Source organism: Agelaius phoeniceus, chromosome 1, assembly GCF_051311805.1.
Source record: "Agelaius phoeniceus isolate bAgePho1 chromosome 1, bAgePho1.hap1, whole genome shotgun sequence".
Taxonomy (NCBI): Eukaryota; Metazoa; Chordata; class Aves; order Passeriformes; family Icteridae; genus Agelaius; species Agelaius phoeniceus.
The window spans coordinates 24,303,148-24,591,505 of record NC_135265.1 but is presented as its reverse complement, the minus strand read 5'-3'; the positions used below and the strand labels follow the sequence as shown (position 1 = coordinate 24,591,505).

Below are 288,358 nucleotides of genomic sequence, written 5' to 3'. Positions count from 1 at the left end.
CATGCCAAAACTAAGCTCCCAGATGTTGCAAAAGATGGGGAAAAAGTCAAGGAGGAAGACAAAACTTGCAGGGGAAGCTAGAAAAGATGTGACCCGGATGCCTAAAAAAATTGGGAAAAAAAAAGAAAAAAATCTTTCCCAAAGTCAAAGCCATCAAAAGGCATGCCATGTCATCACGTGCAGGGACATGCACCAAGGATTCCTCTCATGGTCCCCATTGAAATCGCAAGATTCCGTTTTGGAATGAAATTTCCTTTCGGGAAGGGAAACGGAATCTTGCGACCCCCAAAAGAAAGGCTAACAAACACTCTGGAAAGGAGATAGGATCAAATGAAATGCAATTGCAAAAAAGCCCCAAACCCAGAAAATTGGCAGTTGGAGTGTCTTCAAGAAATGGCCTGGGAGGAAATGAGTTGCATTGCAAAAGACCAAAACATGCCAAAATTAAGCTCCCAGATGTTGCAAAAGCAGGGGAAAATGTCAAGGAAGAAAGGAAACTTGCAGGGGAAGATATGTGGCACATGGTATGGTCACTGGAAAAAAAATCCAAAAAAAAAAAAACTTCTTACCCATATGCTATCAAGTGCAGGCACATGCAGCACAGCTTGCCAAAATTGGTCCGCACTGAAGGCCAAAACAAATAAGAAGGACTTAGAAAGACGCTGGAATGGAGATCCCATCAAAGGAATTGCAACTGCAGGAGAAAAAAAAGAAAATTGGGAAATTTGGGCAATTTAGTGACAATAGGAAAACTGACCGGGATTCAGACAGAGCAGTGCAAAGGACCAAAACATGCCAAAACTAAGCTCCCAGATGTTGCAAAAGATGGGGAAAAAGTCAAGGAGGAAGACAAAACTTGCAGGGGAAGCTAGAAAAGATGTGACCCGGATGCCTAAAAAAATTGGGAAAAAAAAAGAAAAAAATCTTTCCCAAAGTCAAAGCCATCAAAAGGCATGGCATGTCATCACGTGCAGGGACATGCACCAAGGATTCCTCTCATGGTCCCCATTGAAATCGCAAGATTCCGTTTCCCTTCCCGAAAGGAAATGAAATTTCCTTTCGGGAAGGGAAACGGAATCTTGCGACCCCCAAAAGAAAGGCTAACAAACACTCTGGAAAGGAGATAGGATCAAATGAAATGCAATTGCAAAAAAGCCCCAAAACCCAGAAAATTGGCAGTTGGAGTGTCTTCAAGAAATGGCCTGGGAGGAAATGAGTTGCATTGCAAAAGACCAAAACATGCCAAAATTAAGCTCCCAGATGTTGCAAAAGCAGGGGAAAATGTCAAGGAAGAAAGGAAACTTGCAGGGGAAGATATGTGGCACATGGTATGGTCACTGGAAAAAAAAATCCAAAAAAAAAAAAACTTCTTACCCATATGCTATCAAGTGCAGGCACATGCAGCACAGCTTGCCAAAATTGGTCCGCACTGAAGGCCAAAACAAATAAGAAGGACTTAGAAAGACGCTGGAATGGAGATCCCATCAAAGGAATTGCAACTGCAGGAGAAAAAAAAGAAAATTGGGAAATTTGGGCAATTTAGTGACAATAGGAAAACTGACCGGGATTCAGTCAGAGCAGTGCAAAGGACCAAAACATGCCAAAACTAAGCTCCCAGATGTTGCAAAAGATGGGGAAAAAGTCAAGGAGGAAGACAAAACTTGCAGGGGAAGCTAGAAAAGACATGACCCGGATGCCTAAAAAAATTGGGAAAAAAAAAGAAAAAAATCTTTCCCAAAGTCAAAGCCATCAAAAGGCATGGCATGTCATCACGTGCAGGGACATGCACCAAGGATTCCTCTCATGGTCCCCATTGAAATCGCAAGATTCCGTTTCCCTTCCCGAAAGGAAATGAAATTTCCTTTCGGGAAGGGAAACGGAATCTTGCGACCCCCAAAAGAAAGGCTAACAAACACTCTGGAAAGGAGATAGGATCAAATGAAATGCAATTGCAAAAAAGCCCCAAACCCAGAAAATTGGCAGTTGGAGTGTCTTCAAGAAATGGCCTGGGAGGAAATGAGTTGCATTGCAAAAGACCAAAACATGCCAAAATTAAGCTCCCAGATGTTGCAAAAGCAGGGGAAAATGTCAAGGAAGAAAGGAAACTTGCAGGGGAAGATATGTGGCACATGGTATGGTCACTGGAAAAAAAAATCCAAAAAAAAAAAAACTTCTTACCCATATGCTATCAAGTGCAGGCACATGCAGCACAGCTTGCCAAAATTGGTCCGCCCTGAAGGCCAAAACAAATAAGAAGGACTTAGAAAGACGCTGGAATGGAGATCCCATCAAAGGAATTGCAACTGCAGGAGAAAAAAAAGAAAATTGGGAAATTTGGGCAATTTAGTGACAATAGGAAAACGGACCGGGATTCAGACAGAGCAGTGCAAAGGACCAAAACATGCCAAAACTAAGCTCCCAGATGTTGCAAAAGATGGGGAAAAAGTCAAGGAGGAAGACAAAACTTGCAGGGGAAGCTAGAAAAGACATGACCCGGATGCCTAAAAAAATTGGGAAAAAAAAAGAAAAAAATCTTTCCCAAAGTCAAAGCCATCAAAAGGCATGGCATGTCATCACGTGCAGGGACATGCACCAAGGATTCCTCTCATGGTCCCCATTGAAATCGCAAGATTCCGTTTCCCTTCCCGAAAGGAAATGAAATTTCCTTTCGGGAAGGGAAACGGAATCTTGCGACCCCCAAAAGAAAGGCTAACAAACACTCTGGAAAGGAGATAGGATCAAATGAAATGCAATTGCAAAAAAGCCCCAAAACCCAGAAAATTGGCAGTTGGAGTGTCTTCAAGAAATGGCCTGGGAGGAAATGAGTTGCATTGCAAAAGACCAAAACATGCCAAAATTAAGCTCCCAGATGTTGCAAAAGCAGGGGAAAATGTCAAGGAAGAAAGGAAACTTGCAGGGGAAGATATGTGGCACATGGTATGGTCACTGGAAAAAAAAATCCAAAAAAAAAAAAACTTCTTACCCATATGCTATCAAGTGCAGGCACATGCAGCACAGCTTGCCAAAATTGGTCCGCACTGAAGGCCAAAACAAATAAGAAGGACTTAGAAAGACGCTGGAATGGAGATCCCATCAAAGGAATTGCAACTGCAGGAGAAAAAAAAGAAAATTGGGAAATTTGGGCAATTTAGTGACAATAGGAAAACGGACCGGGATTCAGTCAGAGCACTGCAAAGGACCAAAACATGCCAAAACTAAGCTCCCAGATGTTGCAAAAGATGGGGAAAAAGTCAAGGAGGAAGACAAAACTTGCAGGGGAAGCTAGAAAAGACATGACCCGGATGCCTAAAAAAATTGGGAAAAAAAAAGAAAAAAATCTTTCCCAAAGTCAAAGCCATCAAAAGGCATGCCATGTCATCACGTGCAGGGACATGCACCAAGGATTCCTCTCATGGTCCCCATTGAAATCGCAAGATTCCGTTTCCCTTCCCGAAAGGAAATGAAATTTCCTTTCGGGAAGGGAAACGGAATCTTGCGACCCCCAAAAGAAAGGCTAACAAACACTCTGGAAAGGAGATAGGATCAAATGAAATGCAATTGCAAAAAAGCCCCAAAACCCAGAAAATTGGCAGTTGGAGTGTCTTCAAGAAATGGCCTGGGAGGAAATGAGTTGCATTGCAAAAGACCAAAACATGCCAAAATTAAGCTCCCAGATGTTGCAAAAGCAGGGGAAAATGTCAAGGAAGAAAGGAAACTTGCAGGGGAAGATATGTGGCACATGGTATGGTCACTGGAAAAAAAAATCCAAAAAAAAAAAAACTTCTTACCCATATGCTATCAAGTGCAGGCACATGCAGCACAGCTTGCCAAAATTGGTCCGCACTGAAGGCCAAAACAAATAAGAAGGACTTAGAAAGACGCTGGAATGGAGATCCCATCAAAGGAATTGCAACTGCAGGAGAAAAAAAAGAAAATTGGGAAATTTGGGCAATTTAGTGACAATAGGAAAACTGACCGGGATTCAGTCAGAGCAGTGCAAAGGACCAAAACATGCCAAAACTAAGCTCCCAGATGTTGCAAAAGATGGGGAAAAAGTCAAGGAGGAAGACAAAACTTGCAGGGGAAGCTAGAAAAGATGTGACCTGGATGCCTAAAAAAATTGGGAAAAAAAAAGAAAAAAATCTTTCCCAAAGTCAAAGCCATCAAAAGGCATGCCATGTCATCACGTGCAGGGACATGCACCAAGGATTCCTCTCATGGTCCCCATTGAAATCGCAAGATTCCGTTTCCCTTCCCGAAAGGAAATTTCATTTCCTTTCGGGAAGGGAAACGGAATCTTGCGACCCCCAAAAGAAAGGCTAACAAACACTCTGGAAAGGAGATAGGATCAAATGAAATGCAATTGCAAAAAAGCCCCAAACCCAGAAAATTGGCAGTTGGAGTGTCTTCAAGAAATGGCCTGGGAGGAAATGAGTTGCATTGCAAAAGACCAAAACATGCCAAAATTAAGCTCCCAGATGTTGCAAAAGCAGGGGAAAATGTCAAGGAAGAAAGGAAACTTGCAGGGGAAGATATGTGGCACATGGTATGGTCACTGGAGAAAAAAAAAAAAAAAAAAAATGTCTTACCCATATGCTATCAAGTGCAGGCACATGCAGCACAGCTTGCCAAAATTGGTCCGCACTGAAGGCCAAACCAAATAGGAAGGACTTAGAAAGACGCTGGAATGGAGATCCCATCAAAGGAATTGCAACTGCAGGAGAAAAAAAAGAAAATTGGGAAATTTGGGCAATTTAGTGACAATAGGAAAACTGACCGGGATTCAGACAGAGCAGTGCAAAGGACCAAAACATGCCAAAACTAAGCTCCCAGATGTTGCAAAAGATGGGGAAAAAGTCAAGGAGGAAGACAAAACTTGCAGGGGAAGCTAGAAAAGACATGACCCGGATGCCTAAAAAAATTGGGAAAAAAAAAGAAAAAAATCTTTCCCAAAGTCAAAGCCATCAAAAGGCATGCCATGTCATCACGTGCAGGGACATGCACCAAGGATTCCTCTCATGGTCCCCATTGAAATCGCAAGATTCCGTTTCCCTTCCCGAAAGGAAATGAAATTTCCTTTCGGGAAGGGAAACGGAATCTTGCGACCCCCAAAAGAAAGGCTAACAAACACTCTGGAAAGGAGATAGGATCAAATGAAATGCAATTGCAAAAAAGCCCCAAAACCCAGAAAATTGGCAGTTGGAGTGTCTTCAAGAAATGGCCTGGGAGGAAATGAGTTGCATTGCAAAAGACCAAAACATGCCAAAATTAAGCTCCCAGATGTTGCAAAAGCAGGGGAAAATGTCAAGGAAGAAAGGAAACTTGCAGGGGAAGATATGTGGCACATGGTATGGTCACTGGGGAAAAAAAAAAAAAAAAAAATTTCTTACCCATATGCTATCAAGTGCAGGCCCATGCAGCACAGCTTGCCAAAATTGGTCCGCCCTGAAGGCCAAAACAAATAAGAAGGACTTAGAAAGACGCTGGAATGGAGATCCCATCAAAGGAATTGCAACTGCAGGAGAAAAAAATGAAAATTGGGAAATTTGGGCAATTTAGTGACAATAGGAAAACTGACCGGGATTCAGACAGAGCAGTGCAAAGGACCAAAACATGCCAAAACTAAGCTCCCAGATGTTGCAAAAGATGGGGAAAAAGTCAAGGAGGAAGACAAAACTTGCAGGGGAAGCTAGAAAAGACATGACCCGGATGCCTAAAAAAATTGGGAAAAAAAAAGAAAAAAATCTTTCCCAAAGTCAAAGCCATCAAAAGGCATGCCATGTCATCACGTGCAGGGACATGCACCAAGGATTCCTCTCATGGTCCCCATTGAAATCGCAAGATTCCGTTTCCCTTCCCGAAAGGAAATGAAATTTCCTTTCGGGAAGGGAAACGGAATCTTGCGACCCCCAAAAGAAAGGCTAACAAACACTCTGGAAAGGAGATAGGATCAAATGAAATGCAATTGCAAAAAAGCCCCAAAACCCAGAAAATTGGCAGTTGGAGTGTCTTCAAGAAATGGCCTGGGAGGAAATGAGTTGCATTGCAAAAGACCAAAACATGCCAAAATTAAGCTCCCAGATGTTGCAAAAGCAGGGGAAAATGTCAAGGAAGAAAGGAAACTTGCAGGGGAAGATATGTGGCACATGGTATGGTCACTGGAAAAAAAAAAAAAAAAAAAAAAATTTCTTACCCATATGCTATCAAGTGCAGGCACATGCAGCACAGCTTGCCAAAATTGGTCCGCACTGAAGGCCAAAACAAATAAGGACTTAGAAAGACGCTGGAATGGAGATCCCATCAAAGGAATTGCAACTGCAGGAGAAAAAAAAGAAAATTGGGAAATTTGGGCAATTTAGTGACAATAGGAAAACTGACCGGGATTCAGACAGAGCAGTGCAAAGGACCAAAACATGCCAAAACTAAGCTCCCAGATGTTGCAAAAGATGGGGAAAAAGTCAAGGAGGAAGACAAAACTTGCAGGGGAAGCTAGAAAAGATGTGACCCGGATGCCTAAAAAAATTGGGAAAAAAAAAGAAAAAAATCTTTCCCAAAGTCAAAGCCATCAAAAGGCATGCCATGTCATCACGTGCAGGGACATGCACCAAGGATTCCTCTCATGGTCCCCATTGAAATCGCAAGATTCCGTTTCCCTTCCCGAAAGGAAATGAAATTTCCTTTCGGGAAGGGAAACGGAATCTTGCGACCCCCAAAAGAAAGGCTAACAAACACTCTGGAAAGGAGATAGGATCAAATGAAATGCAATTGCAAAAAAGCCCCAAACCCAGAAAATTGGCAGTTGGAGTGTCTTCAAGAAATGGCCTGGGAGGAAATGAGTTGCATTGCAAAAGACCAAAACATGCCAAAATTAAGCTCCCAGATGTTGCAAAAGCAGGGGAAAATGTCAAGGAAGAAAGGAAACTTGCAGGGGAAGATATGTGGCACATGGTATGGTCACTGGAGAAAAAAAAAAAAAAAAAAAATGTCTTACCCATATGCTATCAAGTGCAGGCACATGCAGCACAGCTTGCCAAAATTGGTCCGCACTGAAGGCCAAAACAAATAAGAAGGACTTAGAAAGACGCTGGAATGGAGATCCCATCAAAGGAATTGCAACTGCAGGAGAAAAAAAAGAAAATTGGGAAATTTGGGCAATTTAGTGACAATAGGAAAACGGACCGGGATTCAGTCAGAGCAGTGCAAAGGACCAAAACATGCCAAAACTAAGCTCCCAGATGTTGCAAAAGATGGGGAAAAAGTCAAGGAGGAAGACAAAACTTGCAGGGGAAGCTAGAAAAGATGTGACCCGGATGCCTAAAAAAATTGGGAAAAAAAAAGAAAAAAATCTTTCCCAAAGTCAAAGCCATCAAAAGGCATGCCATGTCATCACGTGCAGGGACATGCACCAAGGATTCCTCTCATGGTCCCCATTGAAATCGCAAGATTCCGATTCCCTTCCCGAAAGGAAATTTCATTTCCTTTCGGGAAGGGAAACGGAATCTTGCGACCCCCAAAAGAAAGGCTAACAAACACTCTGGAAAGGAGATAGGATCAAATGAAATGCAATTGCAAAAAAGCCCCAAACCCAGAAAATTGGCAGTTGGAGTGTCCTCAAGAAATGGCCTGGGAGGAAATGAGTTGCATTGCAAAAGACCAAAACATGCCAAAATTAAGCTCCCAGATGTTGCAAAAGCAGGGGAAAATGTCAAGGAAGAAAGGAAACTTGCAGGGGAAGATATGTGGCACATGGTATGGTCACTGGAAAAAAAAAATCCAAAAAAAAAAAAACTTCTTACCCATATGCTATCAAGTGCAGGCACATGCAGCACAGCTTGCCAAAATTGGTCCGCACTGAAGGCCAAAACAAATAAGAAGGACTTAGAAAGACGCTGGAATGGAGATCCCATCAAAGGAATTGCAACTGCAGGAGAAAAAAAAGAAAATTGGGAAATTTGGGCAATTTAGTGACAATAGGAAAACGGACCGGGATTCAGACAGAGCAGTGCAAAGGACCAAAACATGCCAAAACTAAGCTCCCAGATGTTGCAAAAGATGGGGAAAAAGTCAAGGAGGAAGACAAAACTTGCAGGGGAAGCTAGAAAAGACATGACCCGGATGCCTAAAAAAATTGGGAAAAAAAAAGAAAAAAATCTTTCCCAAAGTCAAAGCCATCAAAAGGCATGCCATGTCATCACGTGCAGGGACATGCACCAAGGATTCCTCTCATGGTCCCCATTGAAATCGCAAGATTCCGTTTCCCTTCCCGAAAGGAAATGAAATTTCCTTTCGGGAAGGGAAACGGAATCTTGCGACCCCCAAAAGAAAGGCTAACAAACACTCTGGAAAGGAGATAGGATCAAATGAAATGCAATTGCAAAAAAGCCCCAAAACCCAGAAAATTGGCAGTTGGAGTGTCTTCAAGAAATGGCCTGGGAGGAAATGAGTTGCATTGCAAAAGACCAAAACATGCCAAAATTAAGCTCCCAGATGTTGCAAAAGCAGGGGAAAATGTCAAGGAAGAAAGGAAACTTGCAGGGGAAGATATGTGGCACATGGTATGGTCACTGGAAAAAAAAAAAAAAAAAAAAAAAAAATTTCTTACCCATATGCTATCAAGTGCAGGCACATGCAGCACAGCTTGCCAAAATTGGTCCGCCCTGAAGGCCAAACCAAATAAGAAGGACTTAGAAAGACGCTGGAATGGAGATCCCATCAAAGGAATTGCAACTGGAGGAGAAAAAAAAGAAAATTGGGAAATTTGGGCAATTTAGTGACAATAGGAAAACTGACCGGGATTCAGTCAGAGCAGTGCAAAGGACCAAAACATGCCAAAACTAAGCTCCCAGATGTTGCAAAAGATGGGGAAAAAGTCAAGGAGGAAGACAAAACTTGCAGGGGAAGCTAGAAAAGACATGACCCGGATGCCTAAAAAAATTGGGAAAAAAAAAGAAAAAAATCTTTCCCAAAGTCAAAGCCATCAAAAGGCATGCCATGTCATCACGTGCAGGGACATGCACCAAGGATTCCTCTCATGGTCCCCATTGAAATCGCAAGATTCCGTTTCCCTTCCCGAAAGGAAATGAAATTTCCTTTCGGGAAGGGAAACGGAATCTTGCGACCCCCAAAAGAAAGGCTAACAAACACTCTGGAAAGGAGATAGGATCAAATGAAATGCAATTGCAAAAAAGCCCCAAAACCCAGAAAATTGGCAGTTGGAGTGTCTTCAAGAAATGGCCTGGGAGGAAATGAGTTGCATTGCAAAAGACCAAAACATGCCAAAATTAAGCTCCCAGATGTTGCAAAAGCAGGGGAAAATGTCAAGGAAGAAAGGAAACTTGCAGGGGAAGATATGTGGCACATGGTATGGTCACTGGAAAAAAAAATCCAAAAAAAAAAAAACTTCTTACCCATATGCTATCAAGTGCAGGCACATGCAGCACAGCTTGCCAAAATTGGTCCGCACTGAAGGCCAAAACAAATAAGAAGGACTTAGAAAGACGCTGGAATGGAGATCCCATCAAAGGAATTGCAACTGCAGGAGAAAAAAAAGAAAATTGGGAAATTTGGGCAATTTAGTGACAATAGGAAAACGGACCGGGATTCAGTCAGAGCACTGCAAAGGACCAAAACATGCCAAAACTAAGCTCCCAGATGTTGCAAAAGATGGGGAAAAAGTCAAGGAGGAAGACAAAACTTGCAGGGGAAGCTAGAAAAGACATGACCCGGATGCCTAAAAAAATTGGGAAAAAAAAAGAAAAAAATCTTTCCCAAAGTCAAAGCCATCAAAAGGCATGCCATGTCATCACGTGCAGGGACATGCACCAAGGATTCCTCTCATGGTCCCCATTGAAATCGCAAGATTCCGTTTCCCTTCCCGAAAGGAAATGAAATTTCCTTTCGGGAAGGGAAACGGAATCTTGCGACCCCCAAAAGAAAGGCTAACAAACACTCTGGAAAGGAGATAGGATCAAATGAAATGCAATTGCAAAAAAGCCCCAAAACCCAGAAAATTGGCAGTTGGAGTGTCTTCAAGAAATGGCCTGGGAGGAAATGAGTTGCATTGCAAAAGACCAAAACATGCCAAAATTAAGCTCCCAGATGTTGCAAAAGCAGGGGAAAATGTCAAGGAAGAAAGGAAACTTGCAGGGGAAGATATGTGGCACATGGTATGGTCACTGGAAAAAAAAATCCAAAAAAAAAAAAACTTCTTACCCATATGCTATCAAGTGCAGGCACATGCAGCACAGCTTGCCAAAATTGGTCCGCACTGAAGGCCAAAACAAATAAGAAGGACTTAGAAAGACGCTGGAATGGAGATCCCATCAAAGGAATTGCAACTGCAGGAGAAAAAAAAGAAAATTGGGAAATTTGGGCAATTTAGTGACAATAGGAAAACTGACCGGGATTCAGTCAGAGCAGTGCAAAGGACCAAAACATGCCAAAACTAAGCTCCCAGATGTTGCAAAAGATGGGGAAAAAGTCAAGGAGGAAGACAAAACTTGCAGGGGAAGCTAGAAAAGATGTGACCTGGATGCCTAAAAAAATTGGGAAAAAAAAAGAAAAAAATCTTTCCCAAAGTCAAAGCCATCAAAAGGCATGCCATGTCATCACGTGCAGGGACATGCACCAAGGATTCCTCTCATGGTCCCCATTGAAATCGCAAGATTCCGTTTCCCTTCCCGAAAGGAAATGAAATTTCCTTTCGGGAAGGGAAACGGAATCTTGCGACCCCCAAAAGAAAGGCTAACAAACACTCTGGAAAGGAGATAGGATCAAATGAAATGCAATTGCAAAAAAGCCCCAAACCCAGAAAATTGGCAGTTGGAGTGTCTTCAAGAAATGGCCTGGGAGGAAATGAGTTGCATTGCAAAAGACCAAAACATGCCAAAATTAAGCTCCCAGATGTTGCAAAAGCAGGGGAAAATGTCAAGGAAGAAAGGAAACTTGCAGGGGAAGATATGTGGCACATGGTATGGTCACTGGAGAAAAAAAAAAAAAAAAAAAATGTCTTACCCATATGCTATCAAGTGCAGGCACATGCAGCACAGCTTGCCAAAATTGGTCCGCACTGAAGGCCAAACCAAATAGGAAGGACTTAGAAAGACGCTGGAATGGAGATCCCATCAAAGGAATTGCAACTGCAGGAGAAAAAAAAGAAAATTGGGAAATTTGGGCAATTTAGTGACAATAGGAAAACTGACCGGGATTCAGACAGAGCAGTGCAAAGGACCAAAACATGCCAAAACTAAGCTCCCAGATGTTGCAAAAGATGGGGAAAAAGTCAAGGAGGAAGACAAAACTTGCAGGGGAAGCTAGAAAAGACATGACCCGGATGCCTAAAAAAATTGGGAAAAAAAAAGAAAAAAATCTTTCCCAAAGTCAAAGCCATCAAAAGGCATGCCATGTCATCACGTGCAGGGACATGCACCAAGGATTCCTCTCATGGTCCCCATTGAAATCGCAAGATTCCGTTTCCCTTCCCGAAAGGAAATGAAATTTCCTTTCGGGAAGGGAAACGGAATCTTGCGACCCCCAAAAGAAAGGCTAACAAACACTCTGGAAAGGAGATAGGATCAAATGAAATGCAATTGCAAAAAAGCCCCAAAACCCAGAAAATTGGCAGTTGGAGTGTCTTCAAGAAATGGCCTGGGAGGAAATGAGTTGCATTGCAAAAGACCAAAACATGCCAAAATTAAGCTCCCAGATGTTGCAAAAGCAGGGGAAAATGTCAAGGAAGAAAGGAAACTTGCAGGGGAAGATATGTGGCACATGGTATGGTCACTGGGGAAAAAAAAAAAAAAAAAAATTTCTTACCCATATGCTATCAAGTGCAGGCCCATGCAGCACAGCTTGCCAAAATTGGTCCGCCCTGAAGGCCAAAACAAATAAGAAGGACTTAGAAAGACGCTGGAATGGAGATCCCATCAAAGGAATTGCAACTGCAGGAGAAAAAAAAGAAAATTGGGAAATTTGGGCAATTTAGTGACAATAGGAAAACTGACCGGGATTCAGACAGAGCAGTGCAAAGGACCAAAACATGCCAAAACTAAGCTCCCAGATGTTGCAAAAGATGGGGAAAAAGTCAAGGAGGAAGACAAAACTTGCAGGGGAAGCTAGAAAAGATGTGACCTGGATGCCTAAAAAAATTGGGAAAAAAAAAGAAAAAAATCTTTCCCAAAGTCAAAGCCATCAAAAGGCATGCCATGTCATCACGTGCAGGGACATGCACCAAGGATTCCTCTCATGGTCCCCATTGAAATCGCAAGATTCCGTTTCCCTTCCCGAAAGGAAATGAAATTTCCTTTCGGGAAGGGAAACGGAATCTTGCGACCCCCAAAAGAAAGGCTAACAAACACTCTGGAAAGGAGATAGGATCAAATGAAATGCAATTGCAAAAAAGCCCCAAACCCAGAAAATTGGCAGTTGGAGTGTCTTCAAGAAATGGCCTGGGAGGAAATGAGTTGCATTGCAAAAGACCAAAACATGCCAAAATTAAGCTCCCAGATGTTGCAAAAGCAGGGGAAAATGTCAAGGAAGAAAGGAAACTTGCAGGGGAAGATATGTGGCACATGGTATGGTCACTGGAGAAAAAAAAAAAAATAAAAAATGTCTTACCCATATGCTATCAAGTGCAGGCACATGCAGCACAGCTTGCCAAAATTGGTCCGCACTGAAGGCCAAAACAAATAAGAAGGACTTAGAAAGACGCTGGAATGGAGATCCCATCAAAGGAATTGCAACTGCAGGAGAAAAAAAAGAAAATTGGGAAATTTGGGCAATTTAGTGACAATAGGAAAACTGACCGGGATTCAGACAGAGCAGTGCAAAGGACCAAAACATGCCAAAACTAAGCTCCCAGATGTTGCAAAAGATGGGGAAAAAGTCAAGGAGGAAGACAAAACTTGTAGGGGAAGCTAGAAAAGACATGACCCGGATGCCTAAAAAAATTGGGAAAAAAAAAGAAAAAAATCTTTCCCAAAGTCAAAGCCATCAAAAGGCATGCCATGTCATCACGTGCAGGGACATGCACCAAGGATACCTCTCATGGTCCCCATTGAAATCGCAAGATTCCGTTTCCCTTCCCGAAAGGAAATTTCATTTCCTTTCGGGAAGGGAAACGGAATCTTGCGACCCCCAAAAGAAAGGCTAACAAACACTCTGGAAAGGAGATAGGATCAAATGAAATGCAATTGCAAAAAAGCCCCAAAACCCAGAAAATTGGCAGTTGGAGTGTCTTCAAGAAATGGCCTGGGAGGAAATGAGTTGCATTGCAAAAGACCAAAACATGCCAAAATTAAGCTCCCAGATGTTGCAAAAGCAGGGGAAAATGTCAAGGAAGAAAGGAAACTTGCAGGGGAAGATATGTGGCACATGGTATGGTCACTGGAGAAAAAAAAAAAAAAAAAAAAAATTTCTTACCCATATGCTATCAAGTGCAGGCACATGCAGCACAGCTTGCCAAAATTGGTCCGCACTGAAGGCCAAACCAAATAGGAAGGACTTAGAAAGACGCTGGAATGGAGATCCCATCAAAGGAATTGCAACTGCAGGAGAAAAAAAAGAAAATTGGGAAATTTGGGCAATTTAGTGACAATAGGAAAACGGACCGGGATTCAGTCAGAGCAGTGCAAAGGACCAAAACATGCCAAAACTAAGCTCCCAGATGTTGCAAAAGATGGGGAAAAAGTCAAGGAGGAAGACAAAACTTGCAGGGGAAGCTAGAAAAGACATGACCCGGATGCCTAAAAAAATTGGGAAAAAAAAAGAAAAAAATCTTTCCCAAAGTCAAAGCCATCAAAAGGCATGCCATGTCATCACGTGCAGGGACATGCACCAAGGATTCCTCTCATGGTCCCCATTGAAATCGCAAGATTCCGTTTCCCTTCCCGAAAGGAAATGAAATTTCCTTTCGGGAAGGGAAACGGAATCTTGCGACCCCCAAAAGAAAGGCTAACAAACACTCTGGAAAGGAGATAGGATCAAATGAAATGCAATTGCAAAAAAGCCCCAAACCCAGAAAATTGGCAGTTGGAGTGTCTTCAAGAAATGGCCTGGGAGGAAATGAGTTGCATTGCAAAAGACCAAAACATGCCAAAATTAAGCTCCCAGATGTTGCAAAAGCAGGGGAAAATGTCAAGGAAGAAAGGAAACTTGCAGGGGAAGATATGTGGCACATGGTATGGTCACTGGAGAAAAAAAAAAAAAAAAAAAAAATTTCTTACCCATATGCTATCAAGTGCAGGCACATGCAGCACAGCTTGCCAAAATTGGTCCGCCCTGAAGGCCAAAACAAATAAGAAGGACTTAGAAAGACGCTGGAATGGAGATCCCATCAAAGGAATTGCAACTGGAGGAGAAAAAAAAGAAAATTGGGAAATTTGGGCAATTTAGTGACAATAGGAAAACTGACCGGGATTCAGTCAGAGCAGTGCAAAGGACCAAAACATGCCAAAACTAAGCTCCCAGATGTTGCAAAAGATGGGGAAAAAGTCAAGGAGGAAGACAAAACTTGCAGGGGAAGCTAGAAAAGACATGACCCGGATGCCTAAAAAAATTGGGAAAAAAAAAGAAAAAAATCTTTCCCAAAGTCAAAGCCATCAAAAGGCATGGCATGTCATCACGTGCAGGGACATGCACCAAGGATTCCTCTCATGGTCCCCATTGAAATCGCAAGATTCCGTTTCCCTTCCCGAAAGGAAATGAAATTTCCTTTCGGGAAGGGAAACGGAATCTTGCGACCCCCAAAAGAAAGGCTAACAAACACTCTGGAAAGGAGATAGGATCAAATGAAATGCAATTGCAAAAAAGCCCCAAACCCAGAAAATTGGCAGTTGGAGTGTCTTCAAGAAATGGCCTGGGAGGAAATGAGTTGCATTGCAAAAGACCAAAACATGCCAAAATTAAGCTCCCAGATGTTGCAAAAGCAGGGGAAAATGTCAAGGAAGAAAGGAAACTTGCAGGGGAAGATATGTGGCACATGGTATGGTCACTGGAGAAAAAAAAAAAAAAAAAAAAATTTCTTACCCATATGCTATCAAGTGCAGGCACATGCAGCACAGCTTGCCAAAATTGGTCCGCACTGAAGGCCAAACCAAATAAGAAGGACTTAGAAAGACGCTGGAATGGAGATCCCATCAAAGGAATTGCAACTGGAGGAGAAAAAAAAGAAAATTGGGAAATTTGGGCAATTTAGTGACAATAGGAAAACTGACCGGGATTCAGACAGAGCAGTGCAAAGGACCAAAACATGCCAAAACTAAGCTCCCAGATGTTGCAAAAGATGGGGAAAAAGTCAAGGAGGAAGACAAAACTTGCAGGGGAAGCTAGAAAAGACATGACCCGGATGCCTAAAAAAATTGGGAAAAAAAAAGAAAAAAATCTTTCCCAAAGTCAAAGCCATCAAAAGGCATGGCATGTCATCACGTGCAGGGACATGCACCAAGGATTCCTCTCATGGTCCCCATTGAAATCGCAAGATTCCGTTTCCCTTCCCGAAAGGAAATGAAATTTCCTTTCGGGAAGGGAAACGGAATCTTGCGACCCCCAAAAGAAAGGCTAACAAACACTCTGGAAAGGAGATAGGATCAAATGAAATGCAATTGCAAAAAAGCCCCAAACCCAGAAAATTGGCAGTTGGAGTGTCTTCAAGAAATGGCCTGGGAGGAAATGAGTTGCATTGCAAAAGACCAAAACATGCCAAAATTAAGCTCCCAGATGTTGCAAAAGCAGGGGAAAATGTCAAGGAAGAAAGGAAACTTGCAGGGGAAGATATGTGGCACATGGTATGGTCACTGGAGAAAAAAAAAAAAAAAAAAAATGTCTTACCCATATGCTATCAAGTGCAGGCACATGCAGCACAGCTTGCCAAAATTGGTCCGCACTGAAGGCCAAAACAAATAAGAAGGACTTAGAAAGACGCTGGAATGGAGATCCCATCAAAGGAATTGCAACTGCAGGAGAAAAAAAAGAAAATTGGGAAATTTGGGCAATTTAGTGACAATAGGAAAACGGACCGGGATTCAGTCAGAGCAGTGCAGAGGACCAAAACATGCCAAAACTAAGCTCCCAGATGTTGCAAAAGATGGGGAAAAAGTCAAGGAGGAAGACAAAACTTGCAGGGGAAGCTAGAAAAGACATGACCCGGATGCCTAAAAAAATTGGGAAAAAAAAAGAAAAAAATCTTTCCCAAAGTCAAAGCCATCAAAAGGCATGGCATGTCATCACGTGCAGGGACATGCACCAAGGATTCCTCTCATGGTCCCCATTGAAATCGCAAGATTCCGTTTCCCTTCCCGAAAGGAAATGAAATTTCCTTTCGGGAAGGGAAACGGAATCTTGCGACCCCCAAAAGAAAGGCTAACAAACACTCTGGAAAGGAGATAGGATCAAATGAAATGCAATTGCAAAAAAGCCCCAAAACCCAGAAAATTGGCAGTTGGAGTGTCTTCAAGAAATGGCCTGGGAGGAAATGAGTTGCATTGCAAAAGACCAAAACATGCCAAAATTAAGCTCCCAGATGTTGCAAAAGCAGGGGAAAATGTCAAGGAAGAAAGGAAACTTGCAGGGGAAGATATGTGGCACATGGTATGGTCACTGGGGAAAAAAAAAAAAAAAAAAATTTCTTACCCATATGCTATCAAGTGCAGGCACATGCAGCACAGCTTGCCAAAATTGGTCCGCCCTGAAGGCCAAAACAAATAAGAAGGACTTAGAAAGACGCTGGAATGGAGATCCCATCAAAGGAATTGCAACTGCAGGAGAAAAAAATGAAAATTGGGAAATTTGGGCAATTTAGTGACAATAGGAAAACTGACCGGGATTCAGACAGAGCAGTGCAAAGGACCAAAACATGCCAAAACTAAGCTCCCAGATGTTGCAAAAGATGGGGAAAAAGTCAAGGAGGAAGACAAAACTTGCAGGGGAAGCTAGAAAAGACATGACCCGGATGCCTAAAAAAATTGGGAAAAAAAAAGAAAAAAATCTTTCCCAAAGTCAAAGCCATCAAAAGGCATGCCATGTCATCACGTGCAGGGACATGCACCAAGGATTCCTCTCATGGTCCCCATTGAAATCGCAAGATTCCGGTTCCCTTCCCGAAAGGAAATGAAATTTCCTTTCGGGAAGGGAAACGGAATCTTGCGACCCCCAAAAGAAAGGCTAACAAACACTCTGGAAAGGAGATAGGATCAAATGAAATGCAATTGCAAAAAAGCCCCAAAACCCAGAAAATTGGCAGTTGGAGTGTCTTCAAGAAATGGCCTGGGAGGAAATGAGTTGCATTGCAAAAGACCAAAACATGCCAAAATTAAGCTCCCAGATGTTGCAAAAGCAGGGGAAAATGTCAAGGAAGAAAGGAAACTTGCAGGGGAAGATATGTGGCACATGGTATGGTCACTGGAGAAAAAAAAAAAAAAAAAAAATGTCTTACCCATATGCTATCAAGTGCAGGCACATGCAGCACAGCTTGCCAAAATTGGTCCGCACTGAAGGCCAAACCAAATAAGAAGGACTTAGAAAGACGCTGGAATGGAGATCCCATCAAAGGAATTGCAACTGCAGGAGAAAAAAAAGAAAATTGGGAAATTTGGGCAATTTAGTGACAATAGGAAAACTGACCGGGATTCAGACAGAGCAGTGCAAAGGACCAAAACATGCCAAAACTAAGCTCCCAGATGTTGCAAAAGATGGGGAAAAAGTCAAGGAGGAAGACAAAACTTGCAGGGGAAGCTAGAAAAGACATGACCCGGATGCCTAAAAAAATTGGGAAAAAAAAAGAAAAAAATCTTTCCCAAAGTCAAAGCCATCAAAAGGCATGCCATGTCATCACGTGCAGGGACATGCACCAAGGATTCCTCTCATGGTCCCCATTGAAATCGCAAGATTCCGTTTCCCTTCCCGAAAGGAAATGAAATTTCCTTTCGGGAAGGGAAACGGAATCTTGCGACCCCCAAAAGAAAGGCTAACAAACACTCTGGAAAGGAGATAGGATCAAATGAAATGCAATTGCAAAAAAGCCCCAAACCCAGAAAATTGGCAGTTGGAGTGTCTTCAAGAAATGGCCTGGGAGGAAATGAGTTGCATTGCAAAAGACCAAAACATGCCAAAATTAAGCTCCCAGATGTTGCAAAAGCAGGGGAAAATGTCAAGGAAGAAAGGAAACTTGCAGGGGAAGATATGTGGCACATGGTATGGTCACTGGAGAAAAAAAAAAAAAAAAAAAAATTTCTTACCCATATGCTATCAAGTGCAGGCACATGCAGCACAGCTTGCCAAAATTGGTCCGCACTGAAGGCCAAACCAAATAGGAAGGACTTAGAAAGACGCTGGAATGGAGATCCCATCAAAGGAATTGCAACTGCAGGAGAAAAAAAAGAAAATTGGGAAATTTGGGCAATTTAGTGACAATAGGAAAACGGACCGGGATTCAGTCAGAGCAGTGCAAAGGACCAAAACATGCCAAAACTAAGCTCCCAGATGTTGCAAAAGATGGGGAAAAAGTCAAGGAGGAAGACAAAACTTGCAGGGGAAGCTAGAAAAGACATGACCCGGATGCCTAAAAAAATTGGGAAAAAAAAAGAAAAAAATCTTTCCCAAAGTCAAAGCCATCAAAAGGCATGGCATGTCATCACGTGCAGGGACATGCACCAAGGATTCCTCTCATGGTCCCCATTGAAATCGCAAGATTCCGGTTCCCTTCCCGAAAGGAAATTTCCTTTCGGGAAGGGAGACGGAATCTTGCGACCCCCAAAAGAAAGGCTAACAAACACTCTGGAAAGGAGATAGGATCAAATGAAATGCAATTGCAAAAAAGCCCCAAAACCCAGAAAATTGGCAGTTGGAGTGTCTTCAAGAAATGGCCTGGGAGGAAATGAGTTGCATTGCAAAAGACCAAAACATGCCAAAATTAAGCTCCCAGATGTTGCAAAAGCAGGGGAAAATGTCAAGGAAGAAAGGAAACTTGCAGGGGAAGATATGTGGCACATGTTATGGTCACTGGAGAAAAAAAAAAAAAAAAAAAAAATTTCTTACCCATATGCTATCAAGTGCAGGCACATGCAGCACAGCTTGCCAAAATTGGTCCGCACTGAAGGCCAAACCAAATAAGAAGGACTTAGAAAGACACTGGAATGGAGATCCCATCAAAGGAATTGCAACTGCAGGAGAAAAAAAAGAAAATTGGGAAATTTGGGCAATTTAGTGACAATTGGAAAACGGACCGGGATTCAGACAGAGCAGTGCAAAGGACCAAAACATGCCAAAACTAAGCTCCCAGATGTTGCAAAAGATGGGGAAAAAGTCAAGGAGGAAGACAAAACTTGCAGGGGAAGCTAGAAAAGACATGACCCGGATGCCTAAAAAAATTGGGAAAAAAAAAGAAAAAAATCTTTCCCAAAGTCAAAGCCATCAAAAGGCATGCCATGTCATCACGTGCAGGGACATGCACCAAGGATTCCTCTCATGGTCCCCATTGAAATCGCAAGATTCCGTTTCCCTTCCCGAAAGGAAATGAAATTTCCTTTCGGGAAGGGAAACGGAATCTTGCGACCCCCAAAAGAAAGGCTAACAAACACTCTGGAAAGGAGATAGGATCAAATGAAATGCAATTGCAAAAAAGCCCCAAAACCCAGAAAATTGGCAGTTGGAGTGTCCTCAAGAAATGGCCTGGGAGGAAATGAGTTGCATTGCAAAAGACCAAAACATGCCAAAATTAAGCTCCCAGATGTTGCAAAAGCAGGGGAAAATGTCAAGGAAGAAAGGAAACTTGCAGGGGAAGATATGTGGCACATGGTATGGTCACTGGAAAAAAAAAAAAAAAAAAATTTCTTACCCATATGCTATCAAGTGCAGGCACATGCAGCACAGCTTGCCAAAATTGGTCCGCCCTGAAGGCCAAAACAAATAAGAAGGACTTAGAAAGACGCTGGAATGGAGATCCCATCAAAGGAATTGCAACTGGAGGAGAAAAAAAAGAAAATTGGGAAATTTGGGCAATTTAGTGACAATAGGAAAACGGACCGGGATTCAGTCAGAGCAGTGCAAAGGACCAAAACATGCCAAAACTAAGCTCCCAGATGTTGCAAAAGATGGGGAAAAAGTCAAGGAGGAAGACAAAACTTGCAGGGGAAGCTAGAAAAGACATGACCCGGATGCCTAAAAAAATTGGGAAAAAAAAAGAAAAAAATCTTTCCCAAAGTCAAAGCCATCAAAAGGCATGGCATGTCATCACGTGCAGGGACATGCACCAAGGATTCCTCTCATGGTCCCCATTGAAATCGCAAGATTCCGTTTCCCTTCCCGAAAGGAAATGAAATTTCCTTTCGGGAAGGGAAACGGAATCTTGCGACCCCCAAAAGAAAGGCTAACAAACACTCTGGAAAGGAGATAGGATCAAATGAAATGCAATTGCAAAAAAGCCCCAAAACCCAGAAAATTGGCAGTTGGAGTGTCCTCAAGAAATGGCCTGGGAGGAAATGAGTTGCATTGCAAAAGACCAAAACATGCCAAAATTAAGCTCCCAGATGTTGCAAAAGCAGGGGAAAATGTCAAGGAAGAAAGGAAACTTGCAGGGGAAGATATGTGGCACATGGTATGGTCACTGGAAAAAAAAAAAAAAAAAAAAAAAAATTTCTTACCCATATGCTATCAAGTGCAGGCACATGCAGCACAGCTTGCCAAAATTGGTCCGCACTGAAGGCCAAAACAAATAAGAAGGACTTAGAAAGACGCTGGAATGGAGATCCCATCAAAGGAATTGCAACTGCAGGAGAAAAAAAAGAAAATTGGGAAATTTGGGCAATTTAGTGACAATAGGAAAACGGACCGGGATTCAGACAGAGCAGTGCAAAGGACCAAAACATGCCAAAACTAAGCTCCCAGATGTTGCAAAAGATGGGGAAAAAGTCAAGGAGGAAGACAAAACTTGCAGGGGAAGCTAGAAAAGACATGACCCGGATGCCTAAAAAAATTGGGAAAAAAAAGAAAAAAATCTTTCCCAAAGTCAAAGCCATCAAAAGGCATGCCATGTCATCACGTGCAGGGACATGCACCAAGGATTCCTCTCATGGTCCCCATTGAAATCGCAAGATTCCGTTTCCCTTCCCAAAAGGAAATGAAATTTCCTTTCGGGAAGGGAAACGGAATCTTGCGACCCCCAAAAGAAAGGCTAACAAACACTCTGGAAAGGAGATAGGATCAAATGAAATGCAATTGCAAAAAAGCCCCAAAACCCAGAAAATTGGCAGTTGGAGTGTCCTCAAGAAATGGCCTGGGAGGAAATGAGTTGCATTGCAAAAGACCAAAACATGCCAAAATTAAGCTCCCAGATGTTGCAAAAGCAGGGGAAAATGTCAAGGAAGAAAGGAAACTTGCAGGGGAAGATATGTGGCACATGGTATGGTCACTGGAGAAAAAAAAAAAAAAAAAAATTTCTTACCCATATGCTATCAAGTGCAGGCACATGCAGCACAGCTTGCCAAAATTGGTCCGCACTGAAGGCCAAACCAAATAAGAAGGACTTAGAAAGACGCTGGAATGGAGATCCCATCAAAGGAATTGCAACTGGAGGAGAAAAAAAAGAAAATTGGGAAATTTGGGCAATTTAGTGACAATAGGAAAACGGACCGGGATTCAGACAGAGCAGTGCAAAGGACCAAAACATGCCAAAACTAAGCTCCCAGATGTTGCAAAAGATGGGGAAAAAGTCAAGGAGGAAGACAAAACTTGCAGGGGAAGCTAGAAAAGACATGACCCGGATGCCTAAAAAAATTGGGAAAAAAAAAGAAAAAAATCTTTCCCAAAGTCAAAGCCATCAAAAGGCATGCCATGTCATCACGTGCAGGGACATGCACCAAGGATTCCTCTCATGGTCCCCATTGAAATCGCAAGATTCCGTTTCCCTTCCCGAAAGGAAATGAAATTTCCTTTCGGGAAGGGAAACGGAATCTTGCGACCCCCAAAAGAAAGGCTAACAAACACTCTGGAAAGGAGATAGGATCAAATGAAATGCAATTGCAAAAAAGCCCCAAAACCCAGAAAATTGGCAGTTGGAGTGTCCTCAAGAAATGGCCTGGGAGGAAATGAGTTGCATTGCAAAAGACCAAAACATGCCAAAATTAAGCTCCCAGATGTTGCAAAAGCAGGGGAAAATGTCAAGGAAGAAAGGAAACTTGCAGGGGAAGATATGTGGCACATGGTATGGTCACTGGAAAAAAAAAAAAAAAAAAAAATTTCTTACCCATATGCTATCAAGTGCAGGCACATGCAGCACAGCTTGCCAAAATTGGTCCGCCCTGAAGGCCAAAACAAATAAGAAGGACTTAGAAAGACGCTGGAATGGAGATCCCATCAAAGGAATTGCAACTGCAGGAGAAAAAAAAGAAAATTGGGAAATTTGGGCAATTTAGTGACAATAGGAAAACGGACCGGGATTCAGTCAGAGCAGTGCAAAGGACCAAAACATGCCAAAACTAAGCTCCCAGATGTTGCAAAAGATGGGGAAAAAGTCAAGGAGGAAGACAAAACTTGCAGGGGAAGCTAGAAAAGACATGACCCGGATGCCTAAAAAAATTGGGAAAAAAAAAGAAAAAAATCTTTCCCAAAGTCAAAGCCATCAAAAGGCATGCCATGTCATCACGTGCAGGGACATGCACCAAGGATTCCTCTCATGGTCCCCATTGAAATCGCAAGATTCCGTTTCCCTTCCCGAAAGGAAATGAAATTTCCTTTCGGGAAGGGAAACGGAATCTTGCGACCCCCAAAAGAAAGGCTAACAAACACTCTGGAAAGGAGATAGGATCAAATGAAATGCAATTGCAAAAAAGCCCCAAACCCAGAAAATTGGCAGTTGGAGTGTCTTCAAGAAATGGCCTGGGAGGAAATGAGTTGCATTGCAAAAGACCAAAACATGCCAAAATTAAGCTCCCAGATGTTGCAAAAGCAGGGGAAAATGTCAAGGAAGAAAGGAAACTTGCAGGGGAAGATATGTGGCACATGGTATGGTCACTGGAAAAAAAAAAAAAAAAAAAAAAAAATTTCTTACCCATATGCTATCAAGTGCAGGCACATGCAGCACAGCTTGCCAAAATTGGTCCGCCCTGAAGGCCAAAACAAATAAGAAGGACTTAGAAAGACGCTGGAATGGAGATCCCATCAAAGGAATTGCAACTGGAGGAGAAAAAAAAGAAAATTGGGAAATTTGGGCAATTTAGTGACAATAGGAAAACGGACCGGGATTCAGTCAGAGCAGTGCAAAGGACCAAAACATGCCAAAACTAAGCTCCCAGATGTTGCAAAAGATGGGGAAAAAGTCAAGGAGGAAGACAAAACTTGCAGGGGAAGCTAGAAAAGACATGACCCGGATGCCTAAAAAAATTGGGAAAAAAAAAGAAAAAAATCTTTCCCAAAGTCAAAGCCATCAAAAGGCATGCCATGTCATCACGTGCAGGGACATGCACCAAGGATTCCTCTCATGGTCCCCATTGAAATCGCAAGATTCCGTTTCCCTTCCCGAAAGGAAATGAAATTTCCTTTCGGGAAGGGAAACGGAATCTTGCGACCCCCAAAAGAAAGGCTAACAAACACTCTGGAAAGGAGATAGGATCAAATGAAATGCAATTGCAAAAAAGCCCCAAAACCCAGAAAATTGGCAGTTGGAGTGTCCTCAAGAAATGGCCTGGGAGGAAATGAGTTGCATTGCAAAAGACCAAAACATGCCAAAATTAAGCTCCCAGATGTTGCAAAAGCAGGGGAAAATGTCAAGGAAGAAAGGAAACTTGCAGGGGAAGATATGTGGCACATGGTATGGTCACTGGAAAAAAAAAAAAAAAAAAAAAAATTTCTTACCCATATGCTATCAAGTGCAGGCACATGCAGCACAGCTTGCCAAAATTGGTCCGCCCTGAAGGCCAAAACAAATAAGAAGGACTTAGAAAGACGCTGGAATGGAGATCCCATCAAAGGAATTGCAACTGCAGGAGAAAAAAAAGAAAATTGGGAAATTTGGGCAATTTAGTGACAATAGGAAAACGGACCGGGATTCAGTCAGAGCAGTGCAAAGGACCAAAACATGCCAAAACTAAGCTCCCAGATGTTGCAAAAGATGGGGAAAAAGTCAAGGAGGAAGACAAAACTTGCAGGGGAAGCTAGAAAAGACATGACCCGGATGCCTAAAAAAATTGGGAAAAAAAAAGAAAAAAATCTTTCCCAAAGTCAAAGCCATCAAAAGGCATGCCATGTCATCACGTGCAGGGACATGCACCAAGGATTCCTCTCATGGTCCCCATTGAAATCGCAAGATTCCGTTTCCCTTCCCGAAAGGAAATGAAATTTCCTTTCGGGAAGGGAAACGGAATCTTGCGACCCCCAAAAGAAAGGCTAACAAACACTCTGGAAAGGAGATAGGATCAAATGAAATGCAATTGCAAAAAAGCCCCAAAACCCAGAAAATTGGCAGTTGGAGTGTCCTCAAGAAATGGCCTGGGAGGAAATGAGTTGCATTGCAAAAGACCAAAACATGCCAAAATTAAGCTCCCAGATGTTGCAAAAGCAGGGGAAAATGTCAAGGAAGAAAGGAAACTTGCAGGGGAAGATATGTGGCACATGGTATGGTCACTGGAAAAAAAAAAAAAAAAAATTTCTTACCCATATGCTATCAAGTGCAGGCACATGCAGCACAGCTTGCCAAAATTGGTCCGCCCTGAAGGCCAAAACAAATAAGAAGGACTTAGAAAGACGCTGGAATGGAGATCCCATCAAAGGAATTGCAACTGGAGGAGAAAAAAAAGAAAATTGGGAAATTTGGGCAATTTAGTGACAATAGGAAAACGGACCGGGATTCAGTCAGAGCAGTGCAAAGGACCAAAACATGCCAAAACTAAGCTCCCAGATGTTGCAAAAGATGGGGAAAAAGTCAAGGAGGAAGACAAAACTTGCAGGGGAAGCTAGAAAAGACATGACCCGGATGCCTAAAAAAATTGGGAAAAAAAAAGAAAAAAATCTTTCCCAAAGTCAAAGCCATCAAAAGGCATGCCATGTCATCACGTGCAGGGACATGCACCAAGGATTCCTCTCATGGTCCCCATTGAAATCGCAAGATTCCGTTTCCCTTCCCGAAAGGAAATGAAATTTCCTTTCGGGAAGGGAAACGGAATCTTGCGACCCCCAAAAGAAAGGCTAACAAACACTCTGGAAAGGAGATAGGATCAAATGAAATGCAATTGCAAAAAAGCCCCAAAACCCAGAAAATTGGCAGTTGGAGTGTCCTCAAGAAATGGCCTGGGAGGAAATGAGTTGCATTGCAAAAGACCAAAACATGCCAAAATTAAGCTCCCAGATGTTGCAAAAGCAGGGGAAAATGTCAAGGAAGAAAGGAAACTTGCAGGGGAAGATATGTGGCACATGGTATGGTCACTGGAAAAAAAAAAAAAAAAAAAAAAATTTCTTACCCATATGCTATCAAGTGCAGGCACATGCAGCACAGCTTGCCAAAATTGGTCCGCCCTGAAGGCCAAAACAAATAAGAAGGACTTAGAAAGACGCTGGAATGGAGATCCCATCAAAGGAATTGCAACTGGAGGAGAAAAAAAAGAAAATTGGGAAATTTGGGCAATTTAGTGACAATAGGAAAACGGACCGGGATTCAGTCAGAGCAGTGCAAAGGACCAAAACATGCCAAAACTAAGCTCCCAGATGTTGCAAAAGATGGGGAAAAAGTCAAGGAGGAAGACAAAACTTGCAGGGGAAGCTAGAAAAGACATGACCCGGATGCCTAAAAAAATTGGGAAAAAAAAAGAAAAAAATCTTTCCCAAAGTCAAAGCCATCAAAAGGCATGCCATGTCATCACGTGCAGGGACATGCACCAAGGATTCCTCTCATGGTCCCCATTGAAATCGCAAGATTCCGTTTCCCTTCCCGAAAGGAAATGAAATTTCCTTTCGGGAAGGGAAACGGAATCTTGCGACCCCCAAAAGAAAGGCTAACAAACACTCTGGAAAGGAGATAGGATCAAATGAAATGCAATTGCAAAAAAGCCCCAAAACCCAGAAAATTGGCAGTTGGACTGTCCTCAAGAAAAGGCCTGGGAGGAAATGAGTTGCATTGCAAAAGACCAAAACATGCCAAAATTAAGCTCCCAGATGTTGCAAAAGCAGGGGAAAATGTCAAGGAAGAAAGGAAACTTGCAGGGGAAGATATGTGGCACATGGTATGGTCACTGGAAAAAAAAAAAAAAAAAAAAAAAAATTTCTTACCCATATGCTATCAAGTGCAGGCACATGCAGCACAGCTTGCCAAAATTGGTCCGCCCTGAAGGCCAAAACAAATAAGAAGGACTTAGAAAGACGCTGGAATGGAGATCCCATCAAAGGAATTGCAACTGGAGGAGAAAAAAAAGAAAATTGGGAAATTTGGGCAATTTAGTGACAATAGGAAAACGGACCGGGATTCAGTCAGAGCAGTGCAAAGGACCAAAACATGCCAAAACTAAGCTCCCAGATGTTGCAAAAGATGGGGAAAAAGTCAAGGAGGAAGACAAAACTTGCAGGGGAAGCTAGAAAAGACATGACCCGGATGCCTAAAAAAATTGGGAAAAAAAAAGAAAAAAATCTTTCCCAAAGTCAAAGCCATCAAAAGGCATGCCATGTCATCACGTGCAGGGACATGCACCAAGGATTCCTCTCATGGTCCCCATTGAAATCGCAAGATTCCGTTTCCCTTCCCAAAAGGAAATGAAATTTCCTTTCGGGAAGGGAAACGGAATCTTGCGACCCCCAAAAGAAAGGCTAACAAACACTCTGGAAAGGAGATAGGATCAAATGAAATGCAATTGCAAAAAAGCCCCAAAACCCAGAAAATTGGCAGTTGGAGTGTCCTCAAGAAATGGCCTGGGAGGAAATGAGTTGCATTGCAAAAGACCAAAACATGCCAAAATTAAGCTCCCAGATGTTGCAAAAGCAGGGGAAAATGTCAAGGAAGAAAGGAAACTTGCAGGGGAAGATATGTGGCACATGGTATGGTCACTGGAAAAAAAAAAAAAAAAAAAAAAAATTTCTTACCCATATGCTATCAAGTGCAGGCACATGCAGCACAGCTTGCCAAAATTGGTCCGCCCTGAAGGCCAAAACAAATAAGAAGGACTTAGAAAGACGCTGGAATGGAGATCCCATCAAAGGAATTGCAACTGCAGGAGAAAAAAAAGAAAATTGGGAAATTTGGGCAATTTAGTGACAATAGGAAAACGGACCGGGATTCAGTCAGAGCAGTGCAAAGGACCAAAACATGCCAAAACTAAGCTCCCAGATGTTGCAAAAGATGGGGAAAAAGTCAAGGAGGAAGACAAAACTTGCAGGGGAAGCTAGAAAAGACATGACCCGGATGCCTAAAAAAATTGGGAAAAAAAAAGAAAAAAATCTTTCCCAAAGTCAAAGCCATCAAAAGGCATGCCATGTCATCACGTGCAGGGACATGCACCAAGGATTCCTCTCATGGTCCCCATTGAAATCGCAAGATTCCGTTTCCCTTCCCGAAAGGAAATGAAATTTCCTTTCGGGAAGGGAAACGGAATCTTGCGACCCCCAAAAGAAAGGCTAACAAACACTCTGGAAAGGAGATAGGATCAAATGAAATGCAATTGCAAAAAAGCCCCAAAACCCAGAAAATTGGCAGTTGGAGTGTCCTCAAGAAAAGGCCTGGGAGGAAATGAGTTGCATTGCAAAAGACCAAAACATGCCAAAATTAAGCTCCCAGATGTTGCAAAAGCAGGGGAAAATGTCAAGGAAGAAAGGAAACTTGCAGGGGAAGATATGTGGCACATGGTATGGTCACTGGAAAAAAAAAAAAAAAAAAAAAATTTCTTACCCATATGCTATCAAGTGCAGGCACATGCAGCACAGCTTGCCAAAATTGGTCCGCCCTGAAGGCCAAAACAAATAAGAAGGACTTAGAAAGACGCTGGAATGGAGATCCCATCAAAGGAATTGCAACTGCAGGAGAAAAAAAAGAAAATTGGGAAATTTGGGCAATTTAGTGACAATAGGAAAACGGACCGGGATTCAGTCAGAGCAGTGCAAAGGACCAAAACATGCCAAAACTAAGCTCCCAGATGTTGCAAAAGATGGGGAAAAAGTCAAGGAGGAAGACAAAACTTGCAGGGGAAGCTAGAAAAGACATGACCCGGATGCCTAAAAAAATTGGGAAAAAAAAGAAAAAAATCTTTCCCAAAGTCAAAGCCATCAAAAGGCATGCCATGTCATCACGTGCAGGGACATGCACCAAGGATTCCTCTCATGGTCCCCATTGAAATCGCAAGATTCCGTTTCCCTTCCCGAAAGGAAATGAAATTTCCTTTCGGGAAGGGAAACGGAATCTTGCGACCCCCAAAAGAAAGGCTAACAAACACTCTGGAAAGGAGATAGGATCAAATGAAATGCAATTGCAAAAAAGCCCCAAAACCCAGAAAACTGGCAGTTGGAGTGTCTTCAAGAAATGGCCTGGGAGGAAATGAGTTGCATTGCAAAAGACCAAAACATGCCAAAATTAAGCTCCCAGATGTTGCAAAAGCAGGGGAAAATGTCAAGGAAGAAAGGAAACTTGCAGGGGAAGATATGTGGCACATGGTATGGTCACTGGAAAAAAAAAAAAAAAAAAAAAAATTTCTTACCCATATGCTATCAAGTGCAGGCACATGCAGCACAGCTTGCCAAAATTGGTCCGCACTGAAGGCAAAAACAAATAAGAAGGACTTAGAAAGACGCTGGAATGGAGATCCCATCAAAGGAATTGCAACTGCAGGAGAAAAAAAAGAAAATTGGGAAATTTGGGCAATTTAGTGACAATAGGAAAACGGACCGGGATTCAGTCAGAGCAGTGCAAAGGACCAAAACATGCCAAAACTAAGCTCCCAGATGTTGCAAAAGATGGGGAAAAAGTCAAGGAGGAAGACAAAACTTGCAGGGGAAGCTAGAAAAGACATGACCCGGATGCCTAAAAAAATTGGGAAAAAAAAAGAAAAAAATCTTTCCCAAAGTCAAAGCCATCAAAAGGCATGGCATGTCATCACGTGCAGGGACATGCACCAAGGATTCCTCTCATGGTCCCCATTGAAATCGCAAGATTCCGTTTCCCTTCCCGAAAGGAAATGAAATTTCCTTTCGGGAAGGGAAACGGAATCTTGCGACCCCCAAAAGAAAGGCTAACAAACACTCTGGAAAGGAGATAGGATCAAATGAAATGCAATTGCAAAAAAGCCCCAAAACCCAGAAAATTGGCAGTTGGAGTGTCTTCAAGAAATGGCCTGGGAGGAAATGAGTTGCATTGCAAAAGACCAAAACATGCCAAAATTAAGCTCCCAGATGTTGCAAAAGCAGGGGAAAATGTCAAGGAAGAAAGGAAACTTGCAGGGGAAGATATGTGGCACATGGTATGGTCACTGGAAAAAAAAATCCAAAAAAAAAAAAATTTCTTACCCATATGCTATCAAGTGCAGGCCCATGCAGCACAGCTTGCCAAAATTGGTCCGCACTGAAGGCCAAACCAAATAAGAAGGACTTAGAAAGACGCTGGAATGGAGATCCCATCAAAGGAATTGCAACTGGAGGAGAAAAAAAAGAAAATTGGGAAATTTGGGCAATTTAGTGACAATAGGAAAACTGACCGGGATTCAGACAGAGCAGTGCAAAGGACCAAAACATGCCAAAACTAAGCTCCCAGATGTTGCAAAAGATGGGGAAAAAGTCAAGGAGGAAGACAAAACTTGCAGGGGAAGCTAGAAAAGACATGACCCGGATGCCTAAAAAAATTGGGAAAAAAAAAGAAAAAAATCTTTCCCAAAGTCAAAGCCATCAAAAGGCATGCCATGTCATCACGTGCAGGGACATGCACCAAGGATTCCTCTCACGGTCCCCATTGAAATCGCAAGATTCCGTTTCCCTTCCCGAAAGGAAATGAAATTTCCTTTCGGGAAGGGAAACGGAATCTTGCGACCCCCAAAAGAAAGGCTAACAAACACTCTGGAAAGGAGATAGGATCAAATGAAATGCAATTGCAAAAAAGCCCCAAAACCCAGAAAATTGGCAGTTGGAGTGTCTTCAAGAAATGGCCTGGGAGGAAATGAGTTGCATTGCAAAAGACCAAAACATGCCAAAATTAAGCTCCCAGATGTTGCAAAAGCAGGGGAAAATGTCAAGGAAGAAAGGAAACTTGCAGGGGAAGATATGTGGCACATGGTATGGTCACTGGAAAAAAAAAAAAAAAAAAAAAAATTTCTTACCCATATGCTATCAAGTGCAGGCACATGCAGCACAGCTTGCCAAAATTGGTCCGCACTGAAGGCAAAAACAAATAAGAAGGACTTAGAAAGACGCTGGAATGGAGATCCCATCAAAGGAATTGCAACTGCAGGAGAAAAAAAAGAAAATTGGGAAATTTGGGCAATTTAGTGACAATAGGAAAACGGACCGGGATTCAGTCAGAGCAGTGCAAAGGACCAAAACATGCCAAAACTAAGCTCCCAGATGTTGCAAAAGATGGGGAAAAAGTCAAGGAGGAAGACAAAACTTGCAGGGGAAGCTAGAAAAGACATGACCCGGATGCCTAAAAAAATTGGGAAAAAAAAAGAAAAAAATCTTTCCCAAAGTCAAAGCCATCAAAAGGCATGGCATGTCATCACGTGCAGGGACATGCACCAAGGATTCCTCTCATGGTCCCCATTGAAATCGCAAGATTCCGTTTCCCTTCCCGAAAGGAAATGAAATTTCCTTTCGGGAAGGGAAACGGAATCTTGCGACCCCCAAAAGAAAGGCTAACAAACACTCTGGAAAGGAGATAGGATCAAATGAAATGCAATTGCAAAAAAGCCCCAAAACCCAGAAAATTGGCAGTTGGAGTGTCTTCAAGAAATGGCCTGGGAGGAAATGAGTTGCATTGCAAAAGACCAAAACATGCCAAAATTAAGCTCCCAGATGTTGCAAAAGCAGGGGAAAATGTCAAGGAAGAAAGGAAACTTGCAGGGGAAGATATGTGGCACATGGTATGGTCACTGGAAAAAAAAATCCAAAAAAAAAAAAATTTCTTACCCATATGCTATCAAGTGCAGGCCCATGCAGCACAGCTTGCCAAAATTGGTCCGCACTGAAGGCCAAACCAAATAAGAAGGACTTAGAAAGACGCTGGAATGGAGATCCCATCAAAGGAATTGCAACTGGAGGAGAAAAAAAAGAAAATTGGGAAATTTGGGCAATTTAGTGACAATAGGAAAACTGACCGGGATTCAGACAGAGCAGTGCAAAGGACCAAAACATGCCAAAACTAAGCTCCCAGATGTTGCAAAAGATGGGGAAAAAGTCAAGGAGGAAGACAAAACTTGCAGGGGAAGCTAGAAAAGACATGACCCGGATGCCTAAAAAAATTGGGAAAAAAAAAGAAAAAAATCTTTCCCAAAGTCAAAGCCATCAAAAGGCATGCCATGTCATCACGTGCAGGGACATGCACCAAGGATTCCTCTCACGGTCCCCATTGAAATCGCAAGATTCCGTTTCCCTTCCCGAAAGGAAATGAAATTTCCTTTCGGGAAGGGAAACGGAATCTTGCGACCCCCAAAAGAAAGGCTAACAAACACTCTGGAAAGGAGATAGGATCAAATGAAATGCAATTGCAAAAAAGCCCCAAAACCCAGAAAATTGGCAGTTGGAGTGTCTTCAAGAAATGGCCTGGGAGGAAATGAGCTGCATTGCAAAAGACCAAAACATGCCAAAATTAAGCTCCCAGATTTTGCAAAAGAGTTTTCTGGTTCAGTGAGGCAATTCTGACATTTAAAGACTAGTGGATAATTCTATATGCAAAATAAATATGAAGATACCTGTGTTTATCCAAATCACTGGCCTTTTAGTGTGTTGGTACAGTGAGATGGAAATCACACATTTAGAACTTTTTCCATGCTGCTTTAAGAATAGATCACTTTTTCTACCCATTGCCTGAAATAAACAAATGTTATCATAATACTTTTTTTTTTTGCCTAATTCAGGAAACTGATAGAAAGCCACAAATATGCTCTAATACTGTGGTGCTTTAATTAACGGTAAAGACCATATTTTGTTTAATGTGTTTCCATTTCAGGATCCCAAATTGTCAGGTCTGGAAAGCTAAACACAAAATTGGAAGCATAATTAGAGACATCCATGAAAATATTTATCTTACTTCCTTCTGATCTTTCAATACATTATGAATATTGCATTTTCCACCACTACAAATAAGGTTTTAGAAATAAAGTTTTCTGCATGTCTATAGAAAAGGGAAAAAGAGGTCTTGGGATAGTCTTTATTAGTTTTCTTTAGAAAGAATATTTTCCCAACCATGACTTTGTATGAGTAAGGAACTTAGTAGAAACTAATGCAAAGTGAATATTTCCTGTATCTTGCAGGCGATGCTTTTAGGAATCATCATCTCTAGAGAAAAGTATTTTTAAAATTTTTTTTTAAATATTTTACTCTTTTAGTTTTAGTTAATGCCACCTTAAGGACAGTGTTTACCCTTTAAGGCCTGTGTCTAGGTAAGAATGACACACAGCAAAATTTAAGCTCTACTTAAAATAAATAAAGCCAAGGATGCTTCTGTGTTTATTTTCCTGTAACTTCCTCACAGTAGTGCAAAATCACATAGCTACATAGAGTTTTCTCTGATGCTGAGGATTGAAGGATATTCTCTGCTCTGGGAGAGGGGGTCTTCAGCATTCAGCCTTTTTGGTATAGTCTCTTCAAATAGCTATATTAGCACAAATTCTCAAAACCTGCTTCCCAGTTTTAGATTATTTCAAAAGGTGAAGGAAAAAGAAAGACACTTTGTAATTTTTCATTTCCTAAATACAAAGTTTCCAGTCCTATGCAGGAACCCCTTGGCAGGTGCTGTCAGGGTGACCCCCTTCCCAAGAGTGACTCCCTCCCAGTCTGAGGGACCAGCTCCCCCAGCCTACCTTGCACTCAGGCCCGGATGGAATGAATGCATGCTCAACCAGAGAATGAAGGAGGGCTCTTGACTCGAGGAAGCCAATGGGGTTTTATTACAGGAACAGTAGAAGGTCCAGGGAGGGTAGGGTCCAGGTGAAGTGGAGAGTTGGACAGGCTGGAAGGTCCACAAACACAGCTGAAGGGTCTCAGGATCAAGGAGCCAGAGAGAGGGTACTGAGCTCTCTCACAGAACCACAAGGCACTCATACACAAGGCACTAAAAGCACCAAGGAGGGGAGGGGATGACCTATATAAGTAGGGAAAAGTGGGAAGGGTTGGGACCAAATACACCAATAGGGTTAGGGGAGAAGGGAGGAGCTGCGATGGGGTGACACAACCACAGCCAATAGGGAGTGGAGAGGGGAGTGGTTCTGAACAGAGGCCAATGGGTGAACAGAAAGTATAAGTCTTCTAGAACAGGGGAGGGAGTACTATTTGAGTGACAAGGCTAGATTTACATAAAGGAATGGAGAAGCAGGGGAAACTTTTTTGGTTTCTCACCCTGAACTGAAGGGAGTTTCCTCCCAGGACATTTCCACTTCAAAGCCCAACCAATGGTCTCCCACAGTCCTACAGTTGGAGCATCACCCTGAAAGCACACTAGAAAAAGATAACTGTAATTTTACTGCACAAACTGTTGCCCGGTGAAGCAGAATTCCCAGGCTATCCCATCAGCTATACTTAATTCTTGAATCCCCGGGAAAAGTCTTCTGTAAAGAAATAGGCTCAATTAGTCCACAAACTGGATTTTAGAGGGTTTATCCTTCTTCTAAGCAGTCATCCTTCTGAGTAATATGAGCTGGTTCTAGTTAGAAAAACAAGAAGGACCGTCCAGGGCCAAAGAAGGGGTGTTTGGAGGTTTTTTCAGGGTTTTTCCCCCATGCCACTCTTCCTCATTCTGGACACAAGCTGTGGGCTGGAAGAGCCAGCTTCCCCTCCAGATGTCAGCACAGAAAGGTTGGTCTGAGGGCGATGGGGCCCAGAGCCCACCTGGCCCCCCCAGCCACCTCCTCCCAAACCACCTCAGTGTGGTTCCACTGCTCCCCAGCCAGCTGAAGGCTTGGATGAAGATGGTTTGGGTATGGCAAAGATCCTGCAGACTGCGGCAACAACTCCCAAAGGAGGCTCGGACAGTTTCTGTGGTTTGCAGGATTTGGTGTGGAATGCTGTAATGCAAGAGATTATGTGTTTGCTGCCCTCATGCCTTGACATGTGAGTGCCTCATCCTGTGGTGTTCTTTGGCCAGAACCTGGCTTTTGGTCTGATTTTTTTTTGTTGCATAGGTTTCAAGTGTAAGCCTTTGTTTTCTTGGCTGTTAACTGTTGTATCTCACATGTTTAGAGAGGTTGGAAGGGCTTGCTAAGACAATTCAGTATCTCTTCCCATGGCAACCTTCTGTTAGGACACAAAATGTGGCACTGTGCCTGTGATTCCCTTGCACTAGTGGGAGCTGTGGAGGAATCCGCAAGATCAATCTGCAATGGTCAAACACCACAAGCTCTTAGGTACAGAGATCACTGTCCCGAGTTCCCCCGTGGCATGTGGAACTCACCTTCTTTGGGAGGCTTTCTCCAAAGCCCCACTGTGTGCAAGTGGGCCAATAATCATGATTGTATTAAACATATTTTTTAATAAACTCTATATGGAGGCTTCTATTAACTTCAAGATCCATGTTCAGCTTTATAAGTGGGCACAATTCTTTCAGTCAATGTGATTTAGGCATTTAGAAATACTCAGTCTGACTTTAAATAAGGCTAAAAGTGATGCAGTTTAAGTTAAATTTTGTTTACAAAAAATTAATAAATGTGAAGTTATTCTTTATTATTTTCTTTAAATTTGCTTGCCCTTCCTCCTTCAGCTGTCTTAGTTCTTGCTACTTACATTTTGCTGACTTTTGTATGTTTAGAATTTTAAAACATTAAATTACAGAGTGAATTAATTCTTCAGTTAGTAAATAGGACAAAGTATTGTGCAAAAGCATGTACTAGCCAATGTTTAAAACAGTCCTTAGACTTTTGTTTACCAGTACCTCTTCCCTATATTTTGCATTGCTGCAGGTATGCCCAAAGTTATCCAGATCAGATATACAGAAGAATAATGATTAGCCTAAGGAAATTGTTCCTGCAAATTGGTTGTTGTGCGCATTGTTGATCCATTCACCAGGAAAATATAAATGGAAAAAATACTAAAAGCTTCATATACCCTTTTTTTTTTTTTTTGTGCTGAATAATCTGAGCTCTGGAAATAATACAGGAGAATATGAACATCTGGAATTTTGGCTTTACATAAACCAGGAAATTCTTAGTTGTGCTTATCTCAGCTGTGAAATAATGAACAGGACTAGGAAACCAACCTCTTGAAGCTGGAGTTTGGCACTTTTTGCAATGAAGAGGTAGCTGCAGAGAATGAAATGGGACCTGGATGACTGGTGAATGCTATGCTCTCAGCAGCAAGTGCGTTTGCTGTTCTCTCTGCACTCCTGCCTGTGGTTTAAGGGAAGGCACCAGGAAATACTTGTGATGAAGCTCACTGGTCATAAAATACAAGATTGGTTCTCTGAAGAGCTAAAGGTATGTTTATTTAAGTTGCCAGTGTTTTCCTGGATGATTGATACCCTAAAGAAGGGAAAGAAGATTTGTGGGGTCCAAATGAGAATGTTAAAGACACAGCAGAAAGAGATGGGGAGTTGGCTGCAGGTGAGCGCTCTGTACTGCAGGAAAATTATTGCCTCCAACCAAGAACTGAGCAAAATTAAACAAAACAGATGAGACACAGAAGAAAATACAAACTCTTTGGAGAATCCAGAATAAGGAGAGGAATATTGGTCAGAAGTTAGAAGTGTTTGGAGTCTTCCAAAAATTTTGGAATGTTTATGAGAAAACTGGTATCAGGTGAGACCCTGCTAAAAGATGGCAAAGGAAACATTGGAACAGATAGTAGGAACAAATTCAAAAATAATGGGAAAAGAATGGTTTGATAAAGATTGCAGGAAAATAGCTGAGATTGACATACAGAAATGTTGGAGTCTTCAGAATCAGAATTGAACTCCAGATGAGAAACACTCTAAAGTCAGAAGGAAACTCATGAGGTCAGCAGTGCAAGCAGAAAGGCAATAGTTCCATGGCTTGGGTTAAAAAATGAATTAGATTAGGAAGATTAGTAAAATAAACACAATATATAAGGGTATCGATACATGGAAGAGAAGATATTAACCACATCTATGTCTGATGAAGAACAAATAAGGAATCCTTTTCATTATAAAAAACTCAATTACAGAAGAGCATGGAAAAATGTACTTTTAGGTGTCCACTACAGGGAGGTAGTGAATAAAAATATGTCTCCCAGACACATGAGCTATTTGTGGAAGGATTAAATTTTGAAGTGATTCAAGAGGCAATCAGGAGCTCAGGAACAACAAAACACCAGGTGCAGATAATGTTGCCACTGAATTATCAGACATGGGAAAGAATATGACAATTATTTTTGATGACTTAGAGGTTTTAAAAAGCATTCCAAGACAATGAAAGCAGGTAGTGAGACTGTTGTTTTGAAAGAATAAAAGGAAAAAAATATAGAAACAACAACTCCCTCATCTTACTGCTTTTTATGTCCCATAGTAACCTCTTGTTGGTATTCTTTATCATCACATCCCTTTTAGTGAGGCTATATATGAAATATATGTTGTGGAAAATTTATCTTCTACAAATTAGCTGTTTTCATTTTGTCATTACTAGAGACAAAAAATATTAAGATTATTCTAATGCTGTAATTTTTTATATATGAGCTAAAATGGAAGTGTGTTGAAAATTTTGTGCATTTATCAGAATGGTGTAACTGAGTTTGGAGTGCGAAATAAGAGTACAAAATGTGGAATTGCATCTGTCCCATTTTGGAGAGATAGGACAATGTACTAACACTACTGCTGGAAAGAGTCATACAACACAACTCCCAAAACATCCCGTTTTTGCAAACATAGGTGCTGCTTTGGCAATCCTGTGAAGGCAAAGCAAAGACTTGAAGAGCATTAGGAGAAAACTGAGACCAAAGTGCAATGAAGACTTTGCATTTTGCTCAAATAAAGACGACAGAGAGAAATATGCCTTTAACAGGAAAGAAAGTGCAAAAGTTGTGAGAGATACAAAGAATCCCTAGTCTTTAATACTATGATTTTATGACAGATTTTTTAAAATTCAAACCATGATACAACTTTAGATCATCACATTCACTAGATAGAATCATAGATCATAAGTATCTGCAAAAAGAAGATTTCTTTTGGTGTAATTTCATTTAACCATATGTTGTGGTTTTAAGCCCAGGTGAAAAATAAGCATCATGTATCTACTCACTCCCTTTCTCCCTCACCCTGGTGGAATGGGGATGAGATTTAAAGTAAAACTTGTATGTTGAGATAAGAGCAATGTAATAATTGAAAATAAAATAAAATACAGTAATAACGGTGATTGATAATAATAATTATAATGACAATAAAAAAAGAAACAACAAATGATGCACAAATGCAATCTCTCACCACCTACTGACTGATGCCAGACATCCCTTCCTGAGCCCAGATCAGCCACCCTTCCACGCAGCTCCCCCCAGTTTATATGTTGGGCATGACTTTCCATGGAATGGAATATCCCTTTGATCAGTTCCAGGTCACCTGTCCCAGCTATGCTCCCTCCCAGTTTCTTTTGCACACAATTCCTCACTGGCAGATCATGAGACAAAAAAAAAAAAAAAAAAAAAAAAAAAATCCTTGACTCGTAGTAAACACAAGTTAGCAGAAAACCAAAACATCAGTGTGTCATCAAAATCATTCTCATTCCAAATCCAAAACACAGCACTGTAACAGCTGCTGAGAAGAAGTTGACTCTATCCCAGCTAAAACCCAGATACCTTAATAAAATGCTACAAACCATCTATTTGTATGGAGTGATACACTGTATTTCCAACTATGTGTTATGGCAAGAATAAACCAGAATTGAACCAGTATTCTTGGGTCTTGTATTATTTTTTAAGTCAATGCAGAGTTGTTCTTGTATAATGTTCAAGTAGTATTAGGGAGTGTCAGTTATTTAAAACCAGCCTTATAGCTAACTTTAAGGATTCAAAGTTTCCCACTTCTTTTTGTATTCCTGGTGGTAATCCAGGGTCCAAGGGTACAGGCACAGCACAAAGTTAGAAGCTCTGATTTAACAGAATAATCAAATCAGTACTATGAGGTGTGCAAATACATTTATTTTTCCAGGTTTTAGGACTGATCCCACAAACTTCACTGAGGATTATTATCCCACCTTTTTTTTTTTTTCAATGTGAATACAGTACACATAGCATAAAATTATTAGCAGACACTGTGTGCTGGTACACTGAGCTTCTGCACCTAAGAAAAGAATGATCATTTGGAGGTATTTATTATCCCCATCTTGGCTGAGAGTTCAGAGCAGCTTTCCATTAGAGGAAAAAAAAGAAGACAACAACAGACACAGAGGACACTCTTTGATGAGAAAATGCCTAGAAAAAAACAAGCCCAAAAAGATGGAAAATGTAATGGGTGCCTAAATTTCAAACAAAAAATACAACTCAGTTTCTCAAAAAGATGTAAAACTGGATGTGATATGTCTTCTTCCCTCCTGAGGAACCAGTTGCTTTTTTTCCCAATATCCAAATCTGTGGGGAGGCAGTTTGATTCCTGACTCCACCTCTGTACATCTGCAGCACTGAGCTCTGCCTGCTGCTGACCTGGCAAAGGAGGGACACCCATCCATTGTCTGCAATGCCATCTCCTGCTCTTAGGCCACCTAAAGGCACTGAGGAGATCTCCTAATTTTTTTTTTTTTTCTACTCTCGCTGGTGCTGGCTGGGGAGAAAATAAAAAAGGGATGGGACAATAACTATGAGTAAAAGTTATCCAGCACAGGTTGAAAAGCCCAGTTTCAATTGCTGGAGTGAATTTGCAATACTAACTTACAAAGAAAATGTTTCCTTAGAGAGACCAGGCCAGGATTTATCCTAGGGCTGATGCTGGTATGAATTGCACTGAAAGGAAAGCCTAGGCAAAGCACATAATATGCCTTTCCTGTTCCAGAGAGGGAAACCTAATTCCCAGGATGCCATTTGGTGTTCACACTGGGAAATTCCTGCAGGAAATTCCTTTCTTTCCATCCAAAGAGCTGTTTTTCAGAGCATTTCCCTTGTGCCACTGTCGCAGACATCTTTTCACTAAAAATCCTTTCTTTAGGATTTTTCCTTCTGAGAAGCTAAGAGGCCTCAGAGACAGAATGTAAACAATGGTTATCTGCTGCTGTGGAATGCAACAGGTCCACCTGTGACTGGCCCATCTTGGATGTGTATAATTAATGGCCAATCAAGGACCGGCTATCTCAGACAGAGTCCGAGAGAGCTGCCTTTGTTGTCATTCTTTTCCTTTCTATTCTTAGCTTAGTTAACATCTGAGAAAACCTGTCTTTCCTATTTCTTTTTAGTATAGTTATAATGTAATATATATATATCATAAAATAATAAATCAAGCCTTCTGAACATAGAGTCAACATTCTCGTCTCTTCCCTCATCCAAGAACCCCTGTGACCACAGTCACATGCCACATTTTTTGTAATTTTTGATTAGTATGCTGGATTTTTGTTTCTTTGCTGTATCAGAGGCAGCGTGACTGCTGCCTTCATTGTTACATTTCTACTTTCTCAGATGATATAACTGCAAAATATAGAACATAACACATAGCAAAGAGTATCACACTGCTTTGCAACCCCAAAATAGAAAGCCAGAGAAGATTAAGTCTCTTCAGTTAGAAAAGCTTGTTTCTGATGTCTTTTTTTTTCCCAAGCCAGTCACAGGTTGAGATGAGAGAAGTGCCATTTGTAAACCAAAGCTCACAGTACAGACAGTAGGATTCTAAACTTTTGGGACAGGGAACTGGGGAACACTGAGCTGAGGTGTGCTAGAGGGGAATCTTGGGATTGCATTTAAGACTGAAGGGATGCATCTAATCTGTTGTTTTCCCTACATCAGGTTTGAACATGTGTCAAGGAATCTTTCTGCCCCATTGTGGTTAGATATTACATTTCTGTTAGATTTCCTACATGAAAAAAATGGAGCTCTTACTGTGTTTTTCCCTTGGCTTTGTAATTTGGGGCAGTGTGCTGCCTGGAGTCCTCTGTGATGAGGGGGAGAGAGAAAAGATTATGGAGGCATTTGTAGGCATGACTGGAAAAGCAGAACTATCAAAGAAAGCATCAGAATGGGAAAGTGATGAAGTGGGAGGCAGGAAAAGTTATGAAAAAATGGAGTAAATATGGAAAAAGTGTGAAAAAGGGTGAAATATTTATTCAGTACAGAAATACTTGTAAATGACAGGCTGATCTCCTCATTTTTCTGTTGCTGAAAATCAAAACCTCTGTGGCACGGCCTGAGTGCTCTAAGCCTTGATAACTCACAGCAAGGGCCTGGCCAGCAGCATCTGTCCACCTTGTCCATGGGAATACACTCCTGTTTTGTGGATAAAGGACTTCAAAACTCCTGGGTCTCCTGATAGTAAAAATAAAATAAAAAAATCAACAATTTAAGAATAATTTATAGCTAGACAGTGAGAGAAAGCGGAGCAGAATATGATGGATTTGTTCTCTATATATGGAAACATTTAGAAGAGAAAACTGCAGTCATTCCATCCAGCATCTAAGTAACTCCTGAGCAGTAAAGTCAGAAGGTCATCCAGTTGTCTAAAAGTTAAGGGAAAATGTGAAGTATATTGCTGAGAAAATGATCTAAACCTTTAGAGGTAACAGAGTGGTGGCAATTTCATTGTATTTAATAGGATCTAAGGAAGATTTTTTTTCTTGCAGAAGTACTGCCTTATTATTAAGTAAGGTAAACTCTGTTTATCCTATTCTGCATTTATTTTATTTATGCTTATAGATACCTTGAAAATCACACAGATAGACTTTTTGTGTTGTAAAATAGAAGATAAGTTGACAGCAGAAAAAAGTTAGACATATTTTTGTTGTTTTTTTTCCTAGTGGAAAATACATTTTTCACTTAAAACACCCAGAAAGTAAGATTCTAGGCATATTTTTAGCTACAAAAATGGAAACTTCTAAGTAGTTCTTTCAAGCAATAAAGAAATCAAAGCTGCATGCAGAACACAGGCAGTACTTACAAAAATACTGTTTTGCTGAAAACTTAATTTCACATCAAAATCAGTTTTGAGAGAAAGCTTTTCATCAGTCAAAGAACCTACCATGCTGTTTGATACCCCAGCCAGTCCTACAGTGTCCTCTTTGCTGCTCCTGCCATCCTCCTGAAAATCTTATCCACTTCCCCATGGAGATGTGGATCAATGCCCAAGCTGTGGAGACTGCTCTGCCTCCAGACAATTTCCTAACAGGGAATGGCATCTGGGGAAGGCTGCTCCTAGAGGTTAAGTCTTCTGAAGGCAGCTGTGGATCCACAGGATAAATTATTCTCTCAGTCCTCTCCTGCACAAGGATTGCAGCTGGTTGAGCATCTCCCATTTTTCAATAGCTCTTCACCACATTTTCAGCTGTTTAAGCACCAGCTGAAACTGCAGTGAGTCTCAGCTGTTCAGCACTCCTCCCATCCCTGGTTATGAGGAGGATCCAGTCCTGGAGCTTGTCTTCTCCATCCTTCTGCTGTTTCACTCTATTTTGGTCTTCTAGTGTCTGTATGAAAGAGGTCAATATAATGGTTTAAGAGCTGCTTTAAAATGTGTGAAATGATTAAGCAAAGTATCTTTGACTAGAAAAGTGACAGAGTTTGACATGGGGCAAATAGTCATGCTGTATAACCCTAATGCTGGTGGGAAGGTGTGCTGGCAGGTGAGGTGCCTCACACTGCTCTGTGACACATAGGGACAGCAGAGAAGGTAGCTGGGTCTATTTGTCTGTCCATGTCTGACTTAACCTTTATCATCTTGCTATTGGCACAGAAATATTGCCACAGGATCACCAGCAGGCATTAATCACCCTACTGTGAGAAAAAATAGAAGAGAAACAAAAAATCTACTAAAAAGTAAAAAGCTAGCTATATTTTTTCTCTCTGAAAGAAAGGATTTCTTGCATTTATTTACAGGACATAAGAACAGTCTCCAAGATTTATATCTGTATATTAGCTTGAAAAATCCTTCAAGGTTTCTGGCAGTTTTCAGACATTATCTCTAAATGAGAGCTCTTTTAACATCCCTCATCACTGAGTCGGGATGTTTAGGGTATTTGAGGAGGCTTGTTTATCTGAAACCCACTGCTTTCTTTCCAGTTCTCAGTGTTGGATAACAATCACTTCTGAGTGGTCTTATATCTGAAAGAAAGGATTGCTTTGTCATGATGCAATGACTTCTGCATAATCAACCACCAAAACAAGCCAGACCACTGCAGTTTGTTCCTCAGACTCACCTCTATGAATGAGGAAGAGTCCATTCTGCTCCTCACAGATGGTCTGTGGCTAGACAAGCGTATTGCAGAATTGCTTTGGCTGGGAACAGCAAGTGGATTGCGATGCTGAGGGCCTTAGAAAGGGACATGAACTAGCAGAGCTGCCTTCAGAGGACTAACACAAGATGCTTGGCCACCCTTGGTAACCCATTTGCAATAATGAAAGAAAAAAAGCAGCCCTTAAAATAAATTTTTTAAAAAAGGATAAAACTGTGGCACACTAAAGGGTTGATTTAATTGCTTGGGTACCTGTTTCTGGATAAGTGCTAAATCCAATGAAAGTACTCTGGGTTTCATGCATTTATCCAGACTTGTGAAACTTTCCAGATATTGATCTTTCAGATGTTGTATATAGAAAAAAGTGGACAGTTAGAATTTATAAGGATTTCTTAAATGAGGAACAAATAAGATACATTACCAGTGATGTGACTGTGCAATTTTTTAGTCATAAATCTGTATATTCAATTTAAAGCAAGTTTCCATGGCTGGTCTTTATAACCTTCCCATCATGGGTCTTAAAAAGTTTAAAATGAATATTAAAGCCAGACTCCAATGCACTGATTGCTCTGCCCTGAGAAAAGACATGTTTCAGCCTGGGATGGTTTGGTCATGTCAGGATATGTCTGAGGCTAAACACACTCAGCTGTGCCACTGCAAAAAACACTTAAAAACTCATTCTGCCTTCTGCATTGTTCCCCCACTGCTTTCACTCCCACTTTTTCACAGAAAGCATAACTTAGATCTATTTTCTCAACAAACAGAGAGGGTTTTCCTGGTAGGAACCTGGCTGTAATATGACATGCAGGCAAAAGTACACTGATTATCATTCTGTATGTGTGCTTTGAGTGCAGTGAGGGACCACACAGCAATTATCACTGGCTTGAAATGGTGCTTTAAGATATTAGAGGCTCCAAGGGAAGATTGTTTGCATGTTTCTAAAACAGATGGGAAAAGTTAGAAGGATAGTGTCTGAAAACTCCTCTTTTTGATTGTACTCTGCAAACACAGCACTGTGAGCTAAGGAGCAAGGGTCACTAGATGTAAGATATTGTTGTAATGGCATTTTTCAACTTATTTTGTCATTATCTTTGCACAGAATTAATCCACATTTTTAGAGGGGAAGTACAGAGATAAAAGATAAATGCTTCTCAAAGTGCTTGCCAAAAAAAATTCAAGTATTTTTTCATTCTGGATGGGTACATGTCTTTTGGCATTTGATGTCATTATTGATCTTCACTGCATGAATATAGCTAAGCAGGAGCCATGGTTTTATGTGTAACAAACAGAACAGGCAAACACGCATGAAAAAGAACAGGGTTTATGTTTTACAATCAATTTATTAATAATCTATTTGTGCTGGGGAAGTAGGAGGTGAGACCATATTTAAAAGTACCAAGGTGTTGCAATGCTGCTCATTTAAAAAAAAATCTGGCCTTATGAAGAAATGGCACGTTATACCTAAAAACTCTGGCTGTAAGCTTATTCCTGACTTTGAGCCTCACCCTGTCTGCTTGTACAACAGTGCTGTGGGCTCATTCACTTATTTCTTGGGTAGGTCAGTAAAGACAAATGAGGAAAACAGTGGGATAAACCAGTACTCAGCCTGAATGAGCGTAGTAAAATGTGGTCAATAGCCTTTTCCTCATGCCAGTAATTTTTGCAGTAAGATGAAATTAGGTTCAATGACTAAATAAAAACTGCTTACAATCCACCTAAGAAGTTCATTTTTGGATTTCAAAAATACAAGACCTCAGGAAATCTCTTGCAGGTACCTGAACTGATTAAGCTCTTGGGCATCTATTTGCACTGGTTTTGGCTATGGTAGAAGTAATTTTCTTTACAGTAGCTGTTTTGGGGCTGTGTTTTGGATTTCTGCTGAACACTATGTTGGTAATTCAGGGATGCTTTTGTGATTGCTGTCCAGTGCTTAACAGAGCCAAGGCCTTTTCTACTTCTCACACCACCCCACCAGACAGGAGGATGGGGGTACACAAGGAACTGGGAGGGGACACAATCAGGACAGCTGACCCAAACTGACCACAGGAATATTCCAGACCATATGGCATCATGATCAGTATATAAAGCTGGGGGAAAGTTGTTCAGTAGTTCACTGTTTAGGCACTGGTGGGGCATCCATCAGTTGGTGGTGAGCAATTATTTTAATTTTCATCACTCGCCTTTCTTAATCTTTATTTATCTCTGCTGTCTTCCTTTTAATTACTGTTATTGTTGGTTTTGTTTATATATTCATTATTGTTATTGTTATTTTTGTTATTGTTATTAACTCCTCTAAATCCAAGAATTTTCTCCCTTTTCCAAATTTCTTGCCCCCCTACAGCCTGGGGAAGGTTGAACAAGCAGATGTCTGGTGCTTAGTTGCCAGATGCAGTTAAACCATGACACTCTTTCATGCCAAATACAGTGCTACATAATTTTTACTGCTGTCTGAAACTGTTTATGAAGCATGTGTAATTCTTGCCAGACTGGTGTCCCTACAGGATGTGCTTGCACTGTGTCTTGCTGCAGCCGTGACAACAATGCTAGGACAGAGGGTGGAGATACAAACATTGAGCAAGTACTGGTAGTTTTGTTCTCCTCTCAGTACTATGTGCCAAAAATATGTTCCAAGTTAGATTTTGTGGAATCCTAAGGCACACGAGACAGATGGAGATGTAACTGCAGTCTTCTGTATTATCTTGGGTACACTTAAGCCTAATGGACAACTATTGAGTTTACTAGCTTGGAACATATACAGCACATCTTTAAGTTTTTCTGGTTTATATTAATAAATATTTTTGCAAGTGATTTTTTTTTTTCTAAATAAACTGTCATGTTGCATTTGAAGGAAGCCCATCCCCGTGTAGCAGGTATTTGGCAATCTGAAACTCTGCAAGTAATTTCACACAAATCCAGCTCCCTATTCAAAGAGATATTAACCTTCCATAATAAGCTGTAATTCCTGCTGAGAATTCAGTGCATACTTAAAAGGAGTTTCTTGTATAAAACTATCACTTTAGTTGACTTCATAGATGAAGATCTTTGTGCAGAACCAGCTGAGGTTATGACTGATCACCAGCTTAAGTACTCGCATTTATTAAAGAACAGTGGAAAAGGTCCAAGAACTGCTTCAGCTGAAGTACCAAATTCCCTTAACAATAGTGTTTCACTAAAAATTGATCTGTTAAAATGCCTTGTCTCTATGAGGTAGAAAAATAGGTTGTGGTTTTACCTTCAGGAATCTCAGACAGTATGCAAAAAGGAACTGTGACATGTCCAAACAGAGCACAGAGAACAGTGAGGTGACCTGGAGACTCCACCTCCATCCCAAGTAATCACTGCTTGGGAGTCCTGGAGCATGTGGACATTTTTTTTCCCCTTGAACTGAATGCCTGGGCGCTGCTGGGGGACCCCTTGGTGCTCACACAGATGCAGTGCTGGGACTGTATATCATTGCCATGGCTAGACAGAGAAACACTTGTAAACATGACCCCTACATCTAAACCTGTCAAGAATTTGTAATTATGGACTAATCTGCAACCTTTATGCATTTCACCTCCTCTGCTTTGGAGGTCTGGTGCTCAAGAAATTACAGCTCCAGCAGTATTGTCTAGAGTTAGGGGTGGTGCATCAGAAAAGTCTCCAAAAGGCAAGGCTGCTTCCTCAAAAAACAGCATCATGTATAAGCTGAGCTGTCTCTATTGGAATCCTTCTTCAGAGTGTCCAGGGAAACTCAGCATATCCTTAGTCTGCAAAAGTGGGATAGAGAAATTAGAAGTGCTTGTAGGCTGCCAGGGTGACTATATATAGTTTTTTTCTGTAGCCTGGCCGACCACAATGACCAGGTAGCAGCCTTGAAACCAGGATGCAAGTGAAGACAATCAGAAAAATGAAAGCATCAATGCCATTTTACTTTTCCAATAGTAAAAGTTATGCAGACAAGAAGAATATCATGATATGCCATTCATTTTCAGGCCTAGATCATTGAATCTAGATTTTTCAGAGGAGACAAATGGATTCAATTGAGGGCAGAAAGTGTGAAACAAGCTGAAAATCATGCATTGTCTCCACTTATCATCATGCTATATGTCTGAGATAATGAGTGACAAGTTCTGTGCCCAATGACGTGGAAAACAAGAAAAATTATAGCATTAATCACAGTAGTGTCAGTTCTCTGGAGAGTTGACACTTAGCTATGCATTAGATTTTGTAGTTTGCAGTGTAATTAAATTAATTTCTTTAGCTAAATGTTATTAAATTAATCCTTATTAATCTTATATGAAAAGACATTAGAATGGATCTGAGGGTAACGATAGCATTATTTCATTTCCACACACAAATAAAGAGATGGTATAAACAGATATCATGACATAAACATAAGAATAGAATAACTCTCTTACCAATATCACACCAAAAGTCATTCTATTCAACTTTTAGGTCTCCACCAGTGAGTAGCAGTAGTAGTTTATGGACAATAAGAATGGAGGTACGTCCAGCCAATGGATTAGGGGTTCCTAAGCTAATAGTAGAATGTGAGCTATTGTGCTTACTAAGCATCAAAAGAACCCTTAAATTAGTGATTTTGGCCACTGAAATATTCTGCAAAATAAGTCCTATAATTTAATTGTAGCCCAGCAAATAATTCCAAATTTTTAATTCTATCATTTCTGTTTGCAAGCAGTTTATGAATACTGGCAGGATTGTAAAAGTGCTTTTAGCACCTAGACAAGCTTTCCAGGACTGCCTTTCTTTCAGACTTTGAGGAAGTTGGCAGAATTTGTTCACAATCACATTGCTGTAAAGATCATGAGATCTCAAACAACATTAGGAATTAGAGACAGGGGCCAAAAAGAAGCCCTGTCCATTCAGTATTCATGTGTCAACTGAGATCAGTTGTTCAATGCTTCCTTATAAACATCAATAGATAATAAAACTGAAAAGTGATTGCCTGAACCAACAAACTAACCCATCACTAATGGAAATAATACTGACAGGACTTTGAAAGGCAGTCATGGATGAGAAAGGAAATTGAGAGAAAAAACCAGAAATTCTGAGATGTTTGACTCAACTTTGTGTGATATCTCTCTTGGGAAAGGAGAGGCTTTGGAGATTAGTGGCTGTAGCCCTCTCAAGCAAAAGAATCAAAGATAAAAGGTCTTTACAAGGCAGTGAGTTTGCACAGGACATGGGATAATGTTGCTTTGATAGATACTGCAGGGTATCATAGCATTTCACTCACATCTAGACTATGGATTGGATTAAGAGACAATTAAAGCTTGGTTTTCTTTAAAGATGAACTATTCTTTCATGTTTCAAGGAAAAAAATATTGCTTACTGTTCTTCAAAGCTTAAATTAATCATAGAATGCTGAATAGATTTTTTTATTCCTAATTGGAATCCTTTATTTTAGAAAGACGTATTTAATTTTCAGTTGAATTGAAAAGTCATTTTAAAGACGAGTATTTTCCTTTTGTGAAAAATTGCCTTTTCTTGTAATTTTTCTTCCTTTTGAAAGTCCCATTCAAATATAAAGGCAAAAATGAAGCTACAGGCTTTGCTCTTAAAAGTGCATCTCTATCACTACTTTTTTGATGCTGAACATGATAAACTCTTTGATGTAGCCTTGAGAAGATCCAAATGTTTTTGGATTCATGCAAACAAAATGGATATGTCTTCAAAGCAGAAAATCTTCCAGCTCTTTTTGTCTATAACACATAAGCACCCTTTAAAAAGAAAGAAAAATGGCAGAATTTATACTTTAAAAAAAAAGGATAGAGTTTGAAGATATATGTCATTCTTTTCACTAGCTGATGATGCAGGCTCTACAATTATTTGTTTGTAAGAAATAAAATGCTCTTATTCCAATGGTGTTTCGTTGCCAGGATATTTTTGTATGACATTTATGTACATTTTAAAAATCAATTTTTTTTTTTACTGGTCCATAAAAGTCCCCAGCTGGGGAGCACGCTTCTGTCTTTGCAGGAAGAGAGACATGCATCAGTAGGAACATGACAGAGCAACTCAGGATCTGCAGTTATATTATCTGCTACTGATTTATTCTTGGACTATTTTGTAAATGAGCTCAGACTCATGAATACAAACACCAAGAAAATGTATGGCTGGACTCTCAACCTTTATTAACACCTAACAATATTATTGGTATCTCCAGACTGTGTACAACCTCAGACAATATGCTCAGACAATATTATTAAAATGCATCACACAAAATGAAGAAGTTGTGATTTTTTTTTTGTTTCAGCAGCTGGAACATGTCAATCAGCCATGAAGCCATGAAAGACCAAGTATTTTGGAATCACAACTTCTAGGAAAAAAGGAACCGAAAAAGAAGATTCCATTTTGCTTCATAAGTTGCTTGAACACATTTGAAAAATTTTTTTTGACAAAAATTTATACAAAAAAGAAAAACCGAAGAGAATAAAACATTTTGAAATTTTATATTTCCGTCTTTGTTGATCAAAGTATTGTTTAATTTTTCATTGATGCTTTCAATGTCATTTGATAAAAAAGTAGGAGAATCCTGAGTATCTAACACTAATCCATTATAGTTTGGTTCAATCATACTTGGAAATAGCTTAATTCAAAGTTAAGATTAATTCAAAATCTCATTTATTCTCCAAGACTTCCTGCTATGGAATAAAGTTTGAAATTAAACAGTTTCCTTTGAAAGAAAGAATATAGAGTTAGTCTGAGGTTTCATTAGAAAAAGGGTATCCAGCATTGATCAGATTTCTAGCAACTGGAAGGGGATAAAACATCAAGGTATCATTCAGATTGTTGCTGTAACACCCTGTAGTGAGCTCTGATATTAGGAATCTTCTACCTAGTGCCAAGACATTGTCTTTCAACTTCCATGAAGTAACCAGTGCTGGTACCCCTGTCTATGTGTCAGGCTGGAGGCTCCCAGAGAAAGGGTTCACATGATTTTGTGCTCCCTAGACATGATGTTCTTCTCTTGTCATACTGTGTGGAACACACAGTGCAGGAAAGAAGGAGACATTGAAACTGTCCTTAAAAAGTCATAATTCTCACAACAAAACAAGTCAATGCAGAGGCACCTGCCAGTGTCCTTCTAAAATTACGACAACTTTGTCATTTTGTCTGAGTTTCATAGAGAAGCTCTAATTTGGTTTTGGTTGGAGATATATGGACAGTTGGAAATGATGAAAATTAATGTGGCAAATGAAAAATAAGTTTGTACAAGCCACTGGAAAGTGAGTTATGTTGTTTTCACAACTGTTTCAAGCTGGAGACAAATGGTTGTCTTAAACACAACAGTAAAACCCAGATGCTGGAAGCTGATTTACAACTCACCTACCATTGCCACAGCTGTGATTCAGAATTTTGGGTTCACTCTCAGAACAGCACTCTCAGAACAGTGTATGATGCCCCAAAGCAGAGTTTTCTGCCTTCCTGTGGATGCTTGTAAAGCTACTCTCAGTCTGCAGATACTGTGGAGCACAGGTCTGCTAAGAGCTGTGAAAAGGGGAGAAATGTTTCTATCCTGCAAGAGTAGAGAGGTATCCTAAGTGCTTGAAAAAGTACTGATATGCTACAACCTGGAGAAAAATGGAGCCATTTTCTGTCCTGTTATTTAGACAAGAATGGTTCAGCCCCTCTTAAAAAATGTGCAAAGTTTTTCTGACCTTTTTATGTTTTTCAGCTCTGTTGTATAGCTGACATTCTAAGCCTTGCTGGTGAAGCTCCTCTGTTGATCCAGAAATGAAAGCTGCCTGGTTTGAAACAGAGGCAGTTTGTTCTGGCTAATCCAGCCAGAAGTGTCCTTGTACACATCATCAACCATTTTTTTATACCTGGCAAGGAAAGCAAAAGGCTGATAAATTATTATTCTCTTACCTGCTGGCTACATTTGAATGAAAAGGATCGCAAGCAGCTGTTGCAACAGTCTTAACAGAGAGCATTCTTACTCCACACTGAAGACTTTTCCAAAAAGCACAGTAGAAATGTGTCTTTTCACTCTGCATCATACTAGAAAAGTTCCCTGGATCTCACCACCGGTGATGGTACTTTTTGCAGTTGAGTGGAAAGCAGAAACTGGCTGAAGTCTTTTAGCCACATTGGTTTCTGATTTCTATTCCCCTCTTTTTTCAGCATTTTTCTGTGCCTTTCTGGTCTGGGAATACATAAGTTCAACAATCTGTCACTGCTGCCCTAGGAAAATGGGGTATTTTAGTACTTCCTGCATGCAGAGCCTTGCCTCCTGGGTTCAACATCTGCAGACAACAGCCAAAGGCTATTAGCATTACTTTCTGTATTGTTACAGTGCCCAAAAATTCCAGGCAAGAATCAGGCCTGATTGTGATGGGTGTTGAACAAGCACAGTTGGAAAGTCCTGCTCTGAAGGATTCATGGACCTTTCAGCAGGAGTCCTGATTGTAATAATTTACAGACTTACACTAGTAGAACCTAGGGCAATTTAGCCAGTGAAATATCTAAGTATGGTGTGGAGTAACTCATGAAAATGGCACAAAGGCGTATTCACATAAAAAACTTAATCCATGTGCCAAGATTTAGGAGACTAATTTCTTCTATAGCCACTGGATAATGGGGAGGATGCAAGAAGCAATTTAGAGCCCTGCCCTGCATCGCAACCTGGAAAAACACTTGCCCCCTGGAAAAAGAGCTGGAAAATATTTCCTGGAAAAAAAGAACTCAAAAAAACTTCCAAGATGGACATAAATGGTAGGTTTCATGTTTAGGCAGTTTTAATACCTCCAGAGTTTCACAAAAAATTCACCGTGATAATAAAAATTCACCTGATTTAAAGCATACTAACACTAAATAATTCTGAGAATATGTGCAGTTTTATAAAATTTTAAATGCATTGTACAGTTAAGTTAGTTGAGATGAAAAGGCTTGATTTGGAAGTTTTAATTTCTACAGAGTTATCTTGATCAATTTCTTCTTACCTTATTACTACATTAAATCTGATTTTAACTTCATACCTAATGTTATGAGCATACAGTCTTTTGCATTTCAATGTCAATCCAGGTAAAATTGATGGAAACTTCTTAAACCTAACAAAAGAAATGCTTCTATGTTCATACAACAGTTTTAGAAGCTTTTATCATTCACCAATATAGATGCTATTTGCTTATAAAAGATAACCTAGGCCACATATGCAATATATAGACATTTATATGAAACGTAAGATTTTTCTATGAAGAAAAAGACATCATATAATATTTTAGCATATTGGAAGATTTGCAATATCATTGTTTTTCCCCACAATCTAGAATTACTAGAAGGAAGATAAGAATGAAAGGCCACAGCAGATGATTCTGAAGGTCTGTACAGACCTGTACAGCTCAATATCCTCTCTCTACCTGGGTCCCTGAGCAAGTGACTGAAGGGGAGCATAGACACAGGGGAACCCAGGACCACGCTGGATGTGCCAGGCCCAGCCATGGGTCTGATGGCTTGGGAGACCAGAGTGGCTTCTGCATATTCAGGAGCTCTTAATGAGCTGATTGTCCCGGACTTGTCCAGCCTCCTATGACCACATGCAAACTTTTAGCTTCCCAACACCTTGCAGCCAGACCATTCACACCCCAGGTTTTTGCAAGTGTGTTTTGAATAGGTCTCCTTTTGGTTGCCTTTGATGTCCCCCGTTCTTTTACTGAGAAAGCCAGGAAATCAATAGTGCCTGATTAACTTTCTCCCTGTGTCCTCCATGATTTTATGGAGTTTGAAAATTCTAGAATGCAGGAATTTTATTCTAAAGAAATTTCTGTGTAGCAGACTTGTGGTTCTCAAAACTTTAAAGAGAAGATTGTAATTAGCAATGATGTCACCCTCTTCAATAGATCATTCTCTAGTGGCTTTGCTACATATGAAGCATATGTAGCATATGAAGACATATTCTTTTCTAGGTATCAAATTTTCAGAATCTATTTTTGTTAGTGAACTGAAGGAAAGCACAGATACATGCACACATGCAAAACAACAAACCTTTCAGTTGCTTTCTGAGAGAGGAGACAAAAAAACCAGTGTTTGCCACCTTCATATTGTTAAGATGGTTCCCAAATATCATGAAGGACTGTGAAAATTCCCATTACCTGCCGATACAAAAGTCTTATGTTTGATTTACTTATAAAAACTACATTATACCATGTAAATCAGATTTGCAACTTTTTTAGGGTATTTTGAAGTCCAGACACTTAGTGTAATAAAAGGGCCTGAATTGATTAACTCTAGCTCTAGGTCAAGAAAGTGATGCAGGTTCTAATAGTTCACAGGCCATCTTTCAAAAAAACCCCACCTTTCTGTCATCTCAGATTGTTTGCTGTTATGAATCTCACAAAGTCTGGATATAGTTCTTAAAAATTTTCAAGCATTATTTTCCAAATCCCCCAAAATTATGGCAACTCCAAAGGCTTGCTGACATTTTTGAAGCTACTGAGTAGCACTGAGGTATCTCTGTAATTCATCTGTAGTGTAAAGCAGGTGAGGCAGCTGAAGACAGAAATACTTCATTTGATTGTTGCTGTTGTTGGATTGTTGTTCCATACAATGTGGGAACGGAAGGCATTATGGACAAGAACAGGGCAGGACAATTGGGGATAATTTTGTAATTTATGATGCATGGTATCCCTATCATACTTGATAGGGATACCATCTGTTATCAACGAGGCTTCAAATAAGTATTGCATCATTATTTGCTTTTATAGCAGTTAGATGTTTCAAGTACTATGGTTTTGTATTTTTAAAATTAATTTAGAAATCTGGAATATTATGAATAAGCAGCACATTTCTGCTGAGGAGTGCTGGAAGATCTTCACCAGATAAAGATGCTCGGATTTTGGATAACCTGTCAGGTAACCTGGGTTGCAGCTGTCTGGAGCTGGAGACAGAGGGCAGGGGCCAGACCTGGAGGTGTTTTTACAAGAGGTGTTTTTACAAGACATGCTTCTGGCTTTCCTTGGCTCCCAAGGAGCCACATGTGGCTCTGGGACAGCCTCAAGAGAGTCAAGAATTTGTAAAGTTATAGGCAGACAGGCTTTGCCTCATTTTTTCAGAAGTCTGTGGTGTATTGTGTTAGTTATTATTACTATTGATAGCAATGTGTGCTATATCCAGCATATTTATTATGCTTGGCATTAACAACAGATGCTGTAGGATGATAATACTAATGCAAAAGGAAAAATAAAGCAACAAGTTAAACAACTGTGCAGTTGTTCATTGCTTCTTCAATACCCCATTAATCACACAGCTCACTGATGGATATTGGCTGCGAACCAATGTGACAGATGGGGAATAAAAATCAATGTCTTTTAAAAACCACCCACAGCAATATATTTCAGTTTTACATTTTGGGCCTGCATCTCTTCTCCTAGCCATGAGCTAATGCAGCATAAATACATATCCCTGTGAATAATTGCAAATCATCTTTAAGAAAAAATGTAGGGACATTGCTTAGAAATAAGTGAACTTATTTTGGAATTTATTTTACAATGCATTATGGAATCTCTGTTACCTGATAGTACTAATATAAAATGTAACTGATTGTGTATTTGAAATGGAAGTATGGAATACAAATGGAAGTAAGGAATTGTCATTGAGAGACTGATCTCCAGGTGATACAAAGAGTCATATTTGAAAGTCTTTTATAGAGATAGCATAAAGGAAGGCTAATTTTTTTACCCTGTACCCTTCACTACCATACTTGTTCTTCAATCCTTGGGGCTTCTTCTATTGTCAAGACCACAGCTGACATAAAAGTCAACTGGATTAATCTTCTCTTCCAGTAATTTTCAAAATTTACTAATTTAGTAGTATTATAAAGCATTCTATAGTTGAGGTGTGGATATCTTTAGAATTTTCATGTGCTTAGGTGCATAGATACTGTGTTTGTTTTGAAAATAATAAAATTAAAATAATTGATTTATCCTCAACCAAAACTACTTGGGAATCCAAGAACAATAGCTTTAAATATTTTTTGGATAGAAAATAAACAAATTTCAAAACTTCAAATGTTTTGTTTACATACTTGAAAAAAAAAGTTCTGATTTCCATTTCTAAGTGAGGTTTTTCAGACTTCTAGACTGCACAAAGACATTTCCCTATGTCATGTTGTCAGGCATAGGCAACAAGAAAATACCTATGAAAAAATTCCCACTCTGATAAAAGTCACCCATTGAGTCACACCTAGTTTGCTCCTTTCCATTTTGTTACTTCACTCTGTGACATTTGACACATTTGCTTTCAGTTACTGAACTCCTTTAACCATGTCCCTTTATCTAATTTTCAGAGCATCTGTCTATTTTGAAAGATATACTTACCTAATATTCCACTTATGGTGCTTATTTAGATTAAATCTGAAATGTGAGTGCAGTGATTCATGTCAGTGCCCTGGTTCTAGCCAGGACAGGGTTAAAATTAACCCTGTCCTGGCCAGAACCAGGATACAAAGAAAAACCTTTTGCTAGAAAAATAATGATTCTGAATTCCACCAGGATGGAAAACAATGGATGCAGGATGCCACCACATCTCTCAGCTTACAACCACCTGGGCAGAAGCTAGATAACCAATAACAGCTCTTCAGATGGCTTACCTGAAATAGATGTGCAGGCTGCAGCAGAAAGGGACATAGAAAAGGTGGCATTATTACCTGAAAAGGTGGCATATATGGATTGGGACAAAAGCCAGGAGGAAGAAGCTGGCTCCAGCTGGCTGCCCCAGCAGCAGAGCCCCAGCTGCCCTCAGAGGTGCCAACAGGCTCAGAGCAGGGCTGGGCTGGTCTCACGTGTGCCACATGTGCTGGTGGATGAGGGACAGCCCAGCAACAGGATGGTGATGCTGGCCCTGAGCAGTTTTAAAGTGCTGACATCATGCAGGCAGCTACAGAACTCAAAGCAAGATTTTTGGCCTTTTTTCTTTAGTGGTTAGATATATTAACAAGACAAAATCCTGCGGCCAAGTTTGATTGCCTGAGTACGGTTAAGGGCACATAACATTGCCTTGCCAATCTAAGTTTTAGATACAGCCTTTTTTGTTGCTTCTGGTACTACTGCGGGTTTGGGATTTTTATCAGATATTTTACTGCTAATATTTTGTATTTTGTTGTTGCTGTGGTTTTGGGTTTTTTTCCTAGAAAACTTTCTTAGCAGTACTCCTAAAAGAATAAGCCAGTAGCTGCACAGAAGCACTGATGAAACTTCTAGTATCGAAGGCATCTGCAATTAAAACTTGTTATTTCAGATTTTTTTACAAGAAAATAAATTTCACAATATCCTATTAAAAGTTAAATACCAAAATAGTCATTAAAAACCAATTAAACATCTTTAAATGTTTAACAGCTGTAAGAATTTTATATTGTGACTGAACTGTCAACAATAACGTTTTATTAGCAGCTCTCGACACAGTAAAACTGCAGGGAGCAGATGCAGTATATCTGAAGCTTATGAAAAACAATTTCACGAAGTGTAAAATCAGAAAATCTGAATATGTTTTTGTTAAATGCTTTGATGGTCATGAACTGATTGTAAACAGAACATCAAACATCAGGATAAAACCTATGGCATATTAAACATTCCAAACACAGTATGCTCCAAGGAGTTCTGTGACACAAGGATCCATATCAAGTGTTGAAGACTGTACTTCTAAAAAAATTGAAGCATAAAACACATATTTCACTAAAAGAAACTACAGATGGTCCCAGTCCAGAACATGATCCAAGTATGAGATGTGGTCCAAAAGTTAGCATCAACATTGCTTATTTGCAGTATGCAACATAAGCAAAGGTGAGTGGAATTGCTGCATCTTGGAATGAAAAGGAGTTTTCAAATCTGCCATTTCTCTACTCGTATGACCTTTTAAATGTGCCCATATAACTACTTAGACCAAACCAGAGGATGAATGGCTCAATTATTCCTTGGGAAAACAAGTTGCTATCGGAGAATGACCTGCTACAGCCAAAGTCTTCTGCTTCTGTTCACCTGTTTCTATCTTCCATCTGGAAGACACAAGACAGCTGCCCACTCACCCTCTCTCCTCCTGCCTCACATATCCTGCAGGTTCTGCAGATCTGCACTTATTTATACTCAGGTATGGGTTCTCACTGCAGCACATGTAATCTGTGGAGGATGCACTCCAGCACTGCTGCCAGAATTCTGCGCAAAAAAGGCCACTGTGAAGTGGAGAGAGCAGGACACCAGAATCCCACCAGAGGTCTGGAGAATAAGGAGAAGGAAACTGAAATCATACCGCCCATATTGGATGCAATGACAAGGCTTTAGTGCATGGTTTTTTCTGCACTTGGGCCTTTGGCAAAGGAAGCTTTCACTTCATGTCAAAACTGACAGAAAAGGACACAATCATGTAAACAAGAGTATCTGGGGATTAAGACTAAAGTACAAAACAAGAGGCATGTAAATATGACACACAAATACACCTGCATGCCTCTAATTTGCCATCACTTACTAATTGTATCAGAGCATCCTGATCCCCTTATCACATATGGCAAACCCAAGGTGTGTTTGAATACTTTCTGGATTATGTAGTTCAGGTAAAAATAAAACTCTGTTACCAAGTAAATCTGATCTTACAAAATCAACCTTTGTCTGTTACAGAGTCAAGACAAAGATGTTGTCTTCTGGCCAGAAAAAAATTATACAAGTTTTAATAGCACATCTAAAATGATCCTAGGTATGTACCATTTTTATCTCGGTTTTGCAAAAAGCCTTTGCAAAATCTTTAGGGAGATAGATACGCCTAATACGCAGAGTCAACCATCATGCTTCAGAGGAAGAAAAGTGTATTTTTTTATATTTCTGATACTGGAGCTTGTAATGAAATAGAGCACATGTTTTTCTCCATTCTGCTGTCAGCTATTTTTTGCTTCTCTTCATTTGATGCTTGGCAACAACAAAATTTATTTTCCCTGTCTGCGTTGACTGAAGTAATGTGGTCTCTTCCTTCTTGCTCTCAGCACTACTTGTAAAGTACTGTATATTAGCAGAGGGTAAGACAAGCCATTAGATATTAACTTTACAGACTGAAACGGTAGCTATTTTGCAAAGTAGAAGTATAGGATGAGAGAAGACAAGTCATATATACCAAATCAGAGCAACATCACAACACAAAGGAGGCAACTTCTGTAAAACTTGAATCCTCTTTCCTAGCTTCAGCTTTATGAAAAACAAGTTTTTCATCATGTGGCTCTTGCCAAACACCTCTTCCGCAAATTAGCCAGTGATTTTCACCTCCAGTGAGGTCGATAAAGTATTTCAAACCTATCTTTACAAAGTATGGTCACTAAACAAAATAGACATGCAATCATTCTCTTCTAAAACATGTAAAGTATTTCTCTAGGGCCTTATTTAGTCCTCTTCTCCACAATGAAAATAATTAGATCCTCAGAGTGAAGTGCCATACAACTTTGGTAAGGACAGCAGAATGACTCGTTTTCTGTTCATTACATGGTCCTTGCAACAATACACAGGTTCATAGCAGGAGGTGATGAAATAAGACACTACACCAAAGGTTTTCCAGAGGCAGCTTAAAAACTCTACTCCCTGAACCATTGCAGCCAGTTTCATTTAGACCATTCACAATCAAAGATTTGATTTAAAGAGTGTATCCAACAGCAACTCATCAACCTGTGTCACTAAAGAATTAAAAGCCTTAGAAAGAAATCCCTTCTCTGAACCCAGGCCAAAGCCTAAATTTGCTCTAATTTCAACAGTCTCGAGCAATCACCCCCAGCACCTGCCAGGACAGCCACCCCTACAGCCTGAAGACCCAGACTTTTCCAAATTTCTGTCCTGGTTAACAACTGTCATTTTTTAAGACAGGGAGGGCTAGGAACTCCTTTGCATGTAAAACAAATGTTTTGCATTTTGCAGGTGTGATTTGAGCCCTGTTCTTACAACAGGATGATTCCTTTCCTTCTGTGTGTGAGCTGGCAGGAGAACAGGGACAGAAGGTATTATTCCCAAAATAAAAGGTGGAATTTAGGCACAGAGGAGTAAGGATAAATATTTATTAATTTTAATGTCCTGTTTGAAGAAGTAGGGTCTGAATTTCCAGAGAGCTTTGTGGTATTTAGAAATATGTGTTCAAGATAAGACAAATTGCAGAGACTCCAGCTGTGGTTGCTATTTATGCTTTTATAAACCAGAGCCCCCAAGTCAGACAGCTGGAAAATGGGTAAAAAAAAAAACATCCCAAAGACCACCTGTGAAAACTTTGATTTACCTGATCTGTCCAGGACTACACAAACCATCAGTGGCTAAATTGGAACTAGGGCCCAGTTTCTGGGACAATGTTCTCTGCATATGGTGACTCCTTTCCCTTTAATAACTGCCTGATCCTCAGCTTTGTGTTTGTGTACTAAAACAAACTGAGCTCCTGATTCATTCCCAAACCAGCTCTACACTGGGCAGCACAAAAGAAAGTCCTGAAGTTAAAGACCACAATGACCATGCACAGTGCAATTTCTAAAATGGTCATTTTCTCCACAACTTCTCTATGTTTTGAAAAAAAATATTTTATTAGAAACAAAAACCCCAGCCAAACAAAACCACAGTAGCTCTTTTGTACAAGGAGTCTCAGATTCTGAAATTTGAGCATGTCATCTTTTGCTTGTTCATTGGAGCAAACTGAAGAAAATCCCATAATTTCATCATATTGATGAATATCTTTCCCACCAAAAACATGCTGGTTCACTGTTTCTTGAGCTAATAAACCTTCAGTAATGCATTGTCATCCTCCTTGAGGACCAGCCCTAAGAGAGAAAGAGATGTTCTGAGACCAAGAGCTACAAGTCTCCTACCAGAAATAAATGAACTTTGGAAACTCTATTTTTTTCCCAAGGAAAGGCAAAATATGGACACTATAAAGTCATCCTCAATCCAGGCCTTCCCACCTCTGGCTTTTCCTCCCTCTTTATTGGGCAGTTCCTCTGCACCAGCTGAGCTTCGATGCTGAGATAGGTAGGTAAATGCAGTTTAGGATGCCAATAGTAAATTCTGGATCTAAATGAAGCGTATCTGGCTGTGTGCTCCCCCACAGACAGACTTGCTTAGCTTTATTATTTATTTTATTCTCTGGGAAATATATCTGGCAAGCTTTAGTGAATTATTAGTCTGTAAAAAATACATGAGCAGTGATAAGAAAAGGTATATCCCCATTGTATTCTTTTCCATGCTTCTATTTTTTGCTCTAAAACAAGAAAAAAGCCAAAAAACCCCAAACATAAAACAAAAACAACAACTTTTTTTTTTGGTAATCAGGACAGTACATTTTACATTGACCTTTATCTTAAAAAAATAGGTGAAGTATGTAATCAGAAATTAAATTAAAATCATCAGTCTGTGGTAGATGCTTAAAAAGAAAATTTAATTTCAAATGCTTAAATTCTGGAAAAGTTATATAACTGAAAAAGGATTAGTAGCGAGAAATGTTAAGTAGGTTTAAAATAAAGCTGGATCCGGAAGTAAAAATTTTATTTCACTACTTTTTTTCAAAAGTAATGCACATATCCACTTATGAAAATTATACATAAATTCATGCTATATTTTGATCTTTTGTCAACAAGAAAAATAACTTTACAATGCAATTGAGGTGCATTTCTTAACATTTATTGAAATTTTTTCTTTTACTCTCTTGATGTGACATTTTGACAAGTGATTTATCTAAAATTGAAAGTCAAAAAAAAAGAAGGTAAGAGGCAGTTTACTTTTCCATTTAAAGAGTTAAAGTTTAATAGGTTTTTTTTCAGGTCAGATCTTCAGGAATTATTCTTTTGACCAGTTAGAAAATTGGAAAAAAAATCACCTATACACCTCCAAAGAATTGTCATGCCTTGTCATTCCTCCATTTTCATTTAAAAATCTGGAAGGGAACACATACACTTTGGCCCTGAACCTATCAGAACATAATTATATATGTAATACATACATAATTACATCTTTATTCAAAGTACCTTCATTGCTTTAGCACACGATTAGGTCCTCTTGGAATTTAAATCTTAAAATAGATGAGGAAAAAAGTGCCTCCAGTATATTTTTTAAAGGTGAATAGGATTTAGGATAAAAAGCTGAATAGGCTTTAGGGTAATGATGCCTCCTATTTTTTTCCTAAAAACCAAAATACTTCCTGCGAACAGAAAACAGACACTTAGTAAGAGAATTTCTTTTCAGGACAGCTGATAAACCTGTGACAATTTGACATGGCACTGATTTAATTCCTGTTAAGCCAAAAAGAAAGAGCTTGAGCTCATGATGTTATTTGGCAGAGGTTTCTGCACTACAGGAACAGCTGTTCTTTTAAAGGTTTCTGTCCCTCAGGAGTCCCACTTAAAAGCGTGTCTTCCTGTAATTTTATTCTATTGAAGAGGGAAAGAGGACTAAAAAACCAAACAACCCAAACCAAGTCCTTTTATTAATAGGTGAACTTTGTACCTCTGGAAGATCTTTTGTCACAGTAATGAGATCAGCCATTTTATTTGGCTGGGCCCATTTTTAATGGGCCATTAGCCCCATTTGGTAAATGGGACCAAATAATCAAAATGATACCACCAAAACAAATCACATAAAAATCAAATTTTTCATCAAAATGCTGACATATTCATAGGCAAAATACTGGAGTGGATGAGAACAGAAACATCAGGGGTTAGCAATATATAGGGAGGCACCTGTGTCCTTCACAGAGTTTAGGCAGTGTTAGAGCAATGAAGAAAATTCCAGCAGAGGCAATTGACCTGCTGTGTCAATGTATTCATTAGACCTGCAGTCCCTGGAAAAGCTTCTTCCCCAAAGCACTGGATTCAGCTGCTCCTTGCTGCTTCAGGGAATTCTAGCTGCCTATTTAATTTTTATCAATCAGCAATTAATTAGCAGTTTCTTACAGAAAACATCTGATAAACAAACATAAAATAAACTCACACTGAACTCCCTGATGATGGCCTCCTCTTCAAAACACACTTGAAAAGAAAAGCTAGTATAAGATCTTTTAAAAAAAGGAAACCAAAGAAACACTCTTTTATCACTTGGATAAATCCAAGTGATTTATCCAGAGTGGAAGACGGATGGTCTTTGCATGTTTGCCCGTTGTTGGTTTATTCTTTGCAAATACAAGAACCTGCAAAAAGACAAAGAGAGTGTTAAAATTGACCCTCCTTGCATAGGTTTGTAAAAACCCTTTCAAACCTCAGGGCTGGGAGTAGAGCAGAGAAAAACTGGGTAATTTAAGGGAAGACTAAAAGGAACTTTTGTGTGAACTGCTTTAATGGCTACTTGAAAGGTAAATGAAAAATGCTTATTAAGGTTATTTATTAATCGTGTCTCATTCAATTTCAACCCTGGGTCTTGCCAGAGTTTTAGTAGAAATTAAGTTCTTTAAGATATAAGGAAAGCACTACTGCTGTTTTCTTCTCTCTCTTGTTCTCACACATGACTTGTAGCCTACAAAATGTTCTCACCTTGCCATAGAACACATCAGTAATAAGAAACACAAATATTGTATAAGAAAATAGTGAAAAAAAGCTGTAAGTTTTATCCCTTCAAAGCAAAATAGACTGTCCACAACCTCAACTGCATGATCCTTCATTTGTGATGCAGTGATAAAGTTGTAGGATGCCAAATTTGCTGGAAAGTTAAAAAATAAATGTTAGGATCAAGTGGTATACTATAATAAAAAAGGGGACCAATAAGGCAAGGTGTAAGAACTGTGAGCAGTTCTCATAATTTTATTTTCTGAGCAAACATGGAATTTTGGACAACTCATTCTCCCGTTGAAAACTTCTTTTTCAAGGAGAGAGGGTGGAGGTGATCTAATTCAATCATACATTTGTTGTTGTTGCCCAGCTGGAGCAAGAGCTGGGAGACAGCTCCAGTTCTATATTCAGAAGAGGCAGGCTGGACTGCCACACTAGTGGCTTTGAGGTCAGATTTTGGAAAGCCTTTCAGAGGATGCTTTTTTCTATCATATATGTGCATCATCCTGCAGGCTTTGCTTGCACAGAGCAGCCATTGCCCTTGTGGATGCAAACAAGTCTCTGTTGACACTAATGTGTGCTTGTGGCCTTGTACAGACCCAGCAGTTTCTGGGTGATGTGAGCTTATTTGTTTCTCCAGACACAACAGACTCTGAAGCTTAGCACATTGGGGAGATTTTCACCACTTTCTCAGTATGTGCTTTTCCCCTCTTTGGCCAGCTGTTTTCCAGTGCCTCTTTCTTCATCTGGACTTACAGTGATGCGCAGGAAAGGAACTTCTAGAACATCCCTTTCTAGTACTATGTGCTTGCTAGTGCTGGGTTTAGCCATCCCCAGGATTTGCTTCTCTATAAACACCAAAGTACAACATCTGCAGGACTCAAGGGTGATGTTTGGGGACAGCCTGGTGTGCTGCAGGTGTGCTCTGGCCCAGCTGGGAGCAAATCCCAGCAAAGAGCCAGGCTGCTGCTGGAGGCAGAGAAAGCTCCTGGCAATCACAACCGCTATCACTCAAAGTGAGAGGAGAGCAGGATCCTGCCAGCCCTAGAGGAGCATGGTATCTCTTATGTACATGTTGATGTTGCTGCATGCTCCTTTTACTGAAAGCTGGGTGTCCCAGCCTGGCATAGTGCTGGCCCAAAGCTGGAAGACCTGACCAAATCCACAACAATCAAAAATCTCACACAGCCAAGCCTCTGGGCTTTATATCATGAATTGTAAGTCAGCTGCTGCTTTGAAAAATGGTTTTGGACTATCATGTATGCCTGTATGTTTTATCAGCTTAGCCCAGTGTTACTGAATTCGTCATTTCTCCCTTTTTCTCCCTTTTTGAAGGAAAGGCTATTGAAAGGCACCACAGCTGTTAGTGCTCTGGAGGATCTAGCCATGCCAATAGCAAGAGGGGAGTTTCAAAATAGGAGCTTTAAAATCCTCCTGCCACAGCAGAGTGAGGAATGATTTGATTTGTTCTGGTGGATGATCAGGCTGTACATACAAATTCATTATCTGCATTCCAGGTGTCTAGGGAGATTAGTAATTCACTCAAGTGTGTCTCTGGTGGCTGAAGAGTACATCTGAATTCCTTGCTATGTCTCCCGACTTTACAGTCAGGAACGCAATCAGAAATATTAAGCACAACCTTCTAAATGATAGTGGCAGGAATTTATCAGTCCTGGCTTGCATGATGTGATGTTGAAATCTTAAAGCACACAAGTCTTGCAGTTCTATTCCACATCAGTGTCTGGAACAAGGTCGAAGGGGAATTTGAGGCACGTGAAAAATAGATGGTCATCCCAGACAGACACCATGCAATTACAAAATTAACTCCTTCGATACCTCCCTGACTAAGGCTCTCCAGTTTCCTAGACCTACTCTCCAAAATGTCCCCAGTCATCCCATCTTGCAGCCTACCCCTAAGCACAGTTAATGCCCCACTCTCTAAGTTTCCTGTGGGATCAGATCTAGATCAGATCCAGAAGGTGTTACCCCTCACATTCAGCCATCAGATCAGGCTCCTCTGAATCTGTAGTAACATATTTGTTACAAGATTATGTGGCTGAGTGGCTACATATCATTTGTCTTAAGGGGAGTTATGGAGATAATTTCCTTAAAACAATTTATACAAGAACCTGTCTGACATATTTTATTTTCGATGTGGTTTTCCTGCTTCACTTCCTAATTTTTAATTTCCAGAATCCAGTCCCCTTTTTCATGTTCTCATGCTGGCGCAATGCACCTTATGTTCTGCACTACTGGTGACCCCAGTGGAAAGGGAGGGACTACCCAGAGAGGACAGCCTGCTGACCAATACACTGCCCTGCAGGGTGAAAAAAGCTGGGTCTGAACTCTCTCATGATGAAGTAAACTTGAACCTTCACCATCCATAGAGTGGCTGGATATTGTACAGCAGAGGCAGCAGTGGTGTAAGTCTTATAAGGTACTTAATTTTCATGATCATCCCATTCAATGGGGGATGGACATATGCTCTGCTCATATCCTGAGGCATCAGTCTTTTCCTGTGTATTTTGCAGAGTGCTTTTTTCCAGGACTCCATATTTCATCTAAATCCTTCAATGAATCTTGCTTTCAGCTTTTTGTGTTTCTCTGCAAAAAACAGCCCCAGCCATGAAATGCACTACATGAAAAGGTGGATAAACACCACAATTTGAAAAGGTTACCCTGTTAGTAAAGTTGCACTCTATGAACACAAAATGCCTGAACACAAAGTGATCTTCATTGACTTTCTTGTAATGAGAAGTACAAGTTACTTGGGGCTTTTGATAGCAGTAGCTCTCAAAACTGTATGGCAACAGTTCTGACAACAGTGACCCCCTCTATCAACTGAGGATGAGCATTTCTCCTCAGAGCTGATACTGATGTCAAAATACATAAATCCTTTCCAGATTCAAGCTTTAATTCTACAACGAATTCAACAAAAAAGACAACACAGTCAATAACTACCTCATACAGGAATCCCTGGTGGCAGCTATATTGATAATTTCTCTTGGATTTGGAAAACCTGCTCCATGCAAGAAGATGACATTGTCAAGAAATAAAAACGAGCTCACTTATAAATTTTTCTCACTTGTCTGAGAAAATGCTTCTGGCATGCCTGGAACCTTTGATTATACCTGGTAATTATACAAAGTTCTTAAAACATTGGTAGTTGACTGTTCTAATTAGAATTTCAGCTAACCAGATAAGAAGCTCACCAGTTAAGAAGCCCTTGAATCAGATACTTTCCTTCCAAGCTTCAGGCTTAGCATCTGAAGCAGTGACCATGCTACTATCACCTCTTTGGTTATAGAGCACTTGGACCAGAGTTCTCTCCTCTCAGGACCCTGCCCTGCTACAAGTTCTGTGTGAACAGATGTTTCAATCTCTGCTGAGTCTTGATGAAATCATGACAGTGGCTGAGGGTGAGAGATGTCCAAGCTTCCTTATTTTGATATTTGATGAATACAATTGTTATTGGATGAATATAAATGAATTTTAATAGCCAACAGTGAATATTAATAAATAGGGGAATAATTTTTTTTTCCAACTAGGGCTAATAAAAATTTTCAGACTCTTTTCTTAGAAAAAGGAAAAAAACCCAATGTATAAGGATGGTTTTTCCACTTCAAAATGTGCCCAAAGGTACATAGAAAGATTAACACTTAAAAGAGTGACTTCCTTTTGTTTTGGTTCCTTTGCAAGCAAACCCTCAAATCCATACTAACAAAACTGGCTGTTTTAAAAAATCTCTTTGAAAAATAAGATATTGTCAATAATCTATTCTCTCCAATTGAATATCTGAGTATCTATACACATATAACATGCTTTACTTGTCTTTTCCTAATTTAAACAGAAGCAATCAAAAAACTTCCAAAGGTCCTTAGCTTCACTGTATTTTAGGCTGAACCTTGCCCACTCATTAATAACTTTTTCCCATTTATGTGTGTGAATCTCAGTTACAATTTTATTTCCTTATGGAAAAATCCTTTTCTTTTCCATATTTTTTCTATGACTTTATGGAAATTAGTATTCTTCTTTCCCAGTTCCAATTGTGAAAGTAGCAGAAGAAATACATATTGTGCACTGCTCCTTTGGAAGTCTAGACTTGTCTTCCTTTTTATTGAAGACATATTTTAGACTTATGGTTTTTAGTAAAGCCAGTGCATCATCTTGTTTAATGGGCAGTTTTCATAGAGCTCTTTGTTATTCTCATGCCATGATTTCTGACTGATATGACTGTACACATCTTCTGCTACTCAGACCCCCCGAGAAACTCTTTGTATTGGTGTATTTTATAAGCCTATTATATTATATTAGCTCCAGGCATTTGAAGTAATTAAGGGCAAAGGCTGCTGTTGGAGCAGCTCTTTTGGGGTGCAGTGACTGTGAGCAGCTTGGCAAAGATGTTGCTGCACCTTTATCAGGTTCTAAACACAGCCACAGAAATCACACTTCTCCTACTGTGACAAAGCAAGGGAACATGTAAAGAAAAGCTTATAAAGGGAGTTGTGAAGGTTAAACCAGAAAGAAATGAGTTTATGTTTTCAAAAAGTATAGATCAGGATAAGGATAAAGGCAATTTTGAACATGAAAGTGACCAATGAAACAAAATCCTGCATAAAGAAGAAATAACCACCTAAAGGGACTTATAAGTGAGCACTCTTTCATTCCATACCATGAGATATTTGAGTTCTGACATCCCACAGCCATCTGAAGTCATCTTTCTGAAAGATTTCTTGCAGTGAAACCCTGGTCTGGAGGATGAAAATGTTTTGAAGGTGGATAATGATAATGAACAAAAAAAAAATTATTTACAGTAATGTAGAGCAATAACCTATTAACTATTTTTTGTTGTGTGCTTTTTTTTAATTTGGTCTGTAATATTTCCACCCTTACCCCCCTCTCCAAAAATGTCTTTTATCCATGAAAGACATCCTCAAGATACAGATAAACACATGCAAAAACTAGTGATGGTATGATGTCAAGAAATTTATATATCCCTAAAAGCTCTGACACTTAAATATTTTTTATTAAAACTAGTCATAAATTAGGCATTTTACCCCTCACAATTTTGTCCAAAATGTGAAATCCAGTTATACGGCTTTGACTTCATTGACCCTGCATGAGCTGCTCAGTGTTCTCCTCATCTGACCAGAGATCAAGAAGGTCCAAATAGCTGCATGTGATGCAGAATTGTATATAAAAGGCCCTCAAAAACCTGTTAGTAGCCTGTATTAAGAAAATATGATTAATTTCTTCTGAATGAACTTTATGTGCTAGTTAATGAAAATTTTCATTAATGAGCTGTTGCAGAAACAACAACTTTATATCTGTAACATCCATTTTTCACTTGGAGTTCTCTTTATTAAGTGCACAAAGCATACCTAGTTTGTGCACTGGCCTATCTGTGCAGAATTTCGACATTAATATTTGAAAAGTGATCCTGTATTCTGTTCAAGCCAGGAAATGGATTTTATACATTTATCTATATGCTGCTGAAAAGGCTCTATTTGTTACAGCTGAGGAAAGAATCCTTCTGTCAGTAACACTGTAAGGGCCAGCTACAATAAATTTCTGCCAGCAGGCTTCAGTGTGAGGCCCAAAGTAAACATCCAATGCTTGTTGTGATTTGGATGATTTTCTGACATGTAGGATACAATAAATTGACTGGAGTCTTTCAACCACAGTACTTGTCAAAGTATTCTGTTTACTTTTCTGCCAGTTTTACAGCTAACAACCCATTAAATTACCTGATTTAAAAAAAAAAGGAAAAAAAGCTATTTATTTTCTTTGCATACATGTAAATGGAGCAGGGACTTTTCTTGCTTTGGTCCATGACTTTCTGTGTGGAGGAAAAAAGTTGTCATGCTTTTGCATTTTCCCAGTAATTTCCTAGAACCTGATTATCATTTGGTGGGCATAGATTCTTATCACCCATATCAGTATCATTAGGAGATGGTTGTCACCTTCTTTGATAAATGGTAGCAATTTTTATGGTAAATCTGTAAACTGCCTTTGGTTGCCAAATCTAATAAAAGCTCAAAAGGAAAATTTTTTTCTTCTAGGTGTAGGCAGCCAGCCATAAACATGTAGGATGAAGAAGAAACAAAAATGTTTTATTCTTTTCCAGTGAGCTCAATCTCAACTTCATCCTTGATAAACAAATCTTTGCTTAGAAATATAACTTCTTGCCTTACAAGTGGATAGAACAGTAGAACAGAAGGTCAACCAATTACTGAGTTTCACTTAGTTTAAAGTCACACAACATATAAGTATTTTTTTTTCTGATTTATCTTCCATATTATCAATCAAATTCTATATACTGGTTATGAAGGTCATAATGGAAATAATGCAAACAATGAGCTGTGAGCAATATGATCAATAAAAATTCAGTGTTTGAAATTCAAGGATCTCGAAAAGACAATGGAACTAATATTAGGTAAATTGTGCTAATAAAAATATGTAGTGAGTTGTTAAATAATTTGGAATGGAAACACACTTACATGCTCCTAGATGTTTATTAATGCCTATGTTTATTACATAACCCATAGATATGGTTATATAGTATCATGTGTCAAAATACATGGATAGGAAATCCCAAACTGATCTCCCTGACAACAGATGCTACAGTGACAAGAACGAGTGACACTTGGAAAGGAGCTTTCAGCTCAGAAGAAGACATACAGACTTTCAGATGCTGAAGCTGGCACCAAAAGTCTTAAGAGTTTGTCCTTGCTAGTAACCTTGTGCAAAGATGATGAACTTGCTCAGGATCTTCTTTAATTCAGATAGATATGAAATAGATTACAATGCAGATGGTAGGATCAGAGAAACTGCTAAAGCTGAATTAAGCCCTTGCAATAAAGTTTTCTACAGTATCTCTGGAAATATGTCACAGTTTAAGCCTAGCTGAAAATTAGGCACTACACAGCAGCTCGCTCAACCATCCTCTCTCCAACCAACCTGATGGAATTGGGGGGAGAATCAAAATAAAATATGTAGCTTGAGATAAAAACAGTTTAATAGGGAAAGAAAAAGCCACACACACAAGCAAAGAGAAACAAGAAATTAATTCAGTTCTTCCCATGGCGGGCAGGTGTTCAGCCATGCCCAGGAGAGCAGGGCCCCATCACATTTAATGGTGACTTGTGATGACAAACACCATCACTCTAAAAGTCCCCTGGGTTCCTCCTTCTTCCCCCCACACTGCATACTGAGCATGATGTCCCATGGTCTGGAACATCCCTTTGGTCAGCTGGAGTCACCTGTCCTGGCTGTGCCTCCTCCCAGCCTCCCATTCACCCCCAGTGCCCCTGCCAACATGGCAGAACGAAAAGCAGGAAAGGCCTTGGCCCTGTGTAAACTCTCCTCAGCAATAAAAACTCATCTCTGTTTTACCATCATGTGTCCTGCACAAACCCAAGACACAGCCCCATGCCAGTCACCATGAAGAAAGTAACTCTACCCCAGCCAAACTCAGAATGAAGTGGTAAACAGAGGTTTGAGGTCTTGTCAAAATGGAACAATTCTCTCTCTTCATTTGGGGAGTGAGATTCATCCTACAAAAAATATTATCTGAACCGATTAACTGTAAGAAAAGCATGTGACTCACTAGATGAAATCAGTCTCTGATCAGCTATTTGCAGCTTGCAAGCAGAAGCTGGCAGACATGCTTATCTGTAATTGCTTTTTTATTGAATTTCCATATTGACTGTAATCCATATATACATCCCCATAACTCATTGAAATGAAGGCTTAGACTTCATGACTTACTTCAGCAACAGTGTAATCAGGAAGTGACAGAGAGGAAAACACAAGAGCACGACAAACTAGAACAAAAAAAAAAAAGACAATGAACATTCAAATACTTCTTCTCACAAGCAAAATTATATAGGATTGCCTCATGGACTAACTGTAACTCACAGACACACTCCAATTACAATGGGAACCTTCAGTTAACTTGCATTTTTTTCCCTCTGCCATAGAAGTATGAGACTGGAACACCTGCTGAGCTATCAAAACCATCAACATGACATACTCCCTTATTATACAAAAGAGGAATGCTATTTGAAAGCTCCTTCCAGCCCAGTCTATCACTAAGCACTCAAACCAGAACCAAGGCTCCATCATGCTAAAATAAAACTACAGCACAGAAAACCAATATAAATCACAGCATCCTCTTCTGCATTGCACAAACATCCTCTTTGATTCAAAGGCATATAAGCATTCCTGCCTCTCTTAATTAGCATAAAGACTTATTGCAGAATAGAAACTTGAGACAGGAAGGAAAATAGGCAGGAAATAAAAAGACCATTCAGAAATATACCGTTCAGTAGTTTCCAGAATGTATAAGTATTTTCATTATTTTCCTGCTCCAATCCTCCATGAATCTCTAGATTATTTCTTTCAACACAGATGGCTATAAAAAATTCAGTCAGCATGGTAAAGCATAACCTTTACTCCCTGTTTTTCTTCTTGTGTTCCATGGCTTTCCTTGATACTTAGGGACCAACCACTGGAATAATGTTGAGGCAGCTATGGGTATAAAAAGTACGTTCTTGCTTTAAAAATAAGAAGTTCAGGCCTCCCACATTTTAGAGCTTATTTCCCTCTGCCAGTTTGAAGTAGCTTGTGTGTCATGGGTCAGAACTAGAGGCTACATTTCTGCCATACCCATTTCCTCCTACAGGAGTTCTTCACAAGATCTTGTTGCCAAGGGAGGCACTTGTGAGGATGACAGCACCATTCCATTGCAATTTGGAGGGGCTACTGCAACGTGCCTTACCCTAATAATTTCAGTGGCCTTACATTTATTTTCCATGTCACTCAGTTTTTTTTAACTTTGCAAATTATAGTAGTGATTACACACAGGTTCTCTGTGATCAACATTTTTTAAGTTGATATTTTTAAAAAGTCATAGTTTTTCTGTGGAAGATGCCAGATGTGCTAGAATAAAGGGGGGAATAATGTAGCAGTAAATGCTATGTCTTTTAATACAGCCTGCACTTACAGGATATATATGCACATAATAAATTTATAAATATATATAATTTCACATGTGCAACTGCATGCCTGTTCCTTTTAAAACTGGTCTGTAGTTTGAGAATAAAGTGCTCAAGAAGTGAATTATGTGGGTACTTTGTCCTTTGCTATGGAGTTCAGGATTTAAAATTCAGGGGAAAATGTGAACAAAATCCATCCTAACCTGACCTCTGAGTAAAAAACTTCTGTTACAGATAGTAAAAAATCCAGAGTCAAAGAATCTAATCTAATGCTGAATCTAATTCAATATAGAAAGTCTTTGTTGTAGTGTCTTGCTATACCTAATTTTTGTTGCTCTATTTCCTAAATTGTAACAATCTTTTAAAAATTACAGGAGCAGGATGGAGCAGCATGGAGCAGCTGCTGTGTGATATCAGACCCTGTTTTGGAACATTTTTAACAGCTCATATAATGTTTCTCACAGAAATTAGCAGCCACTGCTGCTCTAAGATCTACTTGATGTTTCACAGAATATCTTGATTATACAAGTATAGTCTAAGCACACTTATATTTGTGGGTCTGATCTCCATGTGTCTAATCACAGTCTTTACTCCTTGCATTCTTGATTGGCAATCAACTTCGTTAAAGCAAAATTTGAGAAATTACAGGAAGTCTAGTTGTTGGATCAAGGAGAAGAGATTCAAACCCACTGTGAATACCTGATGAATGGAAGAGCCTGTGGGACAAGACAGATGTGAATAAATAATTCACCCTCCACAGGGAGTAATGAAGAGGAAAGTAATTCTGAAGCCCAAAACAAGATCAAGAAACAGAAAGGAGAATATTTTTGAAGACATCAATGTGGAAGTTAAAATATCCATGCTTCATTATATTTGGAGCATAATGTTCTTTGAAAGGTAGAACAAAAACTTTGGTTAAAATGTCTAATTACTGCAGAATATTTGAAGTCAGAAGCCTTACATTAGTCTGTAGCAGACAGCCCTTAACACAGCTCATCTCATGTCTGAGCAGCAATAATCCTGGTAGATAATAAAAACAATGCTGTACATAATGGCAATCTACGGGCAAGTAATGCTGCACTGAAAAGTGGCTAAGAGCCAATGAATGTCTCTTTTTGGAGACTGCAAACACTCTGGCAAATAAAATGTCAATGTTTTATTAGGAGCAACATGCTCCTATTAGGATCAAGATAAGCTGTGATGAAAAATACCAATTTTGAAAGGATCCCACAGCCTTGCCATAAAATATGCATTTCATTTTAATAACTGGAGGAAAAGAGAATTAAATTACTCGTCACCCCACTGAAAGACAGGCAGCAAATTCATCCATATTAAAACCACCCCAAGTATGTCTGTGACTTTTAAAATGAGCACACATTGCTTCAAAAGCACTGTAGGTGGATTGATGGTGCAGGCAGACAACATCAATCCACCCTGCAGTTCCCCAGGTGCAACTTCCCCTCAGCAGCAGGACGGAAACCTGACAGAGGAAATCCTGAGCTTCCAGAGCATAAAGAGGCTTTCAGTTCTTGGATATCAGTGTCAGCTTGCAGCATCTGAAGATGACTTCCATAGAAATGCAATCTAAAGCTGGAAAAGAGACACTGTGGCATCCTGCTCTGGCTGGTTTGCATGTAATTTCTCTGTGACAATGTGAGTGGTCACCACGGATTTTAGATCTGTTGGGAGAGCAAATCTGAACCAAACCGTACAGAATCTTTACATAATTATTTTTAAAAAATGCATTGCAAAGTGCCATTTTTCTGTGTATATCAGCCAGTGAGTCACAGCCTTTATTTTCACCTCATTTTATTGATTTTTCCAAAGATAGACCAGAGAAAATTGATATAATGTGAAAATTGCTCCACTGTATCTTTTATATTAAAACAAAGCAAATACCTCTGAGATACAAAATCCATTGAAAATAAATAAAATACAAGTAAGGAACAAACTGGTAATAAAATATTTTTTCTTAGTTAACGTATACATAAACCCGTGAATCAATAAAATAAAATAATAAAGTCCACTGACCCTTGAAATAAAATACTTTCTCCTATGCAATAAATGTTCAGGTATTTGCACATCATTCAATGAGTAGTTTAGAAAACTGCAAAAAGAACAAGCAGGAAGAAAAATGCAGTCCAGATACAACTGTACCTCAGCAGCAGAATACCACACTGTCCACTTTCAGAAAAAACTGCATAATATTTTATTTTAGATAACATATCAGAGAATCATAGAATTGTAGAATGTTTTGGGTTTAAAGGGACCTTACAGATCACCTAGTTCTAACCCCCCTGACATAAGCAGGGACACCTACAACTATACCAAGTAGCCCTATCCAACCTGGATGTCCTGGGTTGACTATATGATGCTTTTATCCCCAATCGTCTCATTCTGTTTATGCTGAATCATAAGTTTTGCACCTTTAAGCCTTGTTCCAGAGAGTGAAGGGGGGAGAGAAGAAGCAGCAGTTTGTTTTCAGACACTGCACTCCTCCTACGCATTTCTGCTCCTGGACTGTGTTGTCTGCAGATGGACAGACAGAGGGACAGAGCTCTCTTTTGCTTTTAGGTAGTTGAGCTAGCTGAAGCAAAGAACTTCCCTGAACTGTGGGTTTTTTTTTTTCCTTTTCTTTGGACCTCTTGAAACCTGCTCTGGACAGAACACCCAGGGGAGCACCAGCAGCTGCACCTGTGGCCACCGGGCCAGGCCTGGCCCGCGACATTTCCAGCACCGGAGGGACTGACCAGAGACCAAGTGAGCTCAGCTGCAGCCCGGGGAGGGAACCTTCTCAGTTTGTCATCTCTTTTGGAGCAGCAAGGGGTTTAATTGTTTAATATTGTTTAGGTTTTATTGTTTAATAAACAGGTTTTTTCCACCTTTCTCCAAGGAGGTAGTTTCTCCCAGACCATTTGGGGGGAGGGCCCAATTTAATCTGCTTTCCTACTGGAGCCCCTTTGGGATTCTCTCCCAAATTTGCTTTGAACCAGGACACTGGAGTTGAACATTTCTAGAGATGGGGCATCCACAACTTTTCTGGGAAACCTCACCACAGTTAGGAATATCCAACACAGTAATTGTTATCTGAAGACGTGGTAGCAAAAAAAGCTGCTAAGTAAAAAGAATCAAATCCCTATTTGAACCAGTTTCCGGTTCATAATCTTTTTATTTTCTCTAATTTGAGATTTTTTCCTTTATGATTAGGGAGCAAGATATATCCCTTCATTGACAAAAGTTTGTGAAGGGAATAAGCAGAGGACAGTAGCCCTGAAAAATTGTGGTTTTAATTTAAACAGAAGCTTGAGAAATCAATCTTTTTTTCCATTATATTTGATGAGACTGTTCAGATTTACAGCTCTTTAATGATCTGACCCTCAAAGCCAAAAGTAAATAGTTGAATACTGAATAATGGAAGAATGCAAGTAAATACTGTGGTGTCTTGCAACACAGTCCCATCCCTTTCAATGATAAAATCTATTGATAAAATGTGACCAGATCTGCAGAAACAGAACCTGCACATTGTCCTTAGATCAGTGCCATCAAACCTGCACACAGTTAGTAGGGTCAGTTGGCAGCAGGATGCTTGCACAAGAAAGAAAGGAGAGAATTGGCACACCATAACAGCCTGTTACAAATGGAAGCTGAAAATGTTTATTTAAAATTAATGTAGCATAAGAAAAAAAGACATTTCAAATACATGCCTTTTTGTTGGCTCACCTGCTTTTTCCTTCATCAAACTGATCACACAATAACATGAGCAGCATGATGCCATCACAGCACTGGGTTTTCTAACAAAATGAAATGAACAGAAGATAATTTGACATAAGCATAAATATTTTGGTTGTTTCATTCAAAATAAAGTGAGAAAGCCTTTATTTGAGGAGTGGCATCTGTATTTAACTAGTATTTTAATGAGATTTTAAAACTGCCAAGGTAATGTTGTCAATCATGTCAAAGTTAATTGAAAGCAAATACCCTACAGAGTTGTTCTAAAGGCAAAAAGTCGTTATTCCAGTGTTCATTCTAAAAGTAGTGAGCTGCTTCCTGGCCTGTGCTGTGAGTGGAAATCCATACTAGAAGCTACAGACTAGTTTGCTTACTTGGAAAACCACATTCAAATTATTACACTGGATATAAGTGGCAACATGTGTGGATTGATGTGCATGATAAGGCAGATTCTCAGTGTTTATGATTAGAGATACAAGTGGGAGTAAGGCAGGCTTTGAAAACTGAATTTTATATTAAACTAAATAATACCATTGGAAAAAGGAGAATGCTTTTCCATGTTTAAAGAAAATCACATATTATATGATACAAGAAACACTTTTTGAGCAAAGCACAAATTATTCTGAGTTGAAGGGATGATGTTAATCAAATTAAGGCAGATTGAGAGAGAAGGATACCTAGCAATTGGGGACATGGAGTAGATATAGTTTGCATCTCACAGAAAAAGGTCCTTACACATAATTCCATTATGATACTTTTCATTAAAGTACATCATAACAATACTTACCATATACCAAGAGAATAAACCCATTGAACAAGAGTATATGAAATCACTCACCTGAAATCTGTGAAGTCAGCTTTAGTCCAACATATAAATGAAGTGAGATTCCCATCTTCATCCAACATTTTATTTTGGGGCAAAATGCACAAACAAGTGGTAAAAATGTAATTAGAGGGCAGAGTTTCATTGGGTTGTATGAAAGCAGAACTCTCAACTACTAACAGTGTTACTTCCTCTTTTTTTTTTTGAACTTTAATGAATTCTGAAAACAATTGCAAAACAGAATTACTTCGTGTATCATTTCTGCTGCAGGAAACTGAGGGTTATATAACTTGTGACAGATTAGATAAACTTATATTGCAAAAGGTGTTCTGCAAGTTATCAAATCCCTTTCCGATCTGCTCTGTGTGTTTAATAAATTCGGTTGGATGGGAAGACTTTCCAATCCTTTTAAAGTGTATCCTATGCCATACGTTTCCGACTGCCCAGAGGAAATCCCAGTTGTTACTTGGGATACGTTTATCACAAACTTTGAATACCTAATATCCTAAACATTTACAGACTTGTTTAACTCATCTAGCTGAATAGTATGTGATTCTACATTAAGATCCAGACAGGCAGAATTCACTACCACTGACTGATTTACTCTCAGATGTAATTCTCAAAGGTATTTGTGTCAAAGGTATTAGAAAAACTACAGATAAGGATGCTTGCAGAAATCCCAGTAAAAACAGTAGTAACAACAATGAAATTTAAGGCAACATTATGCTTACTGTATTTCTCCTTTAAAGGATTTCTCCTTCAAAGCATTTTTTCTTCAATGTTCCAGGGTTGAAATATCAAAAATATACCACCCGTTGTCAACAGGCAGTGGTAGCAACAGATCCCAGCTCCTACTGATTCCATGTCCTGCACCTCCTGTGCCTCTCCACCCACACACAACATCACTGAAGCTTTTCTGTGTCCTGCCTCACAGGGTGCATCAAATGCTCCACACCTACTGGGATGAGTAAGTGGCAACACAGTTAGGACTAGTGCAAAGTAGAGCTACTAAATGGTCTGTTGCTCCTCTTAAGGATTTTTATTTGACAGAACTAAATAATTTTCTTTAGTGTTATAGTGCATTTGGATCTTGCCTGTCTATCCAGTCACTGGTCCTGATAATAGTTTTTAGAGTTGAACATTTAGGAAAATCCTATCTACTCTCAACTTTGGCTGAAATTAACTAATTACTTTAAATACTACAAAAGGTGGAGAAATGGGCTAATGAATTTAGAAATAGAATCTTTTCTTAGGGACCTAAGCAGAAAAATTATACAAAATATGCTTGGGCATCTTCACACTTTCCTGTTACAATTCAGTTCCTCTGACTGTAACTGCAGCTCACCGTCATCAGCACAGAAAACATCGAAATTCTGGAAGCATCCTTTGCTGTCCTCCCACTGGCTCAGCAGTTTTCACATCTTCATCCCTTATAAAATATTTACCTTACAAAGTAATTTTTGATTGCTAGGCCAAGGACAAAGGCTGAGGGCCAGAGAGCATTAGTTGTTGTTTATACATTGCTGATCTTGCAAAGCACTTAAATACTGACCGAATATCTAAGACACTATAAATCCCAAAGTTGACTGAGAGCCAAACACTTTCTAAGCTCAAGATTCAGATATACAAGATGTCTTACTGGCACAGCAAAGATAGGCCCTGGCCTCTCTGAGTACCCTGTAATGGAGATAATGAAGACAGAACATCAGCTGGAGTTAAAATTTCCAAAGAAAAAGAAAATATGGTGACATCTAGAGATTTGTATAGAGGATGTTTTTCTTAGTATTTCCTTGATTATGCTATTTTTTTCTATTTACTTGAGATAGTAGCATGTCCTGAACATTGAAAAAAAAAAAAAAGTGATAAAAGGGGTTTGATAACAGTATTTTGAAGGACAGAATGGAAACTCTAATGGCAGAGGGCTCATTAGAGAACAGTAGCATGGAGAAAGGCTCAGAAGTACTTGTGGGAAAAGGAAGGGTGACATGTGAAAGGAAATTATGATAAATAAACTGAAGGTGGCTGAAAGTACCTAGATAGGGCTAGGGCCATGAAAAGATCTCTGATCACAAAGGTATGTGCTCTGAATATCTCCTTTAGTATCACAAGCATCAATGGGTCAGACTATGTGCCCTGTGCTACTGGTGACAATAGCACACCACCACATAAGTATTTAACTGCTTTACATCAGGTACAAATTCCTATAATGCACTAAAAAGAATTCTTTTTGATTGGGGAAGGGGACATTTGCAGCCAGAGCAGTTACATCTCTATAGATAGACCTAAGCATTTTAGTGAGATGCCAGTGTCTGTAAAAGTGTGACTCTGGGCCATGTTGTGCAATTCTTCAGCTGCCTTCAGCATCTTGCTACACCTCAAGCACTTCTTCTTCCTTATGGAATTACTGCAAAGCTGAAATAAAAATCTTTTAGTTAAGCCTTTCAGTCTGCTGTTCAAGCTGAAGATTCTAAGAGTTGAATCAGTGTAGAAAGATGAGAAGAGAGAGAATGTATGCATCAAAGTTAGAAAGAGCTGAAGATCTTAAATCAGCTCTGAAAAAAAGAAAATAAACCTAAATGAGCCTGTTGTGAAAGGGGTTCCACAGACCAGCAAGCCCTGTGCAAAGAATGCTGACTGCATACACCCCACTCAGTCAGAGGGAGCCCTGTTTAACATCAATCAAGATCTTGTCAGAAGGCTCTTGTGAGCAACTTTTTTCATTGGAAATTAAGTCTGAAATAGGTCAGGCCATAGCTTCAATGTTTATAAATGTATAGTGAAGAAGAAGAAGAAGAAGGAGGAGGAAGTACTCTGGGCACCAGGGCAAAGATTCTCCTGCAGTCAGTGGTGAAGATCATGGTGAAGCAGTGTTCCCCTCCAAGCCCAGCCCATGGAGGTCCGTGGTGGAGCAGAGATCCACCTGCAGACAGTGGAGGACTCCACCGTGGACAAAGGGAATGCCAAAAGAAGGTTGTGATCCCCTGGGAAGCCCATGCTGGGGCAGGCTCCTGGCTGGACCTCTGAAGCTGTGGAGACAGGACTCCATGCTGGAGGAGATGTGTTGGCAGGACTTGTGACCCTGTGGAAGGGACTGGAGTCTGTTTCTGAAGAACTGGAGCCCCTGGGAAGGACCCCTGTTGGAGCAGGGGAACATTGAGAGGAGGAAGCAGCATCAGAAACAATATTGCGGATGGACTCCAGCTTCCATTTCTCATCTCCTTGCACTGCTGAGAGGAGGAGGTAGAGAATCAGGAATAAAGTAAAGCCTGGAGAGAGGAGAGGGGTGGAGAAAGGCATTTTAAATTTTTGGTTCTACTTCTTAATAAACTACTTTGATTTGATTTGTAATAAATTAAATTTATTTCCCCAAGTCAAATCTGTTTTGCCTGTGACCTTAACTGCTGGGTGATCTCTCCCTGCCCTTATCTCAACCCATGAGCCTTTTGCTGTATTGTCTCTCCTCTGTCCAGATAAAGAGGTGAGTGAAAGAGCAGCTTTGGTGTGCAGCTGGTGTCCACACAGGGGCAACACACCACATTGCTTTCACAAGCTGTAAGAGAACACTAATCTTCTAGGATGCTTGTTAGAAACAAGCACTTAAAATCCCATGAAGAGGTGTCCTATCTGTGGCTTTGACTTGGACAATCACCGTCAAATCAATTTTTTTGAAAAATGCCTTATATACTTAGATGTATCCAAACCTGACTCAAGCAATTCTTTTGAGAAATGAGATCCATGTTGAATTAACTTCAGTAACACACAAAATAGTCAGTGTGATTCCAAGTTTTATCCTCAGCTTAGTTGTGTTGAGGACTGAAATATAAAACCTGCAGAAACATTACTTTCACAGCTCTCCTGTATACTGTTCTCTGCCTCTCCATGCAAATGCACACATTTCCTACAGCAGCTCCAGAGCACCATTCTGCCACAAAGGGAGATCAGCCCTCAGCAAAGCCACATATAAGCCTCTGCAGCTCTTACAGACTCACACTCATAGAAATACCCAGAAGAGAATTTAGGAGACATGAGGGAAGACATGCACCACAGTCATGTTCTCATTAAAAACCTTATCTACCTTTTGTGGAACATAATAAGTTACAATCCAATGGCCAGAAAGTCTCCAAGGTCAACACAGACTAGTTTTCCTGTCACACCATGTCCTGGGTATAAACTAACAGGAGAGGACTTAATTTAAGAGGAGCTGTCTATAAACCAAAACCCATTTTTTAGTTTTTTCCTCTAAAGTATAGAAATACTACCCTGGGAAGGGAATTTTTCATTGTTTGTAGAATACATCTGCTTTGTTGCCACTTCAAGGACTGTAATATTTATTTGCATTTAGTCTTTGTACATTTTTGAAAGTTAGGTTGAATGTGTTCTTGCTCATGAAAACAATTACAAGAAATTTAAAATCTAGATATGTAGCAGGCTTAGAAAAAATATTTTAGCAACAGGTAAAGGTAAAATTCAGTTTTAGAGGTATCAATTCCTCATCTTCTTAGTGCTGTGCTAGCACTTCATGAGTACCCTGTATGAAGAGAGAACCTGTGAAGGGTAAGCTTAACCTCAAATTCTTGCATGGCACAGAGGATACTTGAGTGGATCAAGCACTAGACTAGGATAATACTCTAAATCCTGGGAGTGCCAGAGATGGATTTATTAGGAAAAAAAAAAAAAACCATCAGCTATCTGATTTCTGTTGGGAACTACAGCTTGATTCTGCCATTCTTAATATAAGTATTTTATTTGGTAGAACAACACTACTGAATTTAAGCTCTCAACTGGAGAACTTGAAAAAAAACAATGTCCATTCAGTGACTACAGAGAAAAATCTTTCAGCCACAGTCAGTAACAGTAGAAATGAAATGAGACTTGGAAGTACAAAGAGACAACATACACACATCTGATGAACATAGACTTTAGTGTTTGCTGAAGATACACACTTCATATACTCGCTTTCTGTACAGCATTGTTTTCTGTTCAACAACATTTCTGTTTTGTTTAGAAAGGCATTTCAACTTACATGAGACTCTGGAGACCACTGAGCTGATGGTATGTGCCTGTTACTGAGGGCAAAAGAACAAACTGCATGTTCCAAATATAATATAAATAAAAGTCATTCTTATATAGAAAGAGGTTGATCTGCATTACTTTTAAAACAAACAGGAAAATAAAGTGAGCAAGAGGATGGGCAATGAAGTCAAAATTAGCTGGAAGTTTACGAAAGATTTGTTAGTACTCCTGAGAGAACAAAAAAATTAGGTGCTGCATACCATCTAATGCAGTGAAAAATCAAAAAAAAAAGAGGAAAAAAACTGTAGTACTTAAGATTAAGATTCGACAGCTTTTTTTTTCAGAAACATGAGTTTTGGGGATTCATCCTAAATGTCCAGATATAACAATCTTTGGGCAATACAATGGATTTTTGGCAATTAACTTCCTAGAATATTATAAATTGGGAATAATGTATTTCAAGTATATTTTTACCTGTCTTATGCAAATAGAAATTAAGAACTACTTGAAGGAATGAAATAATTTCATATGTTTTTCAGCCATATCTATTTTAATCACTAATTTTTTAAAGCTTCAACACTGGGACTGACAAAGGCATTTGAAATGCATATCCTGTTTCTAGCAAGGAATAGGCTGCTAACTCCTGCTTTAGATAATGTAATTCCATTATTTAAATGTCTAACTATTTCAATTTCCTTCAAGTCAGCTAGAAGAATACAGTGTAATCAGTTTCACCTTCTGCCTGATAGGCATTGTCACAGCACCACAATTTAAAGGTTGCAAATATTTCAAGAAGCTGATTTAGTGCACTCACAATGTACAGTTGCTTTGAGTATTTTTTCTTCACTCCTGTAGGAAGCACTGCAATAGATTTTCTGGGCAGATAGTAGATTCTCCATAATAAGAAAACTTTAAAAACAGACCAGATGAATACAACAGAATCATAGAATTGTTCACAGGAAGTGTAATTTCCACTTTAGATCAGTTTTTGCAGGATCCTGACTAACAAATATGCCAATTGGAGGAAAGTGGAGTTTCATCTTCTCTGTAATACACTTTTAGGCAGTTGGAGAAAAACATCATGTCCCTCTGTAGTCTTCTCCAGGCTGAGCAAAACCAGCTCCCTCAGAGCTCCATCTGCAGCCACTGTAAAGTTTTTCTGCTGGAGTCTCAAAATTGTCATTCCTTCTGTAATAAGTCCCACCTTGCAAGAGACAGACCTGGACACAGCACTCCCAGTGTGGCCTTGGAAGTGCCTTCCAGGAATGTGCCTATTCCTTGAGCTGCTGGTTATGTTCATTGCTTGCAAGGTCACACTGCTGACTGGTATTCAACTCGCTGTCCACCGAGGCACCCAGACCTGGTCCCCATCTGCCCAGTTTGCACCAGCTCCATTATTCTGTCTAGGATGGAATTATTCACATACACTCATTTATTAAATATATATAGTATGGAATAGTCTTTATATAATATTTATATTTAGATATATGTGCACAAGCTAATTTGGAACAAATAGTTTTTTTCTGGAGCCTTTTTATGACTTTAATCTCGTAACATTCTTGCTTTACTCTTTGGTCTAATACTGAACACAAAAGCAGATAAACTCTCCTGCTTTGTATACAGAAGTAGGTGAACCTTTTAGAGACTTAACTGAAGAAAATATTTTCACCTAGTTTTACCCTGAACTTGAATGCTGTTTTGCTTTACAGTAGAATAAGAAAAACATGGCCCATTTATTATATCCATGGACCTGAGCATCTTTAATTTTATTTTAAATTTTATCAACCAGTCCTTGAAAATCACTTTTTCTGTTAATAGATCCACAGTTTAAGATGCACAGCTCCTAACAGTTCACAGACCTTTGGAAGATCTGAGAGGGGCTTAAATGCAGTAATCAACAGTAAGTAGCAAAATGACCTGCTCTTACGCAAAGCAAAGCTGAGTCACAGCAAGTTTTTATCAGTGGCAGCTTTGTGTTGGAAGTCTTTAAAGTCATCAGCTTTTCTAAATTGTGCTGGCAGATGATTTTTTTTCTTATGTCTAACATGCAATGCATAATACTCAGAGCTGATTTTAAAAGGATAGCTGGGAAATGAGAATATTATTCTGAGTGTTTCTTCAGTGCCTTATTTTTTACCTATGGCATAGTTATGGAAAAGTGTCCAAGAGCAGACACTCACACCAGCTCTGAAGATAGAATTTTACAGCTTCGGCACATATTTTTCAATTTAGAAGAATTGAAAATTCAGTTTACAAGAATTTGCTGTTTGGAGTCAGCTCCTGAAGTATGGAGGACAATGAAGGAGAAGCCCTTAGAAACATTTCCAAGGGCACTAGGGGACTCATGCCATTGCTGAAGTATCTAAATGCTTCATATATTCATCCCGCTAGAGCTGGTGGGCAGGCACAGGTTTATCAAGGGAAAGAAACGGAGCAAGAGAAAAAGAGTTTAGCAGCTCTAGGCCTATCTTCCCATCTCCATTGGAGCTGTCAAAATGAATTAATTTCTCACTCAAGAGGGAAAGTTTTAACAGGAGAATCTGAAATGTTGTTTTATCAAGTGTCTCCTCACTCAGGCAAGCACTTGAGAAAGTTTGCAGTGTCACCTTCTTTCGGTCCCTATCACATCATTCCCAGGGCTGTGAAAGCTTCACATAACATTTGGCATCTTGGACTGGTGGGTCAAAATGATCCCTGTGCTACTAACTGTCTGATTCTATAAACATTACCTTTTCAGCTCCACATAGCTACATTAAGGGGTACCAATATTGTGCAAGGATGTGTTTTGCACTCTTCTTCTGTAGAAAGCAGCATGATGAAGATCAACCAGTTTGGCTGTCAGCTCAACTTATCTCTGATTCTTTTCTGCAGCAGATCACCAAAAAAATAGGACTGAAAAGAATCTGTAGAGCAGCCAAACAGTTTATCTCTAGAGCAGCCAAACAGTTTATCTCTCTACCTTATCCATGATGGCTAGTGGCAAATAGCTGCAATCTCTGATGGAAGTTCTCCACTGCACCCTTCCATATTAGCTGAACCAGGGATCTGCTGCAAGAAATTTTTATTTCTAGGGTTTTTGGCCTACACCTTGTTTTACTGTGCCTGGAAAACAGGGTAGGGAATGGGAAGGATATGATTAAGGATGGGAAGGAGGTGGTTATTTGGTCTGAGATGACTGGGGCACAGCAAGGACTTACCCAGTCATAGGAGACCAGACTATACAAACTATTTTGGACTCCATGGGGTTCTCTTCAGATCTTCCAGTGAGAAAGATATGACACCTTACAGATAATCTATTCCTCTCCTTCACCCTCCTTACCTTTCTGATATGAATCCCTAAATCTTGGTTACTCATAGTTAATACCTTGTTAATACTCATAGTAATTCCATGATATCTGACTTCTTACCCACAGCAAATAAGTGATCAGCATCGCTTTCCTTTTTAATGATGCTTTAGATCTTCTCTTGGTGTTCTTCAGACTGAACAGATTATCTTACATCTTCTTAGACCACACTTGTTTGGCAGCTGATCACTCTCACAGCTTTTATTTGGTCTCTTTTTTATCCAGCTGCTGCTTGATAGTTGAATACAGTTCTTCAAAAAGAAGCATCTTATTTAAAGCCAGAGCCACAGTCCTTTCTCCCCATCTGGGTCTGAAATCTGTAAGCGAAATGAACATGGAAAAGTGAGAATTCCTTACTACAGTAACCATATAGTTGCAGTGACTTGGCAGCCTCTTTTCATTGTTGCAGAAAGGTTTGAATCCACTTCTTTCCTAATGAAATTTTCCCTAAGTTAAAACAAGTATTCTAAATTTTAGGGGTCATTCAGAAGTTAAAAGTGCCCACCCAAACCTATTCACCAAGAAAATCTCCACTTTAAAACATGGTTAACTAACAGCCAAAATTTGAAACCAGGAAATATTTTGATTTATTTGCACTAGACAAAAAATAGCCATGGCCATATGCCTCTTACTATTTTAATGAAAAAAATTTAAAATCTAGGAAATTCCTAGCCACAAAATTAGCTCTGAAACAAATTTAAAATTTCATTCTTTAAAACATTCAATATATATATTTAAAAATAATATTATATTATTTAAAGATTTATCATATTAATTATGCAGATTTTCTAGTGATTTGGGAATGAATTTTCTTCATAGCATGTTGTAGCCTATGAAAAACCCTAACATCCCCAAATTTCTGATTATTTTCTCAGGATAGATATTTATAAATAGCATTTTCCCACTCCCCACACAATAATTAGTTAACCAAATCTGTCTCAAGCCCAGGGCTCTAGATATGAGACATCAGTTGGGGTACAGTGGTACAACAGCATTACTGACTGTGTGTTTGAGATACTGCATGTTCCACGTTCCTGTTTTCCTCCAATTTTTCACAAAAACCTGTGAAGGTTGCTCCTCTAGCTGACTGCCCTTTAAATTTAGTCTACTTTTTTTTTTTTTTGATTCCTCAGAGTCTCCTTTGTTTAAATTAGGCTGGCCATTTTAATCTTTTACATTTGGTGTTTAAAATGTGAGAGTGAGCAGAAAGCCTTCATTCCCAGGGACAAGGGGCATGAGAGATATTTGCTGCTGCCAGGCTGCTGGCTGTGAGCCAGCACCCACTTCCTTTTCTCAGGACAGGACCAAAAGCATCCTGCTGGTGTGAGAGGAAGCAATCCAAACCAAGCAGCTCCACAGCACCTGCAGGAAGCACCTGATTGCCTCTATCTTGTGCCTGAGAGCAGCAGCTCCTGCTGAGTTCCTGCTGGCATTCTGACTGCAGCCATGTTCTTCTCCCACAGAGGGTGAAAATAGGTCTAAATTCACATTGAAATGGGTGACATGATATGCCACCCTGTTCTGCTTCAGTCTGCTCCTGGATCATGCTAACAGGAAAGTGTTATACTGGACTGATTCAGGGAGTGAATCTGTCTCCTTGCTGATGCAAATTAGATAAAAACACTTGGGAGTCACACCTAAATAAAACAACAATATGAAGCAGGATGAGGAACTGCTATCAAATAACTCCTGAATTCCATTTGCAAAAGCTGGGACAGTCAGCCGGCCATCAGCCCCAAAGAAGCATGGCAGAGATGCTTTTCCAGCTGACATTCTGAGATGCTACAAGCAGTGGAGCAAGAACATTATCAAATTTTTGTGGGCATTCCATTTTTTGCTGACAAGTACTACAAAGACATTTTAATGTCACTCAGTTTTGCACACACTTTGCTTAGAAATTTTTCATGGAGCACACCAATTAAATGCTCATTTAAAGTCACCAGATTTTATTATGACACAAACTGTCTGCATTACCCAGTATTTTTCCTGAAAATAGCAACAAATCTTTCTGCTTGAGCTGTACTGTGGTCAGTTGACAGGGTACAGTAATGCTAAATATCAACAAGAAAGAATTGCATTTGTAAACCACAAACCACAAATGTTAAACAGCTAGTTCTGAGGGTCAGGGCATGATGGGATGGCCAGAAAGAGAGAGACCACACGCTGAGGGCAGCTGACAGAGGTGCCAAATGCATTCCTTTGGACTTTCAAAAGTAAGAGGAGTTGGGAGACCTGTAGAGGCAAATACAGGCTGGCTGAAGCATTTCCTGGGCTCCCCTTGATTCGGCTGGGCTCTCCCTAGTGGTTTCCATACTAACTGCCCATAGCAGCACACTGAGTAGTTGTGGGTCAGGAATCACAAATCACCTTCATGTAGGAAAAAAAAACCAAAAAACTTAAGCTGTGAAAAAAATAATCTTCTCATACTTAATTCTTAACTTTCCCGAGAGCTCCTCTTGCTCATTGCTAGCACACTGTTTCTATCTATCTCAAATAGCTCCAAAGGAGAGTAGGGGAGAAAAAAGTGCATGAAGACAATTAAATAAAAAATGATTTGAATACAATGACAAAAAGATTCTAGAGACATATTTGGGGAAAAGAAAAAGAAAAAAAAAGAAAGGTGATGGGTTTTCAATCTATGAGTGCCAAATTGGAAGAAAATAAACTCTTATTTTAAAAGCACACCAAAATCTACCACAGAAATACCAGAAGTAGAATCAGAAAAGGACTTTTAGAGTTCTGGAGCAGGACTCATGCAAGTTCCCTTCTATCATGTCCAGATTAGGACATCAAAGCAGATGAGAAGATAAAGAGGGAGCCATCATATTCACTCTACTCAGTGTGAAAAAACCATAACTATCTTTCAGGAAAATACAAATGTCTGGGACAATTTCTAAATCTTTTTGCCAGGTAGCTTACTTTGCTTTTATAATGGAGAGAATTGTCTTGCCTTTTGCATGGTCTAAATGTGTCTTGAGGAAATCAGTGTACCTAAACCTAGAAGTGAGTATTAAACTAATAAACACTAAACCTATGTGAGTATTAGCACAACAGGTACATCAGAGGAACTTTCCTGCATGATGGGGCCAAGGCAGCATGCCACATGATCTGTCTCCTAGAAATTACCAGAAAAAGTGTTTTGATTTCATCTCAAAGTTATGAAGCAACAAAATGGTGACAAGTAGGAGGAGATTTCTTTCCTCCCCAGTCTTCCTTCTCAAAGTAATATTTTGTCTGGTTCCCTATCTAGTAGTCATATTCCCCACAAATTATGAAATTAGCAAATTCAAGGTAATTTTTTGTTACAACTATTCTTTCAGTTACCTAGATAACTAGATAGTACAGCGTGTTTGCAGTTAGAAGACTCAGAAACAAGTTGGTAAGATATACTCAGTCTCAAGAAAAAAAAAAAAAATCCAACCAATTTTATTTGTCATTGGTTTCCTAGAAACAGCATAATATACACAAAAGCATAGTAAAACTCTGCTCAGCATTTCTGCTTGCCTCTCTTCACTCTTCTGTACAGATATAAAAGAGCACCAGGAGTTGAGTTCTTGAGCAAATATTCAGTACAGTACTCAGACCCAGTTTTAGGCAACCAGGTAAGTGTCACGTGTTTTCAGAGGTTATCTAGCAGTGATGTCAGTGAAAGCACCACTGTCAACTTTCACTGAGCTATTCCAGTTAGATATTTTTCATTTTGCCTCATGACGCTCATGCTTTATATCCTTCTTGTAATAACTGCTGAAACAAAAGATAGTCTCCCAACCTGACTGTTGTGAACTCAGAGGAAAGAGTCCTTTCCAAGTGACTGCAGACATGGTTCCACTAAACAAACCTTCATTATTTGGAATGCTTTATTTTCTGAACTAAATACATTCTACAGTGAGAAAATTCGTCTTGATATAATGGCTTTTCTCTGGGCACAAAGATCTCTAGCAGTTTAATAATAGCTGCAAAAAAGAAACAGAAAAATAAATAAAATCTGTAGCTCCATCTTTCAAATATTTTTGCATTCTCAACTTCATCCTGAAAAAAAAAATCAAAACATATAGCAAAAAACCATCAATGAAAACACATAGCAAAAAGAGAAGATTCCTTCATCTTACAGGAAAGGGGTTTATTAAATCTTGAATAGCTGAAAGAATACCTCAAACATTTTATACTGGAAAGTAAAATGAACTTGCAGAAACAAGTTCAGCCCACTGGACATTATGTCCCTGTTGTTATTAAATTATATATAGGACGTTGTGATGTGTGACTGAAGTTACTCTGGGAAGAAGGGAATTATATCTTGTCTGACTTTCCTTGGAAGGGGTTGGAAACCCCTTTAAATGTCCTAGATCTTTAACAAGAATTGTGTCATCCACAACTCATACCACACACCATCTCATGCACTTGCAGTAAATAGAATCACTGTTAAAAAGAATGAAACGCATAAAGTTTTGATTATGGTTTAATAAATATGGAAATAATATTAGTGTTAAGCACTTTATTTATGTTTTAAAAGTTACTGACCCTCAGTTTCCAATTCATCTTCTAAGGACCCATGCTTGTAGACATGTGGTGAGCCACGTTCCATGCCCCAACAAAATTCATCCATCACTAGGAAAACTCACCTTGCAAACTGAGTTCAATGATGTTACATTGAGAAAAATTGTGCCAGCCTCACAAAAGATCAGGATTTGCATAAGATTAACCTGCAGTCAAACTGGTCCCACCACACCTCTAATAACGTCCTTAGAATTCACCCTCTTTAGAAAAAGTGTATGGAAATTTTAATTATTGACTTCACACCATGTGCTCAAACAGGGACCAGAAATTTTAAGCACATCTCTCTCAAATTTTCATCTGTGATTTGCAGCCTTCTTTGAGTATCAAGCTACCATTTAATTTGTGTTCACAGTTCAGGGGGGAACATCACACTGGACAACAAATGGATCAATACTACTGAAGAATAAAGATGCAATTGCGTACATGTGTATGCCTGAGTAGTGTGGAGAGAAGTGACAGTCCTGGATATATTTGCTGCCTGAATTTGAATTATTTTCACATTCTGTAAAACTGTAAATGACAAAAATCAGGCTATGAAGAATTTGAAAAGAAGAACCTTGTTAAACCCTTGTGAGGTGAAGTTCGACTCAGAACATAATAGTATGGAAATATGGCATATCTGCCATATGTTTATTTTTAGGACCTGGCAGCAAAAAGAAACAGTTTAAGAAAGGTTTCAGCATTAAAAAATGCTAAAACCACATCATACAGGAAGTTACAGGATTGCAATTTATTGTCTGAGACATTTGCTATTTATGTGCAAATTTCAGATTTTTCACTGTCATCTGAAAGAAACCTCTAAATCTTTTTCCAAATCTGTTCTACAGACAAGGTCCAAAACACAAACAGAAAAGATGTGGGCCAAGACTGAAACACATTGACAGTCTTCTGACTGAAAACTTCTAATATTCTTGTGTTTTGATATTCAGCAATAACTGAAATGACTGCTTTGGACTTATGAAGGCACCAACTACTGCATCTCCTCTCTTCCTGGGATTTATTTTTCTCTTTGAAATAGCAGAATGTTTAAAAGCAAAACACAGAGGAGTATTTTAGACATGACTGTCTCCAAAGGCTTCATGATGATAAAGAGGAGCTAAGGCGAGGGTTGTGCCGCAAAACCATAAAAAATATCAAGAATAGAAATAGAGAAAAAAAAAAAGGTAGAAAAAATGAGAGTCCTATGGGATACCTCATTACATTTAAATGTCTGGACCATCTAGAACCAGACACCTCTCATCCTTGTCCCTGTATCTGTTTCAAATGACTGAAGAAGCACCAGTCTTACAGTGCTCTTTCAGAAATACAGGACTGATCTAGGAGCTCTTCATGTGATTTCACTTCTGTGTCAGGAGGAAAGGAGATGAGCTAAGGGAGACCTCAGATGCACGGCCATCTGTGCCTCTGCTGTGCAAAGTGAATCATTAGGTTCAGACAAAGGTAAGCAACATTTTTACGCTCAGACATTTCCCTAAAGACTTGTGTTCTGTGATTTGCAGCTCTCTCTGAGCATCTCATGCCCAATAACTACATTTAGTTTCTATTAGAAGTTTGGTTGGTGAGATTTAAATGGGCAGCTGTTACAGGAAAAACAGCTTCAAAGTTATTCAATTACTAACCATTCTGGAATAAATATGTCAGTTTTGTGCATGTGTGAAGAGAAGTGAGAGGAGAATAACACTGGAAGTGAGAAGGTGAATTTGTTTTGTGAATCAACATGGTAAGCATAAATTTTGTCTCTGTAGTATTTCCCTGCTAGCTCCCTATTCCAGGTTAGTGTTTGGTCCCAACTGCATGCAATCACTTACTTGTTTTGTCATCAGAACCTAAATTTAAGTCCTTTGAGATGCAAACATTCTCATCCTACTTTTTTTAATATGTGTTGTATATTTAGAAATCTACTTATAATTATGCTCCCCATTCCTTACAGTAAGTTTAACTATAGAAGTAGTACTGATGTTCTCATGCTAATCAAACCCTCTAGACTCACATGAGTTATAATTACAATGCTGAATGAAATGCTGAAAATAAGTCCCTACTCTGCAGATTCCTTACAGGCTGCAGAGTGAAAAAGAAAAGACCATGGGGGAAATCAGATGTATCTGAACAAAACTATCTGAAGTTTTGCCTCTTCAGCTGCTCTGTCTCTAAATATCCCATAAAGGTGGTTACAAATTTCAAATGAATTCTGCCAATTTCATCTTTACTTAAAAACCTGAGAAAAATCAATTAGATTTCTTCTCTAATGTATCTTTGTGATACTGATAACCATCCATAAAGGCAGTTGAAACATTTCCCAGTTTCCCTGTACTACATGCCATTATGGCCAAGCATGTGTAAGGCCCCTCACTGCTCAAGTGCATGCATGGATCTGTGATCCCAAGGCTCTGGCAGGCATTCTGTTGGTGGGAGCCAGCAGTGCCTCCCTCTAAAAACTACAGTTACCACCTCCACCCTGCAAACATCTCTGCACTCAAGGAACTCTCTGTCAGTCACTTGTCATGGTGTTGTGGGAGAACTTTCACACCCAATGCATGGAGATTTCTACACACCAACTTGTTTGGAGGGCCAAAACCTAATTTTACACATGTCAAACTGAGTGACAAACAAATGATGATAATGAGAATGATTAAGCCTACATTTACTGTCAAGAGCTGGAGTTTAATCAGTTATGTGTCTATTACAGTTATATTTTTCAGGCAAAAGGAGTTTTTAATATACCATGCTAATCAAAAGTATGAATTTCTGTCTAGCAGAGTCAACATTTGAAACAAAATTCACCTTTTTTCACAAAACCAGTATTACCTTTTAGCACTGCTTTAGTTTCATTTAAAATATATACTGAGGGGGTAAGCAAAGCCTTAATGATACATAGACCCCAGGCCACTCTTGCAAAGATAGAAAATTTAATCTGTATGAAAATACATAGCTGAGTCTTGAGTTTTAATAGATTCTTACCGTACCTGTAACTTCAAATAATGTGAAATTTCTTGGTTTAAACTATGTTTTTGAATTAAGGTAAAATTTGCATTGTTGGGACTTCATAAGTATGTATGATTTATTAAATATGCCTACTGGTGGTTTGTAGACATCTCATAAGGCTCTTGAAATAGTTTCCAGGGAAATTTTGTGTAATCCAGACTATTTTATGATTTATATACTGTACAAGCACCAGAGAGGACATTTCTTGTAGCTGCCAGTGTATTTAATTCTCCTGAAGAGCTTTTCTTTTTGATGCTTGGCTGAGGTTCTCTCTAGAATCAGGTACAGCTATACACTGGCTTACTGAAGCCTGGGGTGTTGGATTCCAAGTGAAGATGGAAAATACTTGCTCATTCTGAGGGAATCAGATGCCCACTCTTTGGAAACATTCCCCAGATTTTCATTATCTTGTTTGCTTTCCTTTTTCCTCCTCTACACAGTACAAGCAAAGCCCACTGTGTTTCTGCTACCAATATGGATAATTACTGAGTGCTGTACTAATGATAACATGTATTGCTAAATTAAAATTGCCTCTTCTAGAGAAAATTGAATGTGGCATAAAAACTAACAACTGGAATGTCTTTATTCATTGTTGTTTATTCTTTGAAAACTTGGATACAAGTAATTTTTTGTATTTTTCATTTTCTATTTCTTTGCTTTTTGTGTGTCCAAATTACTGACTGAATGTACTGTTCTTTAAAAAATCAAAAAAACAACTAAAATCCAACAATTTATCTTTTAGAGACATATGTCAGGAGTTTTTCTTCAAAATGTTTTGGAGATCCTCTTAGAGTGTCCTGAAATGTGAACAAAAGAATCAATACTTGGGGAGATTAAATAACGTAACATAAATTAAAAATAGAAATTTAAGTAAAGAGGAAAATGTTAGTACCCATGCCTTTTTTGTACATTAAGAAAGTTACTGAGATAACTGTGCATTAAGCAACTGATTTAAATAAATCTATTGTGACATTAAAACAATTTATATGTCATTCTAATGAGATACCTGATGTTGGATAAACACACAAGTCCTGATTTTTCAAAAAATCTACAAAACAAAGCTAAGAAAAAATTAAATGCAATCATTAATTTTGGAAAGAGCTGTCTTAAAAAGACAGTTCTTGAATGATTTGATAGCTTCTGGGATTAGAAATAAAACACTGTTTTATTCCTTTTATAATCCTAGTCTAAACTGTTCGTATGTATTCCGGCCACTTGAGCGTTTCTATACTTCTCCTGATGTTGCCTTTCATGTTTGGAATGCAACTGACAGTAGCTTCTTAAATGTGGTTACCTGTCACTCTGCAAACCCCTAATTCTGGAGTAATCTCTTTTTCTGAAAATTAAAAGAAAAACTGTCTCATTAGGGATGCTTGGTCTGAACAGCAGCTATAGTCACTCCATGAATTTCCCCCTCACAGAGCTGATGTGTTTTCCAGCAGGTAGGCTTTGGATGCCTGCATTGCTGCTGATAGTGCTGATACTGTTCTCAGAGTTTTCATTCAGGTCTCTTCCAGCAGTGAAAATTACCAAGTTGTATGTTAATTAATAAATATTCCTATGGAAGCCTTATAGGGACTGATGTAACTTATGCTAAAGCTAATGGTGAATTCCCATTCTCTTGACACTGAACTGGATTAGGGTCAATTATCCTTTTTGTATTAGGGTATTATCCTTTTTGTTTAAATACCATGTTTTACTAATTCCAGTATTTTATCCAAGCTGTGAATGTAGCCCTCACTCAAATGCATTATTTGCAATCCTTTTATCAAAAGATACAGCATGCCTCCACAGTCTTCTGTTGAGAGCTCAATGCTTACACTTCCCATGCTTCAAACAAACTGAATCTAAATAACCTCTTTTTTGACAATACTGTGCTCTGGGTAATTCCTATGAGGTACACCATGCCAAGCAAAAAAGATATATAAATTATGACAGGAAATAGCTTGTCTCCAAACAGTTTTCAATGCAGACATCTGCAAAAGATTTTGGAAATATCTCTCCACAATTCATAGGTCCAGCTGGAAAATTTTCTTTCAAATTCTTCACCTGACCAAGAAAATTAGAGCAGTGCCTTTCACAAGTGGCATCCTTATTTCTAGTACCATTAAGGGAAAAAAAATACAGAATAAAAGATGGTGAAAATGAGACAAGCTACCCAACTGCAAAACTTTACATACTGTGTGGAAAAATGTTTTCCCTCATAACAGCATAAAATCACTGAAATTTTGAAAGGTTTGGACTTCCTTCATTTTTCACGTACAAAGCAAAACTATAATATCACAACATAAAACATAAGCTCAGCCTCTTCTCTGCACAATTCAGTGTAATGACTCCTGAGCACAAGTGGAAATAAAACCATTGAGGTACAGTTAATAATTTCCAGTAGTTACTTATGGATCGGATCAGTATTTCACACACATTCTAAGAAGTAAGTTCTCATGCTTTCAGTCCCATGGGGCACGGGGGAATTGCTTACAGCAGAACAAATGAGAAAGTGCTGCTTCTGTGTCAAGGTAATGGTTAACAAAATGGGAGTTTATAAAAAAATACAGCCAAACCTTAGGAAAGCTATTACCAGATTATGAGATGACAGATTTATACTTAAGAAGATGAATACTATTCACTAAGAAAACAGAGCAACATGCAATCAGTTTTGAAATAAATATAAAACCCATCAGTGAAAATGTGATGTGTTCCAATCATAGAATGAACAGTATTAGCTGGATAACATACAAAATATCCTAAACAGGTGGACCTTGGGAGAAACTAGCTCTCTCTTTTACCTCTTTCAATTTACTGCTGCAGTGTCAGGAAGGGGGAGCCTCCTGCTTTCCCTAGGCTTCAGCATAAGGTTTTGCTCCTCAGCAGTTCCCCTTCCACAAACATCTGAAGCATTTAGAACTGTGACTCACCCAAGCCCACCTCGGGGCAGCTGTAGCATGAGAGGGACACGACTGCAGTGAGTCCATAGGGGTGCTGCTCCATGGTGCCAGAGCTAGTGCAGCTAATGAGAACCTCCCCTGATGCCACTGCTCCTACCAGAGAATGCTGTGAAAAGTGAAGACATTGTGGCACTATGAGAGCTCATAAAAGCAGCTTCCACTGTTTCTCTTTGCTGTCTCCACAAGAGTAAAGGATAAAACCAACAGTGAAAATTTAAATACTAAAGGGATGACAATTTACATCAGTATTCTTTGAGTATCTCAACTCTTATTATGGTTGCCCCCCCCCCCTCCACCCCCAATATCAAGGAGGACAAATTTTCTTCGATGGTATTATCAGGAGGAACTTTTTTATCAGCTGCTGGGAAAAGTGGCAAAAAGTTCCTTTCTCTTGGACCTTGGTGCATGCTAAGCCCAGTACCTCCTTCTGAGCACTAAGCTCCCTTGTTCCCATCCCTCCCCCCCTTCTCAGAACGGCTTGAGCTGCAAAAAGGCAGCCAGCTGCTTTTGCATGCAGGTTTCTGTAAGAAAGGCAAGCTCAAAAAAAAAAAAAAAAAAAAAAAAAAAATTGGCTGTAATCTGTAAGAGAAAGTGGCAGGTTGAAGAAAAACACCTGAGAACCGCTTCAGTAGGAGCTAACTTTCCATTCAGAAGTAAGCCAAGCAACTTTAAACCCAGAGTTCACTTTATTTGATGGCAGCAACATCCTTCACACAGAAAAACGAAAGAAAAAAGCTGTCCTCAGCCGGGTGGTGGTACCTCCTGGGCAAGTTCGTTTGCCTCCTGACTCCACCTGCTGGGAAGACACCCCACTAGTATCTGCCATCCGCACTGACATGATTGTCAGGAGTGCTGAGGTGAATCACCGTGCGTTCGCTCCGGCTCCCCCCTCACTGTGGCTCTCTGGATATTTAAATATTGGGCAGCTTGCAACAGTCACAGCAGAAAAGTCCTCCCCTGCACTACTTCATGCACCACCACTCGACGCTCTTCCGCGAGGTGGGGGGTGTTGGCTCAACTGCCCCTGGATGCTCGGGTAGCTGGGGTCAGCTTTTCTGAGGAGACCAGAGGTGCCCAGAGGTGCTTAGAAACAGGTCCTTCTCGGCCTCTTCTTAGAGATAGTTACTTTAAAACGTTTACATGACTTCTGGAGCAGAAACGGCAATTTAGATGACTCTGCCGTCGGATGAATGCTGCGGCCACCTCTTGCTCATCCTCCTCAGCTTGGTGGACGGTAGGTAGATGGTTCATGCAAACTGGAAGAGCATCAGAGGAGACGGGGCAGACGGGAGGACGCGGGACAGCATCCCCGGGGCGGCCAGGGGTCCCAGAAACCCTCGATCCGCTGCGGGGGCAGCGCCCCACCCGCCCAGGTGCCGGATCGCAGGGTCCCACGCTCCACGCCCTACATTCCCCCGGCTTTCCTTTCCAAAAGATGCCCGCGATAGAAGCTCAACGCTGGCTCGGATCCTCCAAGAGGAGGAGGAGGAGGCGAGGTCGCCGGCCGGGCCTCTGACATCTCAGGGTCCGAACTCCGGCGGGGCGATCCACCCTCGCTGCGGACAGAGCCCGGCCCGGCCCCTCACGGATGGGACCGGCGGTACAGAGAGCAGCCGGCCGGGCTGCCGCCCCCGCCTCCCCCGCGGGACGAGGGGCATGGGGGACGCGTCCCTGCTCCTGGGCCGGGGGCAGCAGGACCCCCCGTTCCTCAGGCGGTGTGTCGGGAGCGCCGCGCGGCCCCGCTCCCGCCGCCCCCGCAGCGACGGCTCCGGCACGGCCGCCCCGCCGGCAGCAGCAGCGCCGGGAGCCGCGGGGAGGGAGGCGGGGGCGGGGGAGGCGCTGCCGCCGCCGCCGGGCGGGCTCCGGCCGCCCCGCACCGACGTCGGCGCGAAGCCCCGCCGCGCCCGGGGTGGAGCGGGGAGTGGGCGCGTCGCGGGAGAGAGGAGGCAGATGCTTCCCGAGGCGCAGCCCCGCCGGAGGGACTCGACACTGGCTAGTGCCTGTCCACCCGCTCCGGAACGCGGGGACCCACCGGGCGGGTGCTGGGGAGCGGGCAGCGTCATGCGCCCCTCCAAGGAGTGAAGGGGCGGCCGGGCTGCCCCGGTGCGGGCACGGAGCCGCCGCGGAGGTGGCCCGAGGTGACGGGAGGCCGGGAGAGGTGCCGCGCCAGCGTCGGTAGCGCTGCCACCGTAAGTCCCGGCAACTTCGCCGCCTGCCCTTCAGCACCCGCCGCCCCCGGGAGAGCGGCCGCGGGGCAGGCGGGGCGGGAGAGGCGCCAGGGTCCAGCGAACCCGCAGGGCAGGCGGGAAGCGGGGGGAGGACAGCCTCTGGCTGGCAGTGCACCCAAATATAGAGGGGGAAGAGGAGAGGGTTGTAGGAGCTCCGACCCGCTGCGACGGTGTGTGCGGTGCACCCCGTGGGAAGGGGCGAGGGACGGGCGGCCGCCGCTGCCCGGGGCTGGAGATCGGGGCGCGGGGACGGGGCACGGTGGATCCCGGAGTTTCCGCTGCGGCTTCTGCACTGGCGAGCAGGTCACTGCCGGTACCGTATCGGGTATAGAGCAGCCGCTCTCCTTGCTGGGAGTACAGCGCGTTTAAATGACACCTGAGTCACTAGTTCGTGCTTCTCAGGCACGTCAGATATTATCTCCGTGTCATTTTTCATCTGCTGGACCGATATCTCTACTTACTTTGGCGTTTCACACCGCAAATGTAATAAACAACATTAGTAGGTTTCAGAATATTGCCATTGATGACAGTAGATTGATGTATGAGGCTATTTACTGAATGTGTCCAAGTACAATATAGTGCCTGCCAATTTTGTCCTTAAATTGCTATATTGATTTCATTCTTGTAGGTTTTTTTGACAAGGTTAATGTAGTTGACAATTTGCAAAGGAAAGAAAAACTTCTTTCCTGAAGGTTTATTTTAGTTACAGAATGGCAGTTGTAGCTGAAATGATGAATGAAAAAAATCATTCATAAAAAGAGTAAATAGAAAGATGTGCATCCTAAGACCTCCTGAAGTCAATATTGTCAATATCTAACAGACGTCTTCCAGCCAAGCTTTTACATGCACTGGCAACCCTTGAACTTCTTAAGGGTAATACAGTGTGTGATATTCTTAGGAAGAATTGAGCACTTCAGTGTTAAGTAGTCTGATTAGAGGGAGTTTAGAATGAATTAAACAAGACATCACAATATAATGCCTTTGCTTTTTTATAGGCACTGAATTAAATTAAGGTCTTGCTTCTGGTCCTTTTCCCCTTCAGTGATTGAAGGATGATATTATGGGGGGAACCCTTGTGTTTGGTCAGTGAAAGGGTCCCTATGTTGCTTTAGGGCTGAGTGTATCAGGGCTGACCAGGATGACATTTCTTTGCTGCCAACAGCTCAAACTGCAGGTGGTGTTGAGCTGAAGAGGGAATTAAATTCAGCTCTCAGTATCCTAGGCATAATTGTCAAGTTGGTAAATTAAATACAGGAGAGCTAATACTTCATTGTAATTTCTTCAGACATATGATAACCTTTGCTGGTAGGCAACTTTTGCTTAAGCTAGCACTCTGATGCTTACTTAGTTGTCATATGCTAGCTGACATGAAATAGTTCTGAATGAACTAAAATACTGTGTTTCTGTATCTACTGGCATGTATTAGACTATGCAAACTTCATAAATCTTGGGTAGTTGGTCCTGTTAAGATAAATGGCAAAATCCCAATTAACCCCTCCAAAGGGTCGGTTTCACCACAGATTTTCATTATCATTTATAGTGAGTGCCAGCCAAATTTACTTAGAAATTCAAGTGGCAATGGTTAAATCTGGCTGGTGATGGCACTTCAAACAATTCTACATAGTACTGCTTTAGAATCATGGATAAGAGCCACACAGGTCTTAATAATTGTTTAAAAAAGCTATATAGAATAAACTATATTGTGCTTTCAAGAGTAGTAGGCAGTTCAGATTTGTCTTACACTCCAGTTTTCATGTTTCATCAGACTCAATCACTTTTTCATAAAAAAGTTGGATTGCAGTTTGCATGTGCACCTTATTTTAACCAAGGTATTCAAGCAACACAGGGGGGACCATTTTCTGATGATTTTGTTTGTGGCAAAGAAGTTTAGAAGTAAACTGCTACATATTTGAACTACTATAAAAATGTCAGCAAGCAACCAAGCCATGTTACAGTTTAGTTCTCTGCAGTTCATAAGCTTTATTGAGAGATGACCTGGAGCATCTTTTCTATAAATCTTAATGAAATAGTAATGAATAATATGTTTGCAAGGATTAGCTTCATAAACTGACAGAATATAGTTTAGCAAACTTTTTCTTTGCATGTCTACATGCAAAGAGTGATTTTGAAAAGCATCTGAAAAAGTTGAGAATTTCCATTAATGACTAAAACAGTGTTCTACAGAGGGTTTGATTTTTTCTTTTTTTTAATTCTAGCTCTCCTCTGGGTCGAGATAAAATGGGATAATGTGTAAAACCCAGCCAGATAATTTTAAGTCTGTATCTGTAGACCTATATGAAGCTACATGCAAGTCCTGTTACATAATTATAGTGGTGTGACCAACATAGCTGTCAGTAATTCCTACTAGTTTTGAATAAGTGAAAATGGAGGAAGAGAGAGCACATCATAACTCAAAGTTCCTGAAAAATCATTAGATCGGAAAAAAGACTTTTCTATGCTTTTTTTTTTTCTCTAATGCATACAAATAGAACTTTTGGGAAAATAAGCAACTAAATAATTGAGGTATACTTGAGTGAAAGTTATGCTAGCAAATACAATGAAATTCAATTTTGAAAGTGATAGTTGGTTCTATGTATTAATAAGCTGGTAAACTCGGTTTTGTTTTATTTCTGGTAATAAATGTTTGGTTCCTAACTGTTTTCATTTGTCAGTATTGAAACTCATATTAATGTGGGCACAGATCTTACCTGGACCTTTCAGGAGCAATCCTGTTACGTGCTGAGCACTTCCAACCATTGTTTGTGTTAGAGTGGCATCCAGTCAGCTCCCTACTGAGAACTACACACACAGAGTTAAATTCGCTCTCTTGAAAAATTTGCAGTGTAAATAGTCAGGAGGGTCTAAGACATCTTGCCAAAGGCCAGATGATGATCTGGGTCTGAAACATGAATACTCTGTACGTAACAACGGGAGACTGTGCACCTTTTAAGAAGATTAAATGTTAATTGATTCTTTGATAAAGGTGCCCAGAAATGAATGACCAATACCTTAAGGTTGTATGTTATTTCCCACTGATCTTATTTTCTTCAGTATTAATCTCTATATTTAGTAACATTGGCATTCAATAGAACAGCATATAATTACACATTGTTTTATATTGGTTTTTGCTCTTATATCCACTTTCCATTTGACATTGCTTTTAGCCACTTCAATGCAGTGAATTTTGAAGTAACTTAAATGAGGAGATACACTAAATTGCTCCCATGAAGAACTACCTAATATACGATAACAATAGCAGAGGGAATTGTCCATGTCTCAGTTAAGAATGAGAACTGCTAACAATGTTGGGCTTCACCAGGAAGTTACAACTGGAAAATCCAAGTTTCCTGCTAAGTGTAGTTACAGCCATTTCAGATGGACACTTTTTTAATCAAGGTGGTATCCACAGATACCGCAGGAATCTTTCTTCAGGGCATCATCTGAAACCAAGGATATGGTCTTGCCTTACCAGAGAGCCTGCGAGGTGTTCAGTTGGCTCCATGATTTTGAGGTGAGTCTCATTTAAGGAGTATGGGAAGGACCTAGGGGTGGTAGTTGCCCTCTGGCAGTGAGCTCCTTTTGACACTTTTTGCTGCTTTGTATGGATCTATGCAAAGATTTACCACTTAAGCAAAGAGGTACAAGAAATTTGGGTGTTCAGCCATAAGAAGAAAGTGTAATCATTGTTCATAGTTGATAGGGGATAACACTGGGAGCAAGACTACACATCAAGCACATCAGAGGTATGCTGCAGTATGTTTTTCCATGGTTCCCAAAGTGCCTTTGGAAAGAGGATCATACAGTAGACAGGAGAACTATAACTGATTTTAGCAAGTTACATGCTGAAAAGTGGCTTTCTACAAGGATCAGATTAACCTGTGTACCAGAGACTGAGGAAACATGCAGGGAGGAAGACTCCAGGGGATGGATGGATGGATGGATGGTGCAGTACTCATTTTCTTACCTGTCAATACTGTACACAAAACCAACTGAAAAATGCAGTTCGTGTAAGAGCACCTTATCTACTGCCCCTCAACATGATGGCCACATTCCTTTTTCCAAAGTTATCATGTGGGGTTCAGGAAAGGTGACACGGTGTGACACCTAGACCCTGGCTTTTTTGTCATTTATAATATAGAAGACCTGACACTGATTTGGCAGAATGACTGTTCTCACCACACTCTTAGGTGTGTTTTTGGAAATAGGCATCCATTTCAGTTTAATATGTTGCATTTCAATGTTTCAGTTTCATGTGACATTGTTTAGCAAATAATTTCTTGCTTGGTTATATCCAGCAATGTATACAAGAACCAAATCACTTTGCCTGTAGTTTTTGATGAATAATGTTAACTATTACCAAGAGTTAGATGAATAATACAATCCATGAATTTGAATAAATAAGCAGTATTTTTAAATCTATGGGTTTTGCTGCATTTTATTCAAGATAGCTCTAATGTTATGTACTTTCAAGGAGTATTAAGATATGGTGTAAGCATGTTGGGGGCTTTGACATGTTTATTTTGTGATATCCTCATTACCTTAGGATAAAGAAGGAGTTATAAAATTGTTATTATTCAAAAGGAGGTGTTTGAAATGCCTTTCTCTTTCTAGGTGCTTAACAAAGTGCTTAACTGCCCCTCAGCAATTATAAAAAAATATTTTTATTCTGGTTATTTCTTCTAGAAATTGAACATCCTGCAGACAATGCCAAATGAGTTTACAGACATATTTGGAGGTTGTTTGAGTCAAGATGAATTGTGCCATGTCTTCAGAGTTGTCTTCTCAGAATTAAGCTGACAATTAAAAATACCTCTTTTTAATATATTACATGCCTCTGAAAACACAGTATTTCCATTACAAATATGTCAAAACTTCATGATTAAGACTGTGCTGAGATATACTTGTAAAAGAAAAGCTAACTAAATTTCTATTTTACCTTTTATTAGTGACTGGAATGAGACTCCACATTTAGCAGTGTCCTTTCAAAGGTCAACTACATTTTCTGCTTGTGGTTTTTTAATAATGAAATATTTACTCGCTTTTCAGTGCTCACATAACAAAACCTGCTGTAATTCATGGCACTGTTTAGAGCTTGATGGAAAACAGAGAAAGGTAACCACAGACTGAATAAATTCATAGAGTGAATTAGCCACTTCTGTTTCTCTCAGGCAGCACTGAGGCATTATCTAACATCAGAAAGCTCAGGTGACTGACTGTAGCATCTAAGCTATGATGTATGCAGATGGATGACTTTTTTTAGTCTTGATTTCCCCCCAGCTGATATCAGCAATGAGTGTTAACTGCTTAGAAAAATCACAGGTAGCTCTTCAGCTGTACTTTATTTGTATCTTGATGTTCCCTACAAGTTTTGTGTGCCAGAGTAGTAATCTGTAGCAAATCTAGCTATCGTGATTTAAGTGAATCATTGAATACCAGGTTGGAGAGAAGCTCAAGAAAGTCAGATGTGTCCTGGGCTGCACAGAAAGCAGAGTGAGGTCAAGGGAGGTGATCCTCCCACTCTGTTCTGCTCTTGTGAGACTCCACCTGCAGGGCTGCACCCAGCTCTGGGACCACCAACACAAGAGGGATATGAATCTCTTGGAGTGGTTCTGGAAGAGGAATGTGAAGTTGATCAGAGGGCTGGAACACCTCTGCTGTGAGGACAGACTGAGAGTTGGGGCTGTTCAGCCTGGAGAAGAGAAAGCTCCAGGGAGACCTTGTAGCAGCCCTCCAGTACTTAAAATGGGTCGACAAGAGGGCTGGAGAGTGATATTCTACAAGGGCATGTAGTGATAGGACACAGGGGAATGGCTTTAAACTGAAAGAGGGCAGATTTAGATTGTATCACAGGAAAAAACTTCATATAAGAGTGGTGAGACACTAGAATGGGTTGCCCAGAGGAGTTGCAGATGCTGCATACTTGGAAGTGTTCAAGGCCAAGCTGGATGTGGCTTGTGATCTGTGAAGAAGCAACATGAGTCCTCAAAATTATTTTTCTGTTTAAATTTACCCCCACTGTGGTTCAGTGCCAAACTGGTGATGTTTTACTCTTCCTTCAGTACAAAATCTCTTTATGTCTCACTTTTGCACAAGGTATGTTCTTTTGAGCAGACCTATCACCATGTGATTTTTTTCCAACTTTATTTGATATATGTCTCTGTTCATATAAGCTTAGTGACCTGTAGCCTTAGTCTGTAGCTTGTGCTCTGTAGTCTTAGTTACCTGTACTCTGCAGGTGCTTCATCACTAGTCCCCTCTCTTGCTTTTCACTTCCTTTTCATTGTTGAAACATGATGGTGTAATTTTCCATATGCCAGCTAAAAAGCAGATGGCAAGCATCTCTTAATGGATAAGTATGAGTCCTCATGGAAGAGGTATGAATATTGTCCCACAAAGTTACAGCTCTTTTTAGGGTATGGGCTAGCACTATCCATTGTAGTAAAATGAACACAGAAGATACTAGATGATCTTTACATTGCCATGTATATGCTATATACACTATATACACATAATAGCTATACTAGCTCACTAAACAGGGTGAGCCTTTCATACTCTTAAATATGCTGTGTGCAATCTCATCCAGCCTTAAATATTGAAGGACGGGAGAGAAAGGATGCTCACACCTTCACTATTTGGATTTTTTAGAGAAACTTTCTGAAGTTTTTTGAATTTGTTATAAAGAGTTGTCTATGACTGATGAGTGTCCTCATGTGACTAGAAGTTGGATCCCTCTGGATAAGAACTCCTTTTGTTCTCACCAGCCAATCCAGCTCCTAATAGGATCTTTATTTTCTTTTGTCTTCAAAACAATACAGAAAGGGAAGGTAGGTTTACTGCTGTTATCCTCAGTTGTGCTGTTGCTGTAGAGGGAGAAACACTGGGTTGAAGGGTATGGGAAGTAGAAATTGCATCAAATAACACAAAATGCAAAGAGTGAAATGTTTTGGAGGAAAGGGAAAACTCAGAGAAGTTTTGAATGCTATATGCACCTGAGCATTTGGTGGTAGAGATGAACTGGGAAGTTATGCTACAAAATGCCTGATTTACTAATAGATAGCACTGTCTTCCATTTACCTATATTGTAGCAGGGGAAATTCCATTTACATTTCAAAGGGCAGTTTAGTCAAACTAGCTTAGAGAATCTCTGGTAAATCTTTGGCTTTGCTTCAGGGTGTTTAAGAACATTGAGAAATTGAAAGAGTAAGCCATAGACAGCTGATCACAGGCTCCTTACTGTGCAGAGTTGTAGTGCTTGGAATTTAGCAAGTCCTCTAAGCTCTGGTCTTGATTAAAACTCGGTGATAGGGAACAAATGGTGTGAGTGGAGATTTCCTTTAATGTTCTCAAGGCCATTTCCACAACTACGGACTGCTGAAGGGTCTGACTCTTTTAAGCCTTTGAGCTGTTTTGTGTTAGAATACAATGTTTTCTTCTGTGTTCAAATGTTGCCAAGTACGTTTTGGGTTGAAGCAGGATCATGTAATAAATAATAATCATTGTTACCATATGTTCTCACAGATAAAGCAGATCCAGTATATTCTTGTCAGATGTTTTTTCTTGCATTTTTTGGTTTTATTGTCTCAGGGTATTTGATAGTGTATACTTCCTAAAGACTGGAGTAATTTCAGCACTGAAAAGAAAACAAGCATGTGTGGATTTATAAGTATTTAAATGCCTGCTGACTTTATTGGCAATCAGACCTGAAATGTTTTTGGAAGAAAAGTGTTTATCCCTTGAAATGCCTGACGTAATCAGAGCTCATCACTGGAGAAACCAGTAGGTAGCCACCAAATAAATTTATCAATTCTTTTTCATCTGCTATTCAGATGTACATGCAGAATAATAAGCCAAGCCCACTCCAGCACTTTGTCATTTTTGTAGCTGTTTGAGTTGTCTGCTCAGTGACAGAAATTACACAAATCTTTGCATTTAAACTAGCAGCCCCCACTTTAATAAGAGGAAAAGAAGTAGAGCTTAAATGGCCTATAGTACATGAGAAATGAGTGTGGTTAAACCAGAAGAAGGTATGTATGCACTGTATGTAGAAATGGTCCTGAGGAACTTCAAATATTAACTGAAAGTATCTCCATCTCATTGCAAAATATTGGGACACTTTGTTGCCTTGATGCTTCATTAGCATCAAAGCCTATAATTTATCTACTTATTTACATAACTTGCAACACATGGTCAGTATACTACTTGCTGTAATGTGAATCATCAAATGCTACAGACATATCACATACCACATCAAAGAATATGTTTGATGAGAGGTTTCTTGAAGTAATGAATTGTATTTTTTTTCAACTGATATGTAATTCCACATGGAGAAATCGAGAAATCACACAGGTTTAATATTAGAAGAAATTTAGTTATGCCAATTACTTCAGTGTAGAATTTAAGAAATTTCTAGGACTAATTTTACTGTTGAAAATATTCATTTTTTTCAGAAGTGAAAATTAAACATATGAATTAATTACAGGATTTTAAAAATATAATCTTGGGCTTACTATCATTATAAAAATACTTTTTCAAGTGAACAAAATTTCAGTTATGCATAAAAATTTTTACATTAAAATATTATTTTAATTTTTTAATATAATTGTAATATAATAACGATGATATTAAAAAATTAAAATAATATTGAGTCTTGAACTCAACAGCAGACATGGTTTGAATGGATAAGAGTGCAACAGACTGGAGGAGATATTGGGAGAGAAAACAGCCTTATTCACAGGGTATACTTATTACTAAAAAGAAAAAAATCTATCTTCAGTCTGTTGGATTTATTTGGAAAGTTTTAGTCAGATAATTTTCACGATCTCTGAAGATCTCCTCCAGTGCATGATATATTCCTTTGATTACATTCACAAGTTCTGGTCGCCCTTTTTGCCTGAGAAGTTCTTGTGCTACCATGCACTGGAAAATGGACTTGGCAGTAGATGGCTTCTGAGTCAAGACTGAACCTTCCACATTTGTGTAAGAACACACCCACACATGTACAGCCCAGATCTTCTAGAGCTTCTCTCTGCAGTCACGGTTTTGAGGTAGTATAAGCCAGTTTGTGCTGCCTAAGAGAGAGCTGAGAGAACATGCCTAAAGTACAAAAAACACAGCAGGAAGAGGTATAAACAGTATGGAAAATGGAAACGGTTTCACACATGGAAGAAGGATACCAGAATTAGGAGTTAGTTACTGAGGACCAGTAGAGTGTAGAGTTTGGGGCAGGAGTCATTTGAGAAGGACAAGATTATACAACACATTAGGTGCTGAGGGAGAAACTGACATTTCCAGAAACAGGCATTTAGAGACTAGTTGGGGGTAGGAACTTGCAGGACATCAGGACATTAGGACATCAGAACATTAGGAGGAAGATGTATTGGAAGAGATAGAATTACCTCCCCCCTTCCCCACTAAATATATTGGAGTCATGAAGCCTGGAAAATGAGGACGTTAAGAAGGGGACAAAGTGAATGCCTGGGAAAGGATTTCAAACTGCAGTGGCAGAAAGCTTGGAAGGAACTAGGTCTGACTAGGAATTGTAAATGGTACTGAAAGAATGGAGAGTGGAAAGAGGTGAGAAGAAACAGCTAGTGTCTGTGAGGAGACATGAGTGCAACAGAAAAAAGTTCATGATGGAGAAGCTCAGAGTAGAAAGAGGCATTATCCTTGACAATGCACCAGTGATACATGCCCTGCCAGTCTCACCCATATTGTGCTGTCAGCACACATCTGTGAAGATTTTTGGTGAAGAACTTCTGCAGCATAGTTTAAAGGCTCTAGTCTCTCACATGAGCCATTTTCACCATGTGTAGTTAAAACACTGGTGTAATGGGTTTATTGTGTCAGGCTTCAGTGGGTACGGTACAGAAACTCTCTGGGAAGCTAATTAATTTTAGCAACTCTTTTAGTTCAGTACATTCAGTGTGTGAGCAGGACTTGCAGACTGTAAACTATGTACCAGTCTTTATGGTAGTAATTTAAACCAAGCTGACAGACAGAAACTGAAGAAAATTTTATGTTACTCACACAGAAAAAGGCTAGAAGTGTAGACCTTTCGGAAGAAGAAAGCTTCATTTAATGCACAGGTTTGGTTGATGGAATCTTATTTTTTGCTGGACTTCAGGCAAAGAATGAGGAAGATCCTGCTTCTCCTATGATTTTGTAGAGAGACATGAGAAGATTTATTGGCATCTATAAGGCAAAAGTTTTGAAGCTGACAGAGGAAATGTGGATAGACAGTTGGAGCAATTTGAAGTACATGGTTTCAGAGAGAGAAATTCTCTGTTGAGTAAAGAAATTTTAGGAAAGCTGAAGACCTACTGAATCCTTTGGTGTGAGTGAATCAACCAGCTGAAACTGATTAAAAATAGACTGTTTTTGCTGAGGGGAGATAAAAATGAAATGAAATAAAAGTATGAATGTTAGTGGAGGAGACTTGAACATCCTAGAATACCACTAAAATAGCTAGAAAATAAAAGATACAGATGAGGGGATATTTGGTGATAACATGTAGATGATAAAATGTGGGTCAGCTGTCATTTGTGTGCACAGTCCCACAGAGAAGCACCAACCAAATTTCACATTAGAAGCATGGTCCAGAGCCACAAACCCAGCAAGATGCCAGTGAGCATGGCAGTATCATAAAATGAAAAATGAAAAGCAGGTGTTTAAGAATATGTATGCTAAATCCTGCAAAGCAATCTGAGGAGATCAAAGGTGAAAAGTGTGCAGCTGAAGAATGTTGCTGGGGAAAGCAGCCAGGAGAAATGTTGATGTTAAAAAAAGGAAATTTATAGTGGGGAGATATACATCTTTTCAAATAAATTTAGAAAAAGTAGACATAAAAATGAGCATCAGTACTGGGGACAAGTTTTGGGACTAACTTTAGGAAAAATTGAATATGTGGCAAACAACATGGCTAGTAATATACAAGAACATTTATCCTATGCAGATAAAAGTCCAAAGATACAAGTAAACATCCAGATATCTCTATAATAGACACTCCTGCAGAAGTGTCAAAATTTTGCATCGAAAGGTTAGCTATGCATTAAATCTGATAAATACATTACAAGCAGCAAAATCTGGAAAAGAATATTTGGCCTGTGTAATGGTTTATGAGTGTTTGAAAACAGAGGATGTCAACTGCTTGCTGCAGAATCCACCTAGAAGGCAGTACCAGAAGTGCACTGCTCTGTGATAGCTATTTCCACTGCAAGCCCCTTGGCAATAAAGATGTTAATTAGAAAAGTGAAGAAGCCATGGGAAAGGGTGCACTTGATGATGGCAGTAGAGATGAAAAATGATAGGGTATTCCACATATGCATAGATATTAAAGATCTTTAAGGCAATGAATCAAGAACAAATCAACTCAAGAACAATCATGTAATCATGCAGGAACAAAACAACCCACTCATGCTAAATGTCATCACTTCCAGGCCCTCTATAACAACCAAATTCATTATGTTAGATGCGCAGTTTGATACTGGAAAGTCTGATAGGACAAGGAGAGCAGCTAATTAGTGCTTTCCAACACTTCATCCAGAAGGCAGTGTTTCAGAAAATCTGCTGGCAAATTGTTTGCACATGATATATGGAAGAAAAAAGGTCTTGGAATAGCAGAATGTCTCACACTCTTACCAAAGTGAATGCCACTAAAATCTGATAGTGTTAATCACATGATACTGGGGACATTTAGAAATCACAGTCAGATCCAAATCATTAGCAAGCAGATGAGTGGTAACAGTAGAGAGTGCTCTACTGGAATGGATTGTCCAGAGAAGCTGTGGAATTCCCCTCCTTGTGGAGATTCAAACTAGCCTGGATATGACTCTGAATAAGCAGATCTAGCTTTGAAGTTAGCCCTGCTTTGAGCAGGGGGCTTAGATTATCTCCAGAGCTCCTTTACAGCCAATTTTATTTTATGACTCAGGGAATTACTGTGGTCTTGAAGGAGGCATCCAGGCATATCCAAAAATGGAAAAAAGGAAAAGAGCTGAAAGCACTGATGTCTCCAAAGGAAATTAAACTCAGAGTAGGGTAAACAACTCACCTGCTAAATAGCAGAAATTATGTCATCTCTGTAAGAACTTGAAGAAGGAACAGGCTTTTATGTGCAATTAAAAATTGGACTAGGAAATTTAGAAAGTAGACACAGTTTACCTTCAAATAAAAGGCAACATTCCATGGGAAAATAACTCTACAGGATGTGCTGCAAGAGCTGTGGACATTGCAATAGTCATGTACACTTATGCAACATTACAAAAGCCCAATTCACTGTCAGCTATCTCTTAAATGCTTTTCCTTTCATGTATTAGATATTGCTTCCTCATCCTCCATGTGTATGATATGCTGAGCTACTGAAAGCAGGTAGTAAGTTTAAGAGGTCTTTGAGTAAGGAAAAAATGCCAACCCATCAATGCAACATTGTAGAGTCATAGTAGTGTTATCTCTCACCAAACAGCAGTAGTTTGGAGGTTAATTATTTGTCAGTGAAACATTTATACTGCAGCAATGAGCACAAAGGAAAAAGCCATGTAGATAAATTCATTAATTTGTTTACCATGAAAGGTTTTATGTATGTACAATAAATGAGATCCACTGATTACCAGTGATAAAGTATTGAATCACTTTTCTTTAAGTGGGCACTGCTCATCCTTAAAAACTCAGGGAAGAAGGATTCCAAGGGCAAAAGAAGTGTGAGAACCAGCATTTAAAACTGTAGTAACTATTACCAAAAAAGGCTAAATAAGGGTTATGCAAGTGGTTTCTAACTTTGGAGTTACCTTTATAATCTGGGGAGGCTTTAATTATGACTTTATTACATGAATTTGGTTTTATTAATTTAATTCCAAGGGAAGAGACCTTATATGACATACAGATACTAGTGATTTACAAATATGTTAAATGTTACAGGCAAGTACCATGTTTTCCTTTAGATCTTTTAACATCACTGAACTCAGAGTCTTTGGTAAAAATTTAATCCATTAGTAAAAGCAAAGGTGGAAAGGGAAAACAATGCAGTAATTTAAGTACTTAGACTTAAAAAAAAACCCCAGAAAGCTAAATAGAATACTCTTGAGAGCTAATGTTAAAGTGATCTTAATGCTGCTGAATAAAGCTCATCAATCTTCAAGAAGGTGACAGTCTGACAGCCAGTCTGTTAGTGTTCAGGCATAATGCTAGTGCATGAGGAACTTAAATTTTCTCTGTGGGTCATTACCATTAGCCTGATAAAAGAAGTACATCTCTGTTCTTCATACTTTGATTCCTTTTAAGGTATTTCTTAAGAGCAGATTTCACACACTGCAAGAGAAATGAAGTGGTGCTAGGGCATGAGGCAGGTCCCACAGCTGAAAGAAATGCCTCGTGTCAGAGAGACTGAAATGTGTCAGGGGCAGGTTTTTCTGTGACAGGACTAACACAAGATGTGATCTGTTATTCAAAGCAGTTAAAATAGGGGATCCTGTAATATCTTAAGATACTTTTTTACTTTTAAGGCAACTCTAGAATTTTCATAGGCTTTCATACCCGTGTCAATGCCTGTTTATAAAGAGAGGAATGTCATGCTGTTGAAATCCTGTTTGGTACACTGACTTCCTCAAAATCTGCTGAATCCCAAAGCAATAGCAATGTATGAAGAACTCCCAGTTTAAAGTAAAAAAAAGAGAGAGAGACTTTTGGACAGCCCTTCAGATACCCAGATATTCAGATATCAATTTGAGAGAGAGATTGGTCAAAAACTGCCTTTCCTCTTCCTCTTTCTCCATTTTGCTTAATTTGTATGCAATTATTCCTAAGAGTTTCCTCCTTAATTGTCTTCGATATTTCAGGATAATCCTTGGGTATGGACAAAGTATGAGGGTGGAAAGTTTGAGAAGTTATATGTGGTGTTTTTAAAAATCAGTAATTTAGATTTTTTTTCTTATAATTTTATTAAAGCAGCATTTCACAAACTATTTTCCACAGCTTCCTCATCCTAAGTGGAATTTTAGAGCAAAAAGAGCAAGTAAGAAGCATTGCCAAACAGACAGGACAAACAAAGAACTTCTTGAGTATACAAGCTAACTTGTGTGATGTGACTTTTTCCAAGAGGAGAAAAAGGGAAATCTATCTACATTGTTTATTTAGGTAGAACTAGAGGTTTCTGTAGCAGGAGATACACTCTTAAAGTATGCTCTATATGCTGTGCTATGACAAAGGAATGAAATAGCAAAACATCATAGAGCTCCCAAGGAGTGTGAGGTTAGAAAGAGGTAAGTAGGCACACCCTGGTCTGGGGTGAGAAGAAGGAACTGTGTGTTGATGGATAAAAGCACATCTGTACTGTTACCACATCGATTACTGCACCAAATACTTCTTCCAGTTACAAAAAGAAGGATGCTCTTAGAAGGCATATTGATACTTCTTTTAAAACTAAGTAAACCAACTCTGTGACCCCTTGTATATCACACTTGTTATATCAAAGCCTAAACTCTTCCTTGAAAAGAGTTGATTCATATGAAGTCCTCTGTACTGCCAGTGTAGCAGACAGTGGAGATAGTGAAAATGAGAATAGGATCTACCACAAAGACTTAAAATCTACTTATATAATTCATATTAATTTGCATTAATCTGTTAGTGGAAAGGAATCTGGAGAAGGTAGGTATAGAAGTAATACATGCTTGTTTCAAAGTCTTTTAACTCTGCTAGAATAGAATAAATTTATCTGAGTGGTGAATGAGAATGTGTTCCTCTGGTTTTTTTTAGTACTCTTTAACAAAATATGGGCAACATCTACACATTTTTCTGAAGGTTTATGTTTAATAATGGAGGCTATAAACTCATTCAAATTCTGAGGGTTTTTCTGGTATCTTGCACTCTGCAATTGGAAGGGATGTAAGACAAAAATATACTTGGCAGTTTCCTACTAGAAAACAATGTTTTAAATAACAAGGCAACCCAATAGTTGAGGCAGAATGTAGTGGCTGAACAATTAAATAACAGGGCTGAAATAATCTCACAAACCCAGGAAATACTTTTCTTTTTTAACTTTTCTTTTTGGCCACACCTAAAGCAGAGCCTAAAGCAAAGCCTGATTTTCTCCTAAAGCATGATATTAATTTCATAATGTTTGCTTGTGTGCAGCTCTGCATGTGTGTGCATATATTGCATTTTTTAATTGTTTAATTGTTCCATTTTCAATGGAAAGCCTAGACAGTATCTGTTAGCCTAATGGAGGTGAATAGAAAGAATGGTAAACAAATTTTAAGATGCAGCCTTCTCATCAGGAATAGAAGCACCAGGGGGAAACAGTTAATAGGAAAATAAAAGAATGAATGCTCATGAAATATGGCTACTGCTGCTGCTACTACTACAAGAGAAAAAAAAGAGGCATGAGAAAGCAGACAGAAAAGAAAGGCAGCTCTGAGTTTGTAGGAAACCCCAAGCTTAAGGAGCACTGAGAGGTTTTCATTTTAAATTTTCTTAGTCCAGTTTTAGGAAGCTACCCTCAAAAGCAGTCTTTTTCAGTTTTGTCAGATCTACTTCATTTACCTCTCCAATCACTTGCTGGAGGTTGATGAGGTGCCCGGTAGGTGGCATCCTTTTAACACAGTGCTGGCATCAGTTGGCGTGGGTTGAAGTAGTCTGAGGTTTTTTTTATTTAAATGCATGTTTTTTCTGCAGAATTTGAATGGATTATCACAGAATTGGCACATGCAGAAGTTATGTTGTTGTGAGGACTTTTATTCAAGGCTCTCAAATTTGGCATTTCCAAGCTTCAAAAAAATCTCTATTTAGAAATCTAAATGGAAGAAAGAGAGGGAGAAAGTGTTTTCCCTCATTGGTTCAAAGCAAGTTTCTGAGGGAGTTTGCAATGAGCTACATGTTCACAGCACCTACTGAAATCACTCTGTGTTTTCTGACTCGAGGGCTCTGGTTTAAATTAAAGATTTGTTTCCAGAACGTGGTGATTAGGATATCATATTTACATTTGAGCAATTGATGCCTGAAATTATGACATCTTATCATCTGCATTTAATTTGCCTCTGTTACATCTTGCTCATTTTTGAAATGTATTCATTTTTTTCTTCCTAAGAAATAATGCTCATGATAGCTGGGGAAGTCTGTGTGGTCACAAACCCCTCAGTGTTTGCACACAGTTCTACATGAGAATGATGTCATCAGATGTCGTTTGAACAAGAACATGCTCTGGGCTGTTAGTGTTTGGCACAAGGCATCAGTATCAGGTGCCAGCTATCCATTCAGTCAAAGCAGTGCCCCCTCTGAAAGCACACAGATAATTCACAGGCTGATTGCAGGTGGAAAACAAAATCTCCTTAAATTGTTCAGAAACATGTAGTGGATCAGGATGTTGAGTAGCCAGGGATATCTGGGTATGTCTTGAGAAAGTGTTTGCAATGAGCTGTTCTTCAACTCAAGCTTCACCTCCTGGAATGCTTGAAGGTTCACCTTACTTGGAGCAGAAAAGCAGCAGAAGTTCATTGTGGCTGGAAACGACCAACAAAAAAAGTAAAAAAGTTCTCAGTCACTGTCTAGTAATACAGGATCTGAAATAAATACACTTGGTAGCTTGAGAACAAGTCTCATTAGTTCCATAGTCATCTTTGCACAGAATAGGATTAACAGATCTGTATCAAATGGAACACAGGGCAGGGGGGTTAAACATTTTTCTGCAATTTACTACTCTGAGGTTTGTGGATTGATGTGGGGATAAAGATGCCATAGTGTCCTCTGCCAATCTAAACTGGTTTAGTTGTATCTACAAATCCTGGTACTGTAATAAATTGATTATATTGTCAATTTGCATCAGATTGAGAGGTCACTGAGAAGTGAAGTTTAAAAAAAGTAAGTTTAAGATACTGGCCCATTACATTTCTTCTGTTATTTGTTCTGAATACATATATATAATCCAAAATTGTGTTCAAGATGTCATTTTAAGGGGAATACAGCTGTTTTTATATTCTTTATACATGTGCACTCAGTGTTGTGCTCTTCACGTACACACCAATCAGAGTCCACCTCTATAACTTCTTCCATCCCTGACTACTTTGCCTGGGACAATCTATCCCAGGGAAAACTCCCCAAAAGACAAAAGTAAAAAAAGGATGTGGATTATTGCTAGTAAATATATAAATAGAAACAATATTTCCAGAGCTAGAAAATTCCATTTAAAACAAAAGTATGGGAAAACCTTTTTTAGTGCAATTGTCAAAAAGTACTACAAGGTTAAATGAATATGTCTGAGGACTACAAGGGAAATTTTCTAACCAAATGTGAAGTGCAAAGTCATATTCCCAAGTCTGCAGACAGACCATATCTGTTTATCTGCTGCCAACCATAACTTTCCCAGGTTGTACCAGGCTGAAATTCATAGGATAGGATCATAGTCACCCTTCAGAGTGTGAGTGGCAGTGTATGAATCAAGCCAATTTATAAATCTGCCGCTGCTGTCTGGAAAAAGCTCAGAGGAGCTGAATTAGTAGCATCAGAGGAGGGACCCCAGTAAATAATGTTTCAGGCCTGGATAGACAGATAGTCTTCTGAAATAAGCTGGAGGAAAATGAAGGGACAAAATTCCTTCTTCCTTTGAACTTACAGGTGGAATGGAGTTCCAATATTTGAGATAGACATGAGGGAGAGCAATAATAAAGCAGAGAACACCTCGGGGCAGTGCTCTCTTAGATGTCACAGCATAGACCATTGCAGCAGACAGAGATATTTGTCTCTGCCCCTGCTCAATGATGCTCCCAAGTTGCTTTAGTGACTCATCTTCATTGCTGATGTTAAAGCAGTAGGTGTCTGGTAGCAAGGACTGTCTGTAATCATAACTCGAGCTCTGTGGCAAGTGCTTAACAAATCAGCAGCCTGTTCAGTGCATCTGTCCCAGCTTACTGTGCAGGCATGGAGAGCTGTGCTCACACAGCCCCCAGGGATGTTTCACGTCCTCAAATGTTGCAACTTGGTGCTAGGTCTGGCTGAGGGGTGCAGAGCCCAACATTGCTGAGCAGGTACCTGAGGAGGGTCATGTAGGGAAGTTTCTTTTCTTTCCAATGAAGGTACTCTTTATTGCTTGCTAATAAGTGGTCTGTAGGACTGACTCCCCCCATATTTAAGCAAACTGAGGTCCAGTTTGAAGAAAGGAAGAATTATTGAATGCCTCAATGCAGAATTAATTATGTCAGATTCTACAGGAAACATTTATCCCTATGAATTATTAAAGTTTCCTTAAACTATCATCTGTCTCCAAGTAGTTGAAACCTACTCTTCAGGGCTCTTCAAACACCAAACCAAAACACTGTTCCCATCCCAGAAGATTTACCAGCTAAGCCAAGAGACAGATGTACTCCATGTGGATAGAAACAGAGATAGTTTTATGAGAGACTGTAGTTAACAGCAAAGTATTCAGTAATACTACAAGTTTATTTGTAGCACTTCTTTTGTGGCAGATGTTTCAGAAAATGCAGCAAAGTTTAATTATATAGTTAGTTAATTAAGAAATTATAACAGGCACTGAATGAAATTAGGGGCTATAATCAGGAAAGGAAAGTTTTTTTTAGATCAACTTTGAAAACAGAAATGTGAGTAAAGCTGAGAGACTGAGAGGGCAGGAAAAGAGATAATAGGATGAGTCAAGTAGGCTTTTGACACAGCATTGTTCAGTATGAATAAAGAAGTTATGGCAGACTTATAGTTATTAGATAGTAGAAGAAAACATGGATTCAAAAGAAATCCTGATATTAAAAGAGAAAGTATGAAAGAGATTAGAAGATGGACTGGAGCAAGTACATGGGAAGTTTGAAATTAATTTTAAAAGGAATTTTTTAAAAACTGTACGTTGGTAAAGTAAAAAGAGAATGTATAAATAGGTATGGGTCTTCAAGTTGGCAAAAGTCTCTCTAGACATCTCAGTTCTGGAGCTTGAGTCTTGTAATGGGTCACAATAAATAGCTGCACTGTTTAAGCTGACCAAAAAAGCAACTGTGAAGGCCCTTTTATGGTCTTTTCTCTTATACTATTTGCTTGATGGTAATATTTCTTTAGATTACATCTGCATTTGGTGATACCCCAGATAGATTTGTGGCTGGATTGCTGTATTGATGTTTGGCTATCCAGTAGATTACTGGGGTTTTTTCTATTTTGTTTGTTTGTAAATATCCCCCAAATTTGTGTCCTCCTTTATGTCCTTTAAAATATAAAACTTGTAAAAAGAAAGCAAACTTCATATGTGTAGCAGCTTCTGCTTTATAATTAATATTTGATCCTGGTTTATCTTTTGAACCTACTAACTTGAAGTACCTTTCAGTTGCTTTGTCTTTTTACTGAAAATGATGTGGTCTTGACTCAGGGAAGAGAGTTATTGATGGTGAAGTTGCAAAGCAATGTGTGATTTGAAGAGGCGAATATTTGCTTGAGCAAGTGCATATTTTTTTTCATATTATGACACGGTCTGGGTGTTTAATAATTATTGCTTACTATACCAACCTGGGTATGTCATGCTCCTTCTTAAGGCATGATTTATGTGATTTCTGCTCACATATCTGACTTGATATTTGTACAAGCCCTCAGGATCTTATTGTGCTTCAGCTGAAATCACCACTAAAACCAACATAGTTCAGAAAAGTTCTTAATATTCCTGTGAAATACCCATAGTGGGCAATTCTGAGAAAAAAATTATTGATGTTACTCTCGATTTATTGATCGAGATTTAGACAAGGGATAAGTTAACAAAATAACTGAGCAGTTCAGAGCGCAACTGTTTTGTGCCCCTACTTGGTTTCATGTTTATCTATTAATTACATTTCCTGCAACTATCTCTGCCCACCAGATTGGCAACACATATGCCAAACACATTTAAAACTATTTTGCCACAAACAGACAGAGGTAATGAGCTCATTTCTATGGAAATAATTCAATACTGTCATTGTTGCCTGCCTACCAACTGATCTGTAAAAATGTTTGTCCAAATTTAATAGCTTCTCATTTATTGAGAAATGCAGAAAAATAAAAGCATAAAACACACATAGGAGGTAATTGATTCATAAATAAGCTTGGCTTTCTGTAAGATAATTAATCTGGCCTTAATTCAGAAGAAAAAAATAGTAAATCAATGCTAGCAGGTAGCACTTGTAAGGGAGAGAAGTATCAACTGTGAGACTAATAATTACATGTCTTGTGTATTGCAATATTTCATCAATGCAAATCCACTAATCCTTGTGAAAGTGATCCTGCTCACATTTGCAAATATAATTCAAAAACCTTTGCCTTGAATATAATGATCTGCCTGGAAAAAAATCAGACAAGTAAACCAACTCTGAATGTATTCCTATTTGATGTTTTCATGAGCTTTCATAATTTCAGAGGGCAACAAAGGAATGCGTCAGAAAATTTGTTTGGAAAATTAGAGTGGAACTCAAGATTTAGATTCTCAGAAGATCTGGTTTCAAACACACAAATTAAGGGATTTATCCAAGTGCATTAAATGAGGGGTACACTCAGGTTTCCTTTGGGCATTTTAGTGTTCCATTCTTCTTCAGCCCTTTTCAGCAGGATTGCCTCTGCATTAATGAAAATTTGTCAAGAAAGGTCAAGCCCCAGAAGGTAAAGGACTGGCCTGATTTGACATCTGATGTATCAGATGGTGATTTCATCAGATTTCAAGGTTTATAAGCTTCAAGATTATTGAAATCATGCTGGAAAGTCAGCAAGGAATACAAGAGTGTAATGGGTGTTTTCTTAGATGATAGTCTTTGTCCAGAATCAAAACTGAACCAATACTGCAGGTGTGTTTGATGACTAAACACAGAGAACAGTCAAAAACAAGATTCTTCTCATTTGTTAATGGTAACTAAGGACATTACTTAGTGTTTCTGTTTTTTTATTTCTTTGTGAGATTATTTAGACAGATAACTATGCTGTATGAAACGATTTCCAGCACTGCAACAAAACACACAACAAAAACATAGAAAACACTTCATTCTTCTCCTGGCTTCCTCTGTTCCAGTCAATAGAAAGCAGGAAGTTTTTGAGATTTCCTCAGGAAAGATTTTCTGAAAAATTATCAAATCCAGATATTTAAATTCTATTGCACCTCTATATAGTCTTTCTCCATGCAGCATCAATAAAACTGGAATGGCAGTCTTTCCCTGCTGACCAAGATCCTGTCAGCAGATCCCAGACACATTTAGTGCACAAAAAGTATTTACTTGTCCTTAAATTATGATATGGTACTGCTGTGAAATGTTGGAAGTCTACCCTGGTGTATCTCAGAAACAAAATTTAGGATTATTTGGTATTTAAAGATGTAATTTGTAAAGTACCTTCTAGCCCTTTGAAATTAAAAGTGCAATAAAGGCTGCTGTTTTATCTCATACAAACAACTGAAGAAAAAATGTCCTTAAGTAGCTGTCATAGTACTTGCTATATTTTGTCATGTGTGTTCATAATACAGTGCTAGTTTCAATACAACAGAATTAGAATATCAATTGCCTGTTTTTATTAGAGCACATTAAACTGTTTAACCAAAGTGAAATTGATTGCATTGAATTGCAAATTTGAAGTGAGGAAAAGCAGTTGAAAATGAAATTAGGCTCACTATAGGGAAGTTAATATGCTCTTTAGCTCTCCTGTACAATAATACAAGCTTGAAATATGACTGCATATTCTGCTAAAATTGGGTTATGCTTTTAGCTTTGTGTACTAGGCTTTACATCCCCTTTAGGTGGTTTGCTGAAGCTTCTCTGGGTCTTAATGTCACCAGAATTAACCCATGCATGGCTACCTGGCAGATATGGCACAATGCTGATCTTTCCATTATCTCTGGTTTTACTTTGATTGCATGGGAGCTAAATCTCTCATAGCAAAGTGAAGGTGAACTCAAAAGCTCACCAATGAACATAATTATATTTATAGTATAAAAATAAACAAGTATAAAGGGGAAGGGCATTTTGTTTTAATCTGATGTACTGCTCAAAGGTCTGCAAAGCACAGCACTCCCTGCCCCTGTGAGTCAGTGGTGCAGCTGAGCTGTACAGAGTGCTTTGCATTCCCACGGTGCTGCAGGTACCCCAGCTAATGAGGAAACAGACTCTGTTCATCTGATGGAAAGACAAATCCCACTGAACTTACTGCTGGGTTTTCTCCCTGGTGTGGAAAGGGGAGTGTTGGCTAGCACTGACCTGTATTAGGAGGAAAATGGATAATTTCAAAACAGTAATCAACCAAAACAACTTTTCTGTTGTGCTCATTTCTAGCACCTGGCAAGTAGCTTTAAACTTACACTGGTGAATTTACTGAATGTCAGAAAAATGGGGATAGTCAATGTCAACATTTTTAGGGTGTGGAACTGAAAATCTTACCCCTTTCAGACTACGACTAATGTGAGAAATTTTCCAAATCATAGAAATGAAAAAACCCAATAGAAACACCAAAGAAACAGAAAAGATCCTTCCTACCTGATTGTTTTATTATGCTGTAGGTTTTTGTACTTCTCAGCTTGGCATCAGGAGTCATCTGCAAAGGCCTCACTTCAATGGTGTAGATAGCTTGTTAGTAGTTCACATGTTGTATAATGCTATGGGACATTGCAAAACTTATTTTGTAGGCTTATAACTGTTTCTGTGTTTGTTAAGTTAATTGAAGCCTATGGCTTGCAGTTCCTCAAACTCTTAAAAAACCACTTAACCCTATACAAGAGTCTCACACATGTAGAAGAAACCAACTGGGAAAAATGCATGAACATGCAAATTTCCAGCTGTTTTTGGCAGGAGAAGATTGAGTATCACGATGATCCACAGGTATTTTACCAAAGGATAAAGTCATACTTTATGTAGCATAGGTTAAGAATTGCTGCTATAAACTCCACAATACCATTTCTTGGAAAAGTGAAAAGTGAAAAGGATCTTACAGTCTGAAGACTTAAAGTTATGGAATCAGAGAATCACAGAAAGATTTGGGTTGGGAGGGACCTTAAAGGTTGTCTAGTTCCAAACCCCTTGCCATGGGCAGGGACAATTTCCACTAGACCAGGTTGCTCAGAGCTCCATCCAACCTGGCCTTGAACACTTCCAGGGATGGCACATCCACAACGTCTCTGGAAAACTTGCTCTAGTTCCTCGCTCTCTTATAATTAATATAACTGCACAATGAAAACATTATATATAATTTTGGTTGTGGACAATTGTAAGCAGATTCTTTTTATTCTCTTTAGAGAATTATTAAATGCATGACTCCTATCATTTTCTTGTTTTCTGCATCTCCTTGCATCACTACAATGGAGAGCCTGCAGAACCTCCCACTGTTTCTGCTGGCTGGGATTGTCTCCCCCTTTTGATGTGGGAGATTTTTCTTGCTGACAACTCTGTTCTGAGTGTGAGGGAGCTGTTACAATCAAAATTAGATGGCATGTGAAGGCCAACTGGAGCTCTGAATGTGGCAAAGGTTCCTGGAAAACATGTCTAGCTGGACAAGGTTATTTAAAGTTCTACCAATACTTTCCAAACTAGTGCCCATGGAGTATTGTGTGGCATTCTCAGGGAACAAGTTGTCCTTGTTTCCAGCTGCTAAGTCACATTAAAGTCAGCTAAAAATATATTCATTTCCTGGTATCAGTCCTTTTCATGTAAGCAACTGATCTGGGGTAAAATGGGATTCTGAGGAGGAACAGAACTGGGTTTTGATATTGAAAATAGAGGTTTAATGTGGATCTCAGATCTCAGAAATGAAGGAAAATGAGTTCTGTGAAGTCCTGCAGGGGAAGATAGTTTTTATTTCAGATCACACAGGGAAAGGGAAGGTGTGTGCAGATTCTCTTTTAGTTAAAATTTGTTCAAGGAAAAGGATATAATTATTGTGGCATAAAAACCTGAAATCAAAAGTACCTGTTTAATTTGTGTGCAGAAGGAAGGCCTTGTTCAACATACAAGCAGTTGTTCAACATACAAGTAGCTGTTGTGGCTGCACTGGGAGCAGGGAAGTTCTTCCCCTGACCTGCTTCAGTTTTGAGTGGCATCAAGAGTCCTGCTTGTATGCCACCATATTAATGCATGCAGTTCTTGATGAATCAGTCACTGCAGCAATAAAAGTCAGACTGATTCCTGATCAGAAGGGAAATTCTGCTGTACTTCCGGCATCTTTTTTGGGTGTTGGGTTGTAATTGAGTCTTAATTATTAACAAGCTGTTCACATCAAAATCTCCATTAAAAACAACCTGGGCATTACTGCATCACTTTGCAGTAGTGTTCGAACGATACACAGTGGTACAAAAAGTACTCCTTTAATAAAACTTGTAGAAAATATAACTATCCTCTTGAAGTCAGTCTTTCTGAAAACTTCTAAGTTTGTCAGTTTCTAAGTGTGGAAGTTCTTGCTTATGTAAAAGGGATTAAATTTTCTTATCTATCCAAGGGAACTGCTCTGTGTCTTGTCATAAAGGTGTTTCTCAATTGGCCAGTGACTCTTGAACCCTAGTGCTCCTTTGCTGACCAAGAGTGCAAACCAGTGCAGGTCTTGCACCAGATCATCCCAACTAGAGACTCTGGTGCAACTCAAACACAACTGGCTTTCTTTGCATTTCGAAAAGACAGTGTTATTCAGAAATGAAGCGATGTGTGTAAACAGGTTGCCTTACATATGACCATTTGGTCCCTAATTTGAGGGTCAGTCGGTGCAACACACATCCCTTTCTAGCCTGTCATGCCTGCCTATATGTTATATTCATATAGATACCTACATGAATAGTTCCTCTTCACTCTGTGGACTCCTAATCTCCATGTGTAGCATTTATTTTATGGACTCCAGTCTCTCCCTTCTAGTCTGCTTTTCTTCTATTCTTTTACTTGTTAGCTCCATTGTAAAGCATTGTATTGCATCTATACTGCACTCTGTTCTTGTGATATAAGGCATTACAACTCCACAATATTTGTTGGTTATTGCAGTCTAATTACAGATTAAATTGACATTAACTTCTTAGGACAAATTATAATAAAATAACAAAAATATGCTTAGAATGTTTCAGTGGTGCTTTTTTGTAAGCTGTGCCCTCACACTTACAAGGGCATGACTCTGATTTTTACAAAAAAATACAAACCAAAACAACAAACTTGGAGGACACTTTTGTTGTGGTGACCATTTTCACACATAGACTTTTGAGTGTATTCTTTTCTAAAATCTGTTACTACAGAATCATATTTCTGCACTTGTTACACAGGATATCCTCAGCCTTGAAAAATAGGATACTGTTATTAATGCAAGGTGGAGAGTGGGAGTCTGACTATATCCTAGCTTATAATAAGTACATTTAGAATGAAAACATTTCACATTACCCAAAACTTCCTTTTGATGGTGCATCAAAACTTAGTCTTAAATACAATTTATTGACAATTTATTGGCAATTTATTGAATTAATATTATGCAGTAAAATACTTAGGGGATAAGTAGCTCAGATTTTCAAATCCAGACTATGTAAGCATGTTTAATGTTGAGATATAATGTTGTTAATGTAATGGCTACATAGCAAAAATTCTCAAAATTCACAATTTTTTCTCAATATTTATTACACCGAGGAGCAATGGTGCAGTTTAAGCAGTTCTGTATCTGAAGAAATAATCATCAGATTTAGGATTATATCTATACTTCCTGCTGGCTTGACAGAATTCTTCATTTTCACTTTGATAATAAGAACAACTTTTTCCTCTGCAAATTCTGCTGGTTAAATTTATTGTGACTGTGATAGAGACTTCTCAGTAGTAGCATTTGCAGTCAGGTTTGACTGAGTGTTTGATTGCAAACTAATTTTTTGAAATGGCATTAACAGAATGTGGGAATAGTTTCCTAAAATCCCATTATAGGATGAAAAGGAACTGTATAAGGATAATATAATACACAGGAAGGCAAAATTAATAAATTCAGAATATCTAATGCAGCCTGCCTTAAGAAGATTCTCCAGGGAATAGGTAGCAAAATGTTTAACATTTTGTACTGCATGTAATATTATTGGAATATCAAGAGGCCCTATAGCTTGTATTTCTCTGATGACAACTACTACTCATGTAAAGCTTGTGTCCCTTATAATTATCTTGATGCTTATTATGCAAGTATATATGGTGCTCTGACAAGAATGCTGAAAGAGTCTGCAGGCATTGTGAAAGATTTGCATTGGGCATAGGGTGTCAATGAAATGAACATGTCTTAATAATAAAGAGCACAACATGTTAAATTTACCACCCTGAAGGATTTTTCATTCCATTTTTTTAAATGTATGAGTTGTGAGCAGCACAGGCAAAAAGGCTTCTGTACAAGTTTTTGCTCATGTCATTTTGAAACTCCAGAGCAAAAAAGTTACTTTGTTGAATGTCATGTGTCAGAATCCAATAAAAGTTGACATTAATGAGTAGCTAAATGTGTGCAGCTGTTTGTCTTCCTTATGAACTTCGTGTGCTTACATAGAGTGCATATACTGGATGCAAGCATATCTGATTGGGATTTAGAGTGACATGATTAAGATTTGACTTGCTTTATCACTTTACACAAATAATTTCATTACCTCAAGCCTGTCAGTTTTTCATTGTGGTGAAAGAAGGCTTGTGACCATGTACTTAATAGACTGTTGGAAGTTCTGTGAGTAAAATTTTATCATCTGTGTCAATTCTGATGTCTTCTGGTCTGTCCTCCAAATGACATGTGCATCTTTATGTGGGTAGACTTTGCAGTACTATTTCTGTACTAGCTAAAAATTTAATGTTGGTGCTAATATTATTCAAAGAGAAAAATCATTTGGGCTGAAAATATGAACCTTATTTGACTTTTCTGAACTGTCATAGGTATAACAGAAATAATAATTTTAAACAATGTATAGTGTCACAATAGAATCAATAATTTTGAGGTGTGTTAATTTCCATTTTTTTGTTTCATCTGAGGAGTAAGAAAAATAGGGTTATTAAGATGTTCAGCAATAGATTCCTGTAGTGAAAAATTTTGTTAATTTAGAATATAACCAGAAGTTTTATAGGGCATAAAAAGTTCAAAAGTATGGCAAATAAGAAATGTTAGGCAGATGCAAGACATTTTAATTTGAATCTATAATATTTTTTAATCATTTATTGAATGGTATTAATTAGCTGATAGAGAAAAATGTGAATGGGGGGATTGCAGACTCAGTTCACATGAGACTGTATAGCAGGTCAGGCACGTACAGAAAATTGTCTGAGGAATTAGACTAAAGTACATCATTTCAGCATAGCAGCAGAAATAACATGATAATTCTTTTCCCCCATGTGGTGCCACAAAAAAAATCCTATTGGAATCATGACACTTTCCAATGGAAAACCAAAACACTTCAGTGAAATAATTATTTTCCTTTGGCCGAAAATTTGCATACAGATTCAAGACTTGTCATTCTAGCATATATCTAGTCTTTTTGTGGGTAACTGCCTTTACATGGCAGAAAAATCCTGAAAGATTGGAATTAAGGCTCCTAGTTAACATGCTGCACTTAAGCCTCTCATTTGGCTTTCCCTCATTAGTGACCGACCCAGATTATACATATCACACTCCAGTGGCTCTCTGACACCATAAAAAATATGGCATACTTGAGTGGTATTTATGTAGTTCCCTCCAATAAATAACTCAGAGTTTTAAGGCTTCCTAAGTGTCTGTGTATCTCAGGCTACATTCCCAATTATAGCAATACCACCATACTTAAAAACTGTTGGAGAAGCCTCTGGCACACTCTTCTTCTCAGCTGATTTAGAGCTCTCCCAAAAATTGCTGGATGAAGTTTGGGAGCTGACATGGGCCCGGGATGTGCACAATAGGCAGCTGGGATGTGACAGATACTCTGTTTTCAAAGACAAGACAGTTGAATAGTATATGTGGGGGTTATTGCATGCCTTAGTGCCAGGGAACTGTTTTGGGCATGTTTGAGTCAGTAGTATAAATGTAACCTCAGTGTCTGTCTTGAATGTGCTACATTTTGTATTGTGCTCATTCCAAAGTTTCATTAACAGTTTTCCATTTCTATAAGCTGGACTTTAGAAAAGAACAACTGTAGTATTGTTTTACAACATGTATGTGTAAATTCATCATTTTAAATGCATCTTGCTAATATTAATTTGAAGTCAGTCTAAGAATACCATGAAATACAGCAGTTTATGATTCTAAATCAAGGACTACACTGATAGTATCTTTCTCATAAGCTTAGGAAAGGGAGATTTTTCCGTGCTGGAATAATTCATACTCTGGAATCTTACAAAAAACATTGCCTTTAATGGGAGTCTGTTTCACTAGGAGGCAACAATAATGAGGTTCCATTTCTCTTCTCTGTATCCATATAGATACCTGCCTTCAGGGAAAATAAGGGCATTGGAAGACAGAGAGGTCGGTCTGCCACTTATGGTTTCTCATGTTTTGTATTCTGAAGAGGAATGACTTGTGCATACCAGAGACCTGGGAACTAATAATTAATTTTGCCCCAAATCAAAATGGGTTTTTGCAAATATTTATGTTAAATAAACATTCAGTCGGGTGTACTGGTGGCCCAGGGTAGGCCAGCACTCCCAATAGCCAAGGCCCTAAGAAACCCATATGCTCCAGGGCTTCCCAACTCTCTGCTTAGAGCTGAGAGTCTTGGCAGGTTCTGTCTCCATAGGCTGGAGCCTGAAAGCTGTGGAAATGAGGGATTTGTGGCCAGTTGTGGAGAGGAATGGCTGGGTGTAGCTGCAGGGCTGTGAGCGGGGCTGGGGCGCCCTGGCAGCTGCCAGGGAAAGCAAGGTGGGTGATTAGCAAGCGTGACAGTACCAGGAATGTTGATTTCACTGAGCAGCTGCTGCATGCAGTGAGGTTATTTCCTGGAGGAAGTCTCATGTGCTGGGATTGTCAGAATGAAATATTCTCTCGGTTTCCAGTGCGTGGGAAATTAAAAAAGGGATTTGTTGTTTGATTCGGAGTAAACCAAATAACCCTCTCTGCTTCCCACCAAAACTTTTTCACAAATCAGAAATGCTACTCCTCAGCCAGCTTCACTCAACAAACAGGCCACTGGGAGAATGTGCTTTATTTATGCTTTTACTGAGATCTGATTTTGCTGACCAATGCAAGACTGAAAAAGTAAATTTGTTCATAAATAAATTACCCATTGTAATACTAACCTTCTAAATCAGCAGTTTCTGCATTTGATCAGTTCTTTCATCTTTACATATGGTTATAAAACTCAACTCTGAAGCTAATGCAGAAGTGCTGATCAGAATTCATCTCAATGCTTTTCAGAAAGCCTAATTAACATTTGGATTAGAGAGCCCATACTTTTCCTTGAATGTTTGGAATATTAAAACACAACTCAAGCTGTAGATTTGAAATGTCAGTACTCAGAATAATATCTAAATCACACAAAACTCAAGCAAAGGAGACACCTAGATAATGGAGGCTTGCTTTCAACTTGTGACAGAAAGCATAATAATGTTTTTTTTTAGGGAGAAACTGTAGGTGTGGAATAAGCTTCCTCAATCTATATGGCATGTAAGTAGGATCCTCTTCAGAGTTTCTGAAATGCTTTTCTGACAACGTTTTCAGAGCTCTCTCTGTGCTATGTATTAATTTTTACAGTTTACCGCTCAGAAATAATTTTTAAACTTGTGTTCATTTTCATGGCCTTCAGCATCCCTGGTCCAATGCTTGATGTGTTGGCCAGGAAAACAGCCATCCCCAGTAGAGGGGACATTTTTGGTATTTATCAGTTTGCCATAGATACTTGGGACAAGGGATTTTTTTTTAATGGGAAGGTATGTCACCCTCTGCTGAATTTGTGGTCTGGTTTACAGAGAGTATGAGCCATACTATAATGGCTCCCCTTGCAAGGGATTTTTCATCAGTTTCCTGAGGTCCTGTGTCATGACTAGGACAGTACTGTTACTGTCACAAGACAAACAGCTCTTGGCAAGTGGCATTTACTGGTTACAGTGGACTGCACAACTGCACATTAGTGTGGAGAACCCAGCCAGCACAGCCCTGTCTCCGTCAGAAACTGGATGGTAAATAAAGGTCACCTGAGTGAATCTGCAGCTGCAGTGAGATGGGTAGTTCATCAGCAGATGAATAAATTAATTCATTCTGAATAAGTGTTGGGAGATCCCAGCCCACTTAGGAAAGGCAAACTCATGTCCTCAGTGCTGCAGTTCACTCTGCCTGTACTCCCTGGTTGCAGGCAGGGCAGCTCTGGTTGGTATTGGCACCCCTGAGAGAACTTAGTGTGGTTTTCCTAGATCCCAGAGCAGTGCAAGTCTCTTTGTGCAAGTGCCACTGGTTTCAGACAGACTATGGTGCTACTAATTTAACAGGGGAAACTGGTAAAATCTGGCTTGAAGTGGTTGCTGTAGCCAGCCTTTGGTACTTTGTCTGTTTTACTGGGGCATAGTCTCCGGTCTGTAAGGGAAAAGAGCACAAAACTTAATCCCTTTCTTCCACAAGTTAAGAGACAGAAGATTTTTCTGTGTGTGCATCACTTGGTAGCAGGAGGTAGTCAATCATCCAGAGGGATACAATAAAGGATTCTTACACATCTTCAGAGAGCTATGCCTCCAAAAAATGACAGTAACAACACAAAACTGAGACATTTGTGGACTCATCTTTGCAGTATCTTGGTATATTTCAGAAGATTTTCTGGATTATATTTTTGATGTGAAATAAGAATGTTTTTATCAGAGAACATAAGAATGTATCTTGAAATATACTACTGGGTTTGAGACTGTAGCATTGTCTCAGAACATTTCTTATTGTCATAGGAAATTGCTACCTTAGCAGTGCTTGCACAGCTATCTACTACTGTGTGATATGTGAGTGTTTCTATAGAAATGAACAACAATAACAGTTTTTCTGAAAACAATGAAAAGTATCTGGTTACATAATGAGCAACAGAAAAAATGTTGACTCTTCATAGAAGCTTCTAGAAGATTCATATTTTACACTAAATATTGACATTGACAGTTCAGAAAATTATTCTCTTCCAGTTTCAGGTGCTTTCTTCATTCATTCCCTCTCAAATGAGAGATACCTCTCTTTCCTAATTCCGTTTTCAAGGTCACTATTGAAATAGTTTTTTTTTACAGGAAACTAGTAGAAATTCCATCATTTCCTAAAACTCCTTGACATACCTTTAAGAAATATTAAGGAATATGGTGAAAATCCTTTCTGTCTCCTGGCAAAATCCTAGAAAAGCTGAAATCTCTTAAGGCTTTGAAACTCTAATTGAAGTTGTGACATGAGTGGTCATTCTTAGTCTATTGAACCTCAGGCCTGACAGGACAGAGGCTTCATGGCAGATTCAGCTCTCACTGATGCCAGCAGAGAAAAGTCCATTCAAATTCTAACATAGCAACTTGATGACATCAGGAGATGACAGGTGCTATAACTCATGTGCAGATTTAATACAACAGCTGCTTCAAAAATTAATATGTACTAATATCTAATAAATTGCCTTTTAAAATTGTTCTTGAGTTGTAATGTTAGAAATGCAGGCACTTTTGTTTCGGAGTTCTTTCATTAAAAAGTTTGCCAAATTGCTTTTAAAAGAAATGTAGAATTATCTCAGCAAAATGGTTCTAAAATGTGTTCATTTTTGAGAGACTTGCTTCTTGACACAAGTCTATAAAGAAGATGATGTTGAAAGGCCAACATCTTGATTTAAAAAAATAGAAAAAGAAAAAAACACAAAATATTTCATTGTAACATGAAACAAAAGATTTTTTAAAATTATTTGTTGGGAAAAAATAGCATTTGTTCATTTGGTCTAGAAAAAACAAGTAGTTTTATTTAATAATGGGAAGTATTCATTAAGAAAGTACGAAAACACCACATTTGTGTGACTTTTAATTCCTTCCTAGACCTCCAAATACAGTCAGCTTCTTCATTTTGTTTGTGAGAGCTCATTGAGTAATTACAAGAAAAAGATAAAGCAGAATTATTATTATGGGAAAAAATAATTTACATCTGCATAGTGTATCCAGAGTTCTTTTGGTGGAGAACACTTTAGGAGTACACTGCCCAAGTACTTCCAACTCAGGTTGCTGTGTTTACTACGCTAGCAAAACACTGTAGTCATGGAAAGACATAATCCCCTTGGGATAAGTTCATGTACACATTACTCAGAAATTCTGGTGTAATTCTTAGCAAAATTTGTTTTGGGGATTATGGCTCTGGAGTGTTTGTAATTGCAGTCCTAAGAGTGGCTCAAAAGCTAGAGCTAGTTATAACTTGTACATCATAAGGGCAGATCCTTCAATGCTTATTGAGGAAAATTGCTCATTGGTTTCAATGGGAATTTAGCCTCATCAATAAGCACTACAAAGTCTGGCCCTAGAGAGTCCCACTTCATAAATCAATTATAGCTCATTCATCAAAAAAAAAAAGCTAATTCTGATTCAGTTTAGAATGCCCAATCTCATTTCAAATCATTAGTTACCTAATCATGAAGGAAATTAAAATATTGTTAGAATTAATCATGTGTGACTCAGCAGTCCAAAAGACCTTCAGCTAACAGATTGAGTTAAAACTTTTCACAGATGCAATATGCTAAAGAAATATAACTGGGGATTCTGTTAGATCAGAGCATTGTTTGTGCATAAGCTGTTGTAAGTCTAGTGTAGGTTTACTGATAGTGCATGATGAAGGGAAAGCATTTCTGAGGAAAGCAAATGCAACTTGAGGTGAAAATCCTACTTTTCCACTCAGAAGCTGTATTGACAGCAGAAGTAATGACAGCAGTATCTGTCATACCATTGTCATTATAAAAGTGATGGAGTGCCTTTGCTTTGTGAATTAACTTCTCTCTCTTTTTTTTTTTTTAATTTATTAGATGGTATTTAACAGGAGCTTTATTAATTCCAGAGGGTGAACCAGTCTTACTGTTTTGGGACTGGCCATAGTACTTTGGGACTTTAAAGCAGTGGCTGGGGCAGCTGTGCTCAGATATGAACCTGTTGGGCTGCTTGTCCTTAAATAGCTTTGGCTCCTTTCCAGAAAAAACAGACAGAAGCACTATTTTGTGGTTCTATCTGTAAACAGGGCAAGAAGTCAAACACGTGGGAGCTTGTGTCAGCTTTTCTTTTTTTCCTTTGCAATAATTCTCCATGAGCTTTCAGAAGTCATGATCAACCTGTTTACAAAACACATCACAGCTGTGTAAATAAAATACCTTCCTCTGGCAATTATATAGGCATCAGGACAAAATGCAGTGCTGCTGAATTCCAGTTATACTACTTCTGAAATCTCTGATTGCAGTATAATTGTAAACAAGAAAATAAAATATCTAATGGGCAAAGGAGATGAAGAAGGTTTGAAATAGTTCTTTTTGCTTATCCTGTCTATTCCTGTTTGAAGTATCCAGCCATTCTAATGCACTGGGAATGAATCCTGTGTGTTATCTATTGCATTCCTTTAGAATAAATTCAGGAGGTAATGCTTTAATTATATTTTGATGTTCATATCTCACTAAAGAGAGTAGTAGTATTTGTTCTTCCTTTTGTACTGATGCTGAATTGGATAGTTCTCTGTAAAAGAGAAGCAAGACTGTGACATCATGCCTAAACTCCAAATTTGCTGTGCAGTAGTTTGGATATTCAAACATAATGAGAAAGAAATGTGCTTCAAATTTGCAATTACAAAAACTGCTGCACTCATGGGTTGCTCTGTTTTCTTTTGCTGCTCATGACAGCACTATGGTTACAGTTCTATTGATTAAAAATAATTAATTTTCTAGGACAAATAAGATAATAAAGCCTTCCTGTGAGTGTATGCTTTCTTAATTAAGTTGATTTGACTAGTTGGCTTTAGTTTCTTTGATATCAGTAAAAACCAGAAACCTCAAAAAGTGCCCATGCAATAAAGGTTCTGTGCATTTCTGTATGTCCATTATGAAATAGGTTTTGTGGGAAATATCAGAAGCCTCTGATATTTTTCTTTGCCCACACCTGGGAAATACCAGTCATCTGAAGTCTCTTTCTGACAGCTTTGGTAGGTTTCTTAGCATAATTTGATCTCAGTCCAGAACTATGGTCTTCATCCTTCAACTGGTGAGGTCTCATTGCTTTTTGGGGTTGAGTGGTCCCATTTTTCCTGCAGAAGTACTGGCTGTAATCTGAAAGTCACAGAAAAGATTCCTGCTGACATCAGAAGACTTTGAATTAGGTTTGAGCAGTTCCAGCACCAAGCCAAATAACAACTTTCATATATGTTAGAAAATTGTTTACAAAGCATAAAAACTCAGTTGACAATCATTCAAACACCCATGTTTTTGGTGAACTTTTGTTGTTCTTGACTTCAGATTGCAAGCTAACTGATTAGTTTAAAAGGGCACTGAAGGTTTTCCTGAATTAATTACAGGCTCTTGAAGCTGCTGAAACAAGTAATTTGTCCATGATTACTTTAATGCAAAGTAGTGATTTTACCCACAAAAACTATTCTTGGGAAAAAAAATATTGATTCTCTGCCACAACTTGTTTTTAGAAAGATTTATCAGGAAACTTGAATTCGTCTGATAAGTTGTGTTACACTCCAGTGAATGCCGGGGGCCACCTTGTGTGAGCAAATATTATTTTCTGTGAGTAATGGCTGCAAAGACCAAGCCATCTGTCAACAACTGACTTCTTTGTACTTCTTACTGCTTCAGTTGCCTTACTCTGGTAGCTAAATGAGATGTTATAATTAGGAACCCACCAACACTGTATTCATTTTAGAGGTCAAGTTCTGAACACACTTTTCTGACAAATCTCGCAGTACTGTCTGTGGGAATGTTATTTGTGTCAGGATTAAGTTCCTTATTTGACTGTTAATTTCATGGCTGGGCTGCACAGCTTGATAATAGGGAAGCTCATAAAATAAAGATGCCCTAGTTCTGTGACTAAGCTCTGTAATGCATGTGAAAATTGTTTTTATCTTTTTATAATTACAGCTGGTATTTCAGTGTTCATTGCCAGCTCCCACTTTCCTCCATCCACACCCCCTTTATTTCTTCTTGATACTGGCACAAACATTAATTTGATCACTTTCCAACATATTTGTAGAAAAGTTCTCTATAATTTATAGCTGACCCTGACAGGATTGCTGAAAATAGACAACTGATGAATATCTATATAGCTGTGTTGACATTCATTCTGGTTTATGTTTGCAGAGGATACAGGTGCAGATCTGTGTTTTCTTTCTGTCTAAACAAACAGATAAGTAAAATATCTTTTAAATACCTTAAGAAGAAGAGCAATTACAGCTGTTTTTCATACCAGTTATGTTTTGCAGCTATAGGAATTATTAACTTCTCTAAAAAGCCCCTAGTTTTATCTTTGCTCCTGACACACAACACACCTATACTTCATTTCCTGCATCCACTGCAGCAACAGACCTGCCAGTTCTTGTACTGCTATCTGTGTCTTTCTTAGTACATAATTTGGTACAACAGGAGCAAAGCGGAAGATCAAAGCAGCTGGTGCTTATATTTGTTCACTATGCACATGTGGATATTTTACTCCAGCCTAGGGTTATTCTGGTTCCTCGACCTAAACTGATGCCTCTGTTCCCATGCATGATCACCATGAGAGAACAGCAAGGTGGAGAGGTGGCATTAAGCAGTGAGATTGGGAGAAGTCTCTTAGGGAAATTGCTCTCTCATGTTGATTTTTTGCTTGGATTTTTTTTTTTTTTTTCTTTGGTTGATTGGGGAGTTTTTGTTGTGGTGGGGTGGGAGGTGGGGTGTACTTGTTAGTTTGGTTTGATTTGGTTTGGTTTTTTTAAGGCTTTTTGTTTTGGGGTTTTTTTCCCCCACTGAATGGAGAGGGGACCAGAACTTCCTGCTATTGCAAGAGCACCTGGGGTAGCAGATGAGGCCTGAGCACAGTAAAAATGTCCCAACAGATGTTTTCTGTGACTCCATTCCTATCCCTGACTGCCTGTCCCCACTGAGGAGGAACAGAGGTCATGTTCAATAGAGACTCTGCATCAGCCTGGGCTGGCTCTCCCTGGCTCCCAGGCAATCAGCTATCTGGTATTCCTCCCTGTGCACAGGCTTTCCCCCATTCCCATACCTCTGGATGCTGAATGGCACAAGTCTCTGTCTGGGACTCAAGCAGAGCTGTGCTATGGCAGGCTGCATGCACAGCTGGACAGTCACTGGCACACAGCTCGACACTTGTACAGGCTGGGACTGGGAGGGGAGCTTCTGATGTAGTTAGCTGTCACATTGAGGAGTTCACCCACAACTCATAACCCCAGACATTTATTAAAGTACAACAGGCTTTGTAACATACATCATCTCCTCTCAGTCATGATCCAAGTGTCAGAAACATCACATTATGTTGCAGACATCTTTTCACTAAAAATCCTTTCTTTAAGATTTTTCCTAAGCTAAGAAGCCTCAGAGACAGAATGTAAACAGTAGTTGTCTGCTGCTGTAAAATGCAACAAGTCCACCTGTGATTGGCCCATCTTAGATGTGTATAATTAATGGCCAATCAAAGAACGAGCTATCTCAGACAGAGTCCAAGAGAGCTGCCTTTGTTATCATTCTTTTCTTTTCTATTCTTAGCTTAGTTACCTTCTGAGAAAACCCTGTCCTTCTTTTTCTTTTTAGTATAGCTATAATGTATATCATAAAATAATAAATCAAGCCTTCTAATCATGGAATCAACATCCTCGTCTCGTCCCTCATTCAAGAACCCCTGTGAACACAGTCACAACATTACTCCCATTCCACTATAATGACCTGCACAGGAACAGTATACTGGTCTGAACTGGACTCTGGAACACTGACACAGATTTGCTTTGCAAAAGCACTAGAAGCAAGCCAGAGAGTCACTGCTGTTTCTGCTTTTGGAGTGTTCTTCAAAACACTTGTGGGATGCAGGGACAGGATCCCAGAGCGGCTGAAGAGTGTGCTTGGAGTGTGTTGTCCTGTGTCCCAGAGCACAGACAGCCAAATGGGCAACATAATCAGTGATAGCTCTCACCAGGGGACCAATTCTCCAGAACATGGATACTCCTGCTGTGCTGCCCTCAAAGGGTGGTTGTTGCCCTTGCTTATCAGGAATGATTTTCATCCTTTCAAATTTAAGATTGTTTGGCTCATCAGTCCTCTTCACTCATCAGTCACGATGCAGCCCTCTGAGACTGCCAGTGCTAGGCTGCTCCTGAGGAAACCTTCAGCCCTTTCATGGCACAGTATAATTTGCACCTTCTGGAGTTTTGCACCTCACCATTGCAAAAGAGATAAAAGTAAATAGTAAAAGGTCAGAAAGGGTGGATGGACAACAGCTGATGCAGGGAAGTTAAATAAGGGTTCCAAGCTTGGATTAGAGAAGATGAAGGAGGAAGGAGTGCTAGAGATTCAAAGAGTTAAGGGCTGACTGTTGATGATAAATATGGCAGCAGATACACAGCATTTGGTTCATTTTATATGTCCCAAAAGACTTTAGATTGTGACAGAAACACTTCAGGGTTTAAGAACTTTTTGATATTCATGCATGTGGGGTAGAACTTTGTGACAACATAGCTCACTTTGGACTGGCCCTTTGGTTCTTCTTCAGGGCAAGCATGCTTTTCATTTACACTGAAGAGAACAACTTCTGGAATAGTTTTCTCCCAAAGGCAGAAGCCAAGCAAGTCCACCAATAAAACTGACATGCACTAAGTAGAAACATTGAAGTAATCTGTTTCAGAACTCCTTTGCTCTAAACCAAAATGCTTATACAGATAGGGCCAGTGAGTCCCTTTGAAAATTGTCTTTTCATGCTGCTACGGTGGATCTCTGTTCTTTTTATCATTTTTTTAATATTGTTTCAATTCTCCTACACAGTCTTCAATATTATCCTATTCCCATATATTTTTCTAGTCTCTCAGTATCCCCATCTGCTCTTCCTGACACACTAGTTCTCCCTCTCCTTATCCCTTCTGTGTTTTCTTCGTATCTTTGTCTTCTGGAGCAACAAGCTCATTCTGAAGTTATTTTTTTTCATTCCTTCCTCCATGCCTGTCTCTTCTTCCTCATGATGGTGTTCAGCCATTCTCACCAGGTATTCTTTGCTGAACCTTCTTCTTCCCTTCATCCATCCTGTCCTTGGGTCTCACCTGAATTCCATCCTGATTTCCAGCTGCATCTCTAGTGCTCTGGCTCTTTTTTCCCTGTGGGCCCTCTCATGCAACACTTGATTCATAAATAGCTTCTAACAAGTACCTACTTGATAGTAAAGTACATCCTGCAGCTTCTGTATTCAACCATTTGCCATTATTTGGTCTCATCTGCTGTTACCTTAGCTGACATTATCTTTTCTTCCCTGTGTCTCTCTTTGAAAGAAAAGAACATAAGTCAGAGACAGGTGCTTACTGCCCTCTGTCTAAGGGGTCCCTATGTGCAATATCTGCTTGTTGTTGTAAAAAATTAGTGTAGAATAGCCTGGGTCCCTCATTTAGGCCCATTAATTAACTGCTTGCTTGCTGTGTTCAGACAGTGCAATGTTTTTATCTTTTTTTCTTAATATTTTACCTGTAAGGTCTTGTTTGTGCTCACAACACACGACTCACAGAGTGCTCTGCAAACTGGATCCACATCATGTACCCTGCAATCTGCAGCTGAACAAGCCATGCAGACAGTTCTTTCACCACAGACAAGTCCACTGCAGACTCTCCCGATGACACTGTTGTATGTGATATCTTTATTTGATTCTTGTGTGGTTCGTAATACTGGTTGAATGAGCTGTCTAGTGCAAAATTGTTGAGAAGCTATCTTGTAGTGCTGGTCTTAATTCTTTCCTCATAGATAAATTTAGAAGTAGATGTAGAAGTAACATCACACTAAAGAAAGTAACAATTTTGCACACAATTCTGTTCATGTGGTCAACAGTGGGTGTTTTCCTTTTGAATTCAGTAACAAAAAACTTGAAAATTACGTTTATTTCCTAGATGTCATATCTGTCAGGTCTGCATTGAGAAAAGCCTTGGTTTTTCTTTTTCCCACATACTGATTGTTAGGTGACACGAATGTTATACATAAATACATATGATAATATTAGCAGGTTCTGTTACCTTAAAAAATATGAAAGAATTACTAAGAAAACACTCTTCAATCTTTCAAACCACCCTTGACGTATTTAAGTTTGGTAAATTGTGTGAGTGGTTTCAAATTCATGTTTTGTGGTATGGGAATACAACTAATTTTCTTCAGGAAAATGAGAAAATTAAGTCTTCTCTTCTGAGACTTCCTTAGTTATAACATGGGTGTTATGATATTCACCCTTTAATAATGCATATAATTTATTTCAGCATAACTGTGGTGGCTGAGAGATCCAAATTGACAATTCACCACTCATCAACTTAATTAGCACTTCTAGTCATCTTTGTGACAATGAATAGTTCAGATGAGTCCTGGAACAATAAGGTAATTCTAATTCAAAGTGCATGACCCAAAAGAAACCAGAAGAATTCCGATTTTCTTCAGTAAAACTCAAAAAAATATGTTGTAAAACTTTAGCTTTAAAGGAACCAGCAGTCAGAACCACAGAATCACAGCTGAGTGGAGGTTGGAGACGTAAGGTCTCCAGTCCAACATATATAAACTTGAATTCATATCAGCTGGAGATCAAGATCTCTTGTGGGTTTCTTCAGCTGAGTCTTGAAAATTGGCAAGGATGGAGACTGTAAGACCTCACTAGAAAACCTGCTCCAATGACTGACTGTCCTTAGAGTGAAAATGTTTTTTCTTACATCCTATCAGAAATTTTTTGTTTCAATTTATGTTCATTGTCTCTTGTCCTCCTACAGTCTTGGTGGCTTTCTGCTGAACTACTATATTTTATTAACACTGCATTTTTTTCTGGAGAACCTGAAACTGTATGCAATGCTCCAAATGTGATCTAACAAGTACCAAGTAGAGAGTGATAATCACATCCCTGAATCATCTGTCTGTGCTTAGAATAGCCCAGGATACTGTTGTCCATTTTGGCTGCCAGAGCACGCTGCTGGCTCATGCTGGCTCATCTTGCTGTCTGTCAAGACTCCCAGGTACAGAACTTTGCAAGGATTTCCATAAAATTTCACAATGTGCCTGTGTCAGCCTGTTCCTCCAGCCTGTCTGTGTCCCTCTGCATGACAGACCTGCCCTTAAGGCTGTTCTTCCCAATTTGGTGTCATCTGCAGTTTGACAGAACATTACTGAATCACCTCCTCCGGGTCACTGGCAAGGTGTTGGACAGGACAGGTCCTGGAACAGAGACATGCACCAGGCCACTTGTTGCATCCTTCTAGTACTGTGTGAGCCATTGACTGCCAACCTCAAGCCTGACTGGCCAAGCAGGTTTCTGCCCTTCCAACTATCCTCTCAACCAGGCTATAAAGTTCCTGTTTGTTTACTAGAGACAGCATGGAAAGGCTTGATTATGAAAAGTTGCACTTAAAAATAATGTTGTAGGATGAGCAGTCAGCCTTCTTAGGGCTAGGTGAGTCAGCACACTGAATGTGAGAATGCAGGCAGGAATTGCTCCCCAGTGGGCATATAGAGTTGGGATGCCTTCTTTGGGGATAGATTCCAGCTCACTCTTTTTTTCTCCTGTCATTCAAGAATTGATTTTGGTTAATGCCCTTTAAAATTATAGAATTCCTCAAAATTTCTGTATCATTACTTCATTGCAAAGGGTCTAGGCTTTTTGCTGGCCTCTCCTTGTAAAGGTTTGTGGCTGTGGTATTGCAATGCATGTGTCATATCACCCATATGGGGTTGGTGGTAACAGTAAAGGTGCGCTCCAGGTCTGATGCTGAGGCTGGATTCCCATGCAGAGAAGAACACAGGAATCAAAGAACCTCCATGCCTACAACTTGGGGGGCAAGAAAAACAAGTCATAGTTTTTAGTCTGTGCATATTTTCTGTTTTACTCTTTTGGGCAGTCCCTATAAATTAGGATTGCATAGAAGGTAGAAATGTAGAAACAACACAGATTCTAGAATAGCCAAGTAGGTGACCTCACTACTAAGCACTGCACACAGTGGCATATTCCTGTAGGAAGAACACTAAGTATGTCAGTCCAAAACAATCTACAGGGTAAGAAAATAGGTGTTCATATTTCCCTATGAAAAGGGGGGATGGAATGGTTTTTTTCCTGTTTCTCTTTGCCATAGAACTACATGTTTATTCCTGCACTACCTCCTGAAAATTGCTTTGGGTCCGAACTGCAATGTCATCTGCAGCAAAACAGTCTCAAAGACAACATTAGCTGGTGTGGGTCAAAATCATGCCAGAACACATTCAAACAGATAAGAGGAAGGATGATTGCAAACTTGTTGCTTGTACTGATATTATTTTAATTGAAAGTATAAATATAGTTGCAGTGGATTCTGACAGAGGAACGCAAAATTTTTGAGCGTTAGCCCTGAGATAGTTTTAGGTATGTGGGAATTTGTAAAGCACATATAAATATGAAGTTTAGGTACTTCTTGGAAAGGCGCTTTTTTATGTGCCCTCCCCCAAAAAGTATTTAAATTCCAACTGGATCCTTATTTGGTTATCTAAATCCTTTTCTGACATTTCCCTTATTGTCTAGCTCTTTTTCCCCAATATGAGTAGCAGTACAGACAAGGAAAGGGTGCTTGTTAACAAAATCAGTTTTAAAATCAGAGGAAGTTTTCCAGCTCACCTGAATTAGATTTTGATAAGGACTTTTCTCATAGCTTATTTTTCCCACTGCTTCAGTCTTTTGTGGTAGTGGATCTTTATGAACATGAGCATGAAAAAGCATTTACAGGTCTCAGCAAATAACAGATATATTTCTAAATTGCCATTTTTATTGATGAAACAGAAGAAGACAAGGGTTTTTATACAACAACCCTTACTGGGTAAAGGAAAATTAGATAAAGAATACATTTAATACACAGAATAAAAGCCTCAGCCAAATAGGACTATTGAAACCACAAAATCTGATAACTGTTCACTTACTAATCACTGGATTATGCTGTCCAGAGTGGAATGTCCATCCCTGGAAGTGTTCATTTGGCATGGGGATGTGGCACTTGGCGATATACTTTAATAGTGAACACAGCAGTGATGGGTTAATGGTTGGACTCAGTCTTCTTAGATGTCTTTTCCAGCCTTAATGATTCCATTATTCTTTGTAAATATGTTGTGTTTGTTTATTATATGGGGGTTTTTTTACAAGTATGTGTCTTCACATCAGATCTATCTGTTAAAGATACACATATCTCAAAAAATGTGCATAGTGGCTAAAATGCAATTATGTGAAGATTGATGAAAGATGTGGAGTGCTAAATCATAGATGAAACAAAAATTGGTTTGTGTTTTCTGTGCTTCCAAAGCCAAACATTTTATTATTACAAAATTCCATAAAACATTGCCAGTAAAAATAAAGCTCACAGAAGATTAGGACAGCAGTACAACAGGTTGTCTTTCTATATTTCATCCTTCCAAAATTTTGTTAGGTTAAATAGTTGCTAATAATACAGCTTAATAATGTTACAGCTTATTTTTGTGGGCACAACTAGCAATTTAATATTTCTGAAATTACTGATTTTTAAGAGTTTTAATACTCTTCAAGATATTTAAGCTACTGTGCAGCACCATTGGGCTTCTTTCTACCTGCCTGCCTCTCAGCTTTTTAAGAAATGACAATTCAGTACATTATGCCTAGAAGCACAATATTTTTCTTTCTTTTAAAAAAGTCTTTAATTGACCCTTCCTACAATCTTTTTGTGCTAGACATTCTTTAATGCCTGATCACTGAGAATTTTTTAACATTGCAAAAAATCTCCCTGTATAAGCTAGCCAGTGGCAAACATTCTATTATTCAGCTGGTTTATTCTAGCTTAGATATTGTGCATAGCCTCTGGACATCTAAAACATCTACACAACTGAAGAACTTGGTAAGTGTCTGCCACCTGTGGAGACAGAAAATTATTTCCTGTTTATTTTAGAACTGTGTAAGGCATGCTTTAATCCTCATCAGTCCATGTCAGTCCTTTGCTTTATCACTCACCTTCACGGTTGTAGGTATTTCACCATGAGAACAGGATTCAAATGCTTTCAACCCTTAGGAACTGGCACAAAATCACTGAGGATCATGCCATACTTGTGTCATTGGCAATTTTTAAGAAATGCAAATACTTTCAAAAAGCAGTCCTTTAGATTAGGAGTAAAACTGCCATGTGTCCATGTACTAGTTTATCCTAAGTATAACAGAGTTAATTAATCATTCTGCTTAGTGATTTTGAGGGGTAAAAACTTGATATTCTGGTAGACATAATGTTGTTTATAAGCTGCTACTGCTGCTAAGGGAAATTCTCACAATCTGTTGTATTTATCCATCATTTATCAAAGGACAATGAAGATACACAAAAGATGATGTCATCGCTGTGCATTCAGCCACCACAAAGATGCTCTGCTACAGCTGTCATCACAATAGGGAACAGAAAGAAAATGTACACCACCACTGGTAGTGTAAATGCCTGCTCCTGAAAGGGACTTGCACAACAGTGCCATCTCCTCCTTCCAACATGGGAGATGGAGCTGACTGTGATGTCAATCAGGAAAACCAGAACCCTGTCAGCTCAGTTGTCTGAGCTGCCTCTCCCAATAGACCCATGCTTTTATGGGACCCTCCATAACCATAGTTATGGATACATCCACTTCCTTTTACTATTTACCTTTCTCTTAGAAGACTTTTAGAGATGATACTTTAAACTTCTAGTTTTGTTTCTCCATGGAGTTGTCAACATTATCCCAATACATTACTGTACCATATCTCCTTTCACTGTCAGACCCTTTGTATAATGGAGCGAATACTTCAGTAATTTTGTAAGATATTTTCTAATGAATTTGCTTGTTATTCTAGTGCTTTTAGGTCATATCAGTTTTGGGATTTGCCTTTCATTAAGCATAAAGCCTCCTAAATTTTAAGATAACTGTCATCTCATCCCCTTGCGTACTGAGAAGTCACCACCTAAAGGCACCTTTCATGTAATATCTGAAGTGCTTACCAAAGAACCAAAAATATGTGGTGTAGAAAGCTGAATGTAAAGCTACATGTAAAACTACTACAGTGAAAATGAAAGTTACAAACAGAACCATGTTAAATGTCCAGGGAATGCAGGAAAAGAGTTAGCCATTTCCTTGTCTGAATCAGAAATGTTGATGGGGGAGGGCTGTTGTGGTGCCGATTATCTTCACTCCCATTGGCCAGGTGTAATTCTGCATCTGGTTATAATACTGCAGTGGCCTCTCCTACCATGTCTTAGTGAAGAGACACAAATGGCCATTTGCTCTTTAGGAAGATGGCTCAATTGGTAGTGCAAACAAAAGCAAATGGCTTTCAGCTGTCAGCCACAAAGGTGACCATTGAAATGGACTATATGAGGTCCTCCTCTGACATGCAGCTACGAGGCAAGAGCATGGTTAAATAGATGACAGATTAAAAGAACAGCATTTTTAAAATAAAACCAGTAGATATTAGACTAGCCAGCAGATCGATTTACATTCACTGGTGTTATAAGTGGGGCTGTGGCACCATTTTTTCTTGTCAGGTTTTGCTTGAAGTGTAAAATCACACAGTAAATGTGAAACCTGAAAGGTTGAGATGTGCTCCCTTCCTGCCTATCATTAAGAACCATTACCCCACAAGTTAATGTAAGACCTAAATGGCTGAAGTAACCACCTTTTATGAAGAAGTGGAAGTGGTAACAAGTCTGCAGTTTGGAGAGGAGAAAGCCATAGGGATGTGCTCCAGAGTTACAAAATCATGAAGGTAGTTAATGAGATAAATGCATGCCAAAGTCTTATTCACCAAGTCCCACAAGACTGGTAATAGGGAGCTGTAGTTTAAAACAGATAAAAGCAACTGGTGAACCAGTGGAAGTTCACTGTTGCCACAGGAGTGTGTGAAAAGCAGAGTATTGGCAGGTTTTCCATAAAGGATTGGGCAAATTAACAGACAGCGAGCTGATAGACACTACTGGGAATTAGACAGGGATGAGGAGATCTGTTTGAAACTGCCTTACTCCAGTAACTATGGACTTACCCCCCAGATACTCTCATTATCTCTTCTGTCATGAGCAAATACCTCTCTCTTCCTATTGCTTCAGAATAATAAAAGATTTTCTATAAAGACACCAGGGTACCTATCTGAGTGCTTTTTAAATGTGCAGGTGGACTGCTTTTTCTGATGTGAACCAGATCTTCCCTCTGGAATGCTATGCACATTGTCTCTTTTCCTGTCCTTTGTGGACAACAGAAATTTAACCTCTTTCCCATATTTCAAAGTGCTGCTGAATCTTTCCTATATTTAGACATCTTTTCCCACATCTCTTGAGAGAGTTTTCTCACACAGATTTTATGTTACTCTCCTCTGGACATCAATTTGTCCCCAATTTTATTAAAAAGCTGATTTCAAATGTGTTTAGAAGGAGACATTATACTCCATAGAAAACCTCACATATGGGTGAGGAGAAATTTTGGATTTTAAAATTGAGATAATCTCAGGCTCTGGAGAGAGCCCCACAACATTGATATGCCTCATTTTGCTGACAGGAAATATTTTTTACCAAGTCCTTAGATCTTATTTTTCAACTGGGTCTGAATCCATCTTATAGTGCTGTCATCTAGACCATGTTTCCCACCTTTTTTTTGTGAGAAATTTTTGGGCACTGTGTTAAAAAAAATCATGTTCAAGTCACACCAACAGCAGTCTCAACAGTTAGATAACCTGGCGTGAAATTAGTCTGGCTCGATACAATTTCTTCTTGACATACTCACAAAGATTGTTTCTTATCAGTGTATTATTTACTAGGTAGTCATAAATTGTTTGTCTTCTATCACAGTTCAGTATCATTTTGTATATTGAAGTTAGGCTGAGTTGTTTATTGTCTCCAATATAATTTCATTTCCTTTTTTTATGACTGGGTCATCCATCATCTTCAGGGGCATCAGCCATGCCCCTGCATCCCTCTGGAAGCTCAGCCTCCTTAGTCTCTTTCCCTTCACTCATGGGGCTCTTCTAGCCTGCACTGTGCTAAGAGTCACTTGACAGTCACATATCTCAGGCATTATCAGTTAGTCAGCCTCTCTTTCTACTTCTAAATAACCCTGGCGTAGCTCACTAATGCACCAACCACTTGTTCTTTCAGAAAACCCTTAATTCTCTTTCCTGGACCATGTCACATCATTGGGAATAGCCCCTGGTGAATAACCACTTCACTGTTCCCCTAAAAACCCTCTTGTTCTACGATTCTTACTGACCTCAGAAGTGGTCAGTCTGTTGAGGCAATTGGCTGGAGATCTTCCTTTTACTCCATTCTCCCTCCGTATTGACCCATTTCTCTTGTCATATAGCTACATTTCCTTGCATGGTTTTTTTTTGCTTTGCATGTTTTCCTACTTTGATGAACACAAAAGGGGTTACTGATCTGTGGCAAGGTCTCCTGGATATTGCCATAGTACACACAATGGTTAATGACAGACCAGCACTTAAGGAATCAATCTACAAGGTAAAAACAAAATATGGTTGGAGTAACTTTCTTAATATTTTAGTTTTCATAGTTTCATTGTAAAAGAAAAAACAAAACACAAATAAAATGCAAATTCAAAACAGAGGTATTGATTAATTGCTCCAGTGTGTGTTAAAAATACACTGTTAATGATAATACATCTCTCTTTTTTGAAAAAAATATATTTTGAATTCTTTCAGAATGCTCCTAGATTCCCATACCCATTTGCTCTGAATAAAGCAGACTATCTTCCTAGCATAGGACTTTAGGTCTATAAATCAGCTAAGCAAGCTATGACATGACATTTCAAAGCTTCTATATAATTTAAGAAAATCAACTCCTAAGAGTACTAAAATATCTCATTGAAATACACAAATTTAGTAATATTCCTCAGAAGAAAAATGTTTGTCCTTCTTATGGCATTTGTGTTTAATCTTGTTTCCTATCTATGCTTTTGCTTCCAAGAATTATTGTGACAGTCACAAAGTAAACATTCCTTTTAAAATCTATCAATCACCATTGCCATTTTTTTCTGTTTTATGGCACTTTGCAGTTCTAGAAACACAATCTTTCCATCCTTTACTAAATGTCAAAGATGGCACAAAATGCTATGTTTCACTGTTCTAAGTAAAATAGATTTTTTACTTTTTTAAAAAGCGTACAAATTTATCTCCCTGAAAGAGAGAAAATAAATGATGGTTCTGTATCTTTTCAAGTGTGGCAAAAATCAGAATACAATATTGGTAAGGCTTGTTTCCAACACAGCTGTATCTCCTCTAACAGTCATTTAGATATTGAATGAATTTCCAATTATTTACTATTGCGGGCTGTTCTAAATTCATTTATTTTGAGTTAAAAGCACCGCAAACAGAACTGAAACAATGATGGTAGCTTGAACAATTTCTTTTCTGCAATGGAACAATGTTTTCATTCTCCAGTATCCCTTCTCTGCTTTTCAGTGCTAATGTTAAAATGTAAAGCTGCTCATTTATTCCTCAAGATTTTTTTATTCCTGAAAAAGTTCTTTTAAAATTTTTGAAACCTATAATAACACTGTTCTGCTTTGGTTTAAAAAAATGTTATTATTCATGTGATCTAAGAAACATTTGGATGAAATGTCTTTGTAGGCATGTCTTAAACATTTTTCATGAAGTTTTTATAAAGTCATTTTTCATTTCTCCTGTTAAGAAAATTTTACATCATTGGAATCAAAATATTAATGGAAATGTATTCCCTTGATAGACTTGAGAGGTTTCAAGCATGTCCAAGGTTTCAGTCACTCTCATTCTTTAAATTTGTGGATGTGTGGGGACAATGGCAGGTTTGGATTGGCCAATCCAAATTTCTTGATTATCCCTTGTGAAAAATGAACTCTCTTTATGGAAATTGAGAAGAACATTATTTGTGTATAATTAAAAAAAAATACTGAGCTGGAAAGATCCTTGAACACTTGAATTTATTACCCATCTCAGAGACTTGCATTTCAAAAGCAAATATATTCCAAAAGTTTTTGCTTTGTTTATTTTGGTTTTATCTGAGAAATATATTCCTTTTTTCCTGGTAATAGAGAAATATATTCCTTTTTTCCTGGTAATAGTGTTCAAATTCCTGTGTACTGAGCAATTGCAAATAACATGCAAATTTGCAACAGAGTAAAAGTGACATTGTTGACAAATTATTTTAATGCACTGTCATGGCAGTACTAAGAAGGCTTCTTTTAGTCTCCACAACAAATTAATAAAGAAAAATGTGGAGTGCCTCTGACTCAGTAATATGGTGAATTTTTCAAAATTAGTTAAGGCAGTTCCTTGCTGGTTTTAGGACGGTGCTTTAGTCAGGATTTCCATTTTCAATTACATATGTGTTTCTGAGTTCTTCATACATGACTGATGTTAGTCAGCTGCCTATGCTTGTAGTCCAAAGACTGAATCATTATAAATAAATAAACCGTGATCTAAATTTTAATTCTTGCATGGAAGGACTCTAGGATTCTCCCTTCTGCTTCCCTGGGGGCGCCTGCCAAAAGAGAGCAGTTCTCATTCCCAGTCAATGCTCCGTAGAAGGCATCAGGAATGGCTGCAGTGGGTCATTCACCAGTGTCTCTAGCAGGAGCAGCAGTGAAAATGAACAACACAGGTTTGGCCTGTGCTCCTGCTGTGCCATACCCAGTGTTTTAGCTCCCCTGCCTGACTGCAGGTGAAATGCTAGTCTAGTCTGATTCTTCATTTATATTGTCTTCCCAGGAAAGGTGTTGCAACACAGGATTTCAGAACATTGCATGACATGTGCTGAAACAGCAGCCACATTTCTGAAGGATGGGGCTTTTAGTAAAAGTAGAGACTGGAAATGTAAAAAGAATTGCTGCTGCAAGCCAGACAGAGGTAATGTAAACTGATTTGTGCCTGTGTGTCCTTGATGAACCATTCTTTTCAATCTTCTGAGGCAGACTATCAGCAGTGATGGAACTGTTAGGAATTGAGAGCTACATCCCAAGGCCAGCTGAAAAGGGCACCAGACACAAGATTCAAAAGTGGATCTTCCAGGCCCTTTGTAGTTCCTGTTCCAGAGGAGTTATACCTGTTATATCTGGGGTCTAGTCTGTGGAACATTTCAGCTAGGCAGTGATAGTTAGTATCTTTCCCACATCCCCTGAAATACAGGTCAGTAATTTTAAAATTCTTTCCTTTCTTCAGTGTACTAAAATTTGCATTACCTGAAGACATATGTGATTTTATCCTAAATGATTGCACACAAAAAAATCAGGATATGTGAGTCACAGGCCTTAGAAAATAAAACTTAAAAAATGTTTGAAGTTGACCTGAGAATAAAAAAAGGAACATCAACAGAGCTAATGCATTGTAGTGGAATGATGGAAACTTATTTTCCTGGGTTTTGTGGTTTTTTTTGGAGGGACAGTGGCTTATTGTCATGATCTCTAAGCAAATGGTGGACTCCGAAAAAACATGATTTTTTATAAAAAAGAACAAAGTCTCACATTTCCCATTTTTTTCAGCCTAAAATAAATAACAGTTTTGCATGAAGTTTCAGAGAACCAAAATTCATATTTCTAGTGAATTTTAGATTTGTGATTGATGTTGTGCAATTTTAGCAAATTTATTTTCAGCTAAAATTCACTTTCCATTTTCCACTAAATCCTTTGGTCATGAACTTAGTAATCATCACAAGAGAAGTAAATAACAGTGCTTTCCATTCACAATAAAGAATAAATTCTAAATCAGTGTTCTATTTCATAAAGGTAAAGGATTAATTATATTTTGCTTTAGCAGGGTCTTTGACCAGTCCACTCAGCAGCATTCCTCTCTTTTCCCAAATGTCATGCTGTTGAACAGCATTCTGGTCTCAGTTTCCCATGCTAAAATGAGAAGTTTAAAATTCTCTTTAATTTTTCCCATTCCTTTCTTCTGGAAACAGGAAACATGTTTTGGGTTGCCTGGGGAGCAGTGTCAAGGATTTAGTCTAATCTGTCAATTTCAACATGGTCATGTTCATCCTGAGAAGCAGGAAGATTGACAAGAACTGCAACATTTCAATAGGAAACGAAATAAATAACTAAAATATAAAAATTAATAACTAAATATAAAAGATGAAATTAATAAGTAAATATACTGGATAGCTAAGTATCCTGAATAACTAAAGAGCAAATGTATGGGGCAGGTTTGTTGTTCTCCTTGGCTGTGTGAGCAATGGCACCCTCCCCACTGCTGGAGGGAGGATTGGTGCCACAGCTGAGCCCTTCCCTTTGGGACACTCCTCCCTTCCCACCTGCACTCCAGGACAACTGGAACCTGTGGAGGTGCAAGTCTTGAAAGTATAGCATGCCAATGAAGAGGGGAGGAGAATGCCATTTGGCTAAAAAGAGCTAGCTGAGCTCTCTTCTCAGAATCTCTGCTGGTCAGGGTGATTGTGAGATACATACAAGCCTCTTTTCCCAGCCCAGCAGTCAAAGAAGGAGTCAGAATTCTTCTGTTCTCATTCTCAAGGTTGTTTATTATTTCTTACCTATAAGATTCTTTCTCCGACCCACCGAGGTCTGTCTGGCAGGTCAGGTTGAGGCACACTGACCGCCTTGGGGCAGTGCTGTCTTTTTATACTAAAAACTACGTGTACATTATTTACAATAACTTCCCAATATCTATCACCTATGTTAGACAGTGAGTTTCTACCTTAAACCAATCCAAAAGTGCCAGCATCACCCAGAGTATGGAGGCTAGGAAGAAGAAAGAAGAAGGACAAGGCACGCCCAAATTCCTCCATCTTGGGACCCTGAGCCCCCATTCTAAAAACCCCAAAAAGTCTGTTTTTCACCCCATGAAAAACTAACTATTATTCTACTTAAGCTCTCTTGACATGTAATTCTTCATATAAATGTGGTAATTTGTTCCATTGGTCAAAATCAAAGTCACAGGCATCTTGGGCTCTGTGCCAATGTCTCTGAGTCCCCTGGCAGGATGGCTTGAGTCCTCCAGGGCAGCCAGAAAAACTTCCCGGGTTCCGACACTCTCTAGTGGGGTAATCAATTGTGCTCCTCCTAGTCCTCCATGTGATAGAAATTACAGTTTTTTTCCTTGAGAATCACTCTTGTGATTTGCAAGTAGAAGATACGAAATCTATTTCTTTTGCCTTTGTCTTCTCTTCCATGTTTTGTCTCACTAATGTCATTTAGTATCAACATTTGCTTCAGTTTAAGTAAGTTTGCGGTTTTAATGGACTTCATGGCTCTCCTTTCTCTTTAAGTGCTCTCACATCAACACTGAATCATGCAAATCTGTGCAAGTACTTTGTCAACAACCATTCAGCCTCCTGAAGTGTGCTAGCCATTTCTAAATTTACATTTATTACAGTGCTATGGGCACTAAGGGTATCAAACTATTAATGAAATTGGTGTGAGGAATCTAGTTAAAAGGAACCTTTCTTTTTCAGTTAGAACAAAAAAGGAAATACTTTTTCTAGGCATATCCAAGCTAAAGTGACCTCAGATCTGCCAATTTCCTTTCTAATACCTATTTCTTTGCACATAAATATGTAATTATTGTAATTAAAATTTCCCTCAGTCAGGCCTCTGTACACAATTTTACCATTTGTAGTAGAAACAAAGAGAAAGCAGTATCAAAACAGAAATAAAAAATATTTTATAGCATGTAGCGTACACTGAACACTGTTCCTAATTCATTGTCTCAGTAATCAGCTCACCATCAAATCCAGAGGAAATATCTAAGGTGAAGTAGTGTATAGAAGTCTATTGGTTTCAGTAGTTTGACAAAAAGGATATTCTTAAAAATGGGTGGGTTATTCTCTTGGTAGGAGAAGGACTAGATGTTACTGTATAATCACATTGCCCTATAAACTGGAACCCAGGTCTTACCTCTCCTTAATAAGAGGATACGAAAAACCTGAATCAAGATTTGTACTTCAATGCTAGGCATAGAGTTTTTCTGTTTTGTTTCATTGCATATTGAAAATGCAAATATTTAGTTTGAGACTTTTAATGTGGAAGATGAAGGTCAAATGCTCATCTCATGCCATGGTTCATATTTGAAAGCAAATTAGAGATTAAGTGACTTGGTTATAACTTCAGCAGAAACTTGCTAAACTTTGAGCATCAAATTCTAACCTTTTATTAATGCTTCTATAATAATTTTTGAAAAGAACTGATTTTATCTGGCATCATTTAGCTATTATCCACAAATGTGATATTTTAAACTGTTGATAAGGACTAAAGAGGCATTTTGAGAAGAACTGTTCCCTGCCTGTGCACACGTGCACTCCAGAGCTGCAGCTGGCCTCTCCACAGACTCATCATTGCTTTGTGCACTATGTGCTTCTATCTAGCAAATACAGGTTTGTGGTGACATGAAACTGTGAAAGCAAAATGTTTGCCAGTATTCTTCTGAGAAAGTGATAAAGGATCTGAGAGAGCAATCAAGGATTAATATGAAAGGATTCTCTTGAAGCTGCACTAGTTGCCATTTTTAATACCAGTTAGTACTACTACTATCAGGTGACTGAGTTACTACCTAACACAACTAATACAGAGAAATCCTGCCTTGAATTTCAAAGCTCTGACAGGAATCTAGGGGTCTGTGAGAGGTTGTGCAGAAACCCTGAGTTGCCACTAGTTTAAAAGCTGGCTTAGGTTCAGTTAATATCAACGATGTGCATGTCTTCTAGTTAAGCACGTATATGTAACTTAGGATTCATGCAGAGAGGAGTGATGAAGAGTGACAGCTGAGCAGAATGCTGCTTTATGTGGATGTTAAATATTTCCTATTTCTAAATTAAGCCATTTGTTATCTCCTCAACCACTATCTATTAATTGGTGCTTAAAAGTCCTCATGTTGCATGTGCAAGGAAAGATATGTAGAGTAAATGTGGTAAGAACCTAAAGTGCACAGCAGATAATGAAATATGTAAGCAGTTCTGAAATATGTAATAATGGCCCAATTCATGGTCAATGGTCCTGTAAAAATATGTCTTCCATTGACTTCAATTTAGGAAAACATGAAAATGCAGACCTAAATATGACTCCCTTAAATTATCTCTGGCTTTGCTGATTGTGATGAGACTTCAATGCACACTTACATTTACATACGTATTTATATCTACTTCTGAATAAAATTTTCCCGAAAAGGACTCTTAGTCACAGTATGTAGAAACTGGCTTTGTGAACAGAATCTACAATTCTGATCAATCTTTTCCTATAAATTATGCCAATTCATAAAAGACTTAATCTTGGAATGAAGAATGTTTGCATATGGATTTCTTTGTAGCCAGTAGTTGATGAATTAACAAGGTAAGAAGAAAACTTGAGCTCACTTTTTGACTGCAAAAGTGGTTTGACTGTTGGACCATGTAAATGGCTTTATATATCTGCTTTTACATTAATCAGTATTTAGTCAGCAAGGGGCTCTATCTGTATTCATGGCTGTTGTCACACTGTGAAGATGTTCACTTCCCCAAACTGTATTTCAATCTGTGGCATAACTGCTTTTAATCAGTTACACAGGGATGAATGTTGGCCTCAGAATGAGTGAGCATGAAACCTGGGGCCTATTACAATTTGCAGGCTTACACTGACTTCATAGGATATAGGAAAATGACATAGTGCAAAAAAGCCAAGGTTTAGCACTTCAGGACAGTCTGTCTTTTCATAGCCTTCATATGTAATATGTGACACATAAAGAGAGAAAGTTTTATTCTTGAAGATGAAACCTTGCACCGTACTTTGGGGCTGAAATAACAGATGTGCCGGCTATGGAGAGTTTGCAGATGCCTTTGGCAGGGAACACAGCACAAAGGGCTGGTGACATGACACAGCACAGTTATATTGCACACCCTGTCTTGCCACATGAACATCCAGAGAAACAAGCAGTTTCAGAGGGTTTCTTTGTTTCAGAGTGCTGAGCACACAGAGTGGCACAAACAGAACTCTGTTGGAAAGTGCCAGGGTTGCCTGTCTTTAGCCTGTGGCTGAATGTGGGCAGAAATGTTGCACTCTTGTTCCAGAGGCTTCCTCACCTATTCCCATAATCTCAAGCATTTTGCTTGGTAAGGAATAGTCATGACAGTGGAGCTGGGATTTCATGGCAGGACACTTGTCTTCTCTCTGCAGAACAGGGGATGAAGACAAACTGTTGTCTGGGTTGGTGTACCCACCAAGCTGTGGGTCATCTCAATTTTGTGCAGAGCCTGTGTAGCTCAGGAATTCAGGTTTTGCTCAGTTTGGACAGGCAGCCAAGGGTGAGAGCACTGTCATGGAACCTACAGGGACATGTCTGCTGTGCTCAGGCCTCATAGCTGCCCCAGGGCTCTTGGAGGAGCCGGCAACTCTGGCCAACTCTCCATTCAGTGCACACAAAAATTCAACATGAAGGAGCAATTTCCCTCTAGGAGCCTGCTCCTTCCACTCTCACTTAGCATGAAATTTTTACCCTGCTGTTTTTCACCACTCCAATGCCTGAGGCTGCTCCTTCTCTCCCGGCTGCCACAGAGGACAGCAGCTCACAGGATACAGAATCCCTGGGGCACAGCAGGCTGCTGATAGCTGCCCAATGCCCACTGCTGCTGTAGGGGATGTGGGGAAGAAAGCTGCCCTTTTGAAACCCAGCTCCTTCTGCCCTTCACCAGCTGGCTCTGGCAAGAGCAGTGGGCCCCACCCCGCCTGAACTGAGTCCTGGATAACCTGGGGTCTGCTCAGCAATGGCTGCAAGCAACCAATGGAGAAATGCTGTGTAGTTCATCAGACATTCAAGGATACACCAGCTTCCTCCTCTCTCTCTCTGATGGACAGCTGGGTCAAAGGAGCTGCACTTTCTCTTTTCCTTGCTTCAGCATGCTGTCTCCATGCTGCTGCAGGTATTCAGAAGGGTATGGACCAGGAAGCCATGCTGGAGCCTCACAGCAGAGGACGTGCTACAGAGCGAAGAGAAGAGGGAGAAAGAACATGAAAGTTGTGGTTGCAAGGCACCCAAACAGAGCTGGAAGCAGCCCTCAGTCTGCCTTGATCCTCAGGAGACCTTCAGAGGTGGTGGAAATGACAACTTTCTGAGAATACCCTTTGGCCCTGGTGTTGGGACAGTAGTAAGTGGTTTCCAGGAGACAGAAGCTTCACAGGGTGCTGAGATGAGATGCAGTGAGCCTTTGTGGTGGCTCTGGGCCCACACCTAGCTGTTGTTCATCCTCACTGGTCAGTGCAGGAGGCCAACAAAGGACAGGCAGTAGCTTTGAGTTGTCCAGGTGCTGTGACTTCTCCTTCAGTTAGCCCATGGTGGTCAGGTTGTTTTGATGTCAGCCTTTAGTATGTCCTGTTTTTACTGTTTGGCTACACTACTTCATACAATTCTTACACTTGGCTTTCTTCCCTAATTCTCTTCCCCCTATGATTTTAATATCTCTAATACTCACCTCTTCCAGTTCATAAGTTACAGGCACGTTCCTTTCCTCTTCCATCCAAATTATCTTCTTTAATAAAGTTTTCCCATTGACTTCAATAGTTTTGCAATAAACATCTGCAGTTGGAGAGGGAGCATCCTTGCTTTCAGAAGTCACAGATTTTTATCTCCAGTTGTGCTAGAAGATCCCATTCTTGGTCTCTGGCCATACCTTCTCCTGTGCATTGTGGTTCCTGTAGAACCTATCAATGTCTGGTCCAAACTCACTGGTGCCACACATTCTGCTCACCTGCCTCAGCAGGGCTTGAGCTTTCCACCACTGAAGCCATTCCTCCAGTCTCAAGCTCAGGGACCCTGGGCTTTCTGTGTACATGGAGAAGTAGATGCTTCTGCTTTAAGGAATTGAATTATAGGACTCCAACTTGGCAGAAGTGTCCCTTCTGCTGCTTCCCGCTCTGCAGATGGTACACACTCCATAGCTTCTGATTATACTGTCAGTAATATATGCATAACTGATAGAAAAATGGATTCTGGAGGATAGTAGATCTTATTATTCTTTGGATTTGTTTATAGCAAATACCTCTCTCATTCCTCGAATTATTGCTGTTGTATTTAGTACTAAAATTACAGACTAAGTGGTGCAGCAAAGCGTTTCTATGACATTCAAAAATAACAGACTCAAAAAACATCAGTCTAAATGTACTGAGCTGCAATATGTTCCAGCAATTCAGTCCTTTAAATGTGCCTATTGAAGTAGAACTGAATTGGGCTGTGATGGGAGTAGGAAAAGGATGAGTGTTTTATCAATGTATGGTGAAAGATAGTCTTGTAGCAGAGGGGTTGATTGGACCTGTGAAGGCAAAGACCTATTTCCCTGCTCTGCTACAGACTACAAGTGCAAAGTTAGACAAAGCAATGTAAAATACCATTGACTTCAGTGGCCTAAGTTAGAAGGGCTAGCTCTGGAAAAAAGACGTAGCATTTTAAGCATGAACAGACACATGCATTGCTTCTACTTCACCTATTTGTACCTATTCCGAGGGCTCTCATTCACCCCTTTTCCCTTGAAACCTCATCTTAACCTGCTGCTGAGACACTTCTCTTCCTTCTTTCAGGGGTGTTTAAGTGCTGGGAAAGAGGTCTTAAGATGCAGGATGTTTTCAAAATACAGGCCTTAGTGCTGAACTCGAAGGCACAGATCAATAGGTGTTGAAAACTCAGCTTGCTGCTATATTTTGCGGCTATTATCCCTCTCCACAGAGTCCCACTAAGTCCCCAAGAGTGTCAAAAGAAGGATAATGTACTAAGAAAATCTGATTTTAGTTCTTTTACATCATTTCCCTATCTGGTCCAATACTCTTCTAGGGAGTAGGCTAAGTCATATTAACCTGGACATTTTTTGGAAACCAACCCAAAGAAAATGTTTGCAGGTCTGGCACAAGGAAATGTTTGTAATGCTGTTAGCAATTACTTTTTATGAGATTATTCTCTGAAATAGGTGACTCAGACCTTGTGCTGGCTGTAGGTTTGAGACAAGACATGAATTCTAATTTCTTATGAGTTAGCCTGAATTCATGAATGGAAGAAAACTCTTGTCTGGCAGAGTCACACACACACACACACACACACACACACACACACACACACACACATAGCTCTCAGGAGCTGGTGTTCCAGAAGTCAAAAAGTCCCTTTAATTTTGTTCACAGGCATTTCCAGGGAGGGCTCTCTCTCTGTAAACCATTCTGTCTTTCTCTGAGGGTTTGGAGAGAGGTATTGTTTCTGTCAAATATAGTCAGCTAACTAAATTTATTCTGATACTGTGTCTTGGTATGAAATCCTCTGTAAAGGCTATGATTTCTTTTTCAAAATGAGATCTGCCACACTTCCATTTTCTGTATACCTTTTGATTACAAGTTAAAGGAAGTTCAGAATAATAATCTAAACAAATTTGTCAGTTTTGTAGCTTGAAAGAGTTCCATGCATACCCAGACAGATAAAAGTTGTAAGTAAACATTTAATTTCATTCCATCTAGTCTCTTCATCCTTCAAGCCTCCCAAGGCAGCAGAGTAAATACAAAGGCAGTATAGATAACACTGTTCCAAGCAGCTGTGAAATGAGTCCTCTGTGTATAGTACCATACAACTCAAATGACCAGAACTGAATATTCCTGTTAAGTTTTGTTGCAAGCGTCTGGTGGGCTGTGAGGTGTGGTTGTCTTATCATGCTCTTTTCTTCCTTCATTTTTTTTCCACTTATGTAACCTGAGTCCTGTGCATGCCTTGGCACCTTGAACAAGGTGCTGGCTGTGCCAGTTTGCATTGCAGTTATCATGGTGAGGCTGCAGCCCTAATTCTGAGACCCCAGGCCATTGAAGTAGTAAAGATTAATAAGCCAGTAATTCTCCTGTCCTGTTCCTGTTTCTTTCCTTCCTGAAGCAAAAGCAGTCATGAGCTAAATGTCTTTGTCATTCAGGCAGATAACAAATTGGAAATTTAATATAACGATAAGCTATTTCCAGAAGTAAAGCAATTAGTTTATGTTCATTGTTTATTTTTCTGTTCTGTGGGCATATTGGGCTGGTAAAATCAGAAAGGTGGGGTCCATCTTTGAGGATAAGGCAGGTCCTATTTCATCCTGCTTTTTTTTTCAAATATTTCAATGTTCTCAAGGGATTACTAGTTCACATTCTTATTGGACATCTTTCTGAGGGTACAATAAGAGGATTGGGGAAGCAAAGTGAGCTTTAGAGGCAGCTAAAAATTTGAACACCTCCTTCCCTTTGCTGATTACCTTACCTTGATGGGCAGGTCCAGCTATCCAGGTCTCTGCTTGGGAGAAACAGCCCCATAGACCCTGGAAAAGCCTAGGGGCAAGGATGAGTGAAGGAGACAGTCCTGGTCATATGCTAGGGTGAAAAAGAGTGAAGCAAAGAGCTGTTTGACTGAAGAAGAGTTGCTGTAAAATGACCTTCCCACATAATAGGATACAAATATTTCACTGACTGCTTTTATCCCTCTGAGCTGTACTTCTAGGAATTAAACAATTCCTCCATTTTTCAAGGATGGCTATACAGGTGGACAAATCAGGCACAAGTCCAGTATTTCCCTGATTAGATGATTAGCAGCCAAGACTGCATGAAATTGACTGGCGTGTAATCATGCAGTTTATGTACAAAAATATGCCATCAGTTTTTCTGGAAATGCTTAGGCTTTTTTAGTTTTTAGGTTTTTTTAACATTTCGTGGGATTGTTAGTAGTCATCCACCTCAAGTGATTAGTCCAACAATAGACTAATTATTCCCTGCCAAAACAACACAAAAATACTGCTTTGGCATTCTTAGGAGCACTCTGGATATCCATGTGCAAAATCTTGTACTTCTTTGGGCCCTCTTATTTCTCATGCTTTCCTTTTTTAGATTTTGCTTATGGATATAATTATTAAAATTGGCTTTGAAAAACTAGCAGGAGATTAGCTGCATATTTGAATGGTTTTTTTCAATGAAGATCAATTTACTAATTTTTAAATTAATTTTCTTTACTGCTTCCAACCATTTGGAGAGGATCCATTATTATAAATGATTTAATCAAAGTACTGCATTATGAATGCCATATTTAATTAGCAAAGATATCAGGTAAACTGTTACAGTTTTTCATTATAATTATAAATCTACATATAGTTATATTAAAACTAGGAAGTCAGTAATCAGTACAGTGCTGCAGCAATCTGCGATGTGTATCTGTTCTTATAAAAGATGTAATTTAAATTAATTTATGGTTTCAAGTTCTCAGATGACATAGATTAATGATGAACTGCAGGGGTTTGGACCAACAAAAATTTTTGCTGATGATATGTAAAGGATTAAAATATAAGGAAAAAATAAATGAAAACATGGTTCTTTCAAATTAAATTTAAATTTAATTTAATTAAGTTCACCAATAGTAATTAATAATGACCATGTCATGGTGACAAAGATTTAAACAAGAAGTAGTACTAAACACAGGTCAGAAACAGTTGATAATTTGAAAAAGGTGAAACCCACAACTAAAAAAACCACTCCAACTAACTTTTGAAATCTCCACAACTATTCACATTCATAATATTAAGTAGATAGAAAAGTGCTTTCTGATTTGAGGCCTAAAAATGCTGTTGCCTAAATTCTATTCAGGCTTTACAGATTTTGGGGAACTACTCTTGGTTTCTGCTGCATTAAATAAAGATTGGACCTTGTCACACAGCCTTCTTCATCAGAGTACAAAGTGACATTATGAACAACTACTTGCAAATAATCAGAATGCAAAAGCCAGACTAGGACTTCATGATAGAATTTGTTCTGTTGAAAGGAGAAGCCCAGTGTATTCCTGAAGAACTTATATGACTGGAGGTTTCACCTTCCAGGCTCCCAGCTGGGACACAGGTTAGTCTATGATTTCAAGAACTCAGAAATAGAGTGGTGTTACACATCACAGCTCAGTCCCATGTGCAAATGCATGAGTACAAGAGTTTTTGTTAGTCTGTTCAGCTGGGAAGTGCTGCTGTTTAGTAGTGTAACATATGTTCTCTTGTTTACATCAAAACAAATGTACCCAAGGCTAGACTGAACCAGGGACTCCTAGGAGAGTACTTGACTGAATCTTGAAACGTAGTGACTGGTTTCAGAATGGATATTGCAGTTCTCTGGAGTACAGCTGTCAGTTAGCTGTGTTTGCCTTTCACTCTTTGCAACATGTTGAGATAAATTAAATTTCTGAAAGGCAGAGATTGGACTTCAAGAGAAAACTAAAGACTAAGAAAGATGAAAGAAGGTGAGAATTGACTTACGGATACTACTGATATGGTAGTTCAGCTTCACACCCTTATTTGCTAACAAGAAACAAATTTATGTGTATCTTATTGGGTTCCTGTAATTCTCCTGAGACAGGGCCAGTTACAAATGAAAATATATTGATGAGTTTATGCACTAGAGAATTTTAGTCTAGTGTTTCACCTAATTAAATCCTAACAGGATAAAAGAAAAGCACTGCTCCCTAGGGATGCAGGTGGGGGCATACTGCTAATATCTATGTATACTACACACCACTGCCTGCAAGACAAGGCTCAAAGTAACTGGGTAGAAGTTCTGGTACAGCTGTCTTCTCTCTGGATATTCGAGAAGACTTTAATTTATCTATGATCAAATGATTGTCTCACATTTCTTGTCATGACCTCCAGCATCCCAAACTCAGTGAAGAAGGACTGATTGAAGGAATTAGACAATTCTTTGAAATTAAGTCAATAACCTATGTAGGTGTCGCACAAAAATTTTCCAGATGACAACAATTCAAATGAGCAAGAAAGACATTTATTGTAGGCCTGGTTTTGGGTATTCCTTCTCAAGAAGTATCTTGAGAGATTTACACCTGAACCCCTGTAGGACATCACATTGTTCTGTGTCACGCATGGCACCCCATGCATCTATGGGGAAAACTGGGAATGCAGAACCAGACTCCACTGAAAAATACTAAGATGATTTAGGTGTCTTGAGGGCAAACACCAAGTATTGGAGCCTAATTCTGTGGTAAGAGAGGAACTAACACTGCTGATGTCCACAGTTTTGTCTGCTCCCTGCTAGGAGGGCCTCATACCAGGTCTGTCTTGCAAAATCTTGGTCTTTGAAGCCTTGCACATTTGTCCACAGGTTTCTTCAGATAATAGGCAAGTCTTCCACTTGGATTATGAGTAACACCTGCATAAAAATGGCATCCTTGCAACCGTAATGAAGTTAGAGCAATGCACACCTCTGATCATACTCATTTGGCAGTGAGGGCAAGCATCAGTTATAAACACATAAACCCAGAATATGAGGTTTGCCATGCATTTCATGGTAGTTTGTAACACATTGCTTATCTGTTTAGCATAATGTGGGAAATAGATTTGTAGAGAGTTGTTAAGGTATGATAGAAAGTTTACATAGTATGTATTTGTATGTAAACTTTGAGATAAGAAACGTTGATTTAGAAATGTTATGGAATAGGATAGATATTGTTGAGAGAGAAATGGAATTTGAAAAAAGTTTTAAAGGATAATTTTGTGAATAAATTAGATACTCTGGAGAAATAGAACTATGAAAGATGTATTGTAGTAGGACTTTAGCGGGGTAGTTTTAAATGATTTGTTTTAAGATCTTTTTAGTATTATGTGCTAAAAATTTGATAGGTTAGAAAACATTTATAGTGTATTGTAATTAGGAAATAGGTGTTTTTTTATTGTAATGGTGAGAATTATAGCATTTGTATTGTTTCAATCTTTTTATGAGAGGGAAAATGGAATAAAAGTTAATATACATTGATTTTTGTCATAGCAATGTCAGTGATAGTGCCTTGTGTACTTCACAAATGATGAACAAGACCATCAAAGAAGTTTTTTCTGTCCAGGAGAGAGGCGAAATATGGAAAATGGATTTTTAGAGAGTTCTCAAGGTATGACAGAAAGGCTCACACAGTATGCATCTGTATGCAAACTTTGAGATAAGATATGCTGACTTAGAAATGCCATGGAATAGGACAGATATTGTTGAGAGTGAAATGGAGCTAGAAAAAAGTTTCAAAGGATGGCCTTGTAAATAAGACGAGACACTTTGGAGAAATAGAATTATGAAAGATGCATTGTAGTAGGACCCATGAGGGGTAGTTTTAGATGACTGGCTTTAAAGCATTTACAGCATGGTGTAAAAAGCTGGTAGGCCAAGAAACACTTATAGTGTATTGTAATTAGGAAATAGGCAGCTTCTGATTGCGATGGTGTGAATTATAACATCTGTATTGTCTCACCCTTCTCACGAGACTGAAAATGGAATAAGAGTTTTTAAAAATGCCTCTCAGTTGCCCCATCATTGGGTCAGAAAAGGGTATTGTCTGACCTCATAGAATCCTATCTGTGACTCAGATTTTAGAGGTATTTAATTATAGGAATGAGTAGCATGCTACAAATCAATTCAGATACATGTGAAGCAGTACATAGATTTTACCATATAGTACATAGATTTTTTACCACAAGTTAGCAGCACAGTCTTTACTTCTGCTCTTGATCTGATCTGACAGAGTGAAAAGAGCTGTTCACAAACCATTCACATATTCACAGATAGATCTCACAAGTGTACTTGAAAGAATGTGCTACAATCAATGCCATGCACTCACACCTGTCAACCAAAAGATGAAAGCAAATCTGAAGGCTGCCAATATCTTCATGTACAACTATTTGCCCAGACACCATGACATATTGTTCTGCTGTCTTATATCTTCTTCATCTGCAACAAAGAGAGCTAGAAATCACTATTTTCACAAAAATAGAGCATTCAGAAAAGGCTCCTACACATGCAGGCTGACTAAAGCATGAGTTCTTCAGTCACAGTTTATTGTGAAACACAGAGAGGGGCCACTTGAGTGTCAAGTAAAAATAGCAGTATTAAAAGGCAATTAATGTCTTAGATTTTTTTTTCTTTAATGTTTTCCTTTGCAAATTTCATGAAATACAATCAGAAATAGCTTGCTTACATTTTATATTATATCAAGAGTGATCTCCATTGACTGACTGAGATGGAGTTGGCAATCAACAGAAGGCAATGCCAATTTATTTTTTCAGGTGTTTTCAGCATCTGTTGAAGTTCAGCATTATTGTTATGTTTTTCAAAGCTTCCATTATTACAAGGCAGTTCAAGAAGGGAACAACAGCAACAAAAGTTCATAAGAAAGGATGATTTTTTTAATACATACTTTTAAATAGTCTGTCAACCTTTGCTTTTCAGTCCTTGAAAATCCAGCCAACATCTTTCTAGTATTCAAGTGCCATTCTAGAAACTGAATCATTTCCAAAGCCCATACTTCCATAGTGGACCTCTCTGTAATAAACTGTTCCCTCAAAAATTGCCAACCAAACTTTCCAAACTGTAACCCCTTTCCAATAAAGACTGTCACAAGAAGGAACTAAGTGTATGAGAATGAAACACCAGTCATCAGAATGAAACACTGGAGTCAGTCTTGCCAGCAGATTTGTCTTGTACTTGATGCTGGTTGTCCTGGTCTCTGCCAACCCAGGACACTGGTTTAGTATATCAAGGTGCTCTTTTGTTGGACCTCACATTCCACACCTGAAAAATAGATGTAGAATGTTTTGCTCTTTTTTCCAAGACTGAAATGGGAACCATGCCCAGAAAAGTAGCACTAAATTTTATGGCTTATGCTATGTGCCTTAGTCTCATGTCACTGTAGCAGCTTCTGTGTCCCATGAGAAAGCTAGTGCCATGGGGCCCGTGCTGGAATTCTTCAGCTGCCATTTCCACCCTAGCAATGACTGGAGAGACCTCAGACAAATGGCCCCAAAATTTCCTTGTAAATGAAGAGTTGCAAATTGTTCCCGTATTTATCCCAGAGGAAGGCAGAGATGTCTTTGAACTTGTCTTTTATCAGCCACTTTCACCCCTTTGCATATTTTGGCCTTCCTGAGAAACCTAATGCCATCAGTGCCACGGTACCCCTTTTCCATCTTGCAAACCCCAGTGTGCTCCTAATGCATTGTTGCTGAGAACAGACATATCTGTGAGAAGAAGGGTGAACTGTCACAAAACATACAATATATAACTGCAATGTAATGACTCCATCACCATTAAATAATAAAGAAGTACGTTGACAAGTCATGCATTTTTTGTATTTAAGTGAATTATCTGTAAAATACTGGAATATCTTGTAAACAAATACTGAGAAATTTGGGCTGATGTTTGTTTATTAGAGCTTCCTTCCTGCAACACTCCTAAAAACGTACTTGTAGGGGAAATTGTTTGCACTTGGAAGATAGGCCAGGTAAAAGGAATGAATAATATCTCAGCTGAAAATTCTTCACAAGGATTTTGGAAATATTTACTAAAAAAGCAGCTTCTTTGGTGTAGAGTCTTTTAAAAGTATTAAAAAAAATAAACTCATTTTTGATGGGAACAAGAAATTGTTGCTAAACCCTTTGAAAATAGTCTGGTGATACAATGCAATTTTTTTTTTCCCATGTGTGATCTACAGGTAGTTCATTTGAGGGATTTAATACCATTAAACTGCATTGTAGTCAAATACTACCATTTATTTTTTGTTTTCTGAAAACTGTGTATAGATAAGAGTATAAATGTATTTCTAGTCTGAATCAGACATAACTGGCAATGACCCATTCTGTTATTTCTCATGTTGCTTGGGTTTTTTTTATCAACATATTTTTTCTGATTCATAGTTTTGAGGGACAGTGCAAATTTTTGAAATAAAAGCATGCAGCAACATATACATTTCAATAATTTTCTTATATGGATAACTTAATCAGGTTCAGAATAGGCAATTTGCAAGCAAAAAGGAAAGGATAGAAAGACAGTATGTCTTTGCTAAGCATAGATGAAAGAGATTTTAAGTTTCTAATCTGAAGTGCAGAGTGAGCAAAAGTGCCTTACTGAGCATGTGCTAAACACAGGTCTTAGCCAGTCCTCATTGCTGCAGCTTTCACTGTTCCTATGAGTTATAAAATATTATTGAACCAATTTAGAGAGTCTGATTCTCATGGCTGTAGGACTGCAGCACAGCAAGGCCAAATATGATCCCTCAAGTATGGGTAATGTGATTTTATTTTCAAACAAAATTTTTTTGGTTTTTTTACTCATTTTTTACTCATTGACAAATTTTTTACTCATTGACACTCTTGCAGCCCATATTCTCAAAGACATAGATACATAGATACATAGACGTAGACTTCAGATACATGTGCCTGAGTCATGTTTTCAGCACACAGACACCACATTGTACCCAGGTTGTCTTTCCAGGCTTACTTGATGTTGCTTGGAGGATAAGGGATGGAAGCTACTGAACCCTCCTCCCTTCTCCTTGCTTCTTCTTAGCTTAGAAACCCTCAGCACTATGTATGCACTCCTTTTTGTATGATTATATGGGTCTCTTGTCATTCCTACTCTGTCACTGTCTCTCACCACCATCTCTAAATGCACCAAGTCTGCTTCAGACTGCTTGTAGGCAGCCTTTATTTTAGTACATCCCTTCTTTCAGTCTGTCCTTTGTGTCCTTGGTGCTGGGTGCCCTGAGAAGATGCACAGAAATGGCCTGGAATCCTGGTGACTGCTACAACTCTCCTGGAAGTTGTCCATTTCAGTGCTTCTAAACCTAGATATTCCCAATCATTCTCCATTCAAGTGACCTTAACATTTCTATGACAGATGATTCTTCAGTCCATCCTGAAAGGTTCTCAGGCTGCATTGCTGTTCAATGGAGAACAATGGGCTGTAGGCTGGTTGCTGCCTCTGGAGCTCAAACTCAGTGTAGCAACAACATTTAAATTCCCAAGAACAATAATGTTTCAGATTAAGAGCAAGAAAAATTAAGTAGTCAGATGCCTTGCCTTGCCCAGTTGCCTATCAAAAGGATTTTCTCTTTGTGATTCACCTAGTAGTATCACAGCCAAGAGCCAGGAGACAGCAATTAAGGACAGCATGGGTCAGGAGGTAAACACCACTGGAGTGACCTGCTGAATTTGTCTTTGTTGCCCTAATAGGGGAATTGTATACAACCTCACATTACTTTATTTCTAACCATACAGGTGACACAGATTTTCGAGTTATTCTTTTAGATTGAGTCTTTGACTTGGACAAGCTCTAGTTTGATGTCATCATGATTTTTGATTTGCAAATATTGGTTTGGAATGTACTAAAGCACCCTGAAGTATCAAGGAAGGGCAATGCTTGCAGTGCTTGTTGCTGTTGTTCCCCAGTAGATCTTTTGCAGTTTCATCAAAACCATGATATGATGTTCATGGAACCAATGGAGAAATGCATAGATTATGTAAAAACAGACATTTAAATGTGTTAATTTTTATCAGCCTAAAATAAAGATTTAAAAGAGAATGTGAATTAATCATGTCCTACAAGTACCTGTTTGTCTTGCTCAGTATGACATGAAAGATGAGTGTATAGCCCAGATACCACCTGGAAGCTATAGCTGTTTCAACATTCCCATTTTTTTAAAGAATATTAACATAAAAAGTGTCATTCAGAGAGGGACATTTAATATTCCCTGGCCCATCTCTTACCTCCAGGCATCTTTTGAGATTGTCTTTGCAGAGAGAAGAGAAGATGCTGAGGAAAGTGCATGTTCTCATAATATTCTAAAAGAATCTGTGGCTTTGTGTTCTAAATCTTAAATTGCTAGTAGTGTTCACGAACGAGAACATAACAGCTACCAAAATAAAATAATAATTTCCTTTTTAAGGAAATTATTTAAAGTTTTTTATTACTTTATTTTATTATTACTTTATTATTTAAAGTATTTTTTACAATGCTTTACTTTTCCTCAGAGACAAACCTATGCTTTGCCACCTGCACTTCAGATATTTGCTTACTCATGCAATTTCTATCAGTAGTGATATCAGACCTGTTCTAAGGACTTTTATTGAAGAGACTTGTGCTCATTCTAATGTCTGATTACTCTGAATTTCTGAAGCACCAAAAGAAAAGGAATGCTGCCTAGATGCTACTTGTGTTCATGCTGAGCTGACCTTCATCTCTTAAATGGTGGCATTGAAACCAATGTGTCTTCTTGGCAAGTAAAAGCCTCTTTAGTATGAGTCACAGTGTCACAATTCAGACTGAGGGTCAGGTTTATTATGTTGATTAACCATCTTCATTAAGAATTAGGTTACACTTGCACACTTACTTCTGGGCAAGGACAACATCAGTTGTCTCACAGAGGGATGCAGTAGTGACTCAGATTAACCATACCTACAGTCTAATTTGCTTGCTCTTGAGAAGGAATTTTTTGCAACCCTGCACGAGTGGGTTTTTTCCTTCATCTTGGACAGGACATTGCTGCTGGTCCACTGAAATGCTCTAGCTGAATCTCCAAGTTCCACACTCAATTATTTTAAAAGGAAAAGGTTTGAGTGTGTCTTTTCTTCCTGTGTCAGAGCAAGGTAGTAGCAACACCGGCATGACAAAATGTAGAGCTCTAGGTTTTCAGAGGTGGCATTAAAAATAAAAGCAAATGAAAAAGTGTTAAAAAGAACAAGGGATGTAAAAATCTTAGTCATATTAGACCCTCATACCTCTGCCAAAATCAAGTGTTGCCACATAGGTTTTCCTGCCACTGAGATAATGGAGCCTGTTGTGAGAGCCAACTTTTGACACTAATTTGCAATGCATTGCTATTACAAATTTCTAGGCTATTCCATTTGCTAAGGTTTTGCTTGCTATGAAACCAGTGTACTGACCTCCTGTTAGGAATTCCACCACCAATTATATCCCTGTCTCCTGTGCAATATAGCAATAAGGGATGGGTAAAATAAAATTACCATTATTTTATGAGTAGGTGAATTCCTGGGCATTTGGAATGAAAATTATTTGGATAGGATACAGACCATAGCTATGATACAGGAACCAGCATGATTTACATTTTTATTCTGAAAAAAAAAATTGGTTTAGCCATTTCCTTTCTTGGCCAGGAAAATCCTCCAGTGTATAATAACCCCTCCAGGGTTACAACATGCTTAACTTTTCCAGGGGAATGCAGAAACTGGTTTGGGAAATAGCAGCCTCCATGTACAGTTTAGTTTCAGAGTTTGTATTTAAACCCCAAGGCAGAATTTTTATGACTGCTCATAATACTTTCATTAATCATAAAATTGTAGCATGCCTTTCATTTGGAAGGGACCTTAAAGATCACCCAGTTCCACCGTCTCTTTAATCAGGGACACTGACTAAACCAGGTTGCTCAGAGCCCCATCTAACCCAGCCTTGAACAGTTCCAGAGATAGGTCAACATGAATATGCATATTCTTAGTGAAATAAAGGTTTAATTAAGAGACCAGGTGCTCTATGGGTTATGTACCTTAGCCTGGCTGTTTTTCTCTTGAGTTTAAAAGGTGGATGTCTGCTGTGGTAGTGCTGCCATATATGGGAGTAACTCCCATTTACTTATGGTAAAGGATGAGGATCTGTCCTGTTGTGTTTTAAATTGTTCATGTTCTTTGTCTTCAAGGCAAGGATTCTGTGTGGAACTGAAGGACTGGCTCTTCGTTAAAGGTTGCAGCATTGATTTGTTTAAAAAGGCTTTGACATTGAACTGTGCAGCTTCTGAAGGGTACAATTTGGCTGGACAGATGTAATGACATGAAAATGAATAAAGTACATTAGTGTATTTCATAAAGCCACTGAAGCAAAATTTCTGTGATGGTGACTCACTTTAGCCTGGACAAACAGAGAATACAGTTATTTGATTGATAACTGCATAACTACATTTAGAAACAAATTGATTTTGAGGCTCTGACAGATGAATTAGAAAAAAATGTTAGTGAGAAAGAATCGAATAAAAATAAATATTTTTACTAATTCAGTTCAGCTCTCTTTGATCTGCTGCCAGAAGGAAATCCTCTCTGTCTTGGTCTGAGTCCCCTGTGTGTGAGAGGCTTCCTATCCTAGTTGCAGTGGTAGCAATCCACATGGTGATCATCCCAGGGTGGCCTCACTCTTTGCATTCACTTCCATGGCGTGGGCAGCCCACTTTTCCTCTGCCTATACAGCTCTTTTCTGGGACTCCTTGTAATGGGAAGAAGCACTGATAAGCTGCTTCCATATAGTGGTGAATTTACACCATACACAGATGCTCAGCCCTAGTGCTGGCTCCCAATTTCTCCATCCCATGATGCAGGAAGAAACCAGATCAGGAGACAAATTTTCTAGATGAGAAAAAGGAGAAGGTAATTAGTTGGTCCCCAAAAGTACTAGATTTTCCTCTTGTCTTTGAGGCCCCTTATGATGTGTATCCTGTTTTCCTCCATGTATAAAATTGTGTAGGTCATCTGGGCCATTATTTCTCTTGCCAGCAGTAGGAAAGACTGCACATTCAAAATTAAGTCAGTCTTATATAGTCCACACAAATGATACAAAATAATTTGTATCAGGATTAGTAATTCATACTTTGCTGCACTAGCTCAGATCTGTTTCCACTTCTCTGGTGGCTTGTCTGCATCTTGTACCAGCAGCACTTGTTTCAGGGGAAGAAATGGTTACTATCCTCTAGGAAAACAGTTTAATGGACCAGAGGCATACAGAAACACATGCTGATTTTGTTCATATTGTATCTAAAAGGGCAAGGGGCTTTCTGATGCCTGTGTCTTGCTCTGCAACTTGTACCAGAACCTCTGTATGCACATTGTAAACTGGATCCTTTCCTCTAGGATTATCCCCAAATCAGTCTTCACAGCCATTCCCTGTGCCTTTCCCAGTCTTATCAAACAAAAATTAGGTTTTGTATAGTGTGAGACTGTTAAATCAAATAAGACCAGAATATTCACTACTTCTAAAGAGTATGCTGGATTACTTTTTCAAGGAGGGATAGAAAACAGATTTTGCAATTCCTTACATTGCATAAAATACAGAAATGCTATTTGTAACGGCTGTCTAGTTAATGAAAAGATTGTTATTTAATAATAATTTTAATATTCTCTGGCCTTAGTTTTAGGTTTGTCAACAAAATTTATGACTATTTGTATCCTGTCCCTTATTTTTGACCAAATGCCCTTGTAAATGTACAAAAATTACCACCTTTCCCAACATTATTCCTTCCTCAGTCAAAACCTGTAGCTAGCACTGTGCCCCAATATTTTATCCTGAGTAGCCTATTGCTTTTTTTCCCATAGAAAGAGTTGTGAAAACTTTAAGGCTTTGCATTATGAAGGCTAGAGATGGTTTGCATGCTGCATCCCAAGACTGAAAATTCCTTTAATTCTTCATTGTGGCTCAGATAATGAAGGAGATACTGTTCTTGTTTTTATATGAAAAACCTATTAACACTTCTTCACAGAGTTAAGAAAGCTGAAATTCATCTCTTAGGCTGACAAATATTTCCTTGCTTCTGTTCTGTGCACACTTACAGAGGGGGTTAGGCTTCTCTTGACAATAATTTCTAAGTCTGTAGATGCCAAAGACCCCAGAGACCTTAACTGTTTCCCCTCATTCTGACAAAATAAATGGGAATTAAATGTTTGAGCGGTAATTTGCAGCAGTGCTAGTCAAGGACATTTGCTGTGCTTGTGAAAGTTCCCCACATAGTTCTTTACAGAATACAGAAATTTTTACATCTAGGGTCTAGTCCCCTCTTCATACCTTTTGTTCTCTAACTGTATCAAGGATGGTAGGATATGCAGATCTTACATTACATGTACAGGCAGAAAGGTGAGAAAACACTGTAGAAAGCATGAATTGACAAGGAAGATTGCAGATACCACTATGACTTTTGTTTTTAAAGTTTAGTCTCCTTGGGTGCACCTGCTTGTGATACCATTATGGCACACTGCTGGAGTAGCCTATTTTTAGAATTTGTAAAAAAAAGTATGCATGGCTTGATCTGTGGGGAAAGAGAGAATAGCCTATCTTTTGGTGTGAAATATCTGTCACCACAGTGGAGGAGGCATTCTCCTGTCAGCATTCATAACTTCAAAGAACTGTTAGTGTTCTTGAATCCTGTGTATTGTCTACAAGAGTGCAAATTTTGTAATTGCACAAGACCTGCCTGATGTATTTTTATGCATCACAAAGCAAATTTTTACCTCTGGAAGTTCCTAAATAGTGTTACAATTATGAAAATTTCAATTATTTAATTCCTCAGATGTGTTTAGTGACCAGAATCTGTAGGCAGACTGCTGTACATAACCAAGATGTATATCTCTGTCTGACTGTCTTTGCCAGACTGTTTTTTGAAACGGCAGTTGCTCTTAGGTTTACTTCAAGTATGAAAATAATCCTTTGCTTCTATTTGCAATGAAATATCAAAATTTTGCATATTTTTAATGAAAAATAAGCCTGAAGGCAGAAATTATAGTCCATACATATGAATTTAGAAAGCTCAGGTTAAATTGCTTTAACTTCCAGTACTAATAGAGTATGTTTGATACTATTATCTGATGAAACTTTATCAGTAGAAAATTGCATTAATTTTTACACTACCTCATTCCCATTTTGGTATTTTTTTCCGATCTTAAAGCTGGTTAGGGAAGTTTTTCCATTATATTTTTCTAACTTAACTTCAAGTAAGGAGCAATGTCCTGTTCAAGTCATAGATAGTGAAGTGAAAAAAAGTACTTTGTATCCATAAAAACAAAAAGAAACTGCTTACATTCTGTGCTGGCATTAGAAATCATGGCTGCTCTTTTTGGTATTACAGTGTCACAAGCCACAGGCTCTTTCATTCTGTCTCTTCAGATCAAAAATTTATTTCCATATCTGACAACTAACTTTGGGGAGCTGCCAATACATGAGCTTGGCTTCTGAAACAAAATTTCGAGAAATAACCCAATATGCATATAGAGTCAGAACTTGCATCCCTGGAGACAGCTTTGCCCCATTATTTTAGCAGATGTGGAGTTTAAAATCTCTTTTGGCATTAGAACATGTGTTTGGCTTTGTTGGAGCTTCAGGTTGTGCAGCCTATGGAAGGAGATTGGAGCAGGAAAGAACACTTATGTCAGAGTGTAGTAGTAACAAGTCTGTATGGAGGTTTTGTTGAATTTTATAAGACTTGTAATTAAGCAGGGCAGTGAACTTATTCCTAAGCCCTCAGAATTAAATTTGTTTCAAGCAAGGCATGGTTGTTTGTGTGGACAGTGCTGTGTAGCACAGCTCAGAACTGCAATTACCTGGGAGGATGTTTGAGCTAGAAATCCATGATAAGTAAAGAGATTTATCTTTTTGTAAGCTTTGCTCTCTGTGGGAGACTGCCCTTCTCTTTGCAGCAGCCTTCTTTTTCTCCGTCTCCTTCAAACTTCTTTTCATTGAAATCAATACCAAATTTTGACTTTGTTAGAATGGTACTATAGACCCAAAGTAAGGCCAAAGTTAAATCAGAAAAGATATTGCTTGCAACTTCAAAATTGATAGTAATTTAACAGTTGCTATATGTAATTTACAGTTATTTATTCCTGTTTAATCAGCAGTATACAAAAGTATATATTATATATATAATATATTATATATAATTATATATATAATATTATTAATGACTTAGTCTTGGAATTAAGCCTTGAATCTACACTCAAAAATTAAGCTACTTAAAAATATTTTTTATTTAAAAATCAGTTTAATTGAGTTCATTGATTCGCATGAAAATAAATAGAAAAACAATTTCTCCAAGAAATTTTTGCCTATTTCAGATATTTTAGGTCTCACAGTCTGTATTTCACTGTCTCATATAGTGACTTGTTATAAATGCTGCAATCCAATGCTTAAATTCCCTCACTGAAGAACATGACATCAAAAATAAAGTTACCAAACAAACTTTTCCAAAACTGTCACTTCTAGAATTAAAATCGCATATGAAGTTACCAAAGAATCTTTCCCAAAACTGTTACTTCTAGAGTTAAAATCTCATATGAGATATTTATTTAGCTGTAGACATCTGCTTGAATGACTGACCTCTGTTTGTACCTGTTGTACCCAGGGTACACTTTTTTTACAGTATCACTTTTTTTACAATGGTTAAGTCCTGTGCAAACAGAAAGATACAGACTTGCTGCCTGAAAAGTCACAGTCATGGTCTTCCAAAAAATTGAGTACTACAAAATAAGCAAGGAACAATTGCTTACAAATAAGCAATTTTTTCCAAGGAACTTGCACTGCAAGTGTTGGAAAAGTGACCCCATGTTAAATAAAGATGGAGCACTGGTGAGTTTTGCTAAGAAGGATCTATACATTTCTGAGTATCCAGCACCCAGACCAGCTCCAAAACAATATTATCACTTCATTGTCTTTCCTTTGAAAATAAAAGCTGAAATGCAAATGCAGTGTAATGGGAGTTAAAATTACAGCGCTAAAGATAAGTCACTGACTTTCAACACATCCAAACAGAAGATTTATAAAATAATTCCAAGGTCCCTTAATCAGCAAAGAAGGGTTTAGATTCTTTTGTATATCTGCTGGTAACTCCTTAACTATCTCACCAGAGCAGAGCAATTTGACAGTTTTCTGACCAATAGCTATAGAGAGAAATTAAAATAAGGCGCACCTGGTAGAAACAAGAAACAGATCCTTTAAATAACTTTAAACTCTTCGTTTTAATGAAAAGACTGTTGCTGCTTTATTCCAGAACCGATGTAAAAAAGTTCTGATCTTCCAAGTAGAATCTTTATTTTCATCCACCATTTGCTTCATGTTTTAATCAGCAGTATTTAGTCACACAGAAACAAATATTTGCTGGTCTTTCAGGTAGGAGATATTAGGCAAGATTTGCTTGATATTTGTTTTGCTATATGTGGCACTTGTAGCCTAAATGAGAACCTAAATTATAAAAAATGGAAAATGCAATATAAAATCAGTTAATTTTTTTAATGAACTCAAGCAGCTATGTTATGGTATGTGACTAATACTTTCCTTGCAAGTGAGGGACTGAAATATGATTGCCTAGGGTTAGAGTTCAGAGCTTTGGCACTGCCTTAATGTACTTAGGTCTTTCCCCAGGAGCTCTTTTGTACAGATGGAACCCCTGATTGCAGCACCTTTCCATACCAAGACAAAGCACAGAGGATTTACTTCATGTTCATATTTCAGAGTGTCTTTTAGTTAAATGTCCTGCAAAATAGTATTGAAGTTCTTCCACCCTGGTACGCTGACAACTGACCACTGTCAAGCCACTGTTGATCCCTTTGTGGGCAAAGAATTTAAGGAGGGAAATGTCTCATCCAGCAATAGGAGACAGCAGTCCACAACACACACATCCACTGACATCAGGTAAGACACACCAGATGTCACCAGAAGCCACAGAAACCTTCTGCCACACTGTTCAGCGTGTAGATGGCCTTCTGCTGCTGATCTGCTGGAGACCTTCTCCAGAAGGTCTGTGGATGCATAGATCAAAAGGAATAGCACTCATAATGTAGACTAGGGGCCACTTCACAAAGCTAACGTAGGATACAGCACCCCTGTGTGCTATGCCTGCATCTCTTGAAATATGAAAATTAATTATAATAATAAACCAGGTAAATGCTGTGTATCCCTCTTGAACACAGGAATACTGGCAGTGCCAGGATCCAAGTCTGTGCTACATCCTTTTGGCTGAATCATCAGATTGAGGAGCTGGTTCAGTATCTGTCATCAGACTAAGGAGTGGGTTCAGTATCTGTTAGGAGAAGTCCTGGTAGTAGCTGGGACCTAGTTTCAAGAGCTCCAAGCATCTGTCTTCCTCTCATCATCTTGTATGACTTATGCATCTGAATTTCCCTGTGGAAGTCAGTGTGTTGGCTTTAGCCCAACCCTTTCTGATTAAGTAAAAGCAGCTCTTGGCAAGGATTCTACTTTATGTTTGCAGTCCTCTTCTGACTTCTGCAGTTTGTTGGCCAGAATGGAATAAGTGTTTTGTCTTTTATGCTGCCTTTCATGTCAAAGGTAATGTTCAGTTCACACACAGATTATTTTTTCCACAAATGTTCTACTTTTCCTGGCAGAATTCATGAAAGTAAAGCCAGGTTTGTGCTGCTAATGATCAAAGACCAAGTTAATGATCTAGTTACAGATATCAAAACTTTTGAGTCAAAATCTGGATGCCACTGAGAAAAGTGATACCAAGAGCAGGATTCAAGATCTGCCCATTAGCTTAAGTGCCATTGATGCATTGTACCAAAAGCTGGTTTTACTGAACATAGATCAGATCACACAAGCAAGAAATGGCATAAAACCGTATTATGTGAGTCAGGAAATTAGTTCATTATTTGATTTTGTCCCATTATTCGAATTTGAATATCAAGTAAGCAAGCCAATCTAGTAGAATTATTCAATAGAGATGAATGGCTGGGCAAGAGTTGATGTAGAAATTCAAGGACCAACTGTGGTTGCATCATAAGAACAGTATGATTTTTCACATCCTCTCCCATTACTACTAGTATGATTACAGGAGATCAATGAAGATTCTCATGATTAAAACACTTCAAACCAGCAAAATCTATACATTTGGTTATTGTCATTGACCGCTCCCCATATTTTGATGACACTGGAGTAAAAGTGGAGTTTCATGCATTTGATACTCCCCAGGAACCACAAAAAGTGAAGGTTTGGTATTTTATACCAGTTGCAGTAAATTAAAAGATTTAACATAAAGGTATCCAGCAGCATGTACCCAATCCCCTGCCCAGCAGCTCCTCTGTCTGTGGGGCAATGTGTAATTGCATGTTGGTGATGGGATGCAGTGGGTGCCCAGATGCAGCTTGCTGGGGGGAGCATTTCTGAAGCTCTGCCTAAGCAAGACTGACCCAGATGGATGCACAGGCTGAGTCATTTTCTGCTTAGCAGCTGTTTCAACTGTACAATGTGAATGCATTTAATCCCTCTTACAGTGGTCCTTTCAGAACTCACTTCCCAAAGTAGCTTTTGTGGAGTTGTTAATTTGCTTGTTCATTTTAGAGTGGTTTGTTTGTTTTGGTTTTGGTTTGAGGATTTTTGTTTGCTTACTTTTTTTTGCTGTTTGTATTTTTGCTGTTTCTTTTGAAGTCTTTTCAAAGGGATTGTGGGATTCATGATTTGAACCTGGATTACCAACTCTATTCATTAAGAGGGAAGTTAAAGTTGAATGAGTTTGTCATGGTGTGATCCCTGGAGCAGAAATATATAACCAGAACTCCAGAAGCCTATCCTAATTCTATAACAAAGGGCTGGGGATTTTGAGACATAATACAGCCAGCTAGACAGGGTGTAAAGGTTTGAGATAAATTCCATATGAGTGTTTTACTGAAACAGTTTGGGAAGCAGTTAGCACAATATTCACTGAAGGCAAACTAAATTTATATTGCACCAGATTTTCCGTTCTATGCTGTGAAACTCTGTGCAATCATTATAGCATTATGACTATATTCAAAGAGCATGGACATTTTATCTTCTGGAAAAAAATGTAAGGGTAAAAGGAAGTAAAGGATAGTAGGAAAATCCTAAATGTAAGGAAGTATAAGGTCTGGAAGAAGAAGTTAGGACATACAGGCACAGTAAAGCACGTTCTGCTATTTGTGCCTTTGCTGTCAACTGTACTATTAAACTGTACTATTAATTTCACAGTGATGTCTTCCTCAATCAAAGAATTGGTTTCTCTTTTCCTTGTAGATATGTGAAACACTTGCTCAAAGGGGATCATGGAATGATGCTACAAAAGTGGTATTTTCTTGCACATACTAATAAAAAATTAATTAATAAGAACCCCCACTACTTAAACATTAAGGATATTTTTATCTTAATAAAGAAAAAATATACAGATGCTTTTTGCAGTCCACAAATAAAATACATGGGTTTTGCATTGCATTTTTGCTTGTGTATGTGCAACCTTGTGTGAGGTATGTGATATGTAAAACCAGATTTTATTCTAAGAAACCAGAGCTGGGCCTCTCACTTCCTTGGTGAAGCACTAAGTACAGTGCAGAAGATCCAAAATGCAGACATAACTAAAAATATTTTGATTGCTAAGGAAAAAAATATTCTTTAGGTGCTTTTTAAACCGGTGGTGTTTGAAAAACCTACTTCATAGAAAGGTCAAGTGCTTCACCAGGGTGAATACTTGGCAAGCTTTAGGCAAAAGCCCCAAGTTACTAATAAGCTAATAAAAGCCTGAGATCTTTCCATCACCAGAAGGCCAAATAAAGGGGCAAACTAGAGGGGCAAAAGGCCTCAAGACGTGATTTCTACAGACCTCATAAGAGCCAGGCTGTGTTGAATTCCCTACATCTTGAGATGTAGGGAATTTATACCTCTCTGCAGAAGCTTACACACACCCATAGACACACATACATTTGGATTTAATGAGACAGTCAGGATGAGAAGCAAGATCAGCTGTAGCTGCTGTTGAAAAGACTGCTCTGACTTCTTTCCAGAGCCATCAGAAATCTTTTCTGAATCTCAGTACTCATCCAAATATGCTTCCCTTTTGTCCTCTATCTGCTACATGAAGTACTTTCTATATGAAGGAACTTGTCTGGCAATGTAATTTATGGAAGAGACTCTCTATTATTTTTCCACATGAAGCTTTAGATCATGGATGGATATTTGAAGTTTTTAACATCACAGAGAATCTAAAGTTTCAGGTCTTTGAATTTATTGCCAGTGAAATAAATACTAAAGTTGGCAACCTATGGTGTAACAAGAAAAATCTTGCTGAGAATTACAGACTGCTTCCAGGGGTTTATTTTGAAAAGTCTTACAAATAGGCTGCTACACTGGAGGCATTTATTTTCTTGTTTAACTTTATCATTTGTGATCCAGATTATCCTTTGTCTCTGCAGCTGGATTTGGTAGGAAGATTTGGGGAAACCCTAAGCCTAGCTCTTACATAAGCATCCAAGTTCCAGCTCTATACACTAAACTAAGAACAGTCCCCTGGCACCTGCATGGGTCTGGAATGTGCTCAGAAAGGAAAATTGACTCTATGTTTTCAGCTGACTCAAAACTTGGAGGCTTGTCCTTAGTGACTTCAGCTGTCATTCTGGGATTGGTTCTGAATCCTTTGGGTACTGGAGCCAGAAATAAATTTCATCTGCCCCAGCAAAATAAAACCCTGCTAAAGACATTCTTCAGCCAGTGTATATCAAGACTTTACCAAAAGCAAACCTTGGCATCAGGAAGCATTTGGAGTTGGTTTTGGCATCCTTAACAAATACATTATAAGTGATTGTAATTGGACTTTGACTGACTTGATTGAGAATTGCAGTGGCCCCAGAGGCTTCCAGTGCTAACAATGGAGAAGGTGGGAGCCAGACCACATGATGCTTTACCCCCAGCCTGACTTACTGGCCTTGGCTAACAAGATGCTTTTGAAAAGCCCTGCTCCCCACTGGTGCCCACAAAATTAGGCTACACACTATTTGTTGGACTAGAATGTCATATACAAAATAACACATGAAAAGACAACAAAATCAAATGAATGAACTTTAAAATAATAACAGTAATATCAAATGAGACAGTGACATTGCCAAGAGGTCAATTAAAAAAAAAAAAATCAGTAAACCATTTAATGGGCTCTGAGGAGCCAACATAAGTGACAAGAAATCATTCCCATGTTAGGCCGTTTTCCTTTTCAAGGTGAGTAGGTTTCTTTCCCAGTGCTGCCTCAGAGCTCCACTCAACACATATAATGAAAGAAGAAAAAGCCAGAGCTCACAGAAGGGCAGCTCTGCTGAAGGCAGTGAGAACCTTGAGACTTTGAGGATCTGGCTCTGATCTTACTCCCCAAACAATGGACAGCAAAAGCAAAATGAGAACCTGAAATCTGTGAGAGTCAGCCTAAACTCTCATTGTTGTCCAGAGAATGCAGGGTAGGAAGAGATCTTCAATAAATGCAGCTTAATATGCTAAGCTTAATTCACTAACTTCTCAAGAATGTATTCATGATAGCTCATCTTGGCAGAAAGATGCAGACTTACAGATCCAAAGCCTCTGCTCTGCTCTTCCTGGCTAGGAAGGTTGTGGTGAAAGACATTGTTTCTCCTTTGTGCTGGCTTTCTCATGCTTCACCGTTTTTCTTGGGTTTTTTGTTTGGTTTGGTTTGGTTTTTTTTTAATATTGTGTCCACTACTGATCTGCCAGAAAATTAAGCTTTTTTCCATGGACCTGATTACTTGGGTTCCAGTGAAACCTCTGTGATACGTGGCTGGTCATTCTTAACCACATGTATTTAGGATCTGTGTAGGGTATTGCTGAGACTCTGAACCCCACAAATGGTTATGAAAATTCTTCTGATTATTAATATTTATAAGCAGAGGAAGAGGTCACCAGAGCTTCTGTTTGCATGGCTGGCAGCTGGTGTGCCTGAAATGTCATCATTAATATTCGTAGTGAGTAATGATGGACCTTTCAGCTCACAAGGTGCATGCACACATTTTAGCCACCATCTATTTTAGCCATCTCCTGGCCTTGTTTTCCTGCAAACAGTGTCTCATCTGGATTCAGCTGTCCCTCTGGGACACTTGGACAAACCTTGGACTCCAGACTGCAAGCCCAGAGCAATGTTTAGGACAAAGAACAAAAGGCTTTTTATAAAATTTTCTTGGAGTGTATGAGTGAGTTGCACCAGTAATGACCTGTCTCACTGTTCAGGTGATTCCCATTCCCTCATCTGTATTCCTTGCTAATCCACCCTAATTTACAGATAAAAAGAGGAACCACGAAGAAAACAGTAACCTACTCTCTGCAGGTCTTGGCAAAGACTCATTTTACCCTTTATTTTAACATAAGCACAGTGAACTTCACCTGCATAGTTATCATTGAAAGTGCATCTCTTCATGCATGTTAGTCTGGAAGCCTTCCACTGAATTTTTAGTTGCTAATAACTACCTCTTGGGAAAATGCCAGTTCACAGTACTTTACTGTATGTAAATTGCCCTGTTGAACTTCTGAAATGAATGTATAATGCCTTAGGGAGAAATGTGTAGATTTTGCCCTAATTGAAACTGGAAATTTAGGTGTTTACATTCAATTTAACCTTTTATAGTAATGGTGCCATAATTCCTGACAGGGACAACACAATATCCAAGCACTACATCCATGATATTCAAATAATCTGCAATAACTGATGCAGATAATCTTATTTTTACTGATTTACCAATTTTTTCTTATGTCCCCATCAATCACTACATGATTGTATCCTTATTTATCTTTAGATTAGATGTAAATATATAGTAAAATGCAGTGACAGCTTTGGGTCAATTTTCTACTCACTGTAGCGTAGGTGTAGCACAGAAGTATCAGTGTTGCAGTAGATACAACAATTTAAGAGCATAGGTAAAGCAAGATGTATCAGCAGAAGAAAAAAATTTATTAGTTAAACCAACTGGTGTATCTTTAAAAGTTAATTGAGACCACAGACACGCAAAGCCTTTTCCAGAGACTGTCACAAGAGGGTTTGAATGTCCCAAAATTTGTCTCCTTCTATTATGGAATTTAAAATACCCCCAGAATGCCTTAGATACAACCCTTAGAGATCAACAATTATACACCCTGATCTCAAATAAAAATCAAGATTTTTATTCATTATTAGCAAAAGTGCTATAAAATCAGAATCAGACTAAAGAAAAATGCATTATTTGCACACAGGAATTTTTTTTTTCATACAGAATACTTTTTGAGGTAGAATTGAAACCTACATCCAGCTGTAGCATGGGCTGTTCTGCCAAGTGAGAACAAAATGCTTTGTATGTCATGTGTATTTGATTTAAAACAACCTACTCGTAGTACTTTTCACACTTTATATGACTTATATAAAAACATTGACATAATAAGAACTTATAATATTTTTCTTGATTTTTTGCCCACCCCATAAAATATTCACTTGCTTCTAATAATTTATAGGAATGTATGCTTAGGATAAAAAAAAAAGACCAGTGGGAGTTTGCCTGGAGAAGAACTGAATGGAAAACTGAGAGGGAACTGGCTGAAAAAAAATATTAAATGACTATTTTTTTGCAGTATGTGCTGCAACAAAAAGAAAAATTTTTAACAAAAAACTTAATATGTCAAATCAAGAAAGTATTGACCAAAACAAGTATTGATCCAAGAGGGAAGAATGTAATGTATGAGGCTACATTTATCCAATTATTTGAAGATTCTTCCAGGGTGATACAGAAAGAATTTGATAATTGGAAAAATTACCTTACATTCACCTCTTACCTTGCAGTTTTTCTTACTTTTCCCTAACTCTTTATGTGTGCTTCCAAAGTCCATCCTGGTCTGCCTTGTCATTGTATTCTTGCTCTACTGAAGTCAAGTATTTGTTAGAGTAGTTTCAAATATATTGACAGGCATGTTTGGTATGTAAGGTCTAGGCTGTTGGTACAGTACTGTTGGGATGATGCTCCAGCTAAAGTTATAATGCAACCATGCATATGGCTTTTTTCTTAACTCAAAAGTTTTTACTGACACTGTGTAGCGTGTTTTACCTTCTTTAGCTATGTATATTTAACTGTACCCGTACAATTCTCCTTTAAAATTATACTAATATTAATCTTACCCACAAAGGTCATAAGGGCTGTGAAATCTGTATTCCCTATTAAAATACTATATAGAGAGAGAATAATTCTAAATTTCTGCTTTAATTTTGCAGGCTGTGTTAAAGATTTTAGTCTGACATAAATGTATGTAATTCTTTTGAAACCTTTATTTTACAGCAGGGTAGTATTCATCCCAAGTTTTTGGCTCTGTCCAAGCTGCACTGTCTTCAAGAGTAGATAATTGCATATTTTCTTATTGTACATGCACTGCTGCAAAGTCTTCCAGGAATTTCAAGCACTTTTCAAAAGACATTTCACAGCTGGGCCTAAAAGGCTAAAATTATACTGTACTACTGCGTGACATGCTAAGTCAGAGATTCATAATGATGCAGCAAAATGGCAAGGAAGTGTTCTTCTTTGAGGAATGTTCAGTTATGAACCAGGCATTCCTGCAGTGTGCTTGCTTTCATCTGTTGAATGTGGACCAATGGCCAAAGCTGCTTCATTCAGTCCCACTCATCCAGCACTCCGAATAACAGGAATGCTCTGCTATAGATTTTATTCCTCTGCTTTGTTACACAGAATTTCAATTTTTTTTTTCTCCTCCTTTGTCCCACAGATTGGAAATATTTGACTTTAACATGGTAACGTTTCCTGGCACTTAGCAAGTTTTTTAAAATGTTGCTGCTTTTACCTTGTTACCTATCACTGAAAGCAGAGCTGGTAAAATGCTGAGTGTTGCTTCAGAATTGTAAGGTTTGCATTTAACTTCAGTATTTCAAATTTGATTGTAAGAACTAAAAAAAATTAAAGCCTTCATCATCAGGTATGCACATTGTGACATGACAATTGTATTCTGGGCTGTGTCCAAAGCAGTGAGGTGAGTCTATTGAAGGAGGCGATTCTGCTCCTCTGCTTGTTCTGATGAGACCACCTGGAGTGCTGCACCCAGCTCTGGGGGCCCCAGCATTATAAGGATGTGGACCTGTTGGAATGAGTCCAGAGAAGGCTATGAAAATGATCATAAAGCTGGAGCTGTCTCCTATGAAAAAAACCTGAAAGAACTGGAGGTCTTGAGCCTGGAGGAGAGAAGGCTCTAGGGAGCTACTTTCAGTCGCTAACAGGGTCTTACAAGAAAGACAGGGAAAAGTTTTCACCAGAGTCTGCAGTCACAGGAAAAGATCAATGGTTTTAAACTGAAAGAAGGTGGATTTTGACTGTATATTAGGAAGAATTTTTTACTGTGAGGGAGATGAAAGCCTGGAACAAGCTGCCCAGAAGTTTTGGATGCCCTATCCCCCAAAGTGTTCAAGACCAGGCTGGATGGGGCCCTGAGCAACTTGGACTAGTGGAGCGTGTGGCAGAGGGGTTTTGACCAAGATGATATTTAAAGGTCCCTTCCAGCCCAAACCACTCTATGATACTTTGATGTGTGCTGAGAGCCTGACATAATTCTTATGTGAGCAATCATTGTTTTGTAAAAGTGAGTTTATTTCAAGAGTGTATCCTCTGAATAGTGGTAGAAGGCAATGAACTCATTTTCCAGAGTCACTGTGGTGTGATCCACTCTCTGTCTTGCATTATGTCTGAAGCAAAAACATAATTGCATGTGTTGTTTCTTCTTTCACTGCAAAAGCATAAAAGTCATTTTTCTTTTAATTTCAATTCCACAAAAGCTTAAACTGATCTATGCAGATGTGCTGTTATTATTCACCATCTCCTCCATCTCTAAGCCTCTTCCTTTAACCACTGGTTGTATGACCAGAGCCTGTGGTGCAAACGCATAAAACCTTCTCCCTCAGGCACTATTTCTGGGTAAAACAGTATGACACTGTAAAATTCAGAGAAATGCAGCAAGGCACAGAGGGTCCTGTAGATGCTGAACTCCAGGATTGCTTGGTATGCAACTCTTCACGTAATGCTGTTAACATTTTGGGCTAAAATACTTCACAGAAGAAATTTGCGAAAGACTAAAACTAAGTTTTTCGAAATGAATTACACAGTCTGGTTTGTGTAAATATTCCAAGTTTTTTCTGCCAACAAATCTGCTGATATACTTTGCTAGTCTCTTCCTGAAATTTTCTTTGCTTTTACTTGCAACCTCATAAAACCCCTTGTCCAACAGCCAAGAGGGTCATTGGCAATGGCATCCTAAGCTCTGAAGAAGGAAGAGGGTTTTGGCTACTGGGTGTTTTTTTTGGCTACTAACAAACAGTAGGCATAACCCTCAATTTACAGTCATTAGAGGATGCAGAAGCACAACACCAACCCCTATCTACGTGTAATACAAACAGAATTTGTATCAGTGCTCAGCTGAATACCTCAGCTGTCCCCTCCTAAGTTTTGCCCTGGCAGGTGGAAGAAATCAGCTCCTCTAACTCCTTTGATGCTTTACCATCTTTTGTTTCATAAAATGTTCAGCCTTTCCTGAAAGTCTTCTGGATAATTTGGCTCGTATATTTTTAAAGTCGTAGATAAATAATTCTTATTCAAAGTGTATATATTGGCTTTTTGTTGTTGTTGTTGCTTTTTTGTCAAAGTATATTTGCCTGTGTTGTATTACCCAGTCTAAGAATTTCTTAGACTGGGTAATACAACAATACAATAAACTTCTTCCTTTCCATCTTCAGTATCCCCACTGGTGTGTATGATCACATTGGCTGCTCAGATATGTAATGTGGGGGCTTAGAAAACTTTGTGATTGCCTTAAAAATAGACACAGACAATTTTGTAGCTAGTTTCTTCCTATTTTCTTCTTGTTTGTTGGAAAGGATTTGGTTAAAGGGAAACCTAAGGTAAAATAACCCCTTTTTTTGTTGAATGTTTTTAAATGGAAAAATGAAGTACCAAGTGTTGCAGCTCCCAGGTAATCCAAATGAATCAATAAATCAGAACTATTTGGTCATTTCCTCTGTGTAAACCTGAAATTGCCTATTTGCCGTGGCTGATAGTTTCAGTTTGTTAACATACCACACACTCAAGATGGAGTTCACAATCTCCACCAGGCAAGTTAATGGAAACTGTGATCTGTTACAATAACAACTGAGTAGTCATCACACAACTTAGCATTTGGGTCTCTGAGACTCCCAAAATGAATAAGATAAGCTGCAAGTGTCCTAGATACCTGCGGTTTTAATGTTGCAATATCTTTATGTGCCTGACACCAGAAACTGAGAATGTGGAATTTTTATTTCTCAGGGGATTCCTGTATGAAAAGGAAGGTTAAACAAAACATTGAGGTACTGTACAAAGATAAGTCACAGGGAGTGCAGGAGTAGAAGACAGTAAATACATCTCCTGCCTTGCCTCATCTCCCTGGACGCTTGACTAGAGGCTGTAAGGAGACCCATCTCTCTGCCTGGGACTGATGGTCACAAGTTTTTGGCATATGAGAAATAGCTGAGTAGCAATCACCATTTCTATTGGAAATACCAAGAGATCCTGGTGCCCCTTAAGCCATTTCAAGACTATTGCAGGCTAATGGCTAAAGAATGTTCTGGGGAAATAGGAGGGACTGGCTCTACTCCCATCTCAGGCATGGGGATTAAACTCCTGGCATTTCCTCTTCTGATGGGGTTATAACTACAATTCTGGTCTGCACAAGACCTGGGATTATAGAAGGGTGATGTAGGGCTCACTCCTGGCTCAAAGCAGTAGCCTAAATTAGGAACCCAGGGGTAAAATATCCCACTGGGAGTGAGGGGATAATTTTAATACTTTCCTCAAAACTGTCTGCATGTTTGGCTACACACACCAACCTGCAACCTCCTCCCTGGATCCAAAATCCTTAAACACAGCAGCAGGATCTGCTGGCTTGCCTGTGGCTTGCTCAGTGGTGTCTGCCCAGTGTTTCCCAGTCCAGGGTTAATGCAAGCAGAGCATTTTGGTGCCTTCTGTGCTGAGTGGCAAGGCACTCCCCAGGAGGGTCTGCAAGCCTTATCTAAATGAGAAAACAGAGAGACCTTGTGGTTTGAGGTGTGTACCCAGCTAGTCACCCTAAGAAAGCTGCATGGGGTGGAAAATAAGCTCCCAAAGAAACTTGCAGCCTAGTAGGGAGGTTGCAAGTGAAGTTTCAAAAATTCTGAGTATAATGAACACACTGAGAAAGAGATTTTTGCATTACACTTCTGTACTTAGCCACAACTCCTCAAATTCGTATTTTGAAAACCATTTTTAAAATAATTTCTTTATCTAAAGGTATGTCAAGAGTATTGTGAAAGATGGCACTGCAGATTTATCAAAGCAGAATAATTAAAGAAGTTTTTTCCAGTCAGTCTATTTCTTTCTTTCTTTCTTTCTTTCTTTCTTTCTTTCTTTCTTTCTTTCTTTCTTTCTTTCTTTCTTTCTTTCTTTCTTTCTTTCTTTCTTTCTTTCTTTCTTTCTTTCTTTCTTTCTTTCTTTCTTTCTTTCTTTCTTTCTTTCTTTCTTTCTTTCTTTCTTTCTTTCTCTTCCTTCCTTCCTTCCTTCCTTCCTTCCTTCCTTCCTTCCTTCCTTCCTTCCTTCCTTCCTTCCTTCCTTCCTTCCTTCCTTCCTTCCTTTCTCTCTCTCTTTCTTTCTTCTTCCTTACTTTTCTTCAGAACATGGCAGAGAATTGTTGCTCTACTGCCTTCTTTTAAATCTTCCTCTTGCACCCTTCTTTCTGACTAAATCTGACATCCCTTTTGGGCCTTGTGCAAATGGCTGTGCAGAGAGAGCTGTCCCATTTTCTGGATAAGCCAGTGGTAACTGTAATTGAAGGCCTGTTCAGCACAGCACTATAGCTGTAGACATCTGGACAGAGACAAAAGAGATGTCATCACTGAGTAGGATGCTGTGTTCATCCTCAGATAAGTTTCAGGTGTAATCTCCAGCTGTCTGTGGTATTACTATTACAGCTGAAGCAGGAGGAATACCTTAGCACACAATGAGCTACATAAATGCTACTTTTGCAAAGAAAGAAAGAACAATATTCTAGTTTAAATAACAGTCAGGAATGTCATATGTAACTATTATAAGCAACAGGGGCTGAAGAATTAATACAATCATAGAAAAGTGCTGGGCTTTAGCAATGTGCTTATGATTAATCCCTAAGTATGGATATTCTAAAATTGAAATGCATGCAGCATTATACTAATTTAACATTGAATAAGTACATCATTGTACTTAGGGAAAAAGGCTGAATATTATAGGAACAGGAATCAGCATAGCACCTAAAACCTGCTTGGGAACTTCAGCAAAGGAAACAAATTTTGTGTAATTTTATACTGTATTACATTGCCATAATAAATAAGCTCTGGTGATCCCAAGAACTATCAGTACATCATCTATAATTTCTGTTGTTTATGGTCATAAGCATCATCTCAGGAAAAACTCATGCATACCTTAAAACATCTGCAATACCTGTTCTTAAAACCGCTTGAAATATTATTGTTTCTCCATCTGTAATTGTAAAAAAGAAAATAAATTTAAAACCCCATTTAAATAGATTTTAAAATTGTGCAGCTGAACACTAATTTCCTGACCTCTTCATAGTGTGGCCCTATAGTGTGGCTGTGGAGTTAGCACAAGTCAGGTGGTCCTGAGCAGCCAGGAGAAGGCATGGAGAGCGTCCTGTGGGTACTGCCATGGAAGCCCATGTGTGCTTGAGTTATGGTGTGAGCACACACTGGGGAGCAGACTCATTTCTGGTTCCACCTTCTGTTCCTCACAGCACAGCCCCAGAGCTGTCCAGCCTTCCTCCAGCTGCAAGCACGCTGCCCATTGGCTGTAGTGTCCATGTGAAAAAGTGATCCTTCTAGCACAAAACACCAAAACCAGCAGGCACTTGAGCATTCTGCTTTGCACATCCCAGCTTGTCTGGCATGTCACACCTGAACCTGGATCACTGGAGATGGGGTCAGAGCCATGGAGGTGTTGGTTTGTTCCTCTGTCTGGAGGCTGACAGGGTCCCTCTCCTGGGGTTTCCCTTGTGAATCCTTCTGCCTCCCTGTTGTTTCTGCCCTGCCCATTGACCAGCACTTTGTATTTGCATGTATCTTTTCATTTCAATGAAATCATCATCCTTGATCCAGTACTGATGCCAGCCTGTGTGCTGTAGTGTTATGGGCCAGTCTTAAAGTAGACAAATATTTTTCTTAGTCAGGAGCTTTATAGTTTTTATAGTTAAAATATTGTTGTTCAACTATTCTTGAAATTTTTGCCAGATGAAAAGATTTCTGTGAAAAAGACAAAGAAGGTGCTGGACTTCATCTGGCATGTCAGCTATTCCTGTGGTTACAGCTGGCTAAAATAAAAATGACTGGAAATAAATAGACTAGCTAAGATTCAGCATGGGAAATAGTTCTTACTCATTTACTCATATGTAGTATCATATGGTGCAGTCATTTTAATTAACAGAAGGGAAAAGATTTACCTGGATCTACAGCTGTAACCCAGCCTGGTGCTGCAGGCACTCTTGGCACAAAGTGCAGGAAACACAGACATATAGCAGGTAAATTCAGCTGATTTTGATCTTGCTCATTCTTGCTAGGTCACAGTATTGTGTTAATCTCTGTGCCATTGGTAGGAGCTGTTGTGTATTTTAAAGCTGTTGACAGTTTGTAAGACAAAGTGCTCCCTTTTGATACAAAATCCCTACAGATGTAGCAGAAGTGATGATGCTAACAAGAACAGAAGCACCCACTTGACTGGCTTTACACCATGCTGCAGAACACTTTGCAGTACAGTGTGTAACTGGATGAACACCATACTTGTGCTCGTACTCACTGTACAGCTGTCCAAGAGACATTGTTTATATGTTCTTCATTAATCTTTATTGTCAGTTTGAACCAATACAGACTGCAGGGAAGAGCCTGGAAAATATGCAGACAGTTCCAGGCATTTTTCTCTGATCTAGATGTCCAGTTTTTGCTTCAATTGAGTTGTCTACCATGAATAATCAAATCCAAGTTTGTGGCCTACAGTGTAACTGCATGTTCTTTCTGGATCATTTGCATCTTGCACTACTTCTGACTCAGCAGAATGGTTCTGGGAAGATTCAGACAGTAATAAGACTACTTCCTATTGGAGAGAAATCCTCTGAGCCCTGTTTGCCATCACTTTATATTTTATGTAATCTCAGTGACACAGGACTGCAACATGTGCTACATATGACTGGATCACATGTGCTACATTGAAGTGGAAGTGCCACACCTTTATTAGATTTTGACATTACGTATTTCTGCTTTAGATGAGGACAATGTTTCATTTCCCCTCTGAAAATGAGTGCCCTTCCAGACTATTTAAAGATGAGAAAAGCTGTTACAATGCTGTTGCTGAGACAAATGTTACACAAGTCATTGTATTATTCACTGTATGTCAACTAGACTCAGCATCCAAGTATCTGTGCCTTTTTCTCTTTAAATTCATGGGTTTCAAATGAGTAGGGTGCTCACAGGATTGTTTGTCCAGGTAGAAAACACCTAACTCCTAGTTTTAAAGCTCTCTGAAAAATGAAGGTGTGTGAGTGCTCTCAGTGTTACTGTGACTGAAGGTGATCACTGCCCCATGTCCTATGTTGCTCTGCACATACACTTCGAGTGGTCTGTGAGACATCAGAAGGCACAATGTGCTTTGACAAAAGCTGCATTTCTCATTTAATACAGAACTTACATTTTTGTAAAACTTAAAATGTTGTGCTAATGCAAAGAGCTTTGCTTGCTTGAACTCCCACAACTGTGAAGCAATAAGATTATACTTGGTGGCCCCTGGATATTTTTTCCAGATAGGCCGGAGAAGTGTTGATGTAGGAAAAACCCAGAAAACCAAAAAGCTGCTGGCCCAGTTCCTGTCAAACCTGTGGAGTTGTGTCCATGCTGTGCCTCCCCAGTAGTTTGTGCTGAAGCAGTCATGCCTGATGGCCTGAGGCTTTCACTGCTGTGTGTCTGTCCACAGCCCAACCACCCAGCTGCATCATGGAGCATGCAATCCCACCGTGCTGTTCCCAGTTTCTCTTTTCCTGCTCACAGGCTTGTTCACCTGGCTAGAGATTACTCAAAGTCTGGCTTTCCCTAGCCCCACAAACATGTCTTTTGAGCTGCTATTACACTTATTTGCAAAGTGGATCTTTCTGGGTTTTGCAAGTCAGATTTAAAATATCCAGATTGTTCATTAGTCTGCAGCTCTGTATTAGGTTAGAAGCAGCTGAAAAGGGACAACTAAGATAGCCTCAGCTGGCAAAGACACAGAGTTTAACCCAGATCTGCTGCTGGTGACCCAGTAACATGGAGATATACCCCACACCATCTCTACTCACCACCAGAGATCCACAAAGGAGACTAAATTTAAAGTGTACCAACTTCCAAGTAGACCAAACTTGAGCACATGTAAGGCTGGGGGTTGCTCAAACAACCACACACACAGAGTCTAGATTAAGTTTAAAAATGTGCTCATACACAAAGACAAGGAATTTATCGTAAAAGGAAAAGTCCAATAATGCTTTTATTTTTGTTCTTTAATTCCCAGAAGGGTCATCTACAAGGTGTCTCTCCAAGAAGACTCCACAATGAAAAAAACAACCCAGAGTTGCTTCTTATTCATCATCCTTCTAACTGTAAGTACAAGAAAAGTGAACTCCTCATGACAACTGCTGTATTTAAACTTGTGGTGATGTTGAGAAAAAAGAGTACCAAGTTATACTTGTTATACTCCACAGGTGAAGGGTTTCCTTACTAATACATTTCAAAAGAAGATTAATAAGATTATCTAATAAAAGTTTGAACTTGAATACATTGTTTCTTGGTGAGACAGAACTGCAAGTCTGAAGAGGGTTATGCATATGACTTTTCATTTCTGTGTTTTACAGGCTACAGCATGTCATGGGAACATGTGTGTTTGAAAACTGCCTTTAATGTTGTTCTGTGAGACAAACTGACTTAAGTAGCAATGCATTTGCACTGTTTGTAGTTGATCTGATATTAGGAAGGCAGCCAAAATGAAAAATAATCTTATAAATCTGTTTATCAGTTCAAATGCTGTTTTCAACTGTTTTGTATGAGCATTACATTTATTTTAATGTATGCAACATTTTTGAGTAATTGTGGTTCTAAAAATATAGGAAATTCATTTCTGCCTGACTAAATACTTCTCACCTTGAATACCTTGAATCCTTTTGCTGAACTGTACTTGTGAAACCTCAAATTACTATTGATCATCAGAAAATCACAGACATTACAGGCAGTCAGAATTGAGAATACTGCCCAGAGCCTAAGTTACAGAATTATCAGCATATGTCTGAATGATGCTACTGGGAACAAGCACCTCACTACCCTGGTGTGGTATGAGTAATTTGCATGATGCCTGCCACCTTAGTCCCCACCTAACTCTAGCTCTGTGCTCCTGAAGAAGACTTTCCTCTTCTTCTTCTTCTTCTTCTTCTTCTTCTTCTTCTTCTTCTTCTTCTTCTTCTTCTTCTTCTTCTCCCTCTTCTTCTTCTTCTTCTTCTTCTTCCTCTTCCTCTTCTTCTTCTTGTGTTTTCTTGATTAGCTCCTCCTGCCTCTCTGCCTCTCATCTTCATTAACATCTGAATGTGAAATACCTCTGTGCAACTCCTCATCAAATCCTGTGTTGTAGAAGCAAAAGAAATTCATATGCTGTAGAAAATATGTCAGAGAGCATAAGCAACTGCCCTACCTGGTTTACTTATTGGGTTGTACGTCTCCTCCCAGCCTAGCAGAGCTTGTCCACAATGCTGTTTGCCACTTAAATTTATATAGATAAAAAAGGAAAGGAAAGTAGAGAACAGTAAGAGAATGATGGATAGAAAGAGGTTAAAAGAAAACAATTAAATGAGATCATGGAGAATCCAGGAGAACAGCAAAGAACATATTACTTCAGTAAAATATTGAATTCATGGTTCAGGATTAGGACCTTCCATCAAAGAAGAGCTGAAGAGATGGAGAAATAATTGAAGAGAGTTAATACATTTCTGCTAACTTGGTCCCAAAAGAATTTGTCCATAATTAGTTAATGATTTGAGGAATCATCTCCCTGTGTGAGAGCAGTCTTCTACTCTGAGGTACACTAGAGTATTCTGGTGTTTGTGACCGTTTGGGTTGGCTGTTCTACCTGTCCTACAAGGGTGCATGTGACAATGCACTGGCTATGAAATCGCCCATGGTCAGAAATGTCTGTAACAAAGTGCCTGAGAGAGACCAGCTTTCTTCTGGTTTGAATCCCATCTGATCTGCGTAGCTTGATAAGGGTCTTGACAAAGAACAATTCTTCCTATAAAAAGCCAGTGCCAAATGAAGAAATAGATCCAGATTATTTTGCTCCCAGTCAAGTGACAGGACTGTAAATATTCTGATAACTAAAACTGTCAACAGCACTTCTGAGCACTTGAGGTGCTTTGACCTACAGCATGGGTTTGTAGGTCAGCCCTGGAGGACTGATCCTTGCCCTGTTGTCCCCAGATCTTTTAAATCTCTCACCCATGACAGCATGTGTGCAATGTTAGGTCTGTGCTCATTCCTGCAGCACTCCAGGAGGAGGAATTCTTTTAAAAACTCTTCAGTGAGATCTGCATCTGCATTTATTTTAAATATCTTTGCACCAAAGAGCACTTAATATTCTGACCTCAATGGATAATTTAACTTAGATTTTCAAGCTTCCATTCTCTGTGTGCCTTCCTTCCCCACTGCAGTGGGCATACCATGCTCTACTTTGACATCTCTTAGGTTAATTTCCCTTTTGGTAGGGAAGAAGCCTCAGTCACAGAAGCAGACCATGAACAAGCTTTTCTTTCCATCATGAAACTTATTCAGAAACTGCTGTGAGATCAAATATGAAAAATATTTTACCTCAGTCATTTTTCCAAAAACTTTCCCATCTGCAGATGGTAGAAGCCATTCATTTTTTGCATTGTATTTATGGTTTGTAACGAGTAAAGGGTGTCTCTCTTTCAAAGAGGCTCTGTTGGTTCCCACTCTGTTGGTTCTTCAAACCACTCCTTTGTTCCAAGAACTGTGAGACATATCAGCCACTATCTGTAATTAATAATACAGTAAATACAGTAATTAAGATGATTTGTGACATAGACAGACGTGATCTCCCATCCTCAGCTCTACCCACCCCACAAGACACCCTCTAGATCTCCCTTCTTTGATGATTTTCATGGTTTTCTGTTATCCTATCATTTGTGACCTGCACTCCCAGTTGACCACTGTGAGCTGTTGAAAAGCAGCACAACTTTTGAGATCCTTGTTTTCTCCTCTGTGTTGTTTGTCCCACTGTAGGTGCTGGTGTTTCCCCTGTGGTGGTCACCCCTATTGAGTAGGAGAGACTTCTACCTGAAATCTCTTTTGTTAGTGTAGCTGTGATTCCCTAACACAATCTCAGAGCTGGAGCACACCCTGCCCTCTATACACTTAGTGCTTTGTGGAAGACTCCCCAGATTCTTCTCGTATCTCTCCTTCAATATTTTGTAAGAGACAAAAAATTACTTACTTAGTTGCACAGACACTTCCTTTCCACCGCCTTCTTTAGACTTGTCACTTAGGGCTTTTGGTACCTTCTGATAGAAACCATCTCTTTTATGCATGTAATTTTTTGCACAGAATTGATAGCAATTCCATGATCCATAATAACCCGTCTTTGCCAAAAAAACCTGAAGCATGAGTTGTTCCAAAACCTAATCTAGAAATACAAGCAATTCCTTATTGTCTTCCTCTTTGATGGATTCCCTTGCTTTTGAATGCAGGATAATGCATCACCATATAGTCTTCTACTACAAAAATGAGAAAATTTAATTGTTCATTATGTCATAGTTCACTTTAGACTGATGGTCTCTAGTTTTTTGCAATTATTGAGAGCCAAAGAATGTGACTGAGATTTGTTTCTTCAAGTACGTAAGCCCTGGAATGCTGGAGCAATTAGTTCATGTCCTCAGTGCACGTTTCTCTTCACAAGAAAAATGGAGCATCAGCACAGTGTGCCCAGCAGCATCAAACTTCTGAGAATGAGGAAGAAGAAGAAGGTTTGGGTCTCTTTCCTGTGTGACCAATCAATTTTTCAGGACATTGATGGAAGAGATTTCTATTTTCTGCTTTAATTTCTCAAGTAAGAGCTGCGCCTACAAATGGCCCCGGAAATGAGGATTGATGAAGTAGTTTTTCCCACATACTCCAATTTTGTGTCCTGAGCCAACCACAACATGCATAGTAAGGACTAAATGGATGCTGCAGCTGAAGGCCACACTATTTTCAATTAGGCCCACTAGACCTAATTGAAAATATTCTATTCTAAAATAAATTCATTTTGAGCAAAAAACAAACTGTGAACATTCACTGAGTCCAAATCTGTTAAATTGTTACCAAGCCTCAGTCACAAAGGTATGCAGAGTCTGATACTTCTTTCCAACACCTGAAAGACTCGTGAATAATTCCTGTTCACAAAACATTGAAAATTAATTATATGAAAACCTAAATGTAATTTTTGGTAACTGCATAAACTGGTGTATTTTGGAACAGTGGTAGGGTATTTTCAAGTCTCCGGAACCATTAGTCAAGCACTTGTCACCATGATGGGGGAGCTGCCCATGGTGCCTCTGTTTGATCCTCACAGCTGAGAGTGCAACACGCACTGGTGGAGTGGTGTGGCCACAAACTCCACTGGGCTCCTGCTCATGCTCAGCTCAGTGGCTCTCTGTGCATTTCTGAACCCCATTTCTGTGCAGGTACTGTGAGAACAAGCCTTTTTCTGCTTAGACAGCATCTCTTCCAGCATCTGGTCCAGAGCAGATCTCCCATGGGCTGGAAGAGCTGCTGAAGATCTGTCACAGCCTCCTTTGTCTCTCTTCTTCTGAGCCCTCTTCTCTGGCAGCCCAGAGTCTTCCCCAGCCTTGGATGGTGAGATCTCCCTAGGTCTCATCACCTTAGACCATGCCTTTGGAAGCTGCTGTTCTGCATACACACCTCCCTGTGTAAATATTTATGGGTTGCTTCATGCTGTAAGTATGTGCACTCAGAATTTCGCAACATGTTCTCACACAAGGGAAGCTCTGGAAAGCAAACTGCTGATATTGTAAGGCAGTAAGAATTAGTGTGAGAATCTGGGAGTCAAGCTGCTCATAATTTCCCAAGAAATAGGAATGCTGTATTCTGTTCTATTCACCCAGTTTCAGGGATGATCAGGACATTTTGACTATCTTTTCTTTTTTTAAAAACAAGGCTGTTGCTATGCAGCTGATTGCAGTAAAGAGGCCTCTCACAAGAGGATAATCAAGGCTGCAAGAAAATATCCATGAAGTATTCTGGATTAGCCCACAGTTTTTATCAGGCTAAAATGAAAGTAAAGCTTCTTTGTAAGCAAATCTTGTAGAAATGGAAAAGAACTGTAAGATCTGTGACTTGCTTTTCACTACAACAGCCTTGTCTTCATCTACAGCACCTGATAATCTCATGCTTGTTTAAACAGCTGCCAAATTCTACCATGTTAGTCATATGGGATCTCACTGAGATAATTACCATCCTGCTCCAACAGTGATAGAGTATGGGAAAATTCTAACATTCAGTGATTAAGTAAAACATGTCATGTTGTAGTGTTTCCCCAAAGAAATTGCCTGCTGCTTCCTAGCACACTTCTGATGGATAGAAATGATTATGTTTACTGAATATCATATGCTAATGACCTTCCTAAGGTATCACAGTTGTTTTCTTATCTGTCCCAACACTAGCAGTTGTGAAAAGTAGTTCAAACATAATCAAAATATGAGAGGGGCTCTGCAACTCATCTAAATCATGCTGAGCTCTTCCTCTAAAATGTGATGTATTGAAGAACAGGAGTTTAGTGATCCACAAAGAGATGACTGCACACAGTAGTTTTAAAAGAATTATACCAAATGAATGATTGAGCTGTTGAAATCAATAAAAAACAGTTAGAGAATCCAGAATTTCTACTAGCCTGAGCTCACCAATAATTCTTGCTACATTACTATATTTAGTGGAAGAGGGGGGGAAAAAAGACAGCTACAAATGCCTTCTTTTCCTGAATGTCATATACAGTTAGTGTTAGTGTCCTACAAGCTCCTTGATGGCAGAACAAAAATATTTGGGGATGCTTGTTCATCGTGTCCAATACTTTGTGGGGAAGAAAAAGTGAAATACTTTTATGCTTACTTCATCTGGATTCTCCCTTGCAGAAACAGGCACAGCCTGGCACAAGTTAACAGCAGTTACTCTTACAGAAACCAGGGCATTGTTTGTTCATTCCTGTATAGTTTAATAATGAAGCCAAATTGCTTTATGAGAATCCTTTATTCATTCCAGGTATAAAGTGAACTCCAGCATTCCCAGCAGCCTGTTATTTCTCTTTGTAATGATAATTCACTCTCTTATGTCAGTCATTTGTCACGTGGTGGCTTGGTGGTCGTATGTATGACGTCATTTACTTGGACTTTTAGGAGTGACATCATATGTACGGCTGCTAAACTGCTGCATGGGCCATCACTTAAACTGTTTTCTTCTGAAGAATTCAGTGCACTTTTAAGCAATGATCACATTGATTATTGTGGATTATTTATTTCTCCTTAATAAAGAATGTTTATAAATGAATGAGGTATTCCTTTATTGTATAAACATCATCTATATTTCCATCTGAAGTGTCTGATGAATGGATGGGAAGGCTTTTTAATGTGCATTAATGAACTATGAACATTTAAAATTTGTTCCATATTTTATAGGTTAAATATTTATAGGTAGTTGCCAGGCAAAGATTAATTAACCTTGGATTTTTGTGGTCCAAATGTGTCTTTTAAGTCTTAATTTCTAAAATACATTGACATAACAATGAAAACATAGTAGAAGAGGTGAGTCAAAACCATTAATTCCATGAGAGCTTATACAAACACTGATACACAGATATTCGTGGGACATTCTCAACCTTTCCCATTAACACAATACAGACTAAACTTTCTCTCCCATGTAGTCATAGCCAAGCTCCTGCTATTTCTGAAAAGATAATAATGACCCAGAGATGTCTTCCTGCCCCATTTGCCTTTTTCTGACCACTACAGTAAGGGGTGAGGGAGACTAAAACAAGTAATAACCTGGCATCACAAACTGCATCAAAATTCTTGTCTGACTGCAGGTATATAAAGGCTGGATCATCAGCCCACTGGACTGACTTTGGGAGGTCAGGCTTTAAATTCTGGGTGGTGGACATAGGATTCTCTTTTGGATGGTAAAAAACCCAGTATTTGAAACAGGGATATGACTTCTCCACCTCCAGAAAGCCACAACATTTATATTTCATTAATCTGCTGAAGTGGTAATCTGATTCATATGGAGAAGAAAATTGTGTTCAAGCTTCCAAGGCCAGCTTTTCAGATCTAGGCAAACAAAAATGAGGAATAGCAATCAAAGGAAAGAGTAGATTTAAAGGGCATATCACAGATAACATACCTATGTATAACCCCTTAATTTGATTTCCCACACAAAGTATCCAATTACATAAAACGTGCCCAGAAAGATTTTTGGAGAACTCTGAGTCATTGTGTTTAGTAGAAAGAAAAAGAAAAAAGGGAAAAAAAAAAAAAAAGAATAAAAATAATTTAAGAGACTGTCTTGGTTTAGGGTAAATTTGGGAGAAAACCTCCAAAGGGGGCCCCACCAGAAAGCAAACACACATCGCCCCTCCCCACAGCTGGTTTGGGAAGGATTCCTCAGAGAGAAGTGGAAAGAACCTGTTTATTTAACAGACACAACACCCCCAGCACAAAAAATGAATAATACTGGATGATAAAACTCATTCACTGCTCTGAAGAGATGACAAATTCAGAAAGTCTCTCTGGTGGGTGGCCGCACGGTTATCAGTCCCTCCAGCACTGGGAAAGGCTGTAGAATGGGGCCCAGCAAGCTTCTCGGTGGGTCCTGGTATGGAGCAGGTTCAAATGGTTCCAAGAAAAGGGAGAGAAAAACAGCCTGGGAAAGCTCAGACTCCCTCAGCTAGCTAAACTAGCTAACTAGCTAAAAAGCAAAATGAGTGTGGTGTTCTGCCCCGTCCGTACTCAGACAACACAGTCCAGCCGAATGTGGAGGAGTGAGTGAGGCTGATAACAGAAACTGTGCTTCTTCTCCCCACCTTTGTTGTCAGAGCCAGTCTTGAAGGCACAGAATATAATATCCAGCATAAACAGAGCAGACAATTGGGGATAAAAGCATCATAAAGTAACCTAGGACAGAGACAATTATAAATCTAGTGTTATTATTCCAACTTTTATCCAAACTTGCTTTCATTTTACTGGAGGCCATTAAGTGATTTCCACTGATGAGTTTTGGTGACCCAACTCATCCATATTTTTATCTGTCTGAGTGAATTTCTGATCTAAATGTGGGCAGTAGAAATTTCACTGGCAGCTTCAGCTGCTCCACGATTGCCTTGTGCAGAGGCAATAGAATGGGCCTCCTGGTTACATGGCTGAACACTCCTACATAATTTTGTGCACAATGCAAGATATTTAATCTATCCACCATCACAGGTACTCTCTACCTCCAAGGATCAGAATATTCTCATTAAACTGTACCCAATAAGAGCCAACTTCTTCAGGAATTACACACTGCAAGTAATGAAAATATAAGAGTACTGTGACTTTAGTGTCCAAATTGTGTTTCACCCCTCAAAACCATCATCCCACATATGGATGTGTTCCCAAACTGGCCAAGAATTGTAGAGAAATTATCAAGAAGAAAGGCATTGCCACAGAAGTCCTCCTAGCATCCTGTGATGAAACTGGTATTTCTGTCTTGAGTACAAACAGTTTGGAACTGAGGTATTATTCAAAATAAGAATGGAAAAAATTATCATGCAGTATCTACTAATCACTTCAGAGAAGCACCAGAGCCTGTGCCATGGACATGGACATGAAGGGCTAAGACAAAGATGAGGTTGTCTGAAGAACCTCATCTCCACTTTCCTGTGCTGGATTTAGGATTTTGCTTGTCTGGTTTTTAAACTATACTTGGAGACTCCAGCTGCTCCCCTTAGTCTTTTTAAAGCTAATGGGTCTGTGATGTTTGGCTTTGCTTCTGTATTTCATGTTCTGACTTTCTTGATACTAAATTTTTCACTTGGATGGCCAAATGAAATGTTCCAAATGGCTTCATTGTCCAAATATATCTTGGGGGGATGATGTATACATACATCTAAAATTTATATAAAATTATCTCTGCCAGAAAATATTTTCATTCCTATTCCTCCTACTTTATTTCAAGCACCTACTTAAGTACAACAAGATTGGCTGCCTCCATGTCCTCCAGCTAGCAGGTGTATACAGTTGAAAACATCTGTGTCAAAAGAGATGAGATGAGATGAGATTAGAAAAGCATAATTGATTTGATATAAGAGTATAAAAAGATTAAGTTTACAAGGTTTGGTACAGAAGTATCATAAAAAAAGTAATGGCTTTTTTTTCAACGAAGTCAAACATACTGGTTTTGCCATGTATTTACAAAGGTGATTTAGCATGCAAATGGGGGGAAAAAGTAATGTATTGATGGAATACAATTGCCTGTGATGTGACATAAAGAAGGGGCAGCAAAATGTAAGATGTAAGCAGATATTTGAATTTTCAAACCTGTCATGTTTTAAGTTCAAACAACTACAAATGCATGCCTAAAGATCTCTGTATTAGCATTTGCTGCTAAAAAAGGTCAAGTTTGTATGTTTATGAGAGTCCTAGATTTTGAAGCAGCCTGCAAATGAATCTAAATGTGTTGTGATGGCTTTAGTACCACATAATATAGGGGAAAACAGAAGGTCATACTAGGAAAATGCTACAGCAATGTTGCTTTTGAGTGGGGAAGCAGAGGAACTCATTTTTTACTATCACCCTCAAGCAAAGAAGAGTCATGATACAGGATTGAGGCAGAACAGAACAAACTAAAGCTCCACACTTTCATTTCTGCTCACAGACCTCGGCTGTACAAGGCGGGGAGGGAAGGAAGGGTGGAGTGATTGAGGGCAGGAGGGATGGATGGATGGATGGATGGATGGATGGATGGATGGATGGATGGATGGATGGATGGATGGGTGGATGGATGGATGGATGGATGGATGGATGGATGGATGGATGGATGGATGGATGGATGGATGGATGGAAGGTAAAAGGGCAAAAGAGCATAACTGACCTCTCTAGCTGAGATCTTTGCCTTCCAAAGGCAGTGATCCTTTCCTTTAACAGGCAGGCAGTTCAGAATGGGATCATTCAGAAGATGCCACTATATCAAAGAGGACCTTGCTATTTAGACTATCAAATTTAGGAGGTCTGCTTAGGTACTTAACTAAGAGCTAAGGTCAGGTATTGGTGTTTAAACTCTACGTTCTTTAACCTTAACTGTTGCAGAAGCTCAAAGCAAAGGTTGTGGCACTGAGGTATTTTGTCTGCACTGTCTAGAGTTAAATCAGCACAAGTGAACAGAAATACATGGGTTTAACAGAAAATTCTCTTGCAGACACTAAAATAAATGAAAAGATTTTGATGACTTTATCAAGTATTTAATGACCATCTCTTCACCAAGAAAAATGGCTTGGTTAAAAGATTGTGTTTTCATGAGGTAAACTAATAAAATTCAGCATTTACTTTGCAAGTAGTACAAGGCCCATCATAATGATAAACATATGTGAAAATAAAAGGCCTTTCAAGAATGAGTAATAGAAATTTCTTGCCCTCACTTTTTATAAATTTAATCCTCTTTGTTTATCCAGTTGTACTAACAGCTTTTCCTTTCCATACAGAGAATTGTTCCAAGTCTTTCTTCTGCTGTAAATTATACTGATACTACATTAGAGCCTGTAGTAACTGAAAATTCAGTCATACGGCAGAAGATAATAGATTCGCAGTTCAAATGTTATGAGAGGATGAACAGAGCTCCTCCATACAAGAAAAAAGGTAAAAAAGGTTTTTAAGAATCTGTATTTTGCCATGTGTGATTATAGAACTATGAAGAAATATTTTCTTCTCTATACTAACCCATAGTCTTCCTCAGGGTGCAGTTTCTTTTCCACAAGCAGTAATCAAACTCACACTTAGCATCCTCCTAAGGGCAAAGAAAGGAAAAAGCCTGGAAGGAGCCCAGGGAATGAACAGCTCTTCCTCCCTCTGTCACCTACATTTCAGGCTCAGTGCTTTGCTGCTTGAATTTTTCTTGTTCTTGCTTCAGGAATAACATTTCCCTGACCCTCTCAGCAAGGTCACACCTGATTGTGAACCCTAAATATAAATGTTGTTCTGTTTGCTCCACTCAGTGTTTCAATTTTTTGTCATTTCTGTATTGACTGCTGGGTGTCGTGTTCTGTACCAGCACAAGCTCCACATATTCTATATTCAGCAGCAACAATAGGAAAAAGAGGTTTATAAAACACTGAGACTTATAAAAGAGGTTTGTAAAACATCTTTATTGAATAGAAGACATACACAATGATTAATAAAAAGGGAAATGACAAATAATAGTGGTGCTGCAATTGTACTTAAAACAGCATTTCTGTTTGGGACTGAGAGTTCTGGTCACTTTTTTCACAGTAGATCTGAATGAAGATATGAGGAGCTAGAGAAAAATATATCACAGGAAGTGTGAGACTTCTGCAAGCAAAAAACAGATACTGAGGTCATAGTTTAAAGGGAAAATATACTTTAAACAATTAACAAAAACAGATAATGTGGGATTTTTTGTAATACAAGAATAAATATATTTCTACAGCTCTTATTTTAAAAATTTTGCTGTGATCTGTAAGACTCAAAAAAGAGTTAGATGTTAAGACAGATAATCAGGTCTTGATGCAGAACTGTTTGGGAATGAATATAGAAATTTCCGCTGCTTAACATAGGTTTTAATTCAGGCAAATAATACCCACAAGCAGTTAAACAGGATTATTGGATAGAGGGAATGATATTTCAGTTAAAAATAAGCCTTTTAGTTGCTGGACTTGCAGGGGAAGTAACTTACTGTTTCTTGTTAGATTACTCTTTTACTCTCCACCTCTATAAACACCGGATTTTTGTATCCATTGACAGTAACCACTGGATTCACCTTTCTTTTGCACTTTCCTTGTGTGATAAGTTGCAAAGGGTTGATTTTCCAGCATGAGTTGGGAATTTATATGTATCAAGACAGATTTCCTAGTAGTATTCTCAAGGGCAGTGCTGTTGCAGGAGGACAGCCTGCATTCCTTCAGCTGGCAGCTAAATTTAAGTGACACCATTGGGGGCTGTTGGTTCATGGCAACATGCACTCAATTCATTTTTAACTCAGAATGAGGGTACTGGGTGACTACAGAATGGTCCCAGCACCACTGAAGTTGTGTTCTGAAGACATAGTAAAATGAGGAGCTCAGGCACATGGAAGGACATGACCACCCCCCCAGAACAGCAGTGTGTCCGTATATATATATGTGGGTGTATATGTATGCATACATAGATAGACAGAAAAAGATAAATGTGAGCATATATATATATATATTTATATATATATATATATATATATATATATATATATATATATATATCTCTCCTGGTAATTACCTTGGAAGACAAGTCCATGATGCATAGGTTGATGCATAGGTGATTATTTTTCTTTATCAGGCCAGGCAAAGGATTTAAAGTTTTAAAACTAGATTTTCCCTCCAACTCCATTTGGCACTACTTTTCAGAAACAAGCTCAAATTGCAATCACTTTCTACTCCTTCTTCTTCTTTGGTATTACAAAAATGTTCCTAAAAGTTTTTCAGATACATTTCAAAGATATAGAAGAATATGACAATGCCTGAAGGAAAGATAACAAACTGCTGATATGGTGATTGGATAATTAAGTGAACGAGTAACGTTTGCACATTTAACTTGATAACTGAAAAATATATGTGCATAAAATCTTAGCTAATGAAGAAAAAGTGTGCATAAGAATTTCTTTTCTGAACAAGATCTAATCTGGGAAAAATTTGGTTTTAAATTTTATGCTTTTTATTTTTAATCAACAACTACTTGACTTACAAACAGTTATTGGTGCAAGTTGGAACAATTCAGATGTCTTTTCACAGCTTTTTTGCTCCAGTTAGAAAGTTTATCTGCGGATAGTTTCAAAAGCTCTAGAAGGAACTGTTATATGTTAATAACTTGCCGTGGTTATTAGGTGCTTTCTATTACAATTCTTTCAAAAACAACCTTCATTTTAATACTTTCTCAGGCCCAGAGTGAAAAAAAAAGCTAAAATGCATCTTCTCATTCTGTTTCACTTTACCCTGATGATCTTGGTGACAAATACTTTTTCCCCAACACAAACTGGTTTTGAATGGAAAATAACCAGCAAGTGTAGGGGGAGTTTAATGTGTTTCTTGTATAAATCCACAATGAGTCATGTTACACATTACAGCAAGCAGCCTTGGAGCACAATTTCTGAGGACCATGGCATGTACAATCCCTGTAACAGGGATCAGCAATGAGCCGAGTGCTGCTGTTTGGGGGCTGGGAACATCCCACAGCCTCAACAGCACCACCTTCCCAGAAGGGCATGATGAGGACAGGATCACAGCATGCCTACCCAAACATCAGCAGGCAGAATCTGCCTGCTACAGATCCGTCTTGCACCTGCTTCACTGCGTTTGTAGTGACATCACTGACCTCTGGTGCTGAACGAGGCAACAGCCTGGCAGGGACCTGTCTCTGCTAATGTTGCTTTTAGTTGGGATGTCCCCATAAATGCTTCCTATCTTTACATTTCAAATGCCTGATTGTCAGACCTACTGAGCAGCAAAAGGTGAAATGAGAAGTGGAAGTCTCACAGGTCCTTGAGCACCACTAGTGTACATGCTTAGAGCTGACAGAAAGAGATTCAAGAAGAGAACTTTGTAGGATTGGACCCTACACTCAAAGTTCAGTCCAACATGCTTTAAAATATAACTTTCTGGTAAAATGAACACCACTAACATCAGGTCAGTCAAAACAAGTACCTTCTAGTACCTGAATGCCACTCTGAGTGTTACAATAATAAAAGGATATATTACAAAAAGAAAGCTTGATAGTCTGCAGGCAGCAATAATCCTCAAGAGGCTAGAACAGAGTGGTTCAGGAGGGAGTAAACTCTTTTTGTGGAACTAACTCTTGCAATCTTCTTAAATGCCCAGGTCTGTTCTGCAACCGAACATGGGATGGCTGGTTGTGCTGGGATGACACACCTGCTGGAAGGCTCACTGCTCAGAATTGTCCAGATTATTTTCCAGACTTCGATCCAACTGGTACAGTATTTCTTTTTACCATTTTATCTTCCAAAGTATGTCTTCAGAACATTTGTGCCATTGAGTGGATGTGCTCAATCCAGTGAAATTTTTGCAGCTCTGTGAAATCTCAGAAAGTTTGGTTGAAATTAAAACACATCAAGCTTTTGGCTTCCATAATTAACATATTTTAATTTTTAAAATATTTTATATGTATTTATATTTATGTAAATATAACCCATAGATTTATGGAACCTAGTTTATGAAAATGTCAGCTTCTGAATTATAACATCAAGATATTCTTAGCACCTCATTCTAAGTTTTTATAATGAAGAGAAGATGCTTATGTGCTTGAAATATGTATCAGTATGTTCTTTGTTCAGTTTTTATTGGAAAATATAGTTTTATGAAAGAAGATGAGCAGAAATAATGTTCTTTCAGTCTCTGAGTTTCAGTTCTTAGCTGAATTATTCATACAAATACTAGAAGTACACTGAGAGAAGTAATTGAAGAATATTTGAAAGAAAAAATAAAAAATCAATGCAAGTATTTCTAAATAGATATGAGGAAATATTAGACACAAGTTTAACTCTGCAAAGACTACTGTTTGAAGAGAGACACAATTGTGTGTTCCTTGCTCAGGACATGTTGCTTCTAGGTGGTGCTCGATGGCACACTATGCTAAATTCGACATAGTCACAATGCACCAATTGCAGTTAAAATCTATGAAATTAAACATTTGGGAGGGAGAGAGTATAAATCTGAAAATTTTCAACCAGCTTAACCCAAAATGCATGTGCCCAACTGGAAATGAAGGAAATGAACTATACCTGTGAGTTAATTATCCAGCACCAATAGCTAAAATTGATTGTCTTGAGCTTATTGCTTATTTAGAAGCTGAGAAGTTTCCAGGTTGAATCAAACCCCGTACACATTTTGCTGAATCCCATTTATAATAGCAGCCAGACTGATTGTTATTTCTGTTCTTCATAAATCAAGCTGTCCATAATTACAGAATTCACACAGCAAGTAGCAAATTTCCAACTTCCGACCCCGTCTGACCTCCATTCAATCTTTAGTGAAGGAACGTTCCCCTTTCTCGTGGAAGTAGGCATTGGACAGGATGGATTGAAGGAAATCTGTTTGATTCCTGTTTGCTCAGGAATCTTGTGCTTGGAAAGTGAGCTTCTGTGGCAAGGTCACTATCCACTTCCTGTGGAAACCCCCTGAGACAAACCCAACACATCTTTACAGCAAGTTACACCCCTGAGACAGACAATGGGCAACAAATCATAAGGTCTTGTCTTTTGTGCCCTTTCTTCACAAGACTCAATCTCTGTTCTGTACAGTATCATAATTTTCAAGGAGTCTTGGAGCAGGGTCATGCTCATGGCTCTTCATTGGAGCACCTGGGGACAACAGACTGAGAAGCTGAGACCCTCAACTGCAGGACTGCCTTTCATTCAGGTCTCCCTCTCTGTGGACCAGTACTTCAACCGTTAGACTATTTGCACAAAAGATTCGAAAAGAACATTTGAGAAGAATTGGCTAAACTTAGTTCAGTTCCCACACAGAAACACCCACATTCAGGAGAGAGCCTGAGACTCTGGATCCTGAGGTTGCACAAGATTTTTCCTGCATGCGTATTAGAAGTGCCTCTAAGATGTGGTCTGTACCTTCTGTTTCAGACTCCATTTTACTCATGATATCCCTCCCACACTGCAACAGCCCTCTTTATGACTAGGAAGATTTACTACAAGTCTTTTCCTTTCCCTGCTTCCATGGTTTTCAAGGAAGAAAAAAATATGTGGCACTAACAGTCTTAGTTTATGTATACTCCATGCAATGCTCAGCTTGTACCTGCAATGGTGGGTGTTAGGCAGCCTTGTGATCACAGAAATGACTAAAGATCCTCATCCTTCATAGATGAGAGTGATTTCAGAGCCACTCTCCTACTTGCTCCCCAACCAACTATTCTCAGCTTTTCCTCTTGTTGGTCTCCAGTGACTTATTCTGAACTAATTGCTCTGCTACAACAGCACTTTTCAAAGAAACACTTGAAGACATCCATAGAGAAGCATCTCACTCCACTTACTAATACTCATTAACACCAAGGCCTGTGGCTTGTACACTGATTGCAAATCACTCCTTAATGTACAAATGCTGGCCATGAAGTCTGGCCCACAGTGTGTCCATACTGCAGCTACTCTTTCTGGCAAGATTTAATAGTTGAAATCTGGGGATTTTTTTAGTATTCCTGTTCTGTGTACAGCGCCATTGGAAGAAAAGCCTCCTCCAGTAATTAATTTTCTACTGTTTTCTCTGCTATCCTCTTTAGGGACAATACCTGTGGTCTTCTGGACCCAGTATTTTCCCCTGGCACATTTCTCTTCTCCTGTCAGTCTCTTTGCCTGCATCCTGGTCAGTGAGCCCTGTTTCCCAGGTTGGCAGCAGCTCAGCATCTCCTGGTTGAGCCAGAGCTGCCTTCCTAGAATAGCTGTTGAGTAACCCAGCATGTGTTACAGATGTGGCATCAAACCAGTGGGTAGTGAGCCTTGCTTTACAGGTGGTTGGTTGTCACACAGAGACTTAATAGAGTAGGAGGGAGACAAGAAATAAGGAGGGTGTCTACAAGTCTGTCAGCTGCTAATGAAAGTGGCTGCCACTAACAGGTGGCCAAAAGCACAGACTGAATGTCCTGAGAAGTCTATCAGGTTTTGTATCACAAGTCATTATTTCCTTTGGTACCTTATTCATGTAAAACAAAATACAGCCAGCTTTTCTGCTGAGAGACAGAAACTTCATCCTAAAAAATAGCAATTTTCCATGATGTAGTGACTGTCAGATTTCCTCCCCATCGAGTCTCTGACATCCAAATACCTCAGTATATATTTTAGGCATGCAAGTAACCCCATGGATTTCTGAAACAAGTATTTCATGCTGTGTTATTTTGGGCTGCACCATGATCTGCAAAACCACTGTGTATCAGTCAATTGATGGTTATGTCACTTCACTAAGAGGCCATGAGACCTGAAATAAAATAATGTCTTTCTTCTGCATTTTTTGCTTTGATACTTACATCATTCATAATTGGAAAAGTGAAACATTATTGTCAGCCTAGTATTGAATCCTCCTCTCATCCATATCCATGGGTGCCAAATACCAGCCCTATGTATCTGATCCTCAACAACATTCAGCACTGATGCCAAGAAGAAATTGATGGAATATATTAGAAAGTAAAAAAGGTGAAATTGTATTCTGAAGAAAACAACACAGAAACAAAGTGAAGGAGAACATAGTCAGTGCTCTGTTCATTTTCTGTCTGACAACTTCACAGTTAGCTACCAAGTGTAGTCCCACCTATTTCACTGAACTTAGATCAGTTCTTACTAGACAGGAATGTGTTCTGAAAGAAGCAATCTCTTTCTTGCAGTGCACATCATGCACAATGTGATAATGCATAAAAACAAATCAATTTGTCTGGAAAACCTAACAAGACCTACTGCTTTAATGCCAGCGACAGCAGGAAATTCATTGTCTCATCCACTTCTGGCTGTGAAGCTCTGAGCAGGGCTATTTTATATGCTCCTATTCAGGCAACATGCAATTCTCTCAATTTGTATTTTATATTCATATTTTAGACAGGTTAATCTTTAGTATAATCCCTCTGAAATGGTTCCAGGTCACATTGAAATTGGTAGGAGTTTAGTTTTTGAGGAATGCAGTATGTAATTCAAGCTGTTAATATTCTTACTAATGGAAGAAAAGAAAGTACACTGTGGATATAATGGCCTTCTAGCAAGGCAGGTTTGCTGGGGGCAGCAGGAGGAGCTGAGCCTTGCCCTGTGCTACCTGTGGGCTGTTGGGTTTGTGGCAGGGAGCCTTACATTGCCCACCTCACTGTCCCTGTACAGTGCATTTAGTCAGGATTATTTTGGTGCAGTCATATAGCAAGGGAGCCAAATGTGGAAGTGTTTTGTGGCTGACACCCCTTTTCATCTCCGCTTCACTCTCTATGTTTTGGCAGAAAGCAGTGTTTAAGAGCAGTATCCACCCCACTTTGTGAACCAAAGGTGCATTTAGCAAAACTCCCCTCAGTTCTCTGATTTGTTGGGTTTCTGTCCTTAGTTCCCTTTTAAAAGCTATTACTCATAATTCTTCATGTAGCTTCAGGAGAAGAGTTTCTAGAAGTGCAATTTGGAAGCAAATCCATATGCATCCATAGGCAATTAGATGATTATTAATCACATGATGATTAATGTGTTGTTGCCTCCTACAATTGAAGAACATGCCTCGCCTTCCTGCTGTGACACTGGGAGAGGACTTCTCTTGCTACTACAAAATCTAAATTTTGGCTGTATTTAACTAAAATAGATAGTTCTGGATTTCTGCTGGTCCTATTTTCTTGCCTTGAAGGATATGATTCAGACAATCATAAAAAAGACAAACCTGAACTCTTTGTCCAGCTTCTTCTTTTCTTCTTACCCTTCTGTGTGTTTATGTTCTGTTCCTTAGCAAGTTTGACAGCTGCATTTTAAAAATCAATTCCTGTCCCCATACTGCCCAATATCACTCTTATAGAGATTCTAGTTCTGCTGACTAAGACATTCTGAAGACAGTGATAATCCTTCATTTACTAGGACACTGGAATTGAAGTTTTCTAGGGTCTCCATTGAATTATATGAGACTTTTTTTCATTTTTGAAAAAGTTTTTTCCAGAATATTTTACTGAAGATGTGAGTAAATCAGATGTGCAACATCAACTATTCCTTCATCTGCAAAATGAAGCACTGCACAGGTCTATCCAAACAATGGCAAAGAATTCAGTGTCTGGTATGTGCTGACCATGACTGCAACAGGGGAGAACTTGTTTCTTCTTTCATCTTACAACTCACCAATAAACAAAAAAACTGATGTTAGTTCCTTTAACATGTGCTAGCTATAGCTCTGGTCTAATTGTGAAAAGCCTGATTGATAGAGCTATCATGTTGTTCCAGAGATATTAAGATATTTGTTATATGTAGATGACCAAGGGTTTTTAATGAGCTTATGATTCATAAAAGCACTATTAGTGGCACAAACAATAACCATGGAAATAATTGCTACTGGTTAATCTTTCAAGACACTTCATTGCTCCCACAAAACTTCCATTCTGGATGAGATTGCTCACATCCATTTTGTCCAGACAGTTCTTGAAGTGTCAATCTCTCTCAATTAACAGCAAAGATTCTGCACAGCTGCCAATGAATTATGTAGCTTTGAGGTTCTACAATCAGGTGGGATCAGTACAATGTGATGTCACTGTTTTTCCACTTTGAATAATAAAATGTCCAAGCAGTGTCCCATCCAACCTGATAGGGTACTGACAGAGCCTAAAAATTTCATGTTTACACAGTATTCCAATAATGTCAAAGCCCAAAGTTCCATTTTGCCTTGCTAGTGTTGTCTTGCCCATCTTTGCAGATGTGTATTTTTTCAGATTTTACCATATCTTCTGTTTAGCACAAAGAGCCAACGCATGCCCAGGTTCATCCCCCACCTGCTACTGGGTCACTCTAGAAAAACTTGCAGTAGAACAGTGGTTGGATTGCAGCTCTGTTTCTGTATAAAGGAATAGATTTAGAAGAGATGTTTGACCTGTGTGAGTCACTAGGATGGACAGTAAAAAGCCCTTATTCCCCAGTTGTGTATTCCCACATCACAGAAAGAAATCCATGGGACATTGTCACTTTCAGAGGAGGATCAGTTTTTAGTAGGATCAGTGTTTGTCTGGCTTTAAGGAAAAGTATGAGGTGAAAGGTTTGTCTCTAACTTACAGAGGCCACATTATACTCTGGCAGAGTGCCTGCCCAGGCACTGAAGTACAGAGATGATGGATGACATTGCCATACGTTCTCTGTAGCAGATGAACAAAAGCCGTGCGCTTCGCAGGGATAATCAGTGCAACGCTTGCACACCGTGTACCGTGGTAGCGTAACCATTAATCTTTCATCTGTGACTGAAAACTTTTTCCAGCTTTTGATAGCATCTGGCAATGAGTAAAAGGAACATTGCTATTGCTACATGGGCAGTCTGAAATTATCTCCAAGCTTCATGTAAAATAACATGTACTGTTCCTCTTGGTATTGATGATGCACGTATTGATATTTAACAAGTCCCCCAAAACAATTATTTGAAATCCATAATAATTTTTATATATCCTGTGTTCTGAAGGATTTTTAATTTTTTTTTTCTGCAAGGGCACTATATAACATGTATTTGTAGTCAGAGTAAAATAACTCAGTCTATACTATCTTTACCTTACCCATATGATCAGTTCCTTTCTTTAGGCTTTAGGAGTATGAATCTTACAAATTAATAGAACCATTAATCATCAGACAAAGAAAAGTAAGTGGGAACAATAACCACAAAAAATGAAAATGTGTATGTTCAAATCCCTATGGGCTCTGTAAAAGTGAATTGACTGGAAATGCTGATAATCTAAGCATAAAACCAACCAAATTATAGAGCTAGAAAAAGCAAAGGAAATTCAAGATAGACTTTTCACACTATTTTAAAGGTCAGAATTTAAAACCTGATTTTCATAAGTCTCTGTGTCACTATCTAAGAAAACATCAAATAATTGTTCATTATTTTATAAGTTTATGATCTTATCCTGTCTTTGTTACTTGGGCAAACATTCCAGTGACTCCCCTGTGGCTAATGCTCAAGGAAAGGTCAAAGGAACTGGCCCAAAACTTGACGGGTGATTAGGAGGGACCGTCTGCACCTCAGCATCCAGGGTGTCCCCAGCAGGAGTGTGAGCCTGACAGGGGGACACAGACACAGCCCACGCCTGCAGCTCCAGGCACCCCACAAAGCTGTGCCCTGTTGAAGCCCCATTGTTCCCCACCACAGCAAAAGGATGTGCAGAGGAGCACGAGCCTGGAGCACCGTCCATATGGCACGCCTGTCAGGAAGGATGCCAGAGCCACCTGTGGTAAAGGAGCCAGCACCAGAGACACCTGTGTAGAGGCCAAAGACATGTCAGATTATTGAAACAGAGAGCTCTGCAGCCATCTTAAATTAAACTGGGCATGTGGGATCAGTGCCAAAACGTTTGTGAGGGTTCTTGTCTCTGTGCCTGCATGCTGTGCAGACCCTGAGGAGAGCAAGCAATGCTCCTGCTCTGCATGTCAGAATTCCACCAGTGGGGAGTCTGGGAGAGACTTTTCCACTCCTCTGCACAGAGAGAGCTCAGGGCTGAATCTGTTGGCATCTCCAGCACCCAGGCTCTGGTTTATACATTACCCCCTGCCCTTATCTACACAATATTTTTAACTCGTTTAACCCTGATACTTGGAACCCTGAGCACTTCCTTCAGGCATCAGCACCTGTGGTTATTTTCTCTTCCATAAACTGCTGTCAACAGCCTCTTTAAATGGATTATTATCAGCTAAATATTGTGTCTGAATGAAGGCTGACATATATACCCTAGTGGGTGCAGTCAAAAAGCAGACAGGTAAACAAGTTTACCACCAGATGAGTCTCAAAAAAAACCCAACAAAACAGCAAGATGTATTAATGACGTGTATTAATGATATTAATTACACATGTTGAAAATAATTTGGTTTTTATAATGCAGACATTTTATTCCCAAACAAAGAAATCATTTTAGATGGTTTTTTTAATTCATACTACACATATATTAAAATAACTATTATTGCAATTTATCATCAGAGAGGGCCTCAAAATATTGTGATGAAACTGGAAATTGGTTCCGCCATCCTGAGAGCAACCGAACTTGGTCCAACTACACCCTGTGCAACTCTTTCACCTCTGAAAAATTGAAGGTATGCTGAACTTAAAGAGGCAGTGGTTGTTTGGCAATATTTTGGGCTGGGCTAGCAGTATACATGTGAAAGAGACTAGAATAGCCCTATCTTAGCTTTATTTATTGCATAAGATTTAAATAACATTGTTGTTGTGATTTCAGCTTATCCAAATTCTTTAATGAGTGCTCAAACCTCAATATTGGTTTGCTATGGGGTGGATAATTTAGTGGTAATTCATATGACAAGTTCTACAGTATTTTTTCAGATGCATTTTTAATTCCTGTGATTTTCCCTGATTGACCAACAGTTATAAAATAATCTTTTAGAGTCTCAATTTTGCTTTCTGTAACAATAATATCCCAAGATGTTGATGTCTTCTATGCAGGGCTAGTAATATTAATGTAAGTCAAAATTATTTTTCTTAAGCAAAGAATATTACCCTGTACTCACACTCTTTGAAAAAAATATTTATGAAGGTACCATTAATCCAGAAAATCTTACAAGCATGAACACATTTAACTTTGACTTTTACTGAAGTAATTGAGAGTATTTACAATAATGAATAAAGTGTTTAATTATTAATGAATCAATATTTCCAAAATCAAGGTGCTAAACTGAAAGAGAAGAGCTAAATATAAAAGCACCAAAAGAAATAAGGAGAGAGAAATCTGAGAAAAACTTTTAAAAAATTAAGTTAGGGAAGTTCATAAAAATAAATGTATTTCTCAAATGCAAGTGGAGGTCCAGGAAAATCTGATTACAGATTTGTGACAGAATAATTTGTGACTATTTGGAACAGTGGAAGGAAAATATTCAAGAAGTGATTTGATTTGGGGTTTGTGTTGGAGGACCTCTTCTTATACAGCCAAAAAGAAGTATGCAGGTAACTCAGCCCAAAAGGCCTTGGAAAAGTCTGTTGGGCTAGGCAGGAGGTGAATTCTAAGAGTTTTTGCAGCATGACAAACCATCATGGTAAAATGAGGCTCATCGATGTGACAAGGCCAGAATAATAGTAACAATATGAGCTTACAGAGGCATTATGTTGAAGCACCATAAATATATAATTTTTCCAGATGTTGGCACATGTAAGGAGGCAAAAAATGTGGTTCTGTTACCTATTATCAATGCCTTCCAGAAGAAGAATTTTGAACATCATTCATGCAGAGAACAGATAGAATAAAAAGGAAAATTGTATGCACATCATGATTTTTCCGAAATGAAAAGTTGTGGAAAATGAAGAAAGAATCTATTCTTACAGAAATGCCAAGTTAGATTATGACCTTTAAACCAAGTCTTCAGTAAACAGAAATGTGCTTCATTTGTAGACTATTTCCACTTACCTACACATAATATACTCACTTTACAGAGTCAAAGGTATTACTCTTAGAGAATTCTCTTCCCTCAAGTGAAGAAATCTAGAGGAACAAGGAAGAACATTTAAGTTTTCTAAATCCAGGTTAAAAAATCTGAACAAACAAAAATTGTAATGGATCAGCATGTTATATAAGTCTTATGTGTCAAGGAATGGAAAAATTATTAAAAGTGTTCATTATTTGTTTGAAGTTAACTGAAAATGTCAACATGTTATACTTTTGAGACAGATCATTGAAAAAAAATTATAGCCAGTTCTTAAAAATGTAATGATATATGTATTCTTTGTTAGCTGAAATTTCAGTCCATTTTGATCTGCCGTCATTGTTATATTTTAAGGCTTTTTTAAGCATTTGGCACCGTAAATTTGCAGGATGCAATAAAAAAGCAGTTGCTGAGTCCCAGATATACAGTTACTTTAGCACCTGAGGACAGAAATTTCAACAGATTGAATAACCAAGAATCCTCCAGGGTGTACATAAACTTACATGTAACTATCTGGAGATCTTTCCTACTTCTAGATATTTCAGGCTATAGGTTGTATAAAAGATAGGTAGAAAAATATATTTTTGAACAGGTCACCTGTAAATTAAGTTCAGGCTTTAAGAATATATCCATTTAATGTCATTAAAAAACACAGCAATCATGTAGTATGAAGTGGAACAAATGTCACATGTACACAGGTAAGCTTCCCCCACTACTCTGCATTGGAGAAAGTTGTCTCATATTCTCCACACTCACGCCTGTCCTCTCTGGGATTGCTGGTGCTCTCAGAACAGGTTATCAAGCATTTGTGCTCACTAACAATGCAGTGGTTAGTCTTTGTGAAGGAGAACTAGGAGACCTAGTATTTTTAGTAAATATGAACAGTTTTCCACAACTTGGTGAATTGTGTTTACACTCAGATCATGTCTCTTCTGCGTGGTCAAATCAGTGTAAATGTGACTCTGGTTTAAATTTGAATCAGACCACCACCACCTAGATAAATGAATGCAGAAACTTATTTGAAAGTTGTAAAATGTCTTGAGACCAAATTACATAAGGTATGCACCTTTACTAAGAGGAATGGCTTTGCTTTCTAAATTGTTTTCATATTGTTCTCAAGGGAAAGTTTAAAATGACTTGGAAACACCAAAAAGATGTGAGTGTCAAAACTTCAGGCTACAAAAAGCAATTCATCTAATCACTGAGAAGAGGAAAATTGCTCATGCACAGCAAAAGAAAAATTAATGAAATAGAGCTGAAAAGAGAATAAACCCAGCAGAGGAACTAAGACTTACAGTCTTTTTTCCCGGATGGGCTGCTGCCATGTCCTTGCTTTCAGAAAGGAGCAGTGGTGAAGCCTGTCATGGCGTTTTGCCTTCTTCACTCACTCCTCTGACAGATGGCTGATGCTTAAGAGCTTGGCTGAGACCAAAGTGTGACATTTAAATACCTCAACATTTGGATGCCCAGGTGCTGTCCTGCAATTTTATTTTACAATTGGCATAAAAAAATATGGATCAGCCTCTCTTAGAAGTCCCTTAGTGAAAGCCCAGTTATCTGTCCATGGGTACTGGAGTCACAGCACTGTCAGAGCTCTGAGTTGCCCATACCAAGATTTCACACTAATGTGAACCAGAATTTGTCTCAGAATATGCTGTTGTTGTGTGGTGTGCATTGAGGATAATGGTCACCTCAGCTGCTGCTTTCATGACTCTGAAGGCCTTGGTCATAAGCCCCCTCTGACTTTTCCTCTCCAAAAAGGAGAATCCCGGCCTTTGTACCCACAGAAACTCAACCCCATATATTTTAGTTGCCTTTTTACACCTTTCCTTGCTCTTCTGTGTTTGTGGGGTATGAGGACTAGAAGCACACACGAATTTAAGGTTAGTGCTGTAAGTTTCAAACATATGTTTTTGTTCTACCCTCAGTATCTTTTTATGTTGTAATCATTATTTTGCTGGCTTTTTGGCTATCATTACACAGTAATGTAATGATTCAGAGAATTGGCCTGGATGACTCCAAGATCTCCTTCCTGATTTTGGTTTCCAGTCCTAAGTTAAACATTGCGTAGACAGGATTTAGACCACTTGCCCTAGGTCTATTAGCTGTATTAAAGCTGTATTAAAGCTCATAAGACATCTTCTTGTCCCCTCAGTTAAATGAGGCCCTTTGTGAGTACATCACTATTATCTGGAAGTATCACCTGGAAATTTAGAAGTTTTTTTTGAAACAGCTCATTGACGAATACATTAAACAAAAGCTCAGCCCTAATATGAGTCCTGAGGGTAGTTAAATACTGACTCATCTCCTAAAGTGACCATTAAGGTTTTGATTGCTGTTGTTTAAGCTGTTTTGACCCCATAAAAGTTTTCTACCAGTCCAGCAGCAATGTCTTTTATTGAATTTTTTTTTTTTTTTGCATATGTGTGAAAACTTGTCACAGGCACATTAAAAATCTAAATGTATTACGTCTGCTGCACTATCCTAGAGCTTGGGAAAGTTAGTGACACAGTGTGAGCAGGGATCTCACCAGTTACTTCAATATATCAGGAATAGATCTGCATATGTAAGAAAAATTTATCTTTAGAGCATGAGTCATGCTATTTAATAGATTGCTGATATTAAATATATATAGAAAAAGAATGTTTGAAAGAAAAATAAATACAAAATGGGAGGTTGATTTTGTAGATTCTTCCTTAATGAGAAAACAAATGAAGTGCCTGCAAATTGTTCATGCTTGCCTTTTCTTTTTGTTAAATTGCAGATGGCGTTCATACTTTACTATATGGCAATCGTTGGTCACGCTTTGTCTATAACATCCCTGTTGATTTCCTTGGCAATTTTCTTCTATTTCAAGTAAGTGCTTCTTACAGACACTCTCTCTTCTTTCCCTGAGGCATCTCAACCAAAGGAAATCTTGGAAGTTGTCATGGCAGTGAGAAGCAGCTCTTCTGAGTGTCTTTTTATACAATCCTGATAAAGAAGTCTGAGCTCAGGCTCCTCTCACCAATGGGACCTCTCCCAGTGGAGTGTAGACCATGTTGTTGTGTTTGTCAGGACTGGTGTGAAAAGTGCAGCCCATGGGGAAGTGGTGCAACTGGGGATGCAGTAAGGCCTCTCATTTACCTATTGCCTTATGCTCCTCAGGAACATGTCCAGAGCTTGCCAAGTGCTGTGACTGGGGCATGGGGCAGTGAGTGGGAGCTCCAAGCTCCTGAAGAGCAGGACTGCCTGCATCTGAGGCTGAGGGACTGAGCTATTGAGCTGAGTAGGTGCTTACAGGATTCAGCCCTAAGAGTGAATCTGGCACTAGAGTGCAGACTGTTATCCTCATTGAAAGAAAAAGAGGATGCTGCTGTTTCAGAATTTTAAAGGAGACTGATATTCACCTAAAGCACTACAGCTACTGTATGGGAGCTTAACTAGAACATTTCAATCTTGTTCTTTTGGGAACATGTCCACTGTCAATTAGATGCCTCTGCCTCAACTGCCAAACAGGAAGAGTAGTAAAAGATCAAGTCCACAACATCACCACCACCAAGAATAAGACTAGGAAACACAGGAAAATTAAATGGTTGGACTTTTCATAGATTATAAGATTCTGTAAGATTGCAAACAGCAAATAGGTGGATCCAAACACAGGCTGTGAATTCTGGTAATTTCCAAAGAGGCAATTTGATGAGTGTCTCTGAGAAAGCATCTTAATCAGCTACAGAGATAGCTAGAAACTCTGCTAAATGAACTGATGAATTCCCTTCCCATCAAAGCTGATAAATAGCACAAAACCATAACCACAGTAATGCTTTGAGAAAACTGGAAAGAGCAGTTTTATCTGATTTGGAATCCCATATCCTGGTTTGAGTTCTTTGAGACAGTAAAGACAGGATCTGGTCGAATTAGGTATGCTAAATGGACCAGCAAGGTGACTCCTTGCAGCAAGCAAGGCAGGGTCAGCCTGTCTGACTCACTCTGAGCTCTGAGTCATGAGCAACGCATAATCTTGACTGGTCCCAGGCTGCACTGAAAGACTGGTCTTTGTAACAGCCTTCCAGACACTAAAACACCTCCTCCTCTCTTCCCTCCTCCGCTTCTCCTTCCCCTCCATGACTAAGCCATGACACAAAGGTTACAGGGAGAAGAGAGAAAGGAATTAAACCAAAGTTCTTCATAATGGGAAGTCAAAGAGAAAACCAAACTACAGCCATAGGAAAGTGAGAATGAAGGTATGTGCGAGCAGAGCTCATGTAACCTTCAGCTGTTTTCTATCATCTGGCTATGACAGCAATAGATTATTTGACCTTCAACTGAAGGGAAGCTGTCAATCAGACAGTCCATCACATAGCAAGAGATGATTTCAGGACTGCATAATAGCCTTTGACTTTAGAGGCAGTTTGCACAGATTGCAGTTTCCCACATATAAGTTTTCTCTGGCAGATATTTATTTTCAGTTCACTTTTGGGTATCAAGATTCATAATGATCTGGTATCACAGATGTTGAAGTACTTTCAGAAGGGAATAGTGAATCAGCAGTGATGAGCATCACTAAGCAATGCTAACTCATAATAGGAGAAAGTATAAATAGAGTGTCTAACAGCTTCACATATTGTCACCTTATTGTACGATTACTATAATTGCAGAGTGAGACCCCAGTATCTTATTTAATAAAACACAAAATAAAGAGGTACTCCTACCTCCAAATCACTTCCAATTGAATTCTTAAAACAAAGACATTTGTATAAAGACAGATGGGGAGTAAAACAAATTTATATTTGCCAGAATAAGAGATGGTGTGTTATGAATGCACCTGCAGTCTAATTGCTGCCAAGGCTTTTAAAAGGAGTTGAAGGGTAATGGATGGAAGAACATTTTGTGAAATTTTTGAGGAGTTTTCCTCAGGGGCAAGGGAGGACATGGTACAAATAATTTGATACAAATGGTACAAACGGTACATGGTACAAATGAAAATAATTTGATACCTAAACATTTGGGGAGGAGAGGAAAATAAGTTTCTAGGCAGGAAAATCAATATTTTCAATATTTATACATGAGAAAAATGACAAATTCACAAATCAGTTCTATGAGGAAAACATTCTAATTGTAATAGGGAAGTAGAGATAGCATGACTAAAGTAAGGGTGACTGTGAGTAGGTAAGAGAATCTGTCTGAAAAAGGAAATGTAGAAGACAGAATCAATGTGATTTTGTCACAGGGGAGACAAGAAAACATAGGAGACTGACACTCTAAAGAGACAATGGATAGAGGCTGGGAGACACAAAAAGCTCACGAGTTTTAGACACAGATAACCGGCTTAGTTATGCCTTCTGGCATACTGATTTATCAGAATCACACAGAATCACAGATTAAGTTGGGTTGGAAGGGACCCTCAAGGATCATCAATTCTAACTCCTGGCCCTGCATAGCACCATCCCCAAGAGTCACACCATGTGCCCAAAAGTGAAGCACAGTAGGGACAATACAGAAAGATGGTGGGGAGAATGCCAAGGAGCCTCCAAAAACATCACAAAGGAATTATTAATAACAGAAAAAGGGCCAGGAAGAGAGCTAAAACAGGTCAGAGAAGGAGAAGATTGCAAAGGATTATCAAAACCAGCAGAAAGGATGAATCAAGGGTTTGGTTCCACTTTCTCCTCTTGGTGTGGACCAAGTCAGGCAAGTGTTGATGCCATTGTGATGGCAAACACTGAAGGTCAAATTAGAAAGTGAGGGTATGGAAATAAACACTAATGCTGCAGGTGGATCTTTAACATGAGAGCTGTAGTCAAGGAAAAAGGGGAATGCTGGGGAAAAAGGAGGAGAAAATAAAACTAAGAGAGGAAGGCAGGCAGGGAAAGAAGTCTGGGCAGCACACAAAGACAACAAGTACTGAAGGACAGTCCAATTGAATAAATGAATAAAACTGCCAAAAGTCAAGTAGAGCAGTGAGGAAGGACAGGAATGGGAGTTAAGACACACCTACCTGGCTGAGATTATCACAAAAGACTCCCTGTACCAGAAACCACATAGAAAGGCACCTCAAGAGACAAGGGTCTGCACTTCTGTGGCCGGGAGCTGATGAGATTGTTCCCAGTAATAAGGAATTTTTTTAATTCTTGGGAACAGAACTGATGTCACACCATTCCTGTTCCCAGGGCTGTGAAAGAAAGACAGTGATAAGCATGTTATAGTGTCCCCAAAAAAGTGGGGTTAAGTGGCATAGTCAAAGTATTGCGATGGAGTAGGGGGAGAAAGGAAGACTCAGGACTGAATAAATATAACCCGAGCTTAGAAGCAGAAAAGGAATATCAAGACTAGATTTGTGAGATTTGTGATGGGGACAGATACAGGTGGAGTAAGCACAAGAACATAGTGTAGCAAAAATAGCTCCAAAGAATGGTCTGTTTTTTCCAATATTGTGTCCTACAGTGAATCAAACTGAAAGTTCATGAATCCAGCCCTGTATCTGGTGCTCAGTGTTTGCCAATAGCTGATGCTAAAGGAGGGCTATAAAATCAGGGCCAAGTGTATAGACATACTCTCATTCCTAACCACCAGAATCTGCGTCTCATAGACATCCTGAACCAAAGATGATGACTTGATAAATAAGGAGGTCTAAAGAAGTGATAAGCATTGCTGGATGCTGATAACCATAACCAGAAAGATGAGCTCAAGCTAAAGGTAGAACTGCATGCAATGACTTGGAAAGTAGGTGTAAAGAAAACAAAGAACAAATGGCAGGTGACCAAGGGGCTAAAGAAGGGGAAAAAATCAAGCAAGCAAGGAAAATAAGTAGAAAAGAGTTCAACTGGCTAGATTAGCTCTCTCTTTTTGAAGAGAGTGCACTCTGAATTGGTCTTTACATGCAGAGGAAAAGAAAGCCACAGCCTGTGCTCCATTCCAGACTGCAAAAGACTCCTAGTGCTGAGCTTACCCCAGCAAGGCAGCAGTATTTCTTAGCTGTTATTTACCCAGCAGTTTTGCCACCTTGCTCTCAGTGATCACTGGACAGCACAGCATTATCTAAGAGCTCCATGACTGCCTTTCTGCCATCACCCTCTGTCAGCCTGGCGCTATACTCTGGGGCATGGAGAGCTGCAGGGGCCTTTCCTCTGCCTCAGGGATGGAGGAGGAGGTGACATGAGGATTTGCATATGAATTAGAAATGGAGATTGTTCAGGTCTGAATCTGCAGTCATGATTTGGTTTCATGAGAATTCTGAAAACTTCTCTTGTGAACTGTGCTACCCACAATAGCATCAATCCTACCTTCCCCAAAACCAGTGATTTAAAGAGATTTCTTCTTCTTCTGAGCAGGAAAACAACCTCCTCTGGTTTGGGATCTCAGCTGGAGTTAGAAATATGCAGGATACCAACCCAAATCCCCCTGTAATTTAAGGAGATTCCTGCCCAAATTCCCATCCTGTCTCACTACTAATTCCTGAAGTAGAAAATAATTTTTATCTGAGTATTTGAGAAATTGAGTCTCCAGGGAACAGTTACTTATAAAGCAGTATTCCTGATATTCATTCCTTGCATCATGCACATCCGAAAATTCTCAGGGTTCTGCTTTACCACTTAATATCTCAATTACCATGAATTAAGGAAAGGCATCAAGAGCTAAGAATGTAGCTGGATTGGTCTTTAGAATATGGTCTAAAAAGCATGTGGTGCTAAACAGGTGTAAAAACAAACCCAAAAATTTTTCAGAGGTCATGGCCGCAATGCAAGGCTTGTATTTTCCAATTATGCCTTGCCAAAGGACATTCTTGAGAGATTGTTGCCAGAAAGAGCTTGTTAAAGTGACATCAGAGGAAAAATACTAATTTATGACATGTGTTACATATTTTTCAGGAGCCTCAGCTGTCAAAGGATAACACTGCATAAGAATTTGTTCTTTTCCTATGTGCTGAACTCCATGTTTACAATTGCCCACCTCATTGCTGTCGTCCCTAACCCAGGCCTTGTAAAAAGGGACCCTGTAAGTACTGCATGACTCCTCTCCATCCTAACACCAAGTAAAATCACTATGGCCCTGCCAAAACCTAGACTTCCCATTCCTCAGCTAATGATAGCCATCTGGGAAAACACACACAGAGGGTGCAGATTCTGAGAATTTCACTCAAAATTGCTCAGATCCTTCACCAAGTAATAAAAATCTTTGAACCTTGTATAAGCCCCAGACTTGCTCCAGCCAGCCCATCCATACAAGTATGTGCCAGACCTCCAATGCTCCCAGCAATAACTACCTGATGATTCCCATCAAAGCCCCTGAGGTGATAGATGCCTTTGGTGACTGCTCATCCTTCTTCACAAAGCACACACTGGGGAGGGACAGGATGGAAAGAGAGATGGCTTATTCCAATACAACACACAGAAAGGTCTATTTGCTGCATTTTTTAACTTGGGAGGCAGTAAATCAAAGCATTAGTTACCTACCCTCACTGCTCTTAGGTAGTGATACAAATTGTGCCAGCCTCTCAGCTGATAAATATATAGCAGATCTCAGTCATCCAGCTCTGATCTTGCTCCCTAACCCAGCCATTACATTGAGCTCAGTCCTTACAGCAGCCCCAGCCAATGTGAAAATAATGAAAATGTGGTAAGTTTCATTTTAACACTAATCAGCTTGTAGTCTAATAAGATCAGTCAATTATAATTCAACCATTTATCTGCCTCTAATTTCATGAAAGGAATTAAGTATTAGCACCTGATATTATCTGATCACATGTGTGTCTCTTAAATGTGTGCTGATTAAGTAAGTTAATTAAAGCAGAAAATATATAGCCTAAAGAAAACATCACCAGTTTCAGAACATCACCATCATCAGAAACCATCTGGAGATTAAAAAATAGAAGAGCAGAAGAATAATTTAAAAATCACACATTTTGTTTCTCCTCATTGCATAGCATCATGCGTAGATAGCCTGTGCAAGAGGTGCAATGAAAATACACTTGATTTTTGAAGATAAAAAGCTGGCAGATGATATCAGGCACCTAAATTGAAGTAAAATCATTACCTCAGAGTTAAGAATGATACTTTCTGACAGCACAGATAAATTCTCTGGAACTGATTAAACTGTTGAGGGCATGGGAAGGAGTCTTGTGTTTTAAGATTTCATTAAAAAACAATTGTTTAACAAAACTATTTGACTAACAAAGGCACTGTATAGTGTTTTTTGGCCTGATCTTTACTGGAAGTGAAATCTCAACACCAGTGAAGTCAATGAAAAAGCTCTCAGAGGCTCCCATAGAGCCACGTAGCCACAAAACAGGTTCCAGCCCACTGAGCATCACATGATGATGTCCCCAGCCTCCATCACTATGGCACAAACAGCATAAAAGTGACTCCAGTGGTTGTCTTTGGAGGCCACAGAGCCCCAAAGCGGTGCAGAAGCTCGTGTACCTCACTCAGCTCTCAGGTCCCTGCTCAGAATATGAAGAGGAGCCTAAATGCCCAATATAGTCATGGAAATGACCCAAACAGTGACCCAAACAGTCCTGTTAACAGAACTGGCTGCAGTTATTGACTGAGTAGATGTTTTGATGAACAAAGCCATTGCTTTGCAGTTTCTTCTTCCAAACCAAATTTGCATGTCTTTGACCCGGGAGTGAAAGGCTGTCTACAGACAAGGTACAAAACTTGGGACCAGAAGATCTGGGGTCTCTCATTTTTGTCCCACCATCACGTACAGGATGACGGTACAGTCACAGCTTGATCTTGCCTCAAATTCTAGATTTTCCTCCCAAAAAACAAAAAAAAGAAGAAAAAGGAGGTGAGGTGACCTGCTAATATGTTCAAAGTCTCCCAGCCTTAGTAGAAAATGTATTCTGTTACCTTAGTAACATAATAAAATTTTAGGTTTGTGATTGGGAAAAGAAAACTAACAGACAGGAGCATGTTTTTAACATATGATGAAATTACAGAAAATCTCTATACAGAGTATATAAAAACTTAGAGAATTTATGTTTAAAATGCTAAAAAAATTTACCAAAAATTCCCATAATATTTTTATGCTGATGCCTATTATCAGAGCAAATGAAAGTTCTAGAGCTTGGGTTTTTTCTACTCCTACTGCACCCTTTGCTTTAATAAGTCCATTTGAAGATTACTGCTTCTGACTTCCTCTAGTTTGCTGCACTTATCCACTTTCTACATGCACGTCTTTGGAGCTTCACAGGTTCCTGAATGTATGGCTCTCACCCTTTGTATATACAGAAATACTGAAATGTGTAGATTGAATTTCAAGCAGTCGAGGATATCACTCAGATAACAGCCATATACTGAGATGAAGTTGCTGGTATTTATTCTGCAAAATAATAAATGTGTTTCCACCCCAATAGTTCCTGCTTTTTTTTTCCTACCTAAAGTTTCACAATAGTTTTTAAACGTGAAATGCCATGGGAAAATACTTTTGGTGATTCATAATTTATGAGGATATCAACAAATCCATATAATTTTGAAAGAAGAAAGGACAATCTCTTAAATAACAAGGAGAAAAGTCAGGAGGAGCAAGAGAGGAAATTCTTTCCTTACTCCAAGACAGCCCCATTCTCCCTGTGACCCGGGGAGAAATGACATGAGACAATCCAAAGCATCATTTACTTGAGGACAGTCTGTACCACATCCTCCTCACATTGCTGCTAAGAGTTAAATCCTTTGATGATTATTCTGCTCATGTAAAATGGTAAGTCAAGCCACTTTTATAATAATCTTAACTTGCTTATTTACTTCATGTTTTCTGGTTATACAATTTTCTCTCTCTCTGTTTCTCTTTCTGTCGGATTAATCTGGATCTGAAACCGTGGAAAAAAAGGATCTGAGTCCAGGTGGCCATGAAAGAAATGAAGAAGCAATGGACAAGGTTCAAAGACATTTAAACAAAAATAAATAGGACACGTGTATGAACACTTATTTACATATACTGAAAATTTTGACTGTTTTATCTGAGCTAGGAACTGCATTAATTTTGCTATTAGTGGAACCGCATTCATAGGAAGAGATATCATCTATCAACTTCCTAAATGAGACTGACCCACAGCAGAAGGGTGATCTGTGGACAGCACATTATATTCTCCAATAAAACCTTTTAAATAGAAATAAAAGTCTTGCTGCCAAATCTCTCAATACAGTCTTACACATTAGATCTGTAATTTTCATTTTCTGTATTCCACAAGAGTAGTCATTTTAATACTCATACTGATGGAAGTAAAAGGAATTGACAGCTAATGCCTGAAGGGGCAGCTCTGCCAATGAGAAACTGAGCAATTCATCAGCTCCATATAAATATGGACATCATATTAATATGCTTTTAGGAGGGGCTAAGTTTGGTCACAAATTAGTACTTTGTCTCAGTAATTAGAACTTCTTCCACAAAGGACTTCAGAGATCTTACTGTATTTTTTTTCTATTTCACGCTCTAGTAGAAATACCTGTTCTCTTCTTTCTGCAGGTTCTTCTGTAACCTCTTCACCTTTTATGTGGTGGTTTCACCCTTGCTTCTGCCATTGTATGGTGGGAAAGCTTGTGTTTCGATTGCAGTTTTACAGAGGCCATGGCAAGGGCCAGTGCTCCACTAGTAGTTCCTAGCAGCCCTGTGTGGGGTCTCATGTTTGGCCATGCCATGGCAGAGAGTAAGGACACAGCATCCATTCAGGCACACTCCAATCCCACTGTCAAGTCCCATCTTGTTGCCACACAGCTTCTTTAGGCCTTAATGTATAAAAAATCTGTACACCCTCTCATGTGGGTTCAGTAGCAGACCTGGTATGCAAGAACCCAAAGCATTAAATTCTGTTTAATTGCACACAGCATGATTTCATTTCCTTCTGGCAGCATCTGTAACTAACTCAGCCCTTAACATGAGGGGTGGGAGGATGGGGGCTGTTTTTCCCTCCATGTGTAGATGTAGATACATTTTAAATGTCTTGAGCTAGTTTACCACCCTAGCTGATGGTGCAACATGCACTCAGTGTCTCTGGCAGGAGCACATAGTCCCCTTCCCTTTGCAAGCATTTCACTAAGCTTGCTGACACTGTGGGCATGAGCTGGGATGACAAGGGGCACTTGGTTATCTATACTGCCCAAAACCCATCTCCTGGAACAAGCAGGCCTTCTAAGCACTAAGATCTTCTAAGCATCTTACTGCTTTCAGCATTATTAGTTAGACCAAGAGAGCACAAAGGCTGGTGCCCACTAACATTAAAATTTTAAAGCAAGGCCATAGTAGTAGCAATACTAAAATTTCTAGCTTTCTTGTGGACTCTAGAACACTATAAATAATCTCTCCATTAACAAATTAAAGTGAAAACCACAACTACCCAATTGTGCTAGGTTTTCCTTCCTACCACAATTACAGCAAAACTGAAGAAATAAAACACTGAGCTGTGTCGACAGATGACAAGTATAAAAGAATAGTTACTGTGATTTATAGGGTTCCAAAATTGGTATTCACCTGCTCCCAAAGGAATAGAGAGGCAATGTAAGATAAGAAAGCAAAGAAGATTTGCAGAATTTTGGGAAAAATGTCAATTTGGGTATGTTTTACCAGACAAATGTTATCTTCTCACCTCTTCTTGCTTTCATTTCCTGCTGATCTAGCCTGGCAGAGAATGGGGGATTTAAAACATTTTTTTATCAAATGTGATTCTCATAAATTTTACCAGTGAGGACAAATGGTAAAACTGCTGCTCCATGTGACTTATCTTCCTTAGTTGTTCCAGCAGTCCCCCTCATGGAGCAGACCTCCCTGGAAACAGCAAAGGTGGAGATCCACAAGGGAAAGGGGCACTTCAATCTTCTGAGTAGTTTCATGTATTGTATTTGGGGTAGGGCTTCAGGAGGTGCCATTCTTGTTAAATAATTTGATTCTTTTTTTCATGTGACTATTTCCACAGCTTTTCTGTCACTGTCAAAGCCTCTCTAAAGTCTTTTATCTTAGTACATCTATTCTTCCATCCTGCTTCCATTAGATTACTTATCCTCAGCATCCATTTTAGCCACCAAGAGGTGACACAGAGCCTGGGCATTTGTGAAATCAATAGAATGAGAGTAAGAACAGGAAGATTTGGCACTAATGTTGCAAGTTAGAGAGAAGTTATCCCCACTAAGAAGAATTTCTGAATTGAACAAAGCACTACATCACATTGCTGAGGTTCACAGATGTGGTGGCTGAGTCCACGAGATGCAAGCAAGCACAGTTCCAATGTTCATGTGTCTGCAGAGGGGTGACCACAGAAATCACAGGGAAAGGAAATTCCTACTCTATCTATCTGTGCCCTCATCAACAAAGAAAAGGAGAAATGATAGCTTTCATGTAGCCCAATCCAAAGATTTTCATGTCAAAATAACTCAGACTCTATCAGATCCTGTGTATGGCCTCTTATTTAGGAACCTGAGTACCATTTCCTCCAGAAATGTGTTTCCAGAAAGAACCTTGTAATGCAAAATGCCCAGAAGCTGAAGGCATTAAATCCCAGAGCTCATTCCCAGGTTTTCTTCCGCATCTTTTCTGCTCAGGTGAGGTAGACCTGCGCTCAAATACCCAGTACAAGTCCAAAACTGAGATGCAAATATCTGTGAAAAGTCAGATTTAACCTGTCATTCTGCCTGGTCATTACACATCTGCAGCATCTCTGGACCCTGAAGCTCTGCCATTGTGGCAGTGAGAAGTGAGCACTCCTAGCATAGCTGCTCCCAAAATCAGCAGAATCTCAGCATCCCACTTCTTGCTGTCATTTTTTTGTTTAGCCACAGTGGAAAGCACACAGTTTTGCTTTATGCAAAATGAGTGAATCCATTCCAGATTTGCTGAAATTCATGATGTGTCTCCAGAACTGCTGCTCAAGGAAGGTGTGCTTTCTTTACCCTCAGATCTGAGCTGTAGCAGTCTCCAAAAGGCTATTCGTCTTCCACAGTATGGAATTGTGTTTGACTTAGATGTCTTTCTGAAGCTTTTTTCATTTTTTCTTTTGGTCTTCCTAAAAGATAGGAGACATGACAAAGTGAAGATGATGTAAAAATTTGAGATAGTACCTGGGCAACCAAGGGTTTCTGTCAATTGCACTGTCTCCAATGCGTCTGAGACTGAAAGTTAAATAGATAATAATATGCCATTAGTCCCTAGGCATAGAAAATGTCAAGTAGCCACTCCTTAAATGTCAGATCAACAAGTGCAGATGCTAACAGTTGCCTTTTGATGGATTCTGTGCTATACTGCATGGACATGGCATACCCTAATGAACTTCTGTTTTACACAAGGCCTTCCACATTCATAGAACATTTAAGCAGCTCAGGTGTTGATATTTCTCTGTGAATATAAAGCAATCATATCTAGAAACATTCAAGGTGTCTCTCCAAGTTTTCCTTGCAGTATGCTTTTAAAAGGGTCAAACTGAAATGTGAGAAATTTGAGTATGAATTGCCTAAAAATATTTTTCAAAATCCCTCAAAACTTTGGATTCTTCAAAAAAGAATTCCCCTCAGAGGGACAGTACCATAATGTTTCCAAAACACAATACTCTCCCTGATACCATGCTGCCACAGCTACTTTCCTCACTGGGATTTGTCTGATTAAATGGCAGTGCTTCCTGTAGAGCTGTGTCTCAATCTGAGACAATTTACCTCACTCTAAAGCAGGTGGCTAGAACAGGTCAGGTGAATTAAATGCACAGTGCTCATTCCTCTCCAGGGACACCATCATCCTGCTCATCTATACCATGAAGTCAGACGTGCCCTTCAATGACTGCTGTGCAGACCAGCAGAATTGCCCATTTTCAGCCATGCCCCTGCAACCCTTTGCTTCTTGAAAGTATCTAAGACCAAACAGAAGTAGCCTGAATCAGAAGAGAAAAAAAAAAAGAAAGAACATCAAAGTGCCTTTACAGAGAGAGTCAAACATGTGGAATAAGGGTATGGAAGAAGAAACAGTAATGACTTTCAGTCATGACAGTAATGATTTTCAGTAAGAGTTAAACATCAAGAGGCTTGGGTTAGTCATGCACATGACCTTTAAATTTAGTTGGCAGAATGAGCTATTGGCCAATAATAGGTCAGTTGTTTGGATAATTGAACTCCTTTGCTCACCATCTCACTGCTGAGTGGCTTGTGCTTTCATATACCAAATTGACTGACTTTTCTGGCATCCCCTTGGCCCAACATCCTTTGCAGGGTTGGCAGCTCTACCCAGCAGCAGGTCACCCCAGGAAAGACCCTGGAGCAGCATCTGAGTACATCTAGAGAATTAAAACACTCATAAATATTTAGGGTCAGACACATCTTACATTTGGACACCTGTTTTGCAGATATGTGCAGCTGACCTAGTCACCCCAAGCTAAAGGTAGACAAAATTACATTCAGGGTACTATCTAGCTTATTTTAGATATATCCTTTAGAATGAGGTAATTTTTACTGCAATTCCATCATCTCTATCATTATCTTTTGATTACAGGAGAGACAAATTTGTTGTCTATATTTAGTATCATAAATCCCAGTTGTATCATTAGAAAACTCCTGGAGCATTTAACTGAATCATGAGTGGATATATCCATTTCATCAAAGTGTACCTAGTCCCCAGGAAATGCTTTTGTAGGTCTAGATCTTACACCTCAAACATAAGGTAGGTGTACTTGACTGTTAGATATACTCCATGCAAACTTAAACTACCCTGGCTCAGGGCTCAATGCCCAGAGCTCAGCCATGCCTGGATGCAGGTTTGAGTAACCTCTGCCTTGTCCTGTCCTCCTGTGCCTGGCAGCTCTTGCTCAGGTGTCATGTAGAGGACAGGTGCCTGGAATAGCAGGAGCTCTTAACCCTTTTTGTCAGGGATTGCCTCCCTCCACTGGGAGAAGGTGGCAGCAGATCCTCTCCAAATGAACAGCAGGTTGCACTGTCTTGTGCTATTTTTTTACGCAGCCCTGCCCTTGTTTTCTCTCCCTCTTTGCTGGCCTATCTGGTCCCCTCCATCAGCCAGGCCCATCTCTACAATGGCTCCCTGAAAAATTGCCTCACTCTGGCAACACCACTCAGAAAACAAGCTGATAAAACCCCCTGGGAATGGTGAGGCTGTTTTGCTTTGCCTCACACCCTGTGTCACACTTGCCATCCTGCAGGTGAGGAGCCAGTGGCCACTGCACACTGAGACAGGGCCTGGTGTGCTCTGAGAACCCCTCTGGCCCTGCAGAGATCCAAACTATTGCTACAGCAGCCAGGACTCAGGTATGTGCAGATGTAGCCTCATTAATTCCTCTCCAGAATGTGTAAATCTGGGCTGGCTGCTTTGCTATAGCATGGACATGGACACACACGCTGTTAAGAATATCCCCTGTTGTTTAATTTCATATTTTGCTGTCTTGTAACAAAAAACCAGGGAGCTCTCTGAGAACTGTGTACATTTCATTCTGTAAATTGTTTAAAAGTATATTAAAACGTTAATCTTCTTCCAAACCCCAGTACGCCAGGTTTCTGACTGGAACACAGTTTAATGGATGACTCATTGCAGATACATTGTATAATGGTGTGATGTTCTGATAGCCAGTGATTTACAGCTACAATACTTAGCACAGTCTTGCTTTGGAAAAAACTTTTATTGCTTATTTGTGTAAGATATGGATACTTGGAATTTAAGAATGTTTTCATAGAATAGTGTTCTAATAGTGAGGGAAAAAAACACCATTTTTTAAGGCAGAGCAGTAATCAAGCTTGAAGCTACTGCTTTAAAATACTAAGTTTAGAATGTTTGAGAATATATTTTATTGCCTTCAAACTGAATTTGAATAAATCATATCTGGCCTCCATGGCAAGCTGTAATCTCTCTGAGGAGGGTCCTTTGCTGCCATGCACTGGGGAGGTTTCCCAGAGGTGAAGAGGAACAAGGATAGTAAGGTCAAATATTATTTCCCTTTAAACAAAGAAGTGTACAGTTGTAGTGATGGCTCATATAGCTGGCTTGGTTTAAAATTGATAACCCTGGCTGGCCTCTTCTCAGCAATTTATTTGAAATGTCAGTGGGAGGCATTTCAATGGATAGTGAGCTTTGGAGAAGAAACATTTCATTATGCAAGCTGAGGGGCTTTCCCATACTTGCTTTCCATAGGGCAGGCTCTCTGGAGTTGATAAGTACTGATGTAAAACAGAGATCTCCCAGCCTGCCACCCTGAGCTCCTTTACCCAGGAGAGCACTGCAGGAATGGGCACACATGGGAATCTGTGTGACTTTACTGTGCCAAAACAGAGTCAAGCCTTTTGCTCTGACTGAATTACTAGGACAACCTTCCTCAAACAATTAGCAGGTTTATTTCATATTAAATTTTGTTATTATCCATGAAAGTGGAGTTTTGGGGTTTATGCAGTTCAAGAGTTTTTACCAGACTCGCCCCAATGAGGGTAAGTGGTACAGTTAATGGTGCAGTTTTCTGTCCATAAGCTATTAACTAATAACCAAGGAGAGCCTTAACAGAGAAATGACAAGCACATGTGATGAGAGGCTGCTGGATTAGCTGAGGAGAGCACTATGCCAATTACATTATTGTGCAATTGCAGGGTCCTTCATAGGCAGATGGACCTTTGGGACTCCTTTGGCAGGACTGGAACATTAAAAGTGTTTATAACATGCCAGTATGCCCTGCAAAACATCATAGACACCGTTTCTATCTCTTTCTTGTAAAAGGAGAGTAAATTGTTTTATTTCTCCTCTGGGAAATATTCCAGAATCCTTTTGAAGTGCTTTTGTTGCATATTGCAGCTGTGGTGTTTACAAGATTTCCATAACTCTCTGCAAGATTTGCAAGGGAGAGGACTATGACTGACTGTATTCCTATTGACCCCTTTTGCCCCTGAGTAATTAGGCCATGATAATTGCAGTCATTGGAGGTTGCTTTTATGAGGAAGGAAAATCAGCAGTAATGGACTCTTTTTTTCTTGGATGCTGTCCTGCAGATCTGTAGAGAACTTTTCTCAGTTTCTGTGCCCATCAATGCAGTGCAAACACATGGTCAGAGGCAGCCTCCTTGCTCACAGACTGGGTTTCTTTCCATGCTGCATTCTGCCAAAAGAGGTTCATTCTTGACCGATCTTCCAGAAGCACAAAAAGTTCTGCTTTTTTGAGGCTGACTTTGAGGGCTGGTAATTTTTTCCTGATAATTTTCCCACACTTACCCTTGCTATAGCCATCAACAGAACAGTGCAGGACAGTGCTGTCTGTTTCCAGGCAGTCAAAAAGTGGGATATTTGTTATTCCTTTGTTCAGGAGACCAACCTGAGCAACAGCTATGGGGCTGCACTATAAAGGACCTGCTATTTCCTCCCAGCCTGTGCTGCTCATGAACTAAAACCCACTAGCTTCAGTCACCTGCACACCAGGTTGCAGACTGAAAAGCTCATGACTTTTAACTCCCCTTGAGAGTGTGAAGGTGCTGAAATAATCCTTTCCTGGATTTCACGGTGCTGCATATTGTACAAGACATAGCAAGGACAGAGCCTCTGTCTCAAAGAACTTCCAACATAACTTTTGTCTTCAGCAGAAAACAAACTTCCTGCACATGTTTTTATCTCAAAGTTAACAGTCATAAAATCCTAGATCTTGGAATGGTTTGGTTGGAAGGGACCTTAAAGATCATCCAATTCCAACAGCCCTGCCGTCGGCAGAGACACCTTCCCTTAGACCAGGTTTCTTAGAGCCCCAGTCTGCGTGGTCTTGAACACTTGCACAAACAGAGAGTCTACAACCCCTCTGGGCACCCTGTGTGAGTGTCTCACCACCCTTATAGTAAAAATACTAGTCTTTATAAATTATAGATATCAGTTTTTATTGATTATAGTAAAGGTTTATAAATTATAGTAAAGAAAACAATCAGTTATAGAAGCAAATCTTCCACCTGTGCAATGCAAGATATCATCTTGCAGTTTTATTTTACTTGTTTCTGTAAAAATAAATGCTATATAAAACTTACTATTTTTGATATTTTCTCAATTAAGATTAATATACTCCAAGGTGTTGGTTGCATTTGTTGTGTTTTATTTTTACCAATCCAATTTTTATCAGTAAAAAGTTCTCTTCTACTGAAAAATCTCTTTTACTTGCTCTGACCAAAGAAAAACAGTTTCTTTATTGTAGGAAAGTATTTCCATTGCATCACTTAGCCATAGCTAAAACTGCATTAGTTCCCTCATCCAAAGCATACCGATTCTTGTTTCCCTTTGAATAATATGAATATAACATCTTATCTCAATGCACTGTTGTGTTTAAACTCCTTATAATAACTTGTTCAGATAAATTCTCAAATTAATGTGATGTGTGTGAAAGTATTAGTCATAATAATCCTTTATTCTTTGCCAAGGGTTTTCTTACTTCTCTAACTTTTTACATCAGAAGTTATTAAGTTCCTCAAGTCATTTGTTGTCTGCATGTCCATTGTTCTAAAGGATAAGTAAAATATTTCAGTTTTGAAGCCACAAGTCATAGTTCAGATGGAGGGTACACAAAAGAAAGAAATGTTGGGAAATGAAGCAAATGGAATTTAGCTCTACAGCTGTCAACAAATGTTTTTCTATGCTTGCACTTGTTTGAGCTACAGATACAAGTTCCAGCAAAGACTGGCTTGGTTCTAGTGGAAGGTTGTTCAGTCAGTCTCTGCTCAGAGGGCTGGTGAGCAGTGCATACAGAGAAGGGGCAAAGAGGAGCAAGGATCCTCCATAGCCACCTTCCTTTCAGTTGGGCAGTATGAAACAGGGAAAGAATTAAGTCAAAATGACACACTTGAGAAGTACCACGGATTTTATTGCAGAACTCACCATCTCCTCTAGTTGTTCCTAGAACCCAGGTGTCTGGATGGAATGCTGGGATAATTTGGCCCTGGGAAAAGCAGGACCAGCCCATGTAAATTACACAGGCACCCTGAGTCACTCCCACTAGAGCCATGAGGAAAATGATGCCTTGAGCTCTCAGGTGGCCCCTCAGACCTCCAGGTCCTCCTTGGAGACCTCCACAAGAGGACACAGTGCTGGCCCAGCCCAAACCTCAGACACAGAAAACTGCTCTGATGGCTCAGGAAGTTTGCTTGCATCTTAGAGGCCCAGGTGCCAGGGAGGGCACCTGAATCTGTGTGCAGACTGAGGGAAGTGCCCGTCAGGCAAGGCAGCCCTTGTAGGGATGGGTGGTCAATAAGGGGAGAAGGGATAAAGGAAAGCCACCAGCTAGGAGGCTGCATTGAGTGTGGGCTAGGAAACAAGGCAATAAACATATTGACCCAGATCTCTGAAAAACAGTCCAGGGATGATATAAGAGCCTTAATGAACACTTTTGCCCACAGAAAATAAGGAGCAAATACATCTTGACTTACCATTTGTTTTGGTGGTGGTGGTAGTGGTGGTTGGCTCGGTTGGGTTGGGCGCAGTATACAACCCTTTTTGGACACACTTTTAAGAACTGTTCAGCCACTGTGTGGAAAAAAGATGTAATGGTCTGTTCTGTCCTGCATGGTGAGAAGAAAACATGAATTGCTAGAAAATAAAAAACAGTTCTTCACACTAATCTTGTCAGAACCCTATATCCTAACCTATCAATAAACCTATATTTTCATGAACACCAACCTGCACTGCAAATTTTGAAACAGAATGAAATGCACATGTTTGGGCAATTATGAATTGGGAACAGAAGGTGGTGGACTGGAAACTGAGAAGATTTTCTGATTCAGAGGGGCAGTCCAGACAAATGGAAAACATGCAGTCCCCTATCTGCTGAACTGCAAAAGTGTCTCTTGAAAGAGACAAGTGGATCCTAATGACATCTTCTGCAGCCCAGGTAGTCAGCTTGGAAAACATCTGCAGAAGTTAAGGGAAATAGTTATTCTCCTGTGGCCACAGATGGTGACTGTTACTTTGCTATCACTGCTATGACCTCCGATTTCCAGACAGCATGTGGTGCTCCCCAGAAGCAGTGGGTCTCTGTCAGCACAGCAATGCCTGACACTCCCCTTGGCCCTCCTGGGTTGTGGTGACCAGGAAGTCCAGGAGAACCTCACTGCTGTCCCTAAGAAAGCAAATGCATGAGACCCATTCAGAAGAGGAGCAGCATTGTCCCTCACCAGCTGGCACTTCTGTAGCGGACACAACATGGTTCCCTCCACCATCTGCCCACTGATTCCCAGAAATCTGTAGCCACAATCCCTTCTCAAGGTCTCTGCAGACTTATCTGAACCATGCATGGGAACCACTTCACCAGCTCCATTTAGCTCCATGTGTCAATTTGTTATTTCATCAAAATAGAGCAAAGCTGTTGCCTCACAAAGTGGCAATGACAGTATCCCTGCTACCCTACAAAAAGAATCTCTGCTGCCGCAAAAGCTTGCACTTTCCAAAACAATTCATTCAGAGCTAGGGGCTGCTTAAAGCCTAAATGACTTTGGCTTAGAAGACAGCCCTGAAAAAATTTAGAAAACTTGATCAAAAGCAAGTCATCGAAGTTGGAGCTCAATGTTAGTCTTTTTCACAGCCCCCCTTTGACCTGTAGAGCAAGTAGTCAGATTACTGAGTTTTTAAGGAAATATTTAATTTTTGGCATTTTTGAAGTGCTGTTATCATAATTCTCATTTATTTTGTGAGGACTTTAATTTATTTTAATTTAATTTACAGAATCACAGAATCACTAGGTTTGAAGATCATTGAGTCCAACCCATGCCCTAACACCTCAACTAAACCATGGCACTGAGTGCCACATACAGTCTTCTTTTAAACACATCCAGGGATTGTGACTCCAGTACCTCCCCGAGCAGACACTTCCAGTACTTTATCACTCTTTCTGTAAAAAACTTTTTCCTAATATACAACCTATATTTCCCTTGACACAGCTTGAGACTGTGGCCTCTCATTCTGTCAGTTGCTGCCTGGAGAAAGAGGCCAACCCCACCTGACCCCAACCACCTTTCAGGTGATAAGATCACCCCAAGCCTCCTTTTCTCCAGGCTAATTTAATTTAATTTAATTCATTTAATTTAATTTAATTCCATTAGTTCATCTCATTTATTAAAATTTGAAATCCTTCTTACTGATAGGTACTGAAAAAAATCCCAAAAACCAGAAAGAGCTGGGAATTTTTGTTACCCTCTGCTTTCTTATAGCCTAGCAGTAACATTTGTCTTTGCCTACTTAAATGCAAAATGCTGATCAAGCGTGTGACTTTCTCTCATTTATCTAACAGGTAAGCTGCAAAGTGCTGCAATTCTTTCATCAGTACATGCTGGGCTGCAACTACTTCTGGATGCTCTGTGAAGGCATTTATCTCCACACGCTGATCGTGGTGGCAGTGTTTGCTGAAGAACAGCGTTTGCACTGGTATTACCTCTTGGGCTGGGGTATGTATGCTACCTTCTGTAGCAGGATGGTCAGTACCCTCAGATTTTTGAATTCTTCTAGCACTTATGTATCACTTATGATCTAGTTAATATCGTTAGGTCGTAGCTTAAGACTGAGTTCTTGGACCTTTAATTTGAGTGCATATAGTTACATGGACTTAAAAACTTACAAAAAACAGCACAAAAAAAGTATTTTTTATTTGCTGCATGTTGGGATTTGCAGAAAGAAGTGTGCTTATGCTCTGTTACGGAAAGCTATTGGAAGAAGTATATTTCTATTCAAGAATATATCTTTTCTGAAAAAAATAGATGTTTATTTTTGTCTCATATATACAAAAACATGAATGTGTGACAGTACCTATAAAGTATATTTTTCCTGGAATCAAGAGGAAAGATCAGTATCTGTGTCTCACAAAGTGAAGCAAACACAGCATACAAAGAGGAAGCAGAATTTCTCAGGAAGTGAATTCAGTATCAAATACATTTTGTCATATGCTGTTTTAAAGGAAAAAATTTGATTTTACCTACTAAGTAGGTAATGGCTTTGCTGTCAGGACTGGTTTTGTCCAACAGCATGTGGTCATATACATATTGCCCAAGGAACCATGACTAGGTCTGGTTCTTCATCTCCAAATATGCATTCTCTTCTGTTTTCTGTTTCCCTAAGGGTCCCCTTGCCTTTTTAATGGGTAGCAGCAGATATTTTTCCTTTGGACTATGTGGTCCAATAAAAGACCATATAAATGTAATCAGTATATTACAATTAATCTATTACATTTAAATCACTATTTTACATCAATTCTGCATCAGTGTTGACAGAAAATCAATATCAAGAGCTTTTTTCCAATTTGGCAACCATGAATCTCTGGCCTCATTCCAATTTCTGGTAAGGCAGCTCCCCTATCTTGAAACCACTGGTGCAGCAAAGCAGCAAATAATGGACCTTTACCCATTGTCCCACTGCACACACACAAAATTTATTCTATATTTGCCATCCTCTTTGGTGAAGTTGTACTTTTTCAAGATTATTTCATTTACAGGAGGAAAATAGAAAAATAGCCCTATTGCTTAAATCAATAAAAATGAGAAATTTTTAGATTAGATAAGTGGATAATTAGATAACTAGGTAACTAGATCAGAGGAAAATTACCCAGTTCTATATGTTCTGAAGAAATTTTACACTATCTTCAGACACAAGTTAGGTATCCAATATTTGATCCTAAATGGTCAGTAACAGCAAAGTTATCCCCTGTCTGGATTTTCATTTTAAAATCTGATCATTTACTGTCCCCTTTCGATATAAGGCTCAGTGCTCGCTGGATACCTACATTAGATAACAGGAAAATTAACATGATTTTCTAGTTCATATACTTTGTAGTGTCAGATAGCAGACTCCAGGAAAATAATAATTTGTCTTTGATGGTTTTTGTTTGTTTGTTGGGTTTTTCTTAATGAGAACACCAGCATGCATTCTTTTTTCTTGTGAGAATGGCATCTTTTCTAAGAGAGGCACTTGTAATGCTTTTGGAATTATAAGTATGTGAAACATTATCATCTCTTAAATGAAGACAACCATCCTGACGAGCCCTAAATCAACTTAGAGTTTCTGAACCATGCCAATCCAAGTAGCTGAGTCCTCTTGGAGCAAGCAGCTGTGCTATCACAAAAATCTCATAGCTCAGAATATTTCAATATAAAAAGTCTCATAGGGATGTGAAACAGCAACTCAATGTGACGAGTCATTTTAAACATTTGCTTCCAGACAAAGATTTTTCATATCTCACAGAACAAGGCTTCCCAAAATAGTGTCACTCCACATCCAATTGTGGAAGAGCAATATGGCCATAGACATAATTTTTTTTCTGGTGCCTTTCAATTTAGGCAGTGCAATTTAATGTACCTGTGACATCCAGCCTGCAATGAAAGGTAATGAGCCAGCTGTAGTAGCGCTGAGAATGGCACCAGCAGCACAGTGGGGAATTCAGTGAAGTTACCTGATAAGACACACATCAGTGTCTGCAGAGCTGCCCAAAAATAAAAAGGGTAGTGGCAGTGGTAACAGGGTGCTGATATCTTGAGAAGGAAACAGTTATAAAAAATGTACATAACTCTTGACAATGGTGTCTGCAGCCGTTTTTATGAGACTAGATGAATGCTTCCAAAAAAAAAAAAAAAAAAAAAAAAAAAAAAAAAAAAAAAGAAGTCATGATTAGCACCTCCTAACTTAAATAGAAATATTATTAATAGCAAAATGGTCTTATTACAACAGTCTGGTAACCCCTCAAGTTTGCATGAATCATTGTAATTCCACTGATTCCAGAAGGAGTAGTGACACAGTCTAACTTTAAACATCCATCTATGTTAATCAATGGACAGAGACACGTTTCTCCAAAGGGCAATACAGAGGAACCAGAGCAGGCTGTGCTCTGAATTGCAATTCAAGAGATCAAGGCAAATGTCCAAAACAAAGTTACTCATTATTCATTGCTCTTGCTAATCTCTATTCAAGAAGATCTGGCCTACTTTATTTGGAAAACCACTAATGACATTTTTAAAATAGCTTTATAAGAAAAATAAAAAATCTGAGCAAATATAAAAAACATCTACAAAAGGTTTGAGGTGATTGAATGGAATCTGGCATGGGCAGATGTATTTCAAGGCTGATGCCATCAGCTGACCCCTTCTCTGGGAACTACTGTTGCAGATGTCATTTCTCATTTGTTATTGTTTCTCTGGGTCAGGAAATCACCAACAGACAGGACAAGGAAACAGTATCAGCTGTGTGCAACAGTACAGTTCACTCTGGCTGCTTCAGGCAGCTTCACCCACATCAAAGTGGAAAGGGAATCATTTATTTGGACAGTGATGAAACCTTTATTGCCTTCCAAATGGTGCTGGGAATACTGACCTAATTGCCAGTTTGTGCTGTAAAGGACCTGGCATGACCTAAAGGGATGTGTCCTACCTGTCCCTGGGATGGCTGGGGACCTTCTCTTCATTATTCACTTCTCACCAACTGCAGGTGGGACTCATACATGTAACCACGACCCCACAGTCTTTGATGCTCCACTTCTCTGCTACTCTGCTTTTTTGGCCCTTTACAAGAGCAACACTTAGCCCTGGAATAGCCCATCCAGCCTGCAGCTGGAAATCTGACCTTCAGAGGGTCATGAGCTTCTTAGCCTGTAACTAGCCAATGAAGGCTTTCCACAGCATTCTTGAGATTTGCTTTTGAGTTTGTTGAGCCAAATATCCCAGGCTAATGCATTTAGCAGAAGAAAAAACTCTTTTTACATCATATGGCATGTTCTACTTGCAATACTCCAGGCCACAGTTTTCAGCTGAAGAAGTTTTGCTATAAAGGCAAAGGCCCCTTAAAAATTGCACTTCAATCTTCTAACAAAACTGGCCCAGACTTGCTCCATTTCCCAATCAAGACTATTTTCTCAAGCTGTCAATCCCATGAGCTCACCCTGAGGTCATAAGCTCCTTTCTTTTTATTCTGAGCTTTTTGTTGTTTTGCTGTGCATCATCACCCAAAAAGGTAATTCTGCAGCCAGAGGCCTAGGAATCACTTTCTAAAAACATATAAAGAAGGCAATCCAGTTTGTTCTCCCACAGCTGCCTTGTCTTCCCAAGGTAAATTGCAATAAGAACTCCTTTTTTTTTTTTTTTTTGCAGTAATCTTTAAGCTATTGCTTAAAGATGCCTGGAAACATAAGAGTGTCTTTTTTATGTATCTTTGGACCTTGTTTTCACTCCCCACAATATGGTTAAGGGTCCTCCATCTCTTCTAAATATTTTTATAAAACCACTAACATGTGAAAAAAACAGGAGCTATGGTCTTTTAATCCCTCCATGATTAATCATAGTGTCAATAGGATATTTTCACACATTTTAATTTGTAATTGTAGAATATCCAAAGCTCAGTAGAAAGGTCAGTGGTTCATAGAGAACAGGCAGCAGTAGCACCAAAGGTGTGTGCCAAGCTCTCTGCACAGGACAGACAAGGCAGCAGATCGTGTCCAGCTGTCTGTATGTGCAAGGCTGCACAGACTGGGCTCAGCACCGTGGTGCAGGCTCCCCAGTTCCAGGTTTCTAGCCTATTGGAAAGGGATATGACATTTAAGCAAGCTGAAGGGAAATGAAAAGGATTGGACCAGACTGTCACTCTCAGTGTCAAGCTGGAAATAAGAACCTGAGCTTTCTATTTTGTTAAGCATGGCATGTTGCTGAGCCCAGTGCAAATTTTCTCCCATCAGCTCCCTGTCAAAGACTCCTCTGAGGTGTCACAAATAAGTCTGGATATGTGGATTTATGGTATTCACAGCTCTTCTCCCTGTTGAGATAGAGCTGCATGGAGTGGGCTTGGCTGTACAGATGCTGAGAACCTACAGAACATATATAAATTCCCATCCCCCAAAAACCTCCTGGCTCCAAACACTTTCTCGTGCCATTGACTCCAAAAGAGAAACTCTTCACTCTGTTTATTGCTCCATAATCTGGCATGCAAGTCAATGTGCCTCTCTCTTGCTCAACAGTTACTTACATGACTTTAACAAGTGTCCCTGGTTTCCTGAGAGAAGTCTCCTCTGAGAACAGAATGATCCCTACATCCTTCCCACACTCCCTGCTCACACCCTTCCCTGCAAAAGCCACAGTAGTGCAGGGGCGCCTGGAAACAGCTTTGAGACACCCCAGGAGAGCATGGTCTGTCGTTTTTGCTTCTTCTTTTTGGCCTGCCTTGAATGTTAATCCCTTTTTTATCTCACCATTGAGGTGTTGACAGGATCTGGGTATGATGGAGCAAGTTCTTTCCTGAAGGATGTGATTTCACATCCATGTGTTTTGTGAACAACAGACTTATTAGTGTTTGACACACATGAAATTCAAGCTAAACAAATACCAAGACTGATCTATAACCTTAATCATTTCAGGGTTCCCTTTAGTGCCAGCATCCATTCATGCAGTTGCAAGAGCCAGATACTTCAATGACAAGTGAGTAGCACATGTGTTTTTGAAGGAATTTAGCATTATTTAACTATGCAGCAAATTTTATTCAAGTTAATAACAAATCTTAATGCTGTATTTCTCCTCCAGCTGCTGGATGAGTGTTGACACACACTTGCTTTATATTGTTCATGGACCTGTAATGGCAGCTTTATTGGTAAGAATATTGTTTGCTATCAACAGTATAAATATTTTAAAATTATACTAACCCAAACAAAATAGAACCTTCTGTACTATAAGTATTTTGGTCAAAACCCAGAAGTAACTAGAGGTTTTCTCTACTCAGTGTTACAAAGGACAGGCTCACAACACTTTTTTCCTGTGGGACTTAAGAGGAATACACTGCATTTATGTGACATCAATCATTTAACTGTGCCTTAGCTGGGGTGAGCTGGTTGCTCAGCATGGGTTCTTCTGGCCACTGAGCTGGTATGTTCCAAAGGTAGGGAGCTAAAAGAATCCAGGGAAAGAACTCAAACTGTGCTGTTTGAGTAGGAGGACAAGATTCCAAGTGCAGCTTGGCAATGTGCATACATACAGCATCTGGTGTGCCAGTCCTGCAGTCAGGCATGGTAACCCTGACCTTCCTGACAGGTGCAGAACAGGTTTTGCCCAACCCAAGCCCCAAGCTCATGTCATTGTGTCACCCAAGATGCACTTTCATCTTTTTATCTGCTCTTACTTGCAAACACCTGCACGGATGTACCTGCAATAATTGCCTCAGAGATCAAACAATAGTACAGTGAGTACTTGGAAAACTTTGAATAAACAACTTTCCATATAATAGCTGAAAAAAAAAAGTCTTTCTACCCTTTCTGGAGAAGCAGTCTTTAACATCAGCTATATGAAATAGCCCATCCTTCCCTGCCTTATAGGCAGTCTGTTGGTCCCATAGAATCACATTTATTGTGGGTTTATTGCTTCAATCTTGACTGTATCTGCTACTGTAATGCCAATTACCATCTGAGATAATCCATTTGACATTTATTTTTTGTCATTGTGATCCCAGCCTTTATATCTTGCCACAAAGAAAATATAAGCAACTATTATGGAAAAAGAGCAATCTTTAGCTATTTTCAAAATAAGATATTATTATTTCTATATTGTGCTTATGTCATTTCCAGTCTTATTTTTCTTATGAAGACGTCAATGTCTACAGTATGTCCTGCTTGATTTGCTACAAAAAATCCCATAGTGGCAGACTGATTCAGAAGAGCTGAGGGGTTTTAACTTGGTAAAGTCTTTCTTTGACTTTTTACAGTTACTTTCCGAAAATCTAAAAGTGAAGGTTAAGCAGAGTGAGTGAAGTCAGAATAGGATGGAGAATAAGGTTTAGATTTAATGTTGACTGGGACCTCAGAAGTAATTTATTATTCCTCTTTTCTAGTAGAGCACAAATGTAAAACAGTTGAAAGGTCTCTTGGTGTAGTTTAGAAGTGATGAAATGTTTTACCAGAGCTTGCTGATTCACTGTTCTGAAAAAATTCAACTGAAATTTCTGGTATATATATATATATATATGTGATTTGAACTCTTGAAATATCTATGGAAGTTATACACTTACATCCTTATTTCAAAAAATTAGCAGGAAAAAGAAAGTCTATTAAAGTTCCAAAGAGCCAGTGCCTGATTTTACTGTAGCAGAGTGGAAAAGAGTGATGTGGGTACACTGGAGACCAAGGGTTCTGTGATCCAGGGATGTCCACAGGGTAATCACTGAACTCATTACCAGCCTGGCTCTGCCCTCCCTCTTCCTGCAGGCTCTCAGCACATCCCACAAGGAGCTCTCTGTGAAGCCAGGGTCAAGGGCAGGTTACTCTATGATGAAATCAGATTTCCATAAATAACTGAGGAGAGAAGATGCTGAACTACTTGGTATCACTGGTCATAAGGATCAGGGACAAAATTTTCTGCCCTGAGACAGCAATAGTTGCCTGTTCCTCTGTGGGTAGAGTACCACGGGGTCCCTGCAGTCTGGTGGAGGCGAGAAATGCCCGAGGTTTTCCTCAAAAACAGCCTTACACCCCTGCTCACAGACAAGCCTGAAGCATTAGTTCATGGAGCATATTCCTTAGGGAAATTGTGTGCTCCCATAGGTCCCATGTGTCCAGGGACATGCTGGAGTTTATCCCAACTGGTAAGATAGCTTGGTAACTGTCAGACTCACAACAGAGATGTGGTTATTTCTAGGGGACAATTTGTCCACCCCATTTAAACTTCCAATATAAAAATAATATTTAGTGTTCCATGGAAACCCTGAATTTGCCCACATCAGTGTCAAAACATCCAGTGCATCCTAGAACTGACCCCTGCCTGCCTGAAGTATCCATGCAGGCTCCAAAACATGTGGAGCTGCTTAACAGATCTTTTCTGAAAATATTCAAGATATTTTCCAAGACCTGACTGCCAGGGAACTGCCCATTATAAGATACAATAAAGCTAGAAAGCTGCAGTGTATTGCCATTTATGTGTTTGGTGTTTTTATTTTGAATGTCTGTTTAATTTGAGTGCTTTCACCTACAATAGCTTTGTTTTTGCAGGTCAATTTTTTCTTTTTGCTGAACATTGTCCGAGTTTTGGTGACAAAGCTGAGAGATACCCACCGTGCTGAGTCCAACATGTATATGAAAGCTGTCAGAGCTACTTTAATCCTGGTGCCCTTACTGGGAATTCAGTTTGTTATTATTCCCTGGAGACCAGAAAACCGACTTGCTGGAGAAATATATGATTACATCATGCACATACTAATGCATTACCAGGTATGTAGCAGCTTCAGTGTAGCTGAATTGTTTGATGTTAAGCTAATTTACTCGAAGATACTGTCGCCAGTATCTTCGAGTTTTACTCTGAAGCTGAAATAACTGGGTTTTCAGTTCTTTTCCAACCATTTCACAGTATTGTATTATCTGCATTTACACAAGCAGCACCACTGTGTAAACAGAGACAAGATAGAGGAAACAATGTAATAAGTAAAAATTATCAGTTCACACTATTTCTAAACTGTGGAGAGAAAATGAGTTCACAGACAGCTTTTATGTTCCAGCATAACTTCTGTTGAAGGGCTCAAATTGACTAAAATTAGTGCTGTGACCTTAATATTAAAATAAGCAGTCCTAGCAAACTGTTGTTCAGAGGGAATGCCAACACACAAAAGAAAAACCAGAGATAACTAAACTTCATTTAAGAGTTATAATTCCATTATTAGGCAGTTTAAATTATCAGATTGACATTTTGATTTCAAAAATGCTCTGAAAATACATCATTCAGTAAGTCTAGTTTTGGTTGGGTTTTTTTAACAAAACAATCCAAACCAAAATGCATTTAAATGCTGAGTTATCTGGTTGACTGACTGGAATATATCCAGACCTATACTGACTAGGAAAGGCAGTTTTTCAATGCATTTGTGAGTAGTGGTCAACATGAGTGAATATGGTGACTAACTTCTTGCTTCTATTCATATGGAACGAGTAAGTGGAGTATTAAAGTATTTAATGCTTTAATAAGGAAATAGCTTAAAAAATAGTAGTGCTTTTTCCTTAAATGAAATTATAAATAAGGCAACCAAAATCTATGAACCCTGTCAGATTATATATCCTGCTTATCATCCTTATCCCTTCAAAACTGTGGGTGCTCCTGCTGCTGCATGGGTAGAATAACTGAAGTTATAGGTCTACTTTTGAAGTGTATGACATCTTATATTACAGTTCTGCTTAAAAGGAATGACAGCTTTGTTACTTCTATTGTTGCCTGTATTGTTACTTTTTCACTTACAAGAGCTATAGAGGAATATCTCCAAATTAGTTTTTTGGTGACAAGTTATTTGATTGCAGTTCTAGCAAGTTAGGATAAGACAGAGTGTTACAATAATCACTTTACTCTTAAAATATCTTTTAAATTCCATGCAGTTGTTGGAGAATTGCAAAAGTAATTATAATTGTCTTAATTAAAAATTCTAATTGTGATCATTATGCAACAGAAAATCACCAAGCTGAGGTTAAAATGGAGGCTGCATTGATGAAGGGAGTTGGGTGAGGGAGGGATCCAAGGCAGGAAAGTTTCATCCCTGATGGGTTCTTTCTGCTCACACAGAAGAACCCTTGACACCTCTGCGGTATAATCTTGGTGTGCTCCCTGATAGAATTTGGCATTTTGGAAGGGCTGTGCAGTTGTCTTGCTGGCTGCAGCCAACTGCAATCTTCCCTTTTCCACTTAGAGTGGATTTTTAACCGGTAATCTAAAATAAACATTCTTAATCCTTTCCCTAACATTTCTTGTATGCATATTTAAGATCGATCCCCCAGCCGTATAATCACTCCTCTGGTGCTCATTTTCTTCTAGGGCTGGTTCTGTAATTAGCAGAGATTGTGTGAGTTGTGTAATGGCTGTGTCTCCCCTCTAGCTGTTGCACTCCCATGACCCACAGCACAGCCAGCCTGTGCAGACACCAGCAAGAGTCTCTGGGGTTTTGCAGCTCATGGCATGTCAGTCATCCTGGGAAAAATTACCCATCTTTTTTGGTGCAAAATGTTATACATTCTTCATTTCTGAACAGCTTAAATGAGAAAATTTTATGCAGTTTCTAGAACAGAGAAAGAGGCAAGTTTTTGCAGTACATTACTTCTTTAAGTGAACCTGAAGGATTGATGTGTTAGTTATATAATTCATGTACACAGAAATGTTGCAAGCAAGAACTGCAGTCTATTGTAAAACTCAGAGGATTGAAGATAAGAAAAAACTTGTTCACAAAAAAACCCCCATGTAATACTATTTCTTTCAGAGAACGGTTTTCCCAGCTGAAAAACAACATGCCAGTGTTTTATTTTATTTTATTTTATTTTATTTTATTTTTCTATTTTTTTTTTGTCAACAAGCTAAGTTTCCTCTGCTGAAGTCACTTCTGAATAATAGCAGAAGTCTGGTTTTGATCTGTCCCACCCTTTTTGTGATGGTGTCATCGATGCTCACCATTTAAGCAGAAATGGGTTTTCAAATATGGTTGTATGAACAATTCACAAACACTGAATGTCTACTGCATGTGTCTTTCACACAATAGACCAGTTCTTCTTAACAGATATGAAGAACAGATCCCTAAATTATAAAAAGAATGGAAGACTGGCTTTTGTGCTGCAAATGGGAATGCATACATTTTTCCTGACCACCTAGCCAACATCCAATTAATCCTCTAAATGCAGAGGGTCATATATCTTCTCACCATCACCAATATCAGCTCTTTAGTCTCCAGAATACTGAAATGAAAAGTACACCAGGGAAGAGAAAGATATTTTAACCATTACATTGTGGTTTAACCCCAATGGCAGCTGGCAGCTGGCAGCTCAGGCCCACGGAGCCACTCACTGACTCCCTGCACTGGCATTGAGGAGAGAACTGGAAGGGTAAAAGAGAAAACAGGGAAAACTCATCAGGTGAGATAAAGACCATTTAGTAGATAAAACAAAAGCCACACATGCAAGCAAAGCAAAATACAGAATTCATTCTCACCTTCTCATGGCCAGGCAGTTGTTCAGGCATCCTCAGGGAGGTAGGGCTCCACCACATGTAAAATTACCTGGGACAAAACAATGCCAGCACTCCTAACATCCCCCTTTTTCTTCTCCTCCCACTTTACATGCTGATCATGATGCCATATGATCTGGGATTTTCCTTGGATCAGCTGGGTTCAGCTGTCCTGACTGCGTCCCCTCCCCTGTGCCCTCCTAGCCCACCCAAGGTGGTGTGAGATGAAAAGCAGCAAAGGCCTTGACTTTTGGAGGCCCTGCTGAGCCATAGCTAAAGCTTCCCTGCATTATCAACACTGTATCTATCCAGCACACACCCACAGCAGAGCCCCAGACCAGCTACTGTGAAGAAAACTGACTCTACCCTACACAAAACCAACACATCTTAACTGGAATGACATGCATGGATTGGGATGCTGTGGATGCATTGATGAACACACACAGCTATCTTATTTCACAGAGCTCCTAAATTAGGCACCACAAAGCAAACATTTGCACTCCACAAGAGCCAGTGAGTTGCAGATCTACCTTAAAGGACCTGATTTTCAAAACTTGGTCGATGATGCTGAAATCACATGAAAGATGCAAACTCCCTCGGGCTGTAAAGCATTAGGGTACCAGATATACCAGCTCCTTGCACACCTCTGGCATGAAAAAACATCTCTCAAATGCCTGAAAACTCCATCATGCTGCCCAGTGAAGACAAAAAGGTACACCTGGGCAAAGGGAATGACTCCTGTGAAGGAGTGGCACAGCCAAAGCCCTCGGTCCAGCATGTAGCTGCATTCAGGTCTCCATTCCAAGACAGAGCAAGAGAGATGTGGCTTGTGCCTGATGACCTGCCAGGGTGTCCTGCACCTCTGCTGTTGCTGGGGCTGGAACTGATGCTTCCTTCACCCTTGGAACCACTGGAAACCTTTTGAGACGTTCCAGGCTGTAAAGAGATTGGGGTGCTGTGCTTCTGTCAGAGGTTCTGCTACCAAGGACCACTACCCCAGCTTCTGACTTCTAACATTGGTCCACAGCAGAGGCCTCACAAGAAAAAAGGAAGAGTAGAAAATCAACTGCATGATGCATCAGTTAGTGCCATATATAGACACAGTTCCCCCAGAGCTCTCAAACCAGCCCAGGGATGAATAAGCCTCAGCTTTCAAGCTCCCTACACCAGCTGCCCCATTCTATCTCTAGCACCTGCAAGCCAGGTTTTTAGAGGCTGTCAGGTGACATAAAATGGCACTGTCACCGTGGAGGTCTGTGAGGGAGGGATGGAGGAACAGCCCCTGAATCAACAGCAGTACACAAGCAGCTAAAGCTGCTCTTCTCTATCCCTCAGTGACTGAGGCTCTAAAAGTGTAAGTCTACCTCTAATGAGAAATTAAAATGCTATTCACCATAACAGCCTTGGTTTTTATTGGCAAATGAGAAGGGTTTTTTTCTGCTGAACAGAAAATGATCACTGTCTTTTTCTCCACAAGTGAGATCCTTTGTGTGCCACTCAGCAGCTTCCAAGCAGCCCCCTCATGACTGCAGCACCCACCCTGCCAGGCAGGAGGATGCAGCTCAGAGGTGCCTGGGCTAGTACAAGGATATTTTGAATCTTTAGGGCCTGGGTTTGGACTGCATATATATCCACACTGCCTCCAAGATTTAAATTCAGCTCTCTGTGCAACCTTATACAGAATAAAATTAACCCATTTAAAAGTAGTCTGTTAAAAATAGTGAGAAATTTCAATGTATTTTAGAAAGTATTCATTCCATCTGTTTCTCAGTTTAAAAGGAAATAAATATCCTCTGTAATGCCAAACCAGGCAGAAATATTTTCTCCTTCTGTTCAAACTTAAAGTTACAGGACTGCTTTTGACAACATAAACATTTTTTCTTTATCTTCTGTTCTTTTTTTTCTCCTTGAATTATTAGTAGTTTAAAACCTTTTTAATATTCTAAACCAGTTAAGGTTAGGGAAAATATATTTTGTAAGCTGAATATAAGAAAGTGGCAATTTTATATGAAACTTTCATGCAAAAAATGTCAGTAATGAAATCTCCATAGGGAGCAGGAGAAGCAAAGCACAAGCTTTGGTTGATGGGATGTCTCTAACATTTTGCTGCTGTCTTCAGCCCTCTCATGACAACCTCCCCACCTCAGTGCCAGCAGAAACTGCACAGATACGTTCTTTGCTTTGCTTATTTTTTTTCATGTAACATAAATTAACAATTCATAGCGCAGTCATTTACCTCAGAGATGCTGTATGGGTGTGCTGTGAATGAAGGTGGTGAGAAAAGCACTGCTGTTTTTCTCAAAGCTTTTTATCTCTGCCAAAATGAGAGAGGTGGGAATGGGATGCACTTCTACGAACAACCTCAGCCATGCTTTTCTTTTTTTTTTCTTTTTTATTCTTTTTTTTTGCTGTCCATTCAGCTCCAGGAGTGAGAAGTAAATGGACATGGAGCAAAATCCACGTAGAGAATCAAAAACTGATTTTCATACTATGACCACCTGTACATTATCTTCTAATATCAGTAATGAATATATGACCCCACTAAAATCTTATCAGCTACACAGTGTATGGTTGATTAGGTTGGGGCTCTGGACATGGTCAGGAACTGCAGGAATAAGTGCACCTGTATATGCTTTCTTGGTTTAATGGAGACATAAGCTCGAATAAAAAAGTAGAAAGAAGTATGAGAAACCTATGTAAATTTGTAGTATCTGCAAAGGTATTTTTTATTTGTTCATTTCTAACGTGAGTAAATTACTCAAACTTCTTTTCAAGACACTTATGTCTTCTAGGAGAATGAGATAAAATTAAATACCAGTCAAGCAAAGGATTCACTTAGACCAGTATAGTCACTTAAACACTGGAAAAAACTCAAAACGGTATTAATAAAATAAGGCATGTGAAGGTCTGAGAGCTGCTGTCTCTGGACAATCCCTATGGCATGATTCAATTGAAAGCCACATTCATTTGTTCTTCACATAGTTTCAGAAATAAAGAATTTCAGAGGAAATCATTGAAGGCCCTCATCCGAAAATAAATATATTCTTCATTTCAATTTTCAACACCACAGTCAACATTATCTAGCTGGGAGCACACAATATATCACAGGTTAGTTTAACAACTCCACACAGTGGCAGAGAGATAAAATTGACTTAGACATTTCATCCTCAGCAAAAGTTGTAGCCTGAGCAAAAACCAGTAGCAGTTAGAATTTGGAAGATATGTGTCAAAGAGATATGAGAAATAACCCATGGGCCTTAAATTAAATAACTAACCTACATGTAGTCTGTCACATGTTTTAATAGATCCACTGTAGAATTATGTAGTCTGTCACATGTTTTAATAGATCCACTGTAGATCATCCCAAGCCCTCCTGGCTCCAGAGAGACAAAGCTGGTGTCCGCCACTGATATCTCTGTGTCTTTACAGCTGAAGATAACAATAGCCCTCTGAACTATGGGAAAAACTTCATGTATAAAAAGAAGAACTAGAACAAAAACTAGAAATAAAACTAGAACTAGAAATAGAAACAGAAAGAGAAATAGAAATAATAGAAACAGAAAGAGAAATAGAAATAATAGAAAGATAGATGGCAGAGTCCAGAGAGCCATAGCAGATGGAAGAAGAGCAATGGGAAAGATGGAAAAGACTACAGAAAATAATTTCTTCAGCAAGAACATGTACAACATGCATGGCCTCAAAATAACAAGAGGGCAGGTGTGCTTTCAGCTCACTACAAACTAGAAGAGAAGCTGAAAGGGATGTGAGGCATCACTCCACCTTTATCTTTTCTGTCTGAAGTTGACAAGACAAAACATTAGTTAAGGGAACTGCACTCTTGAATAGCAGAAAAGTGGAGCAATTGCAGGATGTAACAAAAGAATTCCAATTCCATGCAGGAATTGAAATGGAAAATGGCTTCACTTCAATAGTTCAGTTTCAGTTTCTGTCTTAAGACGAAGTGAGGTTCCCACATTCCCCCTAAACACTCTCACTGAAAAGCAAACTTGAAAAATTTTCCCAGCTTCTTTCTCTCCCCCTGCTTCTTTCTCTCCCCATGCTGTCTTCTGATTTCCCACACCTCATGCAGACCATCCCTGAGCATCCCTGCTCCCAGAGGAGATCCAGATCCACCTGGTTTGCCATTGTGGCTGACTGCTGCTAGTGAAACCACATTTAGTAGAATAGCAGACCCCTGCTGCAAGGGTGCCCAGTGCAGTTCAAGAGCAGAGGTTGTGCCCAGCTGTGCACAGCTCAAACAACATAGTACAGGCTGTGATCAACCAGCACACTTTCTACCCTTGCAAAAATTTTGATTTAGGAGTGTTTGGTCTGGCAAAGTCCTGCTTTAGAACTGTAAAGTTTTGTTTGAATTTCTGGAGCTTCTCAGCCCAAAACTTGTGGACAAACTATTGTGTATTTCTTACTGTATGGTGGGATTTGAGTTTTTTGAAAATACTCACTGCTTTACCAAAATATAAAAAAAAAAAAACCTTTTATTTCTCACTATGTTTACCCTTCATCCTCATCCAAAGTGCTGTTTCATGTTGATATTTGAATTTATGTAAAATTAAAAATTCTGCATCAGAATAAATCTATTCAAGAAAAATAATTGTCACTATTGAAGTGGTCAGCACTTGTCCAAACCAGCCTGTGTATCTCTATATAAGCATTTTGTTAAAAAGTGATTCCTTACTCTGTTTGAGGTGCAAAATATGCATCTGAGAGTCCAAGGCATTTTGCAAAGCATTATCTACAATTCAACTGGTAATCATTTAAATGAAGGTTTTATAGAAAAGATACAGCTGTAAAGCTCTTCAAAGCAGCCCTTGGGAACATAAGCTGCATTGCAGTTTTTCCCTCAATTTCACAAACTGTCATACATCTAGTTGATAATAACTGCTTTAAGTAATTTAAAATTAAAGCATTTGGCTCCCAGTGATCCTATGTAATGCTATTTTAATAAGAGTGAGTGCAGCTAGGACATGGACCAGTGTAACTACATAATCCTGAATGGCAGGCTCTCTGTGCAAGAATTTTATCTCTTATTAGTTTCACACTTTGCCATCTCATATTCCTGCCTTGGCCCTGTTTAATCTTATAGCAGTAGTGAAATGCTATCTGAACAACTCTGGTGATGATGAAATTAATTTAAAGCCATTTACAACCAAGCTATGATGTGCAGTGTCGGTTTTTTTCTACCTCCCTACCCTCTAACTCATGTGCTGTGGTAGGTTTTTTCCTTTTTCTGGCCACTTACACCTCTTCTCATATCCTCTCCATCCATACCAACATACCAGTTCACTTATCCTGACATACAGTTCAATTTAAAGCCTTCCTGGGACAGCTGGATTCTCTGTGTCTGACACTTTTGACTGGAGAGCTACACTCTGATGAGTGAGTGACAACATATAGGACAAAATTCCTGTACCATCTCTTCAGCAAAATCGGTGGCAGTGTGGTTGTCCTCTGTAAGCAAAATGCATACCTACCTTTTATTTTCCTTCTCTACATCTCTTATATATAAATAACTTCATAGCCATAACAGATAATCTATAAAATATAGTAATACTAGGGGAGGGACAGTAAAACATTATGAAAAGACAACAAATCCATTTAATAGCACACCTGTGAAAGATGGGGAATGTCTGTGGTCTGTGATGCAGAGGAAGTGGATTAGTGTTTTTATCTTGTATCCATCAAGTCCAAATTTACAAAACATGATCAAGTTTATATATTCTGATCCCTAAACTCTTTCCTTTTCCTTCTCTTAGGGCTTACTTGTGGCTACCATATTCTGCTTCTTCAATGGTGAGGTAAGTACATGAAATGCAGAAAATGAGCAGAACCTGTAAAATAGTCATCCTGCTGTTCATTAATGCAGATGTGAAGCACGTCACACTGCAAACTTTGAAGCCACACCTAGTTACTTTTACTCTCTACACACACCAATGGTGTGCATTTCTGACAGCTCTGTGCAGAGTGTGACTGGAATATCCCTGAGCAGATTAATCAGCTCTGTTACCATTACAAAGCAGATGGCACCTAGTGAGGTACAGGCATGACACTCGCCGTACTATCTGCCAGTTTGAGATGGAGGTCTGTGTAAAGGAGAAAAATGCTTTACACCCCTTCCTGCCCCAGAACAGCAGGAAGAACTAAAATACTCAATAAGAAGCAGAGAAGGCATTCAGAGATCTGTCTGAAGAATGCAGTGGGGAGCTCAGGCCAGAGCCATGGCAAATCCATCCCTGGTAGCACTGTCAGAGGTGGAGGAGTGCAACTGCTTGAGGTCCTTTGAGGATTAGCACTGGCCTTTTTACAGTCAATGTTTCTTGTGTAACAATTGAGAAATAAAAACCCTTGAGGCAAAGATCTCTCCCAATCTCTTACAGCTGGATCATATATATGAGTATACACATACAGTGGGTTTTAGATCCACTTTACTGCTATTTTTTACAAAAAATAGCAGGTTAAAATATGTCAAGAACCATTTAAATTTCTGCAGTAAGAAATTCTCCAAAGATGGTTGGCATAAAAAAACTTTTTCAACACATCAAGAGCATTCAACTGTAGCAAAATAAAATACCATGTATATCTTAGCAAAGCTAGGAAGTCCATTAAAAAGTTCACTTTCAATCCAGAGCAGATGAATTAGATACAGAACAAACCTTGTGATGCTAACACTCAGTAAGTAAAGGGAGACATTTGTGCTCCTGTTTATCCCTGTATATTATTAGAAACCAGCAAATTTCATGTAATGACTTGACCACACTGATGTTTTGATAGAGACTGGAAGCAGGCTATCTTATTGATAAGGTGTTACTGGCTGATTTGATAACATTCAGGGTAGCAGAGAGTATTAAATTCTGCCACCATTTGTCAACATCTCTGTACATTTGCCTCTGGCTGGCTCCCTGTGTAAATGTACAGAGAAACTGAAGAATAAAAAGGACGAGAGGCCTCAGCTGCAGTTCTGTAGCATGGCTCCTCAGGAGGCAAGACAGAGAATGGCAAAATGTGAGCAGCTAATCACAGCAGAACCTCACACAAAGTGAGAGCTGTAAAGATCACACTACAGAGGTTCACAGTTTCATGCATCCAACTAAACAAAGTTGAAGACATGTACAACTCTTTTCCTAACACATTTCTGTCCCCAGTATCTGCAGGCTACTATCACCTTTCTCCTTCTGCTTTACTGTCATCACTCTGACACAGCTGAATATCCATGCCCTGGAAACAAAGGCAGACTTCTGATACTTCCTAGTATGGAGGACCTAGAGACCTCACCTACCAGCGAGGCAGTTTTTGAAGCATCTTCTGCATATAAGAGAGACTGCATCACTGTGTACAAGCAGTACTCCAGTGTCTCCTCCAAACAATGTGTTACCCCAAAATCCTGGTCCTGAACATTGCCTTCTTCACTCCTCCCAGTATCCCCTGCATTTTTTTCAGATTAGATTTTGCAAAACAAATTCCCTTTATGTTTTATAGCTTTACTGCAAGAGGTTGATTCTCCATCTCTAATGAGAACACCCAGATTTGTCTAGATTAAAGGTTGTAGCAATGTTAAAAATGAGGAAAGGTCACAATAAAATGCACTGAAAACATAAAGTGTCCTAAAGTACATTAGTTTCTTAGTTTCATCAAGTAGCTCTAATTCCAAAGTACTTTTGGCAAAGCTACAAAGTCAGAAGAGCATGCCCACTTTTACAATCCCAGAAATACAATTCTCAAAGTATGCACTAAGGAGTACATCTGAAGCATCTGCTTACCAATATGCATGATTGATCCTTGGTAGAGCAGCTGATTAGAAACATGGATCAAAGTCAGGCAGTAAAAACAAATGACTGTGAGGACACAGGTTTCTCAGACTTGCTGAGAGTGATTTTATTGGTGCTTAGGTACTTTTCACCATTACAGCCATTTTCAAAATCATTGCATCTGCTTCAGATTTGCAGATTGTCAATGGCAGGAGTGCTGGGAAAACTTCTCATTATTTTCTTCTAGGAAATTTTATTTAGGGAAGCTTTTTTTAGAATTTCCCATTAAGGTGAGCAGTGTCAAAGATGACACCTCTCTAATACAGACTCAAGACAGTTTGGTGCTACTTGCAGCAGCACATTACCCATGAACACCCAGCAAAGTTCATGCACTAGACTAGCTGGGCTGGGCTGGGCTGGGTTGGGCCAGGAGAGGATGAAAGGTTTGTGATCCTTTCTTCCCATTTATTTCTGCAGTTACACAATCTATAGATATATAAGGCACAAAACCTATAGATAAACAGCAACAGACTAATGCCAAGCTGATATTAGGGCCTTCCAAAGGGAGCACTAATCTGATTTTGACCAAGAAAACTGACCTAATTTCCCTCAATCCTGGTATACAGAAGTACACAGACCAAAGACACAGTCTGGTCTTCAGTCATGATATAAGATTCTTTCCAAGCTGCTGCATACATCTGCTGCCATAGAGGCTAAAATTATTTCTCATGAGAAAATTTAGTGTGGGGCAGGGAGATTAATTTTAGTACTGCAGAAGCTTGGCTAATCTGGGATTTACTTTTTTCCTACTGGAACATTTAACTTCAAGACTGAAATACATGAAGCTTAGCCAGGACAAACAATGCTAAACTCAGAACCACTTTAGTGTGTTTTATAGCGCATTCATCACTACTGCCTCCCTAACCTCACTTTAGTACCATGAGCCCATCTATAGACAGAAATCTAAAAATAATAATTAAAAAGCTGTACTAATGTCTGCATTCATCTGGAAGAACACATAAACAATGTTTGTTTTTTTACTTTCAAAATGAAAAATCTTCTTGTACATTTTGATATAAAATCTTGGTGTCCAGTAGAACTGCAGTTTCTCTGTCCAACAGCAACAGTTTTGTACAGATAATACAAGGTCTCTGCAATAGTCTGCTCACCAGACCACATTTTCAAGCTTGGGATTGCTTCTAGACTGCAAGGCTGGACAATAGAATGGAAAGTCTATTTGGGCAAAAAACAGCCATGAATCTTAAGTGCCAATGAGGTGTGAATGGCTAATAGAGAACTGAACAACCTTTAAAGTCTTGAAGACCTGAGTAAATAAACTTGGGCTCTTCACTGCTTCAGTGGTTGCTTTCTTTTACCTGCCATCACAGTGGAAAGCATGGCAGGCATCAGTGTGTGCCTCGTGGTCCCCAGGTGCCTCCTCAGTCATTAATACATCGTGGTTGTGCATGTGATTTTCAGTAATGCTGCTTACATATTTAAAATCCATGCCTGAATGGTTTTAGTTGGCACTGAGTTATGATCATCTGAGATTCTTGGAATCGTGGCAGAAAACTAGATTAGCAAGTTCTACTCAAATGCAGCAACTTGTACAATCCATTATCCATTTGTGGCCAGATCCTTTTGTACAAACAAGCAGCTCAGCAGAGAACAAAAAAAAGAAATGCTTTGACCTTGTGCTCTTACTGCTCTGTGGAGCCTTTTAGACTTTTATAATTGCACTTCTGATCATGGGCTGAACTGGAAGGGATGTGGCTGTTGTCTACCCATCAGACATACAGTGTAAGCATCACTCCCTCTGAAGAAGAAAATTATAAGCTCCTCTTGACAGGCCCTGTAAGACTCAGGGACATGGTTCTTCCCTCTCCAGTCAACCACACTATCACCTCCAGACCTATGGCAGACTCCAGTTCACCTGAGAGCATCTAGGGAGCTTATCAGGAGCTTCTCACCTGCACAGCAGCTCCTCTCCCCATGCAAGAGCAATCAAAGTCTTGGGGTCTGTGCAGGGGGCAGGGGAAGGAGAGGGCTAGGAAAGGAACAGAAAATCTCTAAGAGTAGGCTGTTGCTGCCTTCACTGAAGATGCTGATATTAATCCAAATGGATGAAGTGCTGTGAAACGCAGACATGGTCAGCCTGGGGCAGAGGTGAAGGCCAGAAGTGCACAGTGGCTGGTGACCATGGTGCAGTGGAGGAGAGATGGCTGCAGGCAGGCAGAGCCACTGTGCACACACAAGGTTTCTGCATCATCCTCCTTGTATCTGCCATAGATGCCCCAGTGAGACATGGGGAAAGTCACTGTCCTAGTACTTCTGAAGATTTCTTCTTCCACTCCCTCCCCATAGCTTTTGGGGTAACAAAGCTAAAATATTCATACTGTAACATCAAAAGGCAATTTTAAAGTGACTAAAATCTTTACAAAATTTAACTAATGTAATATGTCTGTATCAAGTGCTGCCACTGCATTACTCTTTGACCCAGTAATTCTTTCTCACTAATAAACTCAGGTGATAGTGTGATAAAACATCCCCACATGCAGCTATTTCACTTTAATTTTCAACATTGGCATAGTAAACCTTGCTCAGAGCCCAAGTAATTAAAGTTACATTGTGACCATATCCCTTTCCTGCGCTCAATATCTAATTAACCTCCACAGAGCCATTTGGTTTTTTCCTTTATGTGTTCAGAGAAGGTGAATAGCAATACACTCTCCAAATGACAAACAGTGCCCACCTCAGCAGGACCACAGAAACTTTTAGACTCCTGTCATCACAGTGCCTTACTTGCACCTGCCTTCCTCTTGAGGAGAGGGTCATTTACATCAGATTATTGTGCCAAACTGCTGCTATTCTCACTTTGTGTTGTTCAGAATCACTGATCTAAACAAAAAGAGCCAGGATTTGCCCACTTTCTGCTCATGTCACAAAATTATCAAGAGCTGCCATGCATGGACATGCAGCTGGAGAAGACCTTCTTATTCCCTGGCAAGACTCAATAGTTTAAATCATTTCCTAATACCATGTATAACACCACTCTTAACGTAAATGTTGAAAAAATATCTTATTCTTAGCAGATGATTGTTCAACGTTTGAAATCCTCTATGCTATGCAGAGGGCTAAGACCATTCTATAATTTGTGAGCACAAAACCTGTTCTTAAATTACCAGAATAAAATCTCTGTTTAGCTGTCCTGATCCTCCAACTCTTTCTACAAAATTATTCCTGGCAAGCTCATGAAGTGTATACTTACACTTTGCCATTCATGGCAATTCTCATTACCCAAGGCTGAGCTTCTTCAGGTATCAAAATGCATTAGTCTTTTCAGGAGCAATAATCCACCTGCAGCATCAACCTTTCCTTTTTCCTTTCCTTTCCTTTCCTTTCCTTTCCTTTCCTTTCCTTTCCTTTCCTTTCCTTTCCTTTCCTTTCCTTTCCTTTCCTTTCCTTTCCTTCCCTTTTCCTTTTCCTTTTCCTTTTCCTTTTCCTTTTCCTTTTCCTTTTCCTTTTCCTTTTCCTTTTCCTTTTCCTTTTCCTTTTCCTTTCCTTTTCCTTTTCCTTTCCTTCCTGTCACAGGTGTTTGTATTACAACATTATATTATTGTACAATATTATATCTTATTGTGTAATATTGTATATAAATATATATTGTATATATCGTATATACATATTATATATGTACACATTGTATATATATATATATATATATATATATATATATATATATATATATATATATATATATATATATAATATTATTGTACAGTACAATATTACTGTATTTGTTGCCTCACTCTAACAGCGTGTTTCCCTGGCAGGTCCAAGGAGCTCTGAAGAGGCAGTGGGCACAGTACAAAACGCAGTGGGGCCAGAGGCGCCGAGAGCACTGTTCCACGCGATCTACCTCCTACACGGCCACGTCCATCACTGAGGTCCCTGTGTACCTGTACCACCACGATGCCAACAATGAACACTTAAATGGGAGATATGCAGAGGACTCTGAACTTGTTGCATTAAAATCTGGAGACACGTCTGCCTAGCTCAGCACCAGCCACTGCAAACACATTGTTTCATGTTCTGCTTGTGAGAAAACTGGGGAGAAGGGTGGGAGTGTGGAAATCCAAGATGCTGTGTCAGAGTGCAGGCCCAGGCAGAAGGACACATCCTATTCAAACCACATCAACCTCTGACAGCAATGATGTTGAGGGAGTGTGATGCAGACCTGGAATAGCATTTCTTCCTGTGCATTGCAGAAGGGAGTGAACATGGACCTGCCCACCAGGCTCTGTAATCTCCACATCTCCTGATATCTGTATGAAGTGACCATCTGACATTTGTAACAGCCCCAGGTAGCCAATAGCAAATAGGAAAGAAAGAACCAGTATGTGGCAATTGGAAACTTTCAGCACTTTTTGCTTTTGGTACTTTTCATTAACCCTAGATTTTAAACCATCAACTTTCACTAAGTGTAACTGACTTGGAGTCATTCATTTTTCCCTTTAAATGAGCTTGATGGCTGCTTAAAAGATTTTGCACATTGCAGGAAAAATCAACCATATGAACAACAGAAAGACATTCCAAAGTATTGAAATCTTGATGCTTTCCAAAAAATGCCACAAAATAATAACATCCCCAAAGGATACCCCAAAATATTATCATCCCTTTAGCAGGGGCATAAAGTAAATTAAGGTGAAATAGTCATTGCATACCAAGATCTCAAACACCCTCAGAGATACAAATCAATTCTTCAGGCTTAATGACACAAGTCCTGAAGGCATCTCAGAATAGATTTTGTTTAACAATACTGGTAGTTCAAGAATATTTATTTATAGGAAAAATTGTCACCCTATTACTCTAGCCAGAAACTCATCATTAAGACACAATTCTCTCACTCTGAATAAACTGTGAAATTAGTTTGGGAACTATGTTTTATTTAATAGGCATTCTGAGTTGAGTGCTAGATGAATACTTGTCTCTGTAATAAATTTGTGATCATGGCTGAAAATGTTCCCATGAAAGAAATCAGGAATCAATACCTTAGCACGGGAAGCATCCACTTTTAGATCTGGTTGCTCTTCTGAGTTCCTAATCATGACATAGTCTTGCCAAAAAACTTTATGATCTATTTCTACTTCTATTGAAATTAGCACACAAATCCCTGTTAACTTGGATGAGCAATGAACAGCTCTCTTCAGTGTTCAGGAATGAGTTACGCAATAGAGTTCAGTGTAGACTTCAAAAACATGAGGCCATTTCCTCCACAGTGATTTGAAACCATTTTTAAATGTTGTATCCAGCCAGGCTGATTTTCCTTCCCTGACACAACCAGACTCAAAGCTTTACCCTCAATTTGTAGATTTTAAATGGAGAAAAAATGTACATGTCTAGCCACATGAGTCACCACCTCACTGGAAAAGTCCCCTCCAGGAGTGAGTTCATGAGGCAGAGCTGTAAAGCCAGCACTGTGAAAAGGGACCAGATTCACCCTGTCCATACATGAGGCAATGCCTTGCAGGGAGGGAGGCTGCTCTGTTTTCACCACCAGCACACCCACCAGCTGTGCACCATGGCACATTGTCCCCAGAATGAGGAGGAAGCTGCCGGCTCTGCCACTGTAGAACAAAGGAGGAGCTGGGGAACAAGAAGGAGCTGTCTGCTGGTGGCGCAGATCATCACATGGTCAGTCCAGTGGAACGCTCACAAGGAAACACCATCATGTGTGTTTGTTCAAGCCACATACCTATTTTTCAGACTTCAAGGAATACAAAGACAGTTATTTTTTCAAACAACAGTATTTCTCATATTGCTGTTTCTACTTTCACCAGTGAACAATACGAAATAGAGGAGCCAGTTGTTAAAGACAATAAAGTGGCTCTGCTATGAATCTGTATTATTCTGGATAGCTTTGGGGCGCACTGCACTTCCCAGGAGGGCTGCAAGAAGGCATTCCTGCTTTCTAAAGACACAAATGAGCTGATTGTAAAAGAAATGTGCATAATATAGAGAGTTTAATAATGAACATGTCAGTTTTAATAATGTAAAGTTTACAACATGTAAGTGCAAGTTGTTCCACAGTCAGCTATGTTCATGTAGATGTACAAAATGGAAATGCTTTACCATTATACTGATTGTTTTCTTTCTTCTATAATGATATTTTCTTGCTCTGTTTAGTAGAGTGCTCTGAAAAGTCACATTCAGAATCTGAGGTTTAGGATATTGTTTGCAGCTTCGGTGTGCTTGTGTCAGTCTTTATGGAAGTTTTGGTTTCAGTCAAGGGATGATGATTTCACAAAAAAATTGGTAAAACATACACACTGACTTTAGGGCTGTCATCACATTTGGGTTTTGTAGGAAAGGCTGAGTTTTAAAGGTACTTACTGAGTAATTTCTAATCAAAATATTTTCCAATGGGAAATGCTATTTTTCTTCATCTCAACATGGTTTGAAATGCCATAATTGCACACATAAGGTACATTTTATTCTCTGCTTTATAAATAGCACCATACACTAGTGACAGTAATATTGAGAATGCTGATACAACCTCAATAATTCCGATTATGACAATAGGCTGATTTGACTCAAATAGATTTCACAAGAACAGCAGAAACATATAATTAATGTATCAGTGTATCAAAAAGTATGGAAGGAGCTGACACTTGAATCAGCGGATTCAAGGTGTATTTTAAGAGGAAAGCAACCTCACATTTATCACCTCTGCAGTACCTGCTTCCTCTCAAACACCACACCCAACACATGAAAACCCAGTTTAGTGAGCATTTGCTCTTGCAGAAGGTTTTGTGTGGTTGCTCTGAGCAACCAAATCTATCAGGAAGATAGATTTAGATGGATGCTGGTTGTAATGCTTTATGAGATACAGAAACACAGCACAAATTAAAATATTTGTTGTGGCATGGGATGTTGAAAGTAAGACTTGATTTTTATTTTATTTACTTAATAAATATATTTTATCTGAAATAAAAGAGCAACAAAAGTACAACAGGCAATTTTCTGTGTATTAAAATTGTTAGCAATAATGCTACCTTAATTAAAACGCTACAGAGTGCTCACATAGCAAAATAACTCTGCTTTAGGATAAGAACAATCCCGCAAAAGTGGTGAATTTCTGTTCTCTTCTCCCATTCTTTGCCAGCCTCAATAAACAAGATATGAGCAGACTTACAAAGATGGATATCTGAAACACTGAAAATGTGAAGGTACCTACATTTCCACTGCTGGGAATTTTCAAAATTTGGTGTGTCTTTGTGAAGCTAAATACTGCTCAAAAATTTGAGGATTTGTAACCTAAAAGTCATTTGCGCTGAAACAGTAATTGATCCCAAGGTAATGAGAATCTGCAGTGTGAACATGCCCCTCTGCTCTCTACACAACTTTTTATGTATTTCCAGATGGATCCCAGATCTGTATTTAGGAAACCCTTTACTGAGCATTCAGAGCATAACTGAGAAAATAAAGTAAATCTCAGCATCACAAATACAGATCAGTATGTTGCCCTCATCCTATTAAAGAACAGCTGTTTTTACCTGTGAAATCAAGTGCTGAGAAGGCTCCAATTGCTGAGCATGTCCTACTGCTGCAGGAAAAGGGAGAATTGGGGTGAAATGACAAACCAGGTTGTGGTACTTTGAGTCTCAGGAAACCCAGATCAGCACAGTCAGCACTGGGGATGATTTAGGCCCAGCTCACCTGCCTTGGCATAAAAACCATTTTGATGACCTTCTGAATTCCTGTCAAAATTTATTTTCCATTATTTCATAGCAGCAAAGATGGGCACTGTGCTCTGCTGGAGCAGGAAAGATTTAACTCTCCCTATATGCAATTTAAGATTTTCTTCATAATCCAATTTCAGGACCTCACAAGCCTATCTTTAAAAGCAACAATTATCTTCAACCAATTTTTAAAGGACATCAGCACTGATTTTAAGACTCTGGTCCTTTTTCTCTCACTGCAAGCAAAAGCAGCTTTGAGAAGTGACCACAAAGGTTACTTTGTGTAATGCACAACGTGTGCCCATGTGTGACTACATGCAACTCTCCCACACCCAAGTGCTGTGATGTTGGTTTGCATAATATGGTCAAAGAGATACAGCTCCTTCCCTCATGTGCTTTGCATTTCTCTCCCCCTCTGTATCACTATCATAAGATGTGTTTATTTCCCATCCTGTGCTTTCTACGCATTTTCAGAAGAAACCTTTTTCTTTTACAGTTTGCAACTTATGCTGACTTGCCAAGATGTACTCACCAAAATCAGATTGGAAAATATGTATTTTGATCCAAACCAGGTTATAGAATTCAGGTGCTTGACCCACACTGTTTTTTAAAAACTACCCACTGAAATTATGGAAATGGTAGGTGCAGATTTAAAACTAAGTTAAGGTAAAAGTCTGGGCACACAAACCAAGTATCTTCAGAAACAGAATAACATCTTTTTTACTTTTGACAGAATACAATCCTGTTATTTAAACACTTCTTTAAAAAAATAGAAAAAATCTAAATAGATCTTGTGAAGTTGAAACTTATACAAAAGGCACCAAAAAACCCACAACCATCTGGAAAGCCTAGATAGCATGCATACATATGAATATATGTACAGTCAACTATTATAAGATATGTGTTCAGGTAGAAAGTGACCCATCATCCCAAAATGAACAAAATCTAAGTTATGAGTGGGAGAGGCTGCAGGTCAGAGAAGCCTTGTAGCCTCCAGTAAGTGCCATTATGCTTTCTGGGGACTCCATATGGAACACAGAGAACCAGAGTCATCCATTATCCCCTCCCATCCCAGATGTGCTCATGATGGGAATGAGCAGGACCAGAGACACTGGCTGCACTGCATTTCTCAGCTTCATAAACCAGCGCTGAGCTGATGAAAGGAGCGGACTGGGAGATGAGCAGGAGCAATCTCTTTTCCACCTGCATGGTAATGCTGGGTTACCTCCTTAGCATAAGATCCACTGTTGTGAAGAGGACTGATCTTTGACCAGGCAGCTCCTTGGTATGGAAAACCTTTTAATTTCATTTTACCCTTGGTAACACAGCAGTAATTCTCACTGTCTTCAGCAATGTGACTAGAGGCAGGACTTCTCCCTCTCTGATTTTAGAGGTTATCTAAATATCAAGCTAATACTGAAAATGCTTGGTGTAATACAATGTCACCTGCATATTTGACATCAAAAATTCTGGTTCATCTGTATTATGCTACATATAGGCACCTTAAGGTTACAAGATACTATTTTTTATATTTACCTTGGTTTTTCCAGTAAAATGTTTGTTCTCTATTAGCACCATGTTTATATATGTTACATGTATTTGACAAACTTCACTGATTACTTGGCCACTAACATATATATTTACTTGTTAAATTTATAAGTATAGTTGCTTATATGAAAGGCTTGGCATGTAACAACTTACAGAAAATCAAAATTAAAAGAATGCAAAAGGCCCTCCCAGTCCATTCTGACCACACAGAAAAACCTGAGAAGTGAAAACCCCTTGTATCCTACTCTCCTCTCTTATTTCCTAGTTATTTCTTTAGTTTTGAGCAAAGAGGGCCAATGTCTTAGGTCTCTTAGGTGCAGAGACAGCATTGCCAGTATAGGCTTACACATGGAAGGAATTTATATAAAATAGCTGCCTTTAATGAGTCTCACTCTACAAATGGTCAGAGCCCATATTCTGCCTGCTGCAGACTGTGTAGGCAAGCTTAACAAGTTCAGGCCCATGACACATGAAGAGGAGATAGCTTAAGAAAAGTTTCTTCATATTATATTACCCTACAGACATTTTTCTTCTATTACCTTTTGGCATATAGCAAATATTTAACTCCCAAGGGCCCAGCCACCATGCTCATGATTGACTCTCCAGCAGCAGAAGGGAGCTTCCCCCCTGGGGAGGCTGCAGCTTTGAACTGGCAGCGCTGTAGAGTCTTCATAAGAATTATCGTGAGAGCATATCCAACGCAAAGTAGCCTTCAATTTTGAAAAAAGAGACTTCAGAGATTTTTCATTTTAATCATCTGTTGTAAAATTTCTTCCCTGTGAGCCATTCCTTGGGAAGCCAGAATTAGAAAGGATGTGGAAGGACAAGAGGTTGCTCCAGATGTGCCATCACCTACACAGGTACTGCCACATACATGATGTATAGTTTGTCACAACTTGTCAAGTTTTGGTAAATGCAAAAAAAAAAACCAAAAAATAGATCATGTTTCTCATTTCCAGCTATAGCCCATGTAGAAGTAACTTGGTATCAACTTTTTTTATACATCAGGATGTCATGAGCAAAGAGCTCTGTTTTTCAGACATTTGTTCTACATTGCACAAGTACTAACACTCTTCAGTGCAGAATGGTGTGTTACCAACAATGCACTTTGGCAAAAGCAGTGAATGCAATCAGGACAAAGAAATAAAATAAATATATTTGATGCTCAGCATATATAGTCATCACAAATTAGCAATATTCCTTCAGTAATCAAAACACATACAGTAAAGTCTGGAGAGAATTTGAACAATTCCATGGGCACATAAGAAGATTTCCCTTTTTATTTTTTTAATAATCTGTGTCTTCATAGAATATTACCATATGTTCATGGTAGGAAAGTTTTATGCAGTTAATTTTTATTAGGTGATGCTTGAAATGTATGGTTCACAAAATTGAAAATGTTTGAAAATGCAGAAAGACTTCCCATGTTGACAAATCTGAGGCACATTCATAAGCCAAAAATTCATTGTTCATGATTGATATTAATGAAAAGACAATTATAATTGTATATTTTTTTAATATCCTTCTCTATATATACAAGCCAAGATATTCACTATCTGCTTTAGTATTTGCTACATAGTGTACAGCCTAGTGTGCTGTTCATAAGCTGCACTTTAGTATCTTTGTAAGAAGGTTTTCTGCATGTGGTGAATTACAGCAAAAACATGAGTAAAATCTCAACCTTACTGAAATCAAATCTGCTGTAATAAGGATTTCATCCCTCACAGATCCTGTTTTCCCAGTATTAAAGGCTACTGATGGTTCAGGGGAAGAGGTGCTTGGTAATATCTGTAACAGCCATGTCTCCCACAGGGGCTGCAAATATGTGGGGCTGCAAATATGTGGGGCTGCTCTCATCTTTTCACTCCATTCCCCCAAAGAGCTGTGGAGGTTGATCAGAGAGCAAGGCTGGAGGGAACAGTGCAGAAGTTAAGCCTTGCCCTGACATTTCCTTTCACCAGTAAGTACAGGAGGATGTAGCTCTGGAAAGGGTTTTCAGAGACTCTGGAAATCTTGGTCTGCTCCAGCCCTTGGGTAAGGCAGTGCCTGGTGGGATCCATGTCAAGGTCAATGCCAGTCAATTGCCCTTTATTTTTTACATGTTACACAGAAGTGGTTTAGATGCAATTTCTTTAGTGTAGAACTGAACCTTTGGGAAATTTTGGCTTTGTGAGAGGCTTCTTTTTGCAATTAAAGTCAGACTCATTTTAAAATCATTGGAATGTCCTATTGTTAAGATATTGTGATACAAATGAATACCAAACCACTAGTTCTTAAACAGTTTGATAACCCTCACTCCTCCCTCAAAAGCTTTCTGAAAATCTCTGACAGCTATGAGCCAGTAGAATAATAGCGTTAAAGAAATAACTACAAAATCAATCAAAAACCTGTGGTTAAGGCACTGGACTGCATGGACTCAGCAGACTTATGTTTGGGTCATGTCCCTGCCACAGACTTGCTGTGTGGCCCTAAGAAAATGATTGCAAACCAGGTGCCAGACTCACTGAATCCACTGAAACTTCCACTGACAGATTTAGGGGCCTGTACTCTAAATTGAGACTTTTTCTCCAAGCATGTTTTCATTGGTGAAAATTCCCAACCTGTCAGACCATTTTATTATAGATGCATCTAAACTGTCTCTAAGTCCTAACCAATGTTCCCATAAAGGTCAGTGGGGAAAAGCTGTCCCTCCATCCCTGCAAACAGCATATTCCTGACTGACCCGGCTTTCTGTTTTCTGACAGGAATTTTGTATCAAAATCTCCTCCTTTGCAGTAGTGCTCAGGCATGAGCACTAATTTCTAGTTTCTTCCCTCTGGTTAGTGAATTTTTTTGATATATTTAAAACATTTTAAAGAGTTAGAAGGAAATATGCTCAATAATATCTTCTGAAAGAGTCCAGACTTAAGAGAGTCCTCTAGCATGTCCTGATGTAGAGACCACACACCATACATATATTTATACATTCACATACAATGCAGAATACCTGCATAGACTCTATACCTGTAGTTCCAGTGATCTGACTGGGGTTTAAGTGATGCAATTTCAGCTGTTGCTGGGCAGGGAGGTGATTCAGCTCCTATACCTGATGCAGTGCTCCAGCATTTGCTGAAAGGCGGCTACTGGGCTGAGGCATGGCTGACATGTTGTACATATGTAGCCTGGATATATTGCACATAATTTTTAAATGTCCATGTAGTTGAGAGAACTGAACCCTCCTCCATGAATAAGGTCAATATCCACATAAAAGTTAAAAAAGGAAAAATTAAAAGAATGTAGCAAATGCATATAACACAGTATTGTACAGTATGTAACAGTATTATCTGCAAGCTTTGCTATCAACCTTTTGATGTTCATTTTCTCCATTTCTGCTGTAAAATTGCCTCTTTGTTTTTAATAAGGCAGTTTCTCCTGTGCCTACCACCAGTGACAAATTTACTGAGAATTTTAAAATCTCCTTTGTGTCCCAATGACCTGATGAACCCACCTTTGTTTTTACAAGGGCAAAATGGACATAGGCAAGACATTCCTGACCTGTGTGTGAATGCCAGCAGGCCTCAGAAAGACAAACATAGACTGGTTCACTAATACCAAGAATATCTGCTCTTCAGTAGAATTTAATTATTCTGAGGTTTTTGTCAATCCCAAGAGACAGCTCCTTCTGAAACAATGTTTCACTTTGGAAGAAGCATCACCAATTAGCAGTATAGCCAAATAAAATTAGGCAATTCTTCCTGCATGGGACACTGTGGTGTTCAAATATGTCCTAAGAATATTTTCATTCAGCCAAGGCACAAAAACTTTCAGTGGCACTTCCCTAATAGAGATGCATTTGTTATTTTGCTCAGTGCATTAAAAAGCTGCTCAGGAGAGTCTGGACCATTGCTACCCATCAGATTCACTGGCCTGGCAAATGTATTTTATAGATAGATGCTTTCTTGGAATCAATTATGTACCTGTTTAATGGAACCTTCTGTACCTAAACAACATCTGCAAGGAAATAGGGGGAAACCTTTTTATTTTCATATTCCCTGGACAAATTATAAGATTAAAGGACTTTCATTAGCAGTTACACATTATCTGCCTTAGAAATAGGAAGTCTTTCTCATCTGGGGGACAGTGGCCCAAGGGAGACCAGAGTGTCTATCTTGGGAGGTGTTTTAAGGACATTAGACAAAAAAAGTGAGGTCTGATAGACAAGTACCAAACTGTTGTCTTTGATAATATCATGATAAAAAGTAATTGTTCCTGAACAATATTCCATTTTCAGTGTGGGAACTCTCCTCCAAATCTTCAGACATTTACTTTACTTCTGGAGGGGCACTTCCTTCTCCTGGTACCAAAGCACTCATTGCCCATCAAAACAGATTTCATCTCCCCACAGGTACTTTCCCATAATGTTGCTTGCAGTTCTGAGCTGAAATGCAGAATAATGATGTGTGTCAATGCAATTTAAAAGCAACAGCCAAAAATTATTTTTCCATTTGCAAATCGAAAACCACTCTGATTCACACAGAACTTTGTACATTTCTCTGCTGTTTTCAGATATTTTTCTGAGATTCTTCTCTGTGTGGCTCTTGAGTGTGAATGGATTTTGTAATGACAAAAAAATCCCTAACTAACTTCTTTGCTGATATGAATTTCAAGGACATAGGTAAGGAATGGTTTGTATTCAGACTGTATGACACTGACATTTAGAATGGACATGAAGTTTTTAACATGTTTCAGCAACAGGGAAAGTCTAGCTATTCCAAGGTGTTTTAGTACCATGGATTTCTAAAATTCATTTAAGGATGATCTCAATCTTAGAAAAGTTTCCCTCTGCCTCTGGTAGGTCAAATGTATGGACTCTTGGTTGTTCTGCTAAGCATCACACAGTTTCACAATGCCATGTGGCACAGCTTGAAAAGGTTATCAATGTTCTGTCAGAGTAATAATCTCCATACCAAGACTCTGATCCTAATGATGTGAGAATAAGGCAGTGAATAGTTCAGCAAGTCTAAATTTAAGCCCCCAAATAGTCTGCCATAACAAGATACATTTATAATAGATCCCCACCTCTATTGTGATTGCAGCCATTGCCCACTGCCCCCAAAGAGCCAACTTATTTCCCCTAAAAGCCTAAACTATTCCTTTTCATTAAAGCCTTGAAAAATTCCCACTGTTTCATTCTGGAAAGCCTCCATCCTTTTGCCATTCTCCAGCTGATTTAGCATGAAATGAATGGGACATTCTACCTCTGATGGAAAGTGTGGTTTTGTCCTTCACTGGCAAGAACTCCAGCAGTAAAAGTTTTGGTTAATATCCATCAGCTGTCTTTAGGTTTGGAGTCCATCTCCACCATTTTTGTGTTGTGAGAGATCCAGAATAGACATGGACTAAGAGCAATTTTCCTGCAGTTTTCTATTTTCTCAAAACCAAGTTTTGCTGGATGTAGCACCTTGGAAAATATATCTGAAATCAACAGAGTTTTGCTATTTTTGTTAGACTTCAAAAAACATAGCTCGTTGGATTCCTCAGGAAACATACCTGATTAAAGCCAAGTTTTGGTGTGGTCAAATTAGAAGCAGCTGAAATATTAAACCTAAATTTCCAAGATGGAAACTACAATAAGCAAAATATAATGCTGCAGTTCATAGTAAGAAAAACTGGGATTAAAGTGGAGCTATGATGGACTATGGTGGTAGAATATACATATTCTAGTTGCATTTTTGCACAGAATTCAAAATGCAAAATTCATACCAGAATCACACTTTGGACATTTTTCTTACAGAAGAATTTTTCATTTCTTCATCTTTATCTTTCAGAAAACTTTCATTCTTGTTCTAATTCTCTGCTACAACTGACTCTGTCAAAATGTGGTTTGAAAGCACCAGGATTTCTGGAGGCCTTGTGCATGGGTAGGGGGTCACCTCACTGCTCAGATTTCTTGCTGAGAGCATGCCCTATTAGATTGATTTTTCTTCTGACATTGAAAGAAGGTGTTGGAAATGGAGAAAATGTGTCTTCATGTTGGCTTGGTTCTGGTTTCAGGTTCTCACTGCCCTAAGGGAAGGATTGGGTTTTGATTGTTGTTATTGCTTTGCTGGTGATAGTTCTGGTCTTACTCAGCTCTAGGGCAAAATGTGAAAGGCAAAAAGTTTCACTCCAAGCCCCAAACAACAAAGATTAGAGTGACCAGGCCAAAAGAAAAAAAGAAAAGGAAAGAAAGGAAAAAAAAAGCTGGGGATATATATTAAATCCCTGCAAGCTACAAGTTTCTCTAGAGATGGTATTTGCCCCTTTAATTACAACACCACAAAACAAGAAGAAAACTCTATTGCAAACAACTTTTCTAGCTTTTCTTGCTCTAAAATGTGTGCTGTGGGGCAGCATGCTCTATGTTATGAAGTTACTTCCTTTCTTAGGCTTGGAAGGGTTTCATAAAAAGAGCATCAGAGCCAAAGCAGAAGTCATAAGTAACCTCCCTAGAGCTGAGAAAACCCCACTGAGCCATATACAGAGGGATTTGGAAGGTTATAATTTTTCTGACAATCCAACTGTAACTGAACATACAGGAGTTAGCACATTTGAATTCATCTACCTATGAGAACACATGGGCTTCAAATGGAGCTTGTTTCCTATGAAAAAAAAAAAAAAAAAAGCCAGGCTAGAAATCTTTCAAATCCCACTAGCATTATTGCTGTTTAGAGAAAATTTGGCTGCATGAAAACAATGTTGACAAAGCTTGTGTTGTTCTGTTTTTCTTTGGTTTGAGTTAGAAATGTCTCTAAAGAATCCAGAAAACACTTCTGTGCATCCAAATTTTTTAGCAGTTACTTGAGTTTACTCTCAACTTAACTGCTTTGATTTTGGTCTTTCTACTGATAGCCAGTAGGAACAGAAAATTATGAAATTTTCTGTACTGCTCCCAAACATGAGGCTCACCGAGTCCTTCACTGCTCATAGCCATCTTTCAGGTTCTGTCTAAGCTGTGATTGAGACAATCATCATCTTTATTAAGATTATTACTTATTTAAGGGTTTTCATTGCCAAAAGATCCTAGGCAATGGCTAGAAGTGCTGTTATCTGGGTACATCAAGGCAAAGTCAGGAGGAGAGTCTGCCCTATGAAGAGCTCAGGAGCCTGTCCACAGACTCTGCTTTCACAGCACATGCTGAAATTACACAGGTGAGAAAAGGGCTGATATCCTGGCATGGGGTACTTCCTACTTGGAGGAATTCAGTCTGCAAAGCACAGGAGTAATGCAAGGCCAAAAAAAAAAGATGTGTTTTGTTACAAATATATGTGTATTTACTTGTAAACGTGTGTGCCTCTCTCCCAATGATAATGGATGCCAGGAACCTGCTGTGCTGGAAGCAGGCAAAGAAACCAGGAGGCAACTAGGCTGCTTTGCAGCCAACTATCCTCAGAATGAACAAAGGGGTTTGTGTTGACCAAAATGGTATTTCAATGTAATGAAGCTTTTTTTGAGAGTGGCTATTTTATGAGAGGTGTGTTTGATTGTTTGTTTGTTTGTTTGTGTTTGTTTTTGTTGGTTTTTAGGGGGCTGTTCTTACTTGTTCTGCACCTTGGGATCAAGGAGCCCATAGCCCCTGCAGTGGAAGGAGGAGAGCCTCACTGGCAGACTCCCACCCAGCATGCAGCTTGGTGTTTTTCCATCTGACATGATTTGTCTTACAAAAGTGCCGGCAGAGGTTAACACTTCATTAACATATTCCACATCTTCTTTAAGAAGCATTTTTATTATTTTCTAAGATCTCTCACTTCCTAATTAATTTCTCTGTCATCTTTTTTTTTCACTGTGCCTCAGCCAGGGGAGTATAGTCTTTAATGAATTAAACAACATTTTATTTTTGTCTTAGAGCTCCAAGTATATTGGATATTTAATTCAGGTTTGTGCTAAACTAGTCCACCCTCTTCTTAGGCAAGATTTCTTATCTAGAAGTAACATGATTTGTTAATATACAGTTTAAAGGCAATTATAAAAGTACCTGATGTGCTTCCTCTCCTCTCTCTACATGTTAGATAGTCATTTCTACACAGCCAGTTCGAATCATAGAAATTTTATTATTTTCTCTAACTATAAATAAATAAATAGATAAATTTCACACCCCAAAATTTTTTTTCCTTCATGTGTCTCAACCATTTGATAGATGTGGTAGAGGACAATACAGTGAGCAGATGGTAAAATGCAATGTGGGGAAAGAGAGCGAAAAGGAAGACATTGGCATTGGCTTTGCTTCCAGGGAAAATGCAAAATAGTCCATTTCCTGTGTTTAATTCCCTCTGTACTGAACAATGAACTGGTGAACATCTTTCCTCAGTTATGGTCAGGAAGAGGAAAGCACACTTCACACCCATAGATGCAGGGGGAATGGCAGCAAGAGAAGAGCTGATTCCACCTGTGAAAGAAGGTGAGACCACAAATTATGACCATAGAGAAAAATTGCACAGTAGATTGAAGCCTCTGCTTCTGTTAAAGCATTTTGCTTGGTGTTTAATACTCAAATCCTCAAGCTCAGCTTTTGAAGATATTTCATACCCAACTATACAGGCTACAAAGAGAAAGGGAGTCTCATAGGCTCTCAGCACTGAAAACCCATGTAGCAAAGAGGAACACCTGTTACATGGTCATCTGGAAAACAGGGTTATAAAGTTTATCACTAAGGACTTGGAAACAAGTTTTTCTCCCTGAAAATAAAATGTATTGCTTTTTTTAAGCTTCTCTTTTAATTTCTTGTCCAGTTGAAAACCCCAGCAACCCACTCATTCTCTATTTCCCACTAGCATGAAATCTGGATGCTGTCTAGGTTGATTTTCTAACATAAATGTTCTACACTTTATGGCAAAAGGCCTTACTCTGCAGAATTTCACTGACATGAAAACTTCAGCAATTATTCTAATTACAAATCCCTTAGTTATACCTGCAAATCTATGGTGCCAAACAATTACAGCTGCCAATCTCAGCAAAACAAGCCTCAGAGATAAAAAAATATTGGATTCTATAACAGTGACACACAGGAATTTTACATCTCTGCAACTGATAACTGAAACAGTGAAAATCTACCAGGACTGAAAGGCTGAGTCTCAGTCTGAATGACCCTCTCAATTATCCAATTGATTAATTGGCTGTCTGCAGTTTGCTGCTGTCTCCATTTTCAGGAGTCTGAGTTAACTGAAACATTTCTCCCTGTAACTGCCATTTTATAAATTCCCTGAAGATTCAGAATAGACTGATAGGACCAAAATTAGTTCAGTTTCCAAGCACTGAAACCAAGGAGATGGTTGGAACAGCTCTAGAAATCATTATTCCTGTGTTGCCTACCCATCCTTCTGCCAGATGTGGCTGCCCCCACAGCTGATACATCAATATGTCCTTTTCCTGGTCACCATTAAGTCAAACTACTATCAATTTCAGGGCTCAGGCTAAGTTGCAAGAACTGTCTCTGATTTAGGGACTGCACCCTTTAGGCCTGAAAATTATTGTCAACACTCTAAGTGATACATGGGATAAAAGTGTATTCTGTGAATTTTCTGTCAAATGAGGCTCAAGAAAACTGAAGCTATGTATAGCTATGTTTTTCTTTTAGTCATTTTGCTGCAGGTACAAATAACATAATCAGAATATGTAACTTTAGAACTAAAACTATACATTGTTTAGTATATACTATAAGAGAAACCTGTCCTGTGAACATATTTTTAATCATCTAAACAAACTGGAAAACTCTTAATTCTATTTCAGAAGTCTAATATAATAATTATTTTGGTTATTTGCTCCAGATCTCTATAGTTTGGAAAATAAATAGTGGCAACTGCTCTTATTCAGAAATCTTTCTAAGGAAACCAATAAACAGTATTTTATCCTTGGTAACAAAGCACACAGTATTCACCACAAAAATGTGCTTACCATGAAACTAAACAAATGAAAATTCTTGTATGATTGCCTTGTGTAAGGAAGAATATTTGTGCAGGTCTGAGAAAGGAAGGAACAGGAAGGGCTTTTTTCCAGAAGTTTATAGTGACTTTGGCTTACTGCAATTAGAAGTCCCAGACTTTGATTTTACTTTAAAAGAGCTACAGTCTTCATAGGTCAAATTCTCAACAGTCTGGGGTGGGTACAACTGCTTTAAAGGGTGTCACAAGGAAGACTAAATAGAAATAGAAATAGAAATATATAACTATAGATATAAATATATAACTATAGATATAAATATATAAATATAAATAATACTCAATACATTGTCAATATACTATATATGAATATAGCATTATTATGTATTATAATAAGATAATTTGCAATACAGTACAATATGCTATAATTTGGAACAAACATTTACAAATTCAGTGGAAAAAACCTCATTGAATTCCAGCAAGAATTTCACTTTGGGGAAGGATGCTCAGAGAGAGAGCTAGGGTAAGGTAAAGAAGAGAACTGCAGAGTAATTTATCAGTCATGCTACCAAAGGAAGGGAGCAGCAGCTGCAATTAAAGTGAGAATCAGGATTTCCTCCAGAGTCACAGAATCATAGAATGGTTTGGTGGGAAGGGACTTCAAAGATCATCCAGTTCCCATGTCCCTCTCACTAGACCAGGTTGCTCAGTGCCCCACCCAGCCTTGCAGCAGTCCCCCAAGCCTCCCTGCCCTAGCAGCTCTCTCAGCAAGCTGGCAACACTCTCAGCAGGTCCCTGCTCAAATCCAGCTTTGCTGCATCGTGGGACAAGTGTATCCATGAGCAGTTTTGTAGTGTTTCTGAGCAGGTGGGAATAAGCACCAGCACTGGGTTGCTGAACCCTGGAGGGTTTTACTGCCTTATGTAAGGCTCCTGGATACCATCAGGGAAAAGTATCACAAATGAGATTGGGAAGGAAAAAGTCCGTAAATCTGTATTGCAGTTTTTATGGGGAAATGAAAACACACATAAAAATTAGAGTATTTTATTTCATGGGCATGGCCTCAAAGTGTCAAGTCACTAGAACAGGAAGCAGAAGTGTTGTAAAATAATCTGGGATAAATTGCTCATAGGAAAGAAATCCACTTCAAACACATGAAGAGAAGTGTTTTGTCCAAGCCACTTTCCCTTTGCCTGTACCCACCTAGGCCTTTGAAGATGAACTTCCTCGCTTGGACCCCTGTTTTCCAACAGCCTGAGAAAGGATAGAGTGTGAATATTCCACATGTTTGAGAGGAGATTGTTAGATTAGGATCCAATATCTACAGCTGCACTGCAATGCATGGAGTTCAGTAAGAGAGGAAAAAAAGAGACTTGGATAGCAGCACTGCACCTGAGATGAAAGTCACATCTCACAGGAACTCAAAGCTTCATTGCAACAAAGCAGAGCAAGCAGATCCCTGACTCATTCCAATGTATGTAGGACTAGGGAGCACAGCTAGCTGCAGGATGGCTGGACTGACTCCAGGCTAGGTATGGAGCTGGAAACACATCCCATCAGGGGACATGGCAAAGCAGCTTGCCTGCAATGCTGCACAGCCCTGCAAAACTGTTTTATGGTCACAGGGCACTCAGACCAGATCGCTGTGATTTACCAACAAGTCAGTTCATCTTTGACTGACAGCACTTGTTCCCATCCCTGCTGACCCACACATTGTGCCAGCTAGTCCATGGCAAAAGTAAGGGCCTCTAAAAGCTGGTGGGAAAGAGAGGAAGGGACAGGAAAAAGACAGGAAGTTATCTTTGCTGAGAGTCAGAGCCCTTACTCCTGCAGGAGAGACACACAGTGTCACACAGGCACATAGGAGCAGTGTGGTATCTCCTGCTTTGGAAATGGGGTGACAGAAGAGGAAGAAAACGTGATCTTTTGCCCAGTGGGCTGCAAATCTGTCCAGAGCAAAGAGATCCCTGCCTTGGAGTTAGTGAAGTCCAGGAGCCTGTTGTGCCACCTCAGCAAAGGTGCTTTCATCTAAGGTTTCCAGGAGTAAGTAATAAAAGTGATGGGCTCTCTGGATTCACAGTTCTTACTACTTAAAATCTCACCCTGCTGTTTCAGGTATTTGCAGCTTTATTTAAGTTGAAAAACACATTCCATCTGTTGTCTGAAAGCAGGTGAGAGAGATCCTTTCAGCATAATGTCCCCTCAGGATCCCAGTGGCTTTTCTCAGAATCTCCAGAAGCTCTTGGATACACCTTGAGCAAATATCTCATCATAAACCTGACAAGGTCTCAGGAGCCAGAGACACAGAGGGAATTTGGTGCAGATAGATGAGATGATCAGACTGCCAGCACAGGTTTCTGTTGCAGACATGGCAAGAACACCTACACTGCACTTATTTTCAGCAGAACAGATTTATATCTGCTCTTACAGTTGTCTGATTTTCTTTTTATCAAAGAGAAGTAGAACATTTATGTCTGCAAAAAAATTTTCAGGGCCATTTAACATTACTTCAGGAGCTCAATTATTCTTAAGAAAATCTTACAGTCTTTCCCCACCTTTAAGAGGAACAAACACGTTATCTCTCAAGAAAGACAGAATGAAAGCAGATATCTAGGCAGAGACAAACATACACTTTTGGAGGTTTTATTTGGCCAAACACTAGGGGGGCTGAAGAGTGATGCAAACACAGGAGTCTTACCACTCAGAATTAGCTCTGCTCCTTGCAATTTGTCTTTGAAAATCCACTGGATTCAGCACCAAATATTAGTGCTCATTAGTGTTAGGGAAAAAGCAATGATAATGAGAGTTATCTAAATAGTTCAGTGAAGCTCTTGCTGTGCCAATTCATTCCCAAAACAGTGACTGTAACTAAAACACCAGACATATGAGCAGTCCCTGCTACAGCTGCTTCTGTGGTAGCATTCCCTGTGGTTTCCTTTTGACCATGCTCACCCTCACCTGTAGTCAGGAGCACAGGTTTCCCCAAAGCAAAGGGGTGCAGGAACACAGGCACCAAAGTGGAATGGAATAAAGCAGCAAGTGGGAATGGTACCAGTGAAAAAGGGAAAAAATTCCTATTTTACATCAGCTTTATATCCAATTGCTTATTTTATTGCTTTTATTTTATTGCCTACATGAGGGGATAATATATCTTCTGGTGCCTATGTAAAAAGCACATCACACCAGGACAAACAGCCTTAATGACTATTCCATAACCAGCATGATAAATGAAAACAGAAGGGCATTTTAAGGATAAGTTATGGCTTTCCCTGAAACTTTGCAAATTTGATATGCTTCACAAAAGTTACCAGCAATAGGGGAAGTTTACTGTCTTTGGATCATTTATAGATAAACTCAATGACAAGGTGTAAGAAAAATATTTCCATTTCCCGACTCTATAATCAGCCAAATGGACAGACCCTTAGGACTGAAACACTCTGCAAGTGCAGAAATGCATTTCTTTTGGATCTAATACATCCTTAGGCAAAAATCAGCTTTCCATTTGTCCATTGCCTTCAAAGAACATCTTAACAGGCAGAATGCAACAATGTTAATTAATGGGGCAAAGAGAAAAAGCTGTTGATTTTGTCCCCAAGAACTTTTCCCTAATGTCTCTGTTACTGAATCAGTTCAGAATATTATTTCTGGCAGTGGCACAAAGGCCTGGTATGTTTGCCTACTCTGATAAAGATTGATGGCTCTAGCAACAAACAGCACAAGGGGGCAGCTTCCAGGGCTGTTAAACCCTGGGAAGGCTGTTCCTTGGTGCAGCAAGACTGTAAGGAAAAATTATAGACCTACAATCCTTAAGCTAAATAACACTTATTTACCTAAAAAAATGGGTAGTCTCTGAAAAAGTCTTCAATAATCTGAATTGTTCCTTTGAACACCCACTCTGTCTGGTTCTTCATTCAATATATCTGAAGCCACAGGTTTGAAAACTGACCCTGCCACTCAAAGAAGGTGCTAATTTAATAGTTTGGCTCAGATTTAAAAAGTAGTGGACTTTAAACACTTTTTTTTTTTCTGTTTAAAACTCAGCTAAGCATTTTTCCAAGGGCTTCAATGAAGTGAGACCCTAATTATTGTATTTCAAAATACAGTAATGTTCTGTAAAATGTGTTAACTTTTCCTACCTAGAGGAAAGTGAAAGAAATTGCTGTTATTCATGTCCTAAAATCTTTATCTAGTTCCAAGAGGGAGTAAATCCTCCTTGACTTCAACAGTGGCCTTTTGTGGCCTTTGAGTGTAGGGTACAGCCCATATGGATCACAAAAAATGTTACCAAAATTAACAAAAAAAAAAAATTAATAAACAGACAAAGTAAACACCTCAGAAATTGTCCAAAGACTCATCTGGGAAATCTACAGGGACTCCATTAAAGCTATGGAGCTTTTTGCAGTGATATTACTCCTGTGGGTTTTTTTCTTCATCATCCTCTTGTCACAAGATATTTGCTGAAATGAGAGAAAATCTCACTTCATCTACCAGATATCTGCAGAGGAGAAATGCTAGATAAAAACAAGGAAATATAAATCATGCACCTGTCTTCCAGAACTGCTTACTCTAGCAAATATTTTCCTATAAAAGTAGATTGAAAGGAAGAAATTTGATGTGAAAAGCAATATTTACTAATTTCATTTTTTCATCATGTGTTGAAAGGCTTGGAAAGAATAATTATTTTTATATGTGGGGGAAAAGAAATCTCAGGTGTCTCTAGCTTTTTAAGAGAAATCTTTTACCATTCCTTCTATCTCAGGGACAAATTATGCATTTTCTAATTTTCCATTAAATCTGCCTTCCTCTCATTGGTCCCATCACTTAAACTAGGAATATCCTAAAATTTATAATTATTTGCTTATAACTCCTTCCTCCAGAGGGCTGCCATTCAACAGGAGAGCCACTCTAGTTGATATTTATTTAATGCACAAGTGCCCAGAAGCTGCCTAAACTCTTCCCTGTCTCTCACAGGATAGGCTGACAGAGGACACCCTTACTACATGACTGCCTCAAATATGAAATTAAATTTTTTGCCCTTGTTCACAGTAGCCATGTCTGACCCAGCAGCAGTCCCATTTGCAAAGGCAGAAACAGTTTGGGAGCAGGGTGTGACCCCACCTGGTCATGCAGGTGCTGCATCCTCCTTGCCAACAGGTCTGACATTTATTTGGTCACCTTCCTCTGTGCAATTAAGCTGCACATCACAGGGCACAGGCTGCTGAGCATGTACCTGTAAAACCTGGGAAAGCAATGTACTTTCCTCTCAGAAATTAATTGTACAATTTGTGAGTGACTCCTCTCCTGTGCACAAAAGTGGTTGTTAGTGTCACACAGAATTATGGCTTGCACACAGCTGCATGACTGGACATTTATCAGTGTTTGAATGTATATTCAAAGAAAAATGTTCACTTGAAAATTCCCTAGAGCCAGACCCTGCTTTCACCAATATGCAACCCAGGAATGTCTTTCATGGCAGAGAAAGTGGCAGCCAGGGTGTGTCTCTGGCCCACCTTGTTCAGCCCCACATTGCTCCTAGCAAGCACATCACTCCCTTTTCTGCAGATGAATTTACCACAGCTGGCAGAGCACCATACACAGCATACAGACAGTGGCAAGTTCTTGCCTGACTTTGTCATGTTGCAGTGTATGCAGTCTGATGGCCACCAGCTCTTTAAAATTCATTTTTGTAAGCACATTTTGACAAATGTTGAAAACAGCCTTAGGATGTACTGTCATGGCTCAGTTTTCCCTCCCCTCAGGAACAAACTAAGTGTGGCAATGCAGAACAAACAGTGCCTAGTCTGATAGACTTCATCATATATATATTTACCTTGCAAACACAACAGTGAAACTTTTAAAGAAAAAAAAAATATTCAAAGTGATGTTTCTTTACACAGAAAAATAACCCATCAGTCCTCGTGGGAGAGAATAAAACTCCTCCGCTCAGAGGATCTTACTGATTTACATCATCCTTTCAGACAGGCAAGAGGCATAAGTGAGATCTATCCTCACCTCACATCAGCTCCCTGTTCACTTTGTTTTGTGCCTAATCTAAATTAACCACCTAGCTTTTATTCACAGTGAGTGAAGAGAGATTTCTGGAGGTTACTCATGGCCCCTAACTTCACAGGGCTGAAGTTAGAGGACATTGATTTTGCTCTTTTTTTTTTTTTCTTATATTACCAGGAGATCAGAACTCATTCTCTCACTCCCTTTAGAAGGGACCAGCCTCAGCTTATGTGGTTTAGGAAGAATTTCTATTCACTCTCATAAAGCAAGTTGATTATGCACCTACCCTTTTTTTATGGACATGGCAAAGTAGATCCTTTCTGCCTAATTCTGTGTCTTCTTCAGCAACATCTTATCACAAAAAGTTAGTCACTTACTCTTTCTGAGTCCTTTATCTGCTTCCAGGTTGCCATCAATGCCTCTGCTCTGTTTGTCTTCTTGCCCTTTCTCTGCTTCTTCTGCCACTTCTGTGCACATTGATACACACGAAGTAATAAAAACCTGAAATATAAATGGCCTTAATATTCTGTGTCAGGGTCCTAGAGGAATCTATTCAATCAGCTGCCTAAGTCCTAGCCTAAACCTGCATGAAACTCAGCTTCCCATTATTACAGCTATTGCTTAACCAGGCATTTAATAGTACTATGATTTGTCCTGAAAGTCATTTATCACATTCAGCAGCTTCAGTGAAGTGGTTTAAATAATTATACAATAGTAAAAAAAGTTTAAAAAAAAACTAGGAGAATACAGAAGGATTCAAAAAGTGACAGAAAGCATTTTTCAACTGGGCATAGGAAGCTTTGTTCAGTATCATACATATTTTGTTCACCAAAAAAATTCTTAAACTGCCTTTTAATGATTGGCACATGAGAACAGCATTCATCAAAGATGACAATACCATGCATATATTGGTGGATTGAAAACCTTACTACTAAGGCAATTTGGGTTTTTTCTCTAAAACTTCCTGTTTGCTTAAAACCCAAAACTGAGGTCTAGCAAAAAGAAAGCAAGTGCATTGCATATTGCACAATCCTAGATACTCAGTTAGAAACTAAGTTAGTATGCTGGGGTCAGGGGCTGCCCCTCCAGAAAGGCATGGATTTTCTGTAGATTCCCTGTTGCCTCTGCCACACCCTGTCAGATGTCCAAGTTTTGCAGGGGTACCACAAATCTCTCTGATGATGTATTTCATTCATGTCTTTCCAACCATATGGGTTTCTTTCTTTTCTATCTGCAATTTCCTTTTTACAGATTGAGCCCAGCCTTCAACTGCACTGCTTGACATGAAGCACCTCCATTTATCTCTACACCCTGTCCCCATGGTGAAGGGACCACAGGGCACAATTACACCCTTGGCACACAGGTGGGCTCATAGCAGTGTCTGCCTAGAAAATGGTTTCCACAAGGTGCTCAAGTGTGAGATTTATAGTCAGAAATGGTGGCTAAGCTGTAGCAAAAGGATTGTATACAAAGAGGGAACTTACTCAAAGAGGCTCCCAACATTCTTAAGAACCTGCCTTCCTCCAGAAGAATCTGGGTGGTGGCAGTTGTCCCAGCAAAGTACAGACCTTTAATCTGCATCACACAGTCATCCTTTCAGAAGTATTCCCAAGTTATGTTTGTCCTCTTGCTAATTAATCAAGCCAAACTGCTAAGCTCTTCCATTTTTTTCCCTTAACTTCCTTAAATAGATGTTTTTATCTTAACTGTTCTTCCATTATTTTATAATGCTGTTGTGAATTACTAGATTTTACAATTGTTATTGTTTCTGTGTTGTTGTGTTTTGTAGGTGTCACAAGAATTCACTCTTCTCAACACTACAGAAAGGTAAATATAGACAGACAAAGGGTTCAGGAAACCAGGGAGACAGTGCTGGACACCATGACAGGCACTATTCCCAGCATATAAAGAACTTTGTCAGTTTCTTATGTTTTGAAAATGTCAAAGTAAAGGAAAGAATTTTAATGAACAGTTTGCAGAAGAGCAGCAAGGAGGGTATTATTGGTAAGTCATTCTTCCCCAGACATGAGGCACAGAGCAGGAGAAAGCAGAATGACTGTCATTTGAAATTCTGTCAATATGAGTAGAAGAGCTGGCATTGTGGCCAGGGTGAGCTTCTTGGGCTCAAAGTGAAGACAGACTATTCAGATTAGATATTTTAGAGGACTGGGGGATGGCAAAGGATGGAGAGAGAGAAGGAGGGTCACTGCAGATCCTCCTTGCAGACCTTTGCGTATGTAAATGCAAAATGACCAGAGGCAAGGTCTAGGACAGAGCTGTGGGGGTCTCATTTTGCACATACTTGTCCTAACCACACAGCTACATTGACTGAACTCTGAAATGAGGGTACTGCTGACAAGATAAAGGGATTTCATTAAAAAAAACCCCACTGCTGCTATGTTTTTATACAGGTTAGCATGGCTACAAACTGCAGTGGCAGGGAAATGGTGGGCTGCTTGCAGTGAGAAGTACTCTCTTGGACATTTCTGCTTGCACCAGCTCTCATACAAGGCTGGTGCTCACTGCTGAGATGTTTTACTGCCAGAGAAACAGAGCAATGACCTATGGAAACACCACATGAAACCAGGGTGAGCTCAGCACTGTGGTGGGTAAGCTGGAGAGCCATGAAATAACCCAGTGCCAGAGCCAGCAGTCCTTGCCAGCTCTCATATCACACTTCTCCTGATTTATGGAGAAGTTTTCTAAAAGTATTTTTCCCCAATATTTAATCATAAAGTAGCCTGGAGGCTTCAAAAGTATTCAAAACTCCTGGAAACAGCACTTACTCTTTTTGGTTATTTTTACTTACAGTAGCTAAATACTTACCTATCAGACTTTCAAATCTAGTACCTCAAGGGCAATTTTGTAGTGTAGTGGGTAATTGGTAGTCCTTAAGGTGTTAATAAGCTTAATATGCAAGAGGCAAGATATGCTTTAGCTCATGAAACAACAGCTTACATAACTTTGTTAACTTAATGTCTAGTCACTTCTCTTCTCACCAGTTTATAACAATAAAACGTACAAATGTATTTGAACTAGAGAATACTCCATTTTTGAGCTGGGAGAGATTTGCTTTCAACCCAGACTGTCCCTTACCACCTTACTTTTCAGCACACAGTCCTGTAAATAGAGAGAACATCATAAAATATCAAAATCACAAATATTAGACCTTCCACTGAAGCTACAAATCTGGCATGAAATTTTCATTTGACTGGCAAGGTAGCAAAGAGAAGTTCTCCACACCTTCTTTGAGCTGGTGCTTCTAATCCACCAGTAGACTCCCTGTGCATCCCCAAAATGATGGTCATTGTAAAATATCAGAGATTTGGTAGTCAGTGCTAAGTCCTTTCAAATTAAAAATACATCTGTAAATGTTACTTCACATTTACATAGGGAAACTTCCTCCATGAGAGGATGTGGCACTCACACCTCTCAGAAACAGAGTGTATGTGAATTTTACTGTGTGAGTCTGGATGAATACCTTTTATTCCACATCCCAAAAACATTGCCTATATTTCCATTTCACTTCACACACTGTGACATTTTTTCTTGATTTGGAGATGTTTTTCCTTCTAAAACTTCTGAACATGTAAAGCAACTCTGAAGTTTCCCTGGAAGTGCTCCAGAAAACAGCAGACACCCCTTTGGCAGGTTCACCCAGAAACATCCTTAGTTGTCTCCTTCATTCTCAACTTCATGACAAGAAAAATCTGAGCCTGATGGTGTTCTCAAAGAGCTTTTACCAGTCATTTGATTCAAAATTGGGCTAAATTGCAAAGATGTTTCTTCCAGCTTTCACTAGTTCATGTTTCAGAATCATAGCACGAGACAGTCTTCAAAAACACAAAAATCTCTGGGCAGCTTTTATCCTCAGGGAATTCTCAGTTCCAATAACATAAACTCTTAGATTTCTAATTTTGTTAATCAGTTGCTAACAGCGTCAGGTCTAAGCCAAACTAATTTATGTCCACAGAAAATGGCCCCACAATGGCAGCAGCAGTGTTTGGATCAGCAGTACTGCAATATTGCCAACATTCGAAAAAGTTTTTGAGAACACTGAAGACAGAACTGGTGGGTCTATAAAAGGATGAGTTTGTAGTCAATGCAGGAATTAAATCCATTAAAAGTTTTGAATTTTATCACTCATGCAGTTTCTTCATTCCATTTTTTTCATTAACATTTGTAACAACTATGAATGTTATGACTCATAAAAATTGTTGATAATATTTACTGCAGTAGGTTTAAAATTTAATGGGTTTGATATAATGACAAAAGCATTTATATTTACAATATGAATCTCAGGATGTGCAAAACTATGCAGTTTTAGTGTTCTACATAAACACATCCTATAATTCTTTGAATGACAATACATTAGCATTTCTTCAGGCATAATAAAATTTGAAATAACTAAGGAATATATTATTATCGCTGTCAGTAAGAAAGGAAAACATCAGTTATAAAACTTGCTACAGTTCTTTAAGCTCCACTTTAAGCACCTAAGTTCAAAGTGCAGAACCTGAAAACCCATCTGCTCCTGAAGATTTGTCATGACTACGCACTGAATTGTTGGCAGTGAATGACTTTAAAAGCTTACATTTCTTCAAGTATTTATGTGCACAGTAACCCAGGAGCCAAAACGGCAAACCTTTCCAACACATCAGGGCTGTGAATTAAACAGAGCAGAAGAACTGCTAAAAGCTAAAGGCTATGGTCATGATCTTATCTCCACATTGTCCATCTACTTCTGGATATTTTATTCCAAATTAAATGGCAAGAGTTTGTGTTTCATTTTTGAACAGGACCTCTGCCACCAGTTTCTGAGTCACTGACTAAGAAGAATTTCTGGTGCGGGTTTTAGGAGGGCCAGAAGAAAATCAAGAATTCTGGCCTCAAAGCACATCAAGGAAAAACTGCTGTTGACTCATTCAAAGGATTTGGACTTAGTCCTTATTCATTCACTTTCACTAATTTCTGAACATGGGTTGTGGGCTGTGTCTGACTCTTTTGGATAAGTTCAGTTTTGTGAGTCTGTGTTAGTACTTAAGAACCCGATGGATTTTACCATTATTTAGATTGTTCAAAGTCATTTATTTCAGATATCATTTACTGTCAGTTAGATGTAGTTAAAGTCTCTTTATTTTGGTCCTTAACAGCTGCTACTGAGCAAAATGAATTGAATGAAAAATGCTCAACTTGGTCTAGAGACACCAACAAACCATCATTTTAAAATCTTGAAAATAAAGAGATGAAATGCATCATGCAGCAAACCAAACTCTGGTTAGATGACAGGAGGTTCATTTTTGCAATTATGATCCAAGCTGCCACAGAAAAGCAGTGCCTGTTTAAAGAAGGCATGTGCAGGTTTTTCATTTGCTGGGCTAATCTCACCCATAATTAAACTTCAAGACCCCAGGGCCTCATTTCTCCTGTTGAATGATAAAATAGGTAAGGACAGTTTTAAGACACCCACAATTTCCAGATAGGAAATGAAAATATTGTAACAGCATCTGTGAATGACAACAAACATTAGGGAAAGGATGCACTGGATGTGCAGGATGAGTTGAAAAAATGACCATGCTTTGCAGAAATTATCTCTCTGACTCCTGGCAGAATTGAAGTGTCACATTTCTATATCTGAGGAATTACCTTAGAAAATTGTTATCAAAATGCAGCATGTAGGTCCATCCCCCATGGTAAACATTCCAATAGGAGCTACCGTTAGAGGACTCCTGTGCTACATCATGCTACTCTCACTTTCATAGGATCTCTCTACACCCAATTTTTGCCCACAATTGCTTCAGCCAGGCCTTTCCCTTATGTTACCTGCTACAACTGCATCCAAGATCTGGCCTGACAGCAGGGGCTGGCAGCAGCACCTCCAGCTCCTTGGGTTGAAGGAGGTTGAGGGCACCTGCTCTCACCTGAATGGGGAGCTGCTCTCTGCTCTGCAGGGTGCTCTCTGATAAATTACTGTAGGCTTTTGTATACAATGCATGTTGATATTTGAGTCCTTAAATGCAATACACTCTGCATTTGTCTTTCATAAATGGAAAAATTTGGATCAGGTGCATAACAAAGAGAAGCACAGCAATAATAAAAAGAGGACGGCAAAGACTGGCCCTAGAACTTACCATCTGAGTCCAGCCCTCTTCCAGGACATGTTACTCCTGCCTGGCTCAGCCCTATGGGGCTCTAAAGCATCCTGTATGCATGTAGCATTACACAGATAAAACTCATAGTAGAGGACTAGGGAAGCTGCTCTGCCCAGCAGTGCCTAAGACCTGGGCTGCTCCGCTGCCCTCACTCAGTTTTGCCTCCTGATTCAGCCTCGGTCACTGGTTACCTGTGTTTGAGAGAGCAGTGGTTTATATTGCCTGCGTATTTTGCAACAAAGTGTTCTGAAGCTCAACCATTATATAACATTTCCTCATTCAAACCATACTCTGATTCAACAAAGTATCTAAAGAAACATTTACTTGCTTGAATGATCCCATCTCTTTCAGCACAAAGTCAGATTTGGAAACACACTGCAGAACTTCATGGCTAAGTGCAAATGAATAGCAAAAGGCGCTTTTCTGCCGGTGGCCATCAGAGCTACTCCTTCTTTACATAAATTGGAAACAGAGACAGAATATACTCATACAGTGAGGAAAATAGTATGATATGAAACATTTGAATTTTATACAAATGCATGCACTTGAAGCACTTTTGCACAAAGCATCAAAAAGCAATTTGGAACTTATTTATACGTTTGAATTTTTGTCTTAAAAGGAACGATTTTTCTATTTGAGAAATAAGCAATATGTTGACTTTTACATAAGGAAGGTTCCTGGGAAGGCTTTCTTTTTCCCATAAATCTGCTGCTTTGTGGTTTGGTTTTTTTGCTTGATGCCTTTGCCATGCCTGAGCTCCCAGGGTTAGTTTCTCTCTCTGTGGCTCCACAGGAGGCTCCAGTTTGAAACCCAACCAGGGTTCTAGCAGAAACATAAAACATCTTATGGTCTGTCTGCTCCCATCTTGCTTACTCTCAGTAAACACACAAAACACCCAAACAACTTGCCAGGGAAATGGACCCAGAAGAGTAAGCATCCCTTTACTGAAGGAAATGAATCAATCTGTCTGCTTCACCAGCAGCAACTGGGATTGCAGAGAGGAAGACAGGAATCAGCTGTAGACAGCAGTGTTCACAAGAGATTGCTCTTCCTTCATATGAACTCTCTGTTTTACCAAAGCAGTGCACAGAACCTGACTGCAACAGGCAAAGGCAAAGACTTTGAGGAGTCAAGATTTGATGTCCATGGATTCCATTTTGGATCAATCCCAGCACTGATTATCTAAAACGCAACCAACACAAAGAATTGATGGTATTGTGCACTCAAGGGACTGGGCCTGTTTCAATAGTACCGTTCAGCTTGCACACATAAATGACCACCTTTGGAAGAAATGCAACAGTAGCCCATAGAATGATGCAATCCACTATGCACATACAAATTTACCATCAAATTTCATTTCCTATTAAAACTTGCTGTTGTTATGAGAAGAAGGGCTGAAGTACAAAAAGCTAATTGTTTTTCTCTGGTAAAAGAGAATGCTTGCTGTGTCTGTTGTGTGAGTGTGAGGACATTGCACAAGATTCCAGAGCATGCCATTCTTATCCATCTGATAACTAATTATGCTGCACAACATATCATGCACAATTAAAAAGCCCCTCATACATCAAAAAAAACTAGTAAGCCTATTTATTATGGCCTGCCTGAAAGCCACAGTTGGCTCTGTCTAAGCCTTCCAATGTAGCTTCTAACAAAGTCAAGGTATTAAACTAAGACTGAACAAAAATCCAGATAACACAGGGCAGTAAATGAGATTTTTGCCATTATGACTTACAGGCTCTATATTGGCCTGAAATTGCATAACCTGATGCCCTGACTTGGACAGGCCTGAATTTAGCTGTTTAACTGTGACACTAGTCCAATGTCTGGTACTTGTTGCCTAAGCTTATTTTGGTTGACTTACAGTTTATAATTTAATGAATACTTACGACCAAAGTGCCTCTGAACTGCCTGGAATGAAATTGGTGTGGAAGATGGTAGGTTCAGGATCATACTGGAGGTCACAGATTATAAAACAAATCATGCTGATAAAGTCAGCAGTCCCTACAGGAGTGCAATTTGCATTGCTCTGGAAAAATAGTTCTAGCAGTAAGAAAAATAATAGAAAAAACTAAGTGAATGGAAAGCAGTGAATAGCATTGAAACCAACTGCTACAAAAAGCAAACAAAATAAACCCAAGTGGAACACAAGAGAAAGGTGTACAAAAAATTACCACTGTGTTTGTCCTGACAAAGAGGAGGGACACGGGACACCTTTCTCTTCCCTGGTGAATGCTGCAGGGTACTGACAGCTCTTCAGAACCCACCCACTGGTACACACACTGAAACTCACAGCCTGTCAACTGGAGGAGCATTGCAAGGGTGGATATAAGAGATATACTAAGAAGGAAATTTTATTTTATCACATTTCAAATTTATTATCAAGGATCCCCAGTATTAATTTGAATTAGGTATATAGAATACAAATATATAATATTGTAACTAGACTAATCATGCTATTATGATTAGACTCTAAAAATTTTTCATTTGTTTTTTTGTATACATTTGTTCTCCTTTAACATGTAGTTTAGATAACAGGTAGTAATTTGAGCATAAGAGTAAAATTATCCTAAATATTTCCATCCTGGCCACCGAGTTGCTTCCCCAGCTGATCTCCCAACCAGACAAATTATACAGCATGTCTTATGAATAGTAATCTGTTATTAGATTGTTATTGGATCTATTTTGTGTTGTCTCAAACTCTCAAATGCCACTGTGTTGCGGAGAATGACTCATTTGCACTGCATAGTCAAACGTGTCTGAAAAAGCCAAAGGTGCTTGTTGGCAGCCACCGGGCAAGTGAACTTTTGTCACACTGCAATCAAAGTCAGAGCTAAGAGTTACTCACACCCCACACAGGACCTGAGTGCAATTGGCCTTTTCAGGAGTTTTACTCCTGGTAAACAAAGAAGTGGAGAGAAAAGGAGAAAGATAAGAGGAGCAGGAGCATGCAAGTAGAATCCAGAAAAGGGGGTAGGATCAAGACAACAGAGAAATAATCTGTAGAGCAGTTTGAAGAATTGCCCTGGATAGCGTATTTTGGGTAGACGGCAGTCCAATTGACTTATGCTTTATTATATATTCTCCCACATCCTTCATGAATATGACAAGCATAAGCCTGTCACTAGTAACCAAGCAACTGGGAACTGTAATAAGAATTAATATTAATAAAAATGCAAAAATTCTAACATAGAACTTCGGGGTTTAAACTGTAAACAGGAAGCAAAGAAATATGCATAAATGGAGTGATTTGGGATTTTTTTTAAGTGCTGCTTATTTCTAAGTATTGATGGACTATTTTTGTTCAGAACTGTTTCAACAGTTTTTGACTGAGACAACATGCTACAGCTCCTAATGTAAATCTGGAATTAAACAAGCTGTAATTCAATATTGCAAGTAGAACTCCTTCCTATGCCAGGTAAAAAGACACTAGCAGTTGTAAGATACATTTCTGAGAAACAACCTTGCAAGTTCCTAAATCAAATGGTAGATCCATTTCATATGTTGTTTCTACTAACATAAATTCATTTAGAAAAAACAACACGTTCTTGATCACCCGGAAGTTTTGCTGATAGTTTCAGGAAATGTGTATGCAAGGTCAGAGCCAGCTCTCTTTCACAGCCATGGAAGAGTCAGTGAAGGTTAACATGTAGTTTAGATAACAGGTAGTAATTTTGATTAGCACAGGGTGGCCAAAGCCCCCATGCAGACATGTATATATTAGAAATCTTGTGCATGCTAAGTCCAGCACCTCCCAGAAGCTTGGGACCCCCAATTCCTGCTTGGTGTAGTCAATTTAATCATTTTAGCCCCACCTTTCTAGACATAATATGTTTTAATTCCTATTATATTGTTCCATGAATGAGATTTATTTTACTAATTGAATGCAGATAAAATTTCAGAATGAATATATGCATTTTATCTATTTTGGAAGAGTCTTAGGATTGTAGTATTTTTCCAGATTTTGGTGTTGTCAATTTTTAAGTTCAAACACCTGGGCTTTTAAAATAGCTGATAAGAAAATGAATAAAATGAGGTGGGCATCATTCTTCTTTTGCAAGCAGAAGAATCCATTCCAGGGCAGCCCTTTGGTCAGAGGGTCTGTGTTTGGCTGTGCTCAGGACCTGCACAGAGAAGCTCCTCATGGTGTTGGACATGCATGCATCTGAGCTGAGTGGTTAGAAACCCACTGGATGTGTCTCCTAAAGGTAATAAATAGACCTCCTGCCTAATCAAAGGATTGTGTCATTTCCCACAATACTCAGCAATTCCTCTATCAGCACTACTGAAAGCACTGCTAAAGCAGGGCTTAACAAAGGCAGAATGGTCAAGTCAACCTCATTAAGCCCCTCCTAGGGCAAACTTGGCCATGGTCAAATCTTCCAAATCTGCTTAAGAACCTCACAGCAGAGGATCTCTTGGCAAATTATAAAAGACAACATATTCTATTCTTCTGAGCCTTCAACTGAAATTTTTAAAAATCTGAAAGTAAAAGTGAAATATAAAACCTACAATATGGATGTGACTTTAAAATAATAAAATAAATAATAAAACTAAAGAAACAAAAGCAGGAATTTGTTTTTATAGATGCTGAGCTCTTGCTCCTTCTGTGTCACCCAAAAAACCCAAAATTGACTCACATTCTCATTCAAGAAAAGGGCTGGAACTAATTCCTGCCCTTCACACAACACCCTACTCAGGGAAGTAGAGGATGAAGAGCAACACTAAAGGTATAGAAATGTCTTCAGCAGCTCTAAGACCAAGGATAATAGTAATCTGAGCCCTGATATTGGTGCATTTATAAAAAAGATATTTTTATAGGCTAAGGACCCAAGACTTCCCACAGATCTTTACATAAGTCTAAAAAAGAAAAAGCAAGGAAAAACAGAAAGAAAACGGATAGTGTATTTAAAATTATTGACCTAAGGGTAATTGGTACTTCACTGACTCAATTTGCAAATGGAGAAAAATGTCTTTCTGACAGAGTTCACATATAGCAATGGCCCTGAGCACATACATGTCTCTGTGGAATAAAAAGTACCTTTGACTTTCTATGGAAGAAACCATTTCCTTCTCACTTTGCTGGTGGATTTCATCTCAAAAGCTTATTTCAGAGTTTTTTGTATCTAATTGGAATTCAGTGTTAGATTTACTATTTCAAAGCATATTTTTACAGAAGGTTGTATTTCAACATTTTGTTTCAGGGTGTTTTTGCCAATCCTTCCTTGCACTGTCAGTTTTTTCCTCACTGCCTGTTTGGTGACTGAAGCCAGGCTCTGCCACCTTCCTGTTCCTTCTGTGATCCACTGGAGAGACAATTCTGGGCTTCCATTGCTTCAGTCCTCTTCCCTTTATCTCAGTCATGACAGCGTCCTGCATATTTTGCAATTTATTCCTTCCTACCTTTGAGAAACTGTGAAAGCTTCAAACATTCCTTTCTAGGCTAAAACAGCACAGTGACACTGAGGCTGTATGGTAGCACAGCAGATGGTTAACTTCACAGGAAAGCTGTGTGAAGAAAACCTATGACCTTGTTTGCAAGATTGCAGGAAACAGGACCCCTTGCCATTTCCTCTGTCCCCTCCACATTTGAGGGTCATCCTATCCCTTGGAAACGGGAAATGATCTTCCAAGCTGGCTGACAGAATTATGTAGCTTCTGGCTGACATTGTGCATTTCTATATTGGACTAAATACCCCAATGTTCTAAAAACATCCAATTTTCAGACACTTTATTCCTTGCTCAGGTTTCTTCCTCAGGTTTTCCAGTTGAGTGCACATGATTGAACCACTCAGGGACACTGGCAGTGATGGCTGCTGGTTGCAGGGGCAACACCACGGACTTGATCCCACCTCTCCTCCTGTACACGAGGAGGTGTTTGGAACCTTTAAATTTCACAGGGAAAATACAGGCCATGGTGCTTCAGGTAAACCTCAAGGCCACCTTTAGGAAGATGGTTGGATGCATACATGTAACACCAAATTGACATTTGGGTAAAATGAAGGTTGGGGGAGAGTGGCTGAGTCAGAAGAGAGAATGATCTGACACAATGCATCAAAAAACTGGTCTGTCTTTTATCTGTGAGCTATTGTGAGAAGCAAAAATAAAAGCAATTTGTCAGAGTAGTCCCTTTCCTTTTCAGATTATCTTACCTTTAGAGACTGCAATAGGAGGAATGAAATTCCAAATCTTCTTCCAAAGTGCATTCAGCCTTTTCATAGCACAAACATTGTGCTCACAAATATTCCTCTTCATTACACCCAATTATTTGGACTGGCCTAATTTTCACAAAATAAGTATTCTAAACAGACAATACATGTGCACCAAGTCTGCAAATGAGTTTTCACTGATACCCAGGTGGGTATTTAATGCACAATGAAGAATGGCTGCTTATATAAGCACAATGTTTTCCGTACCTTCTAGAAGAAACTGTTCAACATATTCTTCATTTTCATTCAATCAGTTTGAATACAAAATAATGATTAGAGATGAACATGAAAAATTAGATATTAGGCTGACTTAACAGACCAGAGGGGAGGAGCTAGAAGGGTTATTGTTCCCTCTCCATGGCAGGTGACAGAGAGGCCACATTGCTCAGTTGTCCTCCCATTCCTCTCCATATATTGGGGTAGATAATGGGAGATTCTGTCAAACGAGTAGAGCATTTTGCATTTCTCTGGTCCCTGATTGCTTTAGTTCTGAATCTGATCACCACAAAACCTATATTAAAAGTCATCCATTTTGTTGTGGGATTTTTACCATTTGTTCCTCTCTTCAACCCAGGAACATATTGGAAATATGGTCTCTGCAAGGTGGTGACTGTTCAGCCTGCAGCCTGGATACTCTTCTCACTCTACATCCTAGGCCCTCCTAGAACCTTCCATCAGCCTTGCTCCAGGGCTGGCATGGAAATGCTTCTGTAGTCTGACCCCATGATCCAGCACATGCTGAAAGGCAAGTCCCTGTTTCCTCCTTGGAGCATTCCATTAAAACCATTATCAGATGAATCAGATTGGATTAATTTCCTCCTTTGGTTGTACTT

At 39.3% G+C, this 288,358-nt stretch overlaps 1 protein-coding gene across 3 annotated transcripts; it reads left to right on the top strand.

The window, feature by feature from the left end:
- The first annotated feature begins 95,429 nt into the window (after positions 1-95,429).
- On the top strand, positions 95,430-256,986 carry CALCR (calcitonin receptor). Of its 3 annotated transcripts, none has more exons than XM_077174933.1 (13): positions 95,430-95,552; positions 186,445-186,532; positions 196,711-196,864; positions 200,089-200,199; positions 207,898-208,010; positions 212,113-212,204; positions 217,196-217,322; positions 231,534-231,687; positions 236,625-236,685; positions 236,788-236,854; positions 239,238-239,456; positions 247,986-248,027; positions 253,808-256,986. In XM_077174933.1, the coding sequence occupies exons 1-13, from the start codon at positions 95,509-95,511 to the stop codon at positions 254,027-254,029; spliced, it is 1,494 nt and encodes a 497-aa protein (XP_077031048.1). In that variant the 5' UTR covers positions 95,430-95,508; the 3' UTR covers positions 254,030-256,986. The 3 variants fall into 3 exon arrangements, with proteins under 3 accessions (XP_077031048.1, XP_077031058.1, XP_054491753.1); XM_077174943.1 differs by lacking the exon at positions 95,430-95,552 and adding an exon at positions 96,366-96,507; XM_054635778.2 differs by lacking the exon at positions 95,430-95,552 and adding an exon at positions 96,384-96,507 and having other exon boundaries at positions 186,448-186,532.
- Positions 256,987-288,358: the final 31,372 nt, after the last annotated feature.

What these genes read in the sequence shown, in the direction of transcription:
- CALCR (XM_077174933.1), top strand. Translation starts at nt 95,509, where the DNA reads ATGCTGCGGCCACCTCTTGCTCATCCTCCTCAGCTTGGTGGACG. An exon ending in TCCTCCATACAAGAAAAAAG is followed by an intron (nt 196,865 to 200,088) that starts GTAAAAAAGGTT and finishes TTAAATGCCCAG; the next exon opens with GTCTGTTCTGCAACCGAACA. An exon ending in ACATACTAATGCATTACCAG is followed by an intron (nt 239,457 to 247,985) that starts GTATGTAGCAGC and finishes TCCTTCTCTTAG; the next exon opens with GGCTTACTTGTGGCTACCAT.